Source organism: Crinia signifera, chromosome 11 (genome assembly GCF_055691185.1).
Source record: "Crinia signifera chromosome 11, ASM5569118v1, whole genome shotgun sequence".
NCBI lineage: Eukaryota > Metazoa > Chordata > Amphibia > Anura > Myobatrachidae > Crinia > Crinia signifera.
This window is the reverse complement of record NC_139227.1, coordinates 44,932,950-45,221,307: the sequence shown is the minus strand read 5'-3', so window position 1 is coordinate 45,221,307 and position 288,358 is coordinate 44,932,950.

The following is a 288,358-nucleotide window of genomic DNA, read 5'->3' as shown; positions in this document are numbered from 1 at the left end:
TGGGATGTTGCTACTGGCAACCAACTTCAGAATCTACTTTTTATCCATTTAGCACCTTCTAGAACAGGCCTGTCCAACCTGTAGCTCTCCAGCTGTTAGAAAACTAAACATCCCAGCATGCATTGCCACAGTTTTAGCATTCTCTAATAGCAAAACTGTGGCAAGGCATGCTGGGACTGCATGCTTCACAACAGCTGGAGCCAGGCCAGTTCTAGAATTTTTACGGTATACTTTTTCTCTGTTGACATTATCACCCAGTCGATCCTACCTATGTCGACAATATGGACCTACATAAATATGAGATATTGATTCATCTGTGTATACAAGTCAGCATACACCAGTCAGAATAATGATGCCAGAATCCCAACAGCCGACATCCCTAACATAAGTATCAGGGGTAGGTTAGGGTTAGGCTGCTTGGGAGGAATGGGGGTTGGGATTAGGGGAAGGGAGGGGAGATGGTTACAATACTTACCATACAATAGTCGGAATTGTGATCATCAGGATAAGGGGTCGGTCCTCTGATGGTTGATGTATTATAGATGGTAGCAGTGCCGGCCCTAGCTAATTTGATGCTGTAAGCAAGATTTTTGTTGGTGCCCTCTAGCACTGTTGCTAGTTCTGCCCTTGACCCATTGCTCCTTATACACATTACACTACACTATGGTGAAATTTACTAAGATGTGAAATACACTTGCTATGGGCAACCAATCAGAATATACTTCTTATTTATTTAACACCCTCTAGAAGATAGTAGACAGGATGTGATAGGTTTCCCACAGCAACATGACCTGTGAAGTGCATTTCACATCTTAGTAAATTTCACTCCTTATTCACATTACACCACACTGAATTGCTCCTTATTCACATTATACCAAACAGCATTGCTCCTTATTCACAATGCACCACACAATAGGACCCTTTATACAAGTTACAGTATGTCGCACAGTAGTGCACCTTATACATCTAATGCTACAGAGTAATAGCGACTCTTATACACACTTAGAAATGCACCTTGCATATTATGCCACACATCAGTAATGCCCTATTACACATAATGCCGCATAGTAATTCCCCTTATACATTATACCGCACATTAGCACAATCCAATCTCCCCCACCCCCTTTTCACTCCTTGCACAGTTTTAACCCGGTCTGAATACTGAAGATATTGAAGCCTGGGCTGGTTGCAGGGAGTCAGTCAGTGCAATCGCATTCTGCTGAAGTCCACAAAGAATTATGGGAGGATAAGCTGATGTGGCTGAACATGCAAAGCAGCCCTCCTCCAGGGAAGGTGGACATTTTTGTTACTGCCTGCTGCTGCCCCCATTGTCTCTGTTCCTCCTGTTGCTGGTGGCTCAGTTGTATGAGCTGCATGCCTTTAGGCATTCTGAAAGCCCCAGGAATTTGCCTAGGTTCTCTCTGCCTAGGCCTGGCTCTGGATGGTAGTATTATCACCATTCAATGGTGGCTTTCTGATGGAGTTTATGCAATGAATATCTGATGTTAAAATACTGTAGAGCTGAATTCAGCTGTTTAACAGTGAGAGCTGCGGCGGGTTACTATTGAACATGCTCAAACTTGTTTTTATTGCTTGCACATGAACCATCGCAACAATGTTTCATGAATTCTTTTGATGTAACAGTTAGTTATGACCAGATCAAAAGTTTTGATGCTTGAATCCCAACCATAAATTGCTGGTCCATCCCTAGCCCCGACTGACCCAACCGGTAACTTTAAAGTGTACCTTCATAAAGACGGGTTACCTAGCAACCAGTACAAACTAAGAAGGGGAGAATGGTCACTAGAAGGAAATGACATATCGTCACTTAAAGAAAATGAACATCGCCGCAGTGATCATTCCCCGTCTAATAGTCCAGAAGTGAGGTGACGGCACCCGACATCCAGCTGCATCTGGACGCCGGTTTGTGCCTCAGCAACCCTGAACACCAGAAGTACGTGTGGCAACAGGAAGCCGCGATCCCATGGAGGACTATGGGACTTGTCGTTTTGCCTCTAATTATACCCCTTTCACATTGCAGCTGTAACACGGTATATTGCCGTTTTTTTAGTGCTTTAAAACGGTTCCAGCTGCAATGTGAAAGCTACATTGTCAATTTACCGGTTACAGAAAACCGGTATTTTGCCACGTGTTAAAAGCAGGATCCTACACGTTTTTGAGCCGTTTTCCCTGCAGTCTGAACAGCTCAGAAACGGTATTTGCTACAAATGATAACCACACTTGATCCCCGCCCACAAGCAGGAAAAAAACATTTAAAATGACATTGTATGGCTTTCTATGGGTGAAACAGGTTGAATCTGAAAGGTACAAAACGGTATTTAAACTGCAATATACCTTTACATCATGCAATATGAAAGGGGTTTAACTGGCTTTTGACCAGTTTTAAGACACGTTTAGAAAATCGGGTTGAAAGCAGGTTTTTGCAATGTGAAAGGGGTATCAGAAGTCCTGCGGGATCGAGGGAAGGACATTAGTAAATAAAACGGTTCCTTTGCAAGGAGAAGCATACACCTTGAAAAAGTACCCGGTTTAGGGGAAGAAACGCGTTGGTAAAACAATCTGGAGACAGGAGACGGAGGAGCCGGGACGTGGGGAGCAGGAGATCCAGCTGACTATTATATTATATCAGGACTGAGATTCCATTGTAGAACTGCTTTACTCCCAGTAATTATCCACCCTCCAACCCTATCTTGGATATGCTACATATGCACTTGCACTTTATGTGCTGATTTTTATTGATTTTATGTTGATTGTATGTGAATAAATTGTTGAGTACTCCTAAAAGAACGTACTTCACTATAAGTGCAATTTTTTCTTCCTTACATGGTATTCCTTATGTGAGAGGATTATCACAAATTCTGGAGAGCAGAGCGCCAGAAAGGTTATATGTTCCTTGCTTTTGGTTTGTTTGTGGTGACTTGGTGAAGGCTTGAGGGATCCTTCTATAGGAACATTCACCTATTGGCTGATCTGATTTTGCGCTATATTATTGATACACAGTTTCTGTTCTACATATTGCACCACATCCTGACTACTCCCAGCCTGCTGCACCAATGCCCGGCACACAAGACGGCAGTAGGACCAGTGTATTGGGTGATTGGCATATTGGCGCTGAACAGAGCCCTAAAATTGACACTCAAATAGAGGACAGCACAACACCCTAAGGTTGGTATGAGATATGAGAGGGGTCAGAGCTGGCCCTAGGTGTTATGACCGTAGACTGGGAATGAGGAGTCAGTCGTGAGCCCGTAGCCGTGACCGCCGGTTAGGACGGCCAGAACAAAACCCTACACTCACTCTGTTGAGTACCTCTGGCAGATGTCAAGCCCCTGCGAGCGCTAGTGTTCACCTGTGGCCGCCGCGTCCGAAGTAGCGCGTTAGGCCCGCTCCAACCCCCGATGCAGCCAGGTCTTAGGATGGGACAAAGGGCTAGCGATCGTCAGAGGTATGCTCAAGAGGTAATCTGACTACTGGGCCTAACTGAAGATGATACCCTGTCTACCGGCACCAGGCCAAGGACGGGGAATGCGACCCAGTCGCAGACACAAGAGGAGTGATACGGGGAATCACCACAATGCAGGACAGAACACAAACGTACAAATTCCCCAAAACGACTGAAGCACTGTATCAAGATAACCTGCCTGACAGCTCTAGCATTGGGAGAGAAAACGCAAAAGCAGTCCTGAATCAGCCCCACTGCCGACGGAGGCCAGCAGGGCTAATAGGGACTGCAGGGACCTAACCCTAAACAAGGAATGGCTGGACAGCCAAGAATATAATAACAAAATGATAAGGCAAATAGCCAACAATGAAAACAAGTAACTGACCCAAGCTCCAGGGGAGCACTCACGTGACCCCAGGAGGGGAAGCAGGGCAGACTGGAAAAGGGAAGCAGGGTAGCAGACCAGGGACACTGAGGAACAGGACCTGGGAGCTGGGACATGACCAGGATAGCTGTGGAAGGGCTATAACCGGCCCCATCTTGCTTGCAGCCATCCCTTAAAAGGGATGGTGCAGCAAATGAACCAGCGCTGTTCTGGACCGGCCTCCCGGCTCCTAATTATCCTCAGGTGGCCGAGCGCGCGTCCCTCGGCGTCCCCTGTTGCCTGGCAACCGCTGAGCGGCTGAAGGGGAACGCCGAGGACTTCTCCCAGCGTCTGTCTGACGGACAGACGCTGCGTCACTCCGCCGGGCGGAAGTGACGCGCGGGCGCTCGGAGACGGGCAGAAGTGCTGTGTGCAGCCTTCCTGCACCAGCCCCCCGGCGCCGGGCACCCGTGCCTCTGACACTAGGCATAGGCAAATGCCTAGGGGCATGCAGCTCATACAACTGAGCCAGTTGGAGTGCCAGTGTTGGGAGCAGAGATAGTGAAGGCAGTGGTGGGCAGTAACATAAATGGCCAATGGGGGGGAGGGGGGGTAGTGTTCATTCTAGCACTCGCCATCTTTGAAAACACATGCAGTACCTCTTCCCTGCCTGGGTGTCGCTGTCTTCTGTAGTGCTTCTAGCACACTGCGGTCTGTATATCAGCACTGATATGCAAACCAGACGTGTGCTAGAAACACCACTGCAGACAACGACACCTCGGGCAGGGAAGAGGAACTGCATGGGTTTTCAAAGATGGCGGGTGCTAGAATGAACACTAGGGAGCTTTGGTTGTAATAATTTGTGTAAGTGGCATTATGTGTATAAGGACATAACTAATGTGCGACACAATGTGTAAGCACCATTACTATGTGGCTTTAGGTGTATAATGGAATTACTAATGTGCGGTATAATGTGTAAGGAACATTACTGTGTGGCATTATTTGTATAAGGGTTGCTATTATGCTGTGGTATTATGTGTTTAGGGTACATTACAGTGTGTAACTTGTAACGTATATAAATGACACTACTGTGTGGTGTAGTGTCAAGGAGAAATACTGTGCAGCAGGCATGTCCAAACTATGGCCCTCCAGCTGTTGTGAAACTACAAGTCCCAGCATGCCTTGACACAGTTTTGCAATGCTAAAACTATTGCAAGGCATTCTGGGACATGTAGTTTCACAACAGCTGGAGGGCCACTGTTTGGACCTGTCTGCTGTACAGTGTGGTGCAATGTGAATAAGGAGTAATGGGTCAGTGGAGGAACTAGGACAGTGCTATGGGGCACCAGCCAATATCTCGCCTAGGGCATTAAATGAGCTAGGGCCAGCTCTGAGAGGGGTGGCAGAGTGTTTACAGTGTAACAGATCTGTAACATTGGTGGATAAATGGAGCGGCACACACTTTAGCTAGAGAGCCAGTGGTGAGTGCTCTCAGAACGGCGATTCCTTAGAAAACCTTTTATGTTAGCATCAAAGTGAGTGCTGGCTTTGAGGCTGTAGCTGGAAGATGGGAAACTGCAGGAATAACAGCGAACTTGGGGAGAAGGGCTCTTGCAGAGTGTTATTATCACAATATGCTCTCTCATATTCCATTATCTGTTTTACAGATACTGTAGGAAGCTTTGCTCCCAATGAAGGCGATCTTCAGAAATCCACTATGATACGACGATTGTATCTCGTGAGAAATTGACATGAGATGATAAATGTATGCTGTAAGATCATGCGTGTATCAGAAACATTTTCTGTTAATGTGTTACTGAGCATCTCTCCTAAATATGTTAATGCCATAATAATAGTAAGAGATATATACGAGTAATGCCATCATTGGTGGAGTGGACAAATGGAATGGAATGAACCAATGAATTCATTGGACACCTGTGTGGCTATTGTTTAGACTTAGATCTACAATGTAAAAATGCAGCTCTTCTCTCATAAAAATATTAATAACTAAGCAAAAATAAAATTACAAGATGATTTTTTTATAATTGGGCTCAAAGGTTTGATCACACTATGAAGCAACCCCCAAAACTCCATATTGCTCCTCCAAGGAGGCTTCATTCCCTGTACCAAGATGGCTACCAACCTAACTACTTGTCACTGTGTTAAAGCTACACAGCGGGAGACAGCAGGATCCAGTGTGACTCGTGAGTACCGGCGCTTACCTGCCTTCAAAACCACTGTTCTACCATCCCTGCATACACTTACTGGTTGGTGAGCTGTATGCGACACTGCTGTGCTTCATGAAAACCAGTGTGTGTAACAGTGAGTACAACTCTATCCATTATTCCTTCAATAAGCTACTCCACTAGTTAAGCAACTGGGCTGGTGATGGTCTCAGGGCATCCGCTGGTGTGTACATAAACTCTGCCATATCATCATGCCTGTACAAACATCATTTCCAACAAATAATAGATAGGTAACCAGAGCCATTGGTTGAACACTGCTGCCCTACTGCCACTTACCACCTATGGTAATATAGCTCCAGTGTGTCAGCAATTATCCGTCATTGTCATTTGTGATATTCTGAATTGCCGAACCATCTGCTGTAAAAGACAATAATCACAAACTGGTGCATGACAAATTACTTAATTAGATGTTTATAAACCTATGTTTTTTTTCAAGAAAACTAAGCACTATTTAAAGAAAAAAAAAGTACTTTAATTAATGTATCTTTTCAGTTGTATTCCATCGACTATTTAACCTCATTAGCTGTTATTAAATATTAGCTGGGTTCCTGGTAAATAATGAGAGTTATTGTAAAATGCACAATGTTGGTAATTAATTAGAGTTAATCACATTAAAATATAAACATTGCAATTCTATAATAAGCTTATGTAAAATATTTAAAGGACCCAGCAGCATACAAAACATTGTTTCTTCTGCATTTTTAACATACAAAATGTTGGCTAGCCATAAGACACAGTGGGCCTTATTCTGGTCTGTGCGGCCGGAGCGGAATATGCGGCCAGGACCGTGCGTCCTAAACCCCGCCTTCCGTACGGATCGCTCACTCCGTCCGAATGCGGTAAGCCGCTGACCGCACGGAGCACGAGTGGATTTCTCATGTATACACCTCCTCCATCTCTGGGAACCTCCCCCATCATTCGATGGTTGCATACCATCGAATGCAGGACCGAGTGGTCAGGCAGCTCCCGCGAGCTCAGACCACTCGGGCATTTCTCCGTGCAAAAGCAGGGATCTGGGCGGGCAGCTGACATCCGGCAATGTCATATGTCCGCCCCCTACACGTGCGTCATGGCCGCATTACCATACGTATGCCCAGCGTTTTCATGGGAACGCCCATGAAACGCGGGGCGTATGCATACTGTATGTTAATGAGGCCAAACAGCCCTTCACGCCCCTCTCCTCCCCCTGTTCGTAGTGTAAACAATTCATGCAGGATTTGGACGTATGTCCCTTTCGCACATGCGCAGATATGTCTCTACACATGCGCAAACACAAAACTCCGGCGGAACGAACGCACGCAGACATATCCGCACCAACCAGAATAAGGGCCAGTGTTTTGGCCTATTTTTCGTACTTTTTGTCTCTACAAGCTGCTAGTTCCTTGGTGTCATTCAGTCACCATCAATGTTCCCTCTAATTTTACAAAGGCTGTGTGCGGCAAAAGATTTTGGCTGTGCAACTTTGGAAGGAAATTAAAATTTTTGTGTGTTAACTTTACTTCAAAATGATATTAAACATTTAAACATTCAAAACACAGCACACAATGTAGTTAATGGGTGAAACACACATTAATTGAGTCCACAACTGCAAAAAGGGACCACTGCTGCTTTGTGCACTCTGTTGTAATGTCTGTGCGCACGGTCGTCGAGTTGTGTGCGCGCGCACGTGCGCACAGCTTAGAGGGAACACTGGTCACCATGGTAACCACAGTTGCCTGACACACAGTATAATGGAATTCCCCTCATCTCACCATACATGCTAACAGCACAAATATACCCCCCCCCCTCCCTTCTGGCACATGCCACCAATGAGCACCAATGTTATGGCAAGACTAGGTTAAAATATTACAGAATAATTCAGGGGGTTCCCAATTAGTTTGTTCATGCAGCGTTAAATGCTTCAGTACTCCTCATTTATCTCATTAATTTTATTTTCTCCTAGAACATTTTGATTCTAGTAAACTCATTAGTCTAAGATGCCAGGAGTTCAAGGGAACAGACTAGGACTGTTGCTATTTTATGTGTTCCTCACATGACGTCAGTGCCCGCCCGTCTTCGGCGATCTCGCATGGCCGTTCAATGTGGCAGTGTTAAAGTGCTCGCTAGACAGCGAATAAACACTTCCTAGCGAGCCAAGCTGAATCAGGCCCTTTTTTTGCAGTAGCTAGGAATTATTCTATTGTAGCAACAGGCTTGCTAAATGTTGCCATCTACACACAAAAGAACAATGGCTATTATTGTACTTTAATGATAATAATACAGGTTGAGTATCCCGTATCCAAAATGCTCGGGACCAGGAGATTTTTGGATAACGGATTATTCCGTATTTTGGAATATTTTAATATTTCAATGATGTTTTTTGAAGTATCTTGCATTTATGCTGTATAAACACATAAAATACACACAAATATATTTTATCACCACATAAAATACACACAAATATATTTTATTTGTTCAAAAAACAAGGTTTCAAAACATGAAACAAAATGTGTGTACTATCTCAGATATTGAATTTGAATGCCAAGCAATCATTTTCTTGCACATATATATTGCCAGTTACATATCATGTCACTAGTAGTGATGTTACAAATGTCCCCAGTGAGTTTTTAGCAAAAAAAAAAAAAAAAAAAGTCACTTTCTGGAATGTCTGGTTTTCGGAATAATTCGGATAACGGATACTCGGATACGGGATACTCAACCTGTAATAGTTCAGGCAATGCTACCACCTGCTACTAATAAGCACTAACATATAAATGACGCCCCTGACATGGCGGGCTGTGTGGCCCCCCCAAAGAAATGCCACCCCACACCATTACTGACCCACTGCCAAACCGGTCATGCTGGAGGATGTTGCAGTCAGCAGAGCGTTCTCCTTGGCTTCTCGACTCTGTCACGTCTGTCACATGTACTCGATGTGAAACTGCTTTCATCTGTGAAGAGCACAGGGCGCCAGTGGCGAATTTGCCAATCTTGGTGTACTCTGGCAAATGCCAAACGTCCTGCACGGTTTTGGGCTGTAAGCACAACCCCCACCTGTGGACGTCGGGCCCACATACCACCCTCAAGGAGTTTCTGACCGTTTGAGTAGACACATGCACATTTGTCGCCTGCTGGAGGTCATTTTGCAGGGCTCGGGCAGTGCTCCTGTTCCTCCTTGCACAAAGGTGGAGGTAGCGGTCCAGCTGCTGGGTTGTTGCCCTCCTACGGCCTCCTCCACATCTCCTGATGTACTGGCCTGTCTCCTGGTAGTGCCTCCATGCTCTGGACACTACGCTGACAGACACAGCCAACCTTCTTGCCACAGCTCGCATTGATGTGCCATCCTGGATGAGCTGCAATACCTGAACCACTTGTCTGGGTTGTAGACTCCGTCTCATGCTACAACTAGAGTGAAAGCACCGCCAGCTTTCAAAAGTAACCAAAACATCAGTCAGAAAGCATAGGAGCTGAGAAGTGGTCTGTGGTCTCCACCTGCAGAACAACTCCTTTATTGGGGCCCCCCAATAATAATAATCTTTATTGGGCAACAACCCAGCAGCTGGACCGCTACCTCCGTCTTGCTAATTGTCTATAATTTCCACCTGTTGTCTATTCCATTTGCACAACAGCATGCTAAATTGATTGTCAATCAGTGTTGCTTCATAAGTGGACAGTTTGATTTCACAGAAGTGTGATTGACTTGGAGTTACATTGGCCTTTATTCAGATCTGATCGCAGTACAAATTTGTTTGGAAAATGGGCAAAACCATGTGCACTGCAGGTGGGACAGATGTAACATGTGCAGAGAGAGTTAGATTTGTGTGAGTCATTTTGTTTCTGTGCAGGGTAAATAATGGCTGCATTATTTTTACACTGCAATTTAGATTTCAGTTTCAATACACCCCACCCAAATGTAACTCTCTCTGCACATATTATATCTCACCCACCTGCAGTGCACAGGGTTTTGCCCATTTTCCAAACAAATTTGTACTGCAATCAGATCTGAATAAGGGCCATTGTGTTCCCTTATATAAGTGTTTCCCCTATATTCTGTATCCTGCAATCTTCAAATATTAGATTGTCAGCTCATCTGTGCAAAGGCATCTTTACCTTCTGTCAGAACATAAGTGCTGCGTAATATGTCAACATTTGACCATTAAAGTAAAAATAGTAGTAATATATGCACATATTTGAGATCTCAAATGCACAAATTCCAACTTGGTGCCAAATTGAAAGGCAAATTATCTAAACCAATAATCATCATCATAGATGACATTTAAAAGGAGAATGCGCAATCGGAATTTTACATTTGGCCGCAGAAAGAGGCAAATTATTAGCTGGCATTCACCGGTACTACTCCTATTACAAGGTCACACAATTTGTGCCGTCTTGATGTGTTAATCCTCGTACACCCTTAGAAATGCAAATACACTAAAATAAGGAAAAATAACATTTCCATTGTGGTCCGAAATCTTTTTATGTATGTAAATTACCCATTTACTGTACCGAAGAGTTTCTTTACCTTTTCTTTTTGCAATATAATGAAATTGTAACTTTACAGCGGTGTAACGGGATGCAGATTAATGCAGACTTTTGTTTGGTTGCTTTAGAGATGGAAAAATGTTCTCGATTTTCCCTTCCTTTTTTTGGGAGAGGGGGTTTGACAGTCAGAGTCCACTGTGATAAATAGTCATTAAGCCTACTTCCATTGTGGCTACGTGAAAAGAAATTAACATAAGCGTTACCGGTTCAAATTTAACGTGAGTGCTTTTTAATTACCTTGTTTAATTGGAGAGGAATTTAGTAAATGGCAAGCTTGCTGTATTCATTTGGTGGGCCGATAGACTTCCGTCATTATACTGAGAGATGTAATGAATAGGTTTTCTTGGAGTAAGCAAAAAAAAAAAAAAAAAAAATAGAAGAGTACAAAGAAAGGTAGTCCATTGTGTCAGATATATAAAGGGCTCATTTACATATGTTGATGTTATTTATGCTTTTTGTTGCTGTTTTTTCTAAATTTCAATGGATTTTGTTAGTGCAGCATTATCCTGGCACGTTCAAGTCAAAGAGGAACAAGACCTGCAACAAAATGGCTGACAATATGGCTGACTCCTTAGTGGTGGGCGATGTGGAGTGTGTGGCTTGGCATAGGGGGGTTTGACTGCATGTTTGTGCCATTGCAGCCATGCTGTGGCTATGATCATGTAATTCAGTGCAAATTGCATCGCTGGCTAGGAATGGCCATCATTGCCATTGTCATCAATGGTTGCCTCTTGCCATCAATATTGGCATAATATGCAATGGAGGTCATTAATGTTTTTACAGATAGAGCCCCTCTCTTCCTTTGCCGGCGCTCGCCAGATTGTCCTGGCTTGCGAGTGCTGGCGGAGATGAACTCCATCAAACTGGGACGAGCGTGTTTCTCACGTGCACGCGCATCCCAGTCTCTCGACGGCAGGACCCTTCCCGTCTCCACTTCAGGGAAACGTGCAGGGTTAGGGGGGGAGGGAGTTGGTGGCAGGCATCGACGGCGGGGTCCCAGGGGGAACTCCGTCGGAAGGGGGCACGCGAGCCAGCACCTGCAAAGATGAAATGCTCTATATCTGTACCTATCGATGGTCACTCATTTTCTTTGACTGATTGGCTTCATGGGTGTCGGGGGAGGAGCCATGCTTCCCTTGGGGAAAACAGAAAAAACTATTCCTATATGCTTGACATCAATGGATGGAAACCATCTGGGTCTCCCCCATTAATTGAAAAACTATTCTACATCAGCCGTAAACCATCAATGATTTAGAATCATCAATTATTATTATTATTTTATTTATAAGGCACCACAAGTGTTTCTCAGCCCCGTACAAAGGAATATTACAGGGAGACAAAACAGTATCACATTGAATAAATAACAAAATAGAGTACAAATAACGAGCGCCACAGTTCAATACACATTACAGCTTATATATAAGTAGTGAGGACTTAATCAGCATACAACTAGAGGCTTGAGGCCAATGATGGAGATGAGTATGCAGACGAAGATGGTCACTGAGTGTTTGAGTATAGGAGAGCTGTGAGTGAAATGTGAAGAGAAGTGGGCTTTGACAACAGTAGGGATGAGGGCCCTGCTCGGAGGAGTTTACAATCTAGTAGGAAGGGTAGACAGATTATAAGATGTGCAAGCAAGTGGGTGGTGGTTAGATAGCAGGATGTAAACAGGCAAGGGGTCGGAGAACCAGCTGGTTTATGCAGTGGAAAGGTACGCTTTGATGAATAGGTGAGTTTTCAGTGCCCATTTGAAGCTTTGCAAGGTCGGGGAGAGTCTAATGGAGCGAGGGAGTGCGTTCCACTGAAGTGGTGCAGCACGGGCAAAGTCCTGTACTCTAGCATGGGAAGCAGTGATCAGGGTGGAGGAGAGACGACAGTCGTCAGCTGACCGTAGAGGGCGGGAGGGTGTATGAATGGAGATGAGGTTAGAGATATATGGAGCAATGGAATTAGAGATGGCCCTGTATGTGAGTGTGAGGTGTTTGAAGAGGATTCTGTAGGGGAATGGGAGCCAGTGCAGATTTTGTTGAAGGGAAGTGGTATAATTAGAGCGGTGGGAGAGGAAGATAAGCCTGGCTGCAGAGTTGAGGACAGATTGGAGAGGAGCCAGTTGGGATCGAGCGAGGCCGGTGAGGAGAGCATTACAGTAGTCAAGCCGTGAGATGACCAGTGAGAGGATGATAAGCTTAGTAGCACTCTGTGAGAGAAAGGGCCTGATGCGAGCAATGTTGCGTAACTGGAACTGGCAAGAATGGGCAAGGGCTTGGATGTGGGGTGCAAAGGAGAGGGAGGAGTTGAGAGTGACACCCAGGCAGCGTAGTTGGGGAACAGGGGAGATGATGGTGTTGTTAACAGTGATAGAGATATTAGTAGGGGGCATAGCTCTGGGTGGGGGAATGATAATAAGTTCTGTTTTGTACATATTCAGCTTCAGAAATCGCTCAGACATCCAGGAGGAAATGGCAGAGAGGCAGTTGAAAACCTGAGAGAAAACAGTGGGGGACAGATCAGGAGAGGAGAGGTAGATTTGGGTGTCATCAGCATAGAGGTGATATTGGAAGCCAAAGGAGTTAATGAGTGCACCCAGAGAAGAGGTGTACAGGGAGAACAGAAGGGGCCAAGGACGGAACCCTGAGGGACCCCGACGGGAAGGATGGAAGGTGGTGGTGGAGCCAGAGGCAGAGACTGAGAAGGAACGGTTGGAGAGGTAAGAGGAAAACCAGTTGAAGACCGTGCCAGAGAGGCCAATGTTTTGGAGTGTGTGGAGGAGGAGTGGGTGATCTACAGTGTCAAAGGCAGCAGATAGGTCCAAAAGGATAAGCAGGGAGAAGTGACCCTTGGATTTTGTAGGCCATTGGCTTCTATGGGGCATCGCCAGATTTTTCTGGCGATGCCCCCCGCCGCGTTAACCCGGCGGGGGATGCTTACAGCATCCCAAAATGTGGTAAAAACCCCGATAACGGGGTTTTTACTGCATTCCTTGTTTAGAGAATCTTCCCCTTGGTGTTTTAAGAATAGGTGAGACCAGAGCATGTTTGAAGGGTGAGGGAAAGATGCCAGTAGAAAGAGATAGTAGAAAGAGATAGGTTAAAGAGATGAGCAAGGTGGGAGCAGCCAGTGGGGGAGAGGGAACTGAGGAGACGGGAGGGGAGAGGGTCCAAGGGACAGGTAGAGGGGGGAGAGGATGAGATGAGGGAGCGGACTTCCTCAGCTGTAGTAGGGCAGAAGGATGACAGAGTGGGGTAGTTGGGAGGGGAGGATGAGGAAGAAGGAGGCAAAGTCAGTGGCAGTGAGGTATGAAGGGAGGAGGGGTGGTGCAGGGTGAAGTAGAGTGTTGAAAGTTTCAAAGAGGAGTTTTTCAGACTGTAGGTGATGCTGAGTCAGGTAACTCACTGCAGTATGTTGGTTGCTGGAGATTCAGATGGAGGATGAAGTGTTCTCTGTCCTCCTGTTTCCCTCCTGTTCATCTCCTGTATATCTCTGATGTTATATTAATATAGTATGCATACTTTACACTATAATACTTCACATCTAGAAGAATACACAGCCAGAAGGCCTCACAGCCTAGCATATAGTGAAGAAATAGCAGTACAGGTCCAAGTGATCCCCACCCTCTAACTCCACCCACACCTAATTGTTTTATCAAAGGTGTGATCAATGTCAGACCACTGCCCCCACTAACACGCAGACATTTCTTGTTTACTATATATTCCAAAGATCAATGTTCAGAGACCATACCTATTGTTGGCCACCTGGCCCAGTCCACAAGTGGGTGACTGGGTGGGCCCCACCTTCTTTAGCTGACCTTAAATACTTTGCGCATGCGTCGGACCCGTACTGCGCATATGTGGTACAAGTCCTTCATCGTTGGGTGCACAATGGCTGCAGACTGTCAGTAATTGTCAGCTTTCTGCCATTTGGGGACAGAGAGCGAGCAGCTACGGCTGTCGTTACCCAAAATAGAAGCGTGACGCAGCTGTTTTGAGGGATTGATTTCCTGCATCTTGGTCAGTGCTGCTTTGGAAGCTGGTCAGTGGTTTGACATGCACCTTAGTGCACAGCACAGATCACTAATGCATGCAGGAACTGTGGAGCCCCCTGCTGCATTACCATATTAGTCCTATCACACTTCCAGCCACACATGAATCAGGACGATTGTCCGTACACGGCTGGAACTAGCAAAGTTTTGTGCATCTATGCGGCAAGCGGGCAAAAATGATGGCGGAAATCTGTCCTTGCGATTTGTGATCACCGTATTAGGAATGAAGTTGTCCCCAGCTTGGGGGGTAATTCAGATCTGTTCGCAGGGTTGGGAATTCACACAGAGTCCAATTATCGATAGTCTGCACATGTGTTAAAGGCCGTCCTGCAATTAAATCCTGCCACTATTTCTATACGCACTCAGTTTGCAAGGTGATTGACAGGAAGTGGGGGGGGGGGCGGTAACTGGCCGGTTAGTGGGTGTGCTAAGAAAAACGCAGGCGGGCTGAAAAAAAATGCTGGGAGTGTCAGGGAAAATGCTAGGCGTGTCCAAGCGATTAGGGGAGGGTGTGTGACATCAGCAACAGCTCGGATATGTCTGGTAAGTAAGTCCAGGGCTACAAGATGCCTGTGATAATTTGTGTCCAAAGTAGAAATCATTCGATAGTGAGCCTGTGTTACGAATCCGATGTGATTTGGATGGAGTCGCTCGGCTGCAAATGAATGTGTAGCAGAATTGGGCCCTCGGTCAGTATGCTGACAATCTATGTATCCATCCTGGCCAAGATAAAACTATTTAATCAAGCTCTGATGAAGTGAATGGCAAAGTATTCTCTGCGTACTATACACAATAGTTACTGTACAGCACAAAACGTCATCTCCTCCCCCAGTCGTTTCCATGGTTCCACATTAAAGATTGTTACTCTAACATTGGAGCCATCTGCAATACAAACAGTGCGCTGTCTGCCGAGCCCTCAAATGATAGGGACACAAGGCGAGGCGTCAGATCTGTCTGTACCCATTTCACCTCCTGCGTCTTCCCGTTCCATCAGCTTCTTCTCCCAGCAAAGTTTACTGACTTTCTTTTTAATATAGGCACGTAAAAGAAAATAACAGAAAATATGATTATACTGATTTTACAGCTCAATATGTGTCTTTATAAACTTATTTTAAAATGCCACCAAGACTACAATTTAAATCGTATTATATGAAAGAGATACTGTTAGCATTCAGAGCTATATAATTATAAATGAAGAGCGAGAACTAGAGAATTATAACATTGGGACTCATTCAGACTCACTCGCTAAGCAGTGTTCTTTCGCTTCTTCACAAACGGATAACCAAACACCTGCCCACCCGGCCCAAGTGCTGCCCGCATCCCCTGGATAACATGCGGCTAGCATAGTCGTACCTACATCTGTATCATGTAATTCTGTTCTGAGTTTGGTCCAGAAAAGTGCTCACCTACACCCGCATGCATACAGCATATGACTTCCATACAGGTTCACAAATCTAAAGTGGTTGCTTACTGCCTGCTACCATTTCAGTGTGACTCTGCTACTGGGGTTCAACTTGTTGCTATACTTATTATAAAGTAATAGTCACAACAGCAGATCACGTTATTAAAGCCCAATTTTCATCACTGGGGAAGCAGATGGTATCTGAAAGGGAGATGTACTGCTCTCCCAGGAGTCTGGGAGATCTCCCCTAAACTTGCTTGTCTCCCCAATTTAGGCTGTATGTCCTTTGGGTCCATGGTGCCATGTACTGCTCACATGGACCAGGATATCACTAGGATGTTGGAGCTGTGGAGGAGGATCACAATTGGCGTTAGGTAATATGTGTTGGGCTGCTCAGAGGAGGAGAGGGTATTGATCATAAGATAGACAGCAACTACAGATGGAGGCCTCTTCCTTGCCGGGCTCTCGCCAGAACGTCCCCGCTGGTGAGCGCTGGCGGAGAGGGACTCCATCAGATAGGGGCGCGTGTGCGTCTCACGCTTACGCGTGTCCCAGTGTTTTGGTGGGAGATGGCAGGGGTAGGGGGGGTGCAGGGAGGGGGGCAGGCAACCGGCGGCGATGACCCAAGGGAGCTCCTTCGGAACGAGCTGTACGAGCATCTCGTGCATGCGCACCCCCTTTCTATGGCTGGAGAGGGCTGGCAATCCCTGCAAAGACAAGAGGGGCTCCATCTGTAGGTCGACAAGCATTAGGTCGACACCCAGGGTCGGCGCCACCACTAGGCAGCTTTAGGCATTTGCCTGGGGGCGCTGACCACTGGAGGGTGGCATTTGGGAGCAGCTCCTGCCTCTTGGAGTCAGGTGAGCGGAGACTGCACCAACCCCCCCATACCATCAACCAAGGGCCGACTTGGCGGCGGCAGCATCAAACTCCCTCCCCCCCAAACTCGTCAGACGCGTGCGGAGGGGGGGGAGGGGGGGCTGTTCCCCATTGCTCACCCACATCACATCCCCTCCTAATGAGCGGGTGAGCAGCGGGGCTAGGTCGACATTCATGAAGGTCGACATGACTGAAGGGAGACATGTCTGAAGGCCGACATGGGTTAGGTCGACAAGGACATTAGGTTGACACAAGCATTAGCACAACAGTCAAAGGGTCGACATGGGGTTTTTCGCAGTCGACATGGACAATGAAACGTTGCACCATTCTTCGGGCTCGGTGACTTGCTACGCTTGGCACACTATTTTTTTCTCCCACCACACCCTAGTGAATGGTAGGGCATGAAATATCGCGTGTCAGCACATGTCGGTTCCCAAAAATATGTGAAAAACCCCATGTTGACCTTTTGGCTGTCGACCTTCCTCATGTTGACCTAATGCTTGTGTTCACCTACTGACCCTGTCGACCTAACCCATGTTGACCTTCATGCATGTTGACCTAGTGGTGTCAACCTAATACTTGTCGACTTAATGCTTGTGACCTTGTGACCTTATCCCAGAGGAGAAGAGCTGCACATGAGGGGTCCTTAATGGGTAGTTCCTTTATTTGTAAAGATTTGCTGTATGTATATACTGTACATGCTTATTTTTTATTTTTTGCACAGACTTGTTCTATTTTCCTTTTCATCATATTCCTATGAACTCCAGTGACTCCTGGTAATTTGTTCCTAAAGCACCTTTATGAGGATACAAGGGATACGTTGATTTACAGTATAACGCAAGATTGCACATCTCCCATCTCCTATTTCCAACATCTCAGCAATCATCTCTTTATCTGTGGATTGGTAATATTAACCACTTATGTGGTATGCCCGGAAATTTTCCTGGCTCAGGTGCGCTGCCGCAGCAGGCTGTCCCAGAAAATTTCCGGATATACCACTAAGTAGTAGGTGCGCGCCAGTGGTGCCTACATCGGAGAACCACTGGCGTGCTACCTTTAGGCATCCCCCCTCTCTGTCACCCCCCCACCCCTCCTGTTGGTCCCTCCGCTCCGGCATACCTGGCGATCGTACGCCGAGCTCCCCCACCGCCTGCCGCCAATCACCATACTGTAGTGACGTAGGGGGCAGGCTAGGGGATGTTCGGGTGGCTCGGGGGGACTCAGGAGAGATCAGGCCCCCGAGTCCTCCCGAGCCGCCGCAAAACATCCCTGAGCCTGCCGCCTGTCTGATGACTGGCAGGTGACTGGGGCAGCGGCGGCAGTGCGAAGGTAAGGGGGGGGGGGAGAGGTGGCTTCCTATGATCTGTGGTGGGTCTTGCTGGGGCAGGACAAACCTGTCCTGGTAGGTTTGTCCTGCCCCAGCAAAACCCACTGTTCAAGGGGTTAACCCTGGTTCAGTGGGACATGATGGGCGAAATGTAATAGGGTGCGATTTTTGGACGAGTTCCAAACTCGCCAGAAATCGCACCTTTAAAAATCGTGTTTTTTGCCGCGAATTCGCATATGTAATGAGATGCGAATTAGCGGCAAAAAAATGCGATTTGCCGCGATTTCGGACGATTTTCAGTCATGAAAATGTGCGCATTTTCAGTCATGAAAATGTGCGCATTTTCATATATGCGAGTTTGGGTAAAAAAAAAAATGTAAAAAAAAATGGCGTGGGGTCCCCCCTCCTGAGCATAACCAGCCTCGGGCTCAAAGAGCCGGTCCTGGTTTCATAAAATCAAAGGAACAATCAAGTTGGGGTTTCCATGATTTTATAAAACCAGCACCAGGCTCAAGGGCCGGTCCTGGTTCCCAAAATACGGGGGACAAAATGACTAGGGGTCCCCCGTATTTCAAGAACCAGCACCGGGCCCAACCAGCCAGCAGGGTAATGCCACAGCCGGGGGGAGACTTTTTATACAAGTCCCCCCGGCCAAAGCATTCAGCCCTCTGACTGATCAGCATGGGCAGGGGCCCTGGGGGAGTGGGGACCCCCCCAAAGAAGGGGTCCCCCCCCCTCCAGAACTTACCTGCCCATGCTGAAGCCCGGGGCTGTCCTCGATGCCCCTGGGCTGTGGGCATCGAGCTGATTAATGGTGTAAAAAAATAGATTAAATCCTATTGTGTATTGCTGTGGAACTATGAGTCCCAGCAAGCCTGCACCACATGCAGGGACTTGGAGAACCACAAGTCCCAGCATGTGGGGCAATAAAGGGCCCGCTGGGACTAGTAGTCCCACAGTACTACAAATAGTTAAATAAAAACACACACACACAGACAGTACAACTTTAATACACACCAAGCCCATTCATCCATCCTATGTTGACACGAAGCTTCGGTCCCCTTGTCCAGTAGAATCCAGAGGGGAGGCTGTGGAGAGAAATCATACTCACCACAGACGTCTTCAGCGCTTCCCCGGGAGCCCTGCAGCATTTTCCCCACGATCACCGTCCTCCGGTGTTCTGTTGACATCTGGGGCTCCGCCCCCTGACCGGGACTTAGCCCCGCCTACCAGCCAATGATGGTCCGGGAAAACCCCCATGCTGGACCATCATTGGCTGGTAGGCGGGGCTAAGTCCCGGTCTGGGGGACTCAGTGCTACAGAGGCTGAGAGCGCGTTTGGCTGAGCTATGCGTCTCCATGGAGACGCATAGCTCAGCCAATCAGGACTGAGCTATGCGTCTCCATGGAGATGTATTGGCCAATCGCGCTCTCAGCCTCTGTAGCGCTGAAACAGCGCTACAGAAGCTGTTAGAGGCAACGGAGAAAGCCGGTTCTCCCCGCTGCCTGTCAGTGCGGGGGGAGCCGGCTGTGAAGCAGCCAGACCAGTGCTGGATCCAGGAATGGTAAGTAACGCTGGTGTAAAAGTGAGGTGTGTGTGTGTAATAAACTTTTACTTCTCTCTGTGTGTGTGTTTTTTATAAACATTCTTTTTACAGGTGGACTACAAGTCCCAGCGGGCCCATTAATGCCCCGCATGCTGGGACTTGTGGTTCTCCAAGTCCCAGCATGCGGGGGAGGTCTGCTGGCACTTGTAGTTCTCCGGTATAAAGCAATGTAACGTATGATCGATTTAACCCTATCAGGCCGGCGTCCACTGGCCACGGACGCCGGTGACAGCCCCGGGCTTCAGCCCTGGACGGGTGAAGCCTGGGGGGGGGGACCCCTTTATTGGGGGGGTCCCCACTCCTCCAGGTACCCCGTCCAAGGCTGACCAGCCACGGTGCTCATGTTTTGGCCGGGGGACCTTGTATAAAAAGTGTCCCCCGGCTGTGGCATGACACCGTGGGCTGTTGGAGCCCGGTGCTGGTTTCAAAATACCCCCAGATTTTTTGTCCCCCATATTTTTGGAACCAGGACCGGTCCAAGAGTCCGGGGCTGGTTTCAGAAATACGGGGGACCCCTATGCTTTTTGTCCCCCCGTATTTTTGGAACCAGGTCCGGCTCAATGAGCCCGGGGCTGGTTATGCTTAGGAGGGGGGACCCCACGTCGTTTTTTTTTTATTAAAACACTTTTACACATTTTTATTAACAGGACCATGCACAGATCTCAATGATCTGTGCATGGTTCTGTGAAATTCGCCTGTCAGAACCTGGTCTATTTTTTTTGCGATTTTTGGTAACATTTACCAAAAATCGCACCCTATTACATTTGCGAGTTGTATACTTTATAATGGGAAAACATCTGAATGCGATTTGAAATGTGACTAAAAATCGCACTTCTAAAAGTGCGATTTCGCTGTAAAAAGTGCGATTTTTTACCGCGATTTTCAACCTATTAAATGTGCGATTTTCGGAAAATGTGCGATTTCGGCCGTTTTTGACCAAAAATCGCACATGTCTAAAAATCGCACCCTATTACATTTCGCCCGATATGTTCTCTTTTATATATATATATATATATATATATATATATATATATATATATATATATATATATATATATATATATATAAAGATTCAGGCTAGCTGACTACAGTATGTCAGTAATTTTATATGCACACTGTGGCATTTTTTTTTACATAAAATGTATGTTTTATTGATATATGTTTAGTTATTAAAAATTGTTATACTTTTATTTCCGTCTTGCAAATCAATATTCAGCCAGCGCTGGCACACTATTTAAATTTTCTTCTTTGTTATACAAAGGGAAGTGACTACCCCGTGCCAGCAGCTGCTAATTGCGCAACACACAGTAACTTCACATTTTCTTTGCAGTCTGTTGTTTTTACCCTTAGATATGATACAGGCCAACTCTGCCCTTAAAATTAACTGTGTCAGCAGAGCAGTCTATGCTCAATGAAAATAAACATTGAATAAATAAAATAGGCAGCAACTCCAGACGACAAAGGAAAACATTTATAAACATAAAAAGTTTAATAGGTTGAAAATCGCGGTAAAAAACCGCACTTTTTACCGCGAAATCGCACTTTTAGAAGTGCGATTTTTAGTCACATTTCAATTCGCATCCAGATGTTTTCCTATTATAAAGTATACAACTCGCAAATGTAATAGGGTGCGATTTTTGGTAAATGTTACCAAAAATCGCAAAAAAAATAGACCAGGGGCGAAATGTAATAGGGTGTGATTTTTGGACGAGTTCCAAACTCGCCAGAAATCGCACCTTTAAATATTGCGTTTTTTGCCGCAAATTCGCATATGTAATGAGATGCGAATTAGCGGCAAAAAATGCGATTTGCCGCGATTTCGGGCGATTTTTAGTCATGAAAATGTGTGCGCATTTTCATAAATGCGATTTTGTGCAAAAAAAAAAAGTAAAAAAAAAAACGGCGTGGGGTCCCCCCTCCTAAGCATAACCAGCCCCGGGCTCATTGAGCCAGTCCTGGTTCCAAAAATACGGGGGGACAAAAAATCTGGGGGTCCCCCGTATTTTGAAACCAGCACCGGGCTCCAATAGCCCGCGGTGTCATGCCACAGCCGGGGGACACTTTTTATACAAGGTCCCCCGGCCAAAACATGAGCACCGTGGCTGGTCAGCCTTGGACGGGGTACCTGGAGGAGTGGGGACCCCCCCAATAAAGGGGTCCCCCCCCCAGGCTTCACCCGTCCAGGGCTGAAGCCCGGGCTGTCACCGGCATCCGTGGCCAGTGGACGCCGGCCTGATAGGGTTAAATCGATCATACGTTACATTGCTTTATACCCGAGAACTACAAGTGCCAGCAGACCTCCCCCGCATGCTGGGACTTGGAGAACCACAAGTCCCAGCATGCGGGGCATTAATGGGCCCGCTGGGACTTGTAGTCCACCTGTAAAAAGAATGTTTATAAAAAACACACACACAGAGAAGTAAAAGTTTATTACACACACACACCTCACTTTTATACCAGCGTTACTTACCATTCCTGGATCCAGCGCTGGTCTGGCTGCTTCACAGCCGGCTCTCCCCGAACTGACAGGCAGCGGGGAGAACCGGCTTTCTCCGTTGCCTCTAAAAGCTTCTGTAGCGCTGTTCCAGCGCTACAGAGGCTGAGAGCGCGATTGGCCGATACGTCTCCATGGAGACGTATAGCTCAGTCCTGATTGGCTGAGCTATGCGTCTCCATGGAGACGTATCGGCCAATCGCGCTCTCAGCCTCTGTAGCGCTGGAACAGCGCTACAGAAGCTGTTAGAGGCAACGGAGAAAGCCGGTTCTCCCCGCTGCCTGTCAGTTCTGGGGGAGCCGGCTGTGAAGCAGCCAGACCAGCGCTGGATCCAGGAATGGTAAGTAACGCTGGTGTAAAAGTGAGGTGTGTGTGTGTAATAAACTTTTACTTCTCTGTGTGTGTGTTTTTTATAAACATTCTTTTTACAGGTGGACTACAAGTCCCAGCGGGCCCATTAATGCCCCGCATGCTGGGACTTGTGGTTCTCCAAGTCCCAGCATGCGGGGGAGGTCTGCTGGCACTTGTAGTTCTCCGGTATAAAGCAATGTAATGTATGATCGATTTAACCCTATCAGGCCGGCGTCCACTGGCCACGGACGCCGGTGACAGCCCCGGGCTTCAGCCCTGGACGGGTGAAGCCTGGGGGGGACCCCTTTATTGGGGGGGTCCCCACTCCTCCAGGTACCCCGTCCAAGGCTGACCAGCCACGGTGCTCATGTTTTGGCCGGAGGACCTTGTATAAAAAGTGTCCCCCGGCTGTGGCATGACACCGCGGGCTGTTTGAGCCCGGTGCTGGTTTCAAAATACGGGGGACCCCCAGATTTTTTGTCCCCCGTATTTTTGGAACCAGGACCGGTCCAAGAGTCCGGGGCTGGTTTCAGAAATACGGGGGACCCCTATGCTTTTTGTCCCCCGTATTTTTGGAACCAGGTCCGGCTCAATGAGCCCGGGGCTGGTTATGCTTAGGAGGGGGGACCCCACGCCGTTTTTTTTTTTATAAAAACACTTTTACACATTTTTATTAACAGGACCATGCACAGATCTCAATGATCTGTGCATGGTTCTGTCAAATTTGCCTGTCAGAACCTGGTCTATTTTTTTTGCGATTTTTGGTAACATTTACCAAAAATCTCACCCTATTACATTTGCGAGTTGTATACTTTATAATGGGAAAACATCTGGATGCGATTTGAAATGTGACTAAAAATCGCACTTCTAAAAGTGCGATTTCGCGGTAAAAAAGTGCGATTTTTTACCGCGAATTTCAACCTATTAAATGTGCGATTTTCGGAAAATGTGCGATTTCGGCCGTTTTTGACCAAAAATCGCACGTCTAAAAATCGCACCCTATTACATTTCGCCCCAGGTTCTGACAGGCGAATTTGACAGGGGACAAAAAAATCTGGGGGTCCCCCGTATTTTGAAACCAGCACCGGGCTCCAACAGCCCGCGGTGTCATGCCACAGCCGGGGGACACTTTTTATACAAGGTCCCCCGGCCAAAACATGAGCACCGTGGCTGGTCAGCCTTGGACGGGGTACCTGGAGGAGTGGGGACCCCCCCCAATAAAGGGGTCCCCCCCCCCAGGCTTCACCCGTCCAGGGCTGAAGCCCGGGGCTGTCACCGGCGTCCGTGGCCAGTGGACGCCGGCCTGATAGGGTTAAATCGATCATACGTTACATTGCTTTATACCGGAGAACCACAAGTCCCAGCATGCGGGGCATTAATGGGCCCGCTGGGACTTGTAGTCCACCTGTAAAAAGAATGTTTATAAAAAACACACACACAGAGAAGTAAAAGTTTATTACACACACACACCTCACTTTTACACCAGCGTTACTTACCATTCCTGGATCCAGCGCTGGTCTGGCTGCTTCACAGCCGGCTCCCCCCGCACTGACAGGCAGCGGGGAGAACCGGCTTTCTCCGTTGCCTCTAACAGCTTCTGTAGCGCTGTCCCAGTGCTACAGAGGCTGAGAGCGCGATTGGCTGAGCTATGCGTCTCCATGGAGACGCATAGCTCAACCAATCAGGACTGAGCTATGCGTCTCCATGGAGACGTATCGGCCAATCGCGCTCTCAGCCTCTGTAGCACTGGGACAGCGCTACAGAAGCTGTTAGAGGCAACGGAGAAAGCCGGTTCTCCCCGCTGCCTGTCAGTGCGGGGGGAGCCGGCTGTGAAGCAGCCAGACCAGCGCTGGATCCAGGAATGGTAAGTAACGCTGGTGTAAAAGCATAGGCGAATCTAGAATTATGGTAATGGGTGGTCCCAGATCTAGACATAATAGCAGGTGGACCTTTTGCGCGGCGTAGCCGCGCGGCAAAAAGGGGGCGTGGCCTCATGGGAAGGAGGCGTGGCATCACAAAAAGGGGTGTGGTATTAAACTTTAGACCATACACAGTAATGCCCATTACACATTTTAGCAAACTCCGTAATACCCATTACACATAAAGCCACACGCCGTAATGCCAATTACACATAAGGCCACACACCATAATGCCCATTACACATTGTGCCACACATCATGATGCTCATTACATACTATATAACAAACCATAATGCCCATTACATATTTACCACATAAGTGCTGCTTACCTATGTGCTCATTGCTAGGGGGATCTTGCTTGATGGCACCATAGTACCTATTACACATGATGCCGCACACCATAGTACCCATTACACATGATGCCGCGCACCATAGTACCCATTACACATTATGCTGCACACATAATGTCCCTTAGACATGATGCTGCACAAATAATGCTGCTTACACATGATGCTGCACACTGTAATACCCCTTACACATTAAGCCACACATTATGCGTAATGCCCCCACATACCGCCACTTGTAGCGTCCCTTAAGCAATGCCCCCAAAAGTGCCACTTACTGTAAATTTTTATATGAGCCTTTGCTGATGCTGCTGCAGGGAGAGATGGAGAGCGGTGCAGCTGCTTCTATGGGTAGAGGAGCAGAGCGCAGCGCAGAGCACGCTCCCACTCCCCTCCTGGTGTCCCCTCTAGCCAATTGGACATTTGAAATATTGTGCACGCTGTTGTTGTGCTTGATGTCGGGGGAGCACGCTGGGCGCCGGCACCACATGATTAAAGGGGAGGCGGGCTGAGGTAAAAGCCGGGAGAAGAATTGGAGTGGAAGCTGCAGGGGTGACAGTCATTGACAGCTGGGCAGAGAGCCGGGGGCTGCCGGCTGTATTCCGAGCACTGCAGGTCACGGCTGTTTGAAATAATACCCCTTTCACAACAGAAAATGCAGGGATTTACCCGGGAATATGGTCCCAGGATCATGCAGGGACATTCCCAGGCTGACCCCTTATACACCAGCCTAGTCCCTGCATTTTCTGGTGTGAGGGGGAGAGACAACCACTCCCCTCTCCCTACCCCCCTTTAACCAACCAGTTATATCTTTGGAACCAACTGACCCATTTAAATGAGACCAGTATCATATTGAAGAACTTTTGAGTTGGCTTCATGATTTTTCACAAATGGTCCCATGAAACTGGGCTGTTTGGTTACAGAGAAATCTGCCCCCAAAGAACATAAACAGTCATGAAATTACATTTAAGAAATGAAAAAAAAAACAAAAACAAAACGGTTTAACCTCAATATCCCTGGAACCAATGAACCCATATGGATCCAGCCTGGTATCAGATTGAAGGCCTAGCGATTTGGGTTCAACTGAGATCAACCTCGAGCTTCAGTGATGCCAAAGGGGGAACTGGCAGCCATTGAACTGGGTGGGGGTTGGAATTAGCGGGTCCCATGTTATCCTATAGAGAAAACGTTCCAGCTTTGCCTGGCAGTATCTCAGGTTACCAGGGGGCTAGAGACATGGGGCTGGGCTTGTTGGAAAGCCCCATCCATCAGCTACAAAATGGGCTAATGGGTGGTCCTGTGCACCCCCGGACCACCCCCTAGATTCGCCTATGTGTAAAAGTGAGGTGTGTGTGTGTAATAAACTTTTACTTCTCTGTGTGTGTGTTTTTTATAAACATTATTTTTACAGGTGGACTACAAGTCCCAGCGGGCCCATTAATGCCCCGCATGCTGGGACTTGTGGTTCTCCAAGTCCCAGCATGCGGGGGAGGTCTGCTGGCACTTGTAGTTCTCTGGTATAAAGCAATGTAACGTATGATCGATTTAACCCTATCAGGCCGGCGTCCACTGGCCACGGACGCCGGTGACAGCCCCGGGCTTCAGCCCTGGACGGGTGAAGCCTGGGGGGGGACCCCTTTATTGGGGGGGTCCCCATTCCTCCAGGTACCCCGTCCAAGGCTGACCAGCTACGGTGCTCATGTTTTGGCCGGGGGACCTTGTATAAAAAGTGTCCCCCGGCTGTGGCATGACACCGCGGGCTGTTGGAGCCCGGTGCTGGTTTCAAAATACGGGGGACCCCAGATTTTTTGTCCCCCGTATTTTTGGAACCAGGACCGGTCCAAGAGTCCGGGGCTGGTTTCAGAAATACGGGGGACCCCTATGCTTTTTGTCCCCCGTATTTTTGGAACCAGGTCCGGCTCAATGAGCCCGGGGCTGGTTATGCTTAGGAGGGGGGACCCCACGCCGTTTTTTTTTAACTTTTTTTTTTTTTGCACAAAATCGCATTTATGAAAATGCGCACATTTTCATGACTGAAAATGCGCACATTTTCATGACTAAAAATCGCCCGAAATCGCGGCAAATCGCATTTTTTGCCGCTAATTCGCATCTCATTACATATGCGAATTCGCGGCAAAAACCGCGATTTTTAAAGGTGCGATTTCTGCCGAGTTTGGAACTCGTCCAAAAATCACACCCTATTACATTTCGCCCCATATCTTTTTTTAAAACAACATTTTTTACTTAAATTGATATAACAAATGTGAGCGACAGATGTTGTCACTCAAAGGGATAATTTGTGAACCGACCGTACTATGAAAAAAAAAAGAAAATTACATTTAAGCGTCCGTCCATCTGGTTGGAGTTACAGGATACATTTATTTATTTTTATCAGTCCCCCCCCCCAAAAAAAAACCCAGCATGATTCATTGCATATCATTGACCTTTACACCCAATTGAACTTCCCCGGCCAGTCCATATATCATGTTTATGTGAGTATTTGCAGGTTACCCTCGATCTCTCATGCGAGAATGAATCATATTACGGGGATAATGAAGCATTTAATAATGTCTCATGTGCTGATTTATTAGTTAGTTCTGCAAAGGCCAATTTAAAAAATAAAATTATATATATATACAGTATAAAGTTATAAGTCTCTGCTACAATACAGTCAGACCAACTCTGATGCTCCCCCCCCCCCCCCCTCAGGCGACTGACGTGTGAATCAGTGTCAACGCCAAAAATATTCTCCAATGCGCCATTTCTGTTTTTGAAATTGATTTGAAAAAACAATTCATTATTTTTCATCAGACTTTTAGTGCGGTTTCACCCAATGGCGGCTGGCGGTTCCCGTCTCCTCTAATTAGAACTTTCTTTGAAATATCAGTGTGATTTTTTTTTCTATTTTAACGGCGTACCTGAAAAAAAAAACAGATTAATGATGATAATGACTCAGGAAATGTTCTGAAATATATTTTATAATTTTTAAGTATCCGAGGGGAAATCAACAATTTACTGGCAGAACATTCTATTTTCTCATGCATTGAAAAAGTGCGTTCACAGAAAAGCATTACGATGCTGCTGGCTGAGTTAATGGGTGTTCTGAGGCATGTCTCTCAAGGTTATACAAGGTGTCATTCTCGCTGTTTCACAAATCAGCCGCCAAACCAGGAGTGAACCTCTTCTCCCAAATCTTTACAAACCAGCCACTAGCTGGAACCCCCAGAGGATCTGTCCGTTTGCCTAATGATTTTTCCCCTCCTACTCTATAGTATTTATAGCTGTACTTTGAATTATATGACTTTTGGGTTGCAAGAAATATATATAATTAAAGCACCTGGAAACATTTATAGAGAACTGTGAACATGTGAACTAAAGGCTCGGTAGAACACCGCCACCTGGTGGCATTTGCTTTATGAAAAAAAAAAAGGTTTGCCTGTTGCTCAGTGCCCTCCAATGTTTTTTTTTTTTTTAAACATAGAGACAAAGAGGTAAAGAGATGTTGCTCATAGAGACCAATCAGATTCTAGATTTTATTTTCTAGAAGGTGCTTATAAATTATAAGTAGAATGTGATTGACTGCAGTAAGAAACATCTCAACTTCTATAAACCAGCACTTTAGTATAAGAGGGGAGCCTCGGAGTGTGTGTGTGTGTGTGTGTGTGGGGGGGGGGGGGGGCAACTAGAATGGGGGGATATTAAGTTGACCCTGCTGCCAGGCAAGAATATGGGAGAATGGGATAGAAAGGGGGAGGGTGGGGTTTGAGCCTCATGAGGTGGCGCAAGGCAGAAAGGGGCAGGGTCGAGTCGAGACAAGGAATCACATGCACTGGATAGGATGAAGTATTGATCTTCATTTTGTAACAGGTTAACAGCATATCAGGTAAACAGCATAGGCAAGCATGGTTAGAGCATTGCAGCATACTGGTGTCACAGCATAGTACAAACTCTACAGAAATCTCCAAAGGTCCCTACTTTAGCCCACACCTCTGGCCTATCACTTGGGCGGCTATTTCACCATATGGAACATTGACCCTTTACTCTGGAAACACTTATATTCAGAAAACACAGGTGCTGCTAATCAGCCCAATCCTAATCACATCAGTTTTCTTGCTGCTGCTCTAAAACCTGGACCGGATCCTCCACATTACTTTCATGCTGCCCCCCTTGCCTCACATAATAATAATAACAACAACAAGAATAACAACAACTGTTTTTATAGTAGGCAACAAAATTTACTGTACAATCACCTTTTATTGTTTTTTAAACAGGCACAGCAGTTATTGGTGTACCATACCTCCCAACAGTCTTTATTGCCGCAGGAATGTCCTGGTTTTTGGGGACATTCCCACGTCTGTCCCGCTGCCGGCAGTGGCCCGCGGCAAGGAAGGGGCTGTTGGGAGTCCCCCTGTCGGCTACTGAGCAGTGGGGAATAAACGCTGTGCGTATGCACACAGCATCTATTCCCACAGCCAGGGGGCTTGGAGTATGGCTAGAGCCTCTGGACCATGCCCCTATAGCGTCAAAACAGGGTCATGGCCTCATGGGAAGCCGTGAGTATAGACCACGCACTCTTTAATTAGCCCACGCCCCCGGCATTTTCGGCGTGCCTCCGGCACGCATCCCTGTGTCCCTCCTTTGTCTCCATACAAGTTGGGAGGTATGGTGTACTATTATAAGTAGGATTACTACCATACTACCCCTTTACACAGGTTCTGTGGGCAAGTCTCCTGCACCCACATCCAGCCAATCGCACTCCCTGCCAACTGTTCACACCCCCTGCTGTCACCCACTTACAGAGAACAAGTGGGCAGTCCGAGGGGGCCCACTGACGCGTTTCGTGCTGAACTGCATCTTCATAGCCCCGCCTCTCATTATATATTTACTGTTTTCTCAGCACTGTGTATCAGGGAGCGGAGTGACGATGACACAATCTTGCCACCAGGATGCCCCTTTTTGCCCCTATACATCGAGTCAGCAAGTATCCTTTGTATACAAAATAGCTGAATCTGGTCATGCCACCATAATGAGTGTTTTTCAACCAACAGAAATAAGTTATTATTACAGAGCGCTCTTCAAACACATGAGTCAGGAGTTATGTCAATGCTGATTAAATGTCCTATAAATCTAACAATATTTCTTTGGTCCATGTAGATTTAGAACAAGAGTTTGTTTAATTACCAAATAGACTAATGTGCGAGATAAAGAAATGCACTTGCCCAATCAGAACCTTTGGATTAGCAAGAGAAACACTTCACAGTTAATCCATGTAATTAAAAGCCGAAATCATTTATAACAGAGTCCTCATGGTACAATGTGACGTTTGCGGGACGGCGGCCAAATCAAAGAGCTGAAACATTGCCGGAGCGCTCGGGAGTCCGACCAGGGGAATGTTACTCTTGAAATAAGTTTGTTTGTCCTAATCTTTGTGTGGGAGTTCGGAGCAGTCGTTAGTTCCTGACTTTATAAATTGTAAAAGTCGGTTTGTCGTCCCTGCAGGATTCTCCTCATCTCTCCCAATGACAGATACTGTACCAAGTGCTGCTGAAGGAACAGTACAGAGCGCTGGTGAAACACTGCAAACGGTATGCCGTTATTGGGACGACAGTGTCTGGCTCATCCACTATTGGTCAACAGCCAGTAGGTCGACACATATTTTTAAAAAAGGACTTATCCCTACTTTACCCTCCCAGTGGACATGGAGGGGGAATAAAATAGTGTGCTGAGTGCAGCGAGCCATGCGAGGGGACGTGATACACTTACACGGTGTCCATGTCAATCCACGTCGACATAAAAAAGGAAAAAAAAAAGCATGTCAACAATTTCTGGCCATAAACTGGAACCGGATGATAGATCTACAATGTACTGGTCGACATCAAAAGGTCAACATGCATGCAATGTTGACAAAAGGTCAACATGCCCTAGGTCAATATTGACAAGCGGTCGACATACACTAGGTCAACATGGACAAAATGTTTACACACGCAAAAGGTGAAAGGGCAATAGTCGACACATGTAAAGGTCAATATGGGTTCTTCACGAAAAGGTTGACATGGTTTTTCATGATTTAAAATAACAAAAAACCTTTTTCATTCTTTAACATCCACGTGGTGTCCAAGTGTGCCAAGTGCAGCGGGAACGGAGTGAGGCATCTGGAGCCATGTGAGGGGACGCACTACACTAACTGGGGTCCAAATGCTCAGGTGGCAATACTGGCACCCAAAAAGTGAAAAACCCACATGACCTTTTCATGTGTCAAACTTTTTCATGCCAACCTTTTGCTTGCATCGACCATTTGCCAATGCTGACCTTGTACATGTCAACTTTTTGTCAGTGTCCACCTAGTACATGTTGACCTTTTTTCAAAGTCGTCATTTTGGTGTTTACATAATGACTGCTGACAGGACGGTGCTAAAGTGTTCGGCGCCCTCCTGTAAACTTTTAAATTGCGCCCTCTCAAACTTTACAAAGGGACAGCACACGCCAAAAAGTTGTGTGGTCTCACAAGGAAGGGGTATGGCCACACAATAGTACTCCCATTGCAAATTATGCCACACAGTAGCACAGTGCCATAACTAGACACCATTGCCATAACTAGACATTTTGGGGCCCTTTGCCAGAAAGGGAATTGGTTACCCACCACCACCACAGTCAAAAGAGGATAGTGCGCACCAAAGGAGCTGTGCAAAAATTAAGGGGCGTGGCCACATAACAGTACCAATAACACCATAATGGTCATTACATATTATGCCACATGTTGTAATGCCCATTACACATTATGCCTCACAGTAATGCCTATTACACATTTTGCCACGCGTTGCACAATATACAGCACACCATAATGCTCATTACACATTATGTCACACATCATAATGCCTCTTAAACAATATGCTGCACACTTTAATGCCCAGATTACATTATGCTATGTGTTATGCCCCAAGTACTCCCGCTTATACACATAACAGGTAATGCCCCTTACACAATGCCCCAGTAGTGCCACTTACAAAATACCCCCAGTATTGCCTATTACATATAATGCCAACAGTATTGCCTCTTACACAATGCAGAGAGTAGTGCTCATTGCAGTATGCCCCCAGTACTGCTGTGTAATCCACTCCAGTCTAGGTCTGAGCCCAGCATCTGGCATCCCGCCACCACCGCTGCTACTACTACTGAAGACTGGGAGGAGAGAAGAGCCTGCAGAGGCGCTGAATTTTTCAAATATGGTGCTGGCTCATGAGCCAATCGGAGCTCGTGGTCCGACAGCCAATCAATAACTGCAGCTGCTGGACCACAAGCTCTGAGAGCAGTGGTGGCTGGCGATTGGAGGTGAGTGGTCATGCACAAGATACTGCCAGGTGGTATACCCACACTGCAAATGGGCAAGGCATCACTGGCACACACCTAGTTCTGGCCCTGCACAGCACCTACTGCCCCTTATTCACTTTATGCTTCACAGTAGTGCCCCTTACACAAAAGATCCACAGTAGTAGCGCTGCTTATACATATGCCCACAGTAGTAGAACCCTTACATACATAGGGGGAAATGTGTGTATTCTACTTCACATGTGCAACCAATCAAAATCTACTTCTTATTTATTTAGCATCCTCTAGATAGTAGACAGGATCTGATTGGTTGCCCATAGCAACATCACATGTGAAATAGAATACACATCTTAGTAAATTTCCCCCATAATGTCCCCAGTTGTAGCGTTGCTTATAAATAATGCCCACTGTATCCCACAGTAGTAGCATTGCTTACACATAGGAGCTTATTCTGATCGGAGCGGCCAAACGTGCGTACGTTCGCCATTACCGCACGCTAGCCGTACGCGGCCGTTAGGGTTAGGTCCACCCACAAATCAGCCGCTTACGTACGGGCAGAAATACCGTAGAAGGGGAGTGGCGTACAGATGAGCGTACGGCAACGTACGCGGACGGCCCAGCCCTTACACTCCGACAACTGGCGTACAACTAAGCGTACGGCGCCGTTTACGGACGTCTCTCGTCCGTCTTCCCAACGACTTCTTGCGGAGATCTGAGCGTACGCCAGCTTGCACGGACGGGTCCCTATTGTTTTCAATGGAAAACTCAGCTTTTGTCACCGCTCGTGAGAGTGAGCGTACGTCCGTGCACGCTGGCATACCCTTCACATATATGGACCTGCAAATCTTGCCTCTCAACTACTAATCTGACAATTGATTAATTAATCTATTTGTTATTCAATTATTGTTTTCTATTAACTCAATTGTCTACCTTAATAAAGACCTAATAAAACTACATTTGAACCCTCATTACATGTATATTTGTTATGTTCTAATGTGGCATTTTAATCACTATCTATGTGTCCCCATATTGCTGTTACTTTTACATCAAGTTATGTTGGTGTTTCTGTATATGTACTAAATTATGTCCATAATTACTTTGTCCACAATGTGTAACATGTATACCTACCCTGATGTTATGTGTGATGTTTTAATCTAACAACATTAAACATGCATGCATTTTCACTGTGTTATTTTACTCAAAAGCACACACATTCACACATCAATCATTACCCCTCACCTCAAATTACAAGTATAACGTACAGTACACATCTGTATGTACCTACCCTTACAAGCCCTCTAACATATTTATTAGTAAAAACACAGGCAATTTATAACAGAATCGAAACTTTTATTTGTAACAAACATAATAAGGGGGGGGGGGGATAAAAATAAATTAAATGAGGGCCTCCAGTTGCCCAAAAAGAATAAATAAATAGAGGAGGGTCAGGAACATTTCCCTCATGATTCTGGCGACCTCCTCCTGGTGCTGTTCAGTGTCTGTAGTGAAGGGATAAAAAAAATAAATTTATATATAACATACACAAATGTTTGTTGTATTTGTACATAATAAAAAGTTCAGAGTTATGTGTGAAGGCCACATACATTTGTAAACTACATTGAAGATGGGTCTGCTGTAAACACAGTACTAAAAAATAATATGTTAACACACACATACTGTACATAGTAAATAACATTAATTCAATTACTCCTTCATCAATGAATGTATGCTGTAACCCAATTGGTACTTTGGTTTTGGGGGACTGTCCTCTAACCTCACAATTAGCCTGTGCTATTTAAGGGTTATGACATTGTTGTGGCTTAAGCACTCCTTAGTATTTTAAATTTAGGACATTGCTGTACAAATTATAGGCCTACAGCTATGTTTGTAAAGCATGCATCCGCATGGCCTCACACACTATTACCAAAACAATCTCTACATTTAAGTTGCACCAGTGGCAGATTAAGCCTTTGGGGGGCCCGGGGTACTTTAGAGCGGGGGGCCCCCTTGCACTTGTCATTACTGGCCGCACACTGCATGGGCGAATATTATACTGTCAAAACACAGAGTAAAGGCAGAATAAACTTGGTCAATGGTTACCTGCAGGGGATATATATATATATATATATATATATATATATATATATATATATATACACACACACCACATGAAAAGCCTGTGTTTGTCCCTCTGCCCCTTACTCTGGAGGAGACCTCACAGTCCTAGTGCTGCCTCTGATTAAAGACCCTCCTATGACTAAGCTGCTGCTGCTGTTCTCCATGGACCTGAGAAGCATGTAATGAGCTCCACCAATCAGAGCTCAGCACAAACTTCTCAGCCTCTGTCCTCTGGTGCAAAGTGTCATGGGACTTAGTCAACTCCCAGAAATGCACTGCACACTTGTGCAATCAGTGTGCCTTGGCTCCCGATGCTCAGCACCATAAATCATTGTCACATTGGCAGATAGGTGAAGCTGCAGCACTACCCCGCCCATGCACAAAACATTTAGCTAAAAAAAAAAAAACATAACTTAAACATTTTATTTTTAAAAAATACATGACAACCACAGGGGGCCCCTAGCTAGAGGGGGGCCCAGGGGCACTGACCCCTTGCGCCTCCATTATAATCCGGCCCTGTGTTGCACATCATGCTGGGAACTGGAGTTACCCAACACCTGGAGCCACATAACTACCACACCACTAATGTCGGATATCTCATTGGATGTACTGTTATGTCAATTATTCAAGGGGTGAGGCATGGCCACACTCAAAAAAACCACCAAGGGGAGCCTTGTTCCTGGAGAAGGACAGGACACACCTCATGGTCGGCCTGCAGTGATATGTTGCAACTAATGTTGATGTTGGATACACATATGTGGTTGTTGTGATTGTTTATGTGTAGAAATGTGTAGGTCAACATTAGACACATTATTTACTTACGGCTACTTGAGCCATCCTGGTTGCCGCTGGTTGGCTGTGCAGTGGTTGGGGGGGTCAGGAGCAAAGGGGATGGTCCTGGAGTTTGGACCGAGGTAGTGGGTGTGAGTGGGGAGTGGAGAGGTTTGGGGGTGGGTGGTGGAGAGGTGTAGGGGGGTAGGAAATGGGGTGGGGAGGGGGGGGGGGGTGGGGGTTGGGGAGGGGGGGGGGTGTGGAGGGGGTGGGGGTTGCGGAGGTGGTGGGGGAAGGGTATGGGGAAATTGTGTGGGTCCAAGCTGCACCCAGTGTCTCCAGTGTTGGGGAGGGGGAGGGGGTGTGGGTTGGGGAGGGGGTTGTGGAGGGGGTGGGGGTTGTGGAGGGGGTGGGGGTTGTGGAGGGGGAGGGGGATGGGGAAATTGTGTCCCGGGCTGCCTGGTCCCGGGCTGCCTGCTCCCGGGCTTCCATGCGTGCCCTTGCCCGTGCTGAAATGTTCATGTTGATGGCATAGAAATCGAAGATTGGGTTTCATAAAAAAGGGGGAAAGAAAAATTCACATTAGTCATGCTCATAACCTTCAAAATTATCATTGCTGTGATATTTCAGACATTTATCATGCAAACTATTTGATATCCTACACCCAAAAACTGATCAACTTCTTAAACCCCCCCCTATACACCCCCTATACACCCATATACCCCCCATATACACCCATATACACCCCCATACACCCATATACACCCCCATACACCCATATACACCCATATACACCCATATACACCCATATACCCCCCCATATACACCCATATACACCCATATACCCCCCATATACACCCATATACACCCATATACCCCCATATACACCCATATACCCCCCATATACACCCATATACACCCATATACCCCCCATATACCCCCCATATACACCCCCATATACCCCCATATACACCCCATATACCCCCCATATACACCCCCATATACCCCCATATACCCCCCATATACACCCCCATATACACCCCCATACTCAGGAACATATTTATAAAAAGTACACAAAACATTGCTAAAAAACGCTGACATACTAGTAATCAAAACTTACATCGGGCAATATGGCGGCGAAGGCTGCTGAGAAGAACCGTCTGCCGCCGGCGCAGGTCTGACCAGCGCCGCTCAACCTGCCCCAGGCTTCTGCGGACGCCGGTCGTAGAGAAGATCAGGCGGCGGGCAGCAGTATACGCCCGCCGCTTGTCGGCATTGCTAACATATGGGCCCCTGGGCCCCAGGTGACGGTCCATAACGTCGACCAGGGCCAACAGCTCAGGGGTGGAAAAGGGCCTAGCACGATTAGACGTCATAGTGGCAATGGCGCAGTTATTAATTGCAGGTACATATATCACTTTTGGTGCTTGTTTGGTATTAACTTTATTAATCCCTCTTACAGTAACAAACTGGATGCGAATAGAAACTTACGCGGACCGTTCCGATATACACACACCACAACCAACAGCATGCATTCAATGAAGAGAGAAGTACTGTATTTACAGTGTGCGGAAAATAATACACGCAACCCTCTACTTATAACTACGCTGCTTAAAGGGGGCACGATGCACCGATATGCATGGAGAGGAGTACTGTATATACAGTAGGCGGAAAATAATACACGCAACCCTCTACTTATAACTACGCTGCCTAAAGGGCCACAATGCAACATGTTGCTGTATGACAATTTCATACACATTACATATGTAAGGAAAGCATTATAACGTGATGTTTTGAAATGTGACTCACAAAGCATACACGAACTCCAACAGATACCAGCTGACAACACTCGTCATTGGAATGACAGGTGCCCACATTTCACGATGTAGCACAATGCTCCACAACCTGTGTATGTGCATATACAGGTGTTTGATCAGGTGCGTTGAGACCTGCGTAATTTAAGCGGGAATTATCGGCAGGAAATATCGGCGTAAATTTGCATCTATATTGCGTGGAAAAATATACGCCCCCTTGTTCATGGCGGGAAATTAACATATAAATATTCAGTCAGATGCAGGCCACAATTGCTGCAAACATGTCTAACTCTGACGATTCAGCAGCAGAGGACGCTCTGCAGAGAGCTACAGCACAATCCCTGCTTGATGCACTGAACAAGAGGGAACAGGAGCGGAGAAGGAGGGCCCAAGAGAGGAGTAGCCTGCAAGATCAAGCGGGCCCCTCAGTAACAGGCCCTGGTGAACCTCCACCAGCTCCACAAGGGCCAAGCAACCAGCCAGAACAAGAGGTTGCATCTCTCCAAACAGGTGTGACCCAGCAGGTGCATGGTGAGAGAACTGGGGCCACCAGAAAACGAGCTGCAACATCTAGGGTGAGGACTGAGCAGGATACCACCTCCAAAAAGAGAAACCCTGCATTTGTAGAGGCCGAAATGCGAATTCTAGTGCCCAGGGCACGCAAATGGATTGAATTGGCAACCAGGAAGCCGGGTGCGAGTGCAAGGAGAAACCTTTGGGACAAGATCACAGAGGAAGTGAACCAGGTGGCACCAGTGGTCAGAACTTGGGACGCGGTGAAGAAAAGGTTAGTGTGTTTGTCAGGGCAATTTTTCAGCAGTCTCCAGCAGGAACTGAGGCCCTTATTCTAGTTCACTCTTTCTGGCCAAATATTTCTTAGATGGACAAAACCATGTGCACTGCAGGTGAGGCAGGTGTTACTTGTGCAGAGATAATCAGATTTGGGTGGGGTTTTACACCTGCCTCACCTGCAGTGCACATGGTTTTGTCCATCAAAGAAATATTTGGGCAGAAAGAGTGAACTAGAATAAGGGCCTCAGTTCCTGCTGGAGACTGCTGAAAAATTGCCCTGGTCTTTGTCCCCCTGATAATGTCATATGTGTGTACATATGTTACATGTATGTTTTGAGACTAATAGAAAGGTGTGTTTGTAGATAGTGCTACACTTCAATGTCACATGTGAACACAACCATGTCTAATAACCCACATTGATATATGAAACATGCACCATTGGTGTGATGTGAGGTTATGGGCACAGTTCTGCTCATGTGAAGTATGTGATGGGACAAGAGAAATTGTGTTTTTGAAAGAGTTGTTGTAACATGTTCCATATGATGCTACTGAAACAAGAATGAGCAAACTGTGCACATGTAGCTGGTGAGAAACTACACATCCCAGTATGCCATTCCATAGTTAAATTACTCCATAATAACCACATTGTCAAGCTATGGTGGAATGTGTAGTTTCACACCAGGTGGAGGTGCCTAATTTGGCCATGGATGATGTCATTTCTGCATAGTGATGTATGTATGTGCATTTAGTGGCCTAATGAATGAGATGAGACACTGAAATGCCTCCTAATTGAGACATGAATGTGTGTGTGGGACACATATGGCAAAAAAACATAAGATCACCCACACTAGGAAATGTCACGTAGCTAGGGGTACCACATAGTCCCTTTAATTCCGGACACATATTAATTACACAGGTTCTGTGGCTGGCTGACTTCAAGACTCCACTTCACCTAATTTTAAACTGCCACAGAACCTGTGTAAGTAACATGTGTCCGGAATTAAAGGGACTAGGTGGTAACCCTACACGTAGCACAGTGGTGCACATATCTCATGGTGATATTTGTATTTTTAAACTTGTAGGTGGACTGACTTCAAAAGTGCACTGAAGAGGAAGATGACTGACCGGTACAACCACAGCATGTCCACCGGGAGAGGTCCTATGCCTGACCATTTGGAGTATACCCCCCTGGAGCTGGACTCCTGTGACGTGATTGATGTGGGGGAGATCAGGGGGATCTCCAATATGGACAGTGAGCTCCCGGCGGAGGTCTTTGCTGCTGCTTTTGATGGTAAGTCACAGTAATGCATTGTATTTAGAAAGATATTTGTTATTGCGTATGTGATGGTGACATTGTTTTCAATTCTTATCCTAGCAGAAGCAGAAAGCCAGGATGTACCGGCAGCATCTTCCTCTGCAGAGCCACAGGTGGAGCAAGTGGTCCAGCCTCCACCAAGACGTCGCCCCCAGCCCCAGCCACAGGAGACATGGAATGAGAGCCTGTTGGTGACGCTGGACAGGATCGAGCAGCAAGGGGTGGATGCTGCGATCCGTCAGCAGCAGGTGGCGGATTTTCTGGCGGAGTGGAAGGCCACAAACCAGCTGCAGGTTGAGGCCTTGAACCGCATTAATGAAACTCTGGCGGCTGGCATAGTAAGCATTGGCCAACACCTCAGCCGCCAGAATGAACTTCTTGCGGAGCAGCTGTCCACCGCCAGGTCCCTAAGGGACAATCCCCCATCTGCTGCCCCACCCCAAGCTGCTCCCCAACCTTCCACCTCGGCTGACCCTCCTGTGTCGACTAGGGGGAGACGCCGAAAGCCAGCTGAGCCAAAGGCCCCTGTCCCCAAGGCCCCATCTAAAAGGGGCAAAAAAGGGCCCAAATGAGACCTGGTTCACTTCCTCTGTGGTTGGAGGCCAAAGGTTTAAATTGCACTGGACATCCGCTTCCTGAGTTGGCCATCGATCCATTTGCGTGCCATGGGCATGAAAGTTCGTATTTTGACCTCTACAAATGCAGGATATTTTTTTTTTGGTGGTGTGTATCTTGCTTAGTATTCACCCTGGTTGTTGCAGGACGTATTCTGGTGTCCCCATTTCTTTCACCATTGCATTTGCAGGGTAACACATGTTTGGAGATATGCAACCTCTTGTTCTGGCTGTTTTCTTATTTGTGTGTCTATTTTATTTGTTTATTTGATTTCTCACATTAAAGTGTCAAGCTGTGATGCTGAACAGCAAATAAATTTATTTTACAAATTAAATCTAAATTGTGGTATGTGTCATTTCTTGTGTGAAACAAATACTAGATTTATGTGTACTTACTGACCAGGGTATTTTTGAACATTTGTTGAAGTGTGGTCGAAGTTTCCCATGTGTAACCCTCTCCATGGCCATTCCCATGTTCCTATCCAACTTTTCCCTGCTAATTAGTTTGTGTCAGCACATGTGCAGAGCAACTTAATAGGTGAGAAAGCAGTTTGTGTGCAGGTGAGGTAGCTCCTACAGTAGTAGGTAAAAGCAGGTCCAGAACAATGCTTTCCTCATGGAGTGGGTGAGGCAGACAAACAAGGGTGAAAAGGTACATTTGTGTAGGAATGCATATGTGTCCTCCCTAAAAAAAGATGTGTGAATGGGCCAAACATGATAAATTAGCTTGTGAACAAACATGCATAACTTTTTAAATATATATGATTTTACAGTGTCATAAGCAGATGTAGGAATTCTTTGTTAGAGAGATGAGAGTGCAATAATGTGATTGGTGGCATCTTACATCCAGAGTGTAGTCAAATCCAAATCATAGCAGATGAGATAGTACAGGTCATTATTTTGGGTACTATACAAAGATTGTGTGGAAAATAGTGGTCATGGGCTTCAAACATTGCTGAAACATCCTTTGTAGGTGTTAGATGTGGTTTATGTTATTGTATCCTAAATACAAAACCTATGTTAGTATTAGAGTGAACACGTTGACACATGTCGACTTGTGTAGATTGAGTGTGCTACTGCGTAAAGTCTATGAAAGCACGTAGTGAATGTGTCTAACTGTTTAGCAAATACCTACCTTAGCGTATAAAAAGATTCTTACCTTAAATTAAACAAACCTTTAAATGTGGAGAAGTATAGAAACATAAGCTTCCAATGTGTTTGCGTGCTGTATGTGTGGCTTGCAGGTAGTGAAATCATGGTTTGGACTTAATAGACTGCAGCATTGCTTATTACATTCAGGTGTATGTGTTTGAGTAGTAATCAGCGTTAATTAGCCAACTCAGGCGCACGCTGGCATGCGGTATCTGTAGGGGTGGTTTGAGCTGGCAGTTGGCGGCCGCCTGTTTGGTGACCGAAATGAACGGTGCCTTAGTCGATCGTGCGGTAGTAGCACCGCTCATTTTTGGTGCACACCCCCGTGTACGCCCATATTTACGCCCATTTTCCCTCATTATTTCGGCCGCTCCCATCAACACGCCCCTATGCCGCCCCATTACCCGTACACTCGCGTACAGGTTTTTTCGCACGTTGAGACACCGGCCGTAAGCGTTGTGGAGTGTTCGCGCCGGCGCATTAGCGTATCTGCACATGCGCAGATCATAAAAAAAACCCGGGACGTACGCGTACGGCCCGGCCGCTCCAACCAGAATAAGGCCCATAATGCCCACTGTTAGCCACAGTAGTAGCGTTGCTTATACCAGGGCCGACGCTACCCGCTCAGCAGAGGATGCAAAGCAGGTAGGAGCAGGGCAGGAGAGGCGCTGTCCTGCTCTGCATCCTCTGCTGTCTGTCTCTGTGGGTGCCGGCTGCTGCTGCGCCTGTCACACTGCATGACAGGAAGCAGCGCTGAGGCACAGAGCTCCCTCCAGGCTCCTACCTAAACATCAGATCAGGCCAGGTCAGCACGCAGCAGTAGTACGTGCGGAAAGGGGTGGAGCTACATGGTGGGAGGGGGCAGGGCTACACGGAACAGAAGGGGTGGGGCTACGAGGGAGCAAGACTGAAGTCACAGGAGAGGATGAGCAGCTGCCAGGAGAGTAAATTGTGAGTGTAGTGCTACTAATGTCAGCAACTGGTGTGGGCACGTCTATAGACAGCACTACTAATGTCGGCAACTGGTGTGGGCACGTGTATAGGCAGCACTACTAATGTTGGCAACTGCTGTGAGCATGTGTGTAGACAGCACTACTAATGTCGGCAACTATTGTGGGCACTTGTATAGTCAGCGCTACTAATGTCGGCAACTGGTGTGGGCACGTGTATAGGCAGCACTACTAATGTCAGTAACTGCTATGAGCATGTGTGTAGACAGCGCTACTAATGTCGGCAACTATTGTGGGCACGTGTATAGGCAGCGATACTACTGTCAGCAACTGGTGTGAGCATGTGTATAAGTAGTGCTACTACTGTCGGCAACTGGTGTGGGCACGTGTATAGGCAGCGGTACTAATGTTAGCAACTGGTTTGGGCATGTGTATAGGCAGTGCTGCTACTGTTGTCAACTGGTGTGGGCATATTTGTATAGGCAGTGCTACTAATGTCAGCAACTAGTATTGGCACTTGTATTCTACTGTCGGCAACTGGTGTGGGCACGTGTATAGGCAGCGCTACTGCTGTCGGCAACTGGTGTGGGCATATTTGAATAGGCAGTGCTACTAATGTCGGCAACTGGTGTTGGCTTCTGGTTACACAGCACTACTAATGTCAGCAACTGGTGTGGGCATATTTGAATAGGCAGTGCTACTAATGTCGGCAACTGGTGTTGGCCTATAATTACACAGCACTACTAATGTCGGCAACTGGTGTGTGCATGTGTATAGGCAGCGCTACTACTGTCGGCAACTGGTGTGGGCACGTGTATAGGCAGCGCTACTAATGTCGGCAACTGGTGTGGGCATATCTGTATAGGCAGTGCTACTAATGTTGAAAACTGGTGTTGGCATATGGTTACACAGCACTACTAATGTTGGCAACTGGTGTGGGCACGTGTATAGGCAGCGCTACTGCTGTCGGCAACAGGTGTGGGCACGTGTATAGGCAGCGCTACTGCTGTCGGCAACAGGTGTGGGCACGTGTATAGGCAGCGCTACTGCTGTCCACAACTGGTGTGGGCATATGGTTACACAGGGCTACTAATGTCAGCAACTGGTCTGAGCACTATGTATAAGCAGAGCAACTACTTTTGGCAACTGGTGTGGGTGTTTTGAATAAGCAGACCTTCAAATATGGGCATATGCAGGAGTTCTCGGGGCATTATATGTAGCATAATGTGTGTCAATGTCATATGGGCATTATGGTGCATGGCATATTTTGTAAGAGGAATTAGGGTGTGTGGCATAATGTGTAATGGGCATTATGGTGTGCTGCATATTATGTAAGGGACATCATGATGTGTGGCATAATGTATAATTTGCATTACTGTGTGTTTTATAATGTGTAATGGGCATTGAGGTGTGAAGCATAATGTGTTATGGGGATTACGGTGTAATTGGTACGTTTATGTGAGGAAGCCCCTTCCTCATGAAGCCACGCTCCTACATTTTTGAGCACGCCTACAGCACCAAAATTGTGGTGCTATGTGGTGTAATTTGGAGTGAGAGTACTATTGTGTGCCCATTCCCCTTCCTTGTGAGATCACACGTTTTTCTTTCGGTGTGTGCTGTCCCTTTGTAAAGCTTGGGTGGGCGCAAATTTATAGTTTGCAGGAGGGCGCCGAACCCCCTAGCACCGGCCCTGGCTTATACATAATGCCCACACCAGTTGCCAACATTAGTAGCGCTGCTTATACCTGACGCCCGCACGTTACTGACAGTATAAATCCATACTTGCCTACTTTTAAAGTCTCCTCTTCGGGAGAACCCCGGAAAGTAGACTGTCAGCAGCACTTCTGGGGGGTGGGGCCTGATGTAGAATACTCAAACCCTGCCCCCAGTAATGCAAATCCCGCAATTCGAGGGTCTTTGGAGAGGGGTGGGGCTAAAAGGGAACAATTTCGGGGAGGGTTGCCCACCTTTCTGGCGGGGGCCAGGAGGGGGGCCCGATTTTCAGGAGCCTCCTGGCCATTCCGGGAGGGTAGGCAACCCTGTATAAAACTCTCTCACACACTTTTATTTACCTTAAAATCTGGCTGGCTGTTCATCTTCTTCTCCTTCCTTGCCTGCCCTGCCTCCATCCCTCCCATGTATCCCCGCCCCTCCATCCCATGTAGCTCCACCTCTTTTCAGGCCCTGCTGCCGCAAGGAAGCTCTGTCTGCCAGCACTGGTGCCTGTCATGCAGCCGGCAAAAACAGAGGACAGCAGGGGATGCAGAGCAGGGAGAGCGCCTTTCCTGCCGGTTGTCTCCCTGCCCTGCACCCTCTGCTGAGCGGGTAACACTGGCCCTGACTGCCGGCTCAGACACTGCCTTGCCTGTTATCCATATCCACTATAATCTGTAACAATCCTTTGAGTCTTCCCTTTAATTGACTGTGGTCCTGATTACGCTTTGTTAGCAGATGTGACAGATGAGATTAGACTTGGTTGTGGTTTGTTCAAACAGAAAATTTCATTGTAACGATAAAGCTGTCTATTTGTGGGCTACATTCAAAAGCAGCCAGTATTTACCCTGCACAGAAGCAATATAAATGTATTTGCATCATCTCATGTAATGAGGACCCTCTGCATTCAGCACTGAGTCTGAGAAATGGTCAGTTCAGCTTTCCGCATTTTATGGGTTTTACATTCCTGAATTTGCTGTTGCGAAACGCGTCAGTAATTATCTAAGTGGTCTAAACAACGACGTGATCCACAGACTTATTTGGGGTGATTCTCCTTTTTATTGAACTGTAAATTGCTTTGTAAATGGAAACCAGCTTCTGGCAAAGCTTTGCAAATTGAAATGTAGGATCTTCCTAATCTAAGTAAATCATTGTACACATTATATCTCACTCCTCGTGAATGTATTTTCTGTAAAGTGCTATATTCCAAAGTAATTCAGAAGGCCCATAAAAATACAGTAAGAATATTTCAGGCCATTTAAAGCAGAGAGTCTCGTAAAAGAGATAATTGGGGCGCAGCTGTTCACGTAGATGCCTGATACAGTATATTCTCTTTATGCAAAAATATATAAACTTTGTGGGGTGGACTATCGCTGCTTTACCCTCTGTGCTGGGATTCCAGTCCTACTCTATATTCTGTACTACTACTGCAATAAGTAACTTCCAGGATTAATATTGGTTAGTGCTCCTCATAGTGCCGGGACTCGGAGGGGGAGGGGGGGCTCTGCAATTATCGGAGGGATTGATTCAGATGTGGGTGCAATGCAACGTAGAGGCAAAGAACATCACCTCCCAGAATGCCTCTGTGGATGCTCATAATGGCCGCAGGAACTGCAATGCTGGCCCCCAGTGGTGTAACTAAAAAATTTGTGCCCCCCTACCAAAAAAGTTTCTGGTGCACGCCATACTTTTTTTTAACCAACATGCTCCTTGCCAGGGGTTCCTTGTGGTTGCCAAGGGTTTCTTGTTCATTGCCAGGGGATGTGTGCTCACCAGCATTACCGGAATCCGGCATTTCTGGGTAATGCTATATGCTTCCCTGACAGACGCTTGGGGTGAAATGTAATAGGATGAGAGATTCAGAAAGTGAGAGATTTGGTAAGAAATCTCCAGTGTGATTTTGCAGTGTAAATGATTGCCGCTTTAAAAAAACTGGAGATTTCTTCCCAAATCTCTCACTTTCTGAATCTCTCATCCTATTACATTTCACCCTAGAGGTCCAGTAGCATCAGTACCCTATAACGCAGAGGGTTATTTTCAGCAGGTTCCATGCTGTGGCACAATTGCTATGCCATTGGCTGGCCTGACATTTTATGTCTATGAGATACAGTCATCTCAAGACACATCCTAACAATGATGACGACATGACTGTATTTTTGCAGACCCTCCTCTTTATCTCCCCAAACAGCTTTTCCTGTCAATGTCTCTGCGACTGATTCCTCACTGCAGACGGCATTGCAAAGTCACCATGGCACATGCAAGCTAAGGCTGTGACACATCTGCAGTCTGACCATAATTGCTCAGTTGCCAATGGTCAAACACAAACCCGTCATCAGATTGGCTGCCGACATCATGTGCTGACACCAAGCAGCCAATGCAGACATCATCTGACAACTGTATATAGAAAACACTGCCTCGAGGAATGTAATGTCCTTATAGGAGAGATAGTTGTGTAGGGCTATGGTACTGAATATGAAATCCACCGTATTTTGGTCGTTGATACCATGGTCGACGGAGTATAGTTTGGTGCCTATACTTGTCCCTCCGTGTTTAGATAGACAGTGATAGGAGATTGATGGAAGGTAAGTATCAATGGGATCCTGGTCGGCAGTAGCAAGGTCAACATGGGTATTTCGTCTTTTTTTTTGTGCTGGTATATGCATCTAACTAGACGCTGTCGACCTCTAGTGGTCGACCATGGTATAGTTGACCTACACCCCTTCAATCCACCATCTGGATACCATTGTGTAGTGGGGGTATACAGTAACTAACTGTAGCCAAACGTGGAGTGAGAATAGAATAGTGTGGCGAGCGCAGCGAGCCACCGAGCCCGAAGCGTGGCGAGCGCAGCAAGCCCCGCGAGGGGACGCGGATACCTGTGAAGCCCGCGAAGGGACGCGTTTACCTGTGAAGGTATCCGTGTCCCCTCGCGGGGCTCGCTGCGCTCGCCACGCTTCGGGCTCGGTGGCTCGCCACACTATTCTATTCTCACTCCACTCCCTAGTGGATAGTAGGGGAATGAAAAGGTCGGAGGACGCGCACCGCCGCCCCTCGCGGGCTCGCTGCGCTCGCCACGCTTCGGGTTGGCGTCTATCGTGGGGTGACGACGGGGACATCTATAATGTGAAATGGGTCATATTGGCCCATTTCACATTTTTCACATTTTTTTAAAGGTGAGATGGACTTAATCAAGTCCATCTCATCTTGTGCCATTATAATGGCACAAGACCGACGCGATCCTCACGATTTCAATGTTAAAAAATATTTTAACATTGAAGCCTATGGGGAAATCGGGGGCATCGCGTCGGTTGCGTCGGGACCAATGTTAATGGTCCCGACCGACGCGATGCCCCCGATTTTGTACCTATGCCGGCAAAATGGACCTGATTTCAAAGGAAATCGGGTCCATCGTGTGGATCGTGTACCTTAACTTAAAGGTACACGATCCATAAGATTGTGGCCGTGCTAGGAAACAAGTACCATCTGTTGTGTACTTTGTGTTTCCAATAGATCTCTGGCCATCTGTTTTTCTTCCATGGTCTATGTTAGGCTTATGTAATTTTGGTCTTGCTGTCTTTGTGTCTTTGGGGTAGATGTATGAAGCAGTGATGAGGGAGAAGTAAGCCAGATGAGAAGTGGCCCATGGCAACCAATCAGCACTGAAGTAGCATCTATAATCTGCATAATATAAAACTATACAGAGCAGCTGATTGGTTGCCATGGGCCACTTCTCCTCTGGCTCACTTCTCCCTTATCACTGCTTCATATATCTACCCCTAAATTAGAGAAATTAGATTGAATGCTGCACAGCCAAGAGCCAATGAGCACGGGTTGTTCATATGTATCGGATAATAATAGAGAAGATGACTTTTGGTTTACTGTAGGTAACTGGTGACTGGTGACCGCACTGAGCCAAGAAATTGTTTGGAATGGACGGAACGCACGCTCCAGTAATCACTAGTAGTAACACTGTATTATTTTAGTCTGTGCCCGTTGCAGCCAAGTTGCTAAGAGTGTCCTCACTTTCCTGAAGACACTGCAGTCGGTGTCATGCTATAATGCAGTGCCTCTATGAGAAGGCTGCGTGTACAGCGCTGATCAGCGAGACTCTAGTCACATCCAATCTGCTCTCCCATTCATCTGCGCCGAGATCCCTGATGAGCGGCCTGCCCTCCGGTGCACCGTGTGACAAAGGCAGATCGTCCCATGTCACTTTATATAAACTGGAATAATTCACTAGACTCTATACAGAATCCTACATTTGTGGGCTGTACTGGGAGGCAGGACCTAGGAACAACACCTATCATATTACAGTATATACAGTATTGTGTTAGACTCACCATATTGTCCCCCAAAGGTTGACATGCAGAAAGTTATCATGGAAAAAAGGTTGACACAAGCAAAACATTGGCATGGGAAATGTTGACAAATGAAAAGGTTGATATGATTTTGGTACTCTTTACTTAGAAGGGCGCCCACGATTTTGATCGTGGGCATCGTTAGTAAAAAATCTCTGGCATCTCGGGCATTGAATGCACTAAAAAATCGAGTGCGATCAACCGACGAGATGCCCGAGATTTCCCATAGGGAACCATGTTAAATGTCTCAATTGACCCAATTTTCCTGTTCAATTCCTCAATTGACCCGATTTTTCCATAGGAAACAATGTTAAATGGGCCACAGAGGCCAAATAGGCACCCTGAAGTGTATAATGGCCACCCGAATTGTTAACGCCACCCCACGATCAACGTCAACCCGATGCGTGGCGAGCGCAGCGAGCCACCAAGCCCGAAGCGTGGCGAGCGCAGCGAGCCCCGCGAGGGTACGCGGACAGCTGTGAAGCCCGCGAGGGGACGCGGATACCTGTGAAGGTATCCGCGGCCCCTCGCCACGCTTCGGGCTCGGTGGCTCGCTGCGCTCGCCACACTTTCTATTCTCAACTCCACGCCGACGTGGATAGTGGGGGTATGAAAAGGTCGTAGGACGCGTACCGCCGCCCCTCGCGGGCTCGCTGCGCTCGCCACGCTTCGGGTTGACGTTGATCGTAGGGTGGCGTTAACAATTCGGGTGGCCATTATTCACTTCAGGGTGCCTATTTGGCCTCTGTGGCCCATTTAACATTGTTTCCTATGGAAAAATTGGGTCAATTGAGGCATTGAACAGGAAAATCGGGTCAATTGAGACATTTAACATTGTTCCCTATGGGAAATCTCGGGCATCTCGTCTGTCGCATCGCACCTGATTTTTTAGTGCATTCAATGCCCGAGATGGCCGAGATGGGCGCCCTTCTAAGTAAAGAGTACCATGATTTTTTTTAGGTTTAGGCACTATGGGGTTAGGCTGCAGGTATGGTAAGGTTGGCATCCTTTGGTCTACAGCATGATGGTCGACAGTCATTAGGTCGACACATTAGGTCGACACGGGAAAATGTCGACATGGGTGTATGTCGACATGGGAAAATGTCGACATTGTTCTAGGTCAAAAGGTCATTAGTTCGACAGGTCGTTAGTTCGACAGGTCATTAGTTCGACAATGTCTATGTCAACAGTCAAAAGATCGACATGGTTTTTCACTGTTTTTTGGTCAACCAAATGTGGTGAACCTATTGTCGGCCTTATTACTGTTGAGGTCCGGATACCGTCTCCTACGGAGCTGCTGTAAAAGAATACATCAAAATATTCTCTTACAGACTATCGGGCTCATTCAGTCCTGCTCGCAGAGCAGCGAATTTGGCCCCTCTGTTGATGGTGGGGGTCTGTGCATGTGCATCTGAAATCCCCGCTGCGAGTGCCTTCGGCAATATTTTCAATCGCCGAGGGCGCCCGCACAGTGATTGACAGGCAGGGGGCAATCCGGGGTGAACAGCTGGATTTTCATAGGCATGTACACAAAACCAGTAGGCATGTCAATAGAAGCGCTGGGCGGGTCCCTGTGGGTCAAGTTGGGCGGCTGACGTCAAGACGTCAGTGCCCGCCTACAATTTGGAAAAACCGTGCAGCTAAAAACCATTGAAGGACTTTCCACTGTGCAGGAGCTTGCGAACAGATATGTTGTGAAGGAATTTGTGCGGCGGGGGGGGGGTCATGCTTTTGATGGGATGGCGTTAACCTGCTCACAGGCACCAAATAAACACAGCCTAGCAAGCAGGTCTGAATTACCCTCTATGATTCATAAGCATCCCAGACTACATGGAAGTGAAGATCACAAAGTAATGTAATAGACAAACAGAAGACGTAGAACATCCACACTTATCTCCTTGAAATAAATGCACTTTGCATCGTTACCATGTAATAGGCCGCTAAACACGCCTATTATTTCAGCAGAGTATTGGATTGTTTTTAATTGAAGCTGTTTGTGATCTGACATTTTATTTTGTGGCATTTGAGAAAATGAATTCAATGTTAATTTCCCGTCTAACGCTAATCAATATGGGTCACATTCTTCAGTGACTCCGTTTTGAAGAGAAATAAAAAATCGCTAAGCGGCGTAATTGTTCTGTTTCAGCATGAATGAATTAGCGGCCTTCCATACGCGGGAAATCTACGGCTGATCCTTTGTTGGGTGACAAGGTTTGCAACAGTCGGCGTTTTAGGTAAATAACAGACGAAGCGGCCTATTCATAGGAAGAAATGGATGTAGCCAAACGTTCAATAACGGCAACGATATTCATAGATGTCGGCACAACTATGTCGACAATTATGATGTTGACATTGCTGAAATGTTGACAGGCAATGTGTCAACATCCTCAGAATGTCGACAGGTCAAAGTTGGCATTATGGTTAGGCTACCGTAGAGGCCATTGAATTGTAAACGTAGTTGTGATTGACATGTAGTGGTAGCCCACTCCTGCATTAGTGGTGGTCTTTGGGAATGTCCTGCTTGGTCCCCCCTTCAGATTTGTTTCCACCATGCAAGAATTAATAGAATTAAGTAATTACTGTAACAAAAAGTATATAAAGGCTGCGGTCACAACTGGCATTAGTGCGCCGTCATTTAAAGGTTTCATCACCAACCATGGGCAGAATGAGTCTAAGGGTGCTACTAAGCCCTTCCCTGGCATACACCTTTGGGTCTGAGATCCCCTCTCACAGCATCCGTAGGCATTGGAATACCAGGGGGTGCATCTATAGACCCATCATCAGTTACAACATTGAAGCGCTGCATGGTAAACAGTGGAGTCTGTTCAAGGGGCCCATGTACACCAAAAACCCTGCACCCATTCTATATACACCAGGCTTAGAATAAAGACATTTAGGGCCAGCTGTACTAAACTTGGTACTTGTGTACAATCACGGCTCCCACGATGTCCATCGCATAGTAAAAAAATCGAATTGCATCGCATGCGATTTTTAACAGAAATGCATCCAAATGAGTATCAAACATGTTCAATGGCCCCCAAATGTCATTTTTCAGGCTGTACCACCACTATCAACGCGAACCCGAAGCGTGGCGAGCGCAGCGAGCCCCCGAGGGGCGGCGGTACGCGTCCTACGACCTTTTCATACCCCCACTATCCACGTCGGCGTGGAGTTGGGAATAGAAAGTGTGGCGAGCGCAGCGAGCCACCGAGCCCGAAGCGTGGCGAGCGCAGCGAGCCCCGCGAGGGGACACGGATACCTTCACAGGTATACGCATCCCCTCGCGGGCTTCACAGGTGTCCGCGTCCCCTCGCGGGGCTCGCTGCGCTCACCACGCTTCGGGCTCGGTGGCTCGCTGCGCTCGCCACACTTTCTATTCTCATCTCCACGCCGACGTGGATATTGGGGGTATAAAAAGGTCGTAGGACGCGTACCACCACCCCTCGCGGGCTCGCTGCGCTCGCCACGCTTCGGGTTCGCGTTGATAGTGGGGGTGGTACAGCCTGAAAAATTACATTTGGGGGCCATTGAACATGTTTGATACTCATTTCAATGCATTTGGATGCATTTCTGTTAAAAAATCGCATGCGATTTGATGCGATTGCATGCGATTTTTTAAAAAAATGCTTAAAAACTGCAAAAATCACATCCCATCGCATGCCATCGCATGCCACTACATATGGCATGCAATGGCATGCGATGGGAGCCGTGAAAATACACAAGTACCCTAAACTTGAAAGTGGGGGTGGTACAGCCTGAAAAATGACATTTGGGGGCCATTGAACATGTTTGATACTCATTTCAATGCATTTGGATGCATTTCTGTTAAAAATCTGATTACATGCGATTTAAAAAAAAAATGCTTAAAAACTGCAAAAATCACATCCCATCGCATGCCACTACATATGGCATGCGATGGCATGCGATGGGAGCCGTGAAAGTGCACAAGTACCCTAAACTTGAAAAGTGCTAAAATGGAGAGGATAAACCAACAGCCAATCAGCGGTGGCCATTTTTTTGGAGTTCTGCACATGCGTGGTAGAGTGTGAGCCCTCTAGAGCTCAGACTCTACTGTGCTGTGCACTAGGGCGGTGCTGCGGAGAGAGTTGGGGGCCCGAACAGAGGAGGCTGCTCTCATATAGCGTCTCTGAAGGTAAGTATACTTACCAGACCCCTGTTGGGATCCCCTCTATTGGGATGCTGGTTACCCCCAACCCCGGTCATCCGTACGTATTCTCCCTGCTGCACTATTTATAGTCACAATTGCAAGATAATTTTAGGCTGTAAGCTTCATTTTCAGCCCTCTCTAACGTATGCACTAAGCTGACTCACACATGTATTATTGAGCGCCAGAAATGAATATGCAAAATACACTCCTTATATAAATATTTAAACTATTTAACATACAGACTAATTGGTTTTAAGAGTTACAATAGTCAATAAAACTTTTCTAGGGTGACATCACCTCTCCCTCAAAATTGCAAAACATGCCAAATTTAATTGACTAGGTGTCATTTTTGTTATATTCCATCGCATTGCCATCATTTCCCCGATTGTTTTATTTCAATTGTAAATTTTACTAATTTTCTGCATAATTTATTTGTCTCGGAGGCAAAATTGTCATTGTGCAGATTGTAGATAACTTGTGTTGCTATTTGAATTTGAGTGCCTATAAATATTTGAGCAGATGTACATTTGTTAAAGAAAATCATTAGTTCTGCTTGAATTTACATTTTCTGCAGTTTTCCCTCATATTTTTTTCAAGATGTCTGGAGGGCATATTCTGCACATATAGGGCCAAGCTATGGTTAGTCGCTTCCTAGATACACTCTCTAGCAGAGTGTATCTAGAACTTCTTGGCAGCTCCTCCAACTGGTGAACGGTGGGAGTCGAGATGCAGTACCCTGTCTACACCTGGACAGAAGACAGGGACTTCACATGCCAAGCTCACATGAAGAATCTGGAAAATAGCATTAGATACACACACCTCAAGAGTGTATCTAACCAATGCCACAAGCTAAGGTGAGCTTTTATGTGCATACTGCTAAAGCAAATTCAGAGAAAATGGCTACACAGAAATGGCAGGTGAGTGGGAAACACTTCTAAGCAGTTTGGACAGTCAGCAAAAAACCTTCTGGCTGTCGGATTGCAGGATAGTCCTCCAGAATTAGGTCTGACCATCAAAGATGGTGCTATTTGCACTTGCTATTTCTATGGCCCTGGATCCCTGGCATTGATCTCCCTGGCTCTGGATCCTTTGCATTGGCTGATTATCTCCATATCTATGGATCCCTGGCACTGGTTGGTTACCTCCAGACCTCTGGATCCCTGGCATTGGCTGTTTATCTCAAGTGCTCTGGATCCTTGACATTGGCTAGTTATCATCTCCATGGCTTTGGATCCTTAGCATTGGCTGATTATCACCATGTCTATGGATCCCTGGCATTGGTTGGTTACCTCCAGGGCTCTGGATCCCTGGCATCGGTTGGTTATCTCCAGGGCTCTGGATCCGTGGAATTGGCTGGTTACCTCTCTGGCTTTGGCATTGGCTGGTTATCTCCTTGGCTTCTGTTGTATGGAGAAGATCCTAGAGATTTTTTTTTCTGGATACAACAAATATGGAGATACTTCCCTGCCTTGGGCAGGCTATGTACAAAATGCGGCAGTCTTTCTATCTTTGCCAGCCTGACAACCCACTATTCCACCCTCATGTGATTTTTACTTAGTGCATTTCTTTATATGTCTAGCTTCTGTAATTTCCAGCCTTTATCTATCTGCAGATGTTTAGGAGAAGTGAGCAAGGTCTTACAATGAGTCCAAACCAGAGAATGTTTTATTAGGTATAACAGTATACAAATGATAGAATAAAAACATATACTGAGGTCCTGAGCTAAGAATTGTACAGCAAACAGCACCGTGGCACTCCAATAATACAGTGACAAACTTCTCCACATGCATATACTGTACTTTACAGAGGCACAAAAACAAATCCTACACATGAAGTAAAGACAGTCTATTATTGTTAAATAATTTTTACTCAGACTATTTGTTATTTAGACAGATAAATCATGTACAATAACACACAGTTAAAAGACAGGCCGTAGCAATTAAGCATTTAAATACATATCATTGTAGTGGCCACTCCTGACCACCCATGTGTGCTTCCCCCACTCTTTTCATCACTAATAGATACAACAACAATTATGTTCATAACTTGAGAGCACTTTGCTATTCAGTCCCACAGTCCTTTATTACATTTCAAGATGTTGACATACCTGGGATTCAAACCCACTGCCTGTGGCATTGCAGTAAGAGATACTATATTCATTGAATCTATTTTCTTGCAGTGTGCTGTAAATCTGTGTATTATACTATTACAAAAATGGGGAGGAGGCACCAATTCTCCTTCTGCTACGAGACACCAAGTACAGTTCTTGGTGACACAAAAATAAATCTAGATAATGCATACTTTATTATATAATAAGCCAATATCCATGTAATATTCTCAGCAGCTGCTACAATGCGGCAGCGAGGGGTCTGTAGGGAAATGAGTGGAATTAATCCGTATTGCTCCGAGCGGCACATTTGTAGGAGATCGGGAATGACCTAATAATGCCCTCTATTCTTGCAAGAAAGGAAAGTGTTATTGATTAACTAATGATAAGTTTCTCTCATTAGAATCTAATTTTTGAGCGAGGGAACAGAACAGTGGAATATCTTGTTCCTCCGTTCCCTTAGTGATAATTATCTATGCAGAGAGGAAAGTGAATTTCTAAAGCCGCTGACATGAAGCCAGTATTGGCGGTTTGTTTTCTAGAACAATCCTACCGCTGCCATGTCCTAATCCTATATAATGGTAAGAAGATACATATACATTGTGCTGAAACACTAAAAAGAAGCAGTTGTGCATGTACTATAATGGGTGTACGGTGTGTGATGCAATAGGGGTGCGCACCGCACACCCTGCACCCACCGGGGTCCCAGGGAGGCGGGGGAGGAGTAATGGGAGGGGAAGAGGAAGAAAGGAGGCGGGGTATAAGTGATAAATAATGTTACATTAGTAAGAAGCAGCAGCTAAGTGTTGAGTGTTATATATGTAGAAGTAATAGAGTGTTGAAAAGCGTTAAAACATTTTTTTTAGGTACTGATGGGTGAAGATGGGAGTTCTGTTGAAGATGGGATGTTGCTATGGAAAACCAATCAGATTCTATCTATGATCTTCTAGAAAATGCTTAATAAATAAGAAGTACAGTAGAATCTAATTAGTTGCTAAGAGCAACATCCATCTTCAATAGATCTCCCATTTTAGTATATTTCTCCTTTCCCCCCGAACCCTCACTTCCTGCAGTCTGACCCTAACCCCCCACTACCCCACAGCCCAACCATGACCCTCTCTGTTAGCACCTAACCTTCCACTCCCCCACATTCTAACCCTCCTCTCCTGTAGTCTACCCTAACCCCCCCATTCTTACTGCCTAGCTCTAACCCACTCTCCGTCCAGCCTATACCTAATCGCCCAACCAACTCCGCACCCTAACCCCCATAGTGCCTAAACCTAACCCTCCTCCCCTAGCCTGTCCCTAACCCTCCCTGCATACTTTAGATCGGGGGGTGCTTGTAATACAGATTCCAACATAAGCATCTCCAGCAATATTGATACTCTGGCGCCAATCTTCTAACTGCGAGTCGTGATTCCGACATTGGTACAGTATATTGACTGCCTGCATCCCAATGGAACCAGTATGCATGCTGCTATTTAAATCCCAGTGCCCCTAGGATTTACATGCAGTACTGTTTGTAATGCAATGTATGTAATGTATGTGACTTGAGGGTTTGTGCCTTTCTATGGTCACTCTGATTACCTTTATTACAATGTTATTTATATTACTTTTAGTCTTTATTATTCTCCTTTAATATACTGTATATTATTCCCCTCATCGCTTATTTATGTGGCATGAAAAAGCTGCCTTATAGCTATGCAACCCTTCTTCCAAATCCGACATTAGCAATCCAATGGGTTCATTATTTTAAACTAATCATGTATATCTAACATTCCGGCTGAGATCGGCATCATCTTGGCACGCTGTTGGCCGTGCGCACTCTGCCTCGTCGCTGCCAACATTCAAACGCTGCACCTAAAAATAGTCCCCAACAAAACATCCAGACAGCAGTTACTTAAAGCAAACAAACAGATTGTTAGCGAGCGTCAGGCCTGGCAGTCGTAATGAATAAAAGAGCCGGGGAGAACGGACCGCGCAGAAGTATTAGACCCCTTTTCAATGACAGGCCTGCAATTTGTAGAGGGAGAATAATTCCCCGGTCGCGTGTTATATCTTTAACTTTCAAATTGCAGAGTTCTTACAGAAATTGGTTTCTGCAGAGGACGAGATAATGTCAGTCAAAAGATGTCTGCTCTTACTGATCTGCCGGAGTCTTTATAGCGGGGTGTTAACCTCCCATTCAGACAAGGCACTTACTCAACACAACAACATTATACGCCAATTGTATTCTCGTTTTAATATTGGCTCCCATCCTACGCTGAAAGGAAAAAAAAAAGCGACCCTAAAATTTCACCGTATCGTGTTGCAAATAATACACTTCAGTTTTGCAGGCTGCTGACGCGGCATCATTGCAGCTGTCCTTGCTACGCAGATGTACGGTTAGAAAAATATATATATTTTTATCGTAGAGCGATCGGGAGATTTTGTGCTGCATGTGCATCCTCTTCAGAAATGGATATTGTAATATCGGCTAAGTGAACAATTTCTGAGGGAAACAGAATTAAAAGAAAACACATTTGAAGCACCAATCTCACGAAGAGAGCTTCGGCAGACTATAATAAGCAGCTTTGTAAACACCCAATTTGCCTTCTTTTGTTTCTTCAGGCTGCTGTGAATGATTTAAAATTCCAAGGATATTGGGGAGAGCTGTGCCAGTCGCACAGAAATCACAAACTTATTATGCGGGTGGACCCTCTTTGTGCACTATTAGTATTCAATATTTCGATAAGCGAGGTTGTGCTACCATAGACATTGAATGAATATATTGGGGAGGACAGAGAAAGGGTGTGTTTGGTTGGTGCACAAAAAGAGAATTTAATAATAAAACATGACTTTTATTGGTTTCATTAAAATAGTTGCGAAGATATAAAAAACCACGAAAAACACATAGCACGGTGGTTGAAACTTAAGAGTGGAAAAGTTATGTCTGTATTGACAGTTTTACAGTGTGTATGCTTGTCCAGGATGTAACAATTATCAGATACAATGTATATATTCCTGGGGCTCACTATACAGTAGCGATCGCTATCGCTGGCTGGAGCCGCTAGTTCCACAGCCTGTGTGTTGACCGCAGAGCTGTGTCTGAGGTGTGCCGCCGTGCACTACCTCGCTCTTGCGTGTCAGATCAGACAGGAGTGTACACGGCTCTTGCGCTAGAGTCCGTGTCACTGTACTACAGGGAACCGTGTGCTATGAATACCCTGTGTCACCACCACTCCTGAAGAAGCTTTTGCAAAAGCGTACGCTTGACTGCACACCTAGTGTGTTAAACCCCACTTCCCTTCCCCCCATATGAATGAATTTTGATCTGTTTAGGCCGGTGGCGACACAGGGTATCCGTAGCACACGGTTCCCTGTAGTACAGTGACACGGACTCTAGTGCAAGAGCCGTGTACACTCCTGTCTGATCTGACACGCAAGAGCGAGGTAGTGCACGGCAGCACACCTCAGACACAGCTCTGTGGTCAGCACACAGGCTGTGGAACTAGCGGCTCCAGCCAGTGGTAGCGCTGAAACGGGATCACACCCGTGTTCAGGCGCTTATTGCTACTGCATAGTGAGCCTTAGGAATATATACATTGTATCTGATAATTGTTACATCCTGGACAAGCATACACACTGTAAAACTGTCAATACCAGACATAACTTTTCCACTCTTAAATTTCAACCACCGTGCTTTATAAAATTATAAAATTATTCAGGGACAGTGTGAAGTGGGGTCCCACTAGGTGAGGATATATTATATCCTTTTTAAATCACTCAATGTTGTCCTATGTGTTTTTCGTGTTTTTTTTATATCTTCGCAACTCTTTTAATGAAACCAATAAAAGTCATATTTTATTATTAAATTCTCTTTTGGTGCACCAACCAAAGACACCCTTTCTCTGTCCTCCCCAAATAGATTTAAAATTCCATCCAGGGTCTCCATCAAGGGGGGGGGGGGGGGGCAGTTGGAGCCTCAGACCCAGCCAGGCCCTGGTTTTTGCTGATTCCCGGGTGCTGAATGGTACTCGAGCACACATGTTACATACATGATAACATATATGTTTATCTATGCTTAGTGATACAGGATGCTGACTGTCAAAATACCAACACTGCCATCCTGATAGAGGGAATCCTGACTGGGGTCTGGTAAGCACTTACCTTCTTCCTGCCTTCCCCCCAACTCTGTTGCCCCACAGCCTAACCCTAACTTCTCCACCCCGCAACCTATCCAAACCCCCTTCTAAGCACCTAAACCTAACCCTCACTTACCACAGACGAACACCACTTCTTAGTGCCTAAACCTACCTCCACCCCCAGCAGCCTAACCTTGTTTCTCATTAGTGCTTAACCATACAGTACCTGCCTGTCTGGCCTAACGCTAACCCGCTAGTATACTTATGTATGAGATGCCAATATAGGCATCCTCATCAATGTGGCGACACCGACGACATTCTTTTGGCCATGTTGAATGCCGGCATTGTGTTCTGACTGCCAGCATCACAACTGATGCATGACGTTAATCACATCCCCTTGGAACACCATGTACAATATACCTTTCTTTGTATTGTAACGCATCCAATCAAATACTAACCAATATTGTAATATCCCTTTTAGATCGCACCTAATTAGCGGGTTCATGCCGGTTTATCGCCGGTTCGACACGGTAATAGGTGGGATATGAAAGGGCTTACCTGGTCCAGCAACCCGGCATCAACTCATCAGCAATAAAAAGCAGTGAAAAAGCAGGGTTCTTACCGGTTCATTGTCGTGTTGCTTTGCAGTGTGAGTGGGTTAACCGGGTCGAGTGACCCGGTTCTTGATCACACTGATGGAGGAGGCAGTGCTTGCAGCAGCTTCAGCTCCAAGCGCTCCCTCCTTCGACACCGCCGATGACACTTTTCTGCCCCCCCCCCCCCCCCTCGCATGATGTCAGCAAACTCTCCGGCACCTTGAAGGGGCCAGAAAGAGCAAAATTCAGGGTCGCATCGGGACTGAACCATTTCAAAGTCCTGGTGCGACCCTGCATTTTGCAATGTGAAAGCGGTATTAGAGAGATAGAGGAGAGCAATTGTCTTATTGTTTGCAATAGAATATACAATAATTGAGACATTAATGCCTTGTTATTAAATTAGCTTTACAACGTTTGCAGCAAAGACCCTTCTACATGGATTTAGCAAGGCTAGAGGACAATAATTACATTTTTCACAGATGCACATTTTTTTTCTTTTATTGTACTTTCAAGTGTCATAAAGCACAAATAATCCACTCGGCGCTGGAGACCTACAATTTCACTCAATATTTTATGGGAGTTAAATCTTCCTGGGTGACACTGACCGAGTATAACTCAGAGTTATAGCTATAATGACGTTGATTTGGATCTCTTAATACCACTGCACCAAGGAATAGCCAAGAGCAATCATTAAATTGTGTTCTATCAGCTTCCAGGCCTCCTGGGGCTGGCAGTGTCACAGCAGAAAACCGTATTGACCTCCCCTTTCTGGAAGTGACCAACAAAAAACAATTTACAACTGGTTTCCAGAGATTACATTGTAATTATCAACCTAGATAAAGCCACGGGGTTTTAGCAGCCTATTTTATTTTGAAATAAGCTTAGCAGACAAGATTCAGGGTTTGCGTTAAGGAATTGGGACTTAACAATGCATTACCGTGGCACGAGATGGGATATATTTTATCCGATGGTATTTGAACACCGGTAATCAGCGACTCGCTGACATCAGAGTCAGTAGATTAGTTTAGTACAGAACACAGACAAATAAAAACATCTATTTCAAAGGACCTAATACTGTAGATCCTCATGTGCTAATGGCAGAACATTGTTATTTTGGGGTTAATGTTGCCCTAGGAATGATAAATGTTGATATGGTTTTCAGAACTGTTGCAGAACCTGCTTCTCTAAGAATCGAACACACAGGCAAAGATTGTGGGATTAACTTTACTGTGAGACACACATGTCTAGCATAACATAGAGAGATTGACAAGAAGATTTAGGAAGACTGTACACTATTGCAACAAAGAGAATCTGCAGCAGTGACAATTTAAGACACAGCGCCACCTTCTGTTCCTCCAGTACAGCTTTTCATGCCAAACTCAGCCTGCAGCTGTTGCTGTTCTCCAACAAGAGTGACCAAAAAATAGAGTCTTAATAATATGTGATAAATAACAGTTCCTGATTAATTGGTAACATTAATTGTACATACTTATGCTCATGTGTCGGCACTGACACGAAAAGAACATGAAAAACACATTTCAACCTTTTGCTTGTGTTGACCTTTTGTCACTTCCGACCTTGTGCATGTTTACATTTGGTGACGTCAGCTGCCCACCCCCCCCCCGCATGTCCGTCACAGCTGCATTAGCATGAGAACACCCAGCGTTCTCATGGGAACGCCCATGAAACGCTGAGCATTTCTATATGCGTTCGCCCATTCTGTTTGCCATGTGCACATGCACATGTGCAGAAATGTGCATGCGCAATAAAAAACCATTGCCCCCATGTGAACAAATGTATGCTTGCGATTGGACCTGAATAAGGTCCTTTGTCTTCTGTTTTCCCCTTTGTACAATGCTAAAGAACCCTTTTATAACCTTATAAATAAGAATATGAGCAGAGTAGACGGCTCTGCCCACCATAGCCAAAATGACATTTATTGGTTGTCTGAAATATTCACCCGGTTAAGACCAAAGCCCAGATTCTCTTTTACTACAAGAAAAAGCATGTTTATATTATCTGAAGAAATGGGCTGTGACCCACGAAAAGCGTTATATTGTTTAAAACACTTTTTATCAGATCAACAATTTTGATATCAATAAGACATAAATTGCTTTCAATCCTTTTCTGGAACAGTCTCTTTTTCACTCTGGACCTAAAGTTCTACCAACCAAGGTCCCCTCACACGAACATCGTATTCAAAAAGATACTGGATTCTATTTATTTCCGACTTGTAGCAATACTCAGGAACCTCGATCCAAGGGAGTAATGCACACACAAAAAGCTGTATGTTGCCTAGCAATATCATTAGTATCATTAATTAGTATTTGCAGTACCTGTACCCATGTAACACCCGCTAACATTGGCCCATCTCTTTTGAAACCCCAACCCCGATGAGACGCTCGTATAAGAGGTTATATGGCCTTTCTGTTTAGGAGTTGTGCAATTATGATCACGGATTGCATTGCAGAGGTGCATGCAATGTCAATGTTGGACGCAGTGTCGAGATTTTTAGATGCTGCCCGTGTCTAACAGCCTCACTGTGCTCATTCTGCAATTGATCAGCAACGGACGTGCACCATGAGGACTTTTTGTAAAGTGAGTGACAGGTGGCGACCATCTAGGGGCCATGTCGCCACCATTTTCTGGGTGTGTCCTAGTTGCCCAATGCAAAATTTGATCACAGTTGGTTCCACTCACAAGCAGAGGGCTGGGGGTGGTGTGGTCACACAGATGTGCCCGACTCTTAATACAAGAGAATGCTTGTGATCACAGTAAGTGGAATAAACTGCGTCACTAGGAAACTGTTATGTCACATTCCCATAAGTTATTTTATATTATCCCATTTAATATCTGCCACCACTAGACATGTATTCTTTAACTCTTTAACTCAAAAATGACAACAATATAATGCTTAAAAGTACATTTCTGGGGCCAAGTTAAAGGGATGGCACATGGGAAAGCTGGGAAGAAGCTACAACATTGCTACCTGTTAATAACAACACATACTGTACATAGGAGACTGAAGAGCTACATTGGGCTGTCATGGAGATAGGTATAGCCAGATTAAGAGGTGAGGGGTCAGAACATACTGTGCCCTGTGCTTCTCTGAGCTCTCCCTCTTGTGCAGCAGCAGAACAAGACATTCAGAATGCGAGCAGGGCAGTGTACAGTGCAGGAAGAGACACAGGGATATCAGATTGCATGAGCTACCGATGGCTCTTTCCAGCCAGAGAAGAGATTAGAGGGCAGAGAAAGCTAGATTAGGTGGAGCTTTAAACAGTGCAAAGGCATTATTAAATGATTAGTTTACATCTAATATACACTATTGGTTCTAATGTAATATATACAATCCATACCTCCCAACATGACCCATTCCAGGAGCGAAAGATTGCTCTCTACCTGGACTTCCCTCTTCACTTTTGATTGCAATCACCTGTGGCAAATACTTGGGAGGTATGTACAATCTAATATACATCCATTTTCCCCCATGCCCCCTTTTCTTAAGTGCCCCTACACCCAAGCAAGGCCAGATTTAGGGGTCAGGCCACACCTAGGCACAATATTGTTAGCTGCCCCCTGTACCCGGAGGAAAAACTTGGAGGCTCGGCTCAGCTCTCCTCGTCCCTGCACGCCCAGGGCTGGTGTAAGGCTTCACAGCACACTAGGCAAAACTTTACTGCACCCCCCCCCCCCGCTGTCCCCCACATTCCCACCAATACCCACTTTCCAACCCTTAAGGCATACTTGACAACATTCTCGAATGGCAGGGAGGCTCCCAAAATATTGGGTGGTCCTCCCAGCCCCACCTCCGGAAGGTAGGCAAGTTCTCTGGAGGCCCCCTTTGCCACCCACAATATAGTACAAGGAGGAGGGGGCAGCAAGTAGGGAAGTATGCCTCAAGGGAAAGTATGGAGGTACTTAATGCCACCTGCATTAAGTACAACAAGGATCCTCATAGACATCCTTAATAGACTTGGTGGCGCCCCCCAAGAGCCGGCCCTGTGCACGCCCATTCAATACACAGCAGCCAATGGGATTAGGATTGGGATGCGGGACCAGTGGTGGGATTCAAATAAATTAAAGCTGGCCATACATCAGAAAGATATTGTACCCAATCATACAATCTCAATTGATTGTAAGATGGATTGTATGCAGATTGTGTGCACATCTTGTGTACAAAATCATACAATCAATCATAAGATGGATTGTATGACTGATTGTATGATGGATTGTATGCAGATTGTGTGCACATCTTGTGTACAAAATCATGCAGCAGATGGATTGTATGACTGATCATATGATCGATTGTGTGTAGATTGTGTGTCCAAAAACCACCAAGGACTGCTGGGGATTTCAAGGGAAATTGTACACAATCATGAGTGCAATCGATCTTAAGATCGATCTTTCTGATGTATGGCCAGCTTTACAACAGGTTCTATGTCCTAATGCCCATTGCACATAAAGCTGCACGCCATAATGGCAATTACACATAAGGTAAAACACCGTGATGCCCCTTACACATTATGCTGCACACCATGATGCCCATTACATATATGAAACATAAATGCCATCTACCTACATGCTCATTGCTAGGGGGTTTTGCTCGATGCCAGGGGCTTCATGCTCGATGCCAGGGGCTTTATGTCCGATGCCAGGGTCTTCATGTTGGATGCCAATGGGGCTTCATGCTCATTGCCAAGGGGGAGTGAATTGCTTGTTGCCAAGGGGGAGTAAATTGCTTTTTGTCAAGGGGGAGTGAAATGCTACCGCATTATGTAAGTAACACCGCCGCCAGTTGTACGCAATGTAAAGCTGTGACAGCCAGGCAGAGAGCTGCATGCTACCCGGCTGTATACTGAGAGCAGGTCCGTGGCTATTATGAACTCTCCCACTGGACCGCGTGCCAGTAGGATCTTGCGATCCGCTCCTTATTGGCTACTGGACTGCAAGCTCCTATTGGCTCGCAGTCCAGCAGTAACATTTAAAATAGCAGCAAACCTGCTTTGTGTATACAGGCAGCACGCAGCTCTCTGCCTGGCTGTCACAGCTGCTTTACAGTACCTTGTAAGCATCCGTGACTGTCTAAAGTACAAGGAGTGAACAGCGCGGTGCTCCTTAGCAAACGGTTCTGCAGAACCGATAGTATATTAGGTATCGGTTCTGCAGAACCAGTGCAAACCGGTTGAATCCCACCTCTATGCAGGACCGCAAATATCATTCATGCACATGGCCGAGTGGGCAGTGGTGTGTGAAAAGCGGTGGGGCCGCCCACATGAATCATGTTGGAGGTGCCGCTCATCACTCGCCGCTGACTTGTCGCTCGTAATATGTGCTGCCCCTAGGCCTGTGCCTCAGGCCCCTAGGCCTGAGGCACAGGCCTGTGGCGAGTCCGGACCTGCCCCCAAGGCTCAATCCAGCCTAGGAGATGCTGGAGCGATCAGGTTAGTTGCATAACCCTCCAAAGGCCGTAATGGCTCCACCAAGGATTTTGCCAGACCTTCTTCCCTCCCTGTAGCTACTGTAACACAACAATTCCGTTTTATTTGATGTGTTATAGAGAAGAACAGTTTTACAGTATTTTCTATCTCTTGTTGCTGCTGGATATGTGATATTTGTTTTCTGAATGATGACTACTGATGATTCAGGACCTCGTTGACCTGGCGTTCGCTACATTTAAAAAAATCCCTTTTATTGAAAGATATAAATTAAATATGAAACTCAATTTTGTCCGACAAAGAAAGCCTTGATGCAGTTGGAGAATGGAACTAGATGTTCTCGTTATGAAGAATGCATTAACGACACACAGTAGGGGTCTGAGTACTGGATATAATTTCATTAGTTCTTGAAAGAAGGAAAAATGATGGAGTCACTTACATGAAGATTCTCAGCTACTTGAGCCTTCTCCTTAAATTTCCATTTTATCCCTAAAGAAAGTTCTGCTGTAAATGACACAACTGAGGGAACATAAATGTCTCCTTTCTAATCAGCTGCTAATATTTCATAACAAAGTAAAACAATTTCCAAGAATACATTTGCCGGGTCGCTGCCATGCCAGAGTTTTATTGCTGGGAACATGCTCAATATGTGTGTAATACGGCCCCTATTCTGGTAAACACGGAAAACGGAGAGCTGCAAAATTCAGAGCTTTGCATGTCCTTAAATGCCGTGCGCAAGAACGCCCGCCCCCCCCCCCCCCCATCGCACGCAGAATATGCCAGCATGCATGCGAATGGATGTTTACCATAAACATCCATTCGAAGCCTTGTGTAGAGTCAAAATCATTTCATGGTCGTCGACCATCGAATGATTTTGCAAGCACTTGCAGATCTAAGACACTCTGTTTTCTTAGATCTGCGGGCTCCCTGTACGTGTAGCAGGCAGGCAGCTGATAACCGCTGATGTCAGCTGCCCGCCTTCACATCACGGGTGCATTTACATGTGAATGTCCAGCGTTTTCAAGGGAACCCCTGAAACTGGGCGTTCTCATGGGTGCCTCGCCCCACGCCCGCACTGTTAGGTGTGAACAAGATGGTGAACAAGCAATTCCCTGTGCTTGCTTGCACCAAGCGGCTGCACATGCGCGTAGTCGGAAACCATCCCTCCCCTGTGCAAACGCACAAGGGAGCGAATGGAACAGAATGACATCCAATGTATTCTATGGGGTACATATACTAAGACAAGAGTTCTTTTGAAGATGGGAAGTTGCCCATAGCAACCAATCAGATTCTATCTATAACCTTCTAGAAGGTGCTAAATAAATAAGAAGTACATTCTGATTGGTTGCTATGGGTAACATCCCGTATTCAATAGAACTCTCATCTTATTAAATTAATCCCTTTGTGGCTAATACTTTTAGAGGTGATATGTGGCTGAATATCCATCGACGTTTATCTGCGCACATATCCTCCTATACTGCCTGTACTAACAAAGGCCAGTAGATGGCGGCGGTTGGGGTCGAGATGCCAGTGGAGAGAAGACTGACAGCGGCACCCTGACCATAGCCAGATTAAGAGCGGGATGCAGGGCATACTGTACCCCAGGCCCCCTTTTGCCAGGGGCTCCCCACTAACTTTACTAGCTGTCCCTCTTAACCAGGTAGTCAAAATGGTAGCAGGGTAGAATAGATTGCAGGCAGAGACACGAAAGTATCAGGTTTCAAGAGCTGGAACTGGAATGGGTCATGTTGGGAGATATGCAAAATCTAAAATAACCCTCCCACCACCTTCCACTGGGGTACCCATGTCTTAAGTGCCCTGGGCATCCCCAAGTCTTAATCCGGCCCTGTCCTGCACAATCCTGACACTTGCGAGCCTTCACCCCAACCCTTCCAACCTGCAGGCTAACCCTAACCCCCCCCCCCCCCCTCGAAACCTAGTCCTAACCCTCCCAAGGTTTTGCCAGTTGCACTGGAAAAGTTTTTTGCAATAATGTAAAATATGACCCCCTTATTTTGGACATTAAGGAATAATAGTGGGGCATGCTTCCACTCATGGGCGGATTCAGGGGGGGGGGGGGGGGGCACCCGGGCACGTGCCCCCCTATCATTTCATACATAGCCCCTTTTGGAGCTGAGGACTGGGGCTTTCCAACGAGCCCAGACCCGTGTCCCTAGCCCCCCGAGAACCGGAGATATCGCCAGACAAACCTAGAACTTTTCCCCCATAGGATAACATGGGACCCAATAATTCTGACCCCCACCCGGTTCCGATGGCTGCCATTTCACCCCGTGGCATCACAGAAACTCGTGGCTGATCTCATTCGATCCCAAATGGTTGGGCCTGCAATTTGATACCATCCTCCTCTGTGACATAGAGAGAGGCCAGCGCGCGGTGCAGGTCTGTGTATAAATAGAGGAGTTACAAACTGACCGCGATTTCCCCACAGACCCCGGTCAGAGCCGGCCCTAGGCATAGGCAGACTAGGCAATTGCCTAGGGCATCTGCAATGCCTAGGGGGTAGCTTGTTGGTGGTTTGTGGGCAGGCGCTGGCACTGTCTGCTTGGGCAGAATTCAGGGGGCTACCGGCAGTGCAACACATGCAGCGGTAGTCAATTCTCTCTGCACCCTTCCTCCCATGATCCCTGCCGATGCAGCATTAGCTGGGACAGCTCAACCACACTTCCGGCATCCACCCTGCTCTGAGCGACATGAATAAAACTGGCAGTGAGTGGAGCCTATGCACTAGCATCTGGCGGAGCTAGTGCAGAGGCTCCTCTCCCTGCCAGTAATAAATATGTCGGTCAGAGCAGGGTGGACGCCGGAAGTATTGCTGAGCTGACTTAGCTAATGCTGCATCAGGATTCGGCAGGGATTGTGGGAGGAAGGGTGCAAAGAGACTTGACTGCCAATAAAAAATATGGCAGAGGGGGGCTGCTGGACATGCCCTCAGCAGCAGCTCCTCCTACTGTATGTAAGTTGATGTCAATGTAGAGCCAGACAAGCCCCTCCCATACTAAAGGAAAGCAGAGCATGATCTCAGCACCACTCCAGGGTAAGATTTAAAAAATTATTATTATTATTTTTTAATATGGGCAATTTGTCAAATGTAGATTATTTTAAATTATTATTAACAAAACAAGTGTGTTTATAAAGGAGTATATGTAGATGCGCGTATCAATCAACTCAAAGACACCTGTGCAGCTTGAAGTAAGTGTGTCTCTATTCAGCCTGTGGCAAACACCGACTGCCCGCCAGACACTTGTAACCGGAAGTGAGTCATACCATGAGACTACATCTCCCAAGATGCACGGCATGCATCTACAGCAGTGCTGGGCAACACCGGCCCTCCAGATGTTAATGAACTACACATCCCAGGATGCTTTGCATTAGTTTTGCTATGTGCCCATGCTGAAACTGATGCAAGGCATGCTGGGATGTGTAGTTCATCAACATCTGGAGGGCCGGTGTTGCCCAGCCCTGATCTACAGTATATATATATATATATATATATATATATATATGTACACTTTCGACGCTCAGTGGACTGTCACAAATTAATGAAATCACAACATGCCTATCTAAATGCCGTGATTTGTTTAATCGGTGAAAGTCGTCTTCCCGTTTACATTACATGGTGTGCACCATGGCAATTACAGTAGTGGAGAGAGAGTGCCAGCTTATCAATGTGTGTGTATATATATATATATAGAAGTAGCGGGTGTTGCGGCACTCAGTTCTGTCAACATGCAAAAAAGACGACAGGACACTGTCGGTGTGTCAACGTTTCAGTGCTTTAATCGGCACTATCATCAGGATACAAAGGACATACAGTCAATGTGGGCTTTATATACTATCACTCATGTGTGGGTTGTCCCTCCGGCGCCTCTGGATTGCATATATATATATATATATATATATATATATATATATAAATATACTCATAAAAATACATACCTGCAGGACCATTTTTACAGGAGCACGGCTCAGCCCACTGTTGCTATACTGCTGCAAGAAGACCGAAGGTCCTCCTACCTCTGATCATCCGCCTGCTGCCCGCCCCGCCTGTGCTGCTGCTGTGCAGCTGACTGAAGTATACCAGGCCGCAGCGCCGCAGTATAACTGCGTAAGCCGGACCTGGCAAGCAAAGCCAGCGGAAGCCGATAAGCATGACGGAAAGGGGGCCAAGACAGGGAAGCGCTCCCCTTCTCCAGCTGTCCGGCAGGGAGGAAGAATGGAAACAGAGCCAAGAAGCACACGATGGAAGAAGTAACTGTTTTTAACCTTTCAGAATATGAGTTATCTATGGCTGAAAGGGGTGTGCTTTCTAAAGGGCTATCATTCGTCCAAACCCACTATGATATTTTTTGTTTTTTCATGTGGGGTATAATATCCTGTCTGACTAGCCGCATAAATGTGGCAATGGAGGGGTTGGTACATGGTGGATCAAAATCACTTTTTTTCTTAAATTGATGTTGTTCAGCAGTATTGGGGGGTTGTCTTGAGAAAAAATCTTTTAATTTCAGTGTTCGGTGGAACTTATGCAACTCCACCTCACACTGAAAGGCACCTTTCAGTGTGAGGTGGAGTTGCATAAGTTCCACCGAACACTGAAATTAAAAGATTTTTTCTCGAGACAACCCCCCAATACTGCTGAACAACATCAATTTAAGAAAAAAAGTGATTTTGATCCACCATGTACCAACCCCTCCATTGCCACATTTATGCGGCTAGTCAGACAGGATATTATACCCCACATGAAAAAACAAAAAATATCATTCTCTAATACTAACAAAGAAGAAAGATTGGCAATAAAAAGCCTTAAAGAGAATAATAAAATAGTGGTGAGAGCTGCAGATAAAGGGGGCGGGGTGGTGGTCTTAAATAGGCAAGATTATGTTGAAGAGGTCCACAGACAACTTGCGGATCCAGTCTGCTACAAAGCACTACGCTTTGATCCAACATCCTCTTACAAAAAAGAATGTGACACCTTGTTAAGAATGGGTCTTAATAATGGATGGCTGGATGAAGTCACGGCGGAATTCTTAACGCAGGACCATCCAGTCACTCTATTATTATACATTCTACCTAAGATCCACAAAACCCTCCATAGACCACCAGGGAGGCCAATTATCTCCTCACGGGGATCCCTCTGTCAAAGTATCTCCCAATACATCGATTTTTTTCTACAAAAGATTGTCATAGAAATTCCAACCATTCTTAGAGATACCACCGATTTTTTAAATCGGTTAAAGGAGTTTGGTAGAATTCCTGAGGGTAGCCTATTGGTCACCTGTGATATAACCAGCTTATACACAAACATTAACCATCAGGAGGGAATTGAGGCCATTAAAAAAATCCATCAGCAACAATATCAAATACACAGGTCCGCCCAGTGAATACTTTTTATTATTGATTGATTTTATTCTTCATAAAAATTACTTTCTTTTTGAATACTCCTTTTATTTGCAGCTCCAGGGCATGGCCATGGGGTCGAACATGGCCCCGGCCTATGCTAATTTATTTATGCATCAATATGAATCTAAATACATATTTGACAACAGGGTATATGCCTGTGATATAGCCATGTATGTCAGATTTATTGATGACATCTTTTTTGTGTGGACCGGAGGATGTGACAAGCTTGCATGTTTCATCAATTATTTGAATAATGTGCCAGGAACCATTAAACTTACATGTGACAGTAGTCCAAGTACCATCAACTTTTTGGACGTTAAGGTTGAAGCGGTAGGAGGTTGGTTTAAAACATCAATATATAAAAAACCGACTGATAAGAACACAGTATTATTAGCAGAGAGCTTTCACCCCCAACCCCTCAAGAGGGGACTACCGTTTTCACAACTATTACGAACTGTACGCATAACCTCTGATAGATCGAAGTTGCCTGAGGCACTTGAGAACATGGGTAAAGACTTCGTACATAGAGGCTATGATCAGGATGAAATTAATGAGTCCATTAAGAGATGCTTGACTTTGGACCGGGACAGTTTGTTAAATGGCGCAAAACAAGACAAAACCATTGATCGACTAATCTTTCCCACGACATATTCGACGACCTCAGGGAGACTTAGACGAGCTATGTCCAAACATTGGCACATTTTGTCAACCGACTCAACGATGGGGAAATTCTGTCAAAGTGAACCGATGTTTGCCTTTAAAAGGAGCAGTAATTTAAAAGACTGTGTAACAACATCAGAAATCTGCCCGACAGCTAAACCAACAACATGGCTATCACTCAACAATGGCGCATATCGTTGTAGCGGGTGTACAAATTGTCAATTTATGATGACGGGTACAAGCTTCACCAATCCCATAACGGGACAAAAATACATACTTAAACATCGATTGAACTGCGACAGCAAATACGTGGTTTACATCGTGCAATGCCCTTGCCAGTTGATTTATGTGGGCAAGACAATCCGTATGCTTAAGGAGCGCATCTTGATGCATCGATCTTCTATTAAAAAAGCCTTTACCATACGAGACCAAAGCACACCACCAGTCGCAAGACACTTTTTTGAGGCCGGTCACACAATTAGAGACTTTAAATTTATGCCCGTGGATTGCATAAAACCCCTGAAGAGGGGTGGAGATATACATCTCAAGCTACTTCAAAAGGAGAGTCAATTGATTTATAATTTTGAGTCGATGACCCCTAAGGGCTTAAATGAGGAGTTCAATCTGAATGTATTCCTGTAATATGGGCCATTAAGGGTATTATTTTGGCTATTCAATCAAGAGATGGTTTGTTTGTTAGCTTTTACTAATATATGTCTTCTTTAATAACACATGAGGTAATTACTGTTTAGTATTATCTTAATATTGGTTTACTAATTATCTGCTATTTTTGATTATCCAGAAGACTGATCTGGGTGTCTTGATATTCATTGCCATTTGTATTGCATATCTTATATACAGATAGGAGTGGGGGGACCGCTATTCTGCCCAAATGGTCACTATATTTGCTGCAGTGTTATTAATTAGGTTATAGATCATAACATTAATATACAGATGCCTGTCCAGATATATTGGTGGTGCGATTGTCTATTTTCCGGTTTCCATGGTAACCTGACGTATTAAGGGCTGCACTACGATCAAGCAGGATTGGTGGGAGCCTGACGTCAGCTGGTGACGCTCTCTAGATGCTGCGCCTGATTTGCCGGAGACGCTGACCGGAAGTGACGAGTGCGTTCCACTGGTCACTTCCGCGTTAAGCCCCGGCTGCTTTGGACGGAAGCCCATGGTGCATAGCACCACAAGCGCACTGACAGGGAATCTATAGGATGCCGGGAACGCCATCCCGGAAGTGACGGGTGCGTTCCACCTAGCACTTCCGCATTCAGGATCTGTAACTATGGCCGGAAGCCATAGTAAGTACACGGAGCCGGCATACATGCTGGATCATAGTAATGAGGACTGCAGATGTGACCAATTTGGGTAAGTGTGGCGGGAACTCTACCCCTATTTATATCCATTGCATATCTGGTATTTTTGTGCCCATGAGGAAGGTGTACCTACACCGAAACAGCTGTCGGGCCGAATGGGGCTCAATATTACAGGGCTGCCCCTTGATTGAAGAGAATGATAAGTACAGCATTGTATTGCTCCTTCTGTTACTGCATTGAAATGCTTTGGTTACTGGATTGACTTTCTTTTCAATACAATTGGATAATTTAAATGGTGGTGTGCTGGTCTCTCATTCCTGGATGCTTTTAGTTGATGGGATCAGTGTTTTATATATATATATATATATACTCATAAACATACATACCTGCAGGACCATTTTTACAGGAGCACGGCTCAGCCCACTGTTGCTATACTGCTGCAAGAAGACCGAAGGTCCTCCTACCTCTGATCATCCGCCTGCTGCCCGCCCCGCCTGTGCTGCTGCTGTGCAGCTGACTGAAGTATACCAGGCCGCGGCGCCGCAGTATAACTGCGTAAGCCGGACCTGGCAAGCAAAGCCAGCGGAAGCCGATAAGCATGACGGAAAGAGGGAAGGGGGCCAAGCCAGGGAAGCGCTCCCCTTCTCCAGCTGTCCCCCACCTTCTGTTTTAAATAAACAAAGAAAAAAAAGGAGCCGGGGTAAGCATGAATGGAAGGGAGGAGAAGAGGGGGGGGCTCTACTGGCCAAGCCATCCCCTGTTGCTCAGACTGTAGCGGCAGGCCCATGCTCACAACTGGCAGTGGCTGGTGGCTGCTGCTGCTGGCTGGGGTTCCAGTATCCTCTCCAGGCTGTAACTGCCAAAGTACTCACCACTATGCACATAATGCAGGCAGGAGAAGGACTCGCTGTCCTGGGATGGGAGGAGTTGGACTCAAGCTTGTAATACCCCATTACAACAAACATGTAATCCCGCATAACAATGGGCATGTTTCCCCCTTGGTAACAGCATTTGTGTATTATTGGATTGACCCCTAAACATGGTGGTGAGAATGTCTGCTAGGGGGCACCAGCCAAAATCTTGCCTAGGGCTAGGGCCGGCTCTGGTCATACTTACCTTTGTAATACCAACAGTCAGGGTTCCTGCGCCAGCATTGTAAGCGCTGTTGGAGTTCCAGCTCCATTGTCGGGATTCCGGCATCGGTATTCAGACTGCTGGCATCCCGAACCCATCCTGATGAGGGGGGATTTAGCAGACACATAGGAGGAACAGCAGCAATGTACAGTATGTAATATGCAGTGTTCCTGACAAGCTGCCTGTAACTCTGCAGCCATATTTCCTTATAGTGCCATGAGATAAACTATAAGAAACAGAGCGAGCATGCTTGACTGCACTGTCCGCAGACGTGAATATGTCCGGCTGCTCCGATGATACTTTCCTCTTCATAGAACATCTGTAACGACGTAATAACAAGTTTTGCTCTGTGCTCTTCCATTTACCTCTAATAAAAAGTGAGAGGAAGTCTTGTGACCCTGTGCAGACCATCTGCGGCGCATCTGCTTCATTACCCGATATGATGCCCACGACGCAGAATATAATATAACATTGTGTAAAAAAAGTGAAATCAGAGTATTAGAGTAACGTCTTCCCTATAACGAGTCCTTTTCCTTTGTGCGCTCAAATATTCCGATAATATGAGATCAAAAGACAGTGGTGGTGGTCTCTGTGTGTGTGTGTGTGGATTGATAATGCGCCGGGTGTGCGGATTATCAATAGAATTCACAGTGAAGATCCCCGGTGGGACAGTGTACTCATGGGACTGCCGGTGGCCTGGAATGGGTAGAGGGTCACACTGGTGGTGTGGGTGTGTTAGAGGGCAGAAGGTGGCAGGCTGATTATGTGGGTGTGTAAGGGGGCCACCTTTTGGAAATTTTTCCAGCGCCAATTTAACTTCACAATCCGCCCATGACACCAAGAAAATGCATTGTAGTGGAATTAGCAGAAAGTCGCAGATACAACTGCAGGAAAAGACACAAGGACGGCTGCAACTGTGTCCAAATCAGAATCAGGCTCTATGAGGAGGGATCCGCCCCTTTAACAGACCCCACCCCTTCAACAGACCCTGCTTACATGAGGGTGTCCATCCCAATCCATCCATGCACCCTTGTAACACCGCTACTACTACTTATCATTTTATAGAATGTACTAGAAGCAACTCGACGAACCAAATTACTCCTTAAAGTGAAAGCCATTTTTGCAGGGACACTGATCTGTTTCAAACTGGTTGGATATGAAGAGAGGGAGTTGTGAAGACAGAGATTGGAGTTGGGAACAGATAGGGACTGGATGTGGGGTGGAGAGATTGTAGGCTAAAAACTGTCACTTCACAAAGTGAAAGTAAAAACTGTCATACATTTCCTATTGAGTTATTGTTAAAGAAAACTCCCAGAGTACAGTGCTCCTGTGCTGCCCCACTTTAAATTAGAGATGTGCGGGCTCGGATTCCTCAGATCCGAGCCAGCACGGACGTCAGCAATCCGGGCCCGGATACGAGCAACCTCGCGCCGCCATCTTCACTCCAATCTCGTAGAAGGGTAGGGAAGGGTGTGCTGCTGCTGTGTGTGGTCTCTGCTGGGGCCTGTGCTGCTGTGTACTGTGTCTCTGCTCAGTGATCAAGACATCACCATTGCAAGGATGACTGGTGCTGTGTTCTGTCTCTCCTTTGTGCTGGGGCCTGCCTCTGCTGAGTCTGCTCCTGTATAGTCAGTCACAGTGTGATAGTCCACTGGTGCTGCTAGTGCCACTGCCTGCCCTGCACTGCCTAGTGTCTGCTGCAGTCTGCTCTCTGCTGTTGCCACTGGCTAGTGCCTACCAGTACCTATTGCAGTATATAATTCCAGTGTGCTGTTGCCCCTGGCTATCAGTACCTATCACAGTATATAATTCCAGTTTGCTGTTGCCACTGGCAGTGGCTACCAGTATTTTATTTATTGCAGTATATAATTTTAGTCTGCTGTTGCCACTGGCTACCAGTATTTATCGCAGTATATAATTCCAGTCTGCTGTTGCCGCTGGCTACCAGTATTATTTATCACAGTATATAAAAATCCAGTCTGCTGTTTTCACTGGCTACCAGTATTTATCGCAGTATATAATTCCAGTCTGCTGTTGCCGCTGGCTACCAGCATACCTCCCACCTGTCACGATTTTGGAGGGACAGTCCCGATTTTCGGGTCCTGTCCCGCTGTCCCACCCGCGGCAGGCATTGTCCCGCTGCGGGGGGTGACAGTTGGGAGACCCCCAATCTAGTAGAATAGACGCTGTGCGCATGCGCACAGCGTCTATTCTCGTATGAAAATGAGGTTGAGGCTAATTAGCATAAGCCGCGCCCTCATTTGCATACGCCCCGCCCCCTTGAGTGTCCCTATTTCATACAGACAGAAGTTGGGAGGTATGTACCAGTATTATTTATCACAGTATATAAAAATCCAGTCTGCTGTTTCCACTGGCTACCAGTATTTATCGCAGTATATAATTCCAGTCTGCTGTTGCCGCTGGCTACCAGTATTATTCATCACAGTATATAAAAATCCAGTCTGCTGTTTCCACTGGCTACCAGTATTTATCGCAGTATATAATTCCAGTCTGTTGCCACTGGCTACCAGTATTTTATTGCAGTATATAATTCCAATCTGCTCTTTCCACTGGCTACCAGTACTATCAGTCCAGGGGTGCCCACATGTGTGCTATATCCATCCAGGGGTGCCCACATGTGTGCTGTATTTGTCCAGGGGTGCCCCCATGTGTCCTGTATCAGTCCTGGGGTGCCCGCATGTGTGCCGTATAATTCCAGGGGTGCCCCATGTGTCCCATATCAGACCAGGGGAGCTGCCCTTTTTTTAATGAAAATAAAATTAAGGTGTTTTTTTTTTTTTTTTTTACTGCAAGGGCTGTTAAATGCACTGTAGTCCAGGGGTGAGCCAAGAGTTCTGTATAATTCATGGGGTGTTGCTAAGTAAGGTGTGCTGCTCTTTTTTATAATTAAAAGAATACACATTTTTATTTTTACTGCAGGAATTTGTCTGCCGTATAATTCTATGCCTGCCGCCATGTGTGCCGTAACAGTCCAGGGGTGCCGCCATCTGTGCCGTATAATTCCATGTGTGCTGTATCAGGTCAGGGGTGCCACCATCTGTGCCGTATAATTCCTGGGGCAAGCCAAGTCTACCGTATAATTCATGGGGTGCTGCCAAGTGTGCTGTATTAGTCCAGGAGTGATGCTACCTGTGCCATATCAGTCCAGGGGTGATGCTAGGTGTGCCGTATCAGACTAGGGGGGATGCTAAGTGTGCCATATCAGTCCAGGGGTGATGCTAAATGTGCCGTATCAGTCCAGGGGTGATGCTACCTGTGCAATATCAGTCCAGGGGTAATTTTAGGTGTGCAGTATCAGCCTAGACGGTATGCTAAGTGTGCCATATCAGTCTAGTGTTTGTGCTGCACACTTGTGTGGCTTATCATAGTTATCCAGCTACCTCGGTGTAACCTTTTGCCCTAAAAACAATATTGTAAGGTGTGAGCTGTTCAGAATAGACTGTAAATGAGTGGAAATGAATGTTATTGAGGTTAATATAGCGTAGGAGCAAAACAAATAAAAAATTCTGCGATTTTAGCAGTTTTTATGCTTTTTTAACAAAAAAATCAGAACCCAAAACCCAAGAAATCCAAACACAAAACACTTAGGAGGTGTTTTGGCAAAACCCATTAGAACCCAAAACCTCAAGGTAATCAGAACCCAAAACTCAAAATCCGAAAAGTGGCCGGTGCACATCTCTACTTTAAATCGTGCTGCATTTCTCAGAGTCTGTGGCGTAACTAGAAATTTTGCGACCCCCCTGCCAAAAAGTTTCTGGCACCCTTCCATACATTAATTATATATTTTATACCTACTGTACATGCTTGTTACCAGGGGTTTCTTGCTCGTTGCCAAGGGTTTCTTGCTGGTTACCAGGGGTTAATTGCTCATTGTCAAGGATTACATGCTTATTGTCAGTGGTTTTAAGCTCATTGCCAGGCGTTGCATGCTTGTTGCCAGAGGTTTCCATTCTCATTGCCAGGAGGGTTACATGCTTGTTGCCAGGTGGTTACATGCTCATTGACAGGGGGTTACATTTTCACAGCAAACCAGCGCTCCTTGAGTCTGGGTAGTGCTGTGCATGCTGCGCTCCCCTGACAGACACTAGAGGTCCAATAGGATGTCTAGCATCTGTCTCCAAAAAGGCAGTGGCCATTTTTGAAGGGCCACATGTAATCTGCAGATACACTGTGCTCGCGTGGTCCCGAGCTGTGCAGACTTCTTTCGGCCACCTGATCCTGTTTTATTCACTCATTATAACCCGAATGTATCCTAAACGTTTAATTCATCCTTATTCACTTGCTTTCAAAATCCATATATATATATATAGTACTACTAGTTAATAGCCTGTCAAAATGAAGGCTCCAACTTCCAATCTCTGTTTAAACATCCTAGCATCTGATGTGTGTGACCTCTAGCATGTATATACATCACATTTCAAAACTTACAAACTAAACCTGAAATAAAGACTCGGAGACTTAGGTTTGGCAGAAATTGTTAGCTGATTTATTTTAGCACTTTTAAGCTAGATTAATTTATTAATAATTAATTAATTAATGGTGGCCCAGAAAGAACGGCTAATTAACTAAGCTCCACCCACACAATCTGCATACGTAATCAAGCCTACCCTAACAAGCGGTATCCGCTCGACCTACTGCATTGACTACCCACCCATCTGATGGGTTCGCTGCCCCCCGAGCGGGAGATCGAGCGAAGGCCTAAGCCAATGAGAGGCGAGCGCACCGAAAAGCAAACATATACGTAGCATCATCATTTGAATAAGAACTAATTCTATTCACCTGCCGTTCTTTCCCGCCTATCAGCCAACGCGATTAACACCCACCCAACCATAATAACACAAGGGAGGGAGGGCGGGAAAACTTTCAGGAAAGAGAGAAATACTCCTCCCTTTCCTGCCCTGATATCCCAGCTAACACTGCCCTTCCCTAAGTCCTTATTGGACCACCGAGTCACATGCTTCCCTAGGTCACACAACAGTCTTGGATGTTTAACCCACTCCATGCCTATTGCAGACATTACGTTATTCTAAACATCCTAGCATCTGATGTGTGTGACCTCTAGCATGTATATACATCACATTTCAAAACTTACAAACTAAACCTGAAATAAAGACTCGGAGACTTAGGTTTGGCAGAAATTGTTAGCTGATTTATTTTAGCACTTTTAAGCTAGATTAATTTATTAATAATTAATTAATTAATGGTGGCCCAGAAAGAACGGCTAATTAACTAAGCTCCACCCACACAATCTGCATACGTAATCAAGCCTACCCTAACAAGCGGTATCCGCTCGACCTACTGCATTGACTACCCACCCATCTGATGGGTTCGCTGCCCCCCGAGCGGGAGATCGAGCGAAGGCCTAAGCCAATGAGAGGCGAGCGCACCGAAAAGCAAACATATACGTAGCATCATCATTTGAATAAGAACTAATTCTATTCACCTGCCGTTCTTTCCCGCCAAAGCGGGACTCTGAGCCCAGAATCCCCGCCCGGCCACCAACCTAACGCACTGAGCTACAACCAGAGATAGATCCTCCAAAATTAATGAACCATCCCTAACCAAATGCACCCCGTTAGGCAGGAAGACCTGATGGCACCAAAACCTAATCCTCTCCTGTGGGTCAACAGCACCTCTGGCAGCTAGAACCCACTGTGCCACCGCCGATATAGCTGCTTCCGAGCCTCATTTGAAGCCTTACCATTTCTAACATCTCTCAAAACGGAGTCGGGGAAACAATTGGAGACCAACCAAGGTGCAGAAAAACCAAGCTGTATTAATGGCTGCAAGATCACTCAAGATCAAGGCCGACAGCTTCAATCGGGACATTTTCCCAAATTGTTGCCTCCAGCTGAAGTACCAAAGACCTCAGACACTGGCGGACGTTCACCTCAAGGAACGCCTCTAAACTCAAGCCAGTACAGCCCTCGAACTCCAAGCCACCAGACTAACAGAGAATTCGCAACCGGCCTACCCCCAGATGAGGCCCAGCCGGCTGCCCAATACACAAATGAATGTTCAACTATGCACACTCTGAGCCTATCCTTCCCCATACCTCTAAAGGAGAAGCTATAAGAGGAGACTAGTAGTATTTATATTAAAGGGTTGACCTAAGTATAATAGGAGGATCTGCCAAAAAGAAAATAAATTTGTTCTGTTGAAGCACAATTTTAGGTGCTTAAGACATGCTCCAATACCAATTGAAGCCATACCAGGAAACAAAGATGGAAAGAGACAAACAGGGGGAGGGCAAGGTAATGGAAGGGTATAAGGAAAAAACGGGTGTACTCGGCCGGAGAAAAAACGACTGGACCTGCTGAGGGACTCTTAATTGAGACTATAGCCGAATCAGAGTGATCAAATTCAGTCCGTCAGTTCAGGCAAAAAGCGAGAAAACTCCGGACGCTGGCCCAACAGCAGAGCGTAGCTAATCCCCGAGTAGGATGGACAAGGATGGGGGAATAAACAAATGACCTCAATCAAACACATACATACAAAGCGCAAGGACCTACAGCGCAGTAGGTGAGGCCTAATGTACTATTTAAATTGCGGAGCGCCATCTTCCTAGCGATTTAAAGCTCGACAAGGCCAATTGAGCGGCTATAGCCGATGTGGCAGCCCCAAGGCAGTGGGAATGGATTCCAAATTCCAAATGGAAACTCGCTGGACAACGCCACCTCGACCCAGCAAACTGACATCAGGTCATCAGAGAGCCACCAAACTGCAGGAGCCAGAGCCTGCAAAGGAAAGCCTGACCAGTGTATAAATGTTTGCCAAGGCCACTGGGAGGATGACCTAGGGCACCACAGGAACCAAGGACACACTTCCCCCCCCAGCCGTCAGATCCATCTCGGCCGCCTAATCTTAAACCCCCAAACCCCGGGGACTAGTCGGATATCTGATGCCAGCAAAAAACGCAGCGCGGGTCCTAGAAAGCACTACCAGATAAGACACCCGAGGGGCACCATGCAGCTGTAGCAAAACAGCAAGGATAGACTCCTCCCGGACAATAGCGTATCGTAAGCAGAGTCTGCGCAACTCTAAACCTAAACCAGCAGAAAGCAAAATGTGATGGGGTGGTGGGGAGGGGAGGGCATTTTTTGGAAAAATCAAAAAGAAAATACCCATTAGGTAATGCGCCAGTACCACCCTGAAGTTCCCGGCACTAAACATCTCCTAGAATAGACAACATTAACCCCAACCCCCGCCAACCTGACTGCGCAGATCAGCCAACCCAACGCCCGGAACATACGTTCCCTAAATAGAATTGCGAAGTGCAAACATTGCAGGGCGAGCTGCCCCTAGCCCACGCAACCAAGAAGACCCGGCCTACTGGGTAGATGGCTGCAGCCTTGCATTGACAACTACTAGAGCCAGCTGGATTCCATCCTGCCCAATTATGGTAGACAAGTGAACCAGATGATGGGATCTGGCCACGCCCGCAGCGGCCCTTATTAGTGAGTGGCAGACAAGTGACCCATGGGTACAAATGACTTCAGGTAACAGAGGTCATACACAGCGGCAATCTGGATTCCCAGAAAGGACAGGTAAGTAACCGCTCCTCCCTTCCAACCTCAGCAATTAGCACACCAAAATGTCCGAATAGCGAACGGAAACCACCCAGGAGCCTAGCGCAGCATTCAGAATAAGCAGGGCCAACAAAAAGCAATTCCTAAAGGTAGTGAGAGATACAGCCCTGACACGGGATCACTTCAACGCCCCAGTGTAAAGGTGTGTAACCCCTTAAATTATGCACGAGAAATGGAACACCTCATCGGCAACACTTGACGATGAAGTATTCCTCGCCTCTCCACAGCAGATCCGTTCGCTAAGGCTAGTGAATAACAGGCTAAAGGTGTTATAATCCTGATTTATTTATTCATGGCATTGCTGCTATTTAATTGGTAGTGGTGATGTACATTGTTCCCATACTACGTAGTGCGTTACAGGGGACATATGCACCCATAGATTGCTGCCTTGAACTTAAAGTCTATATTTTAATTCGCCTGGACACGTATGCCCACCAAAACTCATTTCGTTCTTGGCATCCAATAAATTTTAGAAGTATTATTGTGGAATATTATTATCGAAAATAATGATTATTACTGCAATGCTAGAGATTTTGCCTTTCTTTATTTTGCTGCTTGTGACACATTCGAGAAGCAAATATTTTGATTTGAACGACCCCTAATCCAGATATGCTTCCGTAGCATAGCCTGGAGCGCTGGAAATTTTTAGAAGGGAATATTACTGTGCGAGAACACAGCGTTGCCCATGCGCTTACCTGATGTGTTCTACTGCCAATCATGTCACCTTTCCCTCACTCATTGTAATTTTAGCATTGCAAAGCAAATGACAGGTCTTGTACCTTAGAATACAGCTAATCCAAGCTTTAGAGGCTGATGCTCCTAAATAACTCATTAGCTGGTACTGCGCTTCCACCGCCATGTTATGTAATCTATTTATTCTGCAGTAATAATCACACCCTTCTGGAGAAATACCCTGGAGAAGGATGGTCCCTGAGCTGAACTACTTTATTAGGAACGCTGTATTTGGGGCAGGGGTTCCCAATCTTTTTCTAATTGCGACACCCTAGAGTATCAGAATTTTTCCAAGGCACCCCCAGGCCCCAAAAATATATCAAATCAAGTAGATTCTGTTGATATATTTCTCTTGGGGTCAGTTATGTGGTAAAGGGCAGGATTGTACACATTTTATGATTGGCAGCCACCAGCACTGGTTTTGTCCAGAAATAATTGAACGTAAATGGTTTGAATTGGTCCCGGACCACCAACCCGAGGCACCCCTGCCAGTATCCTGGGGCACCCCAGGGAGCCTAGGCCCATAGTTTGGTAACCACTGATCTAGGGGTTGAGGCTGATCTAATTGAGACATAGGAACACCGAGCCTGGGAGGCTTACATGGACTCGTCGGTTAGGCTGAACAAGTACATAAAGTCATCCTTCTAAATTCACCCCCTACGGCTCTCACTTAATGCCTCGATACCTGAAGGACTGCTGTGCATTCGCAGAGCCCAACCAATGTCAACCCCATGGGGGGGGGACGAGTGAGAAATGCCAGATAATCCGCCCGACACAAGCTCAGCCCTCTCACCTGAAAATCCAGGCCGCGCCACCCATGTACCAACATCAGCATCACTATCCATGCTCGCTTCCATAGCCGACTCCACTGCCCGAAAATCCGTGGGGACTTAACGTCTGACGATTCAGGCTGAGCAGCCCATGTGTCATCATCTGCATCGTCCTCCCCGACTTCGCCAGCAGCGAACGAATCCTCTTCGCTGTAGTCTAGCTGTGCCTCAACATCTGTGGGAACATGCAAAATGGGGGGGGCGACCCCGAGGACTGTAGGCCTCGGTCACGTATGCGGCTCTGTGCAGAACCATCACCTCAGAGTGTCTCCCTCTCCATCATGGCAACAGCTGACCCCATATCCCTGAAAGCCTGCAAGAATTCTGAGCACCCTGGAATGGGCCTCCTTTGTGCCCCCTGAGACCAATCCTCTAACTATCTGGGACCCCACCGTCTCCCGGGGCAGAGTATTAACAATGGGCACCAGAGCCCCAGCAACGGAGGACACTGCTGCGGACAGCAGAGAGGGGTCAAAGGAGGTAGTGGAGACTCTAGCCGTGGTTGCACCCCCAGACCCTGCCTTGGATCCAGAGCGCACCCCACCGGTGGAAGCCTGCCATCCCCCCTGACTCCACCCCCCAGAAGCCCGTGCAGTAGTATGTCCCCTAGGTGGCAGCTCCTCACAGCGGGCCGATGAGGGCATGTAAATGCTGCCCGCACTAACCTGGCCCACGCTGCCCGACCCCTAATGTTCGCAGCTACTGTAGCTCTCACCTACAACACCGGGCCTTGCTGCCCCACGGCGTCCCGCCCCTTGGCTCTAGCCGCCCCGGGGCCTGAGGCCAGAAGCAGGCCGCAGCGCAGGAGCCTCCAAGGCTTCACCTGCAGCCGGGCGTCTACCACAAGCCCATCTGTGAACGGGGACCAGAGACAGGGATGATGCCACAGCGTCTGTTCAGGCCTCCTTGACTTCACACAGCATGTACTCAGCATCGCAGAGGGATGGGGGGGCCTAATCGCGGCTAATTAGCATATGCCGCGACCTAATTAGCATATGCAGCGACCTAATTAGCATATGCCGCGACCTAATTAGCATATGCCGCGGCCTAATTAGCATATGCCGCGACCTAATTAGCATACACCGCAACCTAATTAGCATAGGCCATGCACTGTGAGAGTCCCTATTTGCAATCTTCAGAAATTGGGAGGTATGCATGGCATGGTAATAGTCAGGGAAAGCACTACTGAGGCAGCAAAGCAATGTATCAGCACTCAACTAAATACAGTTATACACTAACTGGGGAGCTCAGGGGCACAGGTCCACTCACCAGAAAACTTTCAGGAAAGAGAGAAATACTCCTCCCTTTCCTGCCCTGATATCCCAGCTAACACTGCCCTTCCCTAAGTCCTTATTGGACCACCGAGTCACATGCTTCCCTAGGTCACACAACAGTCTTGGATGTTTAACCCACTCCATGCCTATTGCAGACATTACGTTATTCTTCACAGCTCCCTCTCTTCATATCCAGGAAGTTTGAAACAGATCAATTTACTTTCACTTTCTATTGTCAAATAGAAATCATCAATTGTCAAATAGCAAATGGTCCATTGAGTGGCCTCTAGTGGTCACTGGTAGTACTTCACCTCAGACGTGAGGAGTATTTATCCATATATATATATATATATATATATATATATATATATATATATATATATATACGCATGCACAGGGGTGAATTTAGGAGTAAGGCACAACACTATTGGATGACCCTCACCCTCATCATGTAAATGACCCCTTTGTGACAGGGCCGGTCCAGATGCCTCCTGACTGCCAAAGCAGCCTTAACCTCACCGGTATGGATCAAAGGGCCGACAGTGTCTAGGTGAACAGTCTATAGGTCAACACTAAAATGACAACATGCTCAAGGTCGACACTGGAAAAAGGTTGACTTTGGAAAAAGGTAGATGCGGAAAAGGGCGCAGTGAGCTTTTACATTTTTTGGGTGTCAATATCCACGTGGATGGCAAAGTATAAAAAAAATCGTGAAAATTTCACGTGGACCTTTTCATGTGTCGACCTTTTATTATGTAAAAATATGTGTGTCGTCCATATGGTGTCGGTCTATTGAGTGTCGACCTAGACACGGTCAGCATATCATCCGATATAACGTAACTCCCATAGTTAATGCCCATATTAATTAAGCAGTGTATGTTAGTATTCTGTACACTGTCACAAGATCTGTTCTCAGTCAAATAAAATATATAAAACTTCTTGAATGGAAATAAAGACTTCCAAGCGATACGTTTAAATGTCCAGACATGTAGCTGGGAAATTACTAGGTTATTCCCCGGCGACGGGAACACATTATACTGTAACACAGAGCCTCCTGCAGCTATGGAAGGATTAATTATTGTGCTGCGCCTCTCTGCAGTCTTCTCTGACACCTCAGAATCCGATTGAAAACCTCGGGCTGGGAGCTGAAATTTCTGGTCTTCTGCACACGTCCGAGGTGCTTTGAAATATAGTCTTCAAACACTGGCCCTTCATAGATGCATATTGTAGAAAACCCTTTTATATAGGAACAAAGGGGATTTGTCCATCCTGAAAGTGAAGCGGGCAGGCTGGCGAGAACGGTGTCCTGCCCCTTTCATGTAATTGTCTGTATGATATTATATGTGCAAAGCACATGCATGCAGGGCTGACGGGACTGAACTGAACACTCCTTCAGTGACTATCGCAGTCGCCGATGCCGGGGGCAGGCATATTGGGTCGCCCAGCGTTTCCTGGGCGTGCCCACAAAAATGGTGGGTGCACCCAGTAAAACATCCCCATGCCCAAGCCTGTGCGGGGCAGGTAGCTGAAGTCACATGACATCAGCGCCTGCCCCCTATTCAGCCATCTCCGGGGCAGATAAAAGTTTATCTGCAAGCGGGCGAAAAATCACTTGATGGTTGGCGACCATCAAATGATTTTTCGTCCGTACACCCACATGTCAATGGATGTGTCAGCGTACACATCCATTCGCATGCTGGGGCAGACATTCACACAGCGGCGGGGGGGCAGGTGTTTGCTCGCCATACAGGCAGCGTTTCAGCGCACATTAAGCAACAAATTTAGATGCTTACCGAGCCAAGCTGAATCACCCCTTTTATGCCCAACGACAGTGCAATAATATGCTAATGCAACTGGAGGTGTTTTGTGTAAATTGACTGTCATGCCAGTGACATCACTGTGTACATCAGGAACAGTGACATCACTGTGTACATCAGGAACAGTGACATCACTGTGTACATCAGGAACAGTGACATCACTGTGTACATCAGGAACAGTGACATCACTGTGTATATCAGAAACAGTGATATCACTGTGTACATCAGGAACAGTGACATCGCTGTGTATATCAGGAACAGTGACATCACTATGTACATCAGGAACAGTGACATCGCTGTGTACATCAGGAACAGTGACATCGCTGTGTACATCAGGAACAGTGACATCGCTGTGTACATCAGGAACAGTGACATCGCTGTGTACATCAGGAACAGTGACATCACTGTGTACATCAGGAACAGTGACATCACTGTGTACATCAGGAACAGTGACATCACTTTGTACATCAGGAACAGTGACATCACTGTGTACATCAGGAACAGTGACATCACTGTGTATATCAGAAACAGTGATATCACTGTGTACATCAGGAACAGTGACATCGCTGTGTATATCAGGAACAGTGACATCACTATGTACATCAGGAACAGTGACATCGCTGTGTACATCAGGAACAGTGACATCGCTGTGTACATCAGGAACAGTGACATCGCTGTGTACATCAGGAACAGTGACATCGCTGTGTACATCAGGAACAGTGACATCACTGTGTACATCAGGAACAGTGACATCACTGTGTACACCAGGAACAATTACATCACTGTGTACAGGGAATGTACAATTACTCTGCTGTTGTCTGAAGTAGACAGTGGATGACAGAGGCGTCATCTAACCTATTGTACCTGATATGGTGGCTGCTAAGTTGGGGTGTTGCTTCACAGAACAGGGCATGGCTGTAGGAGGTGGGGCAAGTTGGAGGAGGTGGGGTCAGGTGTCTGTACCCCATTTCCATCAGTCCAGATCTGGGAGCTGCGGGCTGCCCTAGGGGACTGCTGTGGCTGCAGTGCTGGCTTATACATGACGACAGGAGACAGGTTACTGCTCAGCACCAGCCTCCTGTCACTGAGCAGTAACCAGCACCTGGCGGTTGAGGGATACTAGAATCTTATGCGTAGTCTCATTACCCTAATACAGAAACAAGGGTTGAGAGAGAAACTGGACATTGCAGAATCACGTTCTCTTTTCAACAACATGCAGAGTAAGATTGCGGGATAACATTTACCATGTCCTGTAGGCTACATGTAACTCTTCATTACATGGAGCATTAATAAGAAGTTATAAGAGAGTGTCCCCTCCATTCCTACTTATCCTATTGTATTTCGTTCGTCCACCCACCTATTTTTAGTATGTTAACTCTTATGAGCAGGGCCCTCCTTCCTCACGTACTCACCCTACCTCATTACCTCACCTGTGCTCCTGTCCTGTTCTTCCCTTCCTCTACTTCATCTTCAGTCTCCTTGACAATTTTGACACCTACTTCTGAACTGATGCTGTTTTAGTTCTACCAGCTATACCCCTATTTATGCTGTATTTTATCAACACACCCTGTACGTTACCTTGTAATTTGTTTTTTTTTGTTTGCTATGTACGGCGCTGCGGACACTTTGCGGCGCCTTATAAATAAACGTACTACTACTACTACTAGTGTCACAAGCAAGAGGAGAGTACACAGTGGATACAGCGCCACCTACTGACCCCCTCCAGTATAGCTTCAAAAGCAATTCTCAGCCAGAAGTCGTTGTCATACTCGAACAACATGCTCATTCACACTCTCATAGAGTGCCATTTTGAACTTTTAGCAATAAGTCCAGTAAGTAGCAAATTACAGTAATAGCATTAGACCAGGCATGGCCAAACTATGGCAAAAGCTGTTGTGAAACTACAAGTCCCATCATGAAGAGTAGGGTCACTAAAAAAGTGGCCCGAGGGGCGCCTGAGCAGAGCTGCTTTGCTAAAGCAGCAGTCTCTAGGTTTGGGAAGTCTAGCCCAAAAAAATAGACAGTGGAAAAGGGGGATTTGAGACTGCGCTTGCTAAATAATGTGCAACAGGTGTCTCTAAAATATTTAATCAATTATGATATTCGCATATATTATCACATGAAATACATTAAAAAAATACAATATAAAAGAAATGGTGGATACCACAAATAGATGGAGAGCAGGGATAGTCACCCACAGTCTGGTCGTGATATGTCCTGTATCCGTTCCTATGACACCTCCAGGTGATTGTCCCGTATGGAATGAGGGTGATGAAATGCTGGGAAAGATAAGGTAATCGGACCAGGGAGCTCCTGATGTTGGGGGTGCTCAACCTGGTGGGCTGGATGTTGTTGCCACTTCAATATCCTTAGTAAGGGATGCTGATGTCAAAACCAGGGAGCTCCAGATGTTGGGGGGTGCTCTACCTGGTGGGCTTGATGTTGTTGCCACTTGAATCCCTTTGCAGGGGGGTGTCAGTCTCCTGACCAGGGAGCTCCTGATGGTATGCGGTGCTCTACCTGGTGGGCTTGATGGTTAGCCAAGGAGATGATTCCTGGAGGTTGGTCCGGTTGCAGGACAGTAGATGGACAGTCTGTAGATTTAGGGGTGAGCCTGCTCCCCTACACCAACGCGTTTCGCTTAGAGCTTTGTCAAGGTGATGTCTGTGGTGTTCCCTGACTGGGTTTATATACCCTCAGAGGGAGGGGAAAACAATTTGCACCTGTTGCACATTGATTACATATACCACTAAAATGGGTTGATCTCTAGGTTATTGTGAATAGGAGACAAAGCTGAACCTTCCCATACTTTTTAATTTAAAAACGAGTGTTTTAACGCAAGTATGATCATAAAGAAAAAGACATTTCATTTACTTACAGAAGTCCGTTTCCGGATATCCGGTGACGTCACTTCCGCTTTGGTGAACCGCATATGCGCTCCACCAATACAATTCCCTCGCAATACAGTATACTGGCGACTCTCGCCCCATAATCTCCGGTATACAGTCACTCTCATCCAATTTATCATTTTATGTTGATTCACACCTGCAACCACGGGGGAAATGTACCAATATGAAAAACCTAGTTTTTCGTATTCGTATTTTCCCTACGGTTGCATACGACTGTTTAAGTCGTATGCAAACTCGTGTTCCGGAGGGGGATTTACAAAGCAGTCAGATACGACTGCTTTGTAACCCTCCGATGGTGTAATGATTCGTATTAGCGGCCGTATATACGGCTGCTAATACGAATTATTTGTAGCAGTCTGCACGGATCAGTCAGATCCGTGCAGGCTGCAAGGTGTAATAAAAAAATAGAAAAATAAATAAATAAAAAAAAAACCGGCGTGGGGTCCCCCCCACAACCATAACCAGCACCAGGCTGAAGGAGCCGGGGCCGGTAATTAAAAATCAGGGAACCCGACAAATAGGGGTTCCCCGATTTTTAACAACCAGCCCCAGGCTCCAGGTCCGGGGCTGGTTCCCAAAATACGGGGGACAAAATGAGTAGGGGTCCCCCGTATTTTAAGAACCAGCCCCAGGCACAACCAGCCGGCAGGGTAATGTCACAGCCGGGGGACACTTATAATATAAGGTCCCGCGGCCAAAACATTCTCCCTACCGACCAGTCAGCCTGGCCAGGGGCCCTGGGGGAGTGGGGACCCCCCCAATAAAGGGGTCCCCCCCCTCCAGGACTTACCTGACCAGGCTGAAGCCTGGTGCTGTCCTCGATGCCCCTGGGCGGTGGGCATCGAGCTGATAAATGTTGTAAAAAAAAGATGAACCTATTGTTTTTTACTGTGGCACTACAAGTGCCAGCAAGCCTCCCCAGCAAGCTGGGACTTGGAGAACCACAAGTCCCAGCCTGCTGGGCATTAAAGGGCCCGCTGGCACTTGTAGTTCTACAGTTAAAAAAATAGTGCACAAAACACACTGACACACTTTTAAAATAAAACTTTATTACACACAAAGCCCACACATACTAATACTTACCTATCTTCTTCCCATAGGTCGCCCTGGTCCTGTGTCGGCGTCTTCTGGTCCTGTGTCGTCTTCTTCCTCCATGTCGACCGTCGCTGTCAACGTCCGGATCCGACGAAATCCATTTGGGAAGCTGTGGAAGGAAACCATACTCACCTGTCCCAGCGCGACGTAGTCCAGGTAAGTGTCTTGGCAAAAAAACAAAACGAGCACCCGAAACCAAGCGGACACGACGGAGACGCACGTGTGTTTGTTTACATCGTGCGGCTCCGCCTCCCGAATGCCGCTATTGGCCGCCTTGCGGCCTAGCGGCCAATCAGGAGCCGCTAGGCCGCAAGGCGGCCAATAGCGGCATTCGGGAGGCGGAGCCGCACGATGTAAACACCGTGCGTCTCCGTCGTGTCCGGTCTGGTTTCGGGTGCTCGTTTTGTTTTTTTGCAAAGACCCTTACCTGGACTACGTCGCGCTGGGACAGGTGAGTATGGTTTCCTTCCACAGCTTCCCAAATGGATTTCGTCGGATCCGGACGTTGACAGCGACGGTCGACATGGAGGAAGAAGACGACACAGGACCAGAAGACGCCGACACAGGACCAGGGCGACCTATGGGAAGAAGATAGGTAAGTATTAGTATGTGTGGGCTTTGTGTGTAATAAAGTTTTATTTTAAAAGTGTGTCAGTGTGTTTTGTGCACTATTTTTTTAACTGTAGAACTACAAGTGCCAGCGGGCCCTTTAATGCCCAGCAGGCTGGGACTTGTGGTTCTCCAAGTCCCAGCTTGCTGGGGAGGCTTGCTGGCACTTGTAGTGCCACAGTAAAAAACAATAGGTTCATCTTTTTTTTACAACATTTATCAGCTCGATGCCCACCGCCCAGGGGCATCGAGGACAGCACCAGGCTTCAGCCTGGTCAGGTAAGTCCTGGAGGGGGGGGACCCCTTTATTGGGGGGGTCCCCACTCCCCCAGGGCCCCTGGCCAGGCTGACTGGTCGGTAGGGAGAATGTTTTGGCCGCGGGACCTTATATTATAAGTGTCCCCCGGCTGTGACATTACCCTGCCGGCTGGTTGTGCCTGGGGCTGGTTCTTAAAATACGGGGGACCCCTACTCATTTTGTCCCCCGTATTTTGGGAACCAGCCCCGGACCTGGAGCCTGGGGCTGGTTGTTAAAAATCGGGGAACCCCTATTTGTCGGGTTCCCTGATTTTTAATTACCGGCCCCGGCTCCTTCAGCCTGGTGCTGGTTTCGGCTGTGGGGGGGACCCCACGCCGTTTTTTTTTTTTATTTATTTATTTTTCTATTTTTTTACACTGTAGCCTGCACGGATCTGACTGATCCGTGCAGGCTAAAACGCAAATAGAACAGGAAAATGGTGTTCTATTTTCCTGTCGTATTTGCGTGGGTGTTTCACACCACTAAGCAGCCGTATTGTCAGTACGGCTGCTTAGTAAATCAGAAACCACCATTCTTTGAATGGTGATTTCTGTCGTATTCTATCGATGGTGTAGACATTCGTATTTGTAAATACAAATACGAATGTTCCATCTTTAGGACTACGATTTGTTGTATTTTTGGGATTGTAAATCCCGAAAATACAAATTCGTAAAAAAAAGGTGTATTTCTCCCTACGAATACACCTTTTTTCTACGAATCCATTTTGGTACATTTCCCCCTACGTGTCTCTACCCTCAGGTCACATGTAAAAGATACCATTCATTTCCTACAACTTATAAAAGATATACAATGGAGAGATACATACTCCTTCCTAACGCTAGATGTTACTAGCTTGTATTCAAATATTCCGCATGAAATTGGGATACAGGTAATTGCGCGGAGACTTATTGAGGATGGTGACCTGGGGGAGAGACACCAACGGTTTATCACGGATTCTATTTCATACATATTACGTCACAATTATTTTCTTTTTCACGACACTTTTTATTTACAGACAATGGGGACGGCCATGGGGACCAGGTTCGCTCCGAGCTACGCGAACCTATACATGGGGAGGTAGAACAACAGTACATCTGGGGGGGCGAGTTCGGGGCGAATCTGGTCCTCTATGGCCGTTACATTGATGATTTATTCATCATTTGGGACGGGGATCACACTTCTGCACTTTCATTTGTTGAACACCTTAATTCAAACACTTATAATTTACAGTTCACCCATCACTTGGACAGGAAACGGACTACCTTCCTGGATCTGACCATTGAGGCAGAAGGCTCTAATATAATTACATCCAACTTTATCAAAGAGGTGGGCACAAATGCTTATCTACACTATGACAGTGCCCACTATCCACCCTGGAAAAAGGGAATCCCAAAAGGCCAACTAATGAGGTTATACCGTAACTGTACTAACAAGGATACTTTTGAAAAACAAGCTAAAGATATGCTCCACTCATTTACACAGAGAGGATATCCAAAAGAAATCACTACAAAAGCATATGAAGAAGTATTATCTCTAGATAGAGAAGCATTATTACAAAATAAACCTAAACAGTCCTTAGAGAAGAACCAACACATTTCATTCATATCTACCTACAACAGCCATTCAAATGAAATTAAAAGAATAATTGGAAAAAACTATAAAATATTGAAACAAGACCACCTTTTAGTGGATGTAATCCCTCCCAAACCTCTGTTCGTGTTTAAGAAAAACAAATCGATTAAAAACTCCGTAGCCCCTAGCTTCCTGAAACCAATAATAACCCCACCAAAAGAGTTAGGCCCGAGTACTTGGCTTGGAGGCCAACCTAAGGGATTTTTTAGGTGCGGGTCAACAAGATGTATTACATGTCAACATATAGAACTCAGGACGTGCCATTCCATAAAAGACAAGGAAGGTGCTAACATAAAGATAGATTCCTTCATCAATTGTAATACCAGTTACACTATCTACATGTTGACTTGTGGGTGCGAACTTATTTATATAGGACGCACCACAAGGAAGGTTAAAATCCGCTTCCTTGAGCATAGAAGGAATATAATGAAACATGCTCAAACACACAGTGTTTCCCGCCACTTCCATGAGGTCCACGGGGGAGACCCCAAGAGCCTTAGGCTGGTGGGTTTAGAACACGTAGCAAGAACTGCACGCGGGGGAGATAGATATAGAACCCTATGTCGACAAGAGGTGTACTGGATGTACAAAATGGACTCTATACATCCAGGGGGGCTAAACGAAGCTGTAGAACTAAATACAGTGATCTAAACATCAATGATATAGATCACAAAAATAGGCCATGGAAAAACAATACTATGTAAACCCATACACCACCGTTATTGAAACACTTACCCCTAATATCCACTTGACAAGTGGAGAACGTATGTGTATATCTTACAATAACACTACTGTAAGATTATTGTAGAAATATATATTCTTGAATTGTACTCATATACTGTTGAGAAAAAATATCCTCTCCCTCCTCTCCTCCCTTCTTAGTACCATCCATCGGCTCTCCACCAGACAGGCACCCCCCCCCCCCCTTTTGATAAATCCCGGAACGAAAAAAGTCCTGAGGAGTATCATCCCCAACCCACAGAAGAATTTGGTTTTCTGATTATTATTACAATAAAGTTTTCTATGTACTGCCTAATTAGTGTTTGAATTATATGAATATCTGTATACCTCCTCATTACATAATGTAAAGACTAAGCAGGGGACATATTCCCCAAGGAATCAAAAAACTTCCCTAAAAAAAAATTAAAAAAAACCAAAAAAATGGAACCCAAGTGTCTACACGAGACCGGTATGTCGACGGTGTCGACCATACCAATTTATAGCTACCATATTAATGTACACTGTGTATTACTATTATTACTCAATACCAGTTATACTCTATATATGTAAATTGCTTTCAGCATTCATTATCACTATTCTTTCTCCTAATGTATCTGTCCTACCTAAAAATATATCTCTGCCTACATGCGAACACACCTAAGAATAAATATACCCATCCGCTATAATTACTGGACATTTTTTAAATGAATTTTTTAAATGCATTTATTCTGTCTATATATTGTTTATAAACACTCTGTATCACCATGGATACTGTAAAATCACATGTGCGCTCCACGAATGCTCCATTAAAATGTAGGAACCTTAATTAGGTGGACTCTGGTCCTCTGGCTGATAGGGACTTGCACCGCCAATCACGTTAGAAACAGCAGCCAGTTGCGTGGCAACATACCCGGAAGTGCAATCCCGGCCATCTTTGAAAAGGGCGAGAGTCGCCAGTATACTGTATTGCGAGGGAATTGTATTGGTGGAGCGCATATGCGGTTCACCAAAGCGGAAGTGACGTCACCGGATATCCGGAAACGGACTTCTGTAAGTAAATGAAATGTCTTTTTCTTTATGATCATACTTGCGTTAAAACACTCGTTTTTAAATTAAAAAGTATGGGAAGGTTCAGCTTTGTCTCCTATTCACAATAACCTAGAGATCAACCCATTTTAGTGGTATATGTAATCAATGTGCAACAGGTGCAAATTGTTTTCCCCTCCCTCTGAGGGTATATAAACCCAGTCAGGGAACACCACAGACATCACCTTGACAAAGCTCTAAGCGAAACGCGTTGGTGTAGGGGAGCAGGCTCACCCCTAAATCTACAGACTGTCCATCTACTGTCCTGCAACCGGACCAACCTCCAGGAATCATCTCCTTGGCTAACCATCAAGCCCACCAGGTAGAGCACCGCATACCATCAGGAGCTCCCTGGTCAGGAGACTGACACCCCCCTGCAAAGGGATTCAAGTGGCAACAACATCAAGCCCACCAGGTAGAGCACCCCCCAACATCTGGAGCTCCCTGGTTTTGACATCAGCATCTCTTACTAAGGATATTGAAGTGGCAACAACATCCAGCCCACCAGGTTGAGCACCCCCAACATCAGGAGCTCCCTGGTCCGATTACCTTATCTTTCCCAGCATTTCATCACCCTCATTCCATACGGGACAATCACCTGGAGGTGTCATAGGAACGGATACAGGACATATCACGACCAGACTGTGGGTGACTATCCCTGCTCTCCATCTATTTGTGGTATCCACCATTTCTTTTATATTGTATTTTTTTAATGTATTTCATGTGATAATATATGCGAATATCATAATTGATTAAATATTTTAGAGACACCTGTTGCACATTATTTAGCAAGCGCAGTCTCAAATCCCCCTTTTCCACTACAAGTCCCATCATGCCTTTCCACAGTTTTGCTATTAGGGAATGCTAAAACTATGGCAAGGTATGCTGGGTGTGAAGTTTTACAACAGCTTGAGGGCCACAGTTTAGTCATGCCTGCATTAGATAATCTTTGTGAATGTGAGTACATCTCATCTTGAGGTGTCTAAAACAAAATAATGTTCACAGTTCAAAATGTCACTCTCTGTGCGTGTTCTAATAGGTGCCTCATGCCTAATTCAGGTCCATTTGCTCTACTGGTAATGTCGCAATGTACCAATTTGTTGTACCATACCTCCCAACTGTCCCGATTACAGAGGGACAGTCCAGCGATTTAGAGAGTGTCCCACTTTCCCTCCCACATGTGGCAATGTGCTGCAGGCGCGAGTGTGGGGAGGCAGTTGGGTGGAGCCGTAGATCATTGCTGCTCTGCAGGTGATTGCTGAAGATCTGCACAGCATCACTTCAGTGCAGGGAGGGAGGAAGGGCTGGTAGGGAGGGAGCCTGGGGCTGGTAGGGAGGGAGCCTGGGGCTCTTCAGGTGGAGCGCTGTGCATGCCCCCCAAATTGCTAAAAACGGGGGTCGCTGCACTTTATGGGCCGGATAAATTTGAGTATTACGAAAGTCGGGACATATGTTGTATGTTGTGCATGCATCAGACCTGTACTGCGACGTAGTATAGCTGCAGGCATCATTTGATTGATAGTCTGCAACTGTTTGGGGATGGCAATGGTTTTGAAAAATGGAGAAACATCCATACAGTAGCATCGGTGCAATTTTTTCTTCTTCTTTTCTTTTTTCATGTCTCAAAAGATTCTGGATCTGGAAAAACTGCACCAAGACAGTTTTTTTAAATGAACGTTATTGTATCAAATGAACAAAATCTCTGATTCTCAGTGACTTGCTTATTTATGCTGTTTTAATGCCGGGAGCACATAGACACTCCTGTTATTCAACGCATGTGTTTCCAAAGTTGCTGTGGAAAAAATAAATAAAAAGAGTTAAGAAAAAGTTCTGACGAGGTACCGTTGCCATGGAGACCGAGTCATTGATATTCACAAAATACGACGTGACTTGGTTTTAACACTCGCTCACGGAGCATCTACACTCAGCAAAAGCTTTAGAACAAAAGATCCGTCAGTGGTTCCAAATCAACACAGATTGAATGATTTATGTAAATAACACCGGTTGTCTGTGTTCATTTTCTCCCCATTTATTTGGACGTTTATCCACATTGTTAAAAATAAACTCTGCGCTATCGACTTAGACTGAAACTCAAAGCCCAAAATCCGGTTGGGGAGCACAAACGTAAACCGGCCAATTTAAAAAGTCAATTTTACAGCAGAGCTGATGGTGGGAGCAGCTTTTATCTGCGGTTGCTGTGTAACAAATGAGTTTTCTATATCTTTACAAGAATTATTTTTCGGGATCACAGTAAAATAAAAATCGAAAGTCAAACTGCAGCGATGTATAAATATGCGAATGCAACAGGAGGCGTGTGACAGATCCAATAGCTGTGTGCGACCATTGGTAAAAAGACACAGGCCTTGCCTTCGGCACTCCCAGAAGACAAGGCGACATGCCCTATTTTTCAAAAATAACCGCATCTCCTGATCAAGCTAAACTGGGACATAATGATATGGAGGATGTATGGAGACAATGATATGGAGGATGGTGGGGACACCTTGATATGGAGGATGATGGGGACATAATGATATGGAGGATGGATGGGGACATAATGATATGGAGGATGTATGGAGACAATGATATGGAGGATGGTGGGGACACAATGATATGGAGGATGGTGAGGACACAATGATATGGAGGATAATGGGGGCATAATGATATAAACCACTGCCACCCTGATGATTGCTTCAGTGTCCTGTCCCATGATGCAACTATCCGTATTAACCATGTACTTGTCCTAAACTGTCTTGTGCTGTAATTCGTTATGTGTTTTTGCTCATAACTATGCTTTGTACAGCGCTGCATAATATGTATGCACTATATAAGAAACTGTTAATAAATGATAAATAAATAATGATGGGGACATAATAATATGAAGAAAGTATGGAGACAATGATATGGAGGATGATGGGGACATAATGATATGGAGGATGATGGGGACATAATGATATGGAGGATGATGGGGACATAATGATATGGAGGATGATGGGGACATAATGATATGGAGGATGATGGGGACATAATGATATGGAGGATGATGGGGACATAATGATATGGAGGATGATGGGGACATAATAATATGAAGGAAGTATGGAGACAATGATATGGAGGATGATGGGAACATAATGATATGGAGGATGATGGGGACATAATGATATGGAGGATGATGGGGACATAATGATATGGTGGATGATGGAGACATTGATATGGAGGATGATGGGGACATAATGATAAGGAGGATGTATGGAGACAATGATATGGAGGATGATGGGGACATAATGATATGGTGGATGATGGGGACATAATGATATGGAGAACAGATTGGGACATAATGATATGGAGGATGATGGGGACATAATGATATGGAGGATGAGGACATAATGATATGGAGGATGATGGGGACATAATGATATGGAGGATGATGGGGACATAATGATATGGAGGATGATGGAGACAATGATATGGAGGATGAGGACATAATGATATGTAGGATGAGGACATAATGATATGGAGGATGATGGGGACATAATGATATGGAGGACGATGGGGACATAATGATATGCAGGATGATGAGGACATAATGATATGGAGGATGATGGGGACATAATGATATGGAGGATGAGGACATAATGATATGGAGGATGATGGGGACATAATGATATGGAGGATGATGGGGACATAATGATATGGATGATGGGGACATAATGATATGGAGGATGATGGGGACATAATGATATGGAGGATGATGGAGACAATGATTTGGAGGATGAGGACATAATGATATGTAGGATGAGGACATAATGATATGAAGGATGATGGAGACAATGATATGGAGGATGATGAGGACATAATGATATGAAGGATGATGGAGACAATGATATGGAGGATGATGGGGACATAATGATATGAAGGATGATGGAGACAATGATATGGAGGATGATGAGGACATAATGATATGGAGGATGATGGGGACATAATGATATGGAGGATGAGGATATAATGATATGGAGGATGATGGGGACATAATAATATGGAGGATGATGGGTACATAATGATATGGAGGATGATGGGGACATAATGATATGGAGGATGATGGAGACAATGATATGGAGGATGAGGACATAATGATATGGAGGATGATGGGGACATAATGATATGGAGGATGATGGGGACATAATGATATGGTGGATGATGGAGACATTGATATGGAGGATGATGGGGACATAATGATAAGGAGGATGTATGGAGACAATGATATGGAGGATGATGGGGACATAATGATATGGTGGATGATGGGGACATAATGATATGGAGAACAGATTGGGACATAATGATATGGAGGATGATGGGGACATAATGATATGGAGGATGAGGACATAATGATATGGAGGATGATGGGGACATAATGATATGGAGGATGATGGGGACATAATGATATGGAGGATGATGGAGACAATGATATGGAGGATGAGGACATAATGATATGTAGGATGAGGACATAATGATATGGAGGATGATGGGGACATAATGATATGGAGGACGATGGGGACATAATGATATGCAGGATGATGAGGACATAATGATATGGAGGATGATGGGGACATAATGATATGGAGGATGAGGACATAATGATATGGAGGATGATGGGGACATAATGATATGGAGGATGATGGGGACATAATGATATGGATGATGGGGACATAATGATATGGAGGATGATGGGGACATAATGATATGGAGGATGATGGAGACAATGATTTGGAGGATGAGGACATAATGATATGTAGGATGAGGACATAATGATATGAAGGATGATGGAGACAATGATATGGAGGATGATGAGGACATAATGATATGAAGGATGATGGAGACAATGATATGGAGGATGATGGGGACATAATGATATGAAGGATGATGGAGACAATGATATGGAGGATGATGAGGACATAATGATATGGAGGATGATGGGGACATAATGATATGGAGGATGAGGATATAATGATATGGAGGATGATGGGGACATAATAATATGGAGGATGATGGGTACATAATGATATGGAGGATGATGGGGACAAAATGATATGGAGGATGATGGAGACAATGATATGGAGGATGAGGACATAATGATATGTAGGATGAGGACATAATGATATGGAGGATGAGGACATAATGATATGGAGGATGGGGACATAATGATATGGAGGATGATGGGGACAAAATGATATGGAGGATGATGGGGACATAATTATATGGAGGATGATGGGGACATAATGATATGGAGGATGATGGGGACATAATTATATGGAGGATGATGGGGACAAAATGATATGGAGGATGATGGGGATATAATGATATGGAGGATGATGGGGACATAATGATATGGAGGATGTATGGAGACAATGATATGGAGGATGGGGACATAATGATATGTAGGATGAGGACATAATGATATGGAGGATGATGGGGACAAAATGATATGGAGGATGATGGGGACATAATGATATGGAGGATGATGGGGGCATAATTATATGGAGGATGATGGGGACATAATGATATGGAGGATGATGGGGACATAATGATATGGAGGACAGATTGGGACATAATGATATGGAGGATGATGGGGACAATGATATGGAGGATGTATGGGGACATAATGATATGGAGGATGATGGGGACATAATGATATGGAGGATGAGAACATAATGATATGGAGGATGATGGGGACATAATGATGTGGAGGATGATGGGGACATAATGATATAGAGGTTGGATGGGGACATAATGATATGGAGGATGATGGGGACATAATGATATGGAGGATGGATGGGGACATAATGATATGGAGGATGATGGGGACAATGATATGGAGGATGTATGGGGACATAATGATATGGAGGATGATGAGGACATAATGATATGGAGGATGATTAGAAGATAATGATATGGAGGATGATGGGGACATAATGATATGGAGGATGATGGGGACAATGATATGGAGGATGATGGGGAGATAATGATGTGGAGGATGATGGGGAGATAATGATATGGAGGATGATGGAGACATAATGATATGGAGGACAGATTGGGACATAATGATATGGAGGATGATGGGGACATAATGATATGGAGGTTGGATGGGGACATAATGATATGGAGGATGGATGGGGACATAATGATATGGAGGATGATGGGGACATAATGATATGGAGGATGATGGGGACATAATGATATGGAGGATGATGGGGACATAATTATATGGAGGATGATGGGGACATAATGATATGGAGGATGATGGGGACATAATGATATGGAGGATGATGAGGACATAATGATATGGAGGATGGGGACATAATGATATGGAGGATGGGGACATAATGATATGGAGGATGATGGGGACATAATTATATGGAGGATGATGGGGACATAATGATATGGAGACTGATGGGGACATAATGATATGGAGGATGGGACATAATGATATGGAGGATGATGGGGACATAATGATATGGAGGATGATGGGGACATAATGATATGGAGGATGGGACATAATGATATGGAGGATGGGACATAATGATATGGAGAACAGATTGGGACATAATGATATGGAGGATGATGGGGACATAATGATATAGAGGATGGGACATAATGATATGGAGGATGGGGACATAATGATATGGAGGATGTGACATAATGATATGGAGGATGATGGGGACATAATGATATGGAGGATGATGGGGACATAATGATATGGAGGATGGGGACATAATGATATGGAGGATGGGACATAATGATATGGAGAATGATGGGGACATAATAATATGGAGAACAGATTGGGACATAATGATATGGAGGTTGATGGGGACATAATGATATGGAGGATGATGGGGACATAATGATATGGAGGTTGGATGGGGACATAATGATATGGAGGATGGATGGGGACATAATGATATGGAGGATGGATGGGACATAATGATATTGAGGATGATGGGGACATAAATATATGGAGGAGGATGGGGTCATAATTATATGGAGAATGATGGGGACATAATGATATGGAGGATGATGGGGACATAATGATATGGAGGATGATGGGGACATAATGATATAGAGGATGGGACATAATGATATGGAGGATGGGGACATAATGATATGGAGGATGTGACATAATGATATGGAGGATGATGGGGACATAATGATATGGAGGATGATGGGGACATAATGATATGGAGGATGGGGACATAATGATATGGAGGATGGGACATAATGATATGGAGAATGATGGGGACATAATGATATGGAGGATGGATGGGGACATAATGATATGGAGGATGGATGGGACATAATGATATTGAGGATGATGGGGACATAAATATATGGAGGAGGATGGGGTCATAATTATATGGAGAATGATGGGGACATAATGATATGGAGGATGATGGGGACATAATGATATGGAGGATGATGGGGACATAATGATATGGAGGATGATGGGGACATAATGATATGGAGGATGATGGGGACATAATGATATGGAGGATGATGGGGACATAATGATATGGAGGATGATGGGGACATAATGATATGGAGGACAGATTGGGGACATAAATATATGGAGGAGGATGGGGTCATAATTATATGGAGAATGATGGGGACATAATGATATGGAGGATGATGGGGACATAATGATATGGAGGATGATGGGGACATAATGATATGGAGGATGATGGGGACATAATGATATGGAGGTTGATGGGGACATAATGATATGGAGGATGATGGGGACATAATAATATGAAGGAAGTATGGAGACAATGATATGGAGGATGATGGGAACATAATGATATGGAGGATGATGGGGACATAATGATATGGAGGATGATGGGGACATAATGATATGGTGGATGATGGAGACATTGATATGGAGGATGATGGGGACATAATGATAAGGAGGATGTATGGAGACAATGATATGGAGGATGATGGGGACATAATGATATGGTGGATGATGGGGACATAATGATATGGAGAACAGATTGGGACATAATGATATGGAGGATGATGGGGACATAATGATATGGAGGATGATGGGGACATAATGATATGGAGGACAGATTGGGGACATAATGATATGGAGGACAGATTGGGGACATGGCCATTTGTGGGACTAATGAGGATATTATGATGTGTTAGATTGATGGAAACGTGGTGGTATTAGGGTTTGATGCTACACAGTTATGTATGATTGGGATATAAGGCGCATATTCTGAAAATAACTATATTGCAAGGATTATTGATTGTATCGTTGATCGATGACGTGGACATGATGATAGAAGCAGCCTAACCCCACCACAGAAACTTTGGAGACCCCTACTGCAGTTTGTCATGGAGCCCAAATATTTCTAGTTCTTTTCCTGACACCTTCTTTAGCTCCTCCTACAAAATGGCACCCAGCGCATTGTTCTGAGATGACCTAGCAATACCACCAGCTGATAACATCTATGCATTGAGCATGACCCATTAATATATGTATGGATGGCTCATTGTCGTATATTACGGCTTTATGGACGGCCGTATATACATAGCTAAGCATTGTAGACTGACAGCAGGGTACATTGATATTCCGCTCTGTGCACACTTGAGGAGAGTTATCCGGGGAGGCAGCTAGTGTTAAATTACAAAGGCCTCATGTCTCTCCAACATGAAATAAACATGATGCGAGGCTCACACCACAATGATTTTATGCGGCAGGAGGTGGGAGCGGGGTCGCTGGAGATCCCAGGAACCATTCCGGAGAGGTTTGCCTTTAAATCATCTCATATAACGGCCACCACAGGACAGTCAGTGGCAAATCTAATGATACAATGATTTCCATTATTCATTGCATAGAATTTCCTTCCTGTTATTTCACATGATCAAATGGAAATGTATCTTTCTCCAGCCTCCCGCGGAGAGAGCACAAAGGCACACTGAACACAAAGTAATTGAAAGGAGCAGACAGGAGACGGGAATGGCTCGTTCCGAGATGCAATGAACCGGCCGGCCTGCGAAACGGATATTTGCTCAGTGACGGGACAAGGCCATCCCAACAGTGCCGTGACCTGGGGATCCAGTCACGTGGTTGACAGTGACATCCATAATGCTGACATCACACTAGAAATGTCAATATGGGCCAACTTGTCGACTGCGGTCATGTCAACATGCTCAGCATGTGAAAAGTCAACATGTGAAATGTGGTATCCAGATGACTGAGAGACAATGTCTAGGTCAACAATCAATAGGTCAACACCAAATGGTAGACATAAGGTAGACGCAGGAAATAGGTTTAATTGGCAATGGTCGACCCTCCCGCGTAGACTCCAACTGAGGATGCTTTGGTGCCATTTCGGGGGTGCTGAGGGGGCGGTGATGGTCTCTACTTGGAAAATGGTAGGCATTTCAGGGGAGGGAAGAGGCCAGATCCCGTCCCCAGTAGTGATTAAAAAACTATAGCTATTAACTCTCTGCATGCTGAGGAAAAGCTCAAAATACCTTAACATAGCCCTTAGACAGAGAGCCCCTTGTGATGTGTGTGGCGCCATATTATCGTGTCTGGTGTGTGTGTGTGTGGGGACTATATTACCATATTCCGCATGCCAAGCGTTCACATATCCGTACATGTGTTATACAGCTGGCGCCATAATGTTGGGTTCTGAAGCAGAAATGTCCTTATCAGCTTCTGTCAGACTCTGTCTTTCTGCATTTCACAGAATATTCCACACTTCAGTCGCGATGCTGCGCTTCCAGTAACAGAGAGAGCAATAGAGGCTGGTGCTGACTGACTAGCACAGGAGGAAACGTTCAATGGTGGCGCTCAGAACAACGCATCAAACCTTGGAGGCGCATTTACTAATTGTCCATTTCCAATGATTTTTTTCAATCCAAACTGATGTTGTATTAAAAATGTACATTAACCATCAGAAAATGAACACTTACATTTGACTAATTGCTGTGTGCTACAACAGTTAGCTACTTTACACCAACAAATCCATCATCAGGGTTGGACTGCTAGGAATGTAGTCCCGGACAGTGAGGGGGCCCCGCCAGTTGGTCATTCCGGTGGTATCTATGTTGTTATGTGCCTGTGTAGTTCAATGGCAGCAGCCGGCACTGAGTTAAAGTAGGTATGGCCATCGACCACCAGAAATCATTGAAGGTTTTTGGCCGATGTCAAATAGTTTTGAAATCGACGGTGGAGAACCAGATGGTTTTCCACCATCGATGTCAAGCTTCAATGAATAGGTTCATTTTGCTTTTTCCCCAAGGGGCTGGGGCACGGAGCATAGCTCCGCTCCAGACACCATGAAGTCCTGCCTCTAAATCCAAGAAACTGGATAACCATCTATATGTAAAAACATTGATGTCATCCATTGTATAGTTGTAAACTAACGATGGCCAGTCGCACATTTGCCATCGATAGCAATCATCAATGGCAAAGGCAATGATAGCCATCCCTATGATCAAGTGTCTGATCCCAGCACTGCTCAAGTAATGGCTTCAATTCGACGAGGGGCACTAGCCAATCATGGCTCAGACACCACCAGCCAGTTTAAAGAGGCGTTGTTGAATTTTTTTCATTTGGTGCAATCATATGATGCAATCATGACGTGTGGAATGGCAGCCAAAAGGAAGCAATCAGGTGTCAGGTGGTTATATAAAAAAAGGATGGAGGGGGGGGGGGGGGGGGGGGGGCTCTTAGGTGATTAGTGAAGGGAGTAGTGCTGTTAGGTTATTACTGAGGTGTGTGTGTTTGGTCGGGGGGGGGGGGGGCTGTGAGAGGTATACATTTGGACCTTGCTGTAAGTTGCAGTATTGTTGCTGGATTTGTAGGGCCCCCTATAGCAGCTCATAGTTCATCTCCCCAAAACTGTAGGTCAGCTGCTGTTACTCTGCAAATGGAGGTACGGCATAATTTGCATAAGCTGCACCCTACATAACCTGCATACGCCACGCCCCCTTTTCGGGCGCTAGCGCGGCTTCGCCAAGCGAGTGTCCCTATTCTCTCATTGAGAAAGTTGGGAGGTATGAAACTATAATTTTATACCTTACCTCCCATACTTTATGCCTCACCTCCCATCCCATACAGTGGTCATTCAATTGTACCCCCAGTTTAAATTATTTCACACAGTAGCGCAATCTCAATCACATTACACCACATGTAGTGCCCCTTATTCACTTTTTCATGTTAACCACACCATAGGTGCCGATTTATGTTTTTGCTGGTGGGTACTCAAGCCAAAAATATAGAGGAGTGGCATCATGGGGAAGGGGCATGGCCTCAAAATAATACCAATTTATATTACACAGCACAATTGTCTCCAATATTCAAATTACGGCAACAGAGTTCCCCTTTTTACACATTACAGCAGCAGAGTCCTCCTTTTTACACATTACGGCCAAATACATAAATGCCCCCAAAGTGCAGGTACATAAATGCCCCCACAATGCCAAATACATAAATGCCCCCACAGTGCAGGTACACAAATGCTACTGAGTTGCACAGCACACCCTACTCAGTCGCACAGCACTCCCTACTCAGCCGCACAGCACGCACATGCTGGCCGGCCCACATCCACATATTACTCAGCGGACGGAATACACTCTTCCCGCCATCCTGGAATACTATTTGCCAGGTGGCGGGACTGGCGATGCGAGTGCTGCAGCCTCAAATTAGCAAGTTAGAAAGGCAGACTGCAGCGGGATTCGGAATCAGCACCTATGACCTACACAGTAGTACTCCGTATACATGTATGCAACACAGTAGCATTGCTTATACATAATGCCCACAGTAGTACTGCCCCTTACACATAGGGCCTTATTCTAGTTCACTCTTTCTGACAAAATCCTTCTTAGATAGACAAAACCATGTGCACTGCAGGTGGGGCAGATGTTACTTGTGTAGAGAGAGTTAGATTTGGGTGGGGTTTTACTTCAAAGTGAGATCTATATTGCAGTGTAAAAATAAAGCAGCCAGTATTTACCCTGCACAGAAACAGAATAACTCACCCAAATCTAATTCTCTCTGCACATTTTCCATCTACCCCCAGCAGTGCACATGGTTTTGTCCATCTAAGAAGGATTGTCAGAAAGTGTGAACTAGAATAAGGCCCACAGCAATAGTACCACTACCTTGTGACAGCTGGAAATCTCATAAACTGTTGGAATTACTTTTCAGGGCTGTGGTGGAGGTGGAACTAGTTCCCCGACCTATCCCCATCACTCCTGTCCAAGGTCTCCGAATGCCTCACGGCCATCTCAGCCTGGATGACCCAACGCTTCCTGAAACTAAACATGGCTAAAACTGAACTTCTAATCTTCCATCCCCCGAACATCCCCTCTTCTCCCACTATCTCCATCAGCATTGGTGAAACCGAGATCACCTCCACCGATCCAAACGCGCTGCATCGGTGTCATCATTGACTCCTCCCTCTCTTTCACCCCCCACATTCGTGCTCTCTCACAGTCTTGCCGCTTTCACCTACGCAACATCTCACGCATCAGACCATTCCGCTGCACTGACACGACCAAAATTCTCATTCATTCTCTTGTCATCTCCCGCCTTGACTACTGCAACATCCTTCTCTCTGGGCTACCTCTCACCCTCCTCGCACCTCTCCAATCCATTCTTAACGCTGCTGCTAGGCTCATCTTCCTCTCCCGCCGCTCTACCTCCGCCTCCCCCCTCTGTCTATCTCTTCACTGGCTCCCCATTCCTTTCCGAGTTCTCTTTAAACTCCTCACCACCACCTACAAGGCTCTCTCCTCCTCCACTGCTCCTTACCTATCTTCACTGATCTCTATCCACACTCCCTCCCGTCCTCTTCGCTCCATCGCTGACCGCCGACTGGCCTCTCACCTAATCACCTCCTCCCACTCCCGTGTCCAAGACTTCTCTCGCGCTGCCCCCCTGCACTGGAACAACCTCCCACCACCCATCAGGCTTTCTGATTCCCTTATCTCCTTCAAACGCTCCCTCAAAACCCACTTTTCTCGACTAGCCTATCCCTCCTCCTAACCTCTTTTGATCCTCCTATCCTGCCTCCATTCCCCTCCGTTCCTACTTATCCTATTGTTTTTTCGTTCGTCCACCCACCTATTTTTAGTATGTTAACTCTTATGAGTAGGGTCCTCCTTCCTCACTTACTCACCCTACCTCTTTACCTCACCTGTGCTCCTGTCCTGTTCTTCCCTTCCTCTACTTCATCTTCAGTCTCCTCGACAATTTTGACACCTACTTCTGAACTGATGCTGATTTTAGTTCTACCAGCTATACCCCTATTCATACTGTATTTTTCAACACACCCTGTACGTTACCTTGTAATTTGTTTTTTTTGTTTGCTATGTACGGCGCTGCGGACACTTTGCGGCGCCTTATAAATAAACGTACTACTACTACTACCATTAGAGGTGGTGGAACTCAGTTCCCCTTAATTTATAACCCCTGTCTAGGACACATATTCTGCTGCTGCTGCACATGGTCTAGGACACATATTCTGCTTCTGCTGCACATGGTCTAGGACACATATTCTGCTGCTGCACATGGTCTAGAACACAAATTCTGCTGCTGTTGCACATGGTCTAGGACACATATTCTGCTGCTGCGGCACATGGTCTAGGACACATATTCTGCTGCTGCTGCACAAGGTCTGGGACACATATTCTGCTGCTGTTGCACATGGTCTGGGACACATGTTCTGCTGCTGCGGCACAAGGTCTGGGACACATATTCTGCTGCTGCTGCACATGGTCTAAGGCACATATTCTGCTGCTGCTGCACAGGGTCTGGGACACATATTCTGCTGCTGTTGCACATGGTCTAGGATACATATTCTGCTGCTGCTGCACAAGGTCTAGGATACATATTCTGCTGCTGCGGCACAAGGTCTAGGACACATATTCTGCTGCTGCTGTTGCACATGGTCTATGACACATATTCTGCTGCTGCTGCACATGGTCTAGGACACATATTCTGCTGCTGCTGCACATGGTCTAGGATACATATTCTGCTGCTGCAGCACAAGGTCTGGGACACATATTCTGTTGCTGCACATGGTCTAGGGGCCTAGGGCACATATTCTGCTGCTGCTGCACAAGGACTGGGGCTCAGCCAAAGTGGAGGGAGAAAGGATACGGTTATTTTAAAAGGCAGCTTATTATTTTCCTAGGACGTGGCTGGCAATTGAAGTATTAATGAGCTTGCTCTCTACAACAAGTGGAATATGAATAGCCGCAATTAACCAGCCCATAAAGCTGAATGATGAATAATACCTGACAATGCATTCATTTGCCTCTGAATGAAGACTGCGTGCAGCTTACGCTGGCGTTTCTGGAGAAGGGACAATAAGGAAAATTAGCAGCTGTCAAAGTTTTACAGCGATGAGGAATCGCAGGGAATGTTACCTATGAACCAGAAGAAGGAATGATAGGAGATGCCGTTCGCTGTTTAAACGTATCTTCGTCTCTGCAGAATCCGCGGAATGGAACGGACGCATTTCCCACATGTACTGTAGATGGAAAAGAGTTTCTGTGAAGTGAAGGTGGTTTAGATAAAGCTAGGACAGGGGTAAGTGTACCTAGGGTTGTCAATGTCTAGACCTGAGCAGGTGGGCCCCCAATTAGTGTACAGTGTCCCCTTGAATGGCTATCTGCACTCACCATGCCTTGAGCCAGCTGGTGACAGACTTAAACACAAGCTTCTGGGTGACATCAGCCGTCAATCACCGGTATGACAAGGACACAGTCAAGGTAGGAGATCAGATAGACACAATGCAAACACCAGACAGTTAAGCAGCCACCGCTGGTTGCCACTCATAGGCATGTTTGTCGGGATGGCCTGGATGATGGCGTTCAGTATACTGACACTGGCATCCCGACTGCCTTCAGAAGACCGGCGCCAGAACTGCACAGAGCTCAAGATGCCAATACCAGAATACCAACAGCCAGCATCCTGAACGGTGAGTATTAGGACCTCATTCAGGTTCATTCGTACGGAGACCAATGTTCTTTTTTTTCGCGCATGTGCATATGCAGGACAGCGGGCAGGGGGGCGGAGAAGGGCGGTGGGTTCAGACACCTAGTGGGGGAACTTAGGGTCAGACTGCGGGGGGGGGGTGTTAGGGTTAGATTGTCGGGGGAGGGGTTAGGGTTAGACTGGGGGGGGGGGGGGGGGTGTTAGGCTGCGGAGAGGGAGGGCCACGGTTAGACTGAGGGGGGAGGGTTAGGCTGCTGGTAGGGAAGGTTAGGGTTACACTGTGGGGGGGGGGTTAGGTTTAGGCAAGGAAGAGTTAGGTTTAGGCTTTTAGAAGGGGGTTAGGGTTAGTCTTCTGGGGCAAGGGTGGTAGGTTTAGGTGGCGGGTTGCCGGGGGTTCGTCTCTAGCCGGATATTGCGTGTTTCCTGTTAAATTTGACTATATTTTATATATATTTTATGTATTTAAACTTTACGATGTTCTGCCTCTACTGCTCCCAACCCCCTCCTGGTGAGAAAGGATGGGCCCCGTATCCCATGCCGCTTTATCAGCCAACAACATTTCCATGAACTACGCGACATAACCCTTATCTTTGCAAATGATAACTAATATCAGCATCAGACAGAACCTTCGCTCTCGAGTCCCATCAAGGAGTTGACCTTCTGGCACGTAATAACGCTCAAACCACTGACAATCCTCTTGAGTGCGGCATCTGCACCCGCGTACCATAATCGCATTTTTATTATTTGGTCAAGAGGTGCACGGGACGATAATGTGCAACTTTAAATAAACAGCTTTGTATCCGACTGTGATTAATCTGTCCGTGGCTAGGTGCCCAGCCTGGTGTCTGTTCAGTAGAGAAGGGTGTTATATGCTGAACACTTAGAATGCTACAGTACATGTCTGATTCTCATTCCGGGTTTTAAAGTAAAGTCTTTTCATATGGGATTTAATCGTGGAAGTTTTATTCCCATCATCGTGAAAGCTATCTCTGTCCTTCAGCCTGGCATTGCCTGATAATCCTGTCATCACTAAATGTATATTTAATCCGTCTTATTTGACAGTAGCCAATCTTTTATGTTGTCGTTTTTTTTCGCGTCTAAACCGAGAGACCTTTTTTTATTTTTATTTTTTTTATTTTTCCTGTGGCGTCATTTCAATATTATGTTCTAAAATTTCCCATTGTGCCGGTAGTGAACGCGCTATTTATTTTTTGATTAAGTTAAGAGCGTTTTTGTGATGTCCCCTCTTAATGGCTCCCGGTGATCGGTAGAGATTATGAGATAGAAAAGTAATATTTTTAGAGAATTATGTGCTTATGCATAGCATCGCGGCCCCGGTGATTACTTGTCTTTATCTAGACGGCACATAGTCTGCATAAGACAGCGTGATGTATGTATATCGCGTAGGCTAACGCGTGTATAAATCAGTATTTATAGCTTAGCTGAGCACCCTTGGATGCCGCATTGCTTTTTATTCCCCTTTTCATAATTATTAGTCACAGTGGGCCTTATTCTAGTTCACTCTTTCTGACAAAATCCTTCTTAGATGGACAAAACCATGTGCACTGCAGGTGGGGCAGATGTAACTTGTGCAGAGAGAATTAGATTTGGGTGGGGTTTTAATTCAAAGTGAGATCTATATTGCAGTGTAAAAATAAAGCAGTCAGTATTTACCCTGCACAGAAACAAAATAACTCACCCAAATCTAATTCTCTCTGCACATTTTACATCTGCCCCCCCCTGCAGTGTACATGGTTTTGTCCATCTAAGAAGGATTTTGTCAGAAAGAGTGAACTAGAATAAGGCCCAGTGAGTGGACTCCCACAGTTTGTGTCATCCAGGTACGTAATTACGCGGCCCTGTTGCGAATGTGTCGGTGCTAACGATGATTGCTGACATCTACAAAGCGGCTCCAATTTTAAATCATGAACTGTAATATATACTGATAAATCTATTGTAGTTTATATACTGTAGCAATGCTTTGCTTTACTGCTTCCTGCAGCATTGGAGGCTCCATGTACACCACATACTTACCTACCTAAATGTTGCTCGAGCTGGAGGGAGCAGTCAGTCATATTCCACAGTGAAAGAGGCGGTCTAGGGGGGTTAGAGGCACGATTGCGTCATTGTACCCTGCCCAATCCTGGCATTGAAACGTGTGTGTGTGTGTGTGTGTGGGTGGGGGCTAAGGTGAAGTGATTTAGCAGGAGTGTGTGAATGGGAAGTACTGGCAAGGGAGGCGGGAGCTTTGTCTTTTCTTTCCCAGTAGGGGGAGGGCCATCCAATTTTCCAGAGCGTCCCGGCCATTTCGGAACAGTAGGCAAGTATAATGAACCAGTGATCAGAGAACCCGTCTTCCACATGTACAGGAAGGGTCCAGCTCGTACGCAGGTTCACCACCATTGGGAAATGGGCTACACATCACATATGCAATCCATAGTGAATGAGGGCCACCATCCATACATGGCATTGCCTATAGAAGAATTCCTGGCTTTCTCTTGAAGAAATCCTTGGCCAAGCTGATGACCACCTACGGCCAACAGGACTCTTGGGTCTTCTTTTACCTCTTTTTTAAAAGTTAACACTTTTCCCCTTATTGCTTAAGGTCGGTAATACGGTAATGGCTGCCGCTCATGAAAAAGCTCTTATGCCAGAACGAAGGAACACAATGTCGTTTTGTATAGCGTCTGGTTCGTTCTCTGGTTTTACAGCCCCCCCCCCCCCCTCTTCTGGCTCTGCATCATTCAGAGCAACTGGCATGAGACGGCCTCATCTACATGAATGATTACATCACAGGAGAGATTTCTACAGTCACTAGTATCTGCCAGGATCTAACCACTCATTCCAGCATCTTCGCTTTGAGGATCAGGCGTAGAAAGGATATTCTGTTCTTGGCAAAACTTTTCAGCTGCTTGTTCTCGCTGTATGAGAATTCCCAGGAATGACGCACAGTGTTTTCTAGCAAGGACGCTAATTGGCTCCCGCTGACAAATACATTTTATGTTTTAAAGTGTCTCTGCAAATACAATATATTTGGGGGGTAATTTCTAACTCACCCCATTTCCCGAACAGAGTATTCTATTGATTTGCGCTCTATAATAGCAGTCTCTTCTGGGTAGTTAAAGGGGTGGTCACATGACCAATGACATCATCTGGCCACCAATGTGAAAATTTAGCACCCTATTTAAAGGGGTGGAAGTCCTGCTGCGGGGAATTATGCTTGATATCTGTGCACCAACATCTCTGGTTCATGGCCCTCATATTTTTGTTTTTAGCTCATTTTTATAACATCAGGACCATCTTTATGTATGGCTTAATGTGAAGTTTCCCAATGGTCCCTTAATCCTAGGGACCTAGGACATTTCATCCATTAACCTTCCACCCCCAAACCTTGCAGCTGAGAGTGGTAATTTCCAACAATCTACCCTGCCCTGTGCTTGCAGCCGCGGCAGGGGAGAGAGCACTCAACAGCCGCAGCTTCCATCCACACACATGCACCGGACGTACACATGGGGCTTTGCAAGCTGACTGACTGGGTTTCATACTTTTGATCGGCGGCTCCAGAGGAGGGGCTCAAAATTCAAACAGGGGAGCCCCACTCAGTGCCAGTGAATCAATTTGGAATGGCATTTGGTTTCAGTGGGTGGGGCTCCCCTATTTGAATTTTGGACTGCTCTGTGTTACCCTACCTACAACCCTGTCTGACATTCTTCTGTCTGGCCTTTTGTGAGTCAGTTTGATTCTGACCCGTCGCTCATTGTGACCTTTTCTCTTCACTTGTCAGTGCTGCCTAGCCACTCTGAAAGTGAATTACACACAGTTAGTGCTCTACCTCCATCCCAGGCTGCAGCCAAATAGTTAATGCTGATTGGTGGATGGCTGAAACTATTCACCAATCAGAAATAATTAAGAGAGACAGCCGGGAATACAGGATGAGGGGCCCCATGCAGTGCTTTGCCCAGGGATATGCATATGGGTGAATGGCAGATAACTTCAGGAATACTGACCGATAAAGGGGATCCCGAAATGGGTCCGGTAAGTGTACTTAGTGGCGTCGAGAGAGAGAGAGAGAGGGGGGGGGGGGGGGGTGGGCTGCTGGAGGGGCCCAGTCCTGCTCCCCACCCAGTCGTGCTCCCCCCCTGCTCCCTCCCATTGCAGAGAGCCGGGCAGTGGGGAGAGAGGGGACAGGCTGCCGCCGCAGCACAGCCTGTCTCCGCAGCTCAGCACATGCTGCAGTGGCATACAGTCCTCTCTCTCCCACTTGGTTTTTTTTCCACGGAGGAGTGGTCAGGCCCCCCCTCCCAGAGGCCCCTCCCCTGCCCTGTGGCCATGCTCCCTCCATTTTATTGGGTGCTGGTAGAAGTTAGGATTCCGGCGTCAGCCGTCGTTAACGATGTCGAGTTTGTGGCACCGGTCTTGTGGCTGTAATTCAAGATTTGAGTATTCTATTATCTACTTAGGATTGCGCCGTCTCATTGAGCTTAACATAAAACTCTCTAGAACACATACTGTCTTCATACGGTGACCTGACATTGCCTGTCCATCTTTCACATTCCGCCCTCTGACATTTATTTTGCGTGTAAGAAACACCTAATTTTCGTTAAGATTCCCATTTCAGTGCCGCAGCCCTTTGTGAATTACATCTTAGGAAATTAGCTTTTTTTTTTTTTGCTTCTTTAAATGATGTTAAAATGACATTTTAGTGGACTGTCGGCTGTTATGCGATGAAGATTTTTTTCCCCTTTTTTAATGCACTGGATATTGCTTTCAAAGTACTCTAATTACCTAAATTAATAATGCCTCTTTCTCTGGCTCCTGTAAGGGACAAGTGAATCTGAATCACTCTCAGAAGAATTGGATCGCTGGCTATCTTACGCTGATTACTTTTTTTGCATTTATTAGAAAATTAAAACAGGAGCCGCAAGGTCACCCGTCACACTGTGTCCGTTCTCTGGGCCCGATTCAGTCCTGATCACTGGGCTGCGAGATTTCGGAGCCCAGAGATCAGGTAAACGGCGATCCACCGCCACAGCGTCCACATTCCCCTCGCCCATGTGCAGGGCTATGAATGCAATCGCAGCCGTGTACAAGTGGAAAACCATTCGCAATCACTCACCGTCGAATGGTTTCCCCTCTCGTTGCAGTGCTGAGTAAGTATTGACGGTGCTGCGATGGTCGTGGGGAGGAGGAGGGCGCTGCTGACATCAGCGGCCCTCCCTCCCAATAGGCGGGGATTTTTCTGGGGTACTCCCGGAAAATGATGCGTTACTGCACCCACTTGGTTGTTCAATATTTGCCCCTGCTGCGAAATTGCAGCAGTGCGATCGGGTTTGCATTGGTCTCTCCTCTCTGCAGGAGAACATGGGTAAGTGGAGAGCTGATCACCGGTGGCGAGGCTGGTTAGTAGGGTGGAGGCGCAGAACATTCAGGGCTTGTATTGTCACATTACAGGAAACAAGTAACTTCCTGTCCTAGACAGTTTTATGACTCGCAGTTACTGGGTATCGAGGGAGGAGAATTATCTAAAGATTAAAATATAAAACAAGAGGACATTGGGCCAGATGTATCAAGCTTCAAAAAGTGAAAAATGGAGAGTGATAAACAGCCAGCCAATCAGCTCCTACCTGTTATGTTACAAGCTGAGTTTGAAAAATAACAGGTATGAGCTGATTGGCTGGTTGTTTATCACTCTCCATTTTATCACTTCTGAAGCTTGATACATCTGGTCCAAAGTCTTATATGGTACCGGATCACAGGGTCTACAGTGTCTAGCTAAACAGTCAAAAGGTCAACAATGCACAAGTTCGACATTGACAAAAGATCATCACAAACAAAAGGTCGACAGTTTTTCAGTTTTTTTTGTGTCAACGTTGACACCCGAGCAGGTACAGTAGACCCCCAATTAGTGTCGTTTGGGCCAGGTGCTTCGCTCCGCTACTGCTGCATCGGCACACATTACCATTCCCGGTCGGAGTCCATGTAGAAGGTAAACTATGAAAAAGTCCCCCAAAAAATGTGGGAAAAAATCATGAAAAACTCGAGCATCGTTATGGTGACCTTTTGCCTGTGTCAACCTTTTTCAATGTCGACATTGTGCAAGTTGACTTTTTTTCAATGCTGATCCTGTGCAATGTCAACTAATTGACTATCTATACACTGTCAACCTACTGTATTATCTGGATACCTACTATTACTGGTGGCGGTTAGGTTGGCATGTATTAGGTAACAGTAAATAAGTTGACCGCTATTCAACATGCATTAGGTCGACATGGACAATACGTCAACACAGGCAGAAGGTGCGGTTATGGTTGACACATGAGCATGTCAACATTAATTTTTAGCGATTTTTTTAAATTTTACCATACCATCCACACAGACTACGATTTGTAACGGTAAAGTGTCCTGAGCACGGCAATAGTGGAGCGAGACACCTTGCTTGATACACTAGTTGGGGCTCCAATTTAGAAATTGACAACAAAAACTGACATAAAAAAAACAGAAAAAACGCTTGTCAACTTCGCGTGTATCCACCTTTTCCAGATGTCAATTTTGTGTATGTTGTCCTTTAGGAGTCGACCTAGACATTGCTGAAGTACTGTAGCTATGGGATACACATCGATTTGCTTTTGATTCGATGTTAGATTTGATTTACTATTAGATCTGGCATTAGATCTTTCCATTCGATTTGGCATTAGATCTGTACTTATGAATTCGTTATTTCCTTGGCTGCACAGATTTTTCTGAAAACGGGAGCGCGCATCGAATCGATTGTAGATCGAAAGTGACACAAAAACCATTCGATTTTGTTTAGGATTCAATTCGATTTTGCTTCTATAAGCAAAATCGAATCGAAAATCAGGAAAAATCGATGCATGTGTACAGGACTTATGTCTGCAATAAGCAAATAGGCAACAGAGAAACAAAGAGACCACCCACCCCTCCTTCCCGAATATTTGGTCGCTGACCCTCTTCTCCTTCTGGGGCCATGTAAATTTAATAATAATAATAAAAATAAAAGTTACTCATTGCAGTGGGCCCCCTAGGCAGTCTGGCCTCCTTTGGATAATCCTGGCCCCTTACTGCACCCAGCAACCCCCCTACAAAAAGTGGCCTTGTATTTTTATAGATTGCAAGCTCCACTGGTGCAAGGATAATGTGAATGCCTGAATATTCCCCGTTATAGAAATAACTACTAGGACATACTGTACACTGTAATAGACATGATGAGAAAGATGTCTGATAAGATTGTCATTGCAGCACTGTGAACATCATTTCTAAAATGACATTTAATATTATCTTGTCCATTTCTATATTTCCATTTCTGGCGCGCCAAGTTCTATCCATATTATACAAGTAGAAAAGTTGTCATTCAATTGCTGAGCAAATTTTTTACTTGTAAAACTACTTTATAATCTATTATCACTCACGTCCAATTCCTGCATTACTTGTGACAGCGCTCAGGGAGGTGACACCCGGTGTGGCAGGGGTTGCCTGTGATCTCATTGTATAGACTCCATACTGTCCTGTGGATTCTTACTGCGCAGTTACAGCTCCTGGGCAGAACTGAGTAATAAGTAGAGATGTGCGGGCTCGGATTTCCCAGATCCGAGCCCGCACGAACAGCATGAATCCCAGCCCAGATCCGAGCGGCCCTCAGAGCTTCCCGCCTGACCAAACATCATTGCCCGGCGCCGGATTCCTGCGAGATCCGGACCTCTTTATAAACCGCGAGCATCCGGCACCATTTGTCACTTGTGAGATGAACTTCTAAGGCGCCTAATGAATTATGTTGCTGTTACCCTATACCATTACTTAACTCTTATGCCTAGAAATAACTGACACAAACACCTTATCTAAAAATAACGACACGGACACCAACTGCGTAAGTTTAAACAGGTCATAATAATTTATTGAAATGGTATGACCCCTATTTGTATAAGGGATGGCAAAGAAAGCACTTGAGACCAGCACCAGTCCCGGATGTTGCCATGGCAGCGACCTTAGCGCCCCAATCTGGCCACACCCCTTCTTGTGGGCACAGCCCGCGCTGTGACGGACATACCGCCCCCTTCTATTGCATGACGTGGACCTTCCATGAAGGGTCCAACGCCATCAGCCAGAGCATGGGGACTCGCCCGCCTTCTTGGCAATAGGGGGGGGCAATACCGCATAGAGACCACCTGATACCCCACCTGACTGCTGTTCGAGAGCGCCTTCTCGCCACAGCCTGTGTTACAAAGACCCCGCAGGGTCACCACGCGTAACCAGGCCCCGCCATCCTAAACAAATAACACCTACGCTAAACTAACCTAAACTAGAAAAAATGTCTTCCAAAAACACTGCCATGCCTGAGTCAGAAAGATGGATACCGTCCGGCCTATACATTCCCGTGGAACCCTTTACGATGGTGGGATGTCTAACCGCCGCGCCGCCCTGAGCCACAACATACCTAGACACCGCATGGTTCAACTTCCTCCTGGCCCTCTCAATTGCTATCACGTTCCGGCAACCCCGCCAGTTAATACGGGGAACTATGTCGGACCAAACAATCCTCACACCGGGCCAGAGGTCCGCCAGACATAACAAGTCTGTCTCAATCTGGATAGTAAGCTCAATGCCCGTCCTCTTGACCAGGTCATTGCCGCCTAAGTGAATGACTAGAACAACGGGGCGACCCCACTTACGGGCTTTGGCGGATAAAAGCTCCCATAGACCATCCCAGCAGAGGCCCCTGACTCCGAACCACTGGACATCAAGTGCCCTCTCCAGAACAGGAGCCCTGGTGGCTAGTGGGTGCCTGGCAGACCAAAAAATAAAAGAGTGTCCTACGAACCAAACCCTACCCAGAGTCAAATCGGAAGGGGGAGGGGCTGAAAAAAGAAAAAAACCTAGTGGTTAACATCATGATATATGTTAAACACAACGAAAATGCATGAACTACAGCCCAAGTGAAGGTAAAAAACTTAAAAAACCTCCTGTGAACTTTAGGGGACAGCCAATTGAATTTGTCCACAATAGAAGGAAAAAGTAAAAAATTCCCTTCACACCGTTGATTCCGGAACGCTAAATGTTCCAGAACCGATTGTAAACAATCGTTTTTGGGCCGGCGCAACAGGCGCTTAATCTAATACTTATCTAATTTATCTAATCTTACATAACTCGTATAAGCTGAGGATTTCCACCTGCCAACCGCCTGAATGACTGGTGGTTCAAGTTCACATGACGATGCAAGCCCTCCTACTTCCCCCTTAAGAATTTTTAAGAGATTTAAGCTGTCATCAAAAACACAGCAAACATCTCTGCCTACTAAAGAAGACTTGTTATCACAAACCCCCAAGGATGTTTGTGGTTGCGATGCCTGACCTTCCCATCGCTGTACGGGAAGAGGTGGCTCCTTCCACCATTTTCAGCACTCCCTCTGCATATGCTGAAAGGATCACCCACAGTGCATATTTTGATAATGAAGATGTCAATGCTGTAGACCGAGAGGAGAATATTGATGTAGCTAGCGCTAAGGAGGAAGTTGACCAGGAGGATGCTGACGTGGTTTGCTTAAATGAGGCACATGGGGGGAAACAGTTGTTGTCCATTGGATGAAAAAGCCCATCATCATGCCTGGGCAGAGGACCAATAAATTCACCTCTTCGGTCTGGAATTTTTATTTATAGAAATGTATGTAAATGTATTGCCATATGTAGCTTATGTAAAGCTGCAATAAGCGGGGGTAAGGATCTTGCCCACCTAGGGACATCCTCCCTTATACGTCACCTGAAGACCCTTCATAAATCAGTGTTTAGTTCAGGAACTGTGGCTAGGACTGTCAGCAGTGCAGGGACACCTAAATCCCTTGGTCCTCCTGTTGGAGCCAAGCGCCTGAAAAGCACACCAGCAACTCCCTCCTCGTCAATTTCCTCCTCAATCCGGATCAGGGGGGAGGGGGGTCCTGCAGGCCATGTCACCAACATGACTGACTCCTCTTCTATCCGGGATTCCTCCGGAGCATCCTACAGCGCTATGCTTACTACTGCCACTGCTGCTGTTGCTGCTTGGAGTCAGTCATCATCCCAGAGGGGAAGTGGTAAGACGTTTGCCGTTGAGGACGAAATATGACAGCAGTCATCCTATGGCAAAGCCGATAACTGCGGCCTTGACAGCTATGTTGGTGATAGACATGCGTCCGGTGTCTGCCATCAGTGGAGTGGGATTGAGACGGTTGATGGAGGTATTGTGTCCCCTGTAACAGATCCCGTCTAGATTCCACTTCACTAGGCAGGCGATACCCGCGATGTACAGAGACGTCAGAAAAAGTGTCCTCAGTGCCCTGAAAAATGCAGCTGTACCCACTGTCCACTTAACTACGGACATGTGGATCAGGGCAAACTAAGGACTATATGACTGTGACAGCCCACTGGGTAGATGCATTGCCTTCCGCAGCATCAGCATCTCCTGCATGTCAGCTCCTTCCAAGGCAAGCTACGCTGTGTATCACCGGTTTCAGGAAAAGGCACAACGCCGACAACCTCTTAGAGAAACTGAGGAAAATCATCTCCCAGTGGCTTACCCCATTTAGGCTCTCCTGGGTATTTGTGGTGTCGGACAACGCCAGTACCAATGTTTGGGCATTACACAAGGGAAAATTCCAGCACGTGCCATGTTTTGCCCACACAATAAATTTGGTGGTGCAGCATTTCATCAGAAGTGACAGGAGCGTGCAGGAGATGCTTGCGGTTGCCCACAAAATTTGTGGACACTTTAGGCATTCTGCCACTGCCTGCCGAAGGCTGGAGTGGCAGCAAAAACTCCTCAACCTGCCCTGCCATCAGCCTAAACAAAAGGTGGTGACGCGCTGGAACTTCACCCTCTATATGCTGCACAGGATGGAGGAGCAGCAAAAGGCCATTCAAGCCTACACGGCCACCTATGACATAGGTAGAGGAGCGGGGCTGCACCTGACTCAAGTGCAGTGGAGGCTGATTTCTGTGTTGTGCAAGGTTCTCCAGACGTTTGAACTTGCCACACGTGAAGTGAGTTCCGACACTGCCAGCTTGAGTCAGGTGATTCGGTTAGGTGGGGGTGATCTACTGCACAAGACTGGGAGTTGTATATTAGTGTTTGTTTATACAGATTAGGCCCCCTCTCGGTAGGTTATTGTTTACTTTAGTACGTAGTTAGTAAATATTCAGGGGTGTGCTACCACAGACAAAAAGTTCAGACTTTAATACAAAGAAGAGAGAGTAGCTTGTCTTATGGTGGTGCACCATTTATAATCATGAGACATAAAATATACCTTTTAATCTTTATTTAGTTAAAATTCTGCGAAATATAACGAACAAACATATAACATAAATACGAGTGAGACACAAGTGTAAATTTAAAATGGCACGTGCGGCTTCTCACTCTAATTATCTTTATCAATATGAATCTGACACACTTCAATAATGATCCTTCTGATAACCAATTAGGTCTAAAAGGGGACTGTGTTTTTCAGATAAAGATTGCGAACTGTATGCAGTGATCATGCAACTCCACTTATAATTATTATCTTTAGTGAAAGGGGTAAGTGTCCATATCACTGGAGTAAATAGATGCACGATTTCCCAGCACCGCAACTGGCAGCTATAGTACAGATAACTTGCACGGTGGCTATGTGCCTAATGAATGCAATTTCTGTATACTGCGCTCATGCGTGCATAGAAAAAGTCACTGTTAGGAACCAGCGTCTCTATCCGGTGTTGCCGCTGCCGCTAGTCACAGACTCTCCCTGTAGGGGACGAGTTCATGTGCTACCGGCTTGGCGTGCAACCACCTTCTCACCCAGCGCCGTTGGTATTACACACAGCGGTTAGCTAGGGCGATAGGTATTCTGGAACCTAATCACATTAGAGTCCTGAAAAGGACTAGTAAATACAGTCACAGTTAGTGATAATCAGTGGTGCGAGTAGAAAAAACGACTTAGTGGTACTGTGCTGCGCGCCTTCGGCGCGCAGCGAAAAATGGGCGTGGTCAGGGGAGTGGCCATGGGCGTGGTCATATGACACAAGGGGGGGGGTTACATGCCACCGCCCCCCCCCCACAGAGTCTGTACGCCCGCTGACATACTATATAACACCACAATGCCCATGACATACTATATAACACTCCGCGATGCCCATGACATACTATATAACACTCTGCTATGTCCATGACATACTGTATAACACACCATAATGTCCATTACATACTATATAACACCGCAATGCCCATGACATACTATATAACACCGCAATGCCCATGACATACTATATAACACTGCAATGCCCATGTCATACTATATAACACCGCAATACCCATGACATACTATATAACACCGCAATGCCCATGACATACTATATAACACTGCAATGCCCATGTCATACTATATAACACCGCAATACCCATGACATACTATATAACACTGTAATGCCCATTACATACTATATAACACACTATAATGCCCGTTACATACTATATAACACACTATAATGCCCATTACATACTATATAACACTGTAATGCCCATTACATACTATATAACACCGTAATGCCCATTACATACTATATAACACTCCGCGATGTCCATGTCATACTATATAACACACTGTAATGCCCATCACATACTATATAACACACCGTAATGCCCATTACATACTATATAACACAGCGTAATACCCATTACATACTATATAACACACCATAATGCACATTACATACTATATAACACACTGTAATACCCATGTCATACTATATAACACTACGCAATGCCCATGTCATACTATATAACACAGTGTAATGCCCATCACATGCTATATAACACTACGCAATGCCCAACACATACTGTATAACACACCATACACATTTGACACATAAGTGCCACTTACCTACATGCTCAATGCCAGGGGCTTCATGCCGATGCCAAGGTGGACTGAATTTGCTCGTTGCTCAGGGGGATAGATCTGTGCCACTGTGCTCATTGCCCAGGGGGATATATCTGTGCCACTTTTCTCGTTGCCCAGGGGGATAGATCTGTGCCACTTTGCTCGTTGCCCAGGGGGATATATCTGTGCCACTTTGCTCGTTGCCAAGGGGGATATATCTGTGCCACTTTGCTCGTTGCCCAGGGGGATAGATCTGTGCCACTTTGCTCGTTGCCCAGGTGATAGATCTGTGCCACTTTGCTCGTTGCCCAGGGGATAGATCTGTGCCACTTTGCTCGTTGCCCAGGGGGATAGATCTGTGCCACTTTGCTCGTTGCCCAGGGGGATAGATCTGTGCCACTTTGCTCGTTGCCCAGGGGGATATATCTGTGCCACTTTGCTCGTTGCCCAGGGGGATAGAACCCCCCCCCCCCCCCCCCCCCGCAGGCAGGCACATACACAGCCCCCTGTGCCTGCCCGCCCGCACGCTCTCGTCTCCCCCGCTGTGTACGCGGGGGAGACGTGCTGCTGCTGCTGCTGCTGCTGCTCCTGATAGTTACAGCTCCTGCTGCTGGACCGCGCGCTAACCAATAGCCGCGCGCGGTCCAGCAGCAGGAGCTGTAGCGAAATCATGAGAGCAGCAGCAGCAGCAGCAGCAGCAGCACGTCTCCCCCGCGTACACAGCGGGGGAGACGAGAGCAGGGAAGACCCGGCGGGGGGGAGCGGCGCTAGCGCGCATATGTAAGTGGCCACGCCCCCCGCCACTTACATATGCGCACATGCGCAGTAAATATTTCGGCCTATTTGTTATGGCGGTACGGGGTACCGGCACCATTTGTTTTAATGGTACGCCGTACCACCCCGTACCGCCATAGTTGCACCCCTGGTGATAATAATTAATAGATGAGGTGAGAGGAACGTCCGCACGGCCTGGTCAGCCGGCGTACGCTTCGCAGGTCTTCTTTAGGGCAACCCCCTTCTTCAGGGTGATTCCCCTGATCAGCCTGTTGCAGAAGCAGCTGGAGAAAGTGAAGGAGGAGCTAAAGTGTTGCGATTCTGCAAAGCATGTAGCTCTTGTGGATGAAGCCCTCCATACGCTTTGCCAGGATACAAGGGTGGTCAGTCTGTTAAAGTCAGAGGAATACATTCTGGCCACCATGCTCGATCCTCACTTTAAAGCATATGTTGTGTCTCTGTTTCTGGTGGACACAAGCCTACAAATGTGCAAAGACCTGCTGGTCAGGAGATTGTCATCTGAAGGGGACTGTGACACGGCAAGTAGATATGTCAGACAGTCCTTACCTGTACTGGCAGGGGAAAAAAAGGCAGTTTGGAAGCCCCTGTACAAACTCCAGTGAATACTCCAAAATAGTTTTAAGTGCAGCGGGGAACCTGGTCAGTAAGTGGCAATGGAGGTTGATTCCGCCAAATGTGGAGAAGATGATGTTAATAAAAATTAATTATCAATTATTCAATGAAGACCAGGAATTGCCTCCAGAGATTATAAAGGGGCCTGTGATTGTGGAGTCCAGCGGGGATGAATTGATAATCTGTGAAGATGAAGAAGTACACGTTGAAGGGGGCGAGGAATCAGAGGAGGAGGATGACAAGTGATGATGACATCTTGTCTCTGTAGAGCCAGTTTATACAGGGAGATATGAATTGTTTTTTTGTGTGGGGGCCCAAATAAACCAATAATTTCAGCCACAGTTTTGTAGGCCCTGACGCTGAAATGTTTGGTTTGTTAAAGTGTGCATGTCCTATTCAGCAACATAAGGGTGGGTGGGAGGACCCAAGGACAATTCCATCTTGCATCACCATTCATTAATCCCACTGCTGAGAGTCTTTGTTATGTGAGATACTGTTTGCGCTTAAGTGGTAATAATCACAGAGCTGCGCAATCCCACTGCTGAGAGTCATTGATATGTAAGCTGTATGAATCCTTTGCAGCTGGGCAATGCAGCTATTGCATTGCTTCACGATTCGCCCACTGCTCCTCGGCTGGTGGTAAACACGATCAAGTCAGATAGGGGGCTTATTGGATATTAACCGTTGTTTGTAAGTCAGGTTGAAAGTCTCGCCTAGCTTGCTATAAATAAGGAAGTTGATGCAGTTCTGTTGGAGCCTTGTAGCAGATCTGAGTGCTGCAGGAATAACCCACTGCTCCTCGGCTGGTGGTAAACATGATCAAGTCAGATAGGGGGCTTATTGGGTGTTAAACTGATAAGAACAGTCGCTGATATTCTGTTGGTAGTTCGTAGCAGATCTCATTGCTGCAGGAATCACCCACTGCTCCTTGGCTACACATATTGTACGATCAAGCCAGATAGGGGGCTTATTGGGTGTTAAACTAGGGTTGCCGACTTTCAGAAAATCCTCTCCGGGAGAAGCCCGGAGAGGAAGCTTTCATGACGATTTTTTGGGGGCGGGGATTAACCGTGGCGTCATTAAGCCCCGCCCCCATTACGGGAAATAGCTAAATAACTGATATCCATGGAGGGGGCGGGGCTAAAACGTCACAATTGTGCCGTTTTAGCTCCGCCCCCTCCCCTGAGACCCGCGGATTGCGGCATATAAATGCCGCGATCGGGGGGCTCAGTGGGGGTCCCCCTGATTCCGGGAGGGTTGCCCACCCTTCCGGGGGCCGGGAGGAAGGACCCGATTTTCGGGAGACTCCCGCAAATTCCGGGAGGGTCGGCAACCCTGTGTTAAACTGATGCTTTTTGGGGCCTAGTTTTTCAAACTGCCATCCTGTCTGCCGCTGCACTGCCACTCCTAGATGAGCCACATGATTGTGTTGCACACTTGTGTGGCTTAGCATAGTTATCCGCTACCTCTGTGCAACCTTTTAACCTAAAAACAATATTGTGAGGTGCTCAGAATAGACAGGAAATTAGTGGAAATGAATGTTGAGGTTAATAATAGCGTGGGAGCAAAAAAAAAAAAAACAAATTCTGTGAAACCGTTTTTATGCTTTAAAAAAAATAATCAGAACCCAGAATCCCAAAAGTTGAGGGGGTGTTTTGGCAAAACCCATTATAACCCAAAACTTGAAGGTAATCAGAACCTAAAATGCGAAAAGTGGCCGGTGCACATCCCAAGTAATAAGTCTCGGTGTTGATTCTGGATCACACGTAGTGTTGCACGTGCAAACCCCACTACGAACAGCAACAGTGAGTTACTTACTCACTTCATAGCAGCAAGGGAGGGGGCAGATGTGGGCCATAGCGGCGCTGGGCCATGGGAATGGCCATCATTTTATGGGTGTCCTCATGAAAATGCTGGGCATTCCCATAGGTATGCAGGCAGGTTTACGTCAGCTATCTGCCCCGTCTTCATCCCTGGCGCACGCAAATAAAAGTCAGTTTAGACCAGGGCTGGGCAGCACCGGCCCTCCAGATGTTAATGAAATACACATCCCAGGATGCTTTGCATTAGTTTTGCTATGTGGCCATGCTGAAACTGATGCAAGGCATGCTGGGATGTGTAGTTCATCAACATCTGGAGGGCCGGTGTTGCCCAGCCCTGGTTTAGACTGACTTTTATTTGCAAAGGCAGGAAAAATCATTCGATGGTCGTCGACCATCGAATGATTTCTCCTGCAGAGGTGGCATGGGAGGGGATGTGTCTTCGGTACACATTACCTCGCATGGTTGTGAGGAGAAAGGGCGTGGGGGGGGGGGGATTTTCGGTGGGATGGGCTCTCTGGAACTTATATTTGCAGCTTGCAGATCCAACCAGAATCATGCCCTTCATGCGGTTGCAATTAAGATGCCGGCGATCAGGATGCTGGCGGTCGATATACCAAAATTATTATTATTATTATAATTTTATTTATAAGGCGCCACAAGTGTTTCGCAGCGCCGTACAAAGGAACAATACAGGGAGACAAAACTTGGCATAACATTGAATAAATAACAAAAATACAGTACAAATAAAGAGCGCCACAGATCAATACACATTACAGCTTGGATATAAGTAGTGAGGACTCAATCAACATACAACTAGAGGCTTGAGGCCAATGATGGAGAGGAGTATGCAGACGAAGATGGTCACTGAGTGTTGGAGTAAAGGAGAGCTGTGAGTGAAATGTGAAGAGAAGTGGGCTTTGACAACAGGAGGGAAGAGGGCCCTGCTCGGAGGAGCTTACAATCTAGTAGGAAGGGGAGACAGACAGATTACAAGAGGTGCAAGCGAGGGGGTGGTGGTTAGATAGCAGGATGTAAACAGGAAACAGGCAAGGGGTCGGAGAACCAGCTGGTTTATGCAGTGGAGGGTACGCTTTGATGAATAGGTGAGTTTTCAGTGCCCGTTTGAAGCTTTGCAAGGTCCGTTTGAAGCTTTGCAAAATACTGACCGGTGGCTCCAACACCAGCGGCAGAATGCCAACATCAATATAGATGTCGACACTGTAATTATGTTGAGTGTCGTGTTATAGAAGAGATCGTTAGTGAATGCTACAATTTGTGACAATGACATCAGCTGTGATTACTAGCGGTAGAAACCATCCTGGACACCCCCCCCCCCCCCCAAAAAAAAAAGAGTGACACATGAGATAGCAGGACCATGTGGCTGTAATTGGCCACAAGGAAAGTACCGGGAGGGTCCTTTAAATAGTATAAATCAAATGATTTATTTACTTTATATTAATTGTTAAAAATTATAGAAATCAAGAGTTTTGGAGAAAATTCAAGTTTTCCCAACATTTGGGGTACAGAAAAATGACCAAACATTTTTTTTGTTCCAGAATTTTTTTTAAGCAATACGTTAAAATTGCACTTTAATGCCAATTTTTTTTCCCTAAAAACGGCTCAGAAATTCATTTTTTTTTATTGTTTGAATTATGTCAAGAACTTTCATTAAAACTTGTCCAAATCAATGTTATATGTAAAATAAAAAGAAAAAGGAAAATGTAACCATGGTAAAATATAATTTCCCCCCAAACAACAGAACATCCAACAACAATCAAACAGCTATCACAAACATCGGACCATCAGGACGCTTTGCTGACCAATTGACAATGATTCTTTATGACCAGGTCAGATAACGCACAAACTGGTGTGGTCGCAAATGGTGATCACAATGTCCTCCCTGTGTCACCTGTGCGTTACAGTTCAACAGGTGCATCACCCCAATCAAACTGTATATGTATAATACAACTGTGACTCGATGCAGAACCCTTGATAGCCATGTAGAGAGGGGGAGAGGTACTAAATACCCTGGCCAAGGTCTGATGGAGGGGCCCAGTTACCTGTTGGCAGCAGCTCTCCTCACCCCAGCTGCTGTGTTCTCGGCTGCAGTGTGACCAAAGAGATGCTTAAAGTCCTATTTTATTCTAAGGATGCATACCACTCCTCTTGTGATTAGGCCACACATCCTTAAAAGTTCCAGGCCCAGACTAGACTCTCTACTGCCCTGGTGGAGATCTCTTGCTCCTCCCAGCTACAGAGAGACACAGCTTGTTCACTGCTGTGTGTGTGCCCACATAAGGTACGCTGGCCAAGTCACCCTCAGGCTCTGATTGTCAGTAGAAGACACTTAGAGCTTGATGAACTTGTATTTTGTCAGCAAGTATTTATTAGGTACTTGTTTCCTAGCAGGGCGCCCACTAAGCAAATAGCTTACTGTGCTATTCTGCGTAGGAAAATCGCGATGCAATGTCCATGTTAACTGCACAGGAGTGCTTATACAATGAAATATATTTATAGGATCGCATGGCACCAAATCTTTTTGATTTTTGATTGTACATGCCATGAGATGTGATGAGTGCTTACAATGAGATGTGATGGGTGCTTACAATGAGATGCAATGCTATGTGATATGATGTGTGCATAGTATGTGATGGGTGCTTACAATTATAAGCACCTGCACCTATGCCATTGCTTAGCGTCAACCCCAGTATCCACGGCACCCCGAAGCGTGGCGAGTGCAGCGAGCCCCGCACGGGGCGGTGGAACGCGTCCTCCGACCTTTTCATACCCCCACTATCCACGTCGGCGTGGAGTTGACTTTAGATAGTGTGGCGGGCGCAGCGAGCCACTGAGTCCGAAGCGTGGCGAGGGGACGCGGATAACTTTACATGTATTCTGCGCCCCCTCGCGGGGCTCGCCATGCTTCGGGGTGGCGTGGATACGTAGGTGCAGGTGCTTACAATTGTAAGCACCAATCACATACTGTACTATGCACACATCATATCACATAGCATCACATCTCATTGTAAGCACCCATCACATCTCATTGTAAGCACTCCACATCCCATGGCATGGGTGCTTGTACAATGAAATATCGCATTGCATCGCACACATCGCATGGTAAAAACGTACCATGCGATGCAATGAGATGCGATTTCACTACGTTTGCGTACGTAAGAAATCTGGGCGCCCTGCTAGGAAACAAGTACCATTTATTATTTTACTTTAGTAAGAGCTAAGATAGAATGACAGATATTGTAGATCACGCGGCAGAACCGTTTAGACGCTGCATACCCTTAAAACGTTTTATCCTTCTCTTCATGTACAATAACACATCAAAGGTCTTAACTGAACCTGGAGTCAAATCGCATCTCATTAATTCTGTTTTGATAGATTTTGAATCAATAATTTCTGGGGTTTTTAATTTTTTTTTATTTAAACTGAACCAAATTTAGAACTAAACCTTAAGAATTTAGTACTAAACCTAAAACACAAATCTCTATCAGTAGGACCTATACAGTATATTCAGTATTTCTGTATCCGTTAGTGGCTCGCCTTAGTGTAGGTTGCTGACTAGAATATATATCAGCCCCGGTGAGACAAGTGACACTCAGGGACGATTATGACATATCTGCCAAATGAATACACAGAACAGATTCCTGATCGCGAAGCTTACATCCTCTGTGCTACTTGTCAAACTCATTAAAGTCCCCATTAGCTCCTCTCTGGGAATGATAATCCTCCTCTGATGGGATGTTCTCCTGGGGGAGCAGCCTTCATCTGTATTTTTTAGGAAGACTTTGTGACCTCATGTTTGCAGGGAGCAATCCTTCTTCGTCTCATTAGCTGCAACCTTGCACAATGGCTGGAGTGGGCCCGGTCCTTTGGGGGCAGCAGACTGTTAATATAACTGTTACTATGTATCTTCCCTTTATTGTTCTTATTAGTTTGTATTTTTAGATTTTATGTGCTCATGATTTTGTTGTTTGGCCTTAGAGATGTTTCCCATGAATGCCCAAATTACCTGCCACACACACACAGATGCATCATAGCCCCTGCAGCAGGCAGGGAATAACAAGGCAGACTGATTAACCCATTGGCTATCACACAGCCCAGGGCTAACTACTTCAGGAGGCAAAGGGTTATACGCATCACTGCGATGTAAATGATCCTACCATGTTTTCCGAGGGGAGCTAAAGTACAGATTAGCAGGAGTGATGGTGGCTGTAACTTCTATCTTTATACGGTTCCTATCTAATTTTATCGCCTTCTGTCAAAGTTGCGTATCCGAAGGGGTGTGGGTTTAATTAGCGTAAAGCTCCAGGTCACTATAGTAAAATACATCGCTTTTATCACTTAAGGGACCATTAAACGAGATGCCTCATAAAATAGAGCTACTAATGGCATTTACAAATATAAATATACGTACAGGTTGCTAAGCAAATAAAGAGAAGAGCATTGTATTTCCTATAAATTTGCTGTGCATTTGCGGTGAGTCAGCTATTGTTATCTGGTATCAGTCGTTGGAGCACAGCGGAGGTGAAGCGGTTGATCGAATTTGACGGAGTGGATTTTATCGAGACGTGTAAACAGCTTAAGTCTAAGGGCCAGATGTATCAAGCTTCAAAAAGTGATAAAGTGGAGAGTGATAAACAACCAGCCAATCAGCTTCTACCTGTCCGAGTCGGTAACATGCCAATTAGGAACTGATTGGCTGGCTGTTTATCACTCTCCATTTTATCTCTTTTTAAAGTTTGATGCATCTGGCCCTAAGGGCAGGATGCAGTAATTATCGTGACCGATGTTTCAGGTTCCATAACCTCCAATACAATATTTGTGTGAGATGTACTAATATTGAATAGGGTAATCAGTGATTGCGACTGGGAGTTACACTTTTTACATCTTCCCACTATTGGCACAAGCCAGTAAAATACATAAACAATAGTTTACTTCTATGTCTAGTTTTATTCTATAGTGTTACTTTTGTATGTGTTAAGAAAATGGCACACACAGGGGGGGATTTCTGAGTGTTCGGAAACTCCTCCTCCCTACTGATAGAAGAGAGAAATCAAGTATGGTATTACAAAACTCCTCCCCCTCCCGGAGTCAATATGTCAAGATTCCATTAGAATTAGATTCCATTGTAATTTTAGCCCTGTCCCCAGGGGCTGGCTGGCAACTTTTAGCCTGGGGGACAAGTCCAGAGCACTGGCCCATAAGAGACAGCGCATTGTTAAATGGAGGTTTTTTGTTTAAAAAAATATGTATTACTAAAAAGAAAAAAAAAAAGATAATAACTGGACACCACAGGCTGCTCCCCCTGTATAATAACAGGACACCACAGGCTGCTCCCCCTGTATAATAACAGGACACCACAGGCTGCTCCCACTGCATAATAATACAAGGACACCGCAGGCTGCTCCTCCTGCATAATAATACTAGGACACCACAGGCTGCTCCCCCTGCACAATACCTGGACACCACAGGCTGCTCCTTCTGTATAAAAACAACAGGACACCACAGGCTGTTCCTCTGTAGAAAAACAACAGGACACCAAAGGCTGCTCCTCTTATAAAAACAACAGGACACCACAGGCTGCTCCCCCTGGTTACTACCACACGCTGCTTCCCCTGTATAACTATATCAGGACACCACAGGCCACTCCCCTCTCTCCCGACGCATAATAGCAAGAGGACACCACAGGCTGCTGCCCTCCATAAAATGAACAAACACTATCGGCTGTCCCCCCGTATTAAAAGAACATGACACCACAGGCTGCTCCCTCTGTATAATAATAATAATACCATGACACCACAGGCTTGCTCCACCTGCCTAATAAAAGGAGGACACCACAGGCTGCTAAAAATACAGGGCAGACCCAGGGCTGGATTTAGGGGCCCTAGGTCTGCCCTAGATTTGTGCCCCTAGGCACAATATTTTTTGCCACCCCCTGGACCCGGAGGATTGGCTAAGCTGAACCTGCCTCCGGATCGAGACCGGAATAGAAATCTGGGGGCCCCATGGGATGGGGGGGGGGGGGGGTGTAGTTATATATTTTTTATTTTATTTTTGGACACCCACCCCTGAGGATAATTCTGCATGTGCCGCTGAATTGTCTTTGGTGTGTTCTCATGCAGCTGTAATATGAAGTGAGACTTATCGGTTTGTGGCACAGAGAAAATTATACAGTAGCCAAATGAATAAATATATTTTCAATGTAATTTTGTAAAGTTCGTCCAAGCTCTAATCTACAATCTTTTATCCATTGTCTTTTATATGTGTAAATAAAGGGCTCAGCTGGAAGCTCGTTCATTTAAAGCATTAAAACGCAAAAAAAAATATATACATTAACATTAAAGTCATTGGGAAGTGTAGACTAGGCTTCCAAGGATCTGGGTGCTGCAGAAGAATAATAAGAAAAGATAAAAGTAGAATTTTACAACATCAAAGAAGTGTGTGTGAATGGGGAACCCATTACTGGCACTTCAAAACATACCCAGGCTGGTATAATCCTGCGTATCAGAGAGCGAGGTGCAAGCCTCCATTTATAAGGCTTGTGATCTTTTCTTCCACGGATAAAAGCACGATTTAGCAATCTGCATAGAAGTAGGGAAGGCTTCTAGGTTGCTGAGTGCATATGACTGTCATACAGGGGTTTCTGTAATGCCGCTTTCAGACATGGGACCCGGGAATTTGCAGGATCCAGCAAGCCGGCAAATCTGGGTCTCGGCTCTGTGACCCTGCATGGGAGCATTTTTGGGGACCATTTGCATCCGGACATCCAGAAATCCAGGGTCGATGTGCAAAAACCTGAGACTTAGATGCATGCGTAAAAGGGGTATAAGTAGCAAAGCCTAAATTGCCGTATAAGGTGTACATAAGTGTGTAAAGCCCCTTAAAAAAGGGAATATTAATCCAGTGTCTACACATATGATATGGTATTGGGGAAAATTTTTAGGGTATGTCACCAGTATGGCAGCCATCTTGGATGCAACTTACTTTTTTTTTCATTGGCAAATTAGTCATGTGACATATCATACAGATTTAGAATTTCATAAAAAAAACTGTGACAAGGAATCACATACACTGGGTAAGATGAAGGATTGGTATTTATTTTGTAGCAGGTAATAGAGCATACCAGGTAAACAGCATAGGCAAGGGTGGTTACAGCATTGCAGCATACAGATTTCACAGCATAGTACAAACTCCTCAGTATGCTCCAGTGGTCCCTACCATAGCCCTTACTGACATTGGCGCTGCAGAGTCCTTGCACCCTGAGAAGGTCGTCCTTGATACTTCCACCCGGCTGTGCCAGCGTGGGGAACATCACGTCCGCCTAGCCAAGTCGCGTCACTTCCGTCCGGTCGGGGGAAGCTGTAAAGATACTGGCTGCGTCGCCTGGCGGTTGCTATGCAACTAGGGGCGGCCGGGCGGTGCACGCTCGGGCTCCTGAAAGTAATTATTACTGGGGGTCGGTCTGACGGCAGGGGCTGATTGGCCAGACTATCCCTTTTAAGGGATCTGGCCCAGTGCAGCACTGCTGGTGATATTGCTTTCTGCAGTGTGTCCTGGCCGCGCTGCTATCTTGGTCCTGTCTGGTTACGTTCTGGTCCTGTCTAGGTCCAGTCCCATCCTGGTTCGGTCTTTTCTAAGATCGACCTAAGAGGGGCGTATAACCTCATTAGAATAAAAGCAGGGGACGAGTGGAAGACTGCGTTTAATACTCAGTCTGGGCAATACGAGTACTTAGTCATGCCCTTTGGTCTGTCCAACGCCGCTGCCGTGTTTCAAGATTTTATTAATGACGTGTTACAGGATTTCCTAGGCAAGTTCTTAGTCGTCTACTTGGATGATTTCTTGATATATTCCAAGGATCTTGAATCACACAGGTCTCAAGTGAGACAGGTCTTGCAGAAATTGCGCGAAAATTGTTTGTTTGCCAAGCTCGAAAAGTGTGCGTTTGATGTTCCCCATATCTCCTTTTTGGGTTATGTCATTTTGGCTGAGGGGTTCAGTATGGATCCTAAGAAGCTCCAGACGGTAGTAGATTGGCTGCAGCCTACCAATCTCAAGGCAATCCAAAAGTTTCTAGGGTTTGCCAACTATTACCGCCGTTTCATTCATGCTTTTTCATCTATAGTGGCCCCCCTGGTAGAAGGGGACGGATCCATCTAATTGGTCTCCCTAAGCCAAACAGGCCTTCCAAGCTCTTAAGTGAGCATTTGTGTCCACCTCATTCCTTATGCATCCTGACCCTGTCCGTCCCTTCATGGTTGAGTTGGATGCTTCTGAAGTAGGAGCAGGGGCTGTACTTTCATAAAGCAACCCAAAAACCCAAGTTCTCCACCCTTGAGCTTGTAAGTCAAGGAGATTCTCTGCAGTGGAAACCAACTTTGACGTTGGTGACAGAGAATTGCTAGCCATTAAATGGGCTTTTGAGGAGTGGAGGCATTGGCTGGAGGGGGCCAATCATCAGGTTTTGGTGTTATACGACCACAAGAACTTGCAGTATTTTAAAGCTGCCAAATGGCTCAATGACCGGCATGCCGGCTGGACCTTGTTCTTTACTCGGTTTAACTTCCTGATCAAGTATACGCCGGTTCCAAAGATTTTTGTGTTTTCTTCCGCAGCATGATGGCCAGGTAACTGCCACTCCCATTCTGCCTGCCACATGTATCCAGGCTGGTCTCAATTTGACCTAAAAGGTCTCATTCACCAGGCTCAGAGCCAGGCTCCAGCCCAGACCCCTGACGAATGCCTGTTTGTGCCTGAAACCCTCAGGCGTAAAGTGTCAAATTTCATGAACAACAAGACAGCAGGTCATCCAGGGGTCCATAAGACGCTGGACTTGCTGGCTTGAGTTGTATGGTGGCCAGGAATGTCCAGGGATGTCAAGGAATTTGAAGTGATACACTGTGACAACCAATAATTATTGGTTGTCACAGTGTATCACTTCAGCGCTCCATGCTATTTGTTCTTCTGTGGTAAATTGTAGAGGTTGGCAATCCTCCAGCACGGTGGCTGCAGAAGTTACACTGCCCAGCACTTACTACGCTATTCCCTAGCGCCGCAGACACTTGTTGATGTCAAGGAATTTGTCTTGTCCTGTCTGTGCCAGGCATAAGGTTCCTAAGTCCAGGCCTTTTGGAGAAATTATGCCTTTGCCCTTTCCTTCAAGGCCATGGTCCCACATTGCCATGGACTTCTTGGTGGGTATGCCAGTTTCAGCTGGCTGTCAAACCATATGGGTGATCATCGATAGGTTTTCTAAGATGGTGCATTTTGTGGTCCTTAAGCAGGTACCATCCGCTAAGGAATTGGTTACCTTGTTCCTGCGGCACGTATTCAGGCTGTATGGGTTACCCGTGGACATAGTTTATGACAGGGGTCCACAATTTGTTGCGCAGTTTTGGAGACTGTTTTGTGCATCTTTGAAGATCAAGCTTCAAGACCAGACTTCAGCCTTCCACCCTCAGTCTAATGGGCAGACTGAGCTGCTGAATCAGTCTCTGAAACATTACCTGCGATGCTTAATTTCCAAACTGCAAAATGATTGCCTTTCCTTGGCAGAGTTTGCCTACAATAACGCTGTGCATTCTGCCTCCAAGATTTCACCTTTTTTTGCAGTCTATGGTTACCATCCAGAGGCTATTTCCTTTTTCCAAGCCTCCTCCTCTGGTCCATCGAGGGCCTTTCGTTTCAAGGCCACATGGAGGAAGATACATGATTTCAGAGCAAAGGTCTTTGCTGATAAGTCCAGACGTCCTTGTCCATTCAAAGTTGGTGATTGGGTCTGGTTGTCGACCCGGAATATTAGACTGCACAAAGGTTCATCGGTCGGTACAGAATCATTAAGAGAGTTAAACCGGTGGCATTTCGTCTTCTGATTACTCTGAAGTCTCTTAAAATTGCAAACACCTTGCATGCTTCTCTTCTGAAGCCAGTCTTCTTTTCTTACAAGTTTCCTCGTAAGGACATCAGAGGAATCCCTTCTGTGGATGTTCAGGGACAACAAGAGTTCCTTGTTGAAAAGATTCTGGACTCTAAGTTTGTTCGTGACTCCCTTCGATCCTTGGTTCACTGGAAGGGTTTTGGGCCAGAAGAGAGATCAGAGTCCCGGCACCCTCAGAAGGGCGGCCTGGGTTCTTTCGCCCGGCGGTGTCAGCATCGGGAATGTCACGTCCACCCGGCTGGGTCGTGTCACTTCCGGCCGGCCAGGGGATGATATGAAGATACAGGCCGTGTCGCCCGGCGATTGCTGTGCAACCAGGGGAGGCTGGGCGGCACGGGCACAACCTCCTGAAAGTTATTATTACTGGGGGCCGGTCTGACGGCAGGGGCTGATTGGCCAGACTATCAATTTTAAGGGATCTGGCCCAGTGCAGTCCTGCTGGTTATATTGCTTCCTGCAGTGTGTCCTGGCTGCGCTGCTGTCTTGGTCCTGTCCTAGTCCGGTTACATCCTGGTCCTGTCTGGGTCCAGTCCCATCCTGGTTTGGTCCTGTCCTGGTTCAGTCCTGGTCAGCATTGCTGTCGTCCAGTCCTGCCAGTCATTCTCGGCCTGCACTACTCCGCCCCGTGCTGCCGGGGTTTGTAGTCTGGTCACGTAAGTGCTCCAGTGGAGCCTGGTTCTGTTACTTGCATTGTTATGGTGGGTGAGCTGCCCTGTGCCCTTGGTTATAGTTATTTCCTTAGTCCGGGTACAGAGGTAGGTACAGAGAGGCCCACAGTTGTGGGTTTACATCTGTTTTGGGGTACCTCCAGTTATTGTGTATCCAGTATTTGCTTTGGCATGTTTTTGTTTGGTGGCACCCCGATTCATCTATATCTGGTGTCTGTGACTAGGTCACACTCCCCATCCTTGACCTGTTGCCGTCAGACAGGGTGTTCCATCCAGATAGGTCCTGTTAGCTAAATCTAATTTTGACACTACGGTACTTGTGAATTATCAAGGCACCCATGCCCGCGGATCGCATGCCTTATCGCATATCATATCGTCTATGATTTGCATACGATGCGATTTAGCACACCACCACCAGCCACAACAGCCCGAAGCGTGGTGAGGGGATGCAGTACACGGCCTCCCGACCTGTTCATACCCCCACTATCCACGTCGGCGTGGAGTTGATTTTATAAAATGTGGTGAGCGCAGCGAGCCAACGAGCCTGAAGCGTGGCGAGCGCAGTGAGGGGACACTGAAAATGAGCCCGAAGGGACATGGATTACTTGAGGGGACATGGATTACTTGAGGGGACATGGATTACTTGACAAGTATTCCGTGTCCCATCGTGGGGCTCACTGTGCTCGAGCTTCCTGTCAATCACCTTGCGAACAGCCAGTGATGAAAAAAAGTAGCAGGATTTTATTGCACGGTGACCTTGCGCATTCGTACTGCGATCCGTATGAATGCGCAGTCTATTGATAATCGGTCGCTGTGCGAACTTGCACAGCAGCGATCAGGTTTGAATCAGGGCTAAATATGTGCATGAATAAATTGATATTTCCCTACCTTCCTGTTTTTACCATTGGTGAAGATTAGTAGGCTATGTCAGGCATGGCCAAACTGCCCTCCAGCTGTGAAACTACACATCCCAGCATGCTTTGCCACAGTTTTAGCATGCCCTAATATCAAAGCTGTGGCATTGCATCGTGGGACTTGTAGTTTCACAGCAGTCAGAGATCCACAGGTTGGCCAAGCTTGATGTATGATTTTCATGAGACTCTAGAAGGGTCTACAATTTTGCTGTCTATGGGATCCATTGCTGAAGATTTAGCACTGGAATATATATTATAACTTTATACTGTATGACCTACTTGTGCTAATTTCTCTTAGGTGATAAGAGATGAACTTCTATGTCCCTGGAACAGCTATATATCGGCCCCTGCATTTTGAACTTGACTCACCAACATTCCGTCTCCTCTGCTGAGTGACTGCTGTATGATGTATCACTGGGTGCCGGATGGCTCCCCGACAGTCGGGAGGCCGACAGTCATTACTCCGATGTCGGAATCCCGACTGCTCCCTCGTGGGGGTCCACGACCCCCATAGAGGGAGAATAAAATAGGTGGCGAGCGCAGCTCGCCACCGTGCCCGCAGCGTGGCAAGCGCAGCGAGCCCGCAAGGGGCTTCATTGCGCTCCCCCCCGCTGTGCAGTCGGGATTCCGACGTCTGACTAATGACTGTCGGAATCCCGGAATCAGGGATTTATACCACACCCGTATCACTTACTGTACCAAGGAGCATTTAATAAAAATATTTATTTATCCACCTGTTAAGCAAAAGGGTAAAAGGTATGGCTGTCTATTCAATGAAACATGTTAGCTGAGGGCCAATGGACAGCTTATCACCTTAACTCAATGATCAGATGGGGCCAACCTTCAGCCCTACACCATCAATTTAATGATCGGTTGAGGGACAACTATCTGCCCATCGTCACCAGCTCAATGTTCAGATGGGGCCAGCTGCAAACCCATCACCATCAACTTAATGATCAGATGAGGGACAACTGCCAGAACATCATCATCAACTTAGTTATCAGATGGAGGCCAATCGCCAACCCGTCACCATCATCTCAATGATCAGATAGGAACAACAGCCAGACCATCACTATCAACTAAATGATCAGATGGGGTCCAACCACCAGTCTGTAACCATTAACATAATGGTCAGATGGGGCCAACCACCAACCCATCAACATTGACTCAATGATCAGATAGGGACAACAGCCAGTCCATCACCATCAACTGAATGATCAATTTGTGGACAACTGCCAGCCCATCATCATAGTTAGCACAATGAACAGATGTGGGCCAACTGGCAGCTCGTCACCACCAAATCAAGGATCAGGTGGAGGCCACTGAAAACAAAACATTTGAGTTCTCAGATGGGGACCACTGCTTCACCATTCACTCATTGTCTCTATTGAGGCCAACTGCCAGCCTATTATCAAAAACTCCCTTCCCAGTGTGACACAAGAAGCCCTCCTGGGCCAGTAGTGTCGCTGACCCCAGTGGAGTATAATCAGCCCAATCCATGTATTGGAAGATAGAACCCCTTAAAACCTGCATCAACCTAGTACTACCACTCTTTCCCGCAAGTAAGCTGACAACTGATAATGGCTGATAAATGATCCCAAATACAAGAGACCACTTAGTATCAAGAACGGTAAAGTGAAACACTGAGCACTCCGACAACACACCCACAAATCCCTGATAGTCTATGATCAAAAGACAACGACTCAATGTACGCTGACCCTAGCCTAGAGGTCTACATTTTTGCAGGCATTATAAAATGCATTCTGTGCCCTATCTTTGCAAATCATTTGAATATATTGGTAACTGAGAACAAATTTACAAAATGTAATATTACTGAATACTGTATGATCCTTAATCGCTTTACCGGGGCAATTTCATTGTTTCTGAGTCTCGCTGTTAGCCTTAGAAATCAGATCAATGACCAGCTACAAAAAATGTCTACAAACATTTGAGTAAACGAAGTTGGGTAATTAGAATAATTCTGTATCCAGCCGTGTGTGCTATGACAAGCGGCCAGCTTTCTGGCCTCAGGGCAAATGACTTTTACTTGTGCACAAGCAATTATCCTCGTGTGTTTAAAGGTGGGATTCAACATGACATTAATTGGCTTGGCAAAGAGGGCTGATCTGACATCTCATGGAACAAAACTATCACCATTAGAATCACTTCATCCATACTAACAGCAAGACAGAGACCATTGCGTCTGCGAGATATGCAGAACTGAATATGCTCCAGGACACTCATCTGTTTGATGGGAGTTCTGGAAACAGGGACACAAGGACAATTGCCCCGTACTGTCATTACTTTTACAGACAAAATGAGAGAAACGTGGCATTTTCTGTGGCAGGGCCATAACTACTGGTTGGATGGGATGGCAGTCACCCAGTTACCAGTTGGGTATGCTCCACCCAAGTCACCACACACAAATATTTTACCTATGGACGGCCCGCAACCACTCAACACTAGGGAAGACTCTCAGTATGTTACCCCAGCCTTTCCACCAAAATTGCTGGCTCTGGGTTCTGTCATGGATATGGCGGTGTAACACGTACAACATCATGAAGCGGGGATGAAGCTGAGTCAAGTCTTTCACTTTGTAGAGGCACCTAGAACCCCTGATGTGGTACTGGGCTTTGGAACCACAAATGTGCAGCCACAGAATTGCAATATTGTACCTATCCTAGTACGTTACATCTGCCCCGCCTGCAGTGCCCATCTGTGTGTTACTTTGCTTTGCTAACAAACCCATAGTGCAGCAAACGTCTTACGGGACTATGTAAAAACCAGACCCGGACCAGACCCCGGACCGCCGGACCGGACATATAAATCTGCAGTCTGGAGCTTCTAGTGTCCAGTCCGGGGGGTGTCCTGTCCTGGGGGTGCCTTGTCCTGGGGGATGCCTGTGATAGCTTTCACCAGCGACATGGGGAAGGGGAGATTACAGCCTCCCCGTACGGTCGGACCGTTCTGGTTTTTGCTACATGCCCGTACCACATGGGGAGGCTGTAATCTCCCCTTCCCCATGTCGCTGGTGAAAGCTATCACAGGCATCCCCCCGGACAAGGCAAACCCAGGATGGGACAGCCCCCGGACCGTATACTACAAGCTCCGGACTGCAGATTTTGATGTCCAGTCCGGCGTTTTGCCTGGGTTTGGTTTTTACCCATACCCATAGGTGTACGCACATTGAGTTTTAGGGGTGCACAGGCTCCCGCTAATACTGTGCCCACCCTTATGAACCCCTCCCTGCCGCTAGCAATACCTTTTACCAAAGACTTTTGCTTTTTAGAACTGTATTCCATTCAAAGAAGCGCCCATCAATCATTTATGTGTGCTTTGCATTGTTACTTGTACCAGACCATTGTCATATCACTACATACCTGCGTCATCCATATATGTTTTTGACTTTATTTGTATGTATTGTTACCAATAGTAATTAGAAGATTAAAACTGAACTTGGCAAGAGATTATGGTGTGACTGAGAGACGTTTTATATTGTGGTGCCAATAGATGATGGTAGACACGCCTGATTGGCAGTTTTTGACACATCCAATGGGTGGTGTTAGACCAATAGGTGATGCTAGGCATACCCCTTTGATGGTGCACCCCTTAATAAAATGTGCTGCCCATGCCTATGCCCATACCCACTTCTTACAAGTGATGTAGAGCATTTATTATAGAAGCAATGAATTCATATAAAAGTTCCACTTAGGATAGATGGAAGCGCCACCAGAGCCAGAACAGGCAAGTACTGTATGCATTAGAACTAGAGATGTGCGGCGGCCACTTTTTCGGGTTTTGGTTTTGGATCTGGATCTCGCTCCGTGTTTTGGATCTGGATTGGTTTTGGCAAAACCACCCTTGTGGGTTTTGGTTTTGGATCTGGATTTTTTTGAAAAAATGCTAAAAATGGCTAAAATAACAGCATTTGGGCCTGTTTTTGCCCCTAAAGTATTATTAAGCTCAATAACATTAGTTTCCACTCATTTCTAGTCAATTTTGATCACTTCACAGCTCACAAAATTGTTTTCATTTACTGTAGTTGGGCCAAAAGGGTATACCGAGGTAGCTGGATGACTAAGCTAGGCGACAGCAGTGGGCATCACATACATGTGGACCTTACACTTCCAACCTGGCACATTTTGGAAGCAGAGTGGCACTGCAGGGGCAGACAGGGTGGCAGTTTAATAAACTATCCCAAAAAAAGAGAAATGCTCCAAAGAGCAAAAAATACATATCGGCCTTGTCATGATTGGTGGTAGCAGCTTCAGCACTTCTATCAGGTTGCTGATCTCCCACTATTTCCTCCATCATCCTCCAATTTTTTTTTATTTATTTATTACTTTTATTTATTTCTCTTACTTTACACTGGACACAGCCTGTCACCTTGGACACTGGACACTGCCCCTGGACACAGCCCCTGGACACTGCCCCTGGACACTGTACACAGCCCATCACCCTGGACACAGCCCCTGGACAATGGACACAGCCTCTGGACACAGCTCCTGTACACTGGACACAGCCGTCACACTGGAGACTGCCCCTGGACCTTGCCCCTGGACACTGGACACAGCCTGTCACCCTGGACACAGCCCCTGGACAATGGACACAGCCCGTTACCCTGGACACAGCCCCTGGACACAGCCCCTGGACAATGGACACAGCCTCTAGACACCTCCCCGGGACACAGCTCCTGTACACTGGACACAGCTGTCACACTGGACACAGCCCCTGGACACAGCTCCTTTACACAGCTCCTGTACACTGGACCCAACCCCTGTACACTGGACACAGCCCCTGTACACTGGACACAACCCCTGTACACAGCCCCTGTACACTGGACACAGCCCCAGTACACTGGACACAGCCCCTGTCACACTGGACACAGCCCCTGTCACACTGGACACAACCCCTGTACACAGCCCCTGTACACTGGACACTGCCCCTGGACACAGCCTCTGGACACTGGACACAGCTCCTGTACACAGCTCCTGTACACTGGACACAACCCCTGTACACTGGACACAGCCCCTGGACACAGCCCCTGTACACTGGACACAACCCCTGTACACTGGACACAAACCCTGTACACTGGACACAGACCCTGCCACACTGTACACAGGCCCTGTCACACTGGACACAAGCCCTGTCACACTGAACACAGCCCCTGTACAGCCCCTGGTACACTGGCCACTGCAGCCCCTGTACACTGGACTTGTGTACAGCAGCCCCTGCAGACCCTAATCGAGTGAGCAGCAGCAAAATAATATATTATTATTATAGCACAGCACACAGCACAGAGCACAACCACCCTCTTCCCTCTCCTATGCTGGAGTAAAGATGGCGGGGCGCGCGTGCGTCTTATATAGAATCCAGATCCCGCGAGAATCCGACAGCGCGATGATGACGTTTTGCCTCGTTTTCGGTCCGGAATTTAGGCGGGAACTCCCGAGCCGGCTCGGATCCAGACTCGGATCGCGCTATTAGGATCTGTCGGATCCCGGAGATCCGGACCCGCTCATCTCTAATTAGAACCTCTCATATTTCTCATAAATGCCTTCCTGTCACTTTATTTCGCCCTCTTTGTCCCCGTACATCCTCTCTCTTCCTATCCCATCTGTTTCTAATCCTCCACTGTCCTCTGGTTCCCCACTTCTTTTTCCACATTATCATCATGTGTGAGGACGACCAGAAGCCAGTCTCTTGGGAGTGCCATAGGTAGGTATCCGGAAAGGTGTCCTATTTGTGCTGTACTTATGACAAAGGGGAGCCTATCTCAGATGGATCTCTTGCACCAAGTGTAAGGACCGACACGGACTGCGAACAACAGTGGCCGGCACGACTAAATGCTTAAAGCCATGTGGACAATCGCCTTTGCATATGAATCTGGCAGTACCTCGCCCTCTGGACAGTAGTGCACGCAGGGGGGGTTTCCGAGTACCCAGAAACCCCCCAGGAGTCTAAGGGCCCTAGGCTGAAAGCTGAGGGTCCCCTCTTTCCAGTAGTACAATAATTTATAAAATCGGACCTTGGAAACCGGAGATATTTGACTTCAAAGCAGTGGTCCCCATCCAAGCCTGTTAATTGCTCTTCCCAGTCAGATATTTCAGGTTCTGTCTGACTTAGAGTTTTTCTGAGGATATATACCAAAAGCTGGGACTCTCCCCCTTTGATGGACACTAGAAGCTTGTCTCTACTCTTCCCAGAACCAGAGATATCAGCCTTATAGCAGCTGGTTACTGCTCCAGCTCCACGCACCTGGTATGTAGTTTCATTTACTCGTTGGCAGATTGCTCTGCCTCCTGAACTCTCATCCCCTAGTCCCCAATACCATTTGGTAGGTGGGATTCTCTAGTTGTTAATTCCATTAAAATCTAAGAAATCTATTTCTGGGAACTGGAGATATCTGCAGTCAAGCAAGCTGTCCTCCCACCAGAAAATTATGAATAATAAGCCCACTCCACTATACACCCCTCCTATACACATTCTCTACCACCCTGGAAGTTATGTATCAGGGCCCCTTCATTTAGCCCAATGCCCCCTTCTCCCACCACATCTCCCACCATCTGTGCAGTAAAGGGGTAATTAGTGGAAATTACTGATCCAGGCCCTACATGCTGAGCGGTTGATATAATACCCCCTACCACCCGGGGGACATCAAAGCTTCACCCACCCCTACCGCTGGAGGGTCGGTAGGTGCCCCAATACATTGCTATGCCCAGGGGTCTACACTGCTGTTGACGCCCCTGTATGTATATATTATATATACACACACACACACACACACACACATATATATATATATATATATATATATATATATATATATAATTTGTTATATAATATTATTATTATTATTTATATATATATTTGGTCTATCTATAATACTTTAACTGACCCGGCATATACTGGGTCACCTAAGTGTCCATCTCCGTGCTTTGCTCCGCCCCTCTGGAAACCCCCTTCTGAAAATCCTGCGTTTGCCACTGCTGGAATTGGACTTTGCATGGGACTGAGCTACAGGCCCTTAATATGTCTTCATTTTATTTTATACAGTAACTTTTACAAAACATTTTATTTAAATATACTGATGTGTGTGTGTGTGTATGTGTGTGTGTGTGGGGGGGGGTTCATTTCCAAAAACTCCAGTTTGCAAATGACAGAAATTCCTATATATTTTAGAAATGAGCACTGGACGCGCTATTCTGGGGTTAATTTGCTCTCATTTACCGTTGTCTTTGTCGAGATGAGTTATAACAATGTATCTGAATGCTGGCTTGCAGGGCAGAGGGAATTCCCCCTAATGCTCATTAAACCAGTTCAATAAAGGAAGATTCATTACTCGCTAGTTGTGTTTGCAAACAGATTATGCAGCTGAAGCTAGAGACGGTCCCCTCGTAGATCACGCACCATACAGGTGCAGTAATGCACACTGCACGGTATCATACACACAGTATTGTGCGGTGCGTGTTTCCAAAATAACACAAATTTTGGTTTTATCGCTATATATAGCATTATATTATAATATCAGCCATATACAATAGAAATGATGTACTATCTTTACTAAGTGCATATATGCTTTTTCTTCAAAGAACGGAAACCAAGGTGTAAATTTGGGATACAGTCATGAAGTCGACCCTATTTAGGTCGACATACATTGTGTCGACCACTGAAGGTCGACAGCACTTAGTTCAACACCTGAAATAGGTGGCTATGTCTAAGGTCGACAGGGTTGGAAGGACGACACAAGCATTAGGTAGACAATGGCAAGGTCAACCATCAAAAGGTTGACATGAGTTTTTCAGGTACTTGTGTATTTTGGCGGCGCCCCCGATGTCCGTCGTACGATGAACGGATCGCATCGCATCGTATGCCATGCACCCGATGGCATACGATGCGATGCGACGCGATTTTGACCCCCTATACGATCAAAAATCGTATAAGCACCCTAAAGGGTGCTTTTGAGCACCCTAATGGGTGCTTACAATGTTAAATGCACCCCCACGCCACCCCCCCACTATAAACGTGAACCCGAAGCGTGGCGAGCGCAGCGAGTCCGCGAGGGGCGGCGGTACGCGTCCTACGACCTTTTCATACCCCCACTATCCACGTCGGCGTGGAGTTGAGAATAGAATAGTGTGGCGAGCGCAGCGCGCCCCACGAGGGGACGCGGATACCTTCACAGGTAAACGCGTCCCTTCGCGGGCTTCACAGGTATCCGCGTCCCCTCGCGGGGCGCGCTGCGCTCGCCACGCTTCGGGCTCGGTGGCTCGCTGCGCTCGCCACACTATTCTATTCTCAACTCCACGCCGACGTGGATAGTGGGGGTATGAAAAGGTCATAGGACGCGTACCGCCGCCCCTCGCGGGCTCGCTGCGCTCGCCACGCTTCGGGTTCACGTTTATAGTGGGGGGGTGGCGTGGGGGTGCATTTAACATTGTAAGCACCCATTAGGGTGCTTAACATTGTATAAGCACCCATTAGGGTGCTTATACAATGTTTAATCGCATCGCATCGTATGGCATCGTATGCCATGTACAATGGCATACAATTTCAAAATTGTATGCCATCGTGCACCGTCGCAGTGGCAAACGCAGGATTTTCAGAAGGGGGTTTCCAGAGGGGCGGAGCAAAGCACGGAGATGGACACTTAGGTGACCCAGTATATGCCGGGTCAGTTAAAGTATTATAGATAGACCAAATGTATATAAATAATAATAATAATAATAAATATATATATGGAATGGGATCATTCGTCAGACTGCATTTAGGTCTACAGTCATTAGGTCGACCCCACTAGGTCGACTGTCAGGAAGGTCGACCTGACTTAAGGTCGACATGGGTCAAGGTCGACATGACTTAAGGTCGAATTTGCATAAAGGTCGACATGAGGAAGGTCGACTGGTCATAAGGTCGACATGGGTTTTTCACTGTGTTTTGATCCAAATGTCGACACAGTCGACATGGACACAGTTGGCAATGAGAATCGGACCCTCGCATCGCTCGCGATGCTTCGGGCACGGTGCCTCGCTGCGCTCGGCACACTATTTTATTCTCCCACCACGCCCTAGTGGATGGTAGGGCATGAAATACCGCCTGTCGGCACATGTCGGCTCAAAAAACAGTGAAAAACCCATGTCGACCTTATGACCAGTCGACCTTCCTCATGTCGACCTTTATGCAAATTCGACCTTAAGTCATGTCGACCTTGGCCCATGTCGACCTTAAGTCAGGTTCATTCTAATAGATGACCGCATCCCATATATATATATATATACACACACAGGGGCGTCAACAGCAGTGTAGACCCCTGGGCATAGCAATGTATTGGGGCACCTACTGATTCTCCAGCGGTAGGGGTGGGGGAAGCTTTGATGTCCCACGGGTGGTAGGGCGTATTATATCAACCGCTCAGCATGTAGGGCATGGATCAGTAATTTCCACTAATTACCCCTTTACTGCACAGATGGTGGAAGATGGGGTGGGAGAAGGGGGCATTGGGCTGAATGAAGGGGCCCTGATACATAACTTCCAGGGTGGTAGAGGATGTTTAATACGCAGAGGAGGGGTGTATAGTGGAGTGGGCTTATTATTCACAATTTTCTGGTGGGAGGACAGCTTGCTTGACTGCAGATATCTCCAGTTCCTAGAAATAGATTTCTTAGATTTTAATGGCATTAAAAACTAGAGAATCCCACCTACCAAATGGTACTGGGGACTAGGGGATCAGAGTTCAAGAGGCAGAGCAATCTACCAACGAGAATATAAAACGACATACCAGGTGTGTGGAGCTGGAGCAGTAACCAGCTGCTGGAAGGCTGATGTCTCTGGTTCTGGGAACAGGAGAGACAAGCTGCTAGTGTCCATCAAAGGGGAAGAGTCCTAGCTTTTGGAATCTACCCTCAGAAAAACTCTACGTCAGACAGAACCTGAAATATCTGACTGGGAAGAGCAATCAACAGGCTTGGATGGGGACCAGTGCTTTGAAGTCAGATATCTCCGGTTTCCAAGGGCCGATTTTTTTAATTTTTGTACCCATGGAAAGAGGGGACCCTCAGCTATCAGCCTAGCGCCCTTAGACTCCTGGGGGGGGGGGGTTCTGGGTACTCAGAAACCCCCCCCCCTGCGTGCACTACTGCGTCGTACGATTTCGCGTCGAATCGCATACCATCGTATGCGTTATGGTATGCGATGCGATGGGCGCCGCCAAAATACTCAAGTACCGTTTTTCAGGGGGTTTTTTTTAGCCGACATGTCCTGACAGGCGGTATTTCATGCCCTACCATTCACTACGGCACATTGGGAGAAAAAAATAGTGTGCCGAGCGCAATGAGGCACTGTGCCCAAAGCATGGCGAACTCATGTTGACATTTTGACTGTCGACCTTGCCATTGTCTACCTGATTGTGCTGAGAAAAGAGGTGGTGTAAACCTCTAGGAAGAGGGCTGTCTGATTTTCTTGTGCTCTCAGAATTGCTGGGAGGCTCCTGAAAATTTGGTGGTGCTCCTGATCCCCCAGAAAGGTGGACAACTATTCCAATTTCCATACCAGTCCTTGGCGGACTCCCACAACAAAGCACAAGTAGGCGGTCTCTGGGGGACCAGTTGATGCTATTTGTGCTTAATTGCATCATCTTACCCCAATCCCCCGCTATATAGTGCCAATTTTTTGCCACTGTATAGCAGTAGCAGAGACAAGATGATAAGATTGTGATGCCACACCCCTGGACAGCCCACTTTCCTGCTGGCCGCATCCCCTATGCACAGAGGCATTATAAGAGAGAAGGCTGCACATAGGTAGCCTCCTCCAGATTGGCTCCCTTCTCTCTGACGGGAGAAGTAGGGCACTAGAGCACTCAGACCCTACTGCACATCATGCAGGAATCTCTGGAAAAATGATATGAACCATGAAAGACACACCGTATCTTGCTCAGTGTAATACTGACAGTCTCTGTTAAATCTATAGGTTAAATAGGGTATTATTGTACATCTCCACTCCATTGAATATAAATTAAGCAATATCCCATATCTTTATAACTTGTCCTTATGGGCTCTGAACAAAGGCCCTTATTCTTATTCACTCGCAAATGCAAATTCCTTCTCAAATGGACAAAAACATGTGCACTGCAGGTGGGGCAGAGAATTAGATTTGGGTGGGGTTTTACGTCACAGTGGGCCTTATTCTGATCGGTGCGGATATTCCCGCATGCGGACGGACCGCCAATGTTGATCGTCTGCGCATGTGCAGAGGTCACTCTGCGCATGTGCAGGCGATTTCGCCGCATGGATTCTTTATACGCCGCACAGGGGGCGTAGAGGGGCGTGAGGGGCTACTTAGCCTCATTACCCTATGCATACGCCCCGCGTTTCATGGGCGTTCCCATGCAAACGCGGGGCGTATGCATGGTAATGAGGCCGTGACGCGTGGGTACGGGGCGGGCATCTGACATCGCCGGATGTCAGCTGCCCGGCCCCATACATGATTTCACACGGACAAGTGTCCGTGTGGTCTTGTGTTGCGGGACCTGGTGGAGCGTGCGGCCCTGCATTCGATGTTCGGCGACCATCGAATGCAGGGGCTGCTCCCAAGACGGAGGAGGCGTATCCCCGTCCAATTTCATGCGGATCGCCACATATCCGCGTACGGACGGCAGGTGGCGATCCGTATGGAAGGCGGGGATTCGCCTGCACGGTTGCGGCCGCATATTCTGATCGGGCCGCACCGATCAGAATAAGGCCCAGTGAGATCTATATTGCAGTGTAAAAATAAAGCAGCCAATATGTACCCTGCACAGAAACAAAATAACTCACCCAATCTGATTCACTTTGCACAAGTTACATCTGCCCCACCTGCAGTGAACATGGTTTTGTTCATTTGAGAAGGAATTTGCCTTTGCGAGTGAATAAGAATAAGGGCCAAAGGGCGGGATGTATTAAAATACATCGACGCCCTTCGCCGCCCCCCCCCCCCCCGCCGCCGCGATGCTGCCGCAAATATACTAACATATGCGGCTGGCATCGCGGTGCGGTGACGGAGGCCCCCCGCGATACCTGTACACTGGTGTGCGGGGGGTCTCCGTCACCTCCCTGCCGCCACGCTCTCCCCTCACACCGGGGACAGCTATGCATGCTGTCCCCGGCGCTTCCTCCTCCCCCCTGCAGCCGGAAGGATGTCCGGCTGCTTCACTAGGGGGAGGCAGGGCTTACCTCCCGGGGTCAAGGAGGACCCTTCAGGAAGGTAAGCCAGAGGGGGGGTCGGCGAATCGGCGGGTTTGCGGCGGCGGGCGGCGAAAAGAAGCCCATAGGCTTCTATAGGGTATCGCCACCCAAATGCTTTTGAGAGAGATCCCACTCCCCGGTGGTTGTTGTTTTTATGTTCTCAGAACACAATCCTACAGCCTGTAAATACACATCCTTTTTACTGCTTCTATTATTGCCTCCTGAGTGCCATTCTTTGGATTTGGTATATAAATGTAGGCAAAAGAGCACACTCACCAGACTTTTTTCAAAGATAAAATCTCAGAGCTTTATTTAATACATCTTTAAAATTCAAAAAAAAGGTTGACGTTTCGGGTCCTGACATGACCCTTTTTGAAGACGCAGCAAAGAACCACTGTGTCACAGGAGCAGGTTGACACAGAGGTTCTTTGCTGCGTCTTGAAAAAGGGTCATGTCAGGACCCGAAATGTCGACCTTTTTTAGAATTTTAAAGATGGATTAAATGGTTTAAAGTCCGGTAAGTGCGCCCATTGGATATTTATGACCCACAAGGAGTATGGTCCGAGCCTGTGGACACCCCAGCATCCATGTTGATGAATATTGTGAGTGCTGTTTTCTACTGTATATATATATATATATATATATATATATATATATATATATATCCGTAGACAAAAAAAATAAGCATGCTTGATTATTTATCTATTAATGTACTAATGTATCAGGGGGAGGAATGAAAAAGGTCCATACAGGTCGGGCAGATAAACGTCAGGCGCTGAAATGATATCTCAGGGTTTTTTATCCCGGAGAGAATAGCGCGATTATAACCACATTAAGACCATCTTATCAGAACCAATTCCACATTATTTGGATAAAATTGCAGTAATTTGTAACAACTATGAGAAAGAGACAAGGAGAATATCGTACGCATTATAGAATTACCTCTTCCTAAAAATGTGCAATATTTTAATGAATTTTTAAGCAATTCTGGGGAAAGCGTGCCACATTTAAATGGAAGAATTTGTGCATTATTACTATTATTATTATTATTATTATTAATAATAATAATAATAATAATAATAATAATAATATATTTATTTCAAAGGTTCAAGGGGGTCGGCTGTGACGATTTTTTGGCTGGTAAATAACACCCACGACTACTATGTACCAAGGCCAAGTAACTCGTTGACCTTAGAACCAATGTGACGACAGCCCTGGTAATATCTCCTTGAATTTGCCTGCAGAAATATTTCCTAACTAAGACAGAATGTACAACAATGCCGACACATGTAACTGAGACGTGTGCTGTACACAACAGCGGGTGACATTGACAAATACATTGAATAACTGAGAACAATGGCGTAAATCTTTTTCGTGAGGGGGCAGAGCCAGCGCACAGGATGAATAACACCTTTATTATGGGCGTGGGTGACAGTCAGATATGTGCAGGGTGTCACGCTAAGGAAGGTTCTTTTGTGATATATATATATATATATATATATATATATATATATGATCTAGAAGAGACAAATGTGGGCGCTCCAATAGTGCAAAGATTACCACTTTTTAAAACAATGGAATTTATTTAGAAACTGCACAAGACAAGGGATGGGTAACGTACCATATACAGCGGCTTACACTCGCCGCACAGAACAGGCATAGGACGGTGCAAAAGCACCTTTCAGGCGTTGGAGAGGTTACACTCAAGGCTCCGGTCGTGCTGGACGCTAGGCCACGCCCCCTCTTCTAGATCAAACAAATCCCATTCTTTGGATCCGGGAGAACCTCTGTGTTCAGTTTGTGGAGCTGCCGGCTTGAATTGAGCAAGTGCATCTAAACAGTGTGGAGCTGTGATCCACCTGTGTCCATCAGGGACCGACTAAAACTGTGTCTTAAGGACTGGTATATAATACCATATCATTGACATTTTTTTCTCTCGCGCACTGTATTTTATTTTGTATTTTTATATATATATATATATATATATATATATATATATATATATATATAGTAGACAGGTGGGGTGTGCTGCAGCACAATAACGGAGACTGGTCAGCGTGGATAGAAGTAAAAAACTTTTTTACTGGATAACATCAAACATCTCTGTACCGACGTTTCGGGGTCCCGTGTGCCCCGTTTTCAAGGAGGAAAGAGATACAAAAGAACACCCTAAGGTGCTTACCTTAAATAGTAGATAAGGAGAGAAACCCTCCACCCCTCGGCGGCTCCGATCGCCTTCCGGGAAAGGCGGGCTCAGGGAGGCTGCGTCAGCACAGCTTCCGCCCTCCTCCCGTTGCCCTGCTTTGACTCGCCGCATCTCCATGGAGATAGACGCGGCGTCCCATGGGCGTCATCATTTGCCTGCCGGATACACCTACGTGACAAAAAAGAATAACATATAGTTGAAAAACATATATTGAACGATCGTTATAGCACACAGTCCAGATATGTAGATACAGGTCCGCAGTCTGCAATGCTGCGCTGTTGGAAAGCATGTCTTGTTCACAGTTCTATCTGCTAGTGTATGGATCAGATCTGGCGACATTTGTGTCGGCATGTCGATTACGTAATGTTGGAGGTGGGCAAGTCTATTGTATGACTGGCTCAATGGGTACAGTAGGTGGGTGTATACAAGGCTATCATGGACTGGCCGGGGGACTTGTTATCACACTCTACCTGTGATGTTTATGTGAAAAAGTATATATATGTGCTAATGACCTGTGTAATGTCTATGATGGGCAAAATATGTGTAGGATACAAAAGGGCCAAGTGGATATGTGTGTGTGTTAAAACAAAAAGTGGGTCAAAACAAAGTAAAATAAGACAGCCTCATAACGCTCTGTGGCTGATATAGTGAATAGGCCTATTGCCTGGTGTATGGAACGGAGGTGGGGGTGTGAAGTGTGTGTGAGGGAAAGGGGGGGAGGGGGGGGGGGAAAGGGGAGAAACGGGAAGGGGGAGGGGGGGGAGAAGGGGAGGGGGGGGGTTGAACAAGCTGAATGTACTGGGTGTTGGATATGTGAATGTGGATAGCAATCAATTGGTCGTCCCTTGCGTCTCCCATGGCGGAGTTAATGTCCCTGTCTTCTCAGAACACGCTCCACGTGATTTTCTCGTTTAGGCCTAGGGGGCTCACTGTCTTCAGCCTAAACATCCCACCTTGTTTCCATCTGTAGAAGTTGTCCTCCTCTGTCCCCTCCCCTTAGATTGGGGGGAACATGATCTATGATCTGATACTGTAGTTGTTCCAACGTATGTCCTGCCTCTTTGTAATGCTTTGCCACCGGTTGGTCCAGGATTTTGCCTTTCGTCTTGCCCTCGATGGCCGCCTTTGTGGAGGACCGGTGTAATGCCATTCTGGTCCTAAGGGTATTGATGGTTTTCCCTATGTACAAATAGTTGCAGGGGCATTTTATCATGTAAATGATGTGTGTTGTAGTACACGTCAATACATGTCTTATGCGGTATCTGATGTTCGTTGCTGGATTGGTGAAGTGTGATCCTGTCATCAAGCTGTTGCACGTAGTGCAATGCAGGCACTTGTAGCATCCCGGGCTTTTCTCTAAGAAGTTCTTCTTATTTGGCTCTGTGCCCCTCCCGGTGATGTCTGCGTGGACCACCCAGTCCTTGATGTTCTTGCCCCTCCTGTGGCAAATCATGGGCCTGGTGTTCTTGAAACATTGTAATTTTTTGTCAGTGCTTACAATGGGCCATAGGGCCCTGGATGCTCTAGTCAGTACTGGGCTGGCTGTTGTGTGCCTATTGACCCACGGTATGGCACGTTTTTCGCTCCTTTTTGTGGCAGTCAGGAGCGATGTGCGGGGTATCGCCTCAACTTCGGACCTCTGTTGTTCTAATAGTCTAGCATCATATCCCCTCTCTATGAACTTTTCTGTCACCAGATCCAGTTCCTTCTCCAACGTTGCTGTATCGTTGGTGATCCGGGCTGCCCTTATGTATTGGGACCTCGGCAGTCCTTCTTTGAGGGCTTTGGGGTGATGGCTGCTTGCTAATAGCAAGGTGTTTTTGTCCGTTGGCTTGTGGTATACCCCCGTGCGTATTTTGCCACCTTCTATGGTTATTAGTACGTCTAGGTAGTTGATCTGCACTGGATCCAAGTTATATGTGATCTTGATCGGTGAGTCCCGCTGGTTGATTGCTGCCAAGTGCTGTTCCAGTGTGTCCCGGCTTCCTGTCCATATTATGAACAGGTCGTCTATGTACCTGGAATATCGCAGGATGTGCTGCGCGATGTCTGGATGATTGAAGAACATGGCCTCTTCCTCATAGAACATAAAGATGTTGGCGAACGATGGGGAGACATTGCTCCCCATCGCACACCCACTGCGCTGTATATAGTGTTTACCATCAAATAGGAAATAATTCCTTTTAAGCGTCAGGGTGAGGAGCTGGATGATGAGATCAATGTCGATGAGCTCAAAAGCTTCTTCAGTCAGAAAACGTCTCATAGCACCAATCCCCGCCTCGTGGGGTATGCTGGTGTATAGACTGCAAATGTCTATTGTACATAGGGTGGCCCCTGAGGGGACTTCCCCCAGCCCTTCCAGCGTTTGCAGGAAACTTGTGGTATCCTTGATGAAACGTGAGTTCTTTACTATCAGTGGTTGCAGCATTTGATCCAAAAAGATTGATGCGGGTTGGTATAGGGACCCCTTTGCCGATATTATCGGCCGGCCGGGGGGTTTTATGAGTCTTTTGTGGATCTTGGGAACCAGAAAGAAGACCGGGGTGATGGGGTAAGGTTGCTTTAAGGCTTTGACCACTTGGGTCTGTAGTTGGCCTCTTTCGTGTGCCCCGTCTAGAATACTGTCCAACTCTTTTTTATATCCATCTGTGGGATTTCTGTATAGTGGGGTGTACACCTCCTTGTCTGAGAGTTGGTTCATAGCTTCTTCACGGTATTCTGCTAGGTCCATAACCACTATCCCGCCCCCCTTGTCGGCGGGGCGGATAACGATATCTCTGTAGTCCCCCAGATCCCGGAGAGCCCTCCGTTCCTCTTTGGACAAATTATTTTGTATGGGCGCTTTGGCCCCCGCATATTTATTGATGGATTCATCCATAAGCCTCGTATAGGACTTTATAGAGGCATTTGTGGATATGGGATCATACTTAGAAGAGCTGCACTGCTGAAGGAACTTTGAATGAATGGAAGGAGTGGGTTCATTGATTGAATTCTGGAAGTGTTCTTGTAGGCGGAGTTTCCTCCCAAATTTATATAAATCTATCCCCCACTGTAGATCATCAAAGTTGTTTGTAGGCACAAAGGTCAAGCCTTTGCTCAGCACTGCTGTCTCCACTGTGCTGAGTGATCTGGAGGAAAGGTTATATATTAGCGCACTCGGGGGGATGCCCTTGTGCTGGTGCCTCTGCCTTTGCCCCCCCCGGCGGGAGGGCGTCCTCTTGGTCTTGGGCCTGCAGGTGGGCCCTGGTCTCCTCCTAAAGGGATGGTAGACGGGCCTGGGGTGCAGTCTGAATCTGCAACTGCAAATTCGCTGTCGCTGTTAGAAGTGCCGGGCTCCCCTTGGTCCTGATTACGGTTTCTGCGCCAATGCCTTCTTTTTTGTGGCTTACGGTATTGTTGGGGGGCATCCGAGCTTCCACCCATTAGCCATTTGTAGACCCGGTTGGAGTCATAGTCATCTTTTACCGTGGTGAACTTTGATCTTTTGAATCTGACCAGTTCTTGATGATATCTGTCGCACTGTGTTTGCAGTTTGGACAGCCATTTCTGCGAAGAATCTTGCTGGGCCGCCAGATTGAATGCTGGCTCGATGTTCCCCAGTTTGTCCCTGGTCATCCTAAGTTCTCGCCCCGCCTCCTCTATGACTAGGAGTACCAGGTCTAGGCTACATTTGTTAATGATGCCAATCCATTTGGCGCAGAATTCAGGATTGAATCTGCCTATGGTGGGCACGTTACGCACGCGGAATCCCCTCGGAATCATGCGTTCTCTAAAGTAGTCGGACAGGGATATCCCATGCAGGAGGAAGTCCGTTTCTCGTTTTTTTAGTTTGATCATCTGGTGGTATAGATCTTCCACTCCCGGGCTGTCTTCCTGGGAATTAAGCTTCCCCTTTTTCCCCCTCCCCCCCCCTTCCCCCCTTTCCCTCACACACACTTCACACCCCCACCTCCGTTCCATACACCAGGCAATAGGCCTATTCACTATATCAGCCACAGAGCGTTATGAGGCTGTCTTATTTTACTTTGTTTTGACCCACTTTTTGTTTTAACACACACACATATCCACTTGGCCCTTTTGTATCCTACACATATTTTGCCCATCATAGACATTACACAGGTCATTAGCACATATATATACTTTTTCACATAAACATCACAGGTAGAGTGTGATAACAAGTCCTCCGGCCAGTCCATGATAGCCTTGTATACACCCACCTACCCATTGAGCCAGTCATACAATAGACTTGCCCACCTCCAACATTACGTAATCGACATGCCGACACAAATGTCGCCAGATCTGATCCATACACTAGCAGATAGAACTGTGAACAAGACATGCTTTCCAACAGCGCAGCATTGCAGACTGCGGACCTGTATCTACATATCTGGACTGTGTGCTATAACGATCGTTCAATATATGTTTTTCAACTATATGTTATTCTTTTTTGTCACGTAGGTGTATCCGGCAGGCAAATGATGACGCCCATGGGACGCCGCGTCTATCTCCATGGAGATGCGGCGAGTCATAGCAGGGCGACGGGAGGAGGGCGGAAGCTGTGCTGACGCAGCCTCCCTGAGCCCGCCTTTCCCGGAAGGCGATCGGAGCCGCCGAGGGGTGGAGGGTTTCTCTCCTTATCTACTATTTAAGGTAAGCACCTTAGGGTGTTCTTTTGTATCTCTTTCCTCCTTGAAAACGGGGCACACGGGACCCCGAAACGTCGGTACAGAGATGTTTGATGTTATCCAGTAAAAAAGTTTTTTACTTCTATCCACGCTGACCAGTCTCCGTTATTGTGCTGCAGCACACCCCACCTGTCTACTATCTGCCACTACGCTGCGAGCACCGGAGCATACTAAACCTGAAGCAGGAGTGCCGGACCACCGCTACAACCTACCTATTTGGGACTGAGGACCTGTTCCGATTACCCCACCTGGGTCAAGGCACCCGCCGCCATTACTTCCTGCACCACCTATACGGATGTGCACAGCAAGTATTGTTGAACCTACAAACAGGAGAGATTCCTTTTAACTCACCTTATAGCACCTGAACCTTCCTAGCACACTCACCAGCAGCCATCAGCCAGCCACTGGTTAGTGCTTTACCCACCGGGAACATGGAACAGGACAATCCTCCCCCTACAGCCTCTAATGAACCCCTAGGATGCAGGGGCATCAATGTAGCAAGGGGACACACATACAGCTTCATCCCAGCAGATGAAGAACGCCTGCTATTTAAAGAGAAGCTTAATTCCCAGGAAGACAGCCCGGGAGTGGAAGATCTATACCACCAGTTGATCAAACTAAAAAAACGAGAAACGGACTTCCTCCTGCATGGGATATCCCTGTCCGACTACTTTAGAGAACGCATGATTCCGAGGGGATTCCGCATGCGTAACGTGCCCACCATAGGCAGATTCAATCCTGAATTCTGCGCCAAATGGATTGGCATCATTAACAAATGTAGCCTAGACCTGGTACTCCTAGTCATAGAGGAGGCGGGGCGAGAACTTAGGATGACCAGGGACAAACTGGGGAACATCGAGCCAGCATTCAATCTGGCGGCCCAGCAAGATTCTTCGCAGAAATGGCTGTCCAAACTGCAAACACAGTGCGACAGATATCATCAAGAACTGGTCAGATTCAAAAGATCAAAGTTCACCGCGGTAAAAGATGACTATGACTCCAACCGGGTCTACAAATGGCTAATGGGTGGAAGCTCGGATGCCCCCCAACAATACCGTAAGCCACAACAAAGAAGGCATTGGCGCAGAAACCGTAATCAGGACCAAGGGGAGCCCGGCACTTCTAACAGCGACAGCGAATTTGCAGTTGCAGATTCAGACTGCACCCCAGGCCCGTCTACCATCCCTTTAGGAGGAGACCAGGGCCCACCTGCAGGCCCAAGACCAAGAGGACGCCCACCCGCCGGGGGGGGCAAAGGCAGAGGCACCAGCACAAGGGCATCCCCCCGAGTGCGCTAATATATAACCTTTCCTCCAGATCACTCAGCACAGTGGAGACAGCAGTGCTTGACCTTTGTGCCTACAAACAACTTTGATGATCTACAGTGGGGGATAGATTTATATAAATTTGGGAGGAAACTCCGCCTACAAGAACACTTCCAGAATTCAATCAATGAACCCACTCCTTCCATTCATTCAAAGTTCCTTCAGCAGTGCAGCTCTTCTAAGTATGATCCCATATCCACAAATGCCTCTATAAAGTCCTATACGAGGCTTATGGATAAATCCATCAATAAATATGCGGGGGCCAAAGCGCCCATACAAAATAATTTGTCCAAAGAGGAACGGAGGGCTCTCCGGGATCTGGGGGACTACAGAGATATTGTTATCCGCCCCGCCGACAAGGGGGGCGGGATAGTGGTTATGGACCTAGCAGAATACCGTGAAGAAGCTATGAACCAACTCTCAGACAAGGAGGTGTACACCCCACTATACAGAAATCCCACAGATGGATATAAAAAAGAGTTGGACAGTATTCTAGACGGGGCACACGAAAGAGGCCAACTACAGACCCAAGTGGTCAAAGCCTTAAAGCAACCTTACCCCATCACCCCGGTCTTCTTTCTGGTTCCCAAGATCCACAAAAGACTCATAAAACCCCCCGGCCGGCCGATAATATCGGCAAAGGGGTCCCTATACCAACCCGCATCAATCTTTTTGGATCAAATGCTGCAACCACTGATAGTAAAGAACTCACGTTTCATCAAGGATACCACAAGTTTCCTGCAAACGCTGGAAGGGCTGGGGGAAGTCCCCTCAGGGGCCACCCTATGTACAATAGACATTTGCAGTCTATACACCAGCATACCCCACGAGGCGGGGATTGGTGCTATGAGACGTTTTCTGACTGAAGAAGCTTTTGAGCTCATCGACATTGATCTCATCATCCAGCTCCTCACCCTGACGCTTAAAAGGAATTATTTCCTATTTGATGGTAAACACTATATACAGCGCAGTGGGTGTGCGATGGGGAGCAATGTCTCCCCATCGTTCGCCAACATCTTTATGTTCTATGAGGAAGAGGCCATGTTCTTCAATCATCCAGACATCGCGCAGCACATCCTGCGATATTCCAGGTACATAGACGACCTGTTCATAATATGGACAGGAAGCCGGGACACACTGGAACAGCACTTGGCAGCAATCAACCAGCGGGACTCACCGATCAAGATCACATATAACTTGGATCCAGTGCAGATCAACTACCTAGACGTACTAATAACCATAGAAGGTGGCAAAATACACACGGGGGTATACCACAAGCCAACGGACAAAAACACCTTGCTATTAGCAAGCAGCCATCACCCCAAAGCCCTCAAAGAAGGACTGCCGAGGTCCCAATACATCAGGGCAGCCCGGATCACCAACGATACAGCAACGTTGGAGAAGGAACTGGATCTGGTGACAGAAAAGTTCATAGAGAGGGGATATGATGCTAGACTATTAGAACAACAGAGGTCCGAAGTTGAGGCGATACCCCGCACATCGCTCCTGACTGCCACAAAAAGGAGCGAAAAACGTGCCATACCGTGGGTCAATAGGCACACAACAGCCAGCCCAGTACTTACTAGAGCATCCAGGGCCCTATGGCCCATTGTAAGCACTGACAAAAAATTACAATGTTTCAAGAACACCAGGCCCATGATTTGCCACAGGAGGGGCAAGAACATCAAGGACTGGGTGGTCCACGCAGACATCACCGGGAGGGGAACAGAGCCAAATAAGAAGAACTTCTTAGAGAAAAGCCCGGGATGCTACAAGTGCCTGCATTGCACTACGTGCAACAGCTTGATGACAGGATCACACTTCACCAATCCAGCAACGAACATCAGATACCGCATAAGACATGTATTGACGTGTACTACAACACACATCATTTACATGATAAAATGCCCCTGCAACTATTTGTACATAGGGAAAACCATCAATACCCTTAGGACCAGAATGGCATTACACCGGTCCTCCATAAAGGCGGCCATCGAGGGCAAGACGAAAGGCAAAATCCTGGACCAACCGGTGGCAAAGCATTACAAAGAGGCAGGACATACGTTGGAACAACTACAGTATCAGATCATAGATCATGTTCCCCCCAATCTAAGGGGAGGGGACAGAGGAGGACAACTTCTACAGATGGAAACAAGGTGGATGTTTAGGCTGAAGACAGTGAGCCCCCTAGGCCTAAACGAGAAAATCACGTGGAGCGTGTTCTGAGAAGACAGGGACATTAACTCCGCCATGGGAGACGCAAGGGACGACCAATGGATTGCTATCCACATTCACATATCCAACACCCAGTACATTCAGCTTGTTCAACCCCCCCCTCCCCTTCTCCCCCCCCCTCCCCCTTCCCGTTTCTCCCCTTTTTCCCCCTCCCCCCCCCCCTCCCCCCCTTTCCCTCACACACACTTCACACCCCCACCTCCGTTCCATACACCAGGCAATAGGCCTATTCACTATATCAGCCACAGAGCGTTATGAGGCTGTCTTATTTTACTTTGTTTTGACCCACTTTTTGTTTTAACACACACACATATCCACTTGGCCCTTTTGTATCCTACACATATTTTGCCCATCATAGACATTACACAGGTCATTAGCACATATATATACTTTTTCACATAAACATCACAGGTAGAGTGTGATAACAAGTCCCCCGGCTAGTCCATGATAGCCTTGTATACACCCACCTACCCATTGAGCCAGTCATACAATAGACTTGCCCACCTCCAACATTACGTAATCGACATGCCGACACAAATGTCGCCAGATCTGATCCATACACTAGCAGATAGAACTGTGAACAAGACATGCTTTCCAACAGCGCAGCATTGCAGACTGCGGACCTGTATCTACATATCTGGACTGTGTGCTATAACGATCGTTCAATATATGTTTTTCAACTATATGTTATTCTTTTTTGTCACGTAGGTGTATCCGGCAGGCAAATGATGACGCCCATGGGACGCCGCGTCTATCTCCATGGAGATGCGGCGAGTCATAGCAGGGCGACGGGAGGAGGGCGGAAGCTGTGCTGACGCAGCCTCCCTGAGCCCGCCTTTCCCGGAAGGCGATCGGAGCCGCCGAGGGGTGGAGGGTTTCTCTCCTTATCTACTATTTAAGGTAAGCACCTTAGGGTGTTCTTTTGTATCTCTTTCCTCCTTGAAAACGGGGCACACGGGACCCCGAAACGTCGGTACAGAGATGTTTGATGTTATCCAGTAAAAAAGTTTTTTTACTTCTATCCACGCTGACCAGTCTCCATTATTGTGCTGCAGCACACCCCACCTGTCTACTATCTGCCACTACGCTGCGAGCACCGGAGCATACTAACCCTGAAGCAGGAGTGCCGGACCACCGCTACAACCTATATATATATATATATATATATATAAACAAAGTAGAGGCAGAGGCACTCCAGGGTCCGTGCACGGACCGCTGTGTCTGCCTCATTCTTCATTAAGACCCTGGAGTGCCTCTGCCTCTACTTTGTTATTATTGGCATTGGTTGCCACACATAGGCACCCGGGCATGTGATATCATTACAGACTGGTTCCTACTGGAGTGCCGATCCTCCCCTCGCCCTATATATATATATATATATATATATATATATATATATATATATATATATATATATATATATATATATATATTAAAGTATACAATGCCCGATACAGGTCTCATGTCAGGCATAACAAGGATGTGTTCATTCAAAAATAATTTCCGCAAACTCGATTCATAGGAAGTGTCCTCACTAGAGACAGGATTATATGCATTTGCATATTTGCATATGCATTCGCATATTTTGCCCATTCTCACTTGTTATTGCATATTTTACCTAAAATTTAGTGATGGTGCATATTTTAGGACCCACCACCTTTCCACCCACGAATCACAGCACTGATTTGCCCTGGTGCTGCTGGCCAGGTAGTGGTAGAGTGTGCAGGCCGGGCCAATATGTGCGCAGTATGGGGGACATTGCTCTTGGCTGCCAATCTATTTTAATAAAAGTCAGTCGGGGCGGGTTATGCCACAAAGCTCCTGAACCTTTGCCTGCCCCATGCCTGGGACTTTGCGCCAAGAGAGAGACTTCTGCAGCAGAGGAGGTGGGCGGAAGGATTGTGACATCACGCGGCGCGGAGGAAACTCCGGGTCACAGTGAGTATGCGGCGCAGGGAGAAAGCCTTCCACTGCGCCGCTTTCACATGCTATGCTGACATTTGATCCATCTGCACTGGAGATGAGGGTCTGTGTAGTTGATAACAGAAGAGCCTAGGACGCTGCAGTATGCTGTAGCAGGCTGGAAGAAAAAAAATCCTGTGTACGGCACTAAACATCTGCAGGTGCTGTGGGCCTATTTTTGAGGTTTATTTGCAACTAATAGGATGCTGATTTTTAAATAAATAAGTTAAAAATTATTATTTTTTTCATTATTTAGGGGGGTATTCAATGTCGGTCGAGGACTGTTAAAACAGTGTTTGTTTTTTTTTCTCAGTCTGCTCGCCTTTTTTTTCCCCCTCGACTTGGCGAGGTCGCGGCTATTCAATGTGTCAATCACGCCGTGTACCCTCCCGTCGAGGTTAGCCCATTGGTGCAAGCTGTGGGCGTAATTTCCCCGTTGTTTCGTGCCTCGCTTGTTTCTATAAAGCCCCATGTGACTTGTGTGCGCGTGCGGGGACTATAATGACTATATACCACGTAACATAGGTGCTGTGCAGTGGACACCAAAATAGAGAAATCACAGCCCAGAACTGAGGAAGGGAAAGAGAGCAGCAACAGGACTCAAGCTGTTGGCACAGGGGGGTGTTGCGTGGGGCGTGTACCCGGCGAGCCTGTGCTGCACGCAGGACCCGGAAGAAGAAACCCCGGCGATCTGCATCAGGACAAGCTGAAGAAGCCTGATTTCCAGCGTCGCGCGGTTAGGAACGGACTGCCCCGATTTATCAGGTACTCACGGCGGAAGGTGCACTGCGGGCGGGTCGGGATGTCAGCCCCACGCAACACCCCCTGTGCCAACAGCTTGAGTCCCGTTGCTGCTCTCTTTCCCTTCCTCAGTTCCGGGCTGTGATTTCTCTATTTTGGTGTCCACTGCACAGCACCTATGTTACGTGGTACCATTAGAGTTCATTGCATTCAACTTATATGTAATCACTATTGTATTCGCATTTGTTTATAATAGAAGTGCCATTACCAAATAAAAGTGAGTATAAAAACATCATTACGTGCAATTCCGTATGTACATGACTTCTATATTATTCAGCACACTGAAAGCACAGCTTCCCCTATATACTCTACATTGTGGCTAAAGAACACGGGCCAGATTTAAATAAAAAACAGCCAAAGGACAACACAGCACGCCAACAGATGAAGTCGAGTATACACAGTGTATCATATGCCCGAGTCCCGGCGAGCAGGGAAAAAAATCAAAGCATTGAATAGAGTTGCCCTAAAGTTGAGCAAACAAACAGTGCAGTCTGCTCGACTAGGGGAGAAAACTAAATCTCGACTGCTGAACAAAAAAAAATAAAATAAAAAATCACCAGTCGAGAAATACACAGCATTGAATATGCGAGCAAATATATAATAACCAAATTCGGGTGAGCTAGCCATCAAGCTTGACAAACAGCAAACCTCGACTGACATACCCCCCTTAATGTAGCATATTTTAACACTTTTCATGCAAATTTTAATCATTTTTCATGCATATTTCAAGCTTTTTATATTGCATATAATCCTGTCTCTAGTCCTCACGCTTCTATTATATCGGCTTTGTTATTGATACGAAGATGTAACAAACTGAAATGTCTCCTAAAAATCGGTTTAACAAAATAATAAATCACATTTAAAACATGGGGGATCGTGTTGTGGGGTGTGGTATGACTGCTCGACAATCGTGATCCCGACATTCAGTATACCGACATCGGAATCCTGACTGCCGGTGCTCCAGGGGAGCGAGCTCAAAGAAGCCCCTTATGGACTTGTTGGCTCGCCACAGGTTCTATTCTCCCTCTATGGGGGTCATGGACCCCCACAAGTGAGAATAGATCCCATCAGTAAGGACCCCCCTGTCGGAGCACCGGCAGTTGGGATTCCGATGTCGGTATACTGACTGATGGGATCCCGATTGTCGGGCAGTCATCCGGCACCTGTGTTGTGACCCCCTGTATGATAAACGAACGTCAGTGACAGTTGAGTCAGGTGATCCGGTATATTAAACATGTTTAAAGTTTTCAGTGGTGATAGGTAAATCAGCATTTTGACCATGGTTATTCTTCGCAATCCCCAGTTCATCGGTGGCTGCCGATTGGCTGTGCGACACTTCCAGCGAGTTGAGTAATCGGGGCCTTAAGCAGCCTGATGTTTGGGCACTTTAAGTGACCGTTTGGCTGGTTTGCCCTCTCCTTTGTATACCCTGACATAGGGGGGTTATTCAGACCTGATCTCATTGCTGCAAACTCATAGACCAGGCAATTATCGATAGACTGTGAATGCATATGGCCAATAGTATGCATGCGCAAGGCTGTCCTGCGATAAAATCCTGCTCATTTTTTTTAACACTGGCCGTATGCAAGTGGTTTGTGGGTAATTTAATCGGCCATTTTCTAGGAGTGTCGGGGAAAACACAGGCTTGCCCATGCTTTTGACGGGAAGTCGTGTGACGTCAGCAATGGCAGACGATCCTGTGACCTCACACTGTTTGCCGACTGGAAACTACACATCCCAGCATGCCTTGTCATAGTTTTAGCATTCTCTAATTGCAAAACTGTGGCAAGGCATGATGGGACTAGTAGTTGCACAAAAGCTGGAGGGCTATGCTTTAGCCATGCCTGGTATAAAGGGTCAGAAGTGTCAATGTCGACACTCAAAAGTTTGACACCAGTTGGTCAACATAAACAAATTATTGACATGGAAATTGTTGACGCATGAAAAGGCCGACATGCGGTTTCATTTGTTTGTGTCAATTTATATTTCCTCACATGGACTTCAAATTAGTGTACCACATCTCTCCATATGCTGCGGGCAGGGGGCCTTTGGGGGTTATTCTGGATGATCTGCAAGGCTGCGAATTTGCAGCCTTGCGAGTCCACCAAACCCGCCTTGCGAATTGTAGACTGGCCGCCTCCCATTCGCAGCATGGGTTCACACGCACTGGCTGCGAATGGATGTTTTACATACACATCCATTCCCTGCCACACAGAATGATGTGGAACGTGCACGCTCAGAGCAACCTTAGATGTGCGTGCATGTCAGCTGCCTGCCCCCAGTGCCCATGTCACCGTCTAATAACCATGGGAACGCCCGTTTTCATGAAACGCTGGGTGTTCCCATGGGCGGGTACCCCTGCCCGCAACACGCACCCAGTGCATGCGCATGCACATTGAGAAAACATTGGCCTCGTGCGAACGAATGGGCCACTGCGAATGGACCTGAATAAGGTCCTTTGCCCATGAGACCGGCCACAGCAGGACAGGAGAGGATTCTGGGATCCTCGGTAATGGTTAACGTGGTGCATTGTAACGTATGTCACACTGACAGCACAATTAGTCCGGCAGCTGCATCATTATCACTGTGTCCTCCTCCTCCTTCATCATCAGCTGTAATTTCCTTCCCTTTCTCTGCTGCACAATCCATGTGCCACTGGCAGACAGGTCGGAAACTGAGCGAAGCAGATGCAGAATGTGGAACAGCCGATCGATGTGTGTAGGTAGCGGGGAGCGGGGGCGGCCGAGTGCAACCTGTCACAACTGCTTAAATATACACATTGCAACCCTGCATTCTGTCTGCTCCGTCCCCCTGATGCCCTCTGTATCCAGAAATGCTCATGTCCTCGTGGCACCTCCATCAGGATAATTATAGGTGAGGACGTTATGGGTGATCCGGCCCGTCTCATCTGTGATCAGCCTGACAGTGGGTTTGAATTAGTTTACTTATGTCATAGGGGCCGATGTACTAAGTTTTGGATAGTGATAAAGTGGAGAGTGATAAACCGATCAGCTCCTAAAGGGGTGTACACATGGGGAGATTTTGAATAATGGACAATTTTGACCAATCAATTTTGACAGAGACATTGGCTAGATGCACTGGAGATTTTGACTTAGCGGTTTTGCCTAAGTAATGATAGTCTATGATCTATTCAAAATTGCCTTGCCTGCACAGTCAATCTATGCTAAGTAATCTATGCTAGACAATATTAGAGATGAGTGTAGGGGACTGAAGATTTGGATTTGGATTCGTCCCCGGGATTTGGATTTGGCTTTGACAAACATCGTTGAAAGGCTTTTGATTTAGATTTTTTTTTTTAAATGGTCAAAATACGCCCAAATAGCCTAATTTTTGTGTGTTTTGTCCCTAGAGTAATACTAACCTCAATAACATTTTTTTTTTGACCACTTTAAAGCTCACAATGTTGTTTTCATTCAATTTAGGCCAATGTCTGCAGCAAGCTAGCTGGTTTTTACAACACAGAACTTCTGACAGTATCAGTATGGTGTATTGGGGTGCAGTACACACAAACAATAAAGGAGAGCAAAATAGATTTTTTTTTTTTATTATTATTATTTTTTTTTTAATGCGCAGCTTGTATAACGCTGTGTGAAGGCCGAACATTCACACACCCACCCTCTGACAGTATGCTATGGGTGCAGTACACATAAAGAATGAATAAAGAGAAAAATGTATCTGGATTTTTTTACTTTAATTAATTTAATTTGTGTTTAATGCGCAGCTGGTATAACGCTGCTTGGAGGCTGAACAATAACACACCCACCTTCTGACTATACTATGGGTGCAGTACACACAAAGACTGAATAAAGAAGAGAAAAATGTATTTGGATTTTTTTACTTTAATAAATTGAATTTGTTTTTAATGCGCAACTTGTACAGATGTAGCATGCTACATCTTTGCCCAGCGCCCGCCAGATTCCTTTCACTGGCGAGCGCCGGTGATAGGAACTGGGGGAATGGGATCATTCGTCAGACTGCATTTAGGTCTACAGTCATTAGGTCTACCCCACTAGGTCGACTGGCAGGAAGGTCGACCTGACTTAAGGTCGACATGGGCCAAGGTCGACATGACTTAAGGTCGAATTTGCATAACGGTCGACATGAGGAAGGTCAACTGGTCATAAGGTCGACATGGGTTTTTCACAGTTTTTTTAACCGAATGTCGACACAGTCCACATGGACACAGTTGGCAATGAGAATCGGACCCTCGCATCGCTCGCTTCGCTCGCAATGCTTCGGGCACGGTGCCTCGCTGCGCTCGGCACACTATTTTATTCTCCCACCACGCCCTAGTGGATGGTAGGGCATGAAATACCGCCTGTCGGCACGTCGGCTCAAAAAACAGTGAAAAACCCATGTCGACCTTATGACCAGTCGACCTTCCTCATGTCGACCTTTATGCAAATTCGACCTTAAGTCATGTCGACCTTGGCCCATGTCGACCTTAAGTCAGGTCGACCTTCCTGCCAGTCGACCTAGTGGGGTAGACCTAATGACTGTAGACCTAAGTTCATTCTAATAGATGACCGCATCCCGGAACTGGGACGCGCGTGCGTCTCACACGCACGTTCGGCCCAGTATCACGGCGGCTGGGCAGCGTCTCCCTGCCCATCTCCGCTTCAGGGAGAAGTTGCCCAGTTCGGGGGGGGGGGGTGTGGTGGTGTGACGAGGGCGACCGGCGGTGACAGCGGAGGAGGCGGTGAGACCCCCGGCAGGCTCCGTTGCCACGGGGCGTGCGAGCGTCTCTGTATAACGCTGCCTAGAGGCGTGCAGGCGTGGAGACAATCACACACCCACCCGCTGACAGTATTGTATGGGTGCAGTACACACAAAGAATGAATAAAGAGAAACATTTATTTGGATTTTTTTACTTTAATTTAATTTGATACATCTACACCACATGGTACTACAACACTGGGTTTTAGCTGCACAGGTATGTTTTAAACACAAAGGGCCAGATGTATCAATCTTCCAAAACTGATAGAATGGAGAGTGATAAACCAACAGCCAATCAGCTCCTACATGTTATTTTTTAAACCCAGCCTGTAACGTGGCAGTTAGGAGCTGATTTTCCTGGCTGTTTATCACGCTCCATTCTATCACTTTGAAGCTTGATACATCTGGCCCATAGTCTCAGAGGAGGCAGAAGTCATTAAAAAAGCTGTGACCAAAGCCAGCTGGCTGCTTCCAAGGAGACTGACAGTTGGGGGGGGGTGGGGTGGGGGTTATGGGTCATCTGCAACAGAGACAGGCTGTTCAAGGCTGGCTGTGACGTCACACACCCACCCTTAAAATGCTTGGGCATGCCTGCATATTTCCTGACACTCCCTGAAAATGTCCGGTTACCACCCCCAAACAGGGCCGAATTAAGCCTTTGGGGGGCCCGGGGCACTTTAGGCAGCGGGGCCCTTCCCCTTCTCACTACTGGCCACAAACTGCATGGGAGAATATTACACTGTTAAAACTCAGAGTAAAGGCAGTATAAACTTGGTCAATGGGTAACTGCAGGGGTGGGGGGATTAATATAAACATAATTAAATGTGCCTTGGCTCCCGATTGTCAGCACCATTAATCATTGTCACATTGGCAGATAGGTGAAGCTGCAGCACTACCCCACTCCCATGCACAAAACCTTCAGCTAAAAAAAAAATACATGCCAACTACAGGGGGCCCCTAGATAGAGGGGGGCCCAGGGGTACTGTCCCCCTATGCCCCCCTCTAATCCACCCCTGCCCCCAAATGGCTACTTACTGTCACTCAAGTTCCAGCCGCTTCAAGCTTAGTATTTACACTCTGTCACTATTCGGGTTTGCACATGCGCAATACGTATGGTGCACATACAGTCTGATTGGCAGCAACAGGTGTAATGGTGAGATTCCCGGTTGGCCCCAGCACCTGTGGTCATCTATTCCTGGTTGTGTTCCTATACCAACTTGTGTCTGATCTTATGCAGCTCATTTAATTGTACTGTATACCCTTAATTGACATTTCCGTCGGAAGAACAGCAGAAAAGAAGATTCCCCTTTGATTTTGAAAAGGAAAACAACAGATGTTTGTATTTAATTTAATTTACTTTGCATTTGAGTTTTATTTATATTTTTTTGTTTGCATTTAATTACGTTTTATGTGGAACGTGCAACTTTTTACATTTATTAGTAAAACCGTCAATGCAATCTTCTCTCCTGTGTACATTATTAATGTTTATTTAGGAGGTGCCACGTAATTCTTCTGCACCTTATAATAGTGGTAAAGCATACTTAAAACTGATTACCTAAATGGGACAGGTAAATAAAACAGAAATACCTGAGGTGAACAGTAAATGCATAATATAATCCCAAACTGGAGTGTCAAAGTAGTGTCACTTGCATAAGGTGTAACAAAAGATGACATGGTGAAGATGAGGAGGAGAGAGACAAGGACAAAGAGGTTGTACATGGGGTCAGGGAAGTAGAAGTGGTTGGAGGGCCCTGCATGACAGAGCTTACAAGATATGAGTAGGGGGCTGGGGTCTAATACTGGAGTTGGTGGCACAGTGGATGTGGATACCAGTTTCATGAGTAAATGACATAAACATCCTAGCATCTGATGTGTGACCTTATGCATGTATACATTTTCACATATAACAACTTACTTATATAAACCGGAAATAACGACTCGGAGACTTGGGTTTGGCAGAAATTGTTAGCTGAATTTATTTAAAGCACTTTAAGCTAATTGATTGTATTATAGTTCCTTAATTAATGGTGGCCCATAAAGAAAGGCTAGTGATCTAAGCTCCACCCCACGACTAACGTGGTAACGACATTTTCCCTAAACAACAAGCAGTATGGCTCCACCTACTACATTGTCTGCCCACCCGACCAAGTGGTGTCGCTGTCCCCGAGCGGGTGATCAAGCGCAGGCCTATAGTCAATGAAAGGTGAGCACACCGAAAACAATAGCGACACCACCCGGCCGGGTGGTGTCGCTGTCCCCGAGCGGGTGATCCAGCGCAGGCCTTTAGTCAATGAAAGGTGAGCACACCGAAAACAACCAATGTGATGTATAAACATCGCTTAATGAAGACCTAAATCAATTATTCTGCCGTTCTTTCCTGCCTTTCAGCCAACGCATTTAAAGCCACCATCCCCCCTAGCTAATCCAGAAGAATAGGTGGGAGGGTGTTAAATTCCACAGGGAAAAGAGGAAGACTCCTTCTTCCCTGTCCCTATTATCCCAGCTAACTCTGCCCTCCCTTACTTCCTTATTGGATCCGAGTCACATGCTTTCTTAGGTACACACAGCCTTGGATGTTTAATTCACTACATTCCTATGGCAGTCATTACGTTGTTCGCAAGGTAAAATACTTAGAAGTTGGAGTTTGTTTTGGTTACCAGGGGGAGATGAGGTGCCAGTTACTAGTACAGCTAAGCGGACTAGAGGCATTTTAGAAAGAGAGGAGGGAAATAGTTATTGAGAGTTTGTAGTGGGGGGGTCTGGAGTTTGAATGGGATCCAGCAGAGGAAAGGGATCTATTGTAGGGTATGGCAGAGATGGGTGACAGAAGCAGAATGTCGAGAGAGGAAATCAGTCTAGTAGAATATATAAAGGATAGATCTTCAGGTGATGAGGAACATGAAAAATGAGACCGTAGGATTGCTTAGAGAAAGAGGAAACAGAACTGTAGGGTGAAGAGATGAAAGTGGAAGTCAGCATAAGGGTTGAATTCCCTTCAGGGGTACTGCAAGAGTGTGTCTGCAGATAATGGGTCAGTGCTACAGTTGGAATTTGGACCACTGGTGGTGAGTAGAATAAAAGAAGAGAGTCTGACCAGTTACTGCAGAGAGTGGTGTCTCAAGAAAAGAGGGGCAGATGGCTGGGTCAAGGGCATCATAGTTATACTGTGTGAATGCTGTTAGTTGGGGCGGAGGCCTGGAGAAGGTGGTGATCGAGATAGTTGTATTGGAGCAAAGGCAAAGATGAGGGAGTGGCCATTACCATTTGGAGAAAAGTCCACTGTGAGAGGCAAAACAAAGTAGAGCGGAAAATAAGTGAGGCGGCAGCATGGTTGGAGGGATTGTCACCATGGATGAGGGAGGGGAGGTCTCAGTATAGATTGTGTGTGTGGTTGGCAGAATTTGTCGAGGAGCTTGATGACAGGACACTTCATTAAGTATATTATGTAGAAATCGTGGATTGCAACTTTATTACTGAGACTGTCAAGCCATATCTTTATGCTACCTCCATACTTTCTACAAGACATGTCTACGCTCTTGGGCTCTGAGAGGGGTGGGTTCTGTAGGAGATGGGCCAGTGATGAAGGTGGATAAGTGCACCTCTTGTTGGTTATGAATGACTATAAGCACCCCCTCTACCATGACAAGACCACCTAATGTCTCAGCGCCCCTGACTGAACGCATTTGTTATGTCTGACATAAGTCTGGTGGAAAGGCTTCTATTTACCACCAGGACATATCTACCACCCAATTTAACATAAACATGCAAATACATAAATGCTTTTTAGGTATCGCGTTTTCCTACGGATGTGCAATACCACTGCAGTTGCACCAACACCCCACCTCTTCCCTCCCCCCGCCGTGACTACTAGCATTGGGCGTATTTTTAACCAAAAGGAGAAAAAATATATAATTTTATGCAGAACAGAAATTCCTGTCTAAATAAAGTGTTTGAATGGAAGAAAATGGTTATATTGTCTCATGATCCACCACATTAATAGGGTTTGGGTTGGTTTACTCCTATCGAATATATATTTCATGATCAGCAGAAATCACCTGGACTGAAAACTTTTGTGTTGCTCTGAAAAAAAGAGATCTTTCCAACCAGAGTAATACTTTCAAACACCAATAAGCTTTGAGTGGGTGTGAGCATTTCCTCCAATGAGACACATACAGAAAGTAAGCAAAGGAGAGATAAAGCAGTTTAGAAATGGTATATATTAATTAGTTGGCATAAGGATGACTATGTTTCATAAATGTCTGGAATCTCTCAAACTTCTGGAGGTAGCTTCATTTCCTGTACCAAGATGGCTGCCTGGGCTACTACTGAGCATGTGCAGAGCCATCTTGGGAATGTGTTTGGGTGCCATAGTGGAAGACAGTAGTTTCCACTTTGCTTCAGTGACATCTGCGATTACCTGCTAAAATATAAACACTGTTCCAGCTTCCTGTACTGATACATAGTACCCCCTATATACTAACGGGTTTGTGAGCTAAATGATACCCTGCTCCGGGTGTGGTATGGGACTCCGACAGTCGGGATCCCGACAGTCATTATCCCGACGTCGGGATCCCGACTTTCCAGAGTCAGACAGCATGGCGAGTGCAAAAAAGCACCTTGCGGGCTCGCTGCGCTCACCACGCTGCGGGCACGGTGGCTCGCTACGCGAGCCACCTATTCTATTCTCCCTCTATGGGGGTCGTGGACCCCCACGAGGGAAAATAGCGGGTGGCCGTCGGGCACCCGGCTGTCTGCGTTTTGACAGTCGGGATCCCGACGTCGAGTAAATGGTTGTCGGGATCCCGACTGTCGGGAACCCGTCCGGCACCCCCTGCTCCACTCTATCTAGCAATGCATATAACAGTGAGTACGGTTGTACCTGCTGTATTTTCAATAAAACCACTTCACTGGTTAAACAACTGGGCTGCACATACTTTAAATGCATCAGCTATACCCTAACACATGTACAAACATATTTCCAACACAAATATCACATGAATAAATCTAATCAAGAAAGATGTACTATTTATTTGTATTAGCAAATTGAACAATAACATATTCATCATGGCCATGAAGTGTTTTTACTGAAATTCATTAAATAAAAATACAGAATATTGAAAAAAACAATGTACTGTAACTAAAAAGTTGAAAAGAAGACCTTGCTACTGTAATCATAATTAAAATAAAATTTCTGTGTCTATCTATCTATCTATCTATCTAATTATCTATCAATTTTATTTATCAATAGTTATATTTGCAGATATTTGAGATCTATCTATTTAAATGTAGAAATTTGACCTAAAGGTTTCCATTTGCAATTATGGCATCAAACATTATACCTGACATTTACAAACGTCTTAAAATCTATTTCTTATTGCAGAGTGAGACAATTAAGTCATTAGTGGAATTATAATAACGACTAGACAATGATATTATAGAATCAGGGCAACTTCTCCTTTGGGGGAAAAAGTATACAAAGGAGGAAAGCCCTAAGCTCGCACCAGGGACATCCCCCTAACACCTAGCCAACGCACCAGGAGGCAGGGGCGGATTGGCCCACCGGGAAACCGGGCCACTTCCCGGTGGGCCGCACCCATAAAACATTAGAATTGGGCCGGGCACTCTCCCCTCTGGCTGGCCGCGGACCGCAGTCTCAGCGGTTAGCGGCCGCGGCTGTGTGTTTGCCCTAGCCCAAGATGGCGGCGGGAGAGCTGCTGCGCATGCGCGGGCGTGCAGCTCCTCCCATGCTCCTTTGCGGAGCTCGTGAGTGACGGCTCACGGCTCCGCCCACTGTTCCCCGGCGTACACTGCTCCTGTCCCAGCTCCGAGCGGATGTGTGAGAGGGTGCCGGGCGGTAGCAAAGCAGGGAGGTACTGCCCTGCATCCCGATTCCCTGCTGGTCTATACCATTACTGCCAGCAGCCACTGCCTGTGCCTGACAGCGGTGCTGGCAGCATGGGATGTTTTATGTCCCTTCTGCCTCTCCCCACTCCTGCTTTTGTCGGTCAGCGATAGCATCGCGCGCGCCCCCCCTCCCCCTCCCCTCCCCTGTGAGTATAGAGAGCAGTCTCTGCTCTGCAGTCTGCACCACAACTATCTCCCCTCTGCTACCCCCTCCCCTATAGCAGCAGCCCGGATGGAAGTGACTCCTCTCGATGCTCCACTACTGAGCATGGTGCACATGTGCACTCACTGGAGGAGCCCAAAGGCATGGAGAGAGGAGCCAGCCCTACAACCAGCCACACCAGCACAGAGTCAGGTATGTGATGTGTGCTGGGAGGGGTGTTAATGTGTGCTGGGGAGGGCATTGTAATTGTGCTGGGGGGATGCCATGTAAAATGTGTACTTGGAGGTCGACAATGTAATGTGTGCTGGAAAGGGGGGCATTGTAATGTGGACTGGGCAGGGGGGGGTGGGGTGCGGTGTTAGCGGCTGTAGTTTAGTGTGTGAGGAAAGTGGGGTGCAGTGTAGCGGTGGTAGCATATTGTGTGTAAGATAGGGTAGCGACTATAGTGTAGTGTGTGCGGGAAGTGGAGTGCAGTGTAGTGGTGGTAGTGTTGTGTATATAGTAGGGTAGCAGCTGTAGTGCGAGGAGTGGGGTGCGTATAAGGTAGGGTAGCGGAGGTGGTTTAGTGTGTGCACGGAGTGGGGTGCAGAGTAGCGGTGGTAGTGTAGTGTGTGTAAAGTAGGGTAGCAGTGTACTGGTGGTAGTGACATGCGTATAAGGTAGGGTCGCTGTGGTAGTGTAGTTTGTGCGTGGAGTGGGGTGCAATGTAGCAGCGGTAGCGCAGTGTGTGTAGGGTAACAGCGGTAGTGTAGTGAGTGTGATGCAGGGTCACAGCAGTAAAGTAGTGAGTGCGGGGGGTTGCAAGGTAGCGACGGTAGTGTAATGTGTGTGGCAAAGGGGTACAGGGTACTGGTAGTAGTAGTGCCGGGTAGCAATGGTTTTGTAGTGTGTGTGTGTGGGGTGCAGGGTAGCAATCATGTAGTTTGTGGCATAGGGGGTGCAGGGAAGCGGCGGTAGTGCAGTGTGTGCAAGGGGAGGTACAGGGTTGTGCCAATGTTGTTTGTAGGAGGGCGTAAAAAGTATAGTTTGCTGGAGGGAGCCAAGCACCCTAGTACCGGCCCTGTGTGTGACGGTGCCTCCTATGAGTGGGTGTTGCTGCAGCACATCACGGTCTCCACCCCCTCAGTGCAGGATATCCCCATGACAGCCCTAGCAGCGCCCCACTCTGATCATCACTGCATGCCGCAGAGCGGGGAGCCCAGTGAGTACCAGGAGATGCGGGGGAGCTCTGCACTGTGAGAATGCACCATATGCAGGGCAATGTGCTCTGCAACTTCTACTCACTGCTGCCCAGTGTCTGCTGCTTGTGTGCCCAGCAGATGGGCCTGGGAGACAGTAAGTACCAAACTTCCCCTCTTACTGCTCTGCACTGTGCAGCTCTCACCAGGGGCTCTGTGCCCATTGCACCCACTGCCTGTGCCATCTACCCAGCCTCTCATATGCTGTGTGACTGACTTATTGGGGGGGGGGGGGGGGGGGGGGTTGGTGGTGAGGGTATGATGCTACTACTATCAGTGTACACTGTACTTCCCAAGCGGCAGAACCTACCAGCCCAGCTACATACTGGTGGCAAGCACTGTGCACGAGGTAATGACCGCTTATTTGCCCTACAGTATCAGAGTGTGTACGTCTGAAGGTATCCAGAGCGAAAGTGTGATGACATGAGATAAATCCGGTCCAGTGCATCTCCCTAAAAAGAAGGCTCTTTTCATCCACAGGAAGGCCAGGTTAGTAGCTAGTACACACCACCATGAAGCCGAACCTTATCCATATAGTAGATAGCGTAACTCTATCTACTATATACACACACACCTAGCCTAACCCTATCGATACACACACACCTAGCGTAACCCTATCGATACACACACACCTAGCGTAACCCTATCGATACACACACACCTAGCCTAACCCTATCGATACACACACACCTAGCGTAACCCTATCGATACACACACACCTAGCCTAACCCTATCGATACACACACACCTAGCGTAACCCTATCGATACACACACACCTAGCGTAACCCTATCGATACACACACACCTAGCGTAACCCTATCGATACACACACACCTAGCGTAACCCTATCGATACACACACACCTAGCGTAACCCTATCGATACACACACACCTAGCGTAACCCTATCGATACACACACACCTAGCGTAACCCTATCGATACACACACACCTAGCCTAACCCTATCGATACACACACACCTAGCCTAACCCTATCGATACACACACACCTAGCGTAACCCTATCGATACACACACACCTAGCGTAACCCTATCGATACACACACACCTAGCGTAACCCTATCGATACACACACACCTAGCGTAACCCTATCGATACACACACACCTAGCGTAACCCTATCTATACACACACACCTAGCCTAACCCTATCGATACACACACACCTAGCGTAACCCTATCGATACACACACACCTAGCGTAACCCTATCGATACACACACACCTAGCGTAACCCTATCCATACACACACACCTAGCCTAACCCTATCCATACACACACACACCTAGCCTAACCCTATCTATACACACACACACCTAGCGTAACCCTATCTATACACAGACACACACCTAGCCTAACCCTATCTATACACACACACCTAGCCTAACCCTATCCATACACACACACACCTAACCTAACCCTATCCATACACACACACCTAGCCTAACCCTATCCATACACACACACCTAGCCTAACCCTATCCATACACACACACACCTAGCCTAACCCTATCTATACACACACACCTAGCCTAAACCTATCTATAGACAAACACACACGTAGCCCAGAGGCGGATTGGCCCACCAGGAAATCTGGCCGTTTCACGGTGGGCTGGACCAGATTTCACTCTGGCTGGGCCGCTTACCTTGGTTAGAAGCGGCCGCATGCCCAGCCTGGTCACAAACGGCAGCATTGCCCAAAACAAATTTGGCTGCCGCATATATTAAATGCACATATGGTGGCCATATTTGTTTTGGGCTATGCTGCACTGTGTGAGCAGCTGCGGCCGCTGGATGACGACGGAAATGTGACGGTGGTGAGTAGTGGCCGCGCTTCCGTCGTCATCCGTTTTTTTGGGGGGTGGGCTTGACTGACTAGATTCGGCTGGATGCAGTTATTGCAGGGGGACTATTAAATTTTGGCTGCTACCATGTAGCGCTAGCACAAGTTCCATCTCTCCGTCTCCAGCACATTAGTAAGGGCCGTATACACATAAGTCTACACAATAATGACGCTCACACATTAAGACTCACACCTCACTACATTAGTAATGTCCTTATACACAAAGCACAGTAATGTCTATTAGACATTATTCCAAAACTTATTTCTATTTAACTGGATTAGTCCTGACTATTGACTTGTGGTAGTGTCAAGCAGGCAGCAATGTGCAGGGGCAGTCTCATGGACTCCAAAAACACACATGGGAAGAGAAGCTGCTGCAAATGGGCATGCACAAAAGCCCCCAGGTTTTTCGATAGAAAAAAAGGCCCTCTTGTTATGGTACATAATGTGTTCAAGTGAGGTGGCCCAGTTGGGAGACCCCCTGTTACCCCCCCTGTCTCTATCTCCCCAGCCCCACAGGCTGCAGAATAGACCCTGTACGCATGCGCCTATTCTGCAGCCTGAGGGGCTGGGGACATAGCCAGCAGCTCAGAGAGCCACTAGCCATGCCCCCACAGCGGCAAAAAATGGGGCGTGGCCTCATGGGAATAGACCACACCCCCATATTGATAGGACACGCCCACCTAAAAATCGGGCCCCCTTTAGGGCTGCTTGAAAACATTTCCCGGGCTGGTTTTAATTCCCAATCCACCCCTGCCAGGAGGGAACAGTCAAACATGGGTCCATCCCCAGAAGCTACTAGCCTAGCCACCCAGTGAACAAAGGAGTAACCCACTATCCACACCCTGAGTCTATCGTTGCCCACACCTATACGGGAAAGAAATGCGTAAAGAGGGATTAGTATGGTTTTATAAGGAACAGGTACATTGTACATATTAGGAGGATCTGCCAAAAATAAACATTTTTTGATGAAGCACAAATTTGGTGCAATAGAACTGCTTCAATACCAATTGAAGCCTCTCCTAGACACGAAAGGGAAGAAAACAAACAAGGGGAGGGGAATGGAAGGGAGTTCAGGGGAAAAAAGGGGATTACTCAACCGGAGAAAAAATATCTGGACCTGCTGAGGGACTCTTAATTGGAGTCGAATTAGCCAAATTGATTGTGCCGAATTCAGTCCGTCAGGTCAGATAAAAAAGTGTGAAAACTCCGGACACTGGCCCAACAGCAGAGCAAAGCTAATCCCAGAGTAGGAAGAACAATCAGGGCAGGGGTAACATAGGAATACAACCAATCAGCAGGAAACAAAACACGCACAGACCATCAGGGCAAGAGATGTGGACGAATATATTTCTTATAGCTCGCAGAGCGCCATCTCCCCAGGGATTTGATGTCCCCAACAGGCTTACCCACCCCTGGCTGCCTGATCTGTCTTGGAATGCCTAATCCTGCACCAAAGTGCCCTGTTGTCTATGCGCACGTCAGAGGTCAGTAACATTGCCTCTCTATGCTTTGAGGAAGCAACCAACTCCAAAACCCGAAATGCCCAGTGAAAAGCCACTGAGAAGGCCAAGTGGAACAGCAGCGTCTCAAAGGCAGACAATGCATAACGGTCAACAATATCTATGAGGGAAAATATGAGGGAAGCATCTATGGGGGGTCCTATCGGGAGCAACGAGAAATGCCTGCGACCAACCTTTCAAGCTTTACAAATGAGAAACCCCTTGGTGAAATCGGGGCGCCCCTTTAGCTGCCACCCTGGATTTGTCTGTGTTGTGTTGTACAGTCCCCACAGAAAAGACAGCAAAAGCTGACCCTCCAGCAAAAGACTCCCACTCCGACCAAGCCTGACGATATGTCCTAAGGGTAGCAGGCACCACTGACAACTCTGCTAGCCCCTCCAGTTCGACCCAATCACCTGCAAAACAAAAGAGGGGCAGAAGACCCCCACATCATCAGCACCCGAAGCCAGTTCCTGAAAACGCCCCCATTGGAAAAGAGAGAGCATCAGCCACCTCGTTCTGTACCCCGGGAACATGCTGGGCCATAAACAGGATATTAAAGCGCAAGCACTGAAGGGATAGCTGAGCCAAAACCTGCAGCACCAGGAGGGACTTAGCCTTCTGATTGTTGATAGCATGAACTGAACTGAATTTATCGCACCAGAAAAGCAGGCTTCTGTTTGCCAGGCGGGACCCCCAAATCTCCATGACGACTATGATAGGAAATAGCTCCAGGAGCAACATGTCCCTAGTGAGGCCATCCTGAACCCAGCACACAGGCCAAGCCTGCGCGCACCAGCTGCCCCCTAGGAAGCATCCGGACCCGGTAGAGCCCGCCACATTAGTGAAAAGCTGCAACCTAGAGCTGTCCACCACCGGGGCCAGCCAGATATGCACACCGTTGAAATCCTCCAAGAAGGAGGACCATACCAAGAGGTCACGCTGTATTTCTGCAGACAGGCACACAAAATTATGAGACCTGGCGACCCAAGCTGTGGGCCGCTCCAGCTTCCGACAAAACAGCCTACCCATAGGGATCACATGGCAGGCAAATTTGAGCTGCCATAACAATGACCGAGCTTGGCGCAAAGTAACCTCATGGGCCTCCTCACACCTCGTGATCACTTCCTTAAGCTTGATAACCTTATCCTGTGGCAGACAGCAGCAGCCCCGTACCGTGTCAATCTAGATCTCCGGAAATGACAAGCAGGTAATGTGTCCCTCCATTTTCTCTTTGGCGATCTGCACGCCAAAAAGTCGGAAGAGAGAACAAATGGTAGACAAGGGGGTCGCACAGAGATCAGAGCGAGCCTGCCCCACGCACAGGAAATCATCGAGGTAATGAGCGATCCCAATCCCCCCGGATGATTCTTCCACACACCAATGCAAAAAGGTGCTGAACCTTTCAAAAATGCACAAGATACCGAACACCCCATTGGCAAACATTTGTCAATGGAATACTCCTCTCCTTCTGCAAGGGAAGACGCCGGAATGCAGATTCTACGTCAATATTAGCCATAAGGGCGCCAGCCCTGAACGACCGCACCATAGACAGGGCGTTGTTGAAGGACTGATATGTCACTGAACAGCATTCCATGGGAATGGCATCTTTGACAGATAGCCCGGCAGGATAAGACAGGTGCTGTATTAACCGGTACTTCCCTGGGACCTTCTTCAGGACAACTCCCACTGGTGAAATGACCAGGTTCGCCAGTGGAGGATCCAAAAAAGGACCCGCCATTCTGGGTTTCCTTGTCAACCTTCTCCCTTAACACTAATGGAAGAGAGGGCGTGGACTGAAGATTCCTCGCCCCGAATGGGCAACTGAAAACCATTGCTAAAACCCCATAGCAGGAAATCGCCCACTTCCCTGTCCGGGTAACGCTAGAGCCACGTGACCATGGCCCCAACCCGTACGGGGGTACTGGCTCTAGCGTGCGGGGCCCAGGCCGGAGGGCTTGGGGGCCGCTGCCACACCCTCCTCCCTGGAGGGGCGGCTGCCCCAAAAGTCATTTGAGGCCGGGTGGTTGCCTGAGCAATATATATGTACATATGTGCTTAAAACGGCACCGCTGCCCTAGCTGGCAAGAGGAGTTGTTAAAGCCATAACACTTCCCCTTTGCCAAGCCTGGAGTGAATGACCTGCAGTGTTTCATTGCGGAGCATAAAGAAGAGGATTACCTGTGGGTGAAGGACGAGCACCCTCTATGACCTCTAAATGCACCCTGGCTACCTCCATCCACACCTCTACATCCTTGCAACCAAAGTCCATTATATGAAGGCAGTCCTGCTTCTGTTGGAACTGCTCATCGTAGGTTCTCCATGCAACCCCCCCCCCCATACTTTCGATACATGTCATGAACCATGTGGATGTACCGGATGATGTTCATATGCTCTTCAGGCCTGTCCTCGATGTAGCATGCCACGAACACAAAAGCCAGCCAGTTATGATATGACCTAAAGGCATCCACCCCTATGCCCCCTTTAGCCCTTGGCCGCCTTAAATTCCTTTTTGGACTCATCCATCAGGCTAAATAAATCAACGAAATCCCCCTTCTCTATCTTCACTCTGCAGCTCTCCCTGAGGCCCTGAACAGAGCAATTCCTAAGTTCCATATTGGCTCCCCGAGTCATAGGCTGCCCAAGGTACACACCCAGCCTTGTATGTTTAATTCACTCCATTTTTATCCAGCCATTACATACATTGTTCTTCATGATGAAAGGACAGAACATGTTTCTCTCTGATGCAATTTGCAGCTTCGCTCTGGTTTTTTATCTACTCAGCCTGTCCGTTATCCTCATTCTCCGTTATCCTCATTCTCATGAAACTTTTATCTGAGAATGATCTTGGGACCCCCTATAAAATCTTAAAACATTTTTTTTAAATAACTGTGCATTTTTGATCAAATACTCGCATTCTTGTACAACCTCCTGACCCAGGAACGTGGAAGAATGAATTGTTGTTCTTCCAATTCTAAGGTGTAACAGCTAGTCTCCATACCTCCCAACTGTCCCATTTTTGCGGGGCCGTCCTGGTTTTTTGGGACGGTCTCATGTCCCATCCGTGTCCTGTGGTGTTCCGCGGGGGGGGGGTCAGTTGGGAGTCCACCCAGTCTGAAGTGAATAGACGCTGTGCGTACATGCACAGCATCTATTCAGCGTTGCAGTGGGGGAAAACATGGAGCGTGGCCTAATTGTGGCTCATTTGCATATGCTGCACCCTAATTAGCATAGGTCATGCCCTTTTGTGGATGTGCGAGTGTCCGTATTTCACATCTTCAAAAGTTGGGAGGTATGACACCTCTAAATAAATATTACAATCTGGTACTTTAATGGGGTTACATATGATATCCAGGTGGACAGGATACTGGAGGTCAAAAGATCGACCCCCGCATCCCAACACAGAGAAACCCGACAGTAAGCCGAATCCCTACTCCCTAACCCTCCCTTGCATCAGCCTGCTATAACCAGCGATAGCAAATAGGCCCCTTAGAGGGTAGCACACAGGTGAGCAGGTAACACTAGCTGGTTCAGCACACAGTCATTATTACCAGCACTGGCAAACATGCTCTTTAAAGGGCCAACCACATTGAATCAGGCCATTCCTTCTCTCTTCTCCATGCTGCAGGGCTCTGTTAGAGATTAGAGAGTAAGGCTCTGCGCATGCTTATGACCGATTATTCGCTTAGTGAGCCTTCCTGAATCAGGGCCACACTGTGCAATCTTGGTAAAGATATTGGGGGGATGTACTAAGGGAAAAATGTGGCAAAACCCCCTGTTTTTTTTGGGGGGGGGGGGTTACCACATTTTCAATTGTACTAAGACCTGGACGCCCCGTGTTCACCGGGAGGGTATCGCCAACCAAAGCTTCTATCGCTGCTCGCCGCAGATGCCAACAGAACTAGTCCCATCAGGTTCTCCATCAAACTCCTCCTCCCCATAGAAGCATGTCACAGCCGGAGGTCCTTCATGAAGCGGGGGAGGCACCAGGGACAGCTGCTGAAGCCAGGGATGTAACAGAGACCACAAACATCACAGGTATCACGAAGGGGGGGGGGTCTCCGTCACCGCATTGCGATGCTATTCGCATATGTTAGTACATATATGCGCTAGCATCGCTGCAGTGGCGAGGAGCGTCAATGTATTTTAATACATCCCGCCCATTGTAAGTGACCACATCAAGGAGGTTGCTGTCGTTAACAACATATACAGATCTTCCTATGCCATAATGATAGAGCGCATCCACTGGACGATGTTAATGATCTGTCGTTCAGAACCCGGCGTTATCATCCACATCGTTACGTATGCCGTCTAATGAGTTCGCACCTTCACTTTCCCTGGGTGCCAACAAGCAAAAGCATAACTACCATAGGTGTAAGGGGTGCAGCTGCTATGGGGCCCAGAGCTGAAGGGGGCCCATATTATGTACAGTCTAAGTTATATGTGCTATATACAATTATCAGTTGCTAAATAGGGGGCCCTTACAAAGTTTTGCTATGGGGCCTACGACCAAGAAAGTCTTCCACAGTGCCCATTCTATCTCCGTCTCCGTGACAAGGGGACAGCAATGAAATCTGCCCAACGTCCGGCAAGGTTGGGTCTCTGCGCCCGGCCAGTGGCATGTGCATTGCAATTATGCTGCGTTAATCTGGAATAAAATATTTACCAGAATAAAATCAATTTGAATGCAAATTGAAGTAGCACATCATTAGAATTAAGGCTGGAGTAAGGCTGCGGATTCCATGTGCACTATATTGGCAATGGCAGGAGATTACTGAAGCAGAGAAATCCTATCACAGGAGTGCTAATGACTTGTAATTGGGCGCCAGGAGTAACAACACAAACCAAATAGTCAACCAGAGATCATGCAGACGCGGGGAACAGGTGCATGCTGGGTAACATAAAGACATACGGGAAGGTTATCGATTCAGATGTGAATGCAGTGTCTACTTTTTTGTGTTTCTTTTCCCCTTCTATAGCGTAAGGTAAGAAATTTCGGCAGCCGTCTCCAACCCCCAGCTCCGAGCAGTCGCTCTTACATGCTGAGACGTGTCACAATGGTGCACAGATCTGACAGTCTACAAGGAGAGAAGAGAAGGGAGGCGAGACAAATCATTAGGCTAAAGAGCGGACTGTAAATGTCTTTATGTCTTTTCACTGGAAACCCTTTTTTCTTTATTCTTTCCTGGAGAAAATGGTCATTAGGCGCTGAGAGGCCTCGCTCTGCTCTGAGGCATGTGCACGGTCTGGCAGTCGCCCGCAGGGAGGAGATCTCGTGTTGTGAATTAAGAATTGAGAAAGTTACAATGTACTTTAGGTCTTCATCCTATTGGAACATTTCAGCTGCCTGTAATAAATATAAGTGCTGCAGGTTCCCAGTGTCACCAGTGTAACCACGGGAGACGGCAGTAAAGAGAGCTGCAAATATGCTGCACATTGTGCACTGCTGCAAATACGTCATGTAACCAGATGTGTAATGTTTGAAAAAGGTAAACAAAGTAATAAAGTGAGCGACATAATATGAACATAATGGGGCAGATATAGGAAGGAAGCATTGGAGAATCTAGAAATATGGTAATGGGTGGTCCCAGATTCAACTAATCTTGTAGTTGGGACCCTCACGGCAAGCCACTCCCCCATTTTCACCACATTTGTGCCGCTGTGGGAGGCATTCCCAGCGCTCTATGAAGTGACAGTTTCACCTTCTCACTGACACTGGCTCAGTCAGATACAGCCGGGGTGTGTGCAGGAATGCGTTTTAATGTGCCTCATAGGCATAGTGCATTTGTGTGCGCAACCTACATGAGCATTACTCGTCATTACGCCACCCATGGCACACTCGCAGACAGCTGCTGCGCTGCCCACACAGAGAAAGCCAGGTGAGCAGACTGTGTGATGTCATCACGGCAGGTCGTGGTCATGATTTTTTTCATTGGGTAAAGGGCAGGGGAGGCGGAGCTAGTCATCCTAGTCAGGCTCAGCTAATAAGTTCCTGACCGGGTTGACATTAACTAACAGTTAGAAAGCGCCAGGGCCGTTTCTAGAAAATTTGGCTTCCAGTTTGAACAGATAAAATTAGCACTGAATTTTTTGGGGCGTGTCACAGGTGCGCGTGCAAAAATATGCTGTGGCCAAGCGCAGAAAAAGGAGTGGCCTAGCAGGAAAAAAAAATACCCTACACCAGGGGTTCCCAATCTTTTTCTAATCACGGCACCCTAGAGTATCAGAATATTTCCAAGGCACCCCTAGGCCCCAAAAAATATTTATCAAATTAAATAGATTGTGTTTATATGTGCTTCTTAGGTTCAGTTATGTGGTAAATGGCAGGATTTTCTTCTGATTGTACACATTTTATGATTGTCAGCCACCAGCACTGTTTTTGTCCTGAAATAATTGATCATAAATAATTTGAATTGGTCCTGGATGACCAACCCGAGGCACCCCTGCAAGTGTCCCGAGGCACCCCAGGGAGCCTAGGCGCACAGTTTGGGAACCACTGCCCTACACTTTATTTTTGCAACCTGCATATCCAGACATTGTTTTCCACAGGAATGGTTTCTGTCCCCCAACAGTGACATAAAAACATGAAGGCCCACACAGTGACCAAGTAGGCTGCACAGATCACCCCCCAAGCCCAAACAGTGCCAGGCTACTTAAATCAATGTACACTGTTTAACCGTAATGCCATTACACATTATGCCACACACTGTTATGAGCAGGCCATATCCAGAACTTAATTCAAATGGTCCAAGATCTCTCTCTATGAGCTCGGTCTCAGGAAGATCTCTTACACTCCCTCCAGTGTGTCAGGTGAATCTCCCTGACCACTTTTCAGTTAACCAAAAATATTTTTTTTTATTTCATGGAGAGTTGTAAACTTTATTCAGAGGCACACGAGTGGGCATTGTCATGTCATTACTTCAGGGGGACCCACAGACTTTGGCCTTTAGCTGCAGATGACCGCACCTTACTCTCTGTTGTGGCCTTTTAAATCATTTGGCCTCTTGTATGATGACTCTGGAAGGGAGGATTTGCTGAAAGCAGTTTACGTGCTTTGAGACAGGATAAAAAATCCTGCTGAAGTATACTGTACAGAGTTTCGCCGGTGGTCAAACCATTGTGGCTGGAATGACCCTGCCCTGCGCAGCCATTTTCACCTTGGATAGTCTCATTCAGATATCCTGTTCAAGAGACTCTGGGCAAGCTTATGGAACTTGCTATAATGATCGACAGACATCTCATGGAAAGGAGAGCAGAGAGAGTAGTTAGTACTTTGCCAAGTTCTTCTGTATACACTCCCTCAGAGGATATAGAGGAGCCCATGCAGGTGGGTCTTTCCAGGAATTTCTCCTGAGGAATGAACATGCAAACAGCCTTGGGCTCTGTCTATACTGCAGTGGTGAGGGACATGTGGCGCGTTTCTTTCTGAAAAAGCAGGGAAATGCTCAGGACAGATGAACATTGAGGGGGTTCATCTAGTCCTTCAGAACCCAACTACTGTATTAACTGGTAGCTCATTAGGGATCCTATTTTTCCATGAAATGAATTACTCGCCCTGTGCAAGTCGCTGCAGTAATACCAGACGGTATTCCCATTGCTTATCAAGACTTTACAGATGTCTTTTCAAAAGGTAAAGCAGACATGCATCTCCTGTGACTGTGCAATAGATCTTGTCCCAGACGCCAGTGTTATGTCTGTTTCTCTTTCCATGGATATCACCACTAGGGGCATCAGGCACCTGTGGACTTATCTCTCTGTCTCCAGACTCTGAGGTATCAGGTGCCTGATGATTGGAGGCAATCTGCTCAATTGGACACCTGTGAGCGGTCTATTTAGTCCTCCCCAGACCAGCACTCAGGGCTGGTCATTGTTCTATGTTCCTGTTGTGGAAAGGAGTGTTTCCCTATCTGCCTTGTATCCTGTGCCTCGTGTATTGTGCCTCAGCCTCAGCCTTTTACAGCCATTACCTTGTGTCCTGTGCCTTGTATCCTGTGCCTTGTGTATTGTGCCTCAGCCTTCTACAGCCGTTGCCTCGTATCCTGAGCCTCGTGTATTGTGCCTCAGCCTTCTACAGCCGTTGCCTCGTGTCCCGTGCCTCGTGTCTTGTGCCTCAGCCTCCTACAGCCGTTGCCTTGTGTCCTGTGCCTCGTGTATTGTGCCTCAGCTTCCTACAGCCTGTGCCTCGTGTCCTGTGTCTTGTGCCTCGTGACTCAGCCTAAGCCTCAGCCAACTGCTGGCCCACCTGCATCTGTACCCGGTACCTCTGTGTTTATTCTGCTATCCAGCCACTTCGTATTTTGTTTCATAAAGTTTGTTCCTGTTTTCTGCATCAGTTCCTGTGTTCTTCGGTTTTTCAATAAAACACCCCGCATTCCCCTGCATCAGTTTGTTCGTTGGTTTTGTTTTTTCTGGAGCACCAAGGGTTAACCTAACATAATGACCAGCCAAAACAGACAAGAGAATACTAAGGATCATGTCAGTCTGGATTCTCTAATTAAAACCTTGTGTGCAGAGCTCCCAGGTGTTTGCAGGGTTGCTGATTACTCCTGTGAAAAAACTGCAATTAACCCTTTGCATGCAGACATCATTTTATTGCGTATTCAATTGACTCAAGTCTGTGTCTTTTTTCCTGACTTTCTGAAGAAAATGTCTGCATTGTTACAAGTTTATTCTGCTTCTGGTATTCCTGGACATGTGACCGCAAAACAATCCTCCATACCACAAGAGGGGCCTACCATTTATTCCTGTCCTCAAGATACTCTTTTACCATCTGTCGATGTGGCTACTAATATAGTCCATACTCTAACTGGTGGTCCTCGTGCTCCGCTATCGGTTACAGAACGTGCCTTTCGCAGGAATAACTTTTTGTGTTTATATTGTGCCAGCCCTGAACACTTCTTGAACTCCTGTCCCAATCGCAGGCCTAAAATTGGGGAACTTCTGGCCAAGTCCCAGCCAAAGTCTCTACCCAGAGCTGCCCAGCCAGAGTCTCTACCCAGAGCTGCCCAGCCAGAGTCTCTACCCAGAGCTGCCCAGCCAGAGTCTCTACCCAGAGCTGCCCAGCCAGAGTCTCTACCCAGAGCTGCCCAGCCAGAGTCTCTACCCAGAGCTGCCCAGCCAGAGTCTCTACAGTCTGAGGAATTTCTTGGGGGGAGGCCATCGTCCGATGTCCCGGTCTCCGCCAGAGGGTCCGATGTCCCGGTCTCCGCCAGAGGGTCCGATGTCCCGGTCTCCGCCAGAGGGTCCGATGTCCCGGTCTCCGCCAGAAGGTCCGATGTCCCGGTCTCCGCCAGAGGGTCCGATGTCCCGGTCTCCGCCAGAGGGTCCGATGTCCCGGTCTCCGCCAGAGGGTCCGATGTCCCGGTCTCCGCCAGAGGGTCCGATGTCCCGGTCTCCGCCAGAGGGTCCGATGTCCCGGTCTCCGCCAGAGGGTCCGATGTCCCGGTCTCCGCCAGAGGGTCCGATGTCCCGGTCTCCGCCAGAGGGTCCGATGTCCCGGTCTCCGCCAGAGGGTCCGATGTCCCGGTCTCCGCCAGAGGGTCCGATGTCCCGGTCTCCGCCAAGGAGCCCGATGATCCGGTCCCCGCCAAGGAGCCCGATGATCCGGTCCCCGCCAAGGAGCCCGATGATCCGGTCTCCGCCAGAGGGTCCGATGTCCCGGTCTACGCCAGAGGGTCCGATGATCCGGTCCCCGCCAAGGAGCCCGATGATCCGGTCCCCGCCAAGGAGCCCGATGATCCGGTCCCCGCCAAGGAGCCCGATGATCCGGTCCCCGCAAAGGAGCCCGATGTTCTAGCCCCAGGAGGGGGTTCCGTCTGTCTTGCCCCAGGAGGGGGTTCCGTCTGTCTAGCCCCAGGAGGGGGTTCCGTCTGTCTAGCCCCAGGAGGGGGTTCCGTCTGTCTAGCCCCAGGAGGGGATTCCGTCTGTCTAGCCCCAGGAGGGGGTTCCGTCTGTCTAGTCCCAGGAGGGGGTCCTATCCAGCCCCAGGAGGGGGACGCTATTGCCCTGGCCTCCGGGTCAGAGGACGCTATTGCCCTGGCCTCCGGGTCAGAGGACGCTATTGCCCTGGCCTCCGGGTCAGAGGACGCTATTGCCCTGGCCTCCGGGTCAGAGGACGCTATTGCCCTGGCCTCCGGGTCAGAGGACGCTATTGCCCTGGCCTCCGGGTCAGAGGACGCTATTGCCCTGGCCTCCGGGTCAGAGGACGCTATTGCCCTGGCCTCCTGGTCAGAGGACGCTATTGCCCTGGCCTCCAGGTCAGAGGACGCTACTGCCCTGGCCTCCGGGCCTGAGGACGCTACTGCCCTGGCCTCCGGGCCTGAGGACGCTACTGCCCTGGCCTCCGGGCCTGAGGACGCTACTGCCCTGGCCTCCGGGCCTGAGGACGCTACTGCCCTGGCCTCCGGGCCTGAGGACGCTACTGCCCTGGCCTCCGGGCCTGAGGACGCTACTGCCCTGGCCTCCGGGCCTGAGGACGCTATTGCCCTGGCCTCGGGGCCTGAGGACGCTACTGCCCTGGCCTCCGGGCCTGAGGACGCTACTGCCCTGGCCTCCGGGCCTGTTGCCTCTGTGACTCCTGCGCCCCCCGGTCTTGAGTCCGCTCCTGCTGATTCCGTTGGGCATAAATTGAGGGACGCCGTGTCGGCCGTCAGTTGCAATGTTTTTTCTTTTAGAGCAATTCCACCCGATGTGCCAGAGGTCTGTGAGGGTCCACCCGATGTGCCAGAGGTCCGTGAGGGTCCACCCGATGCGCCAGTGATCCGAGAGGGTCCACCCGACGCGCCAGAGGTCAGAGAGGTTCTGCCTGACGCGCCAGAGGTCCGAGAGGTTCTGCCTGACGTGCCAGAGGTCCGAGAGGTTCCGCCTGACGTGCCAGAGGTCCGAGAGGTTCCGCCTGACGTGCCAGAGGTCCGAGAGGTTCCGCCTGACGTGCCAGAGGTCCGAGAGGTTCCGCCTGACGTGCCAGAGATCCGAGGGGTTCCGCCTGACGTGCCAGAGGTCCGAGGGGTTCCGCCTGACGTGCCAGAGATCCGAGGGGTTCCGCCTGACGTGCCAGAGTTCTGAGGGGTTCCGCCTGATGTGCCAGGGGTTCGAGAAGGGGACACCAGTACCACAACCCCAGGCATAGTCTTCGATGACACGGGGTATATTCCCGGAACTATCTTTTTTGATGGGAATATTTCCACGCTTAGTGCCTTTTTCTGCCAGCCTTGGGAAGGTACAAATATGGAGGAATTGATTGGCCATATGCTGATGAGGTTTAGAGGGGAGGCACTGGCATGGGCGAATTTTTTGGTGGAGTCTAAAGATCCAGCATTGCACGATTTGACTGCCTTCACTGAAGCAATTACCAAAAGGTTCGGTCCACCGGAGGTTTGGGACATTCTAAAAGACTCCCTCCAGGCAGCTGGGCTCTGTAAGGCTGCCCCGTCGGGTACTAAGAGAAACAAGAAGAACAGGAGGAAAAGATGACTCTTAAGGCGTCTGGAATCCGCCTTCTTCTGGGGGGCATTATGTTATGTCTGTTTCTCTTTCCATGGATATCACCACTAGGGGCATCAGGCACCTGTGGACTTATCTCTCTGTCTCCAGACTCTGAGGTATCAGGTGCCTGATGATTGGAGGCAATCTGCTCAATTGGACACCTGTGAGCGGTCTATTTAGTCCTCCCCAGACCAGCACTCAGGGCTGGTCATTGTTCTATGTTCCTGTTGTGGAAAGGAGTGTTTCCCTATCTGCCTTGTATCCTGTGCCTCGTGTATTGTGCCTCAGCCTCAGCCTTTTACAGCCATTACCTTGTGTCCTGTGCCTTGTATCCTGTGCCTTGTGTATTGTGCCTCAGCCTTCTACAGCCGTTGCCTCGTATCCTGAGCCTCGTGTATTGTGCCTCAGCCTTCTACAGCCGTTGCCTCGTGTCCCGTGCCTCGTGTCTTGTGCCTCAGCCTCCTACAGCCGTTGCCTTGTGTCCTGTGCCTCGTGTATTGTGCCTCAGCTTCCTACAGCCTGTGCCTCGTGTCCTGTGTCTTGTGCCTCGTGACTCAGCCTAAGCCTCAGCCAACTGCTGGCCCACCTGCATCTGTACCCGGTACCTCTGTGTTTATTCTGCTATCCAGCCACTTCGTATTTTGTTTCATAAAGTTTGTTCCTGTTTTCTGCATCAGTTCCTGTGTTCTTCGGTTTTTCAATAAAACACCCCGCATTCCCCTGCATCAGTTTGTTCGTTGGTTTTGTTTTTTCTGGAGCACCAAGGGTTAACCTAAAAGCCAGGTCACCTAAGGTAAGACTATATGCACTGTCTGGCCCAGAAACCATGGCCATGGATGAATATATAATAGCCTTAAGAATGGGTTCATCAGGCCATCCAAATCCCCTGAGAGTGCAGGATTCTTCTTTGTGGTAAAAAGGATGGTTCCCTGAGACCCTGCATAGACTATCGAGCCTTAAACAAAATTATTGTCAAAACACCTATCCTTTAAGATTGACCTCAGGAGGGCATATAACCTTATCCAAATAAGATCTGGGGATGAGATGGCATTCAGCACACACTCTGCACACTATGAATATCTTGTGATGCCGTTTGGCCATTCCAATGCCCCCGCTGTGTTCCAGGATCTGATCAATGATATCCTCCGTGACTTCCTGGGTCAATTTGTGGGGGTATACTTAGATGAGATTTTGATTTATTCCAAGTCTCAGGAACAGCACTATCTTCATGTTCAGCAGGTTCTTCAAAAATTAAGGGAGAATCATCTGTATGCCAAACTTGAGAAGTGCAAGTTTGATGTCACAGAGGTATCATTCTTGGGATATATCATCGCACTTGATGGGTTTTCCATGGAACCCAAGCAGCTCCAGGCAGTCCTAGATTGGGCTAAACCCACTAACCTGAAAGCCATCCAGAGGTGTTTGGGTTTTTCCAACTATTACAGGTGTTTTTTTCATTCCTTTTCGGACTTGGTAGCTCCATTAGTGGCATTTACCAAGAAGGGAGCTGATCCTTCTAATTGGTCACCACAGGCGGAACGTGCTTTTCAGTCGCTCAAACAGGCCTTTGTTTCTGTACCTGTTCTTAGACACCCCAACTTGGATCTACCATTTATTGTTGAGGTGGAGGCCTCTGAAGTGGGGTAGGGGCAATTATGTCCCAGGAAAATCCCAAGTCTCTGGAATTACATCCGTGTGCCTTCATGCGCGGGATGTTTTCTTCTGCTGAAGCCAACTACAATGTTGGCCATTAAGTGGGCTTTTGAAGAATGTATGCACTGGCTTGAGGGGCTAAACTTATGATTACAGTGTAAACAGACCACAAAGACTTACATTACACTGAGGCAGCTAAGTGTCTGAATCCCTGTCAGGCTTGCAGGGCACTGTTTTTTACATGCTTCAACTTTAGGCATATAGATCACATATAGGCCTGGTTCTAAGGTTGCTAAAGCAGATGCCTTGTCATGTTGTTTTTCACCTGTTCATGAATTATTTTCTCCTGCCACTTCCATCATTCCAGTGACCTACATCCTTACTGGTCTCACTTAGGATTTGCAGAAGCAGTTGCTTTGTGTACAGGATCAGGCTCTTAGTAATACTCCTTTGCGTCATCTCTTTGCTCCTGTGTCCTTGAGACACAGCATTCTTGTGGAGTTGCATTACAGCAAGGTTGCTGGTCATCCGGGGACTGCTAAGACCTTGGAACTGCTATCCCATTTCATCCGGTGAATTTGTCCTTTCTTGGCCGGAGTGTGCCAGGCACAAGGTGACCCGAACTCTGCCTGTTAGGCAAATTTTGCCGTTAGCAGTTCCAGCCAGGCCATGGTCACACATTGCCATGGATTTTATTGTGGATCTTCCTGACTCCTCAGGGTGCCAGGTTATATGGCTTTAGTAGACTGGTTTAGCAAGATGGCTCATTTTGTTGCTTTATCTTGTTTGCATCCACCCAGGATTTAGTGGTTCTGTTTGTACGTCATGTATTCAGGCTCCATGGGTTGCCCACAGATATTGTCTATGACCGTGGACCACAATTCTTTGCCCGTTTCTGGAAGTCCTTTTGCTGTTCACTAAACATGAAAGTAAGCCTCACTCCAGGATACCATCCGCAATCCAATGGACATACAGTAGGAGCAAGTTTCATCTTTGCTCCTTTGGCCATGGCTAGCCATGGCCAGCCATGGCTATTCTATTGTTCTCAGCTGCAATACGTATTGTATTGCAGCTGAGAACAATAGAATAGCCATGGCTAGCCATGGCTAGCCACGCCCAAAGGAGCAAAGATGAAACTTGCTCCTACTGTACATAATGGGATACTCAGTTCATGAAGCAATATTTACTTTGCTATGCTTCCAAGTTGCAGTATTATTGGTCAGAACATCTTCCATTGGCTGAGTTTGCCTATAACAGTCTCTCCATTATTTTCAGTCATTGGTTACCATCCCAGGGTCAATTTGTTAAGTCCCAATATTCCACCCTCACCCTTGTCTTTGACGTCTCGCCTTAGAGCTGTGTGGAGAAAGGTGCACCTGGTTCTTAAGGGGGCAGCCTTTCAGAAGAAAAAAATTCTGATAGGTTCCGTCACCCATTAAAGTGGGTGATCTGTTGTGGTTGTCTATCCATAACATCAAGCTCCGGCCAGTTTAGGACCCAGATTTATCGGATCATTAAACAATTTAATTCGGTAGCCTTTTGGCTTAAATTGCCTGAATCATTAAAAATGTCCAATACCTTTCTTTCTTCATTACTTAAACAATTTGTCACTTCCAAGAAGTTTCAAAGAAGAGTTATCAATGGTAAAGTTCCTCTGGATGTTCAGGTGCAGCAAGAATTCCTGGTGGAGAAGGTGTTGGATTCAAAGTTTTCTCAGGGGCAGCTCTATTTTCTGGTCCATTGGAAGGGGTATGGACCAGAAGAGAGATCCTGGGTCTTGGATAAGGATTTACATGCCACTAGACTCATGAAAACATTTTTTTTAAATGTCCTCATAAGTCCGGATTTAGGGGATTCCTAACCCCTTCTCAAGGGGGGGGGGGGGGGGGGTTTGCTGTCAGGAGTCAGGCAGTTGCAGGGTTAACAGGAGACTGAGTTTGGCAGCTGCACTCAATCAGCCAAATAACTGCAGTGGTTAGTAGACTCACGCTTTAAAGGACTTCCTGTGTGCCCATCCTGCTGGTAATAGCTTCTTGTAGCCTGTTTTCCAGCCTCCTGTGGATTCACTGGTCAGTTTCCAGTTTCTCCTGACCTTGTTCCAGATTACCATTGGATCCTCCGGTGTCTCTTTTTCCAGCTTTTGTGGTACTGCAATGTGCTTCGCTGCACATTGCAGTCATTGCTGCATTCTTTTTAAATACCTTGTTTGCTTTGTGTTCTTTGACTTTGTAATTTATGGTACTTCTTTACTTTCATGGCGCCGCGCGTACTTCCGGGTTACGCTCGCCACTAATTAAGTAAAATAAACTAAGTTAACGCCATGCCAACATGGATAGTTCATACCTCCACTATCCATGTTGGCATGGAGTTGATTTTAATTAGCGTGGCGAGCGTAGCGAGCCACCGAGCCCGCAGCGTGGGCGAGCGAAGCGAGCCCCGCAAGGGGACTCTGACGCGCGGCGCCATGCTGGCGCCGTGAAAGTAAAGAAGTACCTAATTTATTTCTGTTATTGCTGCCATTTGTGGTTTATTTACATTTGTTTCGTTATGTGACTAGACTGCTGTTTTCGTAGCGGGTTTTTGTTTTGCGATGGTGTTGCAGGTCACGGTGTTAACACACATCTTTAGTTCTTTCTGGGTTTGCAACAAAGTCGCATTTATTCTGTGGATGTGCCGTTCATAATTTGTTATTATTTTCCCTGTACTTTAGTGTTGGTATCTGGCATCTTAGTTTTAGTCCGTTTGTCCTCTTTTTGAGGGATAACAGAGTTAGTTTGTAGAGTAGGGATTGCTGTGGTTTTCATTACATGATCACAGCTCCACAAGCTTCTCTGTAACTCTTGTCCTAACACCTATGAGTTGTAGATGTACCCCACTCATCGTCAGAGAGCCAGATGCTCCCCGCTCAGCATCAGAGAACCAAAGGCACCTCTCTCAGCTTCAGTGGGCCAGATGCACCCCGCTCAGTGTCAGAGAGCCAGATGCACCACACTCAGTGTCAGTGACCCAGAGGTGCCCTGCTCAGTGTCAGAGAGCCAGATGCACCCCACTCAGTGTTAGCGTGAGAGAGCCAGAGGCACACCCTGGCTACATCTGGGAGAATCTGGCTATTGTGTCCCAAATGTGATCAGGAGTTGGTCAACCACACCTGGAATACCAAATACCCAGATCAAAGATAATACTCTGGTTTCTAGTTCTTCAGATGGCACTTATTGAGTGAACACTGGTTCCCAACTGGACATCTCAGGGTTCACATAGTGAGTAACTTTTGGTGTGATAGTGTCCACATTAATGCTAGTAATTTCAGGTGTTCCTCCTCACTGCAGTTTATGTTCTGGTCTCTAGGAATGACAACGCTGGGGTAACAATGAGGATTTCGGGTAAGGGGCCAAGTAAAGGCTCTACCAAGACCTTATAAGGGTCTTAGCATGGGCCACTAGCGAACTCTCTTGCAACTCATGGGTTAGGAACCAAGTCACCTCAACTCAAACTTTCTTCATCTCTTCCCTGTGTTCTCAGCTTCGCACGTTTGAAACCGTTGTGAATATCACAGCAAGACTTTTTCCACCCTGTTAAATTATTAATTTAGACAATTGCGGAAATGACTATTGTTTTTTTTCACATGTTAATCCTCGTTTTCTATTAGATATGTCACACATGGCAGTATTCGTGTTAACAAGGTGCGTATCCCAGGGGTGGTGTGTGAGACATTCACGTGAATAATTTAGATCCTCTCAGATCTTGTCGTTCCCTGGGAGTGTGACAGTGTTAATGATGAACAGCAAATAACTCAAGTATTAATAATTGTTTCTCACACGGGAATGAAATGATAAATGGATAATTGAAATTGAACTTTCAGAGGAATGAGGAACACTGAGATTTCCTTATACAGCCTTTGCTAAAGGTTACGTAATGTCTCCAGCATAGTCATACCGGGTGAGTACATGCACAATGCTTGAGACCAGGGGTATTTGGGATGTCTTTTTTTCCCCCGTGTATTGGAATATTGCATACCATGAGATATCTTGGGGATAGGACCCAAGTCTAAACACAGAATGCAGTTATGTTTTATACAGTATACAGTAGATTATATATATATATATATATACAGTATATATACATATACATCCTCAAGGTAATTCGATATAATAAATAATAGTTTTGTGCATGAAACAAATGGGCCAAATCAGACCTGAATGTTCAGCTCAGAATTTGGCCCCGTCTCTGATGGTCGGAGTATGTGCATGCGCATGTGTGAATGTGGGCATGTGCAAACCCCCTGAGCGAACGCCTTTGATGAGTTTCACACAGGCCGGGGCATTCGCTACAGTATGGGGGGGGGGGAGGTGGGCGGGGAACAGAAGAGTTACGAAGAAATACTGGGCGTAACCCTGCAAACGCGACACTGAAAATGCGACGTCAGCCGTCCACCTTGGGGTGGGCGGATGACGTCACACAACGTCAACGCCCACCCCAAATTTGGCTATCTCCGGCCAGGATAAAAGCCAGTTTTTTTCCTACTAGGGTGAAAAAAAATGAATTCGCCGGTGAGCGCCATCAAAATGATTTTTCTCCTGTGTGGCCGCATGCGAGCTGATGCGTACACCTCCACTTGCATGCTAATGCGCAGACAGGCATTTGGGAGGGCAGCGGGCGACGTTTACCTGCTCGCTAGGCTGGGAATACATGCAGCCTAATGAACAGGTCTGAATCACCCCCAAAGTTGGTTGTTGATCAGCCCCCGGACAATGTCTACATTTATAGGTTGATATAAATGTTATCCCTGGGTCAACAATGTCTAGGTTAACAGTTACTAGGTTGACCACTAATGCATACCTCCCAGCATGACCCTCTCCAGGAGGGACACAAGGCTTTGTTTCTGGACTTTCCTGGTAATGAAGGATTGCCATCACCTGTTTTAAACAGGTAAATGGGTAAGAAAGGTGTTTCCACACAGGTGATGGTAATCATACATTTATAAGGAAGTCCAGAAACAGAGCAATGTGTCCCTTCTGGAGAGGATCATGTTGGGAGGTATGCTAATGGTCGACTGTGACCAGGTTGACAAATATAAATTGTTGACATACTCTAGGTCAACATTGACACTGAAAAGTTCAACCAACTTGGTTCATACTTGACCATCCAAGTGGTTATAGAGCTAGATTATAATAGTGTGCTGAGCGCAGCGAGCCATGCAAGGGGACGCGGTACACTTAAAAAGTGTCCATGTTGACATATGTCGACATAGACACCCAAATAATGTGAAAAACTCATGTTGACCTTTTCAGTGTTGACCATGCCAACGTTGACCTTCTGCCAATGATGACCTAGGGTATGTAGACCATTTATAGATGTCAACTTAGTTACTGCCGACTATTAGTGGTCTAACTTGTCACTTTTGACCTAGACATTGAGGACCCACACATACCATAATGCAATATACAAATTGCATGTGACACAAGTAAAAGGTTAACATGGAGAAGGTTGACACATGTACATGTCAACATGCATTTTCACTATTTTATGTGTCTATGGGGTTTATTCTAGTTCATTCTTTCTGACAAAATCCTTCTTAGATGGACAAAACCATGTGCACTGCAGGGGGGGGGCAGATGTAACATGTGCAGAGAGAATTAGATTTGGGTGAGTTATTTTGTTTCTGTGCAGGGAAAATACTGACTGCATGATTTTACACTTCAATATAGATCTCACTTTGAAGAAAAACCCCACCCAATCTAATTCTCTCTGCACAAGTTACATCTGCCCCACCTGCAGTGCACATGGTTTTGTCCATCAAAGAAGGATTTTGTCAGAAAGAATGGACTAGAATAACCCCCTATGTCACTCTAGTACTGCTGCAGACTGCTGCCGCTAAATATGATAAAAATCTTCACTGCTTCACAGGTCCTGTGCATACGTAGTTCCCTCACCATCAGGAATTGCTCCGCGAATCCCATATGCGACCCATAGTGAATGAGGACCTTTGCCCATATTTAACACTAATTTCTATGAGGTTAAAGTCGTACTCTGGCGTCTGTAGTACAAGTGGCGTTTTGCTGCATATTCAATATAAATAAGATGCAACATTCAAACAAAAAGATGGTATGCTCCTTGCCGAGTCTCTTGCCATATGGCGTATTGGGGCTAGGTGTAATAATACACAGTTCTCATAGATTTTTTGCACCACCTGTTGAACTTAGGTAATATCTTGCGGCCTTCTCTTTGTAGGCATGACAGTGAGCACAATTCTCAGCATTCCTTCCCTTGCAAAAATAGGCATGCCAGCGAATTGGATAAATGACTTGGTCTTGTAGTTAAGCAACAATCGAGCTTAGTACCCTAGAGATATATGTAATTATATCACCATTCTTGGCTTAGGTTAGATATCCTTCCTTCTTTGCTTCCTTACTTCCTTCTTTGCTTAATTGCTTTACCCATTCTGATATTTTTTCATTCTTCAGAACATAATCACGTGCGACTCTCCTAGGAAATATAAGGGGATTGTTAGACGTACGCATGCAAATTGCATTCCTAGTTATCCGCACACCCAACATCATCTGCATGTAAAAGCTGTGCCGAATATTTGCAGGTTTTTAAAATGTAGACATTTCCTCCGTCGCCGGTTTGCACCGCACGTCCCCCAAGATTTGGCAAATTTGAAGTTGTACATTAATGTAATTTTAACACGATTTCATAGTTTTCAGTATATTGGATTTGTTTTGTAACTAAGGAGCCGGTGGACTTCAAAAGTACATTAACATTTAAATTAAAAAGAAAAAAAAATAGGGGAAATGTCGGTTGGAAAATGGCGAATATCTCTATTAAATGCGGTGAGAAAATTCAATGTGTTCTATAAATGATACGTCCCTCCTGAACATAGTACTGTATATGCAATTCTGAAATGAGATAACTAATGAATCCATTATACGGAGACGGACGTAGACATCAAAGGGCGGAAATACTCTTTAGAGACCCCACTAACCATTCGGTATGTTTATGAGCTATTTCTCTCCACCAAGCTACAAATGAGCCTTGTACACCTGGTGGATTTAAAAATTCAGGAGGCCTAAGTAAGACTAAGATAGAATGAAAGAGGTCTTGAAGAGTACTCAGTAATTATTTCATAGACAGAAGTGAATTAATATGGTTTGTAGCTATCCCACCTGTTCCCACAGATGGACATCTTTAAGTCCTGACCTGCTGAAGACACTTTCGAATCAGGATTGGGAAACCCTATTTGCAGCCCTTACCGTATAAAGTGGATCCTACTCTTCATGAAAATGATATAAATATAAAGTAATATATACAGGACTGCTAATATGTGAGCTTACTCATGAACATCTGCTTCTTGTTTACAGCATTGACTTCCATAAAAACCTTAAGACCCTTACATCAAACCTATGCTGGTGGGATTTTTCCCCTTGGGCTGATCACTGTCCAGCTTAGCTCAACAGTGTCATCATTGTTGAAAGATATCCACGCACACTGACCAATAAAGATCTTAAGAATGCCTTTGCCAACAATGATAACGATTGATAATGATCCTCTTCTGGTTGAATCTTGGTTGGATCAATATGAGACACTGTGGTCTTGTTGTGGCCAGGTTTTCATCAACATCATCATTGCATGGAAAACGTGTACTCTTAGAACTATATTGGAAAATAACCCATTTAGTACTCTTGATCATAGTGTGGTGGAAATAAACAGAAAACTTGACTTCCTATAGTAAGGAGAAGAGGATGTTTAGAGTCTATGTAATCCCCGTGCAAAGCAAAAAAATGCAATATCATGCACTTGGTTCTCAAAAATCCAAAGGCTTAATATAGCATTAAAGAGTAGGATAGGGATCTAGGCGACACTATTTCAGGTGACATAAAGGCAGGTAAGCAATGTAACAAAGCAATGAGTAAGGCAAGTCAGATGCTTGGCTGCATATGGAGAGGAATCAGCAGCAGAAAGAAAGATGTAATAATGCCACTGTGTATGATCTCATCTAGAGCATTGTGTTTAGTTCTGTATATGTCACTGGTGTGCCATTATCTAGAGCACTTTGCCCAGTTCTGTATAGGTCAGTGGTATGATCTCCTCTAGAGCATTGTGCTCAGTTGTATACAGTAGGTCACTGGTGTCTCCTCATCTAGAGCACTATGACCAGTTCTGTATAGGTCACTGGTACAGCCTCATCTAGATACTGTGCTCTGTTCTGTATAGGTCACTGGTGCAGCCTCATCTAGAAGACTGTGTCTAGTTCTGTAGGTCACTGGTGCGGCCTCATCTAGAATACTGTGTCCAGTTCTGTATAGGTCACTGGTGCAGCCTCACCTAGAATATTGTGTCCAGTTCTGTAGGTCCCTGGTGTGTTATACTCTAGATAATGTACCCAGTTCTGTATAGGTAACTGGTACGGCTTATCTAGAATACTGTGTCCAGTTCTGTAGGTCACTGGTGCAGCCTCATCTAGAGAACTGTGCCCAGTTCTGTATAGGTCACTGGTACAGCCTCATCTAGATACTGTGCTCAGTTCTGTATAGGTCACTGGTGCAGCCTCATCTAGAAGACTGTGTCTAGTTCTGTAGGTCACTGGTGCGGCCTCATCTAGAGTACTATGTCCAGTTCTGTATAGGTCACTGGTGCAGCCTCATCTAGAATACTGTGTCCAGTTCTGTATGTCCCTGGTGTGGTGTACTCTAAATTGGGGGTTCTCAAACTATTTTGCCCGGGGACCCCGTCAGACAATAATAATTATTACAGGACCCCAGCAAGTTACCACAGAATGTGTGGTCAGTGAAGTGAAGTGACCGCCATTGTAATAGGGAGGCAGTGGGTAATGAGGGGGTGTAAAAGGGTGAAAGGTGGATGGAAGAGGGAAGCAAAGGGTTTTTACTTAATGAGTTATCCCCTGATCCCCCCTCCACAGACACATTAATCTGATGTCATCAACATGGAGTCGTGACCCCATGCTGATGGGTCGGGACCCACTTTGGGGTCAGGACCCACAGTTTGAGAACCGCTGCTCTAGATAATGTACCCAGTTCTGTATAGGTAACTGGTAGGGGCTTATCTAGAATACTGTGTCCATTTCTGTATAGGTCTCTAGTACAGCCTCATCTAGAGTACTGTGCCCAGTTCTGTATAGGTCACTGGTGCGGCCTCATCTAGAGTACTGTGCCCAGTTCTGTATAGATCACTTTTGGGGCCTCATCTAGAATACTGTGTCCAGTTCTGCATAGATCATTGGTACGGCTTCACCTAGAGCACTGTGTCCAGTTCTGTATAGGTCATTGGTGCGGCCTCATCTAGAGCACATTTTCCAGTTCTAATACTGTAGGTGACTGGTGCAGCCTCATCTAGAGTACTGTGTAAAGTTCTGTATAGGTCATTTGTATGACCTTATGTAGATTCTGTGTCCAATTCTGTATAAGTAACTGGTATGACCTCATCTAGATACTGTGTCCAGTTCTGCATAGGTCATTGGTACGACCTCATCTAGAATACTGTGTCCAGTTTTGTGGGTCACTGGTATGACCTCATCTAGAAAACTGTATCCAGTTCTGTGGGTCACTGGTACAACCTCATCTAGAGTACTGTGACCAGTTCTGTGTAGGTCACTGGTATGACCTCATCCTGAATACTGTGTCCAGTTCTGTGTAGGTCACTGGTATGACCTCATCTAGAATACTGTGTCCAGTTCAGTGGGTCACTGGTACGACCTCATCTAGAGTACTGTGACCAGTTCTGTGTAGGTCACTGGTACGACCTCCTCTAGAGTACTGTGACCAGTTCTGTGTACTGTAGGTCAATGGTATGACCTCATCTAGAATTCTGTGTCCAGTTCAGTGGGTCACTGGTACGACCTCATCTAGAGTACTGTGTCCAGTTCTGTATAGGTCACTGCTATGGCCTCATCTAGAATACTATGTGCAGTTCTGTATAGGTCACTTGTGCAGCCTCATCTAGAATACTGTGTCCAGTTCTGTATAGGTCATTGGTATGGCCTCATGTAGATTCTGTGTCCAGTTCTGTATAGGTCACTGCTACGGCCTCATCTAAAATACTATGTGCAGTCACTGGTACAGCCTCATCTAGAATAGTGTCCAGTTCTGTATGGGTCATTGGTATGGCCTAATGTAGATTATGTGTCCAGTTCTGTATAAGTAACTGGTACAACCTCATCTAGAATACTGCGCCCATTTCTGTGGGTCACTGGTATGACCTCATCTAGAATACTGTATCCAGTTCAGTGGATCACTGGTATGACCTCATCTAGAGTACCGTGACCAGTTCTGTGTAGGTCACTGGTACGACCTCAACAAGAATACTGTGTCCAGTTCTGTGTAGGTCACTGGTACGACCTCATCTAGAATACTGTGTCCAGTTCAGTGGGTCACTGGTATGACCTCATCTAGAGTACTGTGACCAGTTCAGTGGGCCACTGGTACGACCTCATCTACAGTACTGTGACCAGTTCTGTATAGGTTACTTGTGCAGCCTCATCTAGATTACTCAGTCCAGTTCTGTATAGGTCATTAGTATGGCCTCATGTAGATTCTATGTCCAGTTCAGTGGGTCACTGGTACGACCTCATCTAGAATACTGTGTCCAGTTCTGGAGGCAATATCTCAGAAGGATACAGTATAAATACATTAGAGAAATTTAAAAAATGTTTGAAAAATGACACTTAGGAGCTGGTTGGCTGGTACATTATCTCCACCCACTTTATCTCTCTCCAAGGCTTAGTGCATAGATCTCTTTATCTTTCTCTGAAATCTTCCGTAAAGATGCCCCTACAGTAGTAACTCAAAAGTGTTCTTTTCTCTGCCAAATATCGAAATAAATCCATTAACAATTAAAAAGCAAACTGCTTGAAACAGCGGTCATAAGTAGAAATAAGTGCTGCTCACAGTGCAGGGTGGCTGGGCTTAGACATGCCATAGACAGTAAGAAGGTCACCTCCCCCACCGCCCACCGTATGCATTCGCTCACCAAATGGGCACATTGTCTTGTACATTCTCCTAAATTAACCTAATGATGTCTGACAGCTAATTTTGTGAGTGATGGGCGCCCGCTCAGGGATCCACTTTTTAATAAAGTGAAAAATATTACAACTGAATTTAATTGAAAAATAAAGTGCTTTTTAGAATTTGAAATTACATTTTTCCTTCATCATAGAAAATGGATTTTCCTAATCCCATCGCTGCTAAAAAGCTTCTCTCACTTGCTTGTCATTTGATAATTTACTTGCGGATCTATAGTAACTCCAGCGGCTTCTCGTTCGGCTTTCAAAAATACTTTGTTTAATGGTCGTGAAGTTTGACTCATTTAATTTAATTTAATTTCTCTAAACAGAGAGAAAACTTTATTTCAGGGTTCTAAAATATATATATATATATATATATATATATACATACAGATATCGGCAGCGGCACTCAGTCTGAAAGAAAAGTCGACACAACGCCGTGTAGATGTTGTGGGCGTCTACACGGCGTTGTGTCGACTTTTCTTTCAGACTGAGTGCCGCTGCCGATATCTGTATGTATTTAGCCCGCTAAATGCTGGTTGTGGAAGGCACCGGGAAAGCAAACCCACTTATGCAGTGAGTGCCGGAGCTACCAAAAACGCTATATATATATACATATATATATATATATATATATAATACAAAGTAAGAAGGGGCGCCAGATAGCGTAGTATTGTCAAATAAAGTATAAAATTTCTTATTAAAAGTGACCTCTGTCACTAGTACATTAGCCGTACCATAAAAGTCCACAGTGGTGGACTTAAAACCACATGGTGCAATATAATCCTCACTGGCAAATACAGGAAATACAGGAAATGCTTTTAGGCTCTGGACCATGGGTCACTTCACAGTTACCGCTGCAAGACAGTCTCCTGCTAGCGGCACTGTTCTCAAGTTACCTCCGGCGGTCTACAGGGCAGCCAATGTAAGCTCACGTATCCTGGCTCTGGAACAGCGTCAGTCAGGCCACGCCCCTACGTGTTTCGTCATGGACTTCGTCATGGACTTCGTATATATATATATATATATATATATATATATATATATCAAGCAGATTTCAATAAGCAAATAGAGCTTTATTCACGGGATATTTGTTTCTGTAGCATTTGGCATGTACTGTATATGAAACATGCGCACAAACATATCAACAAGAATCACATATACACTAATAAGGTTTCTAGTTCACTCTATCTGACAAATTCCTTCTTAGATGGACAAAACCATGTGCACTGCAGGTGGGGCAGATGTTACTTGTGCAGAGAGAGTTACATTTGGGTGGGGGTTTTACTTCAAAATGAGATCTATATAGCAGTGTGAAAATAAAGCAGTCAGTATTTACCCTGCACAGAAAAAAAAAACTTGCCCAAATCTAATTCTCACTGCACATTTTACATCTGCCCCCCTGCAGTGCACATGGTTTTGTCCATCTAAGAAGGATTTTGTCAGAAAGAGTGAACTAGAATAAGGCCCATAGGCACACACCAGTGAATTTCACAATCCGTGCAGTTCCTCCTCCCTGCCTCTAGGTGTCTATCTAGTAAGTTATCTGGGACATAGCTCTCCATTTCATTTACCGCCTAGACCAGTTTCTGGGACAGAATACAGATTCATGATCGGCGGTCAGAAGACCAACAGTGGCATACCGATACTGAGGATCATAACAGGCTCCCAGAAAGTACCCTTCACCATCTTCCCCTACTCTCCTAACCAGTAGCATAACTATCCCTTAGGTGTGGCACCACCAAAAACATTCCCCTTGCCATCACCCCTCCCCCTTGATACCTGATTGTTGTTAGTGTTGTTACATGAGTTGTTTGTTCTATACTTTGTTGTTTGATAATGAACTATAACACTTTGCAAATAGGTTACAGATTCAGTTTGATGTACGTGGCCCAGCATTTATCGTCATCCAAATTCAGTACAAGCTACCTGGACCTTGTTACCCGTTTGTTTGTTTAGTTGCTTGCACACCCTGCACTACCCTGTATGACAATACACCTTACTAATTCCCATTATTCATAGTATTGGTTCCTGTTTGTATGTTCATACAGAGAATTCTCAACGTGACACAGATTACTCAATCTATGAACATCCCATATGAACATCACAGATACTTCACCAGTGGTGTTGGTTTATTAATAGATAGAAGTACTCACTGTTATGTGTGTGTGGGTGTTTGTGTGTGTGTGAATGTGTTTGGGGAAGAATGTGTGTGAATGTGTTTGTGTTTACTGCTGGGATAACCCATATTTGTTTTCTGGAAGCAATTTGAATTTGTCACATTCTGTGCAATGTGCTGTGATGCATAACAATGTTTCAGAGAAAAAAAGTAATTGAAGGAACGGTAACTTAAGAAAGAGTTCCGCTCAATGCAAATCTGCGCGGTTGGGTTTGCCTTGTGTGGACTAGGTCAGTATAAGAAATATCGATTACATAACTAATTCTGTCTGATGATATTTTGCAGTTACTGGAAATAAGAAAAGTGCAGTTTAATGCAGCAGCGCAGGAAGCAACTATTGAAAAGTTACAGAGTGTGAAGTCTTCCTTAACATGGATAATAAGAGAAAATGGATATAGACTAAAACAAGAGTGAAAAGAATGTTAAAAATTAAATTAGGGCTGTTGGGGGCCTACTGTTCATCAGGGGCATTTTGTTTATCAGGGGCATTCATCCAGCCAGACGTCCTCACACATCTAGCCTCAATACGTCACCCGGGGTGAGATGCCTGGTGCAAGAGAGCACCAGGGTCCCAATCAACTGTGCTAACATCTGCATTTCATATGTCGGTACTTGTGTAGCTTCACGGCGCCTTGCTACTTCCGGTTTCTACGCTCGGCAAACTATCTAAAATAAAGTCACCTAACTCCATGCCAACTTGGATAGTTCATACCCCCACTATCCACGTTGGCATGGAGTTGATTTTAAATAGCGTAGCGAGCCACCGAGCCCGCAGCGTGGGCAAGCGAAGCGAGCCCTGCAAGGGGACTCAGACGCACGGCGCCATGCTGGCGCCATGAAACTACACAAGTACCGATATGTCACTTGTGTGCAACTGAGTCTCTATAGGAATCACAATGAAACTTGATATGGAAATAGCAGCAGAAGATACAGATGTCGAAATTGTCAACATTGACACAAAAACCATAAAAATGCATGCGTCAAACTTTTCCATGACCTTTTGTCAATTTTGACATAGGTAATGTCAACCTTTGGGGTCATCCTATTGACTAATGGCTGACATCTATATCCTCACTAAGGGGCCTATTAACATTGGGGGCCAGGAGCCCCTTGGTATTTAAAAGGCCAACTTGCTGCAAGTTACAGCTGCGGATACTTCATTACAGAAACAATTCAGTATTGCTCCGGTACATGGACAGCTGCCATGGAGGACTGGTATTACTTGCCCCTGCTTGGTCTGTGCGGTACATATGTGTGACCTGAGCTCATGCATGCACATGCCTGCAGGTCTCGCTTGGATCTCTCTTTGCAACCTCTGAAGATTATGTGATTTCAAACTTTACGCAAGCAAACTCTGAGAACACTCACTGAATACTAGGCGACCCCCTTGGAAGATAAAACTGGAGTTAGCCTAGAGATAGAAGAAAGGCTGGAAGCTATTGTGTAGTGAGGAAGGATGTAGTGAACAACTGGGAAAGATCACAGTTCCTCTTACACAGAAAGTGGGGATAGTTACATTTGCTGAAGAACAAACTGTCGACAACGTAGATCAGAGAGAGGCCTTAGACGGCCAGCTCGGAGACCAGCGGAGAAATATTGATGAACTGACTAAATCTGTAGCTGAGGCGGAAAGTCTACAGCGGCCGTTACACAGAGTGTGATAAATCTGGCTGTCAGGAATGAGTGCTGGCAAACAACCATTAAAAAGAGACAGGCGGTAAATAACAGTAACATACAGCTCGGACGTCTGCGGGTCATCACAGGGAAACTAACAGACTCATATGCTGGTGTTATAGGGAAATTCTGAACTACTGATGGCCATTGTCCATCGATTATTTGAAATCATTGATGGTTTATGGCCGAAGTCAAAAACTTTTGCCATTGATGGGGGAGAACCAGATGGTTTCCTGCCATTGATGACCCAACAAAACCGATGCTTTTGCTTTTGTTTGTTTTTTCCAAATGGAGCATACCTCTGCACCTGACATCCTTGAAGCCCCACCCCCATGTTCTCTTTGGATCATGGGCCAGTCAGTCAAAGAAAATAGATGACCATCAATAGGTAAAACTATCGATGGTCATCATTCACATAGTTTATTACTATTGATGGACGGTCATCCCTACCCTGAATGCGCAACTCCCAGGGAGGAGTCCGTAAGAGTATAAAGCGGGGGTGGGCAACAAGCAGCCCCCCCAGCTGTTAATGAACTATACATCCCATCATGCCTTGCATTAGTTTCAGCATGGCCAAATAGCAAAACTAAGAGAAGGCATGCTGGGATGTGTAGTTCATCAACAGCTGGAGGGCCGCTTATTGCCCACCCCTAGATAGAGAATGCTCACGGATCGGGTACAAGAGGAGATGCCAGTTGAATTGGAAGAAATAACTGTAACTGTAATTGTGGAATTGAAGATGCAATAATAATATTTGTCCTCATTCACCTATGTTTTTCTTGCCAGATGCCTGGCAGGGCCATGACTAAAGGTACGCATGCAGTGCCGATTCCCACAATGCTGAGCCATAATGATGTTATATCATGAGGAAGGTAACTGAACACAAGGCACTGAAGAGTTATGGTCTGTGCAAACATTTGGTGTTGGGTTTGTCTTGAGCTGTGCAAGCAGTGTCATTGTTTACAACGCAGAGCACTAGGAGTGGTACCATTAGGGATGCTTGATGCACATACCTTGCAGCCTATAGCGTTGTCTCGAGCATCCGAAAGAAGCCCCAGGCACTCAGTGTTCTACTACCTAGTGCTGGTGGCCCCATATATGTGTGACAACATGACATAACAGCAGAGACAGAACTCTGGGAGGCAATGGAGTCATCTGCCGCCGGGCTCCTGCTCTCAAGGGGGCACCTCTCCTCCCCTGCAATTTTAAATCCATTAATTGAAGGCCATTCATTTCACTTCTGGAGTTCTGAAATATGTGTTCTATCTCTATCTCTCTCTCTAGATATAGGTATACATACTGTATATATGCCTGTTATATTTCATAACAGACATACAGTATAAACTTTATATAAGGTTTTGTGTGTGTATGGGGGGGGGGGGGGGCAATACACATCTTGCCTCCGGGCAACTGGGACGAACTTACACCACTGCATCACAGGTTCAGGGCCAAGCATTACAGTGGTTTGTGCTAGTTACTTAGGGTTAGTATTTTTATTGCAAAGGTATTGGTGTAAGGTCATAGGTTAAGCTTGACCCAATAGAAGAGGGCAGGTATAAGCAGCACAAGAGCTGTTGTTGTTCCAGTACCAACAGTGCCAGGGAGACAGGGCTGAAAGTGGTCCTAGAGAGGTGGTGGAACTCAGGTATATGGTTATTAGGTCAACACTGTTAAGGTTGATATATATTGGGTCGACCACTGAAGGTCGATAGGCTTTAGGTCAACACACACTACAAATTCACCACCTCTGCAGGTATTGCATAGACTCTGGCATTGTGCCAGAGTCTACTGTGCTTGTGCAGGTCTCTGGGAACATGGTGTCCAGACCACGTACCTGGGGACATCTCTATTGTGCATGCGCAAATCACTACAAATTGGCAGTGGTGGACATTTCCCTATTGATATTTGTAGCTGCACAGCCATCGCTGGACCGATGGAGAGGTGAGTATAATCAAATGGGTGCAGGGTGTTCGGTGTGGGCCCTCCTTGACCCAGGGGTCCGTGTGCGATGCACACCTTGCACATACTATAGATACGCCAGTGGCACACATATACATTGTTTTATACGTAACATTTATGCATTTCATTGAGTGGTATAGGCCCTATGTGTATAGATGTGTATAAGCGGTACTACAACTGGTGGCATTATGTGTATATAAGCGACACAACTGCTGGTGGCAGTATGTGTATAAGCAGTGCTACTGCTGGTGGTGTTATGTGTATAAACAGCAGTACTACTGGGGGCATTATTTGTGTAAGTGACGCTATTGCTGGTGGCATTATGTGAATAAGTGGTGGAACTACATGGGAAGCACAGATGGTATAATGGTTAGCATTACTGCCTCACAGCACCGCGGCCATGGGTTCCATTCCCACCATGGTCCTATCTGTGTGGAGTTTGTATAGTCTCCCCGTGCATGTGTGGGTTTCCTCCGGGTACTCTGTTTTCCTCCCACAAACCAAAATATATACTGGTAGGTTAATTGGCTTCCAACAAAATTAACCTGAGTGAATGTGTGTGCATGTACATGTGGTAGGGAATATAGATTGTAAGCTCCACTGGAGCAGGGACTGATGTGAATCTTCCAATATTCCCTGTAAAGCGCTGCAGAATACGTGTGTGTTATATAAGAAACTGTAAAAAAATAAAGAAAAAAACTATGGGGGGCATTATGTGTATAAGCAGCACTACTGCTGGTGGCATTATATGTATGAGCTGCGCTACTACTGTTTGCATTATTCGTTTACTACTTTAATGTATGTGCATTTACAGTGCATAGTAGCTGAAAATACAGTAACTTACTGCCAATTGTTACCCGCCTTTTGCAAAGTTCATAAACTGCTATTCAACAAAGCCCTGACATACTGTACTGTATAGAAACTGAGTCTGTTGTGCATAGGTATCTGATCTAGAATACTAGATACATAAAGGTTTTATATAAAAATAAGAAAACGTTTTACCTATAGATTTTCCTTAAGATACAGGAGAAGAAAAAAAATCCAGCAGACTCTTAAGGAGCCAGAATTATTGAGCTGTAAGTAGCGCTTTGCCCTCACAATATAAAAATAGGTGATATTGTACATTTTACATAATAGGAAGAGAGCGACGGAGTGAGTCTTGAAGTGAAAGCATCTGTTTCGCTCCATTATAGGAAATAGCTATACTTACATACTAGATATAGAGTACTTTTATCTCTATGAAATAAGCAGGCAGGCTCTGCACAGCAAACGTTGTCTGGGGACAGGGCCTAGATGGCTGATGTACACCAGCTGCAAGATTGAAATTAAGCTGTCTGGCTGCTGAATTAAATTAAAGAAGTTTATAGACACTTACACAGAATTGCTCTTGTAAAAGAACTTGTAGAAAGGATGGAAGTGAATAGGAAATGATTGCACGCAGCACTGTATTGTTGTCTGCACCGCATCAGATACATCGATCATTGGCTAATGTCAGAAAATATGTTTTCCGCCCCCGCTTCCCGAAGACGGGAGCATGGTTCATCCTTTTATAAAGATAAAACCGAGACGTCATGAGCTGTAAATGCTGGCGGGGAACCTGGATACCTATTAAATGGGTGCCATCTAAATATATAGGGCAAAAAGGGTCGACAGTCAATAAGTCGAGTCATTAGGTCGACATCAAAGCGTAATAGACAAAAGGTCCATATAAGGAACAAGTCAAAATAATAATGGTCGATATGAGAATTCATGTGTTGTTGGGGTGTCAATTTGGAGATTTCATTATATTGACCTCTAATTAGGGTATCTTGGGTACATAGGATATAGCGGTGGTTAAAAGACCAAGCTTGGGATCCTGATACGGAAAATCATGTGAGGGGCTCTTTAGGCACCCTAACCCTCTACCAGCCTAACCCTGACCCTACCTTGTAGCAGCCTCACCCTAACCCAATCCCCTGCAGCCTGCCCCTATCCTGCCCCAAAAGTGTCTAAACCTTACCCCCCTACCTGCGGTCTAAACCTACCCCCTGCGCACCCTAACACCCTCTGAAAGTGACTAAACCTAATCACCTCTTCCCGCAGTCTAACCCTAGCCCTCCCCTCCCGCAGCCTAATCCTAACATCCCCTCCTACAGCCTAACCCTAACCTACCCTCCTGCAGTCTAACCCTAACCCCCCCCTCCTACAGCCTAATTATAACCCTCCCCTCCTGCAGCCTAACCCTAACCTCCCCCTCCCTGCAGCCTAACTCTAACCTCCCCTCCCACAGCCTAACCCTAACCTACCCTCCTGCAGCCTAACCCTAACCTACCCTCCTGCAGCCTAACCCTAACCTCCACCTCCCTGCAGCCCAACTCTAAACTCCCCCCCCCCACAGCCTAACCCTAACCTACCCTCCTGCAGCCTAACCCTCCCCTTCTGCTGCCTAACCCTAACCTCCCCTCCTACCGCCTAACCCTCCCCTCTTGCAGCCTAACCCTAACCTCCCCTCCTACAGCCTAACCCTAACATCCTCTCCTGCAGCCTAACCCTAATCTTTCCTCCTGCAACCTAAACCTAACCTCCCCTCCCGCAGCCTAACCCTAACCTCCCCTCCTACAGCCTAATCATAACCCTCCCCTCCTGCAGCCTAACCTCCCCTCCCGCAGCCTAACCCGAACCTACCCTCCTGCAGCCTAACCCTCCCCTCCTGCAGCCTAACCCTAACCTCCCCTCCTACAGCCTAACCCTAACCTCCCCTCCTACAGCCTAATCCTAACCCTCCCCTCCTGCAGCCTAACCCTAACCTCCCCTCCTAAAGCCTAAACCTAACCTACCGCCCTGCAGCCTAACCCTCCCTAACCCACATAAATACAAACAGTGCACCTTCCTGAGACACACTCAGCTGGAGGGCTGGGCTGGAGGGCTCAGCTGGAGGGCTGGGCCCAGTTGGAGGGCTGGGCTGGCACTGACTGTACACTGTACAGTCCAGTGCTGTTTAGCCCCTCACCCTTTTCGGCTGCCTGCTCCTTCGGAGTGACCAGCTCCCTCTTAGTCTGGGGCTGCAGGGTGCACTGCACCACATTGAAGAAACTGAAAGTAAAGCAGCTCACAGCTGCCCTGTGCTTCCTGCAGCGAGGGCTGCTAGGAACTGTAGTTTATATTCATTTACTTTACTGCGGTGCACCCGTTATAGATGTATTTATCTATAACCTCAGAGGCTTGGTGCCGGCTCCTCTGTGTCCCCCCTAGTGGCTAACGCCCGGTGGCTAATGTCTCCATTGCCTCCGGGAGTTACGCCACTGTGTACTACGCAAGAACTTATTGCTTCAAATTCAATTAATTTGCACGTCGACCTCAAAGAAGTATTTGAATGCTTTTCTGTTTTTCTCAATTGATGAAAAAGTCATTTATTAAACCTGCTCATTTTAACCCCACTTCTCCTGATTCATCTGCGGTTCCTGTAACTCACACGATTCCATCCGATCCTCCACTCGTGACAGGGATCTTCCTAAGCAGAAAGTCATACACTGACACAGTTTTGGCCTTACAGGGCTTCTGTAACTTGTAGGCCTCCAAACACTTTCACATTGCAGCAGCCTGCAGAGCCCATCAAAAGGAGGATATCATTTTTGCTAGAAACCAGGTCATTGTAGTTTGTCCTCCCAGCTGCAGCCTGGTATACCCAGTCACAGTGTCACTCTGCTTTAAGTTTAAATACAACATAAAATTGAGATATGTAAAACACAATACTGTGCTGCCTATTATTCTCATTGTGATTTATGACAATATAATGGATACCATATGGTGTCTTTGTACATTACTAGATCTGAAGACTGCAAATTGGTCAATAACATTTTTTGCAGTACTGTAACTTGGCACTAGAATTCTTTATGTTTTGCACTGTGGGCAAAAGAATGCTCTGTGTATTGCATATTGGTCAATAGAATGTTCAGTGTACTGTATATTGCACACTTACAATCCTAAACATAACTATATCACTTCAGGTAGAGTACAAACATACAGTGTAATGTTGTATCAGTTGCGGTACATATTCGCTACCTCTATTTCTTCAATAGTATTGAAATAGTTATATATCCCCTGAGCAACAGAGGAGGATTTGGACGCTAATTGACCACACTGATGTATAAATATAAATGTATATATAATTCAATATTGTATAAAGCTGCAGTTCTCAACAAAATGCACTAGTGTCAGTGCAGATAAAATTGTATACACCCACACGTATTGAAATAGTCTCCAAACAAATGGCCCCAGTAGGAATTGTCTCTGGTTAACCAGTATTGAACTTGAACGCTATGCTCGACTTCCCCTCAGTTGGTGCGCTTGCCGAAGGTACAGATGGGGCCATTCTCTCCCTTGCCGTCAGCCCGCAGGATTCCAGCATGTGCCTCATCCGCCAGATGGTGATAGCGCGGGTTGGCAGGCAGCGTGATGGGAGCCACTCAGATGAGAGCGGCTCCATCTGTTTAAGCACCATGTCCCCCCCCCCCCCCCCCCAATAATCACTTAAGGGTTTATAGATGTATCTTAATGTCCCAGGATCTGCATAAGGCTTTTAAGGCGACGAGCTGATCACTTCTATTGATGCAGCTATGCTTGGTCAATTGATGTCTGCTACTGCCTGGGCGGTAGCCAGGAGATCCTGGGACACCCATAGTGAGTAGATAAACCAATTGGAGGGACTCACCAGCAGCACTGAAGTTTTAAAGGGTGAATTTACAATTGCAGTTGTCGACCTATGGCTGTGTGCGGTCTTAATCGGGGAGGGAGGGCACAATCCTGATGCCGGTAACAAGTAGCAATTGCTCAAGTATGTCCAGTATCTCTGTATAACAAAGGTGTGATGGTTTCCTCAGAAGATATCTTTTTTCAATGAGTTTTTTTAAGTGTGTGTTATTAAAAATAGGTAATTTTAGTGATAGAATCATCAGTCATCTCGCTTGTGCATTTTATCACTAATAATCTGTTTTTCCCCTCTTGTGATTATGTGCTGTATGATAATAGCGGGTCACCAATATCACCATGACACCAGGGTTTTAGTGCAGCACAGCTGCTATTATATCATGGATGTGCATCGCTTAGTACTATGGGGGCTGCTGGGAGTTGTAGTCCAGCTCTGTATTAGCATGAAATATATATCCATTTTATACTTAAATTCCCAACAGTTGCAGATCTTCTCTGTGTGAATTTACCAGGAATGGTGGAGGCTGAGAGGGCCCGTCCTAGGACAGAGGCCAGGAGCAATGACAGGTGAGAAAAGAGCCCAGGACACAGAGGCTGAGAGGGCCTGCCCTAGGAAGATGGCTGGGAGCAATGACAGGTGAGAAGAAACCCAGGACACAGAGGCTGAGAGGGCTCTTCCTAAGAAGAAGGCTGTGAGCAATAACATGTGAGAAGGAGCCCAGGACATGGAGGCTGAGAGGGCCCATCCTAGGAAGGAGACTGGGGGCAATGACAGGTGAGAAGGAGCCCGGGACACAGAGGCTGAGAGGGTCCATCCTAGGAAGGAGTCTGGGAGCAATGACAAGTGAGAAGAAACCCAGGACACAGAGGCTGAGAGGGCTCTTCCTAAGAAGAAGGCTGTGAGCAATGACAGGTGAGAAGGAGCCCGGGACACAGAGGCTGAGAGGGTCCATCCTAGGAAGGAGTCTGGGAGAAATGACAGGTAAGAAGGAGTCCGGGGCATAGAGGCTGATAGGGCCCATCATGGAAGGAGGCTGGTAGCAAATGACAGGTTTCATCAGAGTCCTCTTCGGTTCCTGGCCTGGAGGACTCAAGTCAGGTAATACCATCTCCCTCCACTCTCTTTCTCTGGCATCTCCCTCTCTCGCCTATCCCTCCTCTCTCTCTCTCTCTCTCTCTCTCTCTCACTCCTTCCTTCTTTACATTTCATATTGTGTACCTGGAGCAATGTGTACCGGGCTGTACCTGGCGCATTGTGTACAGGTGCTGTACCTGTCAGTGTGTACAGGGGCTGTACCTGGCGCAGTGTGTTTACAGGGGCTGTACCTGGTGCAGTGTGTTTACAGGGGCTGTACCTGGTGCAGTGTGGACAGGGGCTGTACCTGGTGCAGTGTGGACAGGGGCTGTACCTGGTGCAGTGTGTTTATGGGGGCTGTACCTGGCGCAGTGTGTAGGGGGGCTGTACCTGGTGAAGTGTGCAGGGGACTGCACCTGGCGCAGTAGGTAAGTGGGCTGTACCTGGAACAGTGTGTAGGGTCCATTACCTGGTGCAGTGTGTAGAGGGGCTGTAATTGGCGCAGTGTGTAGGGGAACTGTTTATTCAGTACCTGCGCTGTCAGTATTTTACCAAAAATAGGAGAGGGAGGGGGAGATTAATTTCTAGTTACGCCACTGGGTAAACTGTGAGCATGTACTTGGGTTAAACTTTAAACGTGTACTCAGGGGTAATCCGAGATCCACCACCTGTAATGGTGAGGTGGAACTAGTTCAACCTCCACCTTAGTCCTGCTCAGTAACACTACCAGAAAATTAGTGGCATAACAATTGCGCAGCAGACCCCGCGGTGTCGGGGAGGAGCTGAGTAATGTGGGCACCGGGGTCAGCAGGGGCTATTGTTACGCTGACCTGCCTTATCCCGCCGCCGTGTCCATGGCCGGGTGTCGGGACCGCAGACCTACTAGTCTGCGTCCCAGTTCTAAGCCTCCTCCTGGCTCCTTATGACAAAATGACCCTTACAAAATGGCCACCCTCTTACTGCAGACAGTTTTTAGGATGCTAGAGGAGGCAGCAACGGCATCCTCTAGCATCCTTAAAAATGGTCTGCTGTTAGGGGGCGGCCATTTCTTGAGGTACATTTTGTCATAAGGAGCCAGGAGGTGGCTAGGAGCGCCGGGACACAGACAAAGTAGATCTGTGGGTCCAGGGCGACAGAGTGACGTGGACAGATGGGTAAGAGGGGAAGCCACAAAATTTTACGCTACGCCACTGCAGAAAATAACCCTGGCTCTGCCTTATGGGGGAAGGTGGAGGGGGTAATTAGGTAACAGAAGGAAATAAGTTCCCCCACCTCTCCAGGACCACTTTAAGCCTTGTTGATTTACAACATTGCTGAATACACCCCCCCCCTCCAAAAAAACCCAGCTCTGATTATGTCCGACTTGTCTCGTGTCTGACTTTTATAACTTGGACTCCATTAAATCGGCTGGATTAAATGTTTTAATATGGGCAAAAAAGATCTGAATCTAAGTTTTTCATCCTATCTTGTTTTGAGAAGAAAACATCCGACGTTGAATGAACTCGGACCCTAATACAATGGCAGAATTTGCAAAATGTGTGACATCTGCCTAAAAAACAGATATTTCATAAAATCGGACAAAACGCACACTTGTGTCTCTGCAATTAAATATACTGTGATTGTTCCCACTAATAAAATATAACATGTAAAATATAGAAAATGGGTTAAATCTAATTAGGATAAGAGAATCTATCTTCTCTTGGTGCGCACTTCCCCCTAGGCACGCAAAGATGTGCAATCTGTCTTTAACCAGGTAGCTGGCGTCGAGCCTGTAAGTACACCTTTCATTTGCATAAAAGTATCCCGAAGATTAATGCACAACCCAAAGCATTTGCTCTTTATAAGCATTTTACAGTCCTGTCGGAAGCAGATTCATTGCATTCTGGAACATAATAAATGCTTATTGACTTACTCTTCGGAAAGGTTGTAAATAAAGGTATCTGTTGTTACTGCTACATATATACTGGGAAGGAGGAGTAAAATATGAAGTTTAGCCTGGAGCGGGAGGAAAATGATTTGCCAGATAAAATACCTGTCCGCATGACACTAAAAATATAACTGGAAGCTTGAACTCCGCTATTGGTTATTGTGAAATGTAAAGTTTTATTGAAAATAATAGAGTTATTATGTGTGTACGAGGAGATACTTCATAGACTGCATTCCATGGCGCGTCAGATAGCTGCCCGTGGCTCAGTGGTCTATTAAGTATCGCTCCATATAATGAGATCCATAACACTATTTAAATCATTTTAATTTGTCAGAAAGTATTTTAAAATATTATTATTTGTGTGTTCGAAGTGTATACATATGTCCGTGAGTCTCCGAAACACTGCCATCTGCTGGCAGAGAGTGAAACTACATCTCTTTCTTACACATGCACAAAGACAGGACAGCCACGGATTGTGCAAGTTGACCCACTTATAAAGATGAGAGAGGACTGTAATTTCCATCATAGGTACACTTCAACTGTGAGAGTCCGAATGTGGGGGGGGACAAGAAATCACATTGGGGTTTATTCTAGTTCATTCTTTCTGACAAAATCCTTCTTAGATGGACAAAACCATGTGCACTGCAGGGGGGCAGATGTAACATGTGCAGATAGAATTAGATTTGGGTGAGTTATTTTGTTTCTGTGCAGGGAAAATAATGACTGCTTTATTTTACACTGCAATATAGATCTCACTTTGAAGAAAAACCCCACCCAAATCTAATTCTCTCTGCACAAGTTACATCTGCCCCACCCGCAGTGCACATGGTTTTGTCCATCTAAGAAGGATTTTGTCAGAAAGAATGAACTAGAATAACCCCCATTGTATGGTTTGTAAACAATTTGGATCTTCTTGTGAAAATTAAATATTTGGACAATCAAAAAGTTAAACTCAATACTTTGTAATATAACCTTGGTTGGCAATTACAGAGGTCAAACGTTTCCTGTAGTTCTTAACCATGTTTGCGCACACTGTAGCAGGTACTTTGGTCCACTCTTCCATGCAGATCTTCTCTATATCTGTCATTTTTTGGGGCCGTCGCTGGGCAAGATGGACTTTCAACTCCCTCCACAGATTTTCGATTTGAGGTCTGGAGATTGGCTAGGCCACTCTAGGACTTGGAAATGCTTCTTATGGAACCGCTCATTAGTTGCTCGGGCGGTGTGTTTGGGTTCATTGTCATGCTGGAAGACCCAGCCACGTTCCATCTTCAATGCTCCTACTGAGGGAAGGAGGTTTTTGGCCACAATCTCACAATACATTGGCCACAATTTCACGATACATCCTCTCCTTAATACGGATCAGTCCTGTCCCCTTTGCAGAAAAGCAGCTCCAAAGCATGATGTTTCCACCCCCATCCTTCACAGTAGGTATGGTGTTTTTGGGATGCCACTCATCATTCTCCCTCTAAACACTGCGAGTGGAGTTTATACCAAATAGTTCAATAGTTCTATATTGCTCTCATCTGACCACATGACGTTCTCCCAATCCTCCTCTGGATCATCCAGATGGTCACTGGCAAACTTTAGATGTACCTGGACATGTGCTGGCTTAAGCAGAGGGACCTTTCGGGCACTGCAGGATTTGAATCCATGACAACATAGTGTGTTATTAATGGTAACCTTTGTGACTGTGGTCCCAGCTCTCTTGAGTTCATTGACCAGGTCCCCCCGCCTAGGCCTAAGATACTGTAAGCACTTTTTTTAATTCTCTTACAGACTTATCCTAATATATATATATATATATATATATATATATATATCTTTAATTACTTATCCTCACTTGTGATTTTATATGCTTTTTACCCTATGTCCATATATACCTTTAAATTGTCATCTAAATAATACTGTATAATCAGCTTTTTAATCGCACAGTAATTAGTTCTCTTTATACATTTGTCTACATTTTTCAAAGTAACATACCATTACTTTCTTTTAAAGATTGGCTGACACCCTCCATGAATAAGGGCACATTACTGTTGCAATAACTATTATTTAAGCACAGGTGGCGCCAATCATACAAAGTACAGTATATGCATCTGGGGTTAATGTAGACTTCTGGGGGGATGAACGCGACACTCCAGACTTCGTTATTCTTCAAACAATTTTATTGAGACATACAACAACGTTTCAATGCATAGACCAGTGGTTCCCAAACTGTGTGCCGCGGCTCCCTGGGGTGCCTCGGGACACATGCAGGGGTGCCCTGGGTTGGTGGTCCAGGACCAATTCAAATTATTAATGGTTAATTATTTATGAGCAAAACCAGTGCTGGTGGCTGCCAATCATAGAATGTATACAAACAGAAGCAAATCCTGCCCTTTACCACATAACTGCCGCTAAGAATCGCATATAAACCCAATCTACTTAATTTTTTTGGGACCTAGGGGTGCCGTGAAAAAAATTCTGATTCTCTAGGGTGCCGTGAATCAAAAAAGATTGGGAACCCCTGGCATAGACATTATCATCAGGCGCCTGATGATATTGCCTATGCATTGAAACGTTGATGTATGTCTCAATAAAATTGTTTTTATATATATATATATATATATATATATATATATATATATAGAAACACTGCAGGTGAGGCAGGTGTAAAACCCCACCCAAATCTAATTATCTCTGGACAAGTAACATCTGCCTCACCTGCAGTGCACATGGTTTTGTCCATCTAAGAAATATTTTGTCAGAAAGAGTGATCTAGAATAAGGGCCACAGTTCCTGCTGGAGCCTGCACAAAAATAGCCCTGTATATATATATATATATATATATATATATATATATACATATATATATAATGTCACAGTGGTGTCTGGCACTCCTCGCATTCACAGCGGTTGTGCCCGGGTGCCATCCAAGGTGGGTAAACCACCGTATGTAATATGGAAATGTGAGGCGTCACTCCGGGACTTTAGTGAAAAAAAAATCTTTTAATGTGAGGCGGTCAGCGCCGTTTCGGGAGTTACCCCGTCGTCATGACCAAAATCTCAAACCATTTGAGATTTTGGTCCTGACTACGAGGTAACTCCCAAAACGGCGCTGACCGCCTCAAATTAAAATATTTTTTTTCACTAAAGTCCCGGAGTGACGCCTCACATTTCCATAATATATATATATATATATATATATATATATATATATAAAACCAGCGTGATGGCGGCACTCAAGCAAATAATCACTAACAGACGTCTAGTCATAGTCAACGTTTCAAGGCCGTTTAATTCCGCCTCTTCATCAGGACATCATAACAATAATAGCCATTACAAAAAGTGTTTAAATACATACCAAACACGCCCCTCGGCATGGCGGGACTCCGGTACGCTCAACTGGTCAGGATGCCCACAGTCCCGGCCAGGTACAGGCGCCGACGTGATACGTCACACTTCCGTTTCCCGTGAGCCGGCTTGGACCGCACTAGTGACGGCTTGCGTTCCAAAGTCACCATGCCAACCAATCGGCACCTAGAAAAAGACATATATACAAAATATGCAGTACAAAGCACACAGCAAAAGATAAAAACATACACAAAGCAACTTTATACTACTTAAGGCTGAAAAAGAGAACAGTAACAGAAACATCATTTATGTACTCATAATTTCTAAATATTAATTTGCCTATAAAGATAGCATATTATACCAAAACGGCAAGATAATAACAAGAGGAAGAATGCTCCCAATCATAGTATAGGGAGCCACTCCAACACCTATATGAAACAATGCAGCCCAGATGTCTCATTAAGGCCCTTGGGTGCTAGTGTCCCTAACCGGTGTATCCATTGCGCCTCACACCTAAGTAGCTTAAGTGATCTGTCACCCCGTCTAATACTCTGGGGGACATGGTCAATGATGACATATCTAAGAGTGGGAATGGTGTGCTTGGCTAAAAGAAAATGGCGTGCCACCGGTTGGTCACTTTGGCCCTTCTTGAAAGCAGCTTTGATGGCGGATCTGTGCCCCGCCATTCTTTCCCTGAGCGTCCGCTCAGTTTTGCCGACATAGTGCAACCCGCACGGACACGATATTAAATAAATAATAAAACGTGTCGTACAGGTTACCCTATGTCGGATGGTGTACCGCTTGCCACTAGATGGGTGGCAGAAGCTGTCTGTTCGGACCAGAGACCGACAAGTGGTGCATCCAAGGCATCTGTAACACCCCACATTCTGAGAGAGAAACTGTTCACTTCCAGAAGCTTGTACACAAGCAACATCTGTAGTTGCCACCCAAAACCTTTAAAGTTTGGCCTCCCATATTCGCAAGTCATTAGAGCACGTAGAATATGCAATGATATCGGTGATGCTGAGCGACAAATCAACATCATGATCGACAGGTTCCTACATCGTGGATATGAAAAAACGTTATTACTAGAAGCTAAGTGCAAGGCTATGCTGTTAGAAAGGGACGAGTTCCTTGTTCAGAAAGTGAGGAAGTCTAATGAGGGTAAATTACCCTGGGTCAATCACTTCAGTCATGCCAGTGTTGGCATCAAAAAGGTGGTTAGACGTAATTGGCCCACTATCAAGACTGACCCCTCGCTTCATTTATCTGATATTTCCATCATGCCCTGCTATACCCGTGGCAGGAATTTGCGTGATTTACTTGTCAAATCAGATGTTGCTCGTGTACAAGCTTCTGGAAGTGAACAGTTTCTCTCTCAGAATGTGGGGTGTTACAGATGCCTTGGATGCACCACTTGTCGGTCTCTGGTCCGAACAGACAGCTTCTGCCACCCATCTAGTGGCAAGCGGTACACCATCCGACATAGGGTAACCTGTACGACACGTTTTATTATTTATTTAATATGGTGTCCGTGCAGGTTGCACTTTGTCGGCAAAACTGAGCGGACGCTCAGGAAAAGAATTGCGGGGCACAGATCCACCATCAAAGCTGCTTTCGAGAAGGGCCAGAGTGACCAACCGGTGGCACGCCATTTTCTTTTAGCCAAGCACACCATTCCCACTCTTAGATATGTCATCATTGACCATGTCCCCCAGAGTATTAGACGGGGTGACAGATCACTTAAGCTACTTAGGTGTGAGGCGCAATGGATACACCGGTTAGGGACACTAGCACCCAAGGGCCTTAATGAGACATCTGGGCTGCATTGTTTCATATAGGTGTTGGAGTGGCTCCCTATACTATGGTTGGGAGCATTCTTCCTATTGTTATTATCTTGCCGTTTTGGTATAATATGCTATCTTTATAGGCAAATTAATATTTAGAAATTATAAGTACATAAACGATGTTTCTGTTACTGTTCTCTTTTTCAGCCTAAAGTAATATAAAGTTGCCTTGTGTATGTTTTTATCTTTTGCTGTGTGTTCTATACTGCATATTTTGCACTTTTTTCTGTGGTTTTTATGTATATATGTCTTTTTCTAGGTGCCGATTGGTTGGCATGGTGACTTTGGAACGCAAGCCGTCACTAGTGCGGTCCAAGCCGGCTCACGGGAAACGGAAGTGTGACGTATCACGTCGGCGCCTGTACCTGGCCGGAACTGTGGGCATCTTGACCAGCTGAGCGTACCGGAGTCCCGCCATGCCGAGGGGCGTGTTTGGTATGTATTTAAACACTTTTTGTAATGGCTATTATTGTTATGATGTCCTGATGAAGAGGCGGAATTAAAAGGCCTCGAAACGTTGACTATGACTAGACGTCTGTGAGTGATTATTTGCTTGAGTGCCGCCGTCACGCTGGTTACATTACGATCCCAAGCCTGGGTTCGGTTGGATGGCACTTGAATATCCACACTAGTTTGAGGAGTGCTGCTTCAATACAGTCTGCTATATATATATGGTAAGCAAAAAAAACAAAAAGATGGGAGTGGGCAGCGCTGGTGTATGTGCTAATACTGTGCAATATAAGGCAGAAAAAATAAAATGGAAGATTGGTAGATCTATCACAGTTTTAATACATTTACTAAAATATAAAATAAAAAGCCAGAATTAGGCTAAAAACAATTGACAATAATGAATAAGAGCAATAAAATTGTCATCTCACCGAACCGAACCACATGGAGGTGGGGCCCAGGAAGTCCCAAATGTCCAGGGAGTGTGCACTGATAAGTGAGGGGTCACTTATTCCATCCAACTGGATTACAAATATTTCTGCAACAATAGTAGAGGTCGAGGACACCACGCCTACAACATCCGGCGACAGGAGTTGGTGATTCGTGCCATCTTGGGCCACTCCTGGCATCTACATCTTTGTGCCCTCCCTCCATATTGCAGTTTGGGAATATACCAGCACCATCATTTGGACATTCCATTTCCACCCCCACCAACAAGTGTGTGATATCAGTGCACACTCCCTGGACATTTGGGACTTCCTGGGCCCCACCTCCATGTGGTTCGGTTCGGTGAGATGACAATTTTATTGCTCTTATTCATTATTGTCAATTGTTTTTAGCCTAATTCTGGCTTTTTATTTTATATTTTAGTAAATGTATTAAAACTGTGATAGATCTACCAATCTTCCATTTTATTTTTTCTGCCTTATATTGCACAGTATTAGCACATATACCAGCGCTGCCCACTCCCATCTTTTTGTTTTTTTGCTTACCAATTGTACAGGTCTAACTACCCTGTCCCAGGGCAGCTGCTTAGGAAAACCGCTCAGTCAGGCGCACCTGACCCCGATATCACCCAGTGTGATCCGGGTTCATTCTCTTTTTTTCTGCTATATATATATACATATATAGTAGGTGTGCCCGGCACTCAGACCCCCGTGGATTAGCTGGCTCAGTTGCCTTCTGCACAAGCAAGCTGCTTGTTATGTATAGACCTCTGAAAACAGCAGCAGGACTCTGAGACTCGATGATGGTGGAAAAAAGTGTAGTTTAATGGTCTACATGTTTCGGGGCAACTTCACCGTCTTCAGGACAACCCTGGCTTCTTGCAGTGACAGTAGACAGGTGCTGCTCTGTGACATTATCCTTCAGCACTTGGCTCCTGTCAGACGAGGAGCCAACAGTGTAGGTACACCTCAGGAGTGATGTCAATGGGATTCCTAATAAGGCTCCCCCTTTAAGTTAGCTCAACTGGTTCCGGTTGATAGGTCTACAGGGCGAAATGTAATAGGGTGCGATTTTTTAGACTAAAAAAAAATCGCACCTTTAAAAATCGCATTTTTTGCCGCGAATTCGCATATGTAATGAGATGCGAATTTGCGGCAAAAAATGCCGCGATTTCGGGCGATTTTTAGTCATGAAAATGTGCGCATTTTCAGTCATGAAAATGTGCGCATTTTCATAAATGCGATTTTGTGCTAAAAAAAAAAGTAAAAAAAAAAACGGCGTGGGGTCCCACCTCCTAAGCATAACCAGCCCCGGGCTCATTGAGCCGGACCTGGTTCCAAAAATACGGGGGACAAAAAGCATAGGGGTCCCCCGTATTTCTGAAACCAGCCCCGGACTCTTGGACCGGTCCTGGTTCCAAAAATATGGGGGACAAAAAATCTGGGGGTCCCCCGTATTTTGAAACCAGCACCGGGCTCCAACAGCCCGCGGTGTCATGCCACAGCTGGGGGACACTTTTTATACAAGGTCCCCTGGGCAAAACATGAGCACCGTGGCTGGTCAGCCTTGGACGGGTTACCTGGAGGAGTGGGGACCCCCCCAATAAAGGGGTCCCCCCCCCCAGGCTTCACCCGTCCAGGGCTGAAGCCCGGGGCTGTCACCGGCGTCCGTGGCCAGTGGACGCCGGCCTGATAGGGTTAAATCGATCATACGTTACATTGCTTTATACCGGAGAACTACAAGTGCCCGCAGACCTCCCCCGCATGCTGGGACTTGGAGAACCACAAGTCCCAGCATGCAGGGCATTAATGGGCCCGCTGGGACTTGTAGTCCACCTGTAAAAAGAATGTTTATAAAAAACACACACACAGAAAAGTAAAAGTTTATTACACACACACCTCACTTTTACACCAGCGTTACTTACCATTCCTGGATCCAGCGCTGGTCTGGCTGCTTCACAGCCGGCTCCCCCCGCACTGACAGGCAGCGGGGAGAACCGGCTTTCTCCGTTGCCCCTAACAGCTTCTGTAGCGCTGTCCCAGTGCTACAGAGGCTGAGAGCACAATTGGCTGAGCTATGCGTCTCCATGGAGACGCATAGCTCAGCCAATCAGGACTGAGCTATGCGTCTCCATGGAGACGTATCGGCCAATCGCGCTCTCAGCCTCTGTAGCGCTGAAACAGCGCTACAGAAGCTGTTAGAGGCAACGGAGAAAGCCGGTTCTCCCCGCTGCCTGTCAGTGCGGGGGGAGCCGGCTGTGAAGCAGTGAAAAAGTCGACATGCTTTAGTTTGGTAGGGTCAAAATTTTGACAGCCAAAATGTGAGGGTACTCATTACATTGGGATGCAGTTACCATACCGGCGGTCGGGATCCCGACGTTCAGAATCCCGACGCCGGAATCCCGACCGCCGAAATGCCGACACTTTCTCCCTACGTGGGTGTCCACGACACCCCTGGAGGGAGAATAAATTAGTGTGCCGAGCGTAGCGAGGCACCGGACCCGCTGCGTGGCGAGCGCAGCGAGCCCGCAAGGGGAGCGATCCACGTCCCCCCCTTGTCGGCATTTCGGCTGTCGGGATTCCGGCGTCGGGATTCTGAACGCCGGGATCCCGACCGCCGGGATTCAATACTGAATCCATTACATTAATTCCCCAATTATGCAATCAACAGTTGTCGACACTGACAACAAAAAAATGTGAAAAACTTAAGTCAACCTTTTTACTGTTGATACTTTGACCCTTTAACCATGTCAGCCTCTCCCATGTCGACTTTTTGACCCTGTCGACGTAATGCAGGTTGACCTATTGATACTGTCTATCTAATAACCCACCCCCAAACCATCCCCCTTTTCTGATCGATGGCTAAAATAAATGCGGGGCAGTTTGTGTGTTTCCCTTGTCTATCCCGCTAAGCCTGCGCCTAATGTATTCTATTACCATGGCAAATAGCTGGTACCGATTCTCACTTTATCATCTCTTTGTTAATATAATTGCATCCAGCCAGGCAATTGTGCGAGGAGCTGCATATTTCACCTGTGGGATCTCCTATAATAGATGTGTGCAATACTATTCCAATTACATATATCTTCACAGCACTTTCCCTGTCTGGGAGAACCACAAACGCTCATTGGTACGATGTACGATGATGGGTTATTACAAGGTATGGCAGCAGTCAGCCGCGCCCAGCATCGCTTATATTCTGAGGCAGCCATGTGTTACCAGAAGGCGGGTTCTCCTTACAGCCACACCCTGATGACATATCTGTGTACAGGACTTCCAAGATCACTTACACACAATACTGAGGAGAAATAATTCAACTGTTCCATAGAATTCACTACGGCCAGAAAAATTATTTCAGCTGAAATAGTCACAATTAAGGGCAAAATATAAAAAAAATGTGCTTACAAATAAAAAAACATTTGAAAATGTTTCTAAAAAAAAGTTAATTGAAACTAAGTTCCTAATTCATGTTTGTACGGTAGGCTGCGTGTAATTGCAGCCCAGCGAACAGCTAAATGCCGTAAACGGACATTTTCCCGGGTGATATGTATATTTAGATGTCCCCTGGAACAAGGCAAGGGTGACATGTTCCCGTAGACATGCGCATGTGCAGCAGACTCTGGCTTTGCTACACTGCTGGAAATGAGGGGGCCCATGCAGAGCTGGTACACGGGCCCCCTCCTCTATTGTGTGGTAGTTGGTGGGGGTTTATGGGTAAATTTACTAAGATGGTAGTTCTATTGAAGATGGATCATGTTACACATAGCAACCAATCAGGTTTTACTTACTTATTTAGCACTTTCTAGAAGACAATAGGTAGAGTCCGATTGGTTGCTATGGGCAACATCTCATCTTCAATAAAACTCTAATCTTTATACCACTTATGAACCAGTGCAGAGTGCAATTCTATATACTGTATAATTGTTATAGTTTCCTTTTTATTAGAATATATTTCTCCTCATGTTATTAAGTAGCAGTGTGCACACTATAATGCTGATTACATCAGCCTTAGGCGCCAATTCAAACCAGTCTGACTTTTCATTACGAAAAAAATCATTCAGTGGTGAGCAACCAACAGGCAAATGCGAGGGGATGCGTTCACGTACACATTTCCTCGCATGGTAGTGAGGGGTTTCGCAGGGCAGGGGGCAGATGTTGTGTTTACCTGTTCGCTAGGCTGCGATTATATGCAGCCTAGCGAACAGGTCTGAATAAGGCCCTTTGTATGATCTGTTAGGGGAACCTCACTATTCTAGCAGTTTTCTCCATTCTCCTAATGCTATTATTATTTACCTTTTTCCCGTACGCTACATCCTTTATTCATCAATGAGAGTTGTGAGCCATGAGTCCCTGGCGGCTTCAACTGCGGGGCAAAATAAGCGCATTTGGATTCTGTCTGGCGCGGTATCTTGCCCTAACATCTTACAGCAAGCCTGCTTTATATTCTCTCTGGCCTCTCTATATCTGTATCTGTTGATTCCTAATGGCGAGTTTAAGGAAGCTCAGGTGGCAGGATAAATAAATTATGACATGTCCTTCAAAAAATAATCAATAGATTATTAACTTGTGTCACTGAGCTAAACTGTCCTCAAAGCGATACCCAGAAGGAGAGGAATGGGGAGATCGCCACGCCGTGATTAATGACATCATCATATCAACATCAAATTCATCACATTGACCATCTAGAAATCGGCCAAGCAACAGCTTTAATATAATTGTGACACATCTCTCATACTCTACTCTTGGAAGAAAAATCGACAAATGGATCATTCTGGGTTTTTTATTTTAAAAAAAAATGCATTTTCCATTTAAAGGACAACCACACCTTTATTATTCCCAGTTAATAATATAATTTCAAAATCATTTCTGTTTATTTCTCTGTTGCCTAGCAACAGTGAGGTATGGGATATGATGGCACTACTTCTAAGACCACCATAACACCAGCCGTAGCACCTCTGCAAGAAGAACATCATGCAGGAAAGTAATCGTTACTATATTCACATAATCATCAATGAATTCATTGGGGGTGATTCAATTGCCTTACATTGTGGTGGCCACTAGATGACGCCTGTTGAAACAATTCAATCGTTGCTCTCTGAATATCTGCGTGGGGAGATATTTCGGATTGCATCCGGCCTAGTGAGTTTAAGCCCTCCATAGCAGTACTTTGGTCGGGTTCAGCCAATCAAGGGGTGGGAGGGAAAGACAATTTAATTGCTCCAATGGAATCCTATAATTCCTTGGTATATGCTTTAGAGGCCTAACCCTAAGTATCCACCAAGTGCCAAAACCTAAAAATTATGTCCCAGTCCCAAAATGTAAAAATTATGTCCCAGTCTAATTCTAAATCGACCAGGTATACTGTACTTTTATTGGCATCTGGGCAGTCGGGATTCTGGTGCAGGCATCCTCATTGATGTCAGGATTCCAGCGCTGTTCTCCTGGCAGTAGTAGGGTTGTTGGCATCTTTATTGTGAATGGTGGCATCCTTACTGCCGCGATACTAAATGCATACCAAAAATGAAATCTGCTAATTCTACAGGTGTTATTCCTTCAGCGACAGGTCCATGGAGACTTCTGTAGTTTCTGGGGTTTTCAGTTTAAAATTCTGCACTTGTTACCAAAATAAAAGCATACAGTTCCCTTTCTTCTGCATGACCTCTGACCCTCGCACCTCCGGGAGCTGAGCAGCTTTCTCCAAGCTGGAGACTAGCACAGTGCTACTGTTATCTGTTAATCCTGATCAATTACAGTTTTAGGAGACGGAACAATGTACAAAAGAAAAGAAAAAACGTAATAAACAATATTTTGCTGCAAGGATAAAATATGAACTTCATGGAAATTTTTTGGGAAGCCTAAAATTAAATAGAATTTTAGTTTTAAATTAAAATAGTATTTCTGAATATATATATTTTGGCAGTATGTACGGCGTAATGGTTAGCATTACTGCCTCACAGCAGTCATGGTCATGGGTTCGATTCCCGCCATGGCCCTAACTGCGGAGTTTGTATATTCTCCCTGTACTTGCATGGATTTCATCCAGATACTCCGGTTTCCCCAGGCCCGGCGTCAGGGGCGGATCAAAGGGGAGAACTGACTCGGGGCCCAACAATCTGAGGGTCCCCAAGACATGGCTGCAGGGGCATAACTAGATTTTCGTAGGCCCCATAGTAAATGTTTGTAAGGGCCCCGTATTTAGCTACTGATGGTGATAAATGTATGTAAAACATATGACTTAGACAATAAAGATGGCCCCCATCACCCCTGGGCCCCATAGCAGCGGCACCTCTTGCACCTATGGTAGTTACTGCAGCAGTGATATTCTCAGGTGTCTGCTCAGCCGGCTGCCCATTTAGTTACTCATCCCCCCGGCTGCTCAGCTTCCTGCTCATACTCCCCGGACCACTAAGTCACCTGCACTGCCTTCCAACTGCTCAGCCCCCCAAACAGCCTGCTCAGCCCTCGGCTTCACAGCCACTTGACTACCCATTAAGGCCTCCAGCCGCACAGCCCATTGGCCACTCAGCTGCATGCTCAGCCGCCCCTTCCACCAGCTGCACTGCACCTCAGGCGCTCACCTCCTGCACAGACTCCAACTGCTCAGCCCCCTGGCTGCTCAATCACCGACCGCCTGCTCAGACCTCCGTCCATCTTACTGCACAGCTCCACAACTGCTCATCCATGTGCACAGGCCCCAGCTGCTCAGTCACCTTCTGAGCCTCGTTCTCAGCCACCTCATTGCTCAGCCCCCCTGCCACACAGCCGCCCGGGCTCTCTCAGCAGCCTTCTCAGCCCCCACAGCCTCCCCACTCAGCCACTCCGCAATCAATAACTGTGCACAGGTGGTGGACCATGTCCGGCCACTGATAACCTGCCCCTCTGTCCCCCTGCGTTACTGCACTACAAGTGACATATTGTGAGCTGCAGGCTGCAGTGGAAGGCAGTCCTTCACCCACCTAAGAGTGACAACAATCAACTGAAGGTGCCAGTGTTGTGAAGTAAGTTACTGAGGAAATACGGTGACTTAGGGGGGTATTAATCCCAGCCTAGTATGCAGTCTTGACATATTATTTATGGGATCTGTTCTTCCAACTGGCGGAATATAGTTTCTGACAGTCGGAAAGTCCCAGCATCGGCTAAAACTGGCGCCGACAGTCGTAAACGCCCTTGGATTGAACAATTCAGCATCCGTCTCCAACAATACAGATTCGCCATCATAAGGAGGTGAACCTGCTGTGGCAAGTCTTTGCCAGGATTGCATACTATTGGCTGCTAGTTCCGCCCAGGAGAAATAGCGGCCGTTATTAAATACCCCTCCTTTTTTTTCTTTTTCTTTTTTTTTCTTGCACCATGCGGTTTCCCCTTTTTAATTTGTTTATTTGCAATTTTTGACATATAAAAAACAAGGACAACAAAGTCCGTACATTTTATACACAACAATACAAACATACAACACATACACATTACTTATTTGACAAGAATTTTTTCCTTAAGTGTTGGATTTCTGGGGCAAATGGACATCGGTGTGTATTACAACTCTTCTCTGGCTTTTTGCCAATCTCTCCACAGTTTAACCCTTTTATTATTATATTTCTTCCCCAGCGTTTCCATCTTATAGTTATATTCTATTTTGCTCACTACCTTCTGCAGTGTGGGGCTCTGCTCCTGTTTCCACAGTTGCGCAATTGATGCTCTCACTGCAGAAATTATTTGATTTAATAAGTACTTTTGTGTGTTATTTAGTTCCGTAGGAAGTATGTGCAAAAGGAACATTTGTGGCAACAATTGTACTGCTGAGCCGACACACTGCCGAATGAGGTTTCCTATCTCTACCCAGAGATCTGTCAGTCTATCGCAGGACCAGAATATGTGTTTTATATCTCCTTTTTTTTTCGCATCTCCAGCATCTATCTGGTTGTTCTGGGAAAAATCTATTAATTTTGACCGGGGTATAATATGTCTGGTAAAATACCCTAAAGAATTTCTCTATCTGTGTTGTGGAGTTAGACATCTGATTTACGGAAGTAAACAATTGTGCCCACTGTGTCTTGTCCCAGGAAAAATTTAGCTCCCCTTCCCATTTCAGCTGCCATCTTGTTTTATTTTCTTCTCCCTCTCTCTCTTGTTGGAGTCTTTTATATCAGAAAGTTATTCCCCCTTTCTTTTTAACTCCGTCTACTTGGCTTATGCAGTCTTTTGGGGGTGTTTTTAAATCTGTTATTTCAAACATGTTGGATTGGAGCCAGTGTCTAATCTGGAGATATTTAAAAAACTCAGAGTTGGGGAGACCATATTTTTTTTTTATCTGCTCAAAATACATTAATTGCTTATTTTCATATATATCATCTAGGGTTTTTATTGCATGGTTTCCCCATCGCTCCAAGGCTAGGTTTGGAATTATTTTTGATAGGGCCTTCAAGGGGAGGCACGCTATCGGGGCACCTACTAGCTCACTCCTTCTCAGAAGATCTTGCCATTTTTGTAAGATCAGTTTGGTAGCTTCCGCTAAACCTTTACAGTTTTTACTTATTTTATGGGGGAGCCATATTAGATCTTTAGGGGTCAGCCCCAATGTATTATTTAGTTCCGGGTTTATCCAGCCATTATTTTTCATGGGGCAGCTCCAGTTCTTAATTTGATCTAGTAGCGCTGCAGATTGATATAGTTCCAAATTTGGAAGGGCCAGTCCCCCTCTCTCTTTAGGGAACATAAGATATGTTTTGGCTATTTTTGGTCGTTTATTTCTCCATATATATTTATTGAACAAGGAGTTGAATCTCCGGATCCAGTACTTAGGTAACGTTTTTGGGATGGCTCTAAAGAGGTACAGAATCTTTGGTAGAATAAACATCTTTAGAGTCACCACTCTACCTATTAAGGATGTCTCTATGTTCATCCATTTATTATTTTTTATATTTAGCTGGTGTAACAGAGGGGCATAGTTAAATTCTACTATGTCCCTTTGTTTGGCGGCCAATTGTATCCCTAGGTATTGTAGGGAATTTTTTTTCCAGTTAAATTTATAAAGTTCTTTCAAATGCTTCTGTTCGATTGGATCTAGGTTCATTGGGAGAGCTTCGGTTTTATTTGAGTTTAATTTATAGTATGATACCCTTGCAAATTCCTCTATTATTTCTAGTAGCGCTGAAAGAGATTCCCACGGATTCGTGACAAAGAGGAGAATGTCATCTGCGTAAAGTAGGACTTTGTTCTGGGAGTCCTCCAATAATGGACCAGAGACTTCTCGACTTTGTCTGATTAGTTCTGCCAGTGGCTCTATTGCCAATATATATATTATAGGAGATAGAGGACATCCTTGCCTTGTCCCGTTTGTTATCTGAAATTTATTTGAGGTGTACCCATTGCAATATACAGTTGCAGATGGGGAAGAATACAAGGCAAGGATGGCTCTAAGGAAGTTGCCCTCCGATCCATATTTCTGGAGGACCTTTTCCATAAAGCTCCAATGCAAGCGGTCAAAAGCTTTCTCTCCATCAAGCGATAGAGCCACTAGCTGGAACTCCGCTCTTTCAGCATACTCCATTATGTGGAGTGCTCTATATACATTATGTGGGCCCTGCCTGTCTTTTACGAAGCCAGCTTGGTCTATATGTACTAAGTCTCTCAGGATTGGAGAGAGCCTGTTAACGATACATTTAGCATAGATTTTAATATCTGTATTGAGTAAGGCTATTGGCCTATAGTTTGCGTGAATTGTAGGGTCTTTTCCTTCCTTCTCTATCATAACTACTCGTGCTTCAAGCATCTCTTCTGGGAATTTGCCTAATTTGTTTCCTTCCTGGAATGTCTGGAGGAGGACTGGCGCTATCTCATCCTGATATATTAGAAAAAAAGTTGTTTATAAAACCGTCTGGGCCCGGACTTTTATTTGATTTCAAGGACTTGATTGCCTCTATAATTTCTTGTATGGACCATGGAATGTTTAATTTTTCTCTCTGTTGTTCAGAGAGTTTCGGTAATTTTGTCCTATCCAAAAACTGGTCGATCTCGCCGGGGGTAGGTTGAGGGGTAGTAGTAGTAGTAGTACGTTTATTTATAGGGCGCCGCAAAGTGTCCGCAGCGCCGTACATAGCAAACAAAAAAAATGACGAGGTAACGTACAGGGTGTGTTGAAAAATACAGTATAAATGGGGGTATAGCTGGTAGAACTAAAATCAGCATCAGTTCAGAAGTAGGTGTAAAAATTGTCAAGGAGACTAAAGATGAAGTAGAGGAAGGGAAGAACAGGACAGGAGCACAGGTGAGGTAAAGAGGTAGGGTGAGTACGTGAGGAAGGAGGGCCCTACTCATAAGAGTTAACATACTAAAAATAGGTGGGTGGACGAACGAAAAACAATAGGATAAGTAGGAACGGAGGGGAACGGAGGCAGGATAAGAGGATCAAAAGAGGTTAGGAGGAGGGATAGGCTAGTCGAAAAAAGTGGGTTTTGAGGGAGCGCTTGAAGGAGGTAAGGGAATCAGAAAGCCTGATGGGTGGCGGGAGGTTGTTCCAGTGCAGGGGGGCAGCGCGAGAGAAGTCTTGGACACGGGAGTGGGAGGAGGTGATTAGGTGAGAGGTCAGTCGGCGGTCAGCGATGACCTCTCACCTTCATCTGTGTTTAAATTATATAGGTTCTTCAAGTATTTGGAAAAAATATTTGGCATATCTGCGGGGTTTGTTATTTTCTCGCCTTTGTGGTTGTATAGGGCTTTTACTGCGTTTTTAATTCTAGCGCCTTTAATTTTCCTGGCCATAAACCTCGTGGCCTTATTAGCTTCACCATGGAATTTTTGTTTAAATCTCTCAAGTTGGGCATTTATTTGTTTTATGTTTAACGTTTCTAATTCATCCCTTGCTTTACGGAGGTCTTTAAGGGTTTGTTCATTAGTGGGGAAATTTTTATGTGTCTCTTCAAGTGTTTTAATTCTATCTTCTAACTCTGTAGTCTGTTGTAATTGCTGTTTTTTTAATCTAGAGCTGATTTGGATAATTTTGCCCCGGATCGCTGCTTTTAGCGTGCACCATAAGTTTATTGCGTTGGTCTGTTGTGCATTATTATAGAACAAAAATTTGTCTATTGCTTCCTTCAATTCATTTTTAGTTTCTGGTGAGGAAAAGGGGGTATTGGGACATCTCCAAATTCTAGGAGTCATGGTAGCGGCATTTTGTAACCAGCCAATCACTACGGGTGCATGGTCCGAGCAGGAGGCGGGTAAAATGTCTGCTTTACTTATATTCTGGAGGGTAGTCCTGTCAGCAAATACAAAGTCTATTCTTGAGTATGTTTTATGTACTATTGAGTAAAAGGTATAATCCCTGGTGTTCGGATTTAGGACTCGCCAGGTATCATACATTTCAGCTTTATGCAGGACCTCATTAAATTCTTCTGCTTTTTTCCTAACTTCCTTGAAGGACTTCAATTTTTGGAAGTCCGATTTATCTAATTTTGGGTCTCTTATCATGTTGAAGTCTCCCAATACTAATCTTGTTCCCTCGGCTACCGCGTTGAATTTCCTCCAGAAAGTTTTTATGAAGGTGATTTGGGAGGTGTTAGGTGCGTATACTGAGGCTATAGTGATTTTTTTGTTATTGAGTTGGCCTTTTATTATTACATATCTCCCTTCCTTATCTAATACTTGTGACTCTATTTCAAAGCTGAGATCTTTTTGTATAAGAATGGCCACTCCCGCCTTTTTCCTCAGCGCACTGGCGCAATATACTTTTGTATATCTATGGTTGCTTAGATTAGGTTGTGATACTTTTGAGAAATGTGTCTCCTGCAATGCTGCTATTTCCACCCTTTGATCATACAGAAATTTCAAAATTCTATTCCTTTTTTGCGGCGAATTTAGGCCTTTAACGTTTAAAGACATCAATTTGACTATTTTACCCATAATACCAGCAATTTCGCGCTGCAATGTGGCACATTTTTACGATACCCTAATACATCAAAAAGGTCAAAAATTCTCTTGTCATTACATACAATACATATAACATACAAATATGAACCCCCACCCATACATAAAACATTGAGTGTACTGTAGTAAGTACAAAAGAACTCTCCTATCCAGGTGAGTTGCATATCATTTATCGGGGGGTAGCGACTTTACCTTACCCCTCTCTATTTGCTTATTCTTATGTCCCCTATCTCCCTCACATAAAGGGAATGTGCAATACTTAGTAATACTGGTTTTTCCCCTATTCTTTAAACCTGATTTCCCCCTTCCTCCTCCTCCCTCCGCCCTCCCTCCCCCGCTCCTCACCACCCTCACCGCTCCCAATGCTACCATTACCATTCCCGATGCTACCATTACCATTTCTCGACCACTGCAACAGCAGGGAGGGGGGGGGGGGGGAGGAGGGGGGGGGGAATCCCCACACGGGCAGGGCAAAAAAGAAGAAAAAAAAAAGGGGGGGGGGTTAGGGGTGTAGACGAGGTGAAGGAAAAAAGAGAAAGAAAGAGAAGAAAGAAAAAGTGTCAGTGAGGGGGAATGGGAGCGAAATACTGTGTTTATAATATTCGTCCTCAAACTGGACCTTTTTCATCTTAGGTGCGTTAGACTTTTATCCACACTGTGTATGTGCTAATCTTATCAGTATTTGTGTCTTCTTTAGTATTTTACCCAAAAGTTTACGTGTAGTGATTATAAACGAGTTCATGTTATGTCGTGATTTTCTAATGTTTCTCCTATACTTTGTGTTACTTAATTTACATGGTTTGGGAAAGTATAATTAACTTCTTATTCTACATAAAAGACCAAGAGAAAAAGGAGAAAAGAAAAGAAAAGGAAAACAAGAAAAAAAAAAGAAATCGTAGTGGGACAGCGATTGTTTCTTATTAGTTAGTTATCTTATATTTCCCTGTTCTCCATTCTAAATCTTACTTCTTACAAATATCTTATTTCATATATATATAGATATATGTTCCCTTTAGATCCTACTAATAAGCAAAAAAAACAATACATCACATTGATAATAATACCCTCCCACATCCCTCACCCTCCCTCCCCACCCACCCCGAACCCCCACCTCCCACCTCCACCCCCCCGCCCCCCCCAGTCCAACAAATTCAGTCCATTGAAACAGAAGCAGCCAGCTAATTCTAATGAAAAAAAATTTGGAAGGGCAGGGAGCAACGGAAGGCCAGAAGAAGGGAAAAAAAAAAAAAGAGCATAGGGGTCAGGTTCCATGTCTCTGCTTCATCATGTAGCCGTGACCGGGGTCCAGTCTTGCTGCAGAACTGTCAATTTTGCACCTTCCTCTGTGATGGGATGTAGGTTCCATTGATTTAGTCCCTCTCTCGCCTCCTGTTCCGTTCTCCATATTTTTACTGTGTCTCTGTATGAGACTATGAGCCTCACCGGAAACCCCCATTTATACTTGATTTTGGCTTGTCCTAATATCATGGTTATTTTAGAAAAGGCTCTTCTATTTGCCAAAGATGCGGCTGATAAATCGCCATATATCTGCAGATTACCCAGTGTCTCTGAGTTTTTCTCCTCATCTCTAGAGGCGAACAAAATTTGCTCCTTAATGTGGTAATAGTGAAGTTTTAGGATCACATCTCGAGGCATGTCGGCTTGTACTGATTTAGGTTTTGGTAATCTATGAATCCTATCAATAATCAAATGTTCTTTTGATATTTCTGGGAGCATTTTTTGAAATAGCTCGGAGGCATATTGGTTTAGTCTAGCATCAGGGATTTTCTCAGGGACTCCCCTAATTTTTAGATTGTTTCTCCTTGCTTGATCTTCCATACTTGTTAATTTATCTTTTAACAAAGACACTTCTTCTTGGACACTTTCATGGGCTATTTTTAAGTTATTATAGGCCTCCACAATCGTTTCTAGCCTTCTCTCCGTTTGGTCAGTCCTTTCACCCAAGGCTACTACTTCTTTTGTTATGGCTTGAAATTGTGTTTTAATCTCCACTGAAAGGTCATTTTTTAAATCTGCCATCAATTGTGCCATCTTTCGCAAAGTGATGGGCTCATCTAGGGTATCCTCTTCTTGGGATAAGGTGGTATCAGTCACTTTTTGGGGAGCCTTCTTTTGCATTATTGGGGATATAGAAGATCTCCCTTTCACATTACTTGGGGGGGTTTGAGCTATTTTGAATATACTCGCTGGTGTATTAGTCGCTGGTTTTGCTTTTTTGTTGGCATTATTTATAGGCTCCGGTGGGGGGCTATGCCAGGGGGCAGCAAGAGATTCCTGCAGGAGGTAAACAAGAGAGGATTTTTTTAAAATATTTTTTTAGAGAGGGTGGAGGCGCCACATCTTATGTATTATATCATTATGCATTTCTAACAGGAGATCACACCCTTGTTTCTCCTGTATATCTTTGAGAATGGGAAGAGGCACGGAGCAGGACTATCATGTTTTAGTAAGATCATGCAGGGTTTACAAGTTTTAAAATGTCCTTTTTTCAAAGCAAGTTATTAAAGGTATCTCACCCATCTTCTTATTGTGCGCCTCTTATGGGTTGCCTCCAGACACCCGTGGGTCTGTGCGGGGTGACCACCGCGACCCCCTGTGTCTATCCGCCCGCGGAATTCTGTGAGGCTCTCTTGCCTTCTTGTGCCGCTGTCTCCGGCTGCGTCGCAGGGCCGGGCCGCTTCTCCAGCCTCCAGCCACGGGCTGCTGCTATCCTGCCGTCCGCCCGTCACTGCGGCGAGTCGGCTCCCGTCTCCTAGCCCACGAGCGGCTCCGGCCTCTCCACCCGCTCTGACTAGGCACTTCACTTGTCCCGGCAGGGGCGCCAATTCCGGCAGAAACGGTCCGCTGTACAGGTTAGTAGTCTGTCTAGCGTTAGGTCTCACGTGGGGCCTCCAGCTCTCGCTCTGGATCTGATGCGTCCTGCGTGCACGTGTACGTGCTTCAGCTTCCGTCCTGCTTCCTGCTTCCTCTCCCCGTTGTGGTGCCTCCGTCACGCCCCCCCTGAGGGTTTTTGCACCATTAAATACCCCTCCTTAATCTAGTCTGATTCATGGGAGGGGGTTGGGCGGCCCAAAAAATATAAGTGTACTGGGCCCCAAGATTTCTGTTGCCGGCCTCGGGGTTTCCCCCCACAATCCAAAAATATACTGATAGGTTAATTGGCTCCCAACAAAATTAACCCTAGAATGAATGTGTGTGAGCGTGTACATGCAGTTGGGATTCTAGATTGTAAGCTCCACTGGGCATGGACTCATGTGAATGTACAAATATATTATTTTAGAGCTTGCTGCCTGGGCTCCTGTTGGGGAGATACAGGCAGAACTATTACATAAACGATAGTGGCGTGTGACACGGAGCCTGCATACATCCTCTGTGCGGGTCATTGACCTGACCATTACTACAAGTGAGCTGTCAGGTGAGACAAATGGGCCTCATTCCACAACAAGTCTCGGGAATCACTTAGCGATACGTCCCACTGGACCATCAGCACTGCAGGTGAACAGATCTGACCTGTCTCTAGGAAATACAGTAATTAGTAGGAGACTTAAAGGAAACTATGGGATGTACAGTATGTACTAATACTTGGAGAGAGATACAGCGGAGAGAGATATCGTAGCAGTCCTCCTGCTCCTGTCATTATTCGTACGCAGTGTAACATGACAGTTAGGGGCTGATTGGCTGGTACTTTATTGCGCTTGACTTTATCTCTCTCCACAGCTTAGTAAATTATTGGAATAAATAGGCGTTTTATTAGAATTAGAATAAAAGAAACTGAAATGAAAGATGTGTAACTCTGCTTTTCGGGGGGGGGGGGAACTGATAACAGAGAACAGCTGCTTGCATACACCTACATAGTATTTGGAAATAATTTCATGTTGTGAAGAAATAAAAATTTTTACAAACTATAAAATGCTTTTTATATATATACAGTATATACAGAATGAAAATTAAGTCTGTTTATTTATTTATAGCAGGCCGACAGCACATTCAGGATTGACAGCTTGGCAATTCACAGGTTACATCATGGCAGGTTTTCCAGCCAGTAACAGAATAGTTACACAGAACACAGTACAGGTACACTCAAAAGATCCCTAATGTAATCCCCACATTCCCCAGCCTATTGGCCAGCCACTAAAAGGCATTGGGAACACTGATTTGATCTGTATTTGTCATTGTATACCTACACTAATTAAAAGCCCGTTAAAATTAGGGGTTCTGCAATGAACCTTCACTTTGAGCTGTGACAGTTTTTAACCCAAAAACGCTTCACCCTACCCCCAGTCCCTATCGACTCCTACCTTCAATTTCTGTCTTCACAGCTCCCTCTCTCCATATCCAGCAAGGTTGAAACAGGTCAGTGTCCCTGCAAAAATTGCTTTCACTTTCAGTTGTGACATCTTTCAGCACACAAAGGAGTAATTTGATCTGTCAAGTGGTCTCTTGCGGTCAGTTCTTCACCTCATAGAGGTGAGGAGTAGTTAGCCGTTTATATATAGAGATGTTTAACATTTTATGCTTTATTGCTTAATTAAAACCATTGTATCAAATCAAACTTTATTCTTTATGCGAAACCAATATATACTGTATAACAATGCAGTACCTTGCTTCTCAGCCCATAAGAGGGGTGACCATGTTCCACACGGTGTGGTCACAAGTAACAGGGACATGACCAGGGTCAGTGCAAAGTTTTTTGGCACTGTAGGTAAAACTTCAGCTTACCGCTAAACCTCCCCCCCCACACACACACTGCTACCGACATTTCAGCACCTCAGGTTAACTTATGGAGGTGACTTCTTAGTGGTTCAGTGCCTGACGTTTGCATTACACTCTACAAGGATGCCTCTCTTTGAGTCATCCTTAATTTTGTGATAGTAAGACTCAAGGGTGCCCCCCAAATTCTGGAGCCCTTAGGCAGCTGCCTAACGTCTCCTATGGTAGAGCCTGCCCTGGACATGGCCTCACAAGCGCCCCATCTAGGCATGCAAGCCAAGCAGAGTGGCGGAAGGTGGAGACTCTCGGTCAGGCCCTTAGACATCTGGAACAGCCCATCAGGCCATTGGCCCTCTTGGCATTTGCCAGAAATGCCAGGTGGCCAGACTAGGAGTAGATGATGGGTGACATAAGTGGCTGACAGGGGTGGGTGGGAAGGCCACATAAGGGAGCGTGGGGCTCTAAATGGAGACATCCTAGTCGGGCCCAAGTTTAGGCCCATAGTGCTGTAGGACGGCAATCCCAACCGGTGTCGTGGGCCACGTGACCTCTGCAAGTAGGTGCCCAGGAATTCACGTCCAATACGGCCTAGCTGGCATAATGGAAAGTGCTATTAGTGGAATGACTTCCCGCAGCTGTTGTGTGAGATCTCATTTCTCTCGGAGAGACCAAGTTCCCCTGCAGATAGCGGGAATAAATCCAAGTATTATTTAATTATGCTTTTAACAATAAAGGCCACTTTAATCTGGAACCTTTTGGAAGCCCTTGTCTTGTAGTCATTTATTTAAACAATGAAAAAGTCACCAGATATTTATACTGGCAAGAGTTATGACAGACTGGGACGCCTACCTGGGGCATTAACTTACGTCCTAACTGGCTCTGTGGAAGCGGCGACCTCCACGTTCATTAGAATGGAGATTATTTAATGCATTGTCATCCGCAGAAGAGGAATGTTGTATATCCAGAGGGAAAGGTGAGTTCATTCGTGTTTCTTTTCAGAAAGATCTGTTCTCTCGGATAATTCCCTCAGTACACGGCCCTTAAATGTCAGACCTTCAGTAGGAGAACGTGAGGTCTGCACAAGGTTATGGACAGTAAATTCTACTGGAGCCGTGGACGGGAACCGCGTTCTGTCCCTCTGCAGACATAAACTGCAGGTATTCTCCTGGAATGTTATATCTCATAGTCATTTATGAACACCGCATCACTGGTAACTATTCCAGGATTCATTTATCTAGGGCCTGATTCACAGATGGGCGCAGTTAGCATAGCGCAATTGTACGCAGCGCATGTGCATTAACATGCGGGTAAATTGGTGGCCACTGTCGGCTTCTCTGATTGGCTGCTGTGTCCCAAGATCATCTGCATGTCATCCCTCTCATGCTCGTTACCAGGGTTTTCTTGCTTGGTTCCAGGTGTTTCTTGCTTGTTGCCAGGGGTTTCTTGCTCGTTGCCATGCATTTCTGGCTCATTGCCAGGGGTTTCTTTCTCATTGGCAGATGGTTACATTCTCATTATCAAGGGGTTAGATGCTTAGTAAAAGGGGTTTTATGCTCCTCATAGGCAGGGGTATGCATGCTCATTTCCAGGGTGTTGCAGGCTTACAGCACACCAGCACTTCCGGGTATCGCTGAATACGCTGCGCACCCTGATTCCATGCAGATGACCAGACCTCATGGAGTCTGCCGCAACCCTGTGCACCCGTGGCACTGCTCCGACAGCCCCCCCCCCCCCCCCCCCCTAAGGTGCCTTATCTATGCCATTGGGCCTTCATGCAATAATGTAAATAAACATCCAGAGGATTATGGTACAACGGACTGACAGTGTCTAGGTCAATAATAGGTTGACACCAAATGGTCAACAGGAACAGGAACAAGGTTGGCATAGAACGGTTGACACATGAAAAGGTTTTTAGGATTTTTTATGTAATTTTGCAGATTTCGGAGTATAAAATGCATGTACATTATATAACAATAATAATGATGATAATAATAATAATTTGAATACATTTTTTATACTCTACCGGTGTTTCCAATATCCACCCATCGCATGGAATACGAGGGGTATTTTCTATTCATTGTTTTTTTATTACATATATTATTTTTAATATTTTTCTCAAAACCAGCGGTAGAAGTAGCCTTTATTACAGAACAATAACCCTGGATGCTTACCGTACAGGATATTCCTGCAGTAACTTGATATTTTGTCAAATCCTTTCCCTCTGTATTTTACAGTCGGACTCATCTCAGCGATTTCTCAACTTCAAACCTCCAAAGTGAATTAAGTTTTATTAATGTTTACTTGTAGCAGATGTTTGGGTTCACAAACCCGGCGTCTGTATGTCTAACGGTGCTCTTATTAATTTCCATGTGCGCGCACGTTGCTGGGAATTGTTCCTTTCCTTCGTTTTAGTACATACTGTACAGCAAGAATAAATAACAGTTGTTGCTGTAACTAATGCTATTATGCTGCCGCTGATCACAGGAATGAACGCTACCAGGCCGACTCCCCAGAGTCATTTACTAGGAGATCAGTGCAGATTTTTACCAATTTAACTCAACCACATCCAGTCCCATCCAAATAACATCAGAAATACTGTACCCTGCGGTAGTCACCGCCGGTGGACGCAGATCGGAACGGCGTGGAGTCCCGCGCTCTAGTGATGTGTAGCACTTGGTAAATGCAACACTAATTGCAGTATTTTAATTGTTCTAATTTGACGTGGAGGGAGGTTAGCACGCACTTTGTGTAATTTATTACTTTCAGAGGCATTGTGTTAATTTGGCAAGATTGTCAACATTCATTTATGTCAGTATCACTATTAACGTAGGTTTTGAATGAACAATTTATGCCATCATTTATTTTTATTTAATATTTGTTATTACATTATTTACAAATTCAAAAATATGAAAACCCCCCTTATACAATTCCGGGTGTGGATTAAAAAGGTCTGTAGTGGCCAGGTAGACAGTCAATAGGTTGACACCAAAAGGTTGATATGCATTCGGTCGACACAGACAAAAGTTCGACATTTACTAGGTTGATGTTAAGCAATGGGTTGATATGGTCCAAAGGTCGACACAAGCAAAATGTCAATGTGGAACAGGTCAACACATAAAAAGGTCAACATGGCTGCCATTTTCTGTATGCTGGCACTTTATGTCCAACTCAAAATCAGACCTTACATATTTCCTTTGGGTGGACAGAATCAGAATAACACAACAATTGCTTCAGTTGTGGAATTTTGAGGTCACTCTGGATGACGGAAAAAATATATATATGTATCTGTGTGGAGTTTGTACGTGTTACTGTTATTTCAGGTTGTTTCCCGGTGCTATGGTTTCATGATGGTTGTTTCAAGATCTGTTTGTCTGTGATGGAATCCTATTGGAAGCTTCTTAGTGGTCACTGGCTGACGCTGTGGGTGGGAATACTGTACAGTTCATGGCCATTGATGTTCCTGTTCCTCATCATCAGCGCTAGATTGCGGAAAACCTTTGTCTGTCACTTCTGTCTCCAGCACATGTATTTTCAGGATTGTATAGTGTGTACAGCGTAAGTCACTGGAGTAATGCCGAATACTATCAATCTGAGGAGGACTACAGGTACCAGGCCTGACAACCTTGCTCTTGTTCGTGGGTGTGGCTTCCTTATTTGAATTTTGGACACCTTCGGAGCATCCACTGTGCGTATTATGCTCTCACTGCAGCAAGTGGAATATACCTGCAATATACCTGCAACTAGGCTGCAGCCCCCCCCCCCCCCCCCCCAGGTAAAATCCGCCACTGTATTGAAGTCAGATGCAGTCTGTGAGACTGCACTGGCTTCACTGTTACTGGCAGTGACTTCCTATTGGAAGTCCAGCCTGACAGTCACCAAGGCAGTCCCATTGGGAGGTGTTCCCTCCCTCCGGAACGCCTTTCTGCGGGCTGCCGTGCAAATTCACTAATTGCGCATGTGCAGTACCCAGGGCCGGAGCGCCCCATGCAAGTCGGGGTGGGGGCGCCCCAGTGCCATGGTGTGTGTGTGTGTGGGGGGGGTACCTGTTGCGCCTTCTGGGGAGGAAGGGGTGTCTATTCCGGGATCTGACAGGAGCCTGCGCGGGTACCCGTCCTGCGACGCTTTGTGTATAAACCTGGCGGCGGCGGGGGTCCCTGCAGTGAATAATAAATAACTAGCTCTATCCGGCGGTCGGGCGGGAAGCGCATCTGTTTTGAAAACACTGGCCCCACGCTGATTGGCTGAATCAGCGTGCGGCCAGTGTTTTCAAAATAGAAGCGCTTCCCGCGCCGTCGCATAGTGCTAGTTATTTATTATTCACTGCAGGGACCCCCGCCGCCGCCAGGTTTATACACAAAGCGTTGCAAGACAGGTACCCGCGCAGGCTCCTGTCAGACCCCGGAATAGACACCCCTTCCTCCCCAGACGGCACAACAGGTACCCCGTGGCATGGGGGGCGAAATGCCGCCCTCCAGTGGCAGGCGCCCTAGGCAAATGCCTAGACTTGCCTAGTGGTGGCGCCGGCCCTGGCAGTACTTATATAGGTGCTGGTCCCGTGCCTGTCATTTGTATTATGCAGGCGCGGGGACCATTAATCCTTCTGAATGCGCAGTACAGAGGTTTGTACTGCGCATGCGCCAGTCCCGGCACCTGTGTCATCAGAGCACAGGCGCCGGGAACCCTGCAGGGACCGGCAGTGGCGACAGGGGAGGGGGGAAGTGCATGCATCGTGGTACCGGAGCAGCCCTCCTCCCCAGAAAAGGTACGGGCCGCCACTGCCTGCAACCCAATTTTAAAGCACCTTAAATGTGATCATTAAAAAAAGGTGTGAACGGTGGTCTTCTGCCTCAAGAGGGAAATGTTCCGTGACGTGTTTCTGTGGCTAGTGCAAGTCAAGCTCCGGCATTAAATCTACTCGCACCTAATTCCGAATTCAGCTTGTCAAAACCTATTACTAAATTTCTGAATTGTTGTATCAAGAGTGCAATAATAATACATAAGGCAGCGTATAGCACCGAGTGCCAGGGAACTTATCTCGTCTGACATGTTTACTGCAATAAGAGAAATCCGCTATTAAAATTGCCAGAGAAAGCCGTCTCCTGGAGGGCTGACAGCTTCTGTCAATGTGCGGGTCGCTGGAAGCGTGATGGGCCTTTAATTTATTTGAGATTCAAGGCCCTTTGCTGCTAGACGCTGTCACAAAGCCACAAGGATAGCCCTACAGATCCCACCGCTATATTAGCATTTTCCAAGCCGAATCATGTGTCAGCATGGATAAGTACCCCTGACGTGTGCGTCCGGACCTAAATAAACATTTTATTTTTATGGGAAGCGCAGGCTCTCAGGATGAAACCTGTTTAAAGATATTTGGTGCCCCCACACAATATGAACCAATTACGTTTCATCTTTTTGGATGGGCAGCGTGACAGCTATGGTGTCAATAAGTGTCCTCAAAAATGTTTATAAACTTTCACATCTAATTACTCTCAATGGAACATCATACCTCCCAACTTTTTCATTTGATGAATAGGGACACTCGCGCGCAAATGCGGACGCGGCTTATGCAAATTAGGCCGCGCCCTGTTTTCGGTCACTGCGCCGCTGAATAAACGCTGTGCCCATACACACAGCATCTATTCTGTCAGTTTGGGGGGGGGGGGGCAGTTTGGAGTCCTGCCGGCTGCGGGAGGGACACGGGAACGCCCCCAAAAACTGGGACGTTCCCGCGTTTAGCGGCACAGTTAAGAGGTATGGAATATAGAGAGAAGTTTTCTGCTCAGCAGCCCAGTTTGCATCCACCCCCTCTATGTCTACAGGGAGGCAGTCCCATGCACAAGAGTAGCTGCATGTCCATGCAACACAAGCTGTGGGTACTAGTGGAGGGACGTGCCTAAATGCCTGTACTAATGGTATAATTCAGATCTGATCACAGTACAATTTTGTTCACAAAATTTGCAAAACCATGCTGCACTGAAGGTGGGGCAGATGTAACATGCAGAGAGAGCTAGATTTGGGTGGGGTGTAAATTGCAGTGTTGGAATAAAGCAGCCCATATTTACTCTGCACAGAAACAAAATGAGTCCCCCAAATGTAACTCTTCCACACCTGTATTACTAATTAGCGTCAGGCAAGACAGGTGGAGCTTCTCCTTGGACCATCTACGGTGGGTGAAGACAAAATTTACTGACTATCCAGAGAGATTTATCTGGGGTAAGGTACTAACACACCAATGGCTATTGTTACTCCCATCACTATACACCCTAGGAGCATATCTGCCAAGGGGTTACCTGTCCCAACTTATCATTGAATACCCTAATTGGCGGAACTATGGCCCTTATTCTGATTGAGTCGGATGGCTGCGTGTGTGGACGGACGGTCGATGTTTTGAGTGTGCAGAGGTGCTTCTGCGCATGTGCGTCCAACTTGCACGTCCGAGCGCGGTGTGAATTCCGTATGGAAACCGATCATACGGGACCATCTGAGCAGGGGGTGGAGAGAGGAGTGAAAAGCTGTTTGGGCTCATTCCCACGAGAATGCTGGGCAGCATATGGAAATGTGGTCCTGACGTATGTGTGGGGGCGGACAGCTGACATAGCCGGATGTCAGCTGCCCGCCCATATCCCTGCCTTCACATGGAGAACTGTCCGAGTGGTCTGGAGCACGTGTGGCTGCCTGACCGCTCGGTCCATCATTCGATGGTCAGCAACCATCGGAGGATGTGGTAGGTTCCCACAGGCCAGCGAGTGGGTGTTTACATGAAACATCCACTCGCAATCCATTCGCTTGGCATCCTACTGCATTCGGATGGCGTGAGCGATCCGTACGATAGGCGGGGTTAAGAACACTCTGTGCCCGTCCGCACCCACAGCCGTCCGACTCAATCAGAATAAGAGCCAATGTCCTGAATATGAACCAACCAATCTTGAGTCTTGCTTGGGTGGGAAATTAGGACATATCAACATACAATGGGAGATCGAGGATGGTGGTTTTGGTGGAGAGTCTTCTATTGGGGCATGATGGGGATAGATTAGAACATGTATCTAATCATCAGACGTCTTTAAAAATCATCAAATGTCCATGTGTAGTAACCTTGGTGATGTCTAGGAGCAATGACTATCAATGTCAGTTAAACTGGAAGGGAACATGTGGAATCTGCCAAAGGAAAAGATTTACAAGGACGGTCTACGAAGTGATGGCCGATGTGTTGTTTACCGTTGTACTTTAATCCCCATCCATACTCTTTCCTTGACACAACTCAATATACACAATTACGGAGAATATGAAACCAGCACAAACGTTACTCGGTTAATAGAAGATCTTTACTAGAGAGCTCGGTATTTTTCCTCCAATTTATATAAATGCCTATACGTAGAGTGATGCTCGCAGGAGATTATAAAACCTTTTTCCAAGTAAATTAGTTAATAAATTCCCCAGCACAAGAGAAAGAGATTAAGTTTAATGCCAGAATAAAAGTTGTACAGTTATTCTTTATACTGCGTTCAATTTAACTCTACAAGTGCATTAACTTCCGAGTAATTCACATTTTACAGTTGGTAGATGGGACTGTAATTTCTCCTAAATGTGCTGAATTATTCAGGCACGCCACTTAGAAAATGCATCTTGCAGTTCCCAGTGTTGTCCATGCTTAGAGCCTAGTTAGTCATATTTAAAAGTCAATTCTGGAAAAATGTGGTGTGTGTAATGTTCCATTATAGGAGGATGGGATCCGGGTGTCTTAGTGACGTCTGCGATCCAAGTCTTGTGTTTTCTCTGCAATGTAATGATATCATTGCCAGTGAAGTCTTTTTAGTGATACATAAATCCATTATGTCTATGTCTACTGGATGATAGTTGTTTGTATAATCTAGAACGAGCTACTCTTCAGTATAAAGAAGCTTTCACTCAACGGGAGACATTAGCAGGCAGGTTGTGCTCAATGTATAAAAGTCATTACAGGTTGAGTTTCCCTTATCCAAAATGCTCGGCACCAGAAGAATATTGGATAACAAATTATTCCGTATTTCAGAATATTTTTATATTTCAATGATGTATCTTGTATTTATGTTGTATAAAAGCAACAAGCACATGAAATACACACACACACACACACACACACACACACACACACACACACACACACACACACACACACACACATATATTTTTTTTGTGCATAAAATAAGGTTTCAAAACATGAAACAAAGTTTGTGTACTATCTCGGACACTGAATTTGAATGCCAAGTATAATGTCCTTGCACATATTTAGTGGCAGTTACATATTATGTCCCCAGTAGTGCCAGTTACATATCATGTCCTCAGTAGTGCCAGTTACATATCATGTCCTCAGTAGTGTCAGTTACATATCATGTCCTCAGTAGTGTCAGTTACATATCCTGTCCCCAGTAGTGCCAGTTACATATCCTGTCTCCAGTAGTGCCAGTTACATATCATGTCCCAGTAGTGCCAGTTACATATCATGTCCCAGTAGTGCCAGTTACAGTGCATGTCCCCAGTAGTGACTGTGCCAGTTACATATCATGGCTCCAGTAGTGCCAGTTACATATCATGTCCCCAGTAGTGTCAGTTGCATATCAGATCCCCAGTAGTGCCAGTTAGATATCATGTCTCCAGTAGTGCCAGTTACATATCATGTCCCCAGTAGTGCCAGTTACATATCATGTCCTCAGTAGTGCCAGTTACATATCATGTCCTCAGTAGTGTCAGTTACATATCCTGTCCCCAGTAGTGCCAGTTACATATCCTGTCCCCAGTAGTGCCAGTTACATATCATGTCCCAGTAGTGTCAGTTACATATCATGTCCCAGTAGTGCCAGTTACAGTGCATGTCCCCAGTAGTGCCAGTTACATATCATGGCTCCAGTAGTGCCAGTTAAATATCATGTCCCCAGTAGTGTCAGTTGCATATCAGATCCCCAGTAATGCCAGTTACATATCATGTCTCCAGTAGTGCCAGTTACATATCATGTCCCCAGTAGTGCCAGTTACATATCATGTCCTCAGTAGTGCCAGTTACATATCATGTCCTCAGTAGTGTCCGTTACATATCCTGTCCCCAGTAGTGCCAGTTACATATCATGTCCCAGTAGTGTCAGTTACATATCATGTCCCAGTAGTGCCAGTTACAGTGCATGTCCCCAGTAGTGCCAGTTACATATCATGGCTCCAGTAGTGCCAGTTACATAACATGTCCCCAATAGTGTCAGTTGCATATCAGATCCCCAGTAGTGCCAGTTACATATCATGTCTCCAGTAGTGCCAGTTACATATCATGCCCCCAGTAGTGTCAGTTACATATTATGTCCTCAGTAGTGTTGTTACATATCATGTCCCCAGTAGTGTCAGTTGCATATCAGATCCCCAGTAGTGGCAGTTGCATATCAGATCCACAGTAGTGCCAGTTACATATCATGTCACCAGTAGTGCCAGTTACATATCATGTCCCCAGTAGTGTCAGTTACATATCATGTCCTCAGTAGTGCTGTTGCATATCATGTCCTCAGTGGTGCTGTAACATATCTTGTCCCCAGTAGTGGCAGTTACATATCATGTCCTCAGTAGTGCCAGTTACATATCATGTCCCCAGTAGTGTCAGTTACATATCAGATCCCAAGTAGAGCCAGTTACATATCATGTCCTCAGTAGTGTCAGTTACATATCAGATCCCCAGTAGTGCCAGTTACATACCATGTCCTCAGTATTGTCAGTTACATATCAGATCCCCAGTAGTGCCAATTACACATCATGTCCTCAGTAGTGCTGTTGCAGATGCCCCCAATAGTGCCAGTTACGTATCAGGTCCCCAGTAGTGCTGTTACAGTTGTCCCCAGTAGTGCCAGTTACATTTCATTTCCTCAGTAGTGCCGTTACAGATTTTCCTAGTAGTGCTGTTACAGATGTTCCCAGTTGTGCCAGTTACACATCATGTCCTCGGTAGTGCTGTTACAGATGCCCCCAATAGTGCCAGTTACATATCAGGTCCCCAGTAGTGCTGTTACAGATGTCACCAGTAGTGCTTTTCGGAACATGTATGGTTTTCGGAATAATTTGGATAATGGATATTTGAATAAGTGATACTCAACCTGTACTTACAGTAGCAATAGTATAGTGGAAATCAGCCCTGTAGATCTTTCCATCCACATCCTTCCTGTTTCTGGGTTACGGTCATTAGTTCGACCCTGTTATGGTCAACATGCATTGGGTCGACCACTGAAGGGTGACACTTTAAATAAGTCGACATGGCTAAGGTCGTCAGGGTCAGAAGGTTGACACAAGCATTAGGTTGACCATGGAAAGGTCGAGTGTCAAAAGGTCGAATTTTTTAACATTTTTTTGGGAGCCAACAATATCACCTTTATCTGGCTTTATAGCTTCAGGAATCAGATCTACAGTAGGACAAGTGAAGCTGTGTATAGTGTAATATACTAGGGGCCTGATTCAGAGATGGTTGCTGTTGTGCGAATCTGCAGGCCTAGCGATCATCAAATGACTACGGATGCAAACGGATCATACGGAGCGAAAACAGCAACAAAAATAGCGTATGGATATATCGCTATGCGGCAAGAGATTGATTGACAGAAAGCCGGCGCTCATCAGAGGTAACCCGCTGTTTTCTGGGAGTGTCTGTAAAAACGCAGGCGCAGGGAGGGTGTGTGACATCAGCGTCGGCCTAGATCAGCCTCGTGGCAGAGTTGTGTAAGGGTTACTCACATTTGCACCAATTGGGGAGATCACTTGATGGTGAGAGACTATGGATGTGTGACAAGATAAATAACGATCCATTCGTAATTCATTTGCGGGACAGGTTTTCCTTCTGTCTCGGCGGTGGCTATCTACTGGCAGTCATCTGCAAATTTGCAGAGCAGCGACCAGGTCTGAATCAGGCACAAAGATACCTGCTGGCTCCAAGATGCCAAAGAATGAGGGTAAATCTGATTTTGTGATTCAGCCAAATAAAAAATGTTATGTTCATTTTTGTTCCGTTATTGTTTTTTTACATGTTTCCAAACCTACGTAAATGCGCAGAGGAAATGCAGCTAGTTATAATAATCATACATTATCAATTCCCAATATTAAATGTGTTCCAATTCAATCAGCAGCTTCCCCGTTTAATAAGATTTTTCCTCTTTATCCTGATTGTATGAGTGCCTAATGATCAATTTAGTTCATGCCATTATGAGACTTGTTCAGACGCTGAGATTAAAATGAACCAAACAAAAAAAAAAACCTCCAGTATAACGAGGTCTGGCTTTGCCCTTGGAGCTACAGACATCTGTTCTAACAATGCCGAATCGCGCTGGGGAACAATGTCAGATGATTCACCCTTATAATACATACAAAATGCAGATAACAAGGAGCATACGGCCGCGTGTGTCATTTGCATGGATCCAGCTAAAAAACTACTCTAAGCACATTTATCACTGCGCAATTTCCAGTAGTTTGCTCCGAATACAGATGTAGCGGGTCCCAGCTTTGCAGGGGATGGCGGAAGATTCGCCAGCCGCCATCCCCCGCCAGCCGCCGAAGGGGACGCGCGCGCGCGTCCCCTTACAGCGGGGCTCCCCCCGGGTCCCCGCCGCCTCGCCGATGGTCGTCAGGGGTCCCCGCCGCCTTGCCGCACCCCCCCTAACTCTGTCCATCTCCCTGAAGCGGAGACGGACAGGGTTCCCGTCCCCCCGCCGACAGGAAACTGGGACGTGCGTGCGTGTGAGAAACACGCGCGTCCCAGTCTTTATCGCCGGCGCTCGCCAGTGCAAGGGATCTGGCGAGTGCCGGCCAAAGATGAGACCCGCTCCATCTGTACATACAGTTCTAAGGGCCTGATTCAGGCTTACTCAGAAAGGGCAGAATTCGGCCCTGTTCTGATGGGGGGGTCTGCGCATGTACGTACTTGTTCTTATGGGTGTGAGAGGGAGGGGGCAGACAGGGATTCGCCATCAGGGAAACGCCCAGCATTTTATGAGCAATGACTGCTGGAGACATGACGTCAGTGCCGGCCCCCTTTGATGATCTGCGGAGGAAATAAAAGCCAGATTCAGACTGACTTTAATTTCCGAATGGGAGAGAAATCATTCGACAGTTGGCAGGCAAGCAGGGAGCTCCATCGGAACAGGGTGCGCGATTATCTCGTGCGCGCACCCCATCAACATGGACTGCGTTTCATCTGTCTGTCTGTTTAGGGTCGACATAATGACGATATCCTTTTGTGGACTCCCCACAAGGGAAAACAGTCCCTGTCAATAGTGATCCCAACTGTTGGGTATTTAACAGTCGGGATTCCAATGTCGGTGTACTGACCCCCGGTATCCCGACTTTTGGAGCATCGTCCGTCCCTCCTATAAATTGCACATTTAGGAGGTACACCCATGCCACAGCAAATACATTATATACAGTAAATTGGATAGAATGTAAAAGTTAGAATAAGACATTAACATTTTTGGGTTGTACATTATTCTCCTTGGAGCAGTTATCTTTAGCTCTCAACTAATTTAATTAATTTCAATTAATTACTCCTAAAATGCTTCTTGTTCAAGCCTAATTTATTCAGGGCCGTCTTTTATAAAGTGCGCTCAAATGTTTTTAATGCGCTGAGAAGTCTACACGTAGAAATATGATTTCATGCATGACAATTTACCTTGATAAAGAACATCAAGGAGCCTATTTATGAAGCTTCTCGATGGGCTTGGCCTGGGAACTTAAAGCAGCATTAATAGTAAGCACAAAACCTGGCATTTCCTGCAATTAATGTGAGTGCCGCTTTAACTTTTATAGGTTAAACATTGAAATCTTAAAATAAAAAAACGTATACAGTAAGTTGGACTTTGGATGGATGTCTTTGTGAGACCTGCTGAATAAAGTGGCATGAACCTACGCCGGGGTACAGAGGAGCCCACAAAAAGCCCAGACATGGTCAACCTAATATTAAAGTGTTAAGGTGCATACACACTGAGCGAGTTTCACCAGTTTTACCGATTTTCCCAGGTGTGGACGGCTTTCATAGTAGGATGCTATGGAAAGCCATCCACCCTGTCACTCATCTGCTGGTAATACCAGCAGATGAGCAGCAGCGGCCATAGGTGATAATACAGGAGTGCACATCAGCGCTCACTGCTCATCACTGCCCTGTACACACTGGGCTTTCAGCTCAAAATCACCCAGTGTGTTTGTGGCCTTTACAGTGCCAAGGTGGGATACAGTTTCAGTTATTTTTCACTTTGCCCCGGTGAGATCTGTGATTACCGGTTCCAGCATCCTGCACCACTACCTTGTACCTACATACACTCACCGGCTGCTGAGCTGGATGACACCCAGCTCCACACAATGGACGACGCTCAAGCTCCACACAATGTACCAGTGTGTGTATAATGCTACCCAAAAACTTCGAAGTGCGATGCCCATCAAATCCGATCCAAAACTTATGGTGCAAAACTTGCCCCCTTTCTGCACCCGATGTCCCATGCCATCTTGCGATGGCACATCAGGTGCTGGAATAGGGCAGACAGAGGGTGGTGGAGTAGTGTAGCACACTAGTGGGCGGCGGAGGTCAGCGCATCGGCAGAATTTGACATTTTTTTTCAAATACTGGGAAGCCCAGTGTTTTAAACAATTCTGCCGCCACCGCGGTTCCTCCAGCACCCTCTCCCGAAACCCCACTCCGCCAAACATTCCCTCCGCCCCCACCCGCGGATTGCATTGAAGCGATCGCATGTAGGTAAACACCACATGCGATCACTCCTGCAACTCGATAGATATTATGTGCAGCGTAACAGTGAGTACAGCAGCTTCATCTACAAGAAAACCACTGCACTGGTTAAGTAACTTGTCTGTTGTATGGCACCTGCTGGTGTGTATAGGATCTTTGCTACATCTTCTATCCTGTACACACATAGGTTTTCAGGATTCCGATTCCGATTTGTATGATTTGATTTTTATGTAAACCTCATACCTCCCAACTTCTTGGGAGCCTGAGGAGGGACAGGGGACTGGAGAATTTCGGGGACGTGGCCTAATTTTGGGGGCATGGCCTATACTCGCAGCTCACCCGCGAGGCCACACCCCCGTTTTGACGCTATGGGGGCATGACCCAGAGGCTCTGTGAGCCTCTAGCCATGCCCCCAGCCCCCTGGCTGCGGGAATAGACGCTGTGCGCATGCGTACAGCGTTTATTCACCGCTGCTCATCAGCCGACAGGGGGGACTCCCAACAGCCCCCTCCCTTGCCGCGGGACACTGCAGGCCACGGGAGGGATGCGGGAATGTCCCTGAAAACCGGGACATTCCCGTGGTCGTCGGGACTGTTGGGAGGTATGAAACCTGCAGCAGAAAATTCTACTTTCCCGCATACTAATAATACTGTCACTGACCAGACACTGGGGGGTTATCCTGGTACATTCGCTAGAACCGTACATTCACACGGAGACCGATGTTTTGTGTATGCGCATGTGCATATGCCGGGTGCAAGGCTGCGAGTCAACCAGAATAAGGTGCACTATTTATTTGCCATGTTACAGTATCACTGCGTGTAATGTATCTCCCACAAATAATATATTCAGGTGGCAAATGCACTTTTCTTCCATGCTGCTTATCCTGGAGGATACAGTTGTGTCCGACTAGGATGCATGATGCTTCCCTAATAAATGTCACAGAAGCCTGAGCATGCACCCCCCCCCCCCACCCCCGCTCTCAGCAGCTGACTCACACGCAGAGGACAGGTACAGCTCTCTGTATGACACATGATAAATAAGAACACTCAGCTTCTCTTCTTCCTTTTTCTCTCTCACTTAAATAACCTCTCCTTCCAATCAATCTTTTCCGCTGCCTCTCACTATGGAAGAAGCAGCTGCGCAAATACTACTGTGCCGCAAGGGGCGTTACCATAAGAATTGTTGGAACTGGTGTACGTTTCAGAGTTATAGAAGCGCACATCAGCGAGTGGCTCAAGTGATGAGCCGCGCCTTTACTTAACTAGTGTATTGTTTATTGAAAAATAGTAGAAACAGCCGTACTCACTGTTACATGCACATAGGTGATGGGGTGAGCAGAGAGGGGTATTTTACAGTTTCCCAGCTGGGTAGCAATGCAGGGATGCTGGATCAGCTTCAGATGCAAGTATTAATCAGATATCCCACAGGAGCTAAGCACCATATCAAACTAGACAGCCTTACAAAGTCTCAAGAAAAGATAGCCACAGGCTGCACATGATCAGTAGAGATCTCAGTCTCCATCTTGGGATAGGGCATGGAACCTCCCTGGACAACAGAAAGACTGGAGTATGCACTGCAGTGCATTCCTTTTTCAACAATCATTACAGTTAAGATGGCTTGGCTGATTGAGAAAGTTATCCTACAACATTGCCGCGGATTCTGCAAGGATCCTTTCCCCCATTGCCTTAAAATATACAAATTTTATTAAATTATTTACAGTATTTTTCAACCACTGTAACTAAGATAATTATAAGGAATTATATTTAATGGTGAAAGTTTTGCCCAACCACACACCACCCACAGGGTCATCCGTATCAGTAGATGAGCTTAATTCCTTGCAGTACCTACAGTGAAAGTGTGTAACAAGCTCCAAAATGGCATGCATTAGTGTCCCCGCCCTACTATGCACCCTCACTGTCCACCAGATACTGGCAGCTTTCAGGGGCCGCTGCTGCTAGCGTCTTACCACAGAATCTATAAGCTGCTATACCTCCATGCTATGCTATATTTGTCATGGTATGGGGACATGGGACCTGTACTGTTATCACAGGCCATTGCCAGTGGGTCTGTACCTGAGGGAGCACCTGGTGTGGGCACCAAGGCAAAGGGTGGCAAACTCCAGCACCCAACTATGGGGCACTTGGGTCATCCGGACCTTCCCCACAATGGCTCTGGAAAGTTATGGGCAGCTTTAAAGAATTGCTGTACCGTGAGTCAGATCTCATGAGGGAGATGTAACTGTGTAGAGAGAGATAAAGTGGAGAGACATAAAGTATCAATCAATCATCCTCCAAATGCCATTTTATAGGCTGTGTTTTAAAAACTACAGGATCTGATTGGTTGAAACTTTGGAGATAATTCTGGATCAAATGTAAAGGCAAATTCACTCTCTAACGGACAAAACCATGCTGCACTGCAGGTGGGGCAGATATAACATGTGCAGAGAGTATTACATTTGGGTGAGTTATTTTGTTTCTGTGCAAGGTAAATACTGGCTTCTTTATTTTTACACTGCAATTTAGATATCAGTTTGAAGAACAAACTCCACCCAAATCTAACTCTCTCTACACATGTTACATCTACCCCAATTGCAGTGCATATGGTTTTGTCCATTAAAGAGTGAGTTTACCTTTGCGAGTGAACCAGCAGGGCCGGCGAGTCGGGGTGGGGGCGCCCCGGTGCCGGGGGGTGTGTACCTGTCCTGCGGCTGTGTATATAAAGCTTGCGGCGGCGGCAGCGGGGGTCCCTGCAGTCAAGAAATAACGAGCGCTATCCGCCTGGCTACGCAGAAGCGCTTCTGTTGTGAAAACACTGGCCGCACGGCGCACGCTGATTGGCTGAATCTCAGCCAATCAGCGTGCGGCCAGTGTTTCCACAACAGAAGCGCTTCCGCGTAGCCAGGCGGATAGCGCTCGTTATTTCTTGACTGCAGGGACCCCCCGCTGCCGCAAGCTTTATATATACAGCCGCAGGACAGGTACCCCCGCGGCCCGGGGGGGGGGGAGGGGGCGAAATGCCGCCCTTTAGTGGCCGGCGCCCTAGGCAAATGCCTAGATTTGCCTAGTGGTGGCGCCGGCCCTGTGAACCAGAATAACCCCCTTTGTCTCTCCCTATATGCATTGAGGTAACCATAAAGATGCAGTATTCACCGGTTATGCTGTTTTGTTTTTGCTTGATACAACATGCCCTGTTACTGAGAAGGACCCCAATTCAGGAACATAAATCAGCTGTCATTTTCAAACTTCCCAACTGTCCCGATTTACAGTGGGACAGTCCTGCTAATTGGAGACTGTCCCACCATCCCTCCCACGGGTCACAGTGTCCTGTGAGTTGGTGGGGGGGGGGCAGTTGGGGGAGCTGGAGGTAACCACTGCTGAGCAATGACCACAAGAGTGCAGGGAGGGAGCTGGGCAGGGGGCTGACCAGCTGCTCGGGGGTTACGGTACTAGACTCCACCCCATTTGTGCCAGACTGCGCCCCCTGTCTTGTAGCTCTGCACCCTTCTTCAACCGACCAAGCCTTCACAGTGTCCCGTGGATGGGGCAGGTAGTTGGAGGAGACAGGGCTGCCTAGCTGTTCAGGGAGCCCTGGGTGCGCACCCAAAGTGCCAAAAACGGGTTGCGGCACTTGACCAAGCCCCTCCTCGCAAGGCCCACCCCTTTTGGTAATGGCTGCACCTTCAGCATGGTGGGTCCAGCTTGCCGGGGTTCAAAAGTTGGGAGGTATGGCAATAGATTATTATAGGATAAAACAGGGGTTGTGTAAAATACCATGAAATGAGGGGGGGGGGGGGAATCAGACCATTGCACTTTGGGGGAAATTCAGACCTGATAGCTAGGTAGGTTATATTTGCTGCTTAACGAGCAGGTAAACGCTGTCTCAGCAAACGCATGCCCCCCCCGACCCCCCACCCCCCGCTGAGTGAATCCTCTCACTTGCATGTGCGTGGATGTGTACGCTTATACAGTACATCCAATCACATGCAGCCGCACAGAGGAAAAATCAATCGATAAAAGTAAGTAAGCCAAACTTACTGTTATCCTGGACGGAGATGGCCGAAAAGAGGGCGGGCGCTGACATCATGTGACATCAGCCACCCGCCCCAATCAGAATTGGGCACACCTCCATTTGCAGAGGTACGCCCAGCGTTTCCCTGCATTCGCCCCATGTCTGCCACCGAAGGCTTTCGCTCCAGGGGTTTGCACATGCGCAAACCACAAACAAGCCGGGGTAGCAAATTGGTCCACAGTGAGCGAGCCTGATTAATTTTAAAGAAATAAGGTCCTTTTTGAGGAGGCATTGGCCATGCTTTGCCCTCGCCTCCTATTTCTGGGCTGTCTGCAGGATAAGATGTAACAAGGGCCGCATAGGCCCGAGTGTAATTAAGAGCCTGTGAATTTGCAGGGATAAATAAAGCTGTAGACAGTATGATAAGGCCGAAAGGAAATAGTGAGTGGCAGTTAGGTCTGCCCTATCAGGTAGCTGGGGGGCGGCAGCTTAGAGAGGGGTACTTATAGGCAAGCAGACAGGAAGGACTTCCCTTTGAGTCTGGATTCGTGCCAGGACAAGCTGAGATAAGTAGACATAACCTGTCCTTTCTACACTTTCTCTTTACCCCCCTTTTTCTCACCTGAACTTCTCTCACTTGTCCTCCTGGCGCTATGTCCGGCAGACCAAAGAGATCGGCCCCCCTTCCTAGGTGGCTGGCAGAGGCTGCTCGCCCGCTGGCTCACGTGGCGGGGCGCGGCGAGGGTAGCGGGATGAGCCGCCCGCGGTACTCGTCGGCATCGGGGAGCGAGGACGCAGGTGTACTCACCACCGCTGAATCGTTTTTCCTCGCCGGTGCCGTGAGAACAGCCCCCCAGGCAAGCGTCATATGACGCTTTCCCTCGCCGGTGCCGGGAGAACAGCCCCCCAGGCAAGCGTCATATGACGCGGTAGTGCGCAGCCGGTCCCCGGCGCGCACTGAAGCGGATGAGGCGTCATACACGCCGCAGCCGCCTCCACCAGCAGCGGTCAGCTCCCCGGCGGGCAGCGGGTGCCGCTCCCCGGGGTACAGGGCGGAGGGACATGATGTCAGACGCGCATCTGCCGCCGGGTCCTCCGCCATGGATTTCGCTGGGAGCCCATTGCAAATCATAACGGGAGGGGTCTTGTCCAGCACCTATAGCAGCCCAGGGCCCTCCTATCGCGGGTAGGGCGGGGACAGCAGAGGATTTTTTTCACCTGGCCCCTCACAGCATGTCAGAAGGCAAGGGGACAGGCCACAGGGTGGCGCGAGAGGGCTTTAGGCCCCCTTACAGGTACACCCAGTCAGAGGGTTTCCCCTCCCCCGCCCGCAACAATGCCGGGCATTATACACCCTGGCAGGCAGGGGGGGCGGCAGCGGGCCACAACACGGATGGCCGGGGCGGTATCACACATCAGCCCCCATTTTTCCCCCGCACCCAATGGGGGTGGGTACGCAGCACTTGCTAAATTGGTTGCGCGCGCGGTAGCAAAGAGGGTTAAGGGTACAAAGCGCAAGCAGAAGGACGTGCAGCCGGCCGTCACTGAAACCGAGGGCGACAAGGTACACTGCTCAAACATGGCCATTTCCAGGGGTCTTCGTAGAGGGGTTAAGGAAAGGATTAAGAGAGGCAAGTTTGTGGATCTTTTTACCCTAACGGCAGACATGAAGAAAGAGTTCGATAAGGCTAGGAAGTCCTCAGCCAATGGGGAGCTCGCCTTCAAGAGCTTCCATAACTGGCTTAGGGGTTTCCTAATTTTTTCCTCGTGCTACCTTAGTACCAGGCCTGAGGAACACATGAATGTCCTGCGTTACCTGTTTCTGGTGAACGAGACATTCATTAACTACAGAAATGGGGCCTGGCGGGACTACGACGAGAAGTTCCGCCGGGCACATGAGGGGTCCACAAACATGCCGATGGGTTGCAAACATGTGGAAATAAGGCATCTGGCAGGAAGCCCTTTCTCGGGGGGGAAGCCCGGGGCAAAGTCTTCGGGCAAGGGTAGATGCTTCGCCTTCAATGACGGCAAGTGCGATAGGAGCGCAAAGTGCCGATACAGGCATGAGTGCCGTTGGTGCGGGGCTGGACACTCAGGGAAAGCTTGTAAGTCTGGGAAGGCACAAGACCAGGGCGATGCAGGGGCTAGCAACAAATAAGGCACCCTCCCCCATAGTGCTAGACGAGCTGGCTCGCCGCCTGGCTTTTTACCCTGACAGGGAGGCGGCACAGTTTTTATATAATGGTTTTAAGTTTGGTTTTCACTTGCCTATTCCAGAGTCAGTTTTGGTTGTATCCCACAAAAACCTTAAGTCGGCGAGGGAGTTCCCTGGGGTGGTGAGACAGATGGTGCAGGCAGAAATAGATTTGGGAAGGATGGCCGGTCCATTTACGGTCGAGCCTTTACCTCGCATGTGTTTTTCCCCTTTGGGCGTGGTACCCAAGAAGACACCGGGGAAGTATAGGCTAATACAGCACCTGTCCCACCCCCACGGGAAGTCCATCAACGACGCAATCCCAGAGTCACAGTGTAGCGTGAAATACCAGCTGTTCGACGAAGTACTGGATATAGTAAAGGGTTTCGGACAGGGGGCGCTTATGGCGAAATTAGACATAGAGTCTGCTTTCCGCCTGCTCCCATTGCACCCCGACTCTTTCCGCTTCATGGGTTTCAGGCTGGAGGGGAGCATATTTATAGACAAATGCCTGCCGATGGGCTGTTCAGTCTCCTGCTCCTACTTCGAGGAATTCAGTACCTTCCTGCATTGGTGCATACAGGAAGGCACGGGCTGCAGCGGTGTATTTTCTCTTTGTGGGACTGGGGGGAGACACTTGTCGACGCATATTAGACAGGGCGGCCGACATGCTGACGGCCTTAGGGGTCCCCATAGCGGCGGACAAGACCGAGGGTCCAACCAGGGTCCTGTCCTATTTGGGAATTGAAATAGACTCAGAGAGTGGATGCTGCAGGTTGCCGGTAGACAAAGTAGCAAGGTTGCAGGCACTTATTGACGAGTGCCGGCGAAAGGGGAGGGTCCGGCTTCGGCTGATTCAGTCTCTGCTAGGATCTTTCAATTTCGCTTGCCGCATCATACCATTGGGATGGGTTTTTTGCAGAAAACTGGAAAGGGCCACAGCAGGGGTACGGGACCCTCACCATACGGTTAGGCTTGGTTAGGAGATAAAGGGAGACCTAGAGGTCTGGTCGAGTTTCCTGGAGCATTTCAACCGTGAGCTTCTGTGGCCAGCAGACCCAGCCTCCAGTGTAGAGCTGCAGCTCTACACGGACGCTGCAGGCTCCACAGGATTCGGGGCTTACTTGCAAGGCGAATGGTTACATAGTTACATAGTAGGTAAGGCTGAAAAAAGACTTGCGTCCATCTAGTTCAACCTGGTATAGATATCCATTGCTGATTTGGTAGGTTCTGGTATTTTACAGACAAATTATATTTCTTATTTGTACCCATGGATGTTTTTCTCCAGTAAATGTTTGTCCAACTTTGCCTTGAACGCATTTAATGAGCCAGCCATTACCACCTCTCTGGGAAGAGAGTTCCAGAGTTTGACTGTTCTGACCGTAAAGAAATTCTTTCTACTAGCTGAATGAAATCTTTTTTCTTCTAATCTATACTCATGCCCTCGCGTCCTAGATTCCTTTCTAGTAGAAAATAGGGTGTGTGACAGTTCCTTATATTGGCCCTTGATATACTTGTACATGTTGAGCATGTCCCCCCTTAAACGTCTCTTTTCTAATGTAAATAGTCCCAAATTGCTTAATCTCTCCCCGTAGCTTAAATTCTCCATTCCCCTAATAAGCTTTGTTGCTCGCCTTTGGACTTTTTCTAATTCTATGATGTCCTTTTTATAGTGTGGGGCCCAGAACTGTACTCCATACTCTAGGTGAGGTCTCACCAATGCTTTATATAGTGGCATAATTACCCTTGAGTCCCTAGTTTCCATTCCCCTCTTAATACATGCCAGAATTTTGTTGGCCTTTTTTGTAGCTACATTACAATGGGCACTACATCCTAGATTGCTGTCTATTTGGACTCCTAGATCCTTTTCAAGTATGGAATTACCCAGTTCCTCTCCGCTAAGGTTGTAACTTGCACACTGGTTGTGTCTCCCAAGGTGCATAACCTTACATTTATCTACATTGAACCTCATCTTCCATTTTTTAGAATTCTAGAATTGCAAGATCATTTTGAAGCATGGTGACATCTTCTGGTGATTTGAGTGACATCTTCCATGGCCCCAGTCCTGGGTAGTCCGTGGTTTCACGGTCAATCTGCTACTGCTGGAACTTTTTCCCATCATTGTGGCGGTGGAGCTGTGGGCCAGCCGGTTGGCGGACCGGAACATAGTGTTCTGGTGCTACAACCTAGGGGTGGTCCATGCGATTAACAACCAGAGGGCCACCTCCCCAGAGGCGTTACGCCTGCTGAGACACCTGGTCTTACACTGTCTTCAGCATAATATTCATTTTAGAGCCCAACATGTCCCAGGGGTGGATAACAGCATAGCAGACGCACTCTCGAGGTTTCAGTTCGAGAGATTTCGCGAGCTGGCCCCGGAGGCTGCTACCACAGGGCTCAGATGTCCCCCTCTTGTATGGCAGGTCATAGAGACGGCATGAAGTCCCTGGCCCTTCTATCTCTGGCCCCTTCCACACGTAGAGCTTACGGGGCGGCGTGGAGGGACTGGTCAGCTTTTCGGGTTTCGCCGGAGGCCAGCGGGAAGTCGGTCGAGGACCGGTTACTAGCCTTCGTCTGGAATCATCATACAAAAGGTAGATCAAAGTCGGCTATGGCGGCGGCTTTGGCAGGGATAGCTTTCCACTCCAAATTGGTTCACGAACCCGACCCCACTAGGTCTTTCATATTAGCTAAAGCTCTAAAGGGGTGGGCTAGAGTACAGCCGGGGGTTCCAGACTCCCGTCGCCCGATTGATGAGCGCATGCTGCAGGACCTTATGCAATGTCTGAATACAATAGCAGAGAATGATTTTGAGGCGGCGCTCTTCAGGGTGGCATTTTCTTTTGCATTTTTTGGCGCCTTTAGGGTGAGCGAGTTAGTGGCCGCTAACAAATACGCGCTTTCAGGGCTCCTCAAAGAGAATGTAGTTTTTCGCGAGGGGCGGATACTATGCAAGATAGGAAGGTCCAAGACAGACCAAGCGGGCAAGGGCGCCTGGGTCACCTTACAAGTGCACAGCACAAAGGCTATATGTCCCATATACTTAGCAGAGGAGTATGTCTCCGGCGGACTGGGGGCTGCGCCACAGTTTCTGGCACACAGGGATGTATGGCCACTTACCCGATTCCAGTTTGCGTCTGTGTTTCGGCGGTGTGCCGCAGCCTTGGGTCTCCCGGAGCTGGAGTATGGAACGCATTCGTTCCGAATTGGGGCAACGACTTGCGCAGCTGCTGCAGGGCTTCCGCCCTCCTCAGTACAAGCGGTGGGGAGGTGGAAGTCTTCAGCTTATAAAAAATATGTAAGGTTAGATAAGTTGTAATTAGCGCCTGTTGCGCTGGCCCGAAAACATATAGTTTACAATCGGTTTTGGAACGGGTAGCGTTCTGAAATCGACGGTGTGAAGGGAATTTTTTTACTTTTTCCTCTGCAAGTGGACTTAATTCCAATTGGCTTCCCCCCACAGTCCACCAGAGGTTTTTTAAGATTTTTTCCCTTCACTCGGGTCTCTAGTCAATGCATTTTGGTTGTGTTTTACAGTATACTGTTATATGCTAACCGTAGGTTTTCTCTTTTTCAGCCCCTCCCCTTCCTTAATGACTCTGGGCAGGGTTTATTTAGTGGGGCACTCTTATATATATTGGGCTGCTAGGCACCCTTTGGCGTACACGGACCCTGAGCTGTCTCGGGCCCGGGAAGTGCAGTGGTTCGGTATTAGGGGTTTTCAGTGGGATGGTCTGTGGGACCTACTGGTCACCAAAGCCCGCAGATGGGGCCGGCCCGACGTGTTAGTCATACACCTGGGAGGCAATGATTTGGTCAAGCGGACCGGCATTGCTTTGACAATCCAAATTGAGACAGACCTGTCGAGGATACAGTCGCGTTGGCCCGGTGTGCTTTTGGTTTGGTCCGACATGGTTCCTCGCTTCACATGGCGCGGGTGTCGGAGCATAGAGGCCGTAGAGAAGGCCAGAAAGAAGGTGAACCACGCCATATCTAGATACATAGCGGCGAGAGGAGGTAAGGCAGTCAGGCATCCCACTATTGTAAAGGAGAACCCCAGTCTGTATAGGCCAGACGGAGTACATTTATCGGACTCCGGCATGGCAATTTTCCTGCAGGATATTCTTTCGTGTTTGGTTTAGTTAGGCCGTAGTTTTAGTTGTTTTGGGGTGGCGGGCCTTGTTGCACAGGTGGACCCTGCTGGGTAGTGGTGCCAAGGCAGTGGCGGTTGAGCGCTCTCGACCAGCACTCAGGTGTGGTGTCAGGTGGTCTTCGTGGGGTATGGCCTGCCCCTCTGCCAAGAAGGTAGGCGAGTCCCGACTCAACGCCTTGGGGCGCTGGACACTTCCTGGAAGTGCCCGCGTCTGGCCCTAGGAGGGGCGTGGCATGCCGCCTGCGGAGTAGGCTGTACACACAATTTTGTTGAGTGATGTCAGCGAGTGGGGCGACCTGGTCGCCGCCATGAGTGACATCCGCGTGAGGGTGCTGGTCTCAAGTGCTTCTTCTTGCCATCCCTAAACAATTAGGGTCATACCATCTTTACAATAAATATTCTAGATGACCTTTAAACTTACGCAGTTGGTGTCCGTGTTATAGTTAAGGTGTCAGTGTGAGTTATTTCTAGGCTTAAGTGTTAGATTAAGGTATAAGAAGCATAATTCTCTAGGCGCCTTATATTCTGCATGGACACCTGAGATCACGCACAATCTATTTCACCAATAGGAATGAATAGAAAATAGTTCCTTTCCAGTTACAGGTGAAAGTCATAGGGAAGCGCCTCACAGTAAAAATATCTCACTTTATTGAAGCGGTGGCGGGGGTGGGGTGGCGGCAGGGGCAGACTGAAGTGCCGGCGAGATGATACAATTACTCCTTTACTGACTGGAGTTGAAGACATAAAACTTTCACTGAATCAGTTCCAGCAGAAACTACAAAACAGTTTTGTCATCAGTATCCTCATATCAGGGTCATTCTCCTGACGAATGAGTGTATCAGCCAGGAAATGGTATCGCTGTAGATTGCTGCTAATGGCAGCTTTAACTGCAGAGATGACTGGGAATAAAGTGCACAGTTTGTTTGGTGGGATCGGCTGCTGGAGTCCTGAGGTAGGTAATGAATGAGTATTACACTGTGACAAGTCTCAGAGATGATGGCACGCAGGGATAGTCAGCAATGTTATACTGTTCTCAGTATTGGAGGTGGACAGCCCGCTATTGTTTCTAATGAACAGTTGAATGGAAACAAAGTGTTCACGTCAGTGTATTATGGTGGTGTTAGAATGCAGGACGAAGGTTCCATATACAAGAGCTGAGCACAGTCTTATAATACTCTATTTTGGTCTCTCTCTCTCTCAAGAAGCCGAGAATGCTCAACCTGGTTCATACAGTACTTGCCTACTTTCATCTTCACCTCTCCGGGAGAAGCCTGGAGAGGCAACACATCAGGGGGGCGGGAGTAAGGCTGACATCACTTGGCCCCGCCCCCCCATGATGGAAACCTCCGTGGGCCGCGGAGAGGGGACGGGGCTTAAATGATGCAAAATGCTGCAATCGCGTCATTTAAGCCCCGCCCCCTCCCCGCGGACCCGCAATTTCATGTAATTTTAACCAGCGGGCAAGGGATGAGCGGGGCAAATCCCAGAATGCGGGAGACTTGCCCACCTTCCCAGGGGGCCGGGAGAAGGACCCGATTTCCGGGAGGCTCCCCGGGCCATTCCGGGAGGGTAGGCAAGCCTGACCTGGTTTAACCTTGTAAATGATTGCCGTTTTAAAAATGCGCCCATTATCTGATGAACTCCGGCACCTCCAGCTTATTGCCACTTTTACGTTACTATGGGCCTTATTCTAGTTCACTCTTTCTGACAAAATCCTTCTGAGATGGACAAAACCATGTGCACTGCAGGTGGGGTAGATGTTACTTGTGCAGAGAGAGTTAGATTTGGGTGGGGTTTTACTTTAAAGTGAGATCTATATTGCAGTGTAAAAATAAATCAGCCAGTATTTACATTGCACAGAAACAGAATAACTCACCCAAATCTAATTCACTCTGCACATTTTATATCTGCCCCCCTGCAGTGCACATGGTTTTGTCCATCTAAGAAGGATTTTGTCAGAAAGAGTGAAAGGCCTCTAAACCTCCAGCTCTCTCCCATACACCATTGACTCTCTCCCCTATCCTCCCACTCTCTCTCTCTCCCTAACCTTTCTCTCTCCAATGTCTTTCCTCCTTTACCCCCTCTCTGCTCTCCCCATGCTCTCTATTACTCTATGCCCTCCCTCTCTCCTTCCCTCCCCTCTCTGCCTTCATCTTTGATTCTATCTCTCTCCCCCCTCTCTCTTCACTCCCTCTTCTCTTTCTCCCCTATTCTCCTCCTCTCCCTGCTATTTCTCCTTCCTCTTCTCTCTCTGTCTCTCTCCTCTCCCACTCTTCACTATCTTCTCTCCCTATGCTCTCTTCTCCTTGTTTACTCTCTTAAATCTCTCCTCTATCCCTCCTCTCCCGCTCTCTCTCCTCCCTCTTCACTCTATCCCTCTTTTCTCTATCTCCCCTTTGCCCTGCTCTCTCCACCCTCTCTCCTCCCTCTTCCATCTCTCCCCTATTCCCTTCCTCTCCCGTTCTCTATCCTCCCATTTACCCTTTTATATCTCTCCCTCCTCTCTCCCTTCTCTCCCCACTCTCTCTCCCCCTCTTCACTCTCGTCAATTTCTCCTCACTACCCCCTCTCCCTATCTTTCTATCTTTAATTATCTATTTTCTGGGATATACTAAAGGGAAAATGAGGCAAAAAGTCAGATATTGGGCTTTGGCCCCATTTCCCATATGTACTAAACACTAGCTTTTACAGGCGCTACCCTATAGAAGCCTTTGGGCTTCTTTCTGCTTGGTGCTCTGAGAGAGATCTGATTGGATCCCTCCCAAGACCTGTGGTGGCCGCATGCACAGAGTGACTCGTAGGGCTGAAACCCAGAAGGGAGAATAGCACCTGTCAGTCGGGATCCCAACTGTCGGACATTTAAAAAGTCAGGATTCCGATGGCGGAGTACTAACCATCGGAATCCCGACTGTTGAGCAGTCATCCAGCACCCGTTAATACATACAGAGGCGAAACTACCATTGGTGCAACAGGTGCAGTGCACTGGGGCCCATTGCTGCTCAGACCAGCAATGACTTCTTGGGTTGGGGTAGAGGAGGACCAAATTATATTTTTGCACCTGGGCCCACCACTGACAAGTTTCACCACTGAGTACATAGTGTGAATGCGATATGTGGTGGGGTGTATCACCATTAGTAATTACATTCAGCCCTCTAACGCTCTCTCTCTGTCTGTAACTCTCTCCTTCCCTTCTTCTTTTCCTCCCTCTCCTTGTTTTTCTCTCTCTCTTTCTTTCTCCCTCCATTCTCTTCACCCTCCCCTCCTTTGCTCTCTATCCTTCCTTCCCTCACCCTTTTTTCTCTATCTCACCCTCTCTTCTCCCTCTCTCTTCTACCTTCCCCTCTTCCTCCCTCTCTTTCTGCATACCTCTGCCTTTTTTCTCTATCTCCCCCCTCTCCCACCTCTCCTCTCTCCCTCTCTCTTCTCCCTCCATCTCTTCCCTCTCTATTCTCAACCCCCCTCTTCCTTTCTCTCTCTCTGTCTTTATCCTGGTTTTCCAGTTACACTCCTCTTTAAATGGGGAAATAACTGCTATAGTACTACCAATATCAGTAGCAGTGCCCTGCATCCCTGGAGCATAGATCTGCAGACAACTGGAATAACTCTGATCTGTCCATAGATTATCCGTCCATATGTAATTACAGACTGGATGAAGACACCATTATTCAGCTTGTACAGTCTCCTTTTGGCCATTCCTGATAGATTTCCAGCTTTTCCCCGAAGACTTGCAGCCCTTTATATAAAGAATGTAGCTCTCTCTGTTGGCCATTCCCAATAACTTCTAAACTTAAACCCCTTTTACTGAACTCCTGGTACATACAGTAGCCCTTCTATGTAGAGGTAGATTATACACCTCTTACATTTGTTTGCCTAGTATTCCCAAATTTACAGACAAACATCACATTCAACTTGTGACTTGTGTCAGTTGCTACAAACACTTATAGTCTTTGTACATTTTTAAGCAAATCATATTCATAGAATTGAAGTTAACTGTCAATGTATTTGTAAGATTATGAATCAAAAAAGGTTCAAGAGCGGCAATGCTCTTACGGTTCCTATGCTTGCGCTATGAAAGGAGAAGGCTTACAATCAAATCCCACTCTTCCCTCACCATGACCCAGGGAATGCATCACTATGAACGTATTCTCAATAATGGAATACATAGCACTATTGAAAGGACACTTTATTACATTGAGCATCTTATACAGTAAACATACTTAGATTTTAAGAAACTATTATATTTGCCTGACCTGTGTGTCTCTCCATATGAATTCAAGGAAGACACTAATTGGCAGTTATTCTGTTGCTATGATTCCATTCATCAAAGAACAGCTGTTTAATACATTTTTTTTCTTGCACATACATTTAGCCATGCAGTAAAAGCCTCACTTAACCTCCGGCTGAAAGGGCGCATTTGGATTACTGTGTATTCTTCTCAAAGGGAGGGAAAGAAGAGTGTTCTGACAATGAGCTCAGCCATTGTAGTATATACAACATATACTGATGGTTTTATATTGAGCTAATACTCTCAGGGGGTTATTCTTGTAGATTCGCACATGAGGAACACCCACGTCTTTCGATGGTCACCCATCGAAAGATGTGGAAGGTGCACGCATATAAAAGTGACTTTCAAGTCCACTCTGGGATGGAAATGGGTGGGCAGCAGACATCCGGTGATGTTATCTGTCCGCCCCCCGCACCCGCGTCACGGCCTCATTACCATGAGAACGCCCAGTGAAATGCTGGGTGTTCCCATATGGTAATGAGGCTCCCCGGCACCCCCTGCCCTCTCCGTCCCCTGCCCGCTGAGTTGGGTGCATGCACCTGGGGAGCAGAAATGCGCATGAACACTAATAAAACCTTGGTCCCCTTGCAAAATGCAGACTAGCTGCAAATGGACCTGACTAAGGTCCTCATCTTGTATTGTTAGACCCCAATTATCCTGCTCTATTCTTTAGCTGTCCGTGGGTACAGGAGTATTGTGAATTTAATAGGATGTGTGCCAAATAAATGTCTTCCACCCATTACATGGAGGTGAGAGTGGTTCCACCCAACAGAGGTGGAACTACTATAGGTGCAGGAGGTGTACTGCACCAGGGCCCCTTAGGACTAAGGGGCCAATTGCTGCCCAGACCAGCAATGACTTCTTAGGTTGGGTTAGAGTAAGGGGCCCAAATTATATTTTTGCACACTCACAAGTTCCACAGGCCGGGTGATTATGGACACTTTGGGCAGTGGCATAACTACAAAATCTGTCTGTCACCCCCCCCCCCCCCCCCCCCCGCTGGTATTTTGGCAGACCACTCCCTCCTCAAAATTTTGCCAGGCAGCTCCCCCCCTGCGGAGGAGCTCTCTGCCGGCAGAGAGCTCCTCCGCTTGCCGACACCACCGGGTCTGTGGCCAGGACATGCAGATCTACTTGTCTGAGGTCCTGGCTCCTAATAAAAAATTACCTTCCAAAATGGCTGCCCCTAACAGCAGACTATTTTTAAGGTGTCTGCTGTAAGGGGGCAGACATTTTGTGAAGGAACGGTGGACAACGGATCTGCGGGTCCCAGTGGCGGTGGCAATCAAGGGGGTGGGGGGTAAGGCAGGTCCCGGCACCAGTGCAGCACAGCAATAGTCCCGCATACCCACATTACCCACACTTACTCAGTGCCTTCCTACCATCGCAGGGTCTTCGAGGCTATTGTTGCGCCACTGATACCGCGCAGGCATATGCATTGTAGCATGCATATGCGAGTCCATCCTGCGATAAAATCCTGCTTCTATATTATTTTTTTTCACTGGTGTTATGCAAGTTGCCTATAGCAGCCCGGACTGGCAGTCCCGGAATGAGGGAACACTTCCCAATGGGAGTCCCTATGGGACTGGCAGGTCGGACAATAGGAAGTCACTGCCAGTCACAGTGAAGCCAGTGTAGTCTCACAGCCTGCATCTGGCTTCACTTAGCCTGAGCACAGTGGCGGATTTTACCTGGGGGGGGGGGGGGGGCAGTCGTGCAGCCCATAGGTAAAAACAGCCACTGTATATTATATTGCAAATATTACAAGTATCGCTATGTCTTTTCTACATCCCCAAATCCTAGATTTCTTCATCTAGATAGAATATTACGTGTCACATTTACCAAATTGAGTCATGTGACCCGCTGACACCATGGGCTTAGTATTCCATTATAATTGAAATTATGTTATAACAAATTTATAAAAAAAAAAATGAAAAAAAAAATCACACACATTTTAAGTGTTTTAAAAAGTCACATTGCTCCCTATTGTACATATTTAATGCTAACCCTGCGATCCCAATTTTTAGTAACGGAGGAATGAGGGAGATTATCTGCCGCACTAAGAAGATATACTGAAAGTCTGGGTCACAAATTAATAAAAACACATTGCAGCGCTCAGGTTGGCGAGGATTAATTCATGTTCCAAACCAAACCAATAAAAGCCAGTTCAGAAGTGAGGGTCGTCAGGCTTAATCCTATTACAATCTCCACCTCGTTAGCACTGAAATAACTTGTCGCACTTTCACTGAAGGGTTTATCTGGTGTTTTAGGTTGAAATTAGCCACAAAGCCAAAAGTAGCATAAAGACTGGTGTTTTATTGATTTCCTCCTTATCTGCTCAAAAATTAATTATTCTTCTGTGCGGAGATGTAGTTGAATAGATGCTTTGAAGTGGCTTCGGGAATCCTATCTGCTGCGGTGTGACTCAGCGGATGTACTGTGTGTGTGTGTGAACTCATTTTGCAATTGTTCCCTCAATGTAGGGTGCAGAGACAGATTAAGGGGGGGTGGGGTGGGGGTTAGTAGCCACCGGTGAGTGGCCCACCAGTCTTAGGTACTCAGTGACCCCTGAGGGCTTAATCCATCCCTCCGAACCAGTGGCGTAACTATGAATTGCCGCCCGCCGCACCCCCCGCCCGCAGCCTTACCTGTCTTGCTGGTCCCGTCCCGGCTCCCTTGCTGGCTTCATTCTTCTGCTAGTGAGACGGACCAACACAAAATGTCCGCCCCCATACAGCAGACAGTTTCAGAGAACTGTCTGCTATATGGAGCGGACATTTTATTGTGGTCCGTCTCACTAGCAGAAGAATGAAGCCAGCAAGGGAGCCGGGACGGGACCAGCAAGACAGGTAAGGCTGCGGGCGGCGGATTGGCGGGCGGCAGATGGGCGGACGGGAGGGGGCTAACTATAGCACCACAGCCCCCCAGCGCCCACACATGCACAGCGCCCCCCCGCGGCCGCGGGGGCTGCGGTGCTTTAGTTACGCCTCTGCTCCGAACCCTACTCTTCATGATTCATTGCTTCAAATAAATTGCAATCTTGTTGAGTTTTGAAATGGAAATAGATCACTGAAACAGTGGGGTAAATTACTAAAACGGGCGTTCTAGTAAAGATGGGATGTTGCTATGTGCAACCAATCAGATCCTACTTCTTATTTATTTAGCATTTTCTAGAACATGGGTCTTCAAACTGCGGCCCTCCAGATGTTGTAAAACTATAAATCCCAGCATGCCTTGCTACAGTTTTAACACTCCCTTATAGCAAAACTGTGGCAAGGCATGCTGGGATTTGTAGTTTCACAACATCTGGAGGGCCACAGTTTGAAGACCCATGTTCTAGAAGATAATAGAATCTAAAGAGGAAGAAAGAGGCACAGATATATATTCAAATATCCGCACTGGTAACATAAAGTGCTAACACTGAATGACAAATATTGCCCATATCTTCATCCCACTCTCTGGACAAGTTTTGTATTGGGTTTATAGTTATACCCTTTCTAATGGATGGAGGAATGCTGGGTAGGTAAGTGGGACTGCTGTGGTATCCTGTACAGCGGCAAGGGGACACTCTGCTGCTCTTGGCTGTGTTGGTAGATGGATGTTAGTGCAGGTATGCTGGCTGCTGTCTTCACTGTCTTTGATAAGTGGCCAGTCTAGCACGAAGCCTGGGATCACATCCCAACTAAGGATGGTTAAGGAAACCAAAGGATTTGCTTTTCTTTCCAGTACAGTTGGAGTCTCCACAGTGGACTGGGAGTTTCTCATGGGATGCAGGAGGGTAGGCAGCTATGGATTGTGGGTAGGACATGTCACATATTCTTTGTGACACATCCCGCCACTTTTCGCTTGCATACCAGCAGTTATTAAAACCATTTGCATGAATACTTATGTTCCCGATGCCTCTTACTATAACAGCTGTACCTTGGGATAACAGAACTTCTTGGTTTATTACTTGGGAATCCAATAGATAGTATCAAGATAGCACCAGAAGTGCTTCTCTGAGCAATAACAGACTCTGGCACTGTGTCACAGTCTACTGCACATATGCAGGACTTCAGGAAAATGGCTGCCTCAACATTTTCCGAGAGAAACGTGCAAGTGATTTCCCTACTGTGCTTGTGCAAAATGTAGGGAAAAGGGCTTCTGAGCTATTTTCACTTTGATTTTCCAGCTACCAACACTGGACTCTAGAAAGATGAGGGATAAAAGTAAAGAAATATAACCTCTGTTCCAATGGAGAGGTAGATAACAATAATGTAATCTGTGTCCCCCAGGTAGTAGAATTGCATTATCCAGGCATGGAATACACACAAATCAAAACGACTTTTTTCTTTTGATGCAGAGCATTTTTAAATAATCAGGTTAAGCAGCCAATCATGCCCTTTGTACACCTGTCTGTGATTAATATTTCCATGGAAATAAGGTTTGAGGTGCGGATCTGTCCCGGGGACTGGGAAATATTGTCTGATTTCACCCGGCTATTTGCATTCATCGTCGCTAAGAGCCGGAGTAGCACGCGGAGGCAATGCCTGCCAGCTTTCCATTGCTCAATAAATTGTTCTGGAAAGCACTCAGCCAGTGTAGTCATTAGCATCATCGCCTCTATTAGAGAGTTAATCTGCATACATGAAAATACAATGCGTGTTTGTACAATAATAAAGTCTTCCATTTTTTTCAATTAGGAACATTTTTAAGTGCTTAATTGTTCACACGCTGCGTGTAATAAAAATGCAGAATTTAGTGTAAAATAAAGGGTCCTATTTGACGTAGTTTAATGGACTGATTGATAGCAGGCACTTCTTCCCACATGGGGCCTGATTCAGTCCTAATCGCTCATCGGCAAGGTTGCAGATGACTGAGAGTAGATAGCCACCGCTCAGACAGAAAGAGAACCCACCGGTGCAAATCTGCAAAAGAATTGCTGATGGATCCGTATTCTGTGCAGTTCCTTGCTCAATCCATGAACCGCTGAATGATTACCCCAGTCTGTGCAAATGTGAGTAACTCTGACCCTTCCTTAAATCTATGGATCTGCGGGTGGACCGCGAATAGCGATCCATTTCCAAGTCACTCGCAGACTTGGATGGGACAGGATTTCTTTCTCTCTGGGTAGTGGCTATCTACTCGGAATCATCTTCAAGATGAGTGATCAGGACGAATCAGGCCCTTAATCCTAATACGGCAGTCACTAATTTGATGCAGTGGCTGTTTTAGCACAGGTGACCCAGTGCATTAGCCCCATTCAATGGTTGACCCAGGTCCCCACTCAGCCCATTGAAAAACCCAATATAGACACCCTGCAGTCTGTGCAGCCGCTTGGAACATCCCCAGGACACTCCTGGCACTGCTGCACTTCCTGAAGCACCCAACCCCTCTGTGCGACATCATGACATCATGTGCTTAGTGGGCAGCAACAACACAGGGCACAGGGTCACCTTTGCCTAGAAATAATTAGTAATCCTTTAGAGAAAGGGGTGATTCTGTAATGCCAGCTAAGCAGCAGTTGTTCGCTTCTTAGCCCACCACCGAATCCCCTCTGTATCATGTAAGGGGAAGTGTGCAAACACATCCCCTCGCATGCAGCCGAAGGGGAGAGAATTAATACGATGGTCGTGTTCCCAGGGGAACTCCCAGCGTTTTCATAGGGCATCCCTAAAACTCTGGGCGTTCCCCTGGTCTGGTCTGATGTGCGCCCTCGCCCACCCCCTTTGGAGCAACCAGCCGTTCGTTCCCATAATCTGCGCAAGTGCAGACCCCCCCCCAACATCAGAATGGGGTCGAATTCGCCACGTTCCGTATGGTATTGAATCAGGCCCAAAGTGACGTCCCTTTAAAGTGACAAAATACAGCGCAGAGCTATTTTACTTACATGCCATCTCCTTTCATCTTGTCAAATGGAACGATAGCTCCCGGATGACTTAGAAATAATAAGATATTATTAATAGAAACCGGCTGCCTGCTCTGATCCTTACTTACCATATTTTGAACATAAGAATTATTTTCATCCAGTTGATTGCAATTATTCTCAATACAGTTTTTGTCAAAATCCTTTAGCAAGTACTTGATAAAATGCCTCCACGCGTCGGCCCTAATTAGGATGCGTGAACAAAATGCTGTACTTGATTATTTGTCAAATTGTGTTTTATGACAGGCATGCAGATCCTTCGAAGGGTTGTCCAGTCAAGTGTATAAGTGATACCAGACAGCAGTTTGGCTCCTTGGTGTATGACATAGTGTCTGTGCCAGATGTTTAATAACGCCTGCCAAATCACTCTGACGGGGTGGGGGGGTCGGGATGCACAGAGGAAACTGCATCGGCAGAACTTTCAAAGTGCAACCTTACTGGATTATGCGTTAGGGATCTCTCTCCTGCTCGTTGCTCTGGGTATCACTCTAGAGATCTCTCGTCTTCTTGTTGGGCTTAATTGCGTTCCAACTGTTTATTTCTTTTACTTGCTAATTTACGTGGCTGTCGCTCCAGAGATCTCTTCACCTGCTTGTTGTATGTGAGCCTCCTGTACTAATCTCTCATCTTCTTTCTGTATGTGATCACACAGCACAAGTATATTCTCTGCTCAGCTTACTAAACTTCACTCTGGAGATCTATCTGTCTTCGTTTTACGTTTGATCATATTGTAGTAATGGGGCAGATGTATTAAGCCTGGTGAAGAGATAAACTGGAGATAAAGTGGAAGGAGATAACGCACCAGCCAATCAGATCCCAACTGTCATATTTCAAACACAGCTGATTGGCTGGTGCGTTAACTCTTCCAAGTTATCTCCACTTTATCTCCAGTTTATCTCTTCTCCAGGCTTAATACATCTGCCCCAATGTCTCCTGTCCTTGCTGCCCCGGATCACAGGCAAGAGATTTCATTTCCACTGCACGTCATAGTAGCCAACTGCTCATCAAACTGGTCACCTAGTCAAAATGGTCATCCGCTCATGCTACTGGTCATATGCATGCCCTACTGGTCATATGCACACCATATTGGTCATCTGATCACCATACTGGTCACCTGTTCATGATACTCGTCATCTACTAATCATCACAATGTTCATCTGCTTATGCTACTGGTCATCTGCTTACCCTACTGGTCATCTCTGCCTCATACTGGTCATCTGCTCAACATACTGGTCATCTGCTCAACATACTGGTCATCTGCCATTATACTGATCATTTACTCATCATACAAGTCCTCTGCTCATCATACTGGCCTATACTGAAGGGAGTATGTGCCTATACTCCCTTTAGTTAATGTACCCAGACATGAAATTGAGTGATGGGGGAAATGTGGTTCCTTACCTTAAATTGCTGTTGTTTTGTCCCAAATTTAGGTTTCTACCTTTTATCTGGTCATCAACAGTAGATAATTGTACCCTTGTGGGCTTACATTGCTCGCCATTCTTCGTCCGTGGCTTTCCTTGCCACAGTTACTAATCCCAATGGATGATGACATCATTCGGTCCATTAACTAAAGTGCATTTAGCCTCTACCTATTTATTATCTGCCCATCATACTGGTCATGTGCTCATTATACCGCTCATTGGCTCATCATCCTGGTCATCTATTCATCATGCTCTTCATACTGCTCATCATATTGATCATCTACTCATCACAATGGTCATCTGCTCACCCACATCGTACTGGTCAGTCACTCATCATACTGGTCATCTGCTCATTCTATTGGCCATCTGTTCATGCCTACCCACAGTGTTCCCTGAAGAAATTACAATTTGAAGTACAGGGCATAATTCATGTATATACGCAAATGTGATTTTCTAGGCTACGGAACTGCTAATGTTAGCAAGTAATGCTGCCCCCCAGAAATGAAAGGAGATGCTCGTCGCAAGCTCTATCACAGTTGCATCCACATTCCCAGCATATACGCAAATAAGAGGAACGGCTACTATAGGTTAATGGTAGACCTATGACTACGCAGACTTGACACAGCACTAGTGATAGAGGTGCCATGTTTTTGCACATATGAGCTTGCATTGGATGGCAGATACAGGCCCAAAAATGGCCATGATAAACCTGCATTTTCCAACCACTTCCTGCTTACACCTCCAAACGGCCACATCCTGTCAATCACTTTGCCATGAAATTCTCATTGTGAGTGTTATCACAGCACGCATGCACATGGCTATCACAGAATTTGTGCAGTCTGCTGATACTTGTTCCATTTCGTTAATGTTGGCCATTGCATACAAACACATGAGTTATCACCATCCTGCAGGGTCTCACCAGAGATAATGACCAGACTTTATCACCATCCTGCAGGGTCTCACCAGAGATAATGACCGGATTTTATCACCGTCCTGCAGGGTCTCACCAGAGATAATGTCCGGACTTTATCACCGTCCTGCAGGGTCTCACCAGAGATCATGACTGGACTTTATCACCGTCCTGCAGGGTCTCACCGCAGATCATGACCAGACTTTATCACCATCCTGCAGGGTCTCAACAGAGATGATGACCAGACTTTATCACCATCCTGCATGTCCTCACCAGAGATGATGACCAGACTTTATCACCATCCTGCAGGTCCTCACCAGAGATCATGGCCAGAAGGACTCTCTGTGACTCTCAAACAAGCTTCGCACTCCTGCAGTGTCCAGCTTGCAGAACTAGGATTCTCCACAACAGCTGACTCGTTACTGTGGTCAACTATTATTTTATTGTAAACATGGATCATTTTTCTTTACACATTTATATACAAATACCCACTTCACCCACTTGAAAATTAATCCTCACACTTAGACTGATGAAGACTGTAAATGTTGATCTTTCATCAGCACTCAAACATTTCCAAGTAGACAATTAGATTGTACAATTTAGTTTGTTTCTTTATTTCATTATGCTCATTTACATTTAACATATTTCATTAAGACTGCAATTTTGTCTGTTTTATTAGCGCATCTCTTGTGTATAGTGAATCAGTTTTATTCAACGTCGCCTTTTTGTCAGGATAACATTGAAGTTGGTTTTTGTTTTAAAATGTGACCTAAAATGCTCTCTGTAGTTTGCAAAATTCACTAGAACATTTATTGTATACGAGTAAGCCGCTTGAAGCAAAAGCTTTGAAAGCTAGTCTACTACCTTCTGTGTTTGTGCATGTGTGAGAGAGATGTAGTTTTGTAGTTTCACTCTCTGCCAGCAGATGGCAGTGTTTTGTAGATTCAAGGACACTATATATATATATATATATATATATATATATATATATATATATATATATAATTTTAATGGATGTGGATCATAGGGGCTAGGTTGACCCCAAAAAAAAGTCTACATGGCAAAACATCAACACAAGACGAAAGCTCGACACCATGTGTGTTACGTGTTACCTATGACAACAAGATCATCCTAATAAACAAGAAATTGGACAAACTTTCTTTATTTGCTTCACTTGACTGCGGATTATTCCATTTATCAGGTGACACTGTGGTAAGGAAGCCAATATTTATCATATTTGACTGGATAATTTAAGAGTGTTGTGGATTATTGGATATTATATTATATATATATATATATATATATATATATATATATATATATATAATTTCAATGGATGTGGATCATAGGGGCTAGGTTGGCTCCAAACAAAAGGTCAACATGGCAAAACATCAACACAAGACGAAAGCTTGACACCAAAATGGTCAACTCATCAAAGGGTTAACATGACTTTTTCACCTTATTAGATGTAAATTTACAAGTTTTTAAAACATTTAAAAAAATTGCGAAAAGTCATGTCAACCTTATCATGTCTTGACCTATTGTCCATGTCAACCTAATGTACCTCGACCAATAGTGGTTGATTTATTAACTGCTGACCTACTGCATATTGACCCATAGTCTGGATCCCTATTTTAATGACGGTTATTTCTGTATTGTACATTGAAAACTGAAATGTTCTCTGTATAACGTTCACTGGGATGCTTTGTAGATCATATACTGTCAACTAGAATTTTCTCTGTCACTGGAATGACCTCTGGTCACTGGAATTTTTGTATTACACTGGGGGCACTAAAATGCCTTCTATATAATAAACCAGGCTCTAAACTTTCTCTGTGTTTTATACAGGTAACCAAAATGTTCTCTGCATTCTATGGAATTCACTAGAATGACCTCAGTGTATATAAAGGTCAACATGAAGGTTACAAGAAAGCTCTTTGTGTTGTATGTTTTTACTGGGATGCTGTCTGTATTGTGCATTGGTCATCATCAGTATGTACTGTAAATTATATATAGCTAACTAGATTGCATTTGAATTGGATATACTGTCCGGTATATATCAGAAGAATAGTCTCTTTGAATTCTTGTTACTTAATACTGTGTGTGTCTTTGTTGTGTTTGAAAATGGCAAAGGCTCCCCCTAAGCACATGCATAGGACAAAAAACATCATATATATGAGCCACACACAGGGGCACAACACAATGTAAAGTCGGAATACTCAGAAGAGGGAACTTTGTACCAGATTACTTACAACCAAAAGATGCTCATGTGAAATTCATGAATTGTACTCAGCAAGCAGGAAGCCCCAAGGCAATTCTTCCTACTGGATATTGTCATGATATTTTTCTTTTCTATCATTTGTGTCACTAGCAGCGAGTGTTGGAACCAGCTCCTCACCTTGCACAACATCGCAGAGCCAAATAAATGCCTTCATCAGTGTTATATAATTGCCGGGTTTATTTGGCACTACAAGTGCAGAATGGAGGTGCTGAAGACTTTTGAAGGTTTGGATTCTTTCTTCTGGGGGTATATTTTGTATATGACATTTATTGAGTGACGCACTCTATTCAACTACTACTGTATACTGTAACAGCAATTTTTTATTTTGACTTTTGGACCCCCGCATCTAAAAGCTGGCCGGTCTTGCCATCGCGCTGGCTGAACTGCTGATCAAGGTAAGTCTGTACACTTACCTATCGGCTGCCCTTTCATGCAGCTGCGTGGCATTTCAATGTACCCAACCAGCTGTGACGTTTGCCCCTGCAGCAAGTTGTGCCGATGAGTCAGCTGATGACTGTTTTATGTCTCCTATTCCATGTTCAGGCTACACCAGGCTAAAGAATAACTCTGAGTTAGAATGAAGTAGAAAGCGTACAGTAACTGCTAACTCACGCCATAAAGATCCTGAGACAACGTGACTTTACCATTGCTTTTACAGGTGAGAGAGATTGTATAGACCCGGCGGCATGCTGAGGAGCTCAATATACGTTTATCAATAAGTACATTAGCCGCTTGGATTGAAAGTCCGTCTTGTTCCTCTCCAACTGGATAAACTTGCTAGAAACTTATTTTTTTGTGCCACAGTGAGAATATACCAATTACACCTTCTCTACTTTCAACTTTTGCCATATAAACTTGGATATATGTATAGGTAACAACACCATAATTTCTCTGTTTCCCAACTCCGTGTTTGGGTGTCACTCTTGATTCTCCTGTCGGTTCCAGATACGCAACATTGCTCGCATCAAGCCATTTCTCTCCCAGGGTGCAACTAAACTCATCATCCACTCACTGGTCACCTCACAGCTTGACTAGTGCAATGTTCTCCTCACTGGCCTCACTCATTCCCATCTCGCTCCCTTCCAATCTGGCCTCAACTTTGCAGCCAGGCTTATCTTCCTCTCCCGCCACTCCACTTATGCCACTCCCCTCGACCAAATCTGCATTAACTCCCATTTCTTTACAGAATACTCTTCAAACTCCTCACATACAGGGCCATCTCTAACTCCACTGCTCAATACATCTCCAACCTCATATTCCGTCATAATCCCTCCCGCTCTCTATGGTCCCTGGTCTCTGCTATCCATACTCGAGTTCAAGATTTTGCCCATGCTGCAGCCCTTCAGTGGAATGTGCTCCCCCGCTCCAATAGACTCTCCTCGACCTTGCAAAACTTCAAACGGGCACAGAAAACCCACCTATTCATCAAAGAGTACCCTTCTGCTGCCTAGGCCTCAGGCTGCTCCTCCAACCCCCTGCCTCATGCCTTGACCATCTCTGCTTTGCGTAATCCTCCCATCAGGCCACCTCCTGCTTGTTTGCACCTCATGTTATCTGTCTGTCTAGATTGTAAGCTCCTCAGAGCAGGGCCCTCTTCCCTCTTGTTGTCATAGCCCTCTTATCCTCACATTTCACTTACTGCTCTCTCCTTCTCAGTGGCCATCTTTGCCCGCATACTCTCCTGCTAGTAAATGCTCATCTCCTGCCTATGGCTGCCAGACCATAGTAGCATGCTGACTACTCCCTCGCTACATACATCTAAGCTGTATTGTGTATTGAATTGTGGTGCTCTTTGTTTACCTGTACTCATTTGTAGTTTTTCATTTGCTGTAATGCTCTGTCTCCCCATACTGTTCCATTGTATGCCCTTTGTACGGCGCTGCTAAACACTTGTGGTGCCTTTTCCCTATCAGTTCAAGAACGACTAAGAAAAACCACTAGTGCTAGCCGTGCATGACTGATGGTACAATGACTACAAATTATTAAAATCTAGAATTACTAAATTATTATATTAAGACATCAGGATTGTGAAAGAGAAAAGAAATGCATTTGTGTTAGGCCAACATGGAGACATGGGGCTCAGGATAAACGTGCAGTCGGTATTTAGGGGCAGAAATATGTAAATAACTGGGTAGAAGAACTCAGGTTCGGGACTTATGGGAGAACTTGTCTCACTATACCAGCTACTCCACTTCTGTAATCTATCTAGGGAAAAGTACATTGGCATTACAGAGAAATCCATCCAGCAGCTGTAGATGAACAAACAGGTCTAATAAGTGGCGTAACGAGAAGTTTTTAAACCACCCTGCTAAAGGAAAGTTGTGTCCCCAAACATTTATTATTATTTTTTACTGACATGCTCCTTTCCAGGGGTTACTAGCTCATTGCCAGTGGTTTAATGCTCATTGCCAGGGGTTTAATGCTTGTTGCCAGGGGTTACATGCTTGTTGCCATTGGTTTGATGCTCATTGCCAAGGCTTAAATGCTCGTTGCCAGGGAGTATATAATCAATGTCAGGGGCTTCTTGTTAATTGCCAGAGGTTAAATGCTCATTGTCAGAGGTTTCATGATCGTTGCCAGGGGTTACATGCTTGTTGTCATTGGTTTTATGCTCAATGCCAGGGCTTAGATACTCGTTGCCAGGGATTTTATGCTGATTTAAGGGTTTATTGCTCATTGCCAGGGATTAAATGCTCATTGGCAGGTGTTTCTTGCTCACAGGCGTGCAAGCTTTCCCAGAAAATGGCACTTCTGGGTAGCGCTTTACAAATTGGACTTTCCTGACTGACACAAGAGGTCCATCAGGACCTCCAGCATCAGTCTCCTCCAAGGTGGCAGCCATTTTTGGAGGTCCATTTTCACCAGATTCCATTCATACTGCCAGAAGGCACGGAATCTGCAGAGACTCTGGTCCATGCGTCCCCTGACACTGCTATACCACTGGGTCTAACCATTCAGCAGCCAGGTTGTACAGCAAAACTTGGGTATTACTGCTGCTGTATGTAACCCACTTATAATTAAAATCCTTTCCAGATGCCTGCCCATCTATGGCGGGAGATAGAGGCCCTACATGCCATTGTAAAGCGCAACGGAATCTGCTGCGCTATATAAGAAACTGTAAATAAATTAATTATAATAAATTGTGTTGGGCCAGTGGACAAGACGGCTCAGAAAATTGCCATCTCGGAGCACTGGAGGACACTTATTGATTGAGTATAGTAGAGCTGTGAGTGAAATGTGAAGAGAAGAGGGCTTAGACGACAGGGGGGGAGAGGGACTTGCTCTGAAGAGCTTACAAGCTAGTAGGAAGGGGCAACCAACAGATTACATGAGGTGTAAGCAGGTGGGTTGATGGCAGGATGTAAGCAGGTAGAGACAGTCAATGCGTGTGACAGGGGGTCAGAGCCTCAGGACTAACTTATGCATTGGAAGGGTATGCTTTGATGAATAGGTGAGTTATCAGTGCCCATTTGAAGCTTTGCAGTCGGGGAGAGTCTAATGGAGCATTCCACTGAAGTGGTGAAGCGCGGGCAAAGTCCTGAACTCTGGCCTGGGAAGCAGTGATCTGGGTGGAGGAGAGACGACAGTCATCAGCCGACCGTAGAGGGCAGGAGGGTGTATGAATTGAGATGAGGTTGGAGATATATGGAGCAGTGGAAATAGAAAGGGCCCTGTATGTGAGTGTGAGGAGTTTGAAGAGTATTATGTAGGGGAATGGAAGCCAGTGCAGATTTTGTTGAAGGGGAGTAGCTGAAGTGAAGCAGCATGAGAGGAAAATAAGCCTGGCTGCAAAGTTGAGGACAGATTGGAGAGGAGCCAGTTGGGATCGGGTGAGGCCAGTGAGGAGAACATTGCAGTAGTCGAGCCGTGAGATGACCAGTGAGTGGATGATGAGTTTAGCAATCTGGGAGAGAAAGGGCCTGATGCGGGCAATGTTACATAACTGGAACCGCCAAGAGTGGGCCAGAGCTTGGATGTGGGGTGCAGAGAGAGGAGTCAAGAGTGACACCCAGGCAGCGAAGGTGGGTAACAGGGGAGATGACGGTGTTGTTAACAGTGATAGAGATATTAGTAGGGGGTGTAACTCCAGGTGATTGAAAGATCCATCAGCTTCCAGTATACTCAGCACTTCCAAAGGACTGCTTAGAGATCTATATATTCCCAATCATGGGACGTGGCCAAGCCACACCGATTTGGACCATCCATACATATTGTGTTGCCTGGTGATGGGTGTGTGGTCGCGCTTTCTCAGAAGCTTCCCAGTAAAAACGTGGCCTGGATGCTTGGTACCCTGACCCCTCCAGGTGCCTGTGCAATCCCAGCAGATCATAAAGACACACATGCCCACGCTTTGGTTTGTTACTGATAGTCTTTACTACTCATTAAGGCAGAAGGATAGGAACTAAGGGAGATGTGACCCTGTAACAATTCTCTGAGCCAGGACTATGCTTATCGCTGCAGGTAGCAGAATATCCAGTATAACAAGTACAGTACAGGGAACGAGTTGGAAAAAGATTTCACAGCAGGACATAAAGCTGGACATCGCCAGCGTACAGAGCTAGAAATGGGTTTAATAAACAGACTGAGTATGTCATTGCTGTGTTACAAACAGACAGGTCAGAATCAATCTATTGGTTCATGCTACAATTTCATTCCTGTAATACAGCTGGTAATCCCTGCCCATTACCGGCAGACACTGGCTGCTTCCTGCCTTGGTTCCCTTGACGCCTCAGCTGCAGGTGCTGCGCTGTATCATTGTACCTGCACAGAACAGTACAGAACTACAAGTCCTCAATACTCAGGTGGACAACCTCTATAGACTCCTGGTAGACATATTACACTGCTTAAAATGATGATGATACAAATAATAATCTAGAAACCAACAGGCCAGGTTTTCTGGATTTCTTCAACTAATCTATTGGGCACTGCAGTTGAAAAACACAGTATTATATTATACTTGCATACCCTACCGGAATGGCGGAGAGAAAATCACTGCACCCACACCACACCACCTCCCCACCACCCCCCTACCGGAACCCAGTGCTCCAGGCTGAAGCCGTATCAGCCTATTGGTTGACTAGGCCCCATCCACGCCAGTAGTAAATCGAGCAAATGTTAAGAAAACATGTGAAAAACCTAAAAAAAAAAAACACGTTGACCATTTTTACGCCAATCACTGTCATGTCTACCTTTTCTCTGGCTGTAGTGAGAGTCAACTGCACTTATGCAGGTCTCCGAGAACTTAGCGCATTTCTATTGTGCATTCGTACATCTTCGGGATAATCGTTGCAGCACCTTTTCCCAGTGATTTCTATCTGCCCCGCCGGCCACCACAGGATTCCGGTGAGGCAAGTATAACAATATGGGTGCTGGTTGTGTGGTGTGTGGGCCTTCTAGACCCCAGGGCCCATGTGCCTTTACACCCTCCGACCATTATAGAAACACCAATAATTCAGGTTCTGTTTGCAGTTACACTTTTAGGTGCGGGGTGGTGACGGAAGAGGCTTAAGGTGCCCATACACTAGTAAGATTTATCTTCAGATCTGGCTGGTTGGAACAATAACATGGTTATGGATGAGTGACAGTTTGTCAGTTTTCCAGCATTTCCAAGCAAATGGTCAACTGTCATTTGCTCTCATCCATAACCATGTTTTTGATCCAACCAGCCAGATCTTAAGATAAATCTGCGTGTGTATGGCCACCTTTAGTGTGCGCACAGAGATGGTCTTGTGGGCGTGTAATGTGGGCATTTAAAGACCACATACGAATGTAGAAACTGTCACTGTCATGGCGTCCATCCTGCCTGCCCTATCTCCTACACGGGATAATGTATTTCATTTTCCGCCAAAGTGTTAATACCTAAAATCAATAAGATATTTAAAGTTTGCCGCGACAAGCGGGCGATCGCTCCGTCTGCAGTGGTGACAGTATGCATGAAAAACGAAAGTGTTTTACAATCACTTAGTGAATTATATAAGTGACGGCCATTGAGCCATTAATCAAGTATAACATCTTAGGAGTCGCTGGAGCAATATCTGCAGGATGGTGTTCTGTCTCCTAGTATTTCCACGCGCCTTTTGAAAAATGATATTTTTCTAACAATGATTGATCTTTTCCATTCAGCCTGATGCAGCTCTCTCCTGTGTGCGCAGGTAGAAACAGCGCAGCCTCTTTTCCCCAGTAGAGGGCACTCCGCTCCTGTACATTCATTTCTTACCTCTGCTTTTTTGTGTTTTCCGTCTCTGTTGTTCCACTGCCAAAGACCCACAAAAATAAATCATGTGAGGTATGATTCTGTATTTGGTATTCTGTAAAGACACCATGACTGACATTGCAATTATAGGATTTTGCATTGTTTATACCCCTCCGAAAGCAAAACTGAGTGCTATGAAGCATTGGCAGAGCACATCTTGGGGAGGTTTCATTACAAGACATAATTGTATTTCCCCTTTCAGGCCTCAAGGAGTATTTATGTGTTTCACACATTTTAACACAGTGCACTTTATACATGATTAAATAACTAACAGAAAAATGATGATTGGGTGTTTTATCCCCCTTTAACCAACAGCTGATGAGTGGCGATGGGGACTGCGTTTTGTGACTCTGCACAGTCTGCCTTAGCCGCCCCGTCCATGGCACTGTATCATTTAATTGGCCTCTAAAATCGCATTACCTATCCACGTGGGCAACCGTTAATGGCAGCGAAGGCTCAGAGACTATTAGTTATTTTTAACACTTTTGTAATCTAAGGCATTTGTAGAACAGAAAGGGACAAATTATATTTGCTGCTTGGAAAACATTTTAGGAATTCGAAAACCGTTTGTGTAATAACTTAATCCAATTAAGTTCAAAATTACCCCCCCCCCCCCTGCATTTGCCAGTTATCAAGAAGGCTTTAATAGAATATTCCAGGAACATTCAGAGATTGTATTAAAAGTGGCTAAACTGCTATCATTATGTCTCTATTATTGATCCACTCCCCACCGTAGCCACCTCTACCGTGCTGGAATGTTAGCAACGATGTTCTGTAAGGTCCTTTGAGGCAACAATCACAGTAAGGCTAGTTTCACACACTCCGGTTTTGACACACTTTGTCCGGCTTTTTGCCTGACAGTTGTTTCTGTCACATGCACCGGCTCCGTGAGCCGGTGCCGTGTAAATTTGAGGGTGGAAACTGAAGTGACGTCAGTTTGGTGGCGGTGGAGAGCTAAAACCGCACACCAAATGACCGGTGTGTGTTAAAGGCCCCCATCGCCCTCAGCACACACTGACTTGTGAGGACGGGACGGCCACAGCAGCCGGACACTGCAGTGGTAAGATCCGGCTGCTACCCGGCAGCCATTCCGTGACCGTCCCGTGTGAATGGACACAGAGCTGTCCATCACACACTGCAAGGACGGCACGGCTTTTAAGCCTTGCAGGATTTTGCCATCCAGCTGGAGCCGGACAGTGTGAAATAGCCCTAACACAATATCTAACAGTAACTGCGCACATTCAGAAGAGGCATGTTCGGGACGAACCCGGGCTACACTCCACACCAGGGGGTGTCCTGTCCGGGGGAAGGGGGGGGGGGTTCCTGTGATAGCTATCACCAGGGACATGGGGGAGGGGAGATTACAGCCTCCCCGGGTGGTCCGGACCGTCCGGTTTTTGCTACATGCCCGGACCATACAGGGAGGCTTTAGGCTAGTTTCACACACTCCGGTTTTGACCGGACGGCAAAAAAACGGACACACTTTGTCCGGCTTTTTGCCTGACAGTTGTCCCTTTAACATGCTCCGGTTCCGTGAGCCAGTGCTGTGAAAATTTGAGGGTGGAAACTGAAGTGATGTCTGTTTGGTGGGTGTGGAGAGCTAAAACCGGACACCAAATGACCGGAGTGTGTGAAAGGCCCCCATCGCCCTCAGCACACACTGACCTGTGAGGACGGGACAGCCACGGCACGGCAGCCGGACACTGCAGTCGTAAGATCCGGCTGCTATCCGGCAGCCGTGCCGTGACCGTCATGTGTGAATGGACACATAGCAGTCCACTAAACACTGCAGGGACGGCACGGCTTTTAAGTCGTCCGGGATTTTGCCATCCGGCAGGAGCCGGACAGTGTGAAATAGCCCTAAGTCTACCCCTCCTCCTCTACCTGGTGACAGGTGTGACAGGCAGCACATATATGTGTGTATATGTGTGTACATAATACTGTATGCAAGTTTCATGTTAGTTTGTATGCATATGTGTATGTATATACATGTACAGTAGATGCAAGTGTACATATTTGCATATTGACCCTCATTCTGGTTGACTCGGTAAACTGTGAAGCTCGTAGCTGACCAAGTCCCAAAGGGCCTGAATGCCGTCTCGCTGAATCGCATGGGAGAGCGATTAATTCAGAATGACCCACATTACTTCAGAATGACCCACTTCAATGACAGCTATATTACAAAGCATAATTGGTAGGTGACAGTGGACTTTGGGCCTAATTCAGGTGGACTTGCTAATGCAAAACCGTGTGCACTGCAGGTGGGGCAGATGTAACATGTGCAGAGAGAGTTACATTTGGGTGTTATTTTGTTTCTGTGCATGGTAAATACTGGCTGATTTATTTGTACACTACAATATAGATATCAGTTTGAGGTACAAACCCCACCCAAATCTCTCTGCACATGTTACAGTACATCTGCCCCACCTGCGGTGCAGCATGGTTTTGTTCATTAAAGAATGAGTTTGTTTTTGCGAGCCAACCTGAATCACCCCCAATGTACAGTAACCAATTCTAGCCACTATTGGGTGGGAGTTCTGTTGAAGATCACAACCAATCAGATTCTATCTATTATCTTCTAGAAGGTGCTAAACAAATAAGAAGTAGATTCTGATTGGCTTCACATAGCAACCTCCTATCTTCCATAGAACTAACTCCCATCTTAGTAACTAAACCCCTATGTGCTCCTATTTTCATGTCTCCATTATTCTTATTGTCACAGATACCAGGAGTAGCCATCCTCAGTACTACTCAGGGGAAGACTGGGCTTCTAAACAGCCCTGGTATCCTAGAAACCGTGCACAAAAAGGGGGTGTGTTCACATCCCATGGGGTGTGCCCAGTGGTGCAGATGGGGGATGGAGAGTGGGGGTATGAAATCACCCATGGTTGACTATACAATTAAAAATCGGGTCTTTAAAATGAAAAATCGCATTGCATGCCTTAAGTAGTGGCATGCAATGAAAAAATCGGGTGCACAGATAATACATAAGTACCAATGATTTTTCACCTGTGGGGCCGCAGGCAAGGGCATGTGTTAGCGTATATATCCCCTTGCATGTTAGAGAGGCGATTTCATCTACGTGGGGTCATTCGGCCTAGCGAATAGGTCTGAATCAGGCCTTTTATTTCATCAGCCACAGAACCTGTGCAAATCTTATGTCCTGAATTAAAGGGAAATGATGGAAACTTTGTTATATGGAAATAAAGAGTCTCTTGTCCCGGAATCGCGCCCGCGTCAGTGGCAGAGCATTGCACTAATTAACTCTTTGGTAATAGAAAATACATTGGATTAAGCGATAATTGCTAACATCTGCTCTGTATAATATAGAATATGATGGAGATGCCGGATAATAAAGATTCTGTCGCTAATTGACTCACCCTTGTACAAGTCAGACTGCATCCTCTGAGGTTTGCCAGAACCGGCTTGTAACTTACCAGCGCATACTGAGAAGGGGATTTACAGTCAAGATTGTAGACTTTAAAGGGATTAATGCATGGTGCGTTTGGGCACAAGTAAATGATATTTCCAACGAGTGATTAATAAAGTACTAACTTATGCTGGTTCCTGCATTCTCTGCCTGTTCCCGACCGTACTTCACTAATTCCAGACTTTAATCAACCTATTCATGAAGATAAGGTTAGAAATGATTTATACTTAATAGTAGAACATTTTTTTTCTAAAGACATAAGAGGAGTTTTCACAAAACTTAATTACATGTGTGACTGTGCTACAGAAACGCACTGTGTTATTTGTACCCATCACCAGTACGATCCTCACAGTATTATTCCAGTACGTATAGCAATATGAGTTCTTTTGTACAGATCAAATACAGTTTTACAGGTGCTCATTGTTACCTTCTTCAGGGAGTATAGAGTGGTATTATTTATTACCAGTTATTTATATAGCGCACACATATTCTGCAGCACTTTACATCAGTCATGTCCCAGTGGAGCTCGCAATCTATGGGGGTTATTCTGATTTTAGCGCTCCCCTGTGTGTCTGCACATTAATGCACATATGCAGATGCTTGGTGTGAGCTGGCATGGGGAACTGCTTGTTCGCCATCCCGTTCTCACCTAGCAGTTCTCACCCGTGACTCCGGTGCGGGGTCAGGCAGCTGACGTCAGCTGCCTGCCCGCTCCCTGTACAGGGTGCCCGCAGATCTAAGACACCACATAGGTGTCTTAGGTCTGCGAGCACTTGAAAATCATTTGATGGTCGGCAACCATCGAATGATTTTGTCCTTGCATGCAAGCCTGCGAATGGATGTATATGCAAAACATCCATTCGCATGCGTGCTGGGATATTCGGCGTGCAAAATTCGTATTTTTGCGTGTGGACCAGAATAAGGTCCTATATTCCCTACCACATGTACATGAACACACCGGTAGCCGGTAGGCTAATTGGCTCCCAACAAATTAACCCTACAAAGTCTTTGTAGGGTTAATTTGTTGGGAGCCAATTAGCCTACCGGTATATTTGTGGATTGTGGGAGGAAACCCACGCAAGTACAAGGAGAACATACAAACTCTGCACAGTTAGGGCCATGGTGGGAATGGAACCAGGGACCTTAGCGCTGTGAGGCAGTAATGCTAACCATTACACCATCCGTACTGCCCAATATGGACCAAATCAGAACGGTTTGCACAGGTCCGAATTCGACCACGGTCCAATGGTTTGGAGACTGGGAGCGCCTTCAGCAGAATTCTATGTTATCAAGGCACTCACAGCTTGAGTGACAAGGGGTGGATCCCCGGCGCCTCATGGGCATGCCCACAAAAACGGTGGGTGCACCCAATTAAATGCTGGGAGTGCCTGGCAAAATGTAGGTGTGCTTATACCTGTTAGGGGTGGGTGCATGACGTCGGTGCCTGTCCCAGGAGCCCTAGTTTTCCTTGTAGTCACCGAGTGAGTCTTAGGCTACGTGGCGGCTGCGAGTGGCAGGATGAGGAGGAGAAATCATTTGATGGGTGCTTGTGAAATAGATGTGTACTTGTACATATCCATTCACAGCCCTGCAAATCATAGTAACATTGTAACATAGTAATTAAGGCTGAAAAAAGATGTCAGACCAACGAGATCAATCTATCTGACTTGTAACTACTGACTGAGTAAAGTCATATCTATAAGATTCCCTTAGTGGCCAGGAAATGCATCCAGTTTTTATTTAAATTCATTAACAGTAGTTGCTGTATCACCCCACCGGTAATGAGTTCCAGAGTTACTGCTCTAATGGTGAAGAATCCTCCTCTTATTTCAGTATGGAATTTCTTTTCCTCAAGCCTCAGAACTTGCACGCGTGTCCTGAGTATAGAAAAACAACAAGATTGATTGGTGCGCTACTATCTTCTGCTGGTACTGGGGTTGTCAGGCCCCAAGATTGTAGGAACAAAGGTAAATGTATGTACCAGCGCAGGCTGTACATACATACTGTACTGGTACATACATTTACCTTTGTCCTGAGTATAGGCCTGTTAGTGACCAATCATCTCCCAGTTCCATATGATTCCCAATTCTGTATTTGCACATACTATCATATCACCTCTCATCCTCCATTTCTCCAGTGAAAACATCTTCAGCCTGGTTCACCTATCTTTGTATTCTAGTGATTCAAGACCTTTTACTAGCTTAGTCGCCCTTCTCTGTACCTGTTCCAATTCATTTATGTCCTTTTTAAGGTGCGGTGCCCAGAACTGAACACAATATTCCAAGTGTGGTCTCACCAATGCTTTGTAAAGGGGCATCTATCACATTGGCATCCCTTAAATCCAAACCCCTCTTAATGCATACCAGTGTCCGGTTTGCTTTTGCTGCTGCACTATTACCCAATTTTTTATCTATGATGACCCCCAAGTCCTTCTCTACAGCAGAATAC